The sequence below is a fragment of the Halichoeres trimaculatus genome, unplaced genomic scaffold (genome assembly GCF_033239565.1).
Source record: "Halichoeres trimaculatus isolate MK-OKI-2021-1 unplaced genomic scaffold, fHalTri1.1 fHalTri1_scaffold_16, whole genome shotgun sequence".
Taxonomy (NCBI): Eukaryota; Metazoa; Chordata; class Actinopteri; order Labriformes; family Labridae; genus Halichoeres; species Halichoeres trimaculatus.
Genome location: NW_027437194.1, coordinates 29,195,825 through 29,484,182, shown reverse-complemented (window position 1 = coordinate 29,484,182; position 288,358 = coordinate 29,195,825). Strand labels below are relative to the sequence as shown.

Below are 288,358 nucleotides of genomic sequence, written 5' to 3'. Positions count from 1 at the left end.
AAAACAAAGAAATATATACCATAAATATATACTTTATAAATCAGCAATGGTTTGCTTCAAAGTCACATGACACAAATCATTTGATGTCACATCCTTTAGTAGGAACCTTGAAAAAAGTGTAGTATTTTTCAACCCCTCCTCATCAATATTTCATTAAATATTTGCCTGACAATGGTGAGGATTTATTGTTCATCAACCAGGTTATAAAACATTTTCTGGTGTTCTTACTTATATTGTAACAACCAAAATGTAAACACACAGGTTACGAGGTGTTACTTCTTTTAGTGTTCTTTTTAAAGACAAAAAAGGTATTTTTTACCTTGACATGTTTCGACGTGCATGCTGCCGTCATGTTAAGGTAATAAATACCTTTTTTTTGTCTTTAAAAAGAACACTAAAAGAATTAAGATTTCAAAAGAAGACAAGATGAATCTAATCAGTAGGTTATGAGGTGACTGGGGTCAGGTGACATGCTTAAGGTCTTTAGTCAGCACAAGGGCCAAAAATTTAGAAAATATCAACTATGTTGCCATCACAAAAGGTTTTGTTACACAGATTGATTTGTTTCTTCTTGTCCTGATGTGTACTGTCAACTGTTGTGTTTTCAACTGTGTTACGTGAATTTTTTGTGCCATAGTTCTTTTAAATGTTGGCTAAACTGTAATTTAAATGATGAGGGACATTTCCAGGTAGCAGAGTCTTACAAAATAATGTGAATAACTCTAAATTCTGTATAATATGGGTTCATGTTGAGAAATAGTCATCCTTGATGAAAGTATCCCATAGAACATCCAGAATCCAACTAAAAAAATTCTTTTCAAAGCAGTCAGTCAGGAAAAATTCTTCACACATCTATTTTTTAGGACAGGTGCATTGGAGGTTCAGGTATCCTGTAGAACAATTTCAGAGTAAACACCCACAAACTGTCAACTTGCAAGAGAATTAATATTTTCTACTTTACAACATTTCGGTACTAGAAATGTTGTAAAATAGGAGATATACATTATCTTTGCAGGTTGGACAGTGTGCGGGTGTTTACTCTGAAGCAGTAAGACAACCACATAACCCTTGATTAACAGCCTGAAAACTTGAAAACAAATGTTTTATTGAATGCTTTGAACTGTCTTTTATGAAACAACGTTTTTTCCATAACACAGTTCATGAAATAATTAATTTTGTGTTTATTTCGATTTTAATATTTAATAATTCATAGGAGCTTAAGCTTGCTGAATGCTGATTAATGAAATTAAGCACATTCCAGGTATGTATTTTGCAACAAATAGAATATAGAGAAAAAAAAATGAAGATTTTCTTTTTCTCTCTTTTTTTTTTTTTTTTTTTTGGGGGGGGGGGGGGTTATCTGAAATGTCCCCCAAATTAAAGAAATCCCTCATACACATCTGAAAATTGTCCCACAAAACATGATTTCCAAGCACAAGGTCTTCCGGGGGATAGTTCCCGCCCCTCGCAGGTTTATCCAATCAAATGTCTTCGTTCAAAAACTTAGCCCATGCCCCGGCCAATTGTCTTACGGTAGGCGGGATCTTGTGAAGTGCTTGAGTGAGGCTATGTTGTCATAGCAACGCCGTCCATGAATGGAGCGAATGTCAAATGAGGGCAAAAGTACTTGGAGTTACCTGAGCTGTTTAGCATCAACAGACTTAGTCGTCAAGTTGGTAGGCAGTTGTCGGATAACTAGGTAAGCTTGTATGGCGACGCCGCCATGTTCTGTCAGAAGGAAAACACAGGGGGCAAATGGTTTATTGGCTAATTAAATAACTCACTCTGTACGGAAACATATCCTCGCCACCCTGTTAGCAAACAATGCTAGTATGCTCAGCTGAATGAACCCAAGCTATGGCAAGTAACCTACCACCGGTGAGACATCTACCTCACTGGACCCGAGTGGGGCGCCTCGAAAAGCCCTGCTCACCGCGGCGTTTACCTCCAAGCCAGCTGCCCCCGCTGCCCCCCGCTACCTGTGGCTGCTCCGGTGGACGGAGACAGAGGAGAGGGGAAGGCAGTGGAGACGACCTGTCACAGCGACATGGACCCCCGCGTCGCATCAATGCAGAGAAATATCCAGTTTCCTTCAACAGCAACACGCAACACAAAACACCCTGGAGAAGCTCCACGCAGAGATAGACTATCTCAGACGGGAGAATAAAGGTGAATGCGCCAGTATGAAGAAATAAATATTATTAATGTTAGAGAGCTGGCGTCTGTAACTTGTATCCTATATTTGGTCATGACTACTTCTGTGCTTTTCACGTCGATTTTGCAGCTGTACTGAGTGAAGTTTTCACAAGTTGTTGGAGCCTTTCTGGGTCACTCTGCAGGCAAACCTCGAAGACATCAAGCTCATTTTACACCATTTAAGAGTTTAAAAAATCAAATTCACTGTGCAACACTTTTTAAATACAATTCCAGAAAGACTATGTTCAGACTATGTAAATCAATGAATAGTTACTCAGAATTACTGCCCCCTGAGTTTGCAGGTTTTTATGAATATGTATAAGACATATGGATTTGATTATAAAAACATTAATCAAGACCCTGATGGACTAATGTATCCAGATGGACACAGTACCATCATTTCTTCTGAACATCAGCTCAAGTCAGTTTTAAATTGTCAACATTCATAATGTAATGACTTCATGTCAATGACAAGGACCTGTCTGTTTTCCTGATAAGTTGCTGAAAAAGAGACATTCAATCTATCTATAGTGGTAGCATAGCAACTCCAAGGTTTTTGTCTCGCAGTGGGAGGTAGACGCAGATCCTGTGTCACTCCTCTGAAGAGGGTGCATGGTGTTCCATATAACCACATCTCACCACCCACCAGGAGACTCCCCAGTCATCTGTCTTCATCGCCATCACAGCAGACAGGCCCCCATGAAAACATGGGCTGTTTGCTGGGATGGTGTTACAGCATTGTGCCTCCCCACAGTGTATTCCCTCCTAAAGTCTCTTTTTATGGATGTTTCAGAGTTGCAGTATAAGATGATAATGGAGCCCCCCCTGACAGGAAGAAAAGGTGAGATGTGATGTACATTGCATGTTTTGTTGCAGGTAAAGTCTGCTTCTGTTCTCACTTGGAAACTTATTTTTAAGGACCTCGCAGTCGACGAGGCGTCAGACCTCCTGCTCAGGGAAGTGAAGCCTATATGGGACTCTACCTGGAGGAGCCTCTGCAAGACTTGGGATTCTCACAGGAACAAGCCTCGAGGTGAATTACAGTTTGGCTGCGTCTGGTTTTACCTCAGTATCACTGACACATGAGGGTGAAGTTTTTAAATGTTTTCTGTTTGTTTCTTTAGTTTGGATGATATTCACATACAGTAACTTATATGTACAGGGTGTCCGTGGGGTCTTAAAAAAGTATTAAAAGTTGATAAATCAGTTGTGGGAAAATGAAGGCCCTCAAAAAGTATTAAAAAGTCTTAATCGTAATGTTATGAGGTATTACATTTTATTGGTATTCAAGCTTTGACTCCAAACGTATCCATGGATATTTTTTTCCCTCCTTGCGTCTGTCACAAACTAACCTGACAAGCCAGACAGACAGCTCCATATATCCACCACAGAAATAATCCATCTGTTTGGAAAATGTTTTCAGGGTCTTAACCTTCAAAAATAACCACACCTGGTGATTGGATGATCATTCTACTCATCACAGACCAGCGTGAGGATCTAGAAAAAGCTTTAGCATCTCAAAGTATTTCTCTCTAGATCATAAGAGTTTCTCAAGCCTCCTGAGAAAGTTTCTCAGACTTTTGAGGACCTGGGATCTTGGATTCTTACGATTTAGAGAAAACTTCCCCTGATCTCAGCTTTTTTGGAATAAATTTTCTTTGTTCACCTTTTTACTGGATACTACACAATGAGATAAGGTATTATCAATACAGTTACTTAGAGCTGTTGTTTGAGACGTGACAACAAGCAAAGTTGTCATTTTGTGAGGCGTGGGCTAAACGTAGCGTTAGCAGCCCAACATATCCGTAGGCTAATGTGACAACAAACTCAGTTCGTACAGTAGTTTAGTTGCTGTCCGTATGTAACGCTGATAGAAAGCACATAACACAATCTCAAGCACATGTCCTAAATTTCTTCTTGTCTTTTTTCTGCAATTTGGCCTTAAATACTTGCTGTTACTGTTTGTGGGAATGTGAATGTCAATTAATCTGCCTTTAGTTTCATTTATTCTTTATTCTATCTTTAAGCTTTATTCCTTCTTAGTTTACCCAATTCATGTTGAAATGCAAACTACAACTGTCAAAGATCAGTTTCTAACAACAGCTTAAAGTCGCGATAAGGTCTTAAGACTTTTTGAAAGGTTTTTAAAAAGTCTTGAAGAGGTATTGAATTTAACCTCAGGATTTTAGCATATACACCGTATGTAATATCCAAATAGCCAAAACACTGTGAGATAAGCTCAAAAATTAGTTCTTTAAATCACTTCTGCTTTATTCTGAACTATCATACAGCCCAAGCAGTGAAAACAGAACTTTGAGTTTTAACGAGACTTCACAAAACCTGCTGAATACTGGTGGCAGGTAACGGGTGTAAACAGTAACTCATCCGAAGACAGTGTCCTATAATTATCAGATACTTAAGTTTTTCTTGCTCAGGCTTTGCTTTCTTCAAAACAACCTCCTCTGGCTTAAACACTAGTGTGGCATATGTAAGGCAATCATTCCACAGATTTTTTAATGGAATGTGCCTGGAATTATATCCCAAGCTTTCTCAAGTTCATCAATAAGAGATGGCTGATTTGTTGGACACAGTTGGTAAGAGGTCTGGAGACTGAGGGGAGCAAGTCAAACAAACTTTTTACCCACAAATTTTAGTCCAGATGGAACTGCATGAAGCTGAAAGGTGGAGTAATACTGATCTTGAGTTTCCCTTCAGGAAATAGTACATTCGATTCTATTCCATCTTTTATGATACCCTGTGCTTCAAACAATGAATTTTGTATGCAGACTCTTAAAAGCCAGGAAATTTTAGTGAATGCTAACTCTGATTTGTTTTTGTTTTTTTACTTTTTTACTTTTGCACTGTGATGCTTAAAATTCATCTTGACCCTTAAAAAGTAGCCCTTTTTACTTTGGTGGACAGTTAGTTTAAAAACAGTCTGGTAACATCAGTGTATACCCAAAGGCAAATTGAGAAAAATAAAGCATATCAATGAAAGCAAAGTCTGATCATGCAACAAATATATCCCATAATACTGGTTTTCAAGAAAGGCATTCTGAATAGAAACTTGCTTCTAAACTTTACAAATTATTGTATATCATCCTCACATGAAGACACAATTACTATATTTCCCTTTGGTTCCAGTGTCCAGGGATGTCAAAGTCGTTCCATTGAGGGCCGATAGGCTGCAGGTTTTCATTCCAACCAAAAACTCCACCAGCTGATTTCACTGATCACCTCACCTACAAGCAGAGAGCAGGGACAAATCAGTGAAATCACCTGGTGGAGGTTTTGGGTGGAAAGAAAACCTGCAGCCTCTCGGCCCTCAATGGAACGACTTTGACACCTGTGTTACATGTTTGGCATAAAACACATTCTCTTTAGTATCTATGTCATGGAAACATGATTGACACCTTGATCTCTTCACAGGGGTTAGGGGCTGTTTGTGTAGTCGTCACCCGCCCACCCCCTTCCTCCTCCTTCTCCTACCCCCTTCCTCCTCCCACTTCCCCCTTGAGGTGTCAGTGACGTGCAGATAGAAACCTATTGTCAGTGATAATTGGAGTGAAATTGATCGAAAGGAACTCCTAATGTCTTTTCTATTTAAAAAGACTAAGAATAGAAACTATTCAAAAGCAGAAGCAGAACTGCCTCAAACAATGTATGTGTTACTTTTCATTGAATCTACTGACTGACTGGGAGAAGCGTGGGGGACAGCAGTGAAGTTCTGGCATCTGCAAGAGTGGACCATGTTCCAGAAGTGCAAGGAGGCCTCATTACCTCGTTACAGCCTTTACGAATTCACAGCGGTCCCTCCCATCCACCGCGTGCCCCCACACTACAGGAGTGTGAGGTCATCATACGGCAGCTCTACAATGCTAACAGTCTGCAGTCTCAGGAAGTAAGTGCCCCCCCCCCCCCCCCCCCCCCAAAAAAAAGAAGGTGTCTGTTCACATAGCTCTGAAGAATGTGAAAATATTGTGTTGTAATATTTTGAAAGTTTATGACAGATATGTTATCTCTAGATAATGCGTGTGAAGGCGTTGCTGAGAGACATTGTTCTGAGCAGGAAAATCACACCAGAAAACTTCATTCTGACCAAGACCTACCTTGGTGATAGTACCAGGTAAAAGAGAAGACTAATGTAATGTTATTGTCACCAAATAAAAAGAAAAATAGAATTGCCTGAGAAAACAACGTACAGTGACAAGAGTTTTTTTTTTTTAAGGAAACCTTGTGAAGAGAAAAAATTACCAAAACTTGGTCTTCAAACATTGCCGTTGCCAGAAAAAGAGTATGTACTCCATTATTTCATGTGTATAAATGCTTCCATATTTATACATTTTAAAAACTGCTTCTTTTGACTTGGGCTTTTCACAACACTGAAGTAAAAACACCATTTTTACAGCTGTTTCCTCTTCCAGGTCTGGACCCTCACAGTCTAGCTTTAGCTTTCCTGCCCTCAAACCAAACCTCAGCTCCACCATTGTAGAGAGACAGAGGAGGGCCCGTGTTGTGCAGAGGGCCCGCTTCAAAAGGATGGAGCACTGACAGAATCAACACAGCCATCGCATTAAATAAAATCTATCTCAGGACTCCAGCCTTTCAAGGCTAAACTGGAAAATGGACTCCATAAGAGTGTCCTACTGACCTTTGAAGGTGACTGTTTAAGTTATGGATATGCACATAAAGACTGTATGCTTTCAGAAAATGCTATAAAATTTCAACTTTGGTGACTTGAAAAGGAATTTAATTTATTTTTGTTACCAAAAAATGCATTAGAGGAGTTTTGAGAGTTGTTCAGAAAGTTTTTGCCACATTTGTTGTTGTTCTGCCAAAGCAAAGGCAGGATTCTCTATTTTATGTAACTACACATTTTAAAAGCAGCTGAGCATTTAAACCTTTTACCTGAACAAAAACAAAAGTAAAGTGTCTACAAGCAAATGCACTGAATAGGACAGAAGACCGTTGAAGGCACATATCTCAGGCCCTTTTCTATTGGTTTGTATTTACATTGTTTGTAGCAGTGGAGGGCTTTGACCGGCCATATGACATCAGACAAACATATAAAATGCACCAGGTTGCTTCATTGTTTTTCTGAAGACTGTTTCTTTATTGCCTTATTGAAATGTTCTGTTTTGTCTCTCGAGAACCGTCTTAACTTGTGATAAGTGTCACAATAATAATTCCAACACAGCAGGTTTCCTTTGCTAACAATTCAAATTCCATGCACTAAATTCAATGCAAAACCCCTACTGGCTCATTTTTTAAGCACAGTATTTAAAGACAACTATGAATGCTAAATACATTACCTGTCCTGTTTACCTGGTGACACTCTGTTCTGTCAGGACAACAAATATGCTCTTCAGAGATGGCACTGATGTCAACATTAAAACTCAACAAACCGAAAAAGCACCTGGCTCGATTTCACAAAACATTAGCACACATCAGCTTCTAGTTGAGCAATACCTCAGGGCAGGTTAAGAACTGCACAAAGCCAGGCAAGGCAGACAACTCCCTGCTGGAGTGAATAGTTATTTTTTTTAACAACCCGTGAGAAGTTTCACGGTGAAACGATCACACAGTCATGTATTAGTAATCTTAGCACGTGTTTGGTTATAGTCCTCATGGAGGTTAAACACTGCACACACATGTTCACATGTCATCGCCAGCTTTCTGATATCCATCTAAAATTCCCACCACACCAAAGACACACCTCCAACTATTCAGCAATCTGTCAAGTCTGAACAATCTTAAACTGCAGTTATGGGTAAAAAACAACAATCCACTGTGTAAACTTCTGCTCATTAAACTAATCTGTGATATCCAATCAAACCTTCACAGGCTGCAAAGCTCTAACCTGACCAAATTATACAAAACGTCTCATTTAAATTGAAGATCTTTTGTCTTGTGTGTGCTCCCACTAGATGGGGGTGTTTCTGTAGAAACATGAGCATGCATTACATCACAGCCCAAATGTTACAGCAGCACGAGGTAATAACTTATCCCAGCTCTTTTCTTTATTTCCTAATAAATACCTTTTGAGTTAACTTGATTCATATTCTTAATTTAATCTACTATTAAAGATAGTGAAAGGATTAAAAACACTAATGTGAGCTCAGGAGAACACAAATGTTTTTAATGTAACTACAGTATACTGTGTATGAAACATGGCTAAAAAGGTTTGCTCTGGCTTTATGAACATATTTTATTTTCTGTGTGTGCAAAGTTTAAAAGTGTTAAATAATTTGACTCTATATTTATCAGCTCTTTTACTTGTTTTCCACCCAGTTTTAAATGGAAGTAAGTCTTGCCTCACACACATACACACACTTTGTTGCATCACTGCGTCTTTGTAGAAAAGTGGGAATTGGCAGGCAAGGCCATTTAGACCCAGTGGGTGCAAATCTATTAACATTCAGACAGTGCTGCAGTGATGAGAGCTGCTCTGTGCCAGCTGCAGCCTCGTGAGGCATGGTCGCTGAAGCCTCAGCAACCACAGGAACAGAGCTGCTTCATATATTTTACTTTCATCAGTGAGCAGAAGTTGTCCCCATCGCATTGAGCGGCTTGTTATGCCCAGTCATTGCTCTTTACTATGTTCTTTCTGTTGTTCTACTCTTCATTAAGGCCTCTTCTGAGGCACTGTCCCCTGCATTTAAATTGACTTTCCTTCTCTCAGCATATTGTGCTGTGGGTTGGATGGGTAGATTGGGGAGCTCAGAATCGATGCCACAGTGTAGTGCCAGATAATAGTTGTGAGATGTAAGGAGGAGGAAGTTGAAGACAAGGGGAAATGAAAATAGGGAAATATGTCAGCTTTTAATTGGTGGTATGGAACATCTGTTGACCAGGCAAACACTAAACTATACTTCACTAGTCAAATGAACAAGAAACTTAGTAACATGAGCTAAAGCCTGTATGTGATGAATATAAAGAGTCACCATAAAATCCTGTCCTAACCCTTGCAAATTCAAAGCAGCATACATATTTAACAGGACACTTGTGTCCTTGTGGAGCCTATGTGAGAAAGTCAGCTGTCATTTATGACTGTCATTGAGTACAAGAATTATACAAAGTCATCATTACAGATATTAAAGATGTAGGCATCCTTATACATATTCACATGGGGATATATTTTACATCTTCTGTAGCACTTTTTAATGTATGCGTTACTTTGACACCATAGCAGCTGTTGATAACTAGGGTCTCTTGTTTTGAGATCAGTTTTACACAAAAAGCCACTATTCAGTATCCCAAGTGTTAAAATTATGGAAATTAATGACACACCTAATTCCTAAAAAACTGCCACTTAAATGCCTGCATTTAATCTTTATAAAAAGTGCAAGAGGGGTGACTTTTTCAATATGCTTTAAGGAAACTATTTTTCATTTTTGATGAGATAGAGGTCTTTAAAACTTATCTATCACATATGATACGTTTGGCATTATAGGTTTAAGTCCTTTACTCTGGACCACAGCAATTTGGTTTGAGAGTTTGAAAAACTGAAAATAATAAAATGGCATACAGTATTAAGTCATTGTCATTGTCCTTCATCATTCTTCTAAGGTATGTCACAACTGACCAAGGCTATAGGGTCATTTGTAGCATCTCACTCCTTGTTTCGAGGATGAAGCCATGCATTTTCTGTTTGTGTTACACAGACATTTTCTAGAACAGTAGACACTTAATACTAGTTTGTACAGTAGTTTGAAGATCCTGGGTTAAAAAAATTCAGTTAGGGACAGAAATGTCGAAAAAAATGTTACAACTGTCCCCGGTTCTCCCCCACAAATCACTTATGTATTACTTAAAGGGGGGGCTTTTCAGAATGTTTTAGGGAAACAACACAGGCTCATGGTGGGGGCTTATAAATAGGTCTATTGAGAATAGTAGTCCGATTAGAGCACCACAGTTTACATGTTTAGCATAAAACACATTCTCTTTAGTATCTATGTCATGGAAACATGATTGACACCTTGATCTCTTCACAGGGGTTAGGGGCTGTTTGTGTAGTCGTCACCCGCCCACCCCCTTCCTCCTCCTTCTCCTACCCCCTTCCTCCTCCCACCTCCCCTTCGAGGCGTCAGTGACGTGCAGATAGAAAGCGGGACCTGCCCTCTCGACGCCATTTTTCGGTCTCGTACTCGCACTTCTAGTGGCTCGGATGAGGGGGGGACGAGTAGAAACAGGGGAAAGTATAAAATATAGAATCGTTAAGCCGGAATCCCTCGTGAGTGGTCCAGGGTTGCACGCGGGTGCTACAACTGAAAGTAGTAGCACCTGAGATGCACGCGCATGAACCAAGCCGCTGCTGTGTAATAATTTTTTGTGTGAAGACGTGTTGCGGGCCGCCATTTTTTTGCTGTGCTGCCTCTAAAGTCTGCTCCGACTCAAGAAAGGAGATTGAAAATCCTGCTCCCATGACGCGTGCCTTACCATAAGAACAAGAAGATACAAAGTTTCCACTTCGACCCCGAACAGAGGCAACGGGCAACCTTTAGCAGGCATGAGGATCTGACTAATGAAAAAGTAAGGCCACCCTTTCCGTTCTCGTTACTGACACTGACTGGAGGAGACACATTATAAGAAGAGAAGCCTGGTGTTTTCTCGGAAGGCGGAACAAAAAAGGGAAGCTTCATTGATCAATTGTTGCTTCGCTCTGAGTCGATGTTTGTCGCTAGTTTGTCGTATTCCTACCCTGACCGCTCCGACTGTTTCTCTGCCATTGACTGGTGAACGCAGGAAACCACGTTATGCTTCAAAGTTGGATGGAGTCAGTCACAGCCTGTGTCTGAAATCGTCTGGTTGTTTTTGTGTTTTCCTTTCGGTCTCTGGAGCCTGCAGCGTTGGTGAAGAGATCTGTCTCAAACCTCACAGGGCGAAGAATGCCCTGCCCTGCATCTTCCAAATCCCACAGTTTGCTGTGATTGGCCAATTCCAACCACACGCCTTTTAACTTATTGTCTAGCCTGACTCCTAATATTCATTTTTCGCTTTTGTTGATTTAACTTATAATTGAACAGAAATGTCAACTGCTCGGTTTGAGTCATCTGATCGCTCTGCCTGGTATTTTGGACCCGTGTCACGACAAGAGGCACAGAATAGGTTACAAGGACAGAGACATGGCATGTTTCTTGTTCGAGACTCGTCCACCTGCCCTGGTGACTACGTGCTTTCAGTATCTGAAAACTCCAAAGTGTCTCACTATATTATCAACTCTTTGCCAAGCAAGAGGTTTAAGATAGGTGATCAAGAATTTGAGAACCTTCCTGCTCTACTGGATTTCTACAAGATCCACTACCTGGATACGACCACGCTGATAGAGCCAGCACCCAGGTAAGGAACTCATCGGGTCTGCTGTGTGATTGTAAGATGTTCATCATGACACCATAGAGTCCTCTTGGATGTGTCACAGTGCTTGATGTAGGTTAACAAGGGGTCTCTATTTTTATCTAAACTAACCCACTTTCTGTCAGACTGCGGTGAGGCAACCAGTTTTCCAGGTTGAAACTGGTGCACACACACACACACACACACACACACACACACACACCACACACACACACACACACACACACACACACACACACCAGCGCTGAAGATACACTTACAGCTTTCTGTTGGCTTGTGTTGTGACTTGACACACTGTATAGAGAGTATAACAATGATACTCAGATGTTACTAACATGGCCAATACATTTGACTAAGACTGTATTGATTTTACTTCTCATCAAATATTTCCCTGTCTCCATTATTTCTCTTTCCCCAGGTACCCAAGCACAGTTCCCTGCCCCATTCAGCCGATTGGAGGTCCTGATGAGAACCAAGAGTATGTGCGGACTCTGTATGACTTTACCGGCAGCGATGCAGAGGACCTTCCTTTTAAGAAAGGGGAGATTCTTATCATCCTGGAGAAGCCAGAGGAGCAGTGGTGGAGTGCCAAGAGCAAAGAGGGGCGTGTCGGGATGATCCCTGTGCCCTACGTGGAGAAATTGGTACGACCCTCCCCTCACCCTGGCCAACCCTCCCATGGATCGCGCAACTCCAACAGCTACGGAATCCCCGAACCCTCCCACGCACTTGTCCACGCCTACGCCCAGCCACAGACGCCTACGCCATTGCCCCCTGGGACACCTGGAGCAGTTATCACACCTCTACCATCCATGCAGAACGGCCCGGTCATGGCGAAGGCCATCCAGAAACGTGTGCCATGTGCCTATGACAAAACAGCTCTCGCTCTAGAGGTATAGTGGAGTGGGATTTCTTATTATCCCCTTAATTCTTTTATTCCCCATCTGTCCTCTTCTTTTCCTCTCTGTCAGAATGATTTCACCTGCAATTCAAAGTATCATTTGATTTGATTGGTTGTGTTGGTTGTGGGCTTTTTCACTTCATTATTTCCCAAGCTTTGAGACAAGTTTGTTTGAGGTTTCAAAAATTTAGGTTCATTGCAAACAGCAATATCCTCAGTCAACATTTTCAATTTGTGGAAATACTTAAACGATACTGTTTAGAATGAACTCATTTAACCATTTAGTGGGTTTGTTATTTGGTGGCCCCTCTGTTTAAACATCTGCAGAGCTTATAGGGTCTTTAAACAGCAGTTTTAAAATCAGTGCTTCTCTCACGACTGGGTTAGAAGGTTTAACCTGTCTCACCTCTGACGTCTGCGGCTATGAGTTTTTTCTAAGCCTGTAACCACACCCATCGGCCCTGAAGTCCACAAACCAAGACACACAAAAAGATCAAGATTTGCGGGCAAGAATTATCTAGTGACTGACAAAAAATTGACCAGTGTTAATTTACAAAACACCAGGATCCAGTTTAGCTTCCTCCACACCAACTAGAACGTACTTTACTTGTAAGTTCAAACACTTTCCCTGCCTGTTACCAATCACCCAGCTGTATAAAACACTTCACTCTGATTGGTCAAACTCCTATAAAAGATAATGAAATTTGAATAACTGCTGCAGTGCACCATCAGCATTTCCTGTTAAAATTTCAGTACAAATATTGTTTCCACACCCAGCAGTGTAAAGCCTATGGAGAATATTTTTACAGTACCTGTTATTTCCTAGCGGTGTGGAAAAAATAGTTACAGCATTGTGTCCCGATACTTTGACCGTTAATAAAATGACATTTCAACTCCTAATATTGATGTTTCTGTTAAAATAAAAAATCATACTTTAAGGAGTTGGAAGTACAACACGTCTTCCACGCCTCCACTGCCATAGATGGCGCCGAAGAGCTAGTCTGCTGTATGTTGCCCTTCAACTGTATAATAGATATAATCTCAAAAAGTATTCAAAATATTTTATTCCTAAACTTGATTATGTGTGTTTGATGCCGTTAGCATCATTTTTTTCTCTCTCTATTCTTGGGTCAGATAGTTTAAAATCATTTTAAGTTGAATTTTGACAGCTTAGAAGACTTATGAAATAATAATCCTAGTCATGTTTTGTGCAAAGTAGATGTTTTATAAGTAATGTTGGTTACACCAAGTGACATTTATCACTTTCACCAACTGACCAAGTCGTTCACCAATAATTTCTTTGCAACATCAGTTTAATGTCACAGTGGTTTAAGTGACAAACTTGATGCACTTTATGTTTTCAAGTTAAGTGTTCGTATGAAATACTAGATCTGACTTTCTTTATTTCAAACGCATAAAAGAGAAAAGTTGAACAGTTCACTGTAGAATTTTGCAGTACATCATAACATTGTGATATTGTAATACTGTTGTATCATGACAAAAGTATCGTGATGTGTATCGTTCTTGCCAATACTCACCCCTACATTGTACATATTCTTTAACAGATTCTACATTTTGGGGAGTGTTAATGTTTTATAGTGCAAGTTAAATCTACCATAGCTGCCATCAGTTAGTTAGTGAAAGACTGGACTTTGTCTGTTTTTGCCAACTACTCTTGCAAAATTATGTGGCAGAATATTCACTGCATTATTCACTGTAGTTTATCCTTAATCCCATCAATGTGTTAAATTTGGAACCTCATAAATAAGTTTTGCTGAAAAGCCATCTGACATTAAAAAAAGAAGTGAAATGATAGAATTCACCCATGATATGTCTGTAAGTAGCACTACCCCATTTCTTGTCAGGCCTAAATGTGCTCTAATCTGAAAGTGCACTTGTCACAAGCTAGAAATGACGGCGGGGGGAAGCCACAGAAATGTTGGTGGTTTTGTGTGTGAAAAATGACTGGAGGCTTCTCTACATTCTTCTTTAAGCTTCAGACCAAGCTCTCAGTGTGTGATCACACCAAAACACTCACAGCCCAAACACAGACACTCTAACCACCTCCCTGTTTGGGCTGGGCTCTGCCTGAAGACAGCTTCAGCTTGTTGCTCTGGTCACTGGTCTCATCCTGATACTCCCTGCCAGAATTCGTTGAAAGCATCTGAAGCTACTCTTGTTTAGTATTTGATAAATAGATACTGAAACCTTTAGGGCAGGGCTCTGCAACCTTTACTTTCAAAAGAGCCGTTTTGCCTCAGCTCACCTGGATGAAAGTCATTCGCAAAATCTACTTTATCTTCACATTAAGACAAAAAAAAAAGTGTATAATCAGGTGAATAACTATCTAAAAGTGAAGTTTTAGTGTTTATAAATTTGTACATGTGATTTCTTAGTTGTTTTTTTATTGCTTTATTTCATTTATTTTTTAATAAATTAGCAAATTTAAGAAAAAATAAATTTGTAGTGTCATAGATTTTATAAATTTTGCAAAATTTGGAAATTGAAAAAAGATAAAAAATTTGCAAAATAAAAAATGAATTTAAAAATGTGCAAAATTTCAAAGAAATTGATGAAATGTCATGAATTTGCAAAAAAATAACCTAAATAATGCAATTTCAAAATTTTGCTTCATTTCCAAAAACTGTAAAAACCTTCTGAAATTGCAAAAAAGAGGGATTTATATAAAAAAAATTAAGAAATTTGCAAAATCTTTAAAAAATGTGGAATTCTTTTTCTTAATTTGCAAAAATGTCAAAAATTGAAATGAAAAAAAAAACTACTACAAAAAAATCACAAAAAATTAAAGCTTTTTTTCAAGAGGTGATGCATTTTTAGTCCAAATTTTATATTATGATTTTACTTAGTGTATATGTTGAGGGTTCAGTTGTTAAGGACTTGTGCTGTTTGTCTATTCGACATGACTGTGTTATCTTAACTTGGAATCAGTCTAAAATAAACCTTTTCAGCAGCTATCAGATGGTGTGCAGAGACTCTGTGTACACTGACCACAGTATTGTGACTCAGATTCTACCATCAGTCTGCTGTAAAGCCCAAATACTTAGGTTGTCCCAGTGGTCCCCTGGTTCCAGCTCCTGCTGGCCTGCAGACTGCTCAGCATGCAGCAGCTCTGTCCTGTTTCTCAGCATTGAACTCTGGCTAATGCAAACTGTGCCTGTCTTCACTGTGGTAACATGTTGAAGCATGTGATGTGGTGCATAAAGTACACTTCACACATACATTGTTGAAGCTCTGAAATGTTCCACTCTGGTGGCAGACAGAGCTCCAGTGATGCCCTGGAGAGAAGGATGCATACTAAAGACATCTCTGCTTGTCTTTGCTCTCAGACTGACACAGGTCTGTCTGTGGCTACAGGGTGTAAGGAGTCTTCCTCATGGCTCTTGTTTTGAGTAGTGGTGTGTATTTGGACTCTGAGAAGCCTTGGGAATGATATTCAGGTTGGAGAAGCTGAGCTCCCTTTAACAACATTAGTCCTGGTTTCTGCTCCTTCCCGTGTGCTGTCTGTGAAATGTTATTGGTTATGACTCAAAACACCAACCATGAGTTTCCCAGTTGATGAAAGTGTGTCTCTGAGGCCTGGGTAGACATGTTAGCCTGTCTCCACTCTTTGTCTTCACTAGTTTGTATTCTTTCTTTTTATCACCTGTAAAACATGACTTGGTCTGCAGAGTTTTTGTCCAATCAGAGATGAGCATGTCATACAAAATTACAATTCAATACTTAATGCTAACTATTCACTGAATATTTGGGTAGTTCCCTGCTCCCAAGGCAGATAAAGAGATCCATGTAATGACAACGAAATGATGTGTCATAGGCTGGTCATTTATGGATCTGATTACATATTTAAATTTAGTTTTTCTTGGCAAAGTTTGCTCCAAACCACTTTTTTAATTACGTTTTCAGAACTGTTTGTCTTTACCAAAGTCTGTGTTTTTCTCCAGTTCTGGATCTCACAGTGCTGTTTTTTTTGTCTTCAGCTTAACTGGCAGTCATGCTTTAGGATTTATCTATGTTATTATATAAGTGCTTTGTTATTTTTTGGCTAACAGCTTTCAGGTGTCATACAGCCACCAGTTATATCACATTACAACCAGTAGTGGTTCTTAAGTAATCATTTAAAAATGATACAAATCAGATAGTTCAACTGACTGCTATCTCATTGTCTTGTGTTTCAATGTTTTGTTTTTTCCCCCTCCGCCTCTGGTTGATGTGATATAACTCATACAAGCTGTTTACAGTTGCAGTTTAAAAAACAGTCTAGATAACATGAGAAAACATCAGTGCCAGTTGTCTTAAAGAAACACAGACAAAGAAAGAAAGAAAGAAGGAAAGAAACGTGCTAATCCAGTTAAATTCAGATCTGATCTAATTTCTGCAGCTCAAGTTCCAAAACTACCATTTTAAAAAATATTTACAAAAAACGTTCACATGCAATTTTTGGCAGGTTGTTCTAGGATAAATACCCAGATCAGTGTACAACAACTTTGCACAGTTTCTCTGTGGCTCTGCAGGGATTGTCAATTGATTCGTCCTGCTGCATTTAACAGAAACGTTTTACGAGACAACACCATCCACAAGTCAGTGGCATAAGAAGTTGCTCATCTTTGAAAATTCAGAGTGCTGTACAGACCTTATATACTTCATCAAGGCTGTTAATGTACCCGGCCTACCATCATAAGTAAGGCACATAACGTGGGAAACAGTGATCACATGTCAAAGGCCTGCACTGGAAGAGGAGCTGAACTGGGCAACAAACAATCCAAAGGCCAACCTGAGCCTGCTCCAGTCACTGCCTGTTATTGTGCTTCTTTTGTTTAACTCTGAGGATATGACACCCTGTGAGAGTCAATGTTCATTAAAAGAGAAACATGCACTGGAAAAACTAAAGCAGGGCTTTGTTGTGTTATCCTTTTGGTCAAACAGCTGAGAGCAGGGGGCTACAGTCACAGACATAAGTGTTAATGGGCAAACCCAGATTAAGTCCATTAGGATCTTTTTCTGTTTATCCATTACACCAAGGCTTAACCAGCCACCCAAAGGGTCCACAGCTCCTGTTTGGATCCAAATCCTGTTCTCCCCGGCACCCTGTCAGTGTGCATCAGTTACCTTAGCTTCTGTGAGATAAATATTCATGTTGCCTGTGTTTTGGCAACAGTTTTCTGTGCGTTTCCACACTTCAGATACGCCTCTGCTGTGAGGAAAATCACACACCTAGGGAGAGAGAGGGACTGAAAGCTGTAGATGATTCAATGCTTGATGCTGGGTTTATTTATAGTCAGTAGTTCATTATGTATTCAGATTTGTTGTAAAGAAAGGGTCCTCTTAATCCCCCCTCTGTTTATAAAACCAGCCACAAAGCTGAAAACTGTTTTGAGGTTTTACACAGTTAACATGATGCTGTGTTGCTCTGAGGTTTCACATTTTTTGGTTTCCTGGGTTTTACAATGACTTTACATTGTGGCAGCAACTGGCTTAACACAATGGTGCTTTCACTTTTTAAAGGTTTGAAGTCTGCATTGAGATTGCTAGTCTGATATTTGGCAGTGTTTTACATTGTTTTTTAGCAGTGGTGATGTTAGCTGTGAGAGCCATTGTTCAGCACAGGGAGGAAGAGTTTTTTACTAACAAAACAAATATAATTTAGTCATTTGAAAAAGTGCTGCACGATATGGCCAGAAATTAATATCGCAATATTTTTGGGGTACAATACACAATATACATTAGATATTCTGATATCAGCTCTAAATCACCATATAAATGTGAATTTCAACCCTTTGATGCATAAAACCACACCAGTATAAAGATTCAAGCAGACCCCTCAGTTTGATTTTTCAAAATTTTCATGCAAGAAAAAAAAGGGGGAAAATTACAATCAGGTAAAGTTTAGCAAACCTTATATATGTAACCAAACTTTATGTAGTTACATATTTTCAGTTCCAGTTAAATGTATTATATTATATTATATTATATTATATTATATTATATTATATTATATTATATTATTGTCATACCTTAAAAATAACATAAACTAAAGCTGTAGTTGATTTAATATTTTCATTTTCAATAATCAGCTACCTGGATGTTGTTAGTCATGCTGAGAGGACTCTAGTGACTTCTGCTTTTGAGCCTGGGGTCTGGTTTTATTGTATTCTCCTCCTTTTCTGTTTCCTTTGCAGCTCTGTCCTGTTTATGGACTGTTGTTACAGTCCATAAACACATATTCGTACACTAGTGTTGTCAGGTGATTAAAAAATTAATCTAATTAATTACAGGATTTGCAATTAATTAATCTAATTAATCACATTTTAATCTCATTTCTGCTTAAGGCCCCAAAATAAAGAATTTGAATTCCAGGACATTAAAATTACATTAAAAAACATTTAAAAAAAAAACATTTAAAAATAAGGTGGAAATAAACAACACATTTTTAGGTACCCTGAGGCAAATGCAACACATGAAAAAAGTTTTATGATTCTATCTTTACAAAATCTACACAGTCCTGCACCTAAGATAAGCTGATTTAATTTTTAGGCCGGTTTTTGCTTCTGTCACATTTTTACTCAATGTGGACTCAATTTTCACTGCAATATGAATTTCTATACATCTATGAGGTCAGGAGAACCAGGGCTAAAGGCTAAAAACTGTGAGGAACTATGTACAAAACACTTTATTCAAGTCTTGGATCAAAGAAGAGTGAAGTATTTTATGTTTTACATGCTCTGAACACACAAACTGTTCCTCATAACGCGTTAATTTGCGTTGTAATTAATTGATCTAATTAATGTGTTAAAATGACAGCCCTTGTATAAACTTGTGGTGTTGCCACAGAACCTTGTTTGTTCTTTAATGATATCACAGCATGCAGTATTTGGGTATTCAGCTGTAAAATAACGCCAAATGAAGCTCCTCTCTGCCATCATGCGTGGAGCAGTGCACAGCTGAGTGCCGTGACTGAACGGCAAGCCGGACAGGGGGGAGAAGCAGAGTGCGCAGAGAAATGAAAGTGAAAGTTAAAAACACATGGTCACATTTGTTTCTGGTTGTGGAGAGCAGGGAGAGAATCGTACAGGGATCATACAGGCAGCAAAGCAAGTCCAAATAAGCAGCTGCGCTGTTTAAAACAAGCCCAAAGAACCCATAACCTGCGACTGATGAGATGTGAAAGCAACTTCTTCCCCTCCTCTCCTGATGCAAAAACACGCATGTGCAGGAGAGATTTTTAGGTGGGTGGGGAGTGTGTGCTCGCGGTGATATGAGCACTGGCTGAGCAGCAGAGAGTGGAACAAGCAAATCACAGAAGAGATTTATGTTCCGACGTCTATTGTACTCAGTGGTTGCGATGTCAGTTTATACATCTCACGTGCAACAACCTGCGATACGTCGCGTATAGGCAATACACCCCCCACCTCTAGCTGAAAAGATATATTACAGGCTGTTTTTGTTGGTTAATATTGATAAAATGTAGTTTCCATAGCAGCGTTTTATGATGCGTGAGATTCTTTTTCCATAGATGCAGTTAAATCTGCAGTTTCTCACTCCTGGTGTGAAACATGGATTAATGTATCCCCCTGGACCTGGTTGCCTCAGCTTCTTCAGAGCAGGAGGGGGCTGGGTCTTTAGCAGATAGAACATGATACTAAGAGCATACTGCAAAAGCCACAGGTTAATAATAATTATACCAAGGGTGGTTTTTATATTCTCATCACTGCAGTATGCAAACACACAGATGTGGGGTCAACTTTGCTGATCTTGTCTTGACAGCAGTTCCACTCCGTTGGCCTCGTGCATCCATTTCTATATGTGTTTGGTCTTGATGGTAAACACCCATGGTGGAGCTCACTTGTGGTTAATTTGATGGAGTAAAAACCTGCTAGGTTTTTGCAGCAGCTCACCCCAACTTCACATGCACGGTTGACTGGAGAGCTGGCAGAAAAAGTCAGGGTGATGGTTTCTGGCTGTTTGTGTTGACACATGTTCCCCTCCTTGAAGATTTCTTAAACCCTTCAGAAACACTGTGCGTGTGTTAACGCAGCTATAAAGAGAACACTTCAGCAGGTTTGATAGTTTTTGCAAATCCAATTCTTAAAAACCTTTTACTTTTGTCTGCAAGAAATCTGAATCTCTCTCTCACTGCTGCTGATTATTTTTTTCTCAGTATTTTCTGAATTCACAGTAGCTTGGTGGTTATCTTTCATTGTCCAGTATTTCGAAATCCGAGATTTTTCTGCTTTATATCTTTTAATTGAGGCATTTATTTTGAAAATCTAAAAAAGGGGTAGAGCATGCCTTGTTATAGTATGCAGAAGTTTACACATAGTGTAGTTTTGCAAAGTTGTGATTTCTGTATTTAAAAGAAGAAGTGCTGGAAAGTTCCTTGTGGTAATTTCTTTTATTTGCTTCTATCTTGCTCTGTGCTGTTTGTGCACGCTGCCTGGCCTCACGTTACCTCTGAATATTTGACTCAGCATTTATCAGGTTTACATAGGCCTGTCACGATAATCAATAAATCAATTAACCGAACGATAAATAAAAACGTCCTCGGTAAGTTTGCTAGCCTCGTTAAACTGACACGTGCATGCATGTTTGTTTTCCTCCTCGCTTTCCACCAAAGAGGCTAAATGAGAAGATGGCTCACTACGTCTGTCTTTCCTAACATCGGGTTGCATAGGTTCTGTAGCAGATTTAGTGGATTTATAGCGGAGTGAGCATCTGTCAAAAATGCGATCTTTGGGGTGAAGACGGGGCTGCTCGCGCATAGGGTAGCGTAAGTGAGCGTCCTGAGGGGTAAGGAGGAAACACACGCCAATATGAGTGATGGCACCAAAGATACGGTTCTTAAGCTGCCTGCCACAGTCCCAGTGTGGGAATATTTTGTTTTTTATCAGAATGAACAAAGTGTGAGCTCATGAACACTAACGAGCTGATATGTCGCATTTGTTTGAAAATAGTGGCGACGAAGAAGAAGAAGGGGAGGTGCAGCGGAGCCTTGTTCTTTGACAATCCGCTCTTACTGAGGCTTTTGGTCTGCAAAGTAAATAGAAATAAAAGCGCCAAATGGTGGGCGCTCAAAGACAGCTACTTTGCCAAAGAAATGTAGCCCTTCAATACGGTTGAAGTTATAGTTTTTATTGTTTTTTTGGGGGGGGAGTTTTGTTTTTTCTTTAGAGACAAGGTCTATGTTTTATTGTTTTTGATTAGTATGAATTATTTTCATTGACATGTATTTTTTTCTAAAAGAGAGTCCATTTCATTTTCATTGTATTTTTTTTCTCTTTCTTGTTTGTTAAATTTATTATATTTTTTGTTAAATTTATTTTATTTCAAAGATCCTGACCTTTTAATTACAGTTTAATACTCTTAAGAAATTAAAGTTTCTTGCTTTTGTTATGGTGTACTCACTTTATTATCCCATTTATCATAATTACATCAATGAAAAAATGGAAAAAAAATCAAAATAATATTGACAATAATATTGTTTATCAGCAATAATATTTTGGAAAATTATTGTCTTGCAAAATTTGTTATCGTGACAGGCCTGATGGTCTTTGGTTTAGTGCTGTGGCTGTTTCAGGACCTCTCAGCCCAAAAGCAGACGTTATGAGTCAGAATGTATTCATTTGTGAAACAGCAGATGAGGGGTTATGATATTGATATTAATCTCCTGAAAGTGTTAGGACACATTGCTGATGTGTTTTCTCTTGTGTTTTTTATAGCTAAAATGTGTTAAGTGTGTTTTGTTTATAGCACTGCAGCTGTTTATCTAACTTCTAGAAGTACAAAGTTAACAAGGACTTTTTTAAGTGAGGGTGTTGTGTTAGTGTCTTTATTCAGCACAAAGCGTCGTCTGAAAGCTTTGAGAGAGAGAATCTGGTTTTATAACATTTGAACTTGCTTAATCTGGTTGTTTCAAGGTTTGGAGAATTATTTGACAGACTCATGTGATTAAAAAAAAATCTCTCCATTCCAGGACGGTATGAAGGATTATTGCTACAAATAATATGCGAGGCTATTTGTCCTTGAAGCGTCGTTCTGAAGTAAAAGCTACAAATAGCGTGCCCTCACATTCCAGCTTCAATGGTGTTTTGACGATGGACTCCTTTCTCTTTTAATCCTGATAAAGAACATATGGCTTTGACAGATTGGGGTCAGATTCAGTGTCACAAAGCCATCTGAGTGAAAGCTAGGTGCTCCTCTGAGGCCAGTGTAAACCAGTGTGTGTGTGTGGGGTGTGTAGATCTGTGTGACAGTTAAATGCTGTAAATTCATCTCTCTGGATTTTGTATGTTGTATGAGCTCCTTTGTTACAACTTTGACTTTAAATACGTCTTAACTTGAACATCCTCTAAGTATTTTTCATAAGCTGTGATAAATGTGGACTCTTGAAGCTGCTCACTCTCTTTTTATTTTCACTGTGTGTGTTAGAAATGGTCACGTGCAGCACTGAATCATTAAATGAACTTCTTTTTTTTTTTTTTTTGACATGAAGCGGTTTTTGTGCCGTGCGCTGTTATCACCATACTTTCATATTTTGTTTGTATCATATCACTTTTTTGCTCCATTTAGTTTGTTTCACAGCCGCAGCCAGTGACCCACAGTTTCATTTAAGGCTGAATCGATCTAAACGTAGTCAAAGTCAAATCATGTTCCGCTGCCCAAAATGACGCTTCAATTATTTGTTCCTGTTTTTCAGGGCAGCAAAACATCAGTCCCTCTCAGCTCACAGGAGCACCATGTTTCCATGTTTCAGACTTTTTTTGTCATCCCCATCTTTAAACCACAGAGAATAATTGAATCAGCTTGTGATTTTAAGTCTGTATGAGCCAGAGTAGCTTTCCCAAAGACCCACACAGTATTTTTTAACACCAGTTCCAGACATGTAGCTGTTTTGTGTAGACTTAGACTGATGTGCTTTTTCAATACCGATAATTAAATATCAAGAAGGCCGATACCCAACATTTGGAGCTGATATTTAATTGCAGTAAAATTGAAAATATCGGCGTATTAATTTTAAATAATAATAACTAAAACACTTAATGATGTTGAAATGTCATTGAGCAAAGCAGCATGTCTTTGAAAGTTAAATGAAAACTTAAAAAAAAAAAAAAAACAGGGACTGGCATGCACAGGTTTCACTTCTGATTGGCTGTTGCCTGAGCCATGGCCCTTGAGTGTTACCAATCAGGTGGTGGTGTGGGTGGGACAATGCTGGAGACGGAGTAGTGACTGCAGACAGAGAGGTGCAGCTACATCAGAGCCATAATAACAGTTTTATTCAGATTTTTAAAAAAGGCAGATGTGCCTCAAAATGCCAAAAAAATCATGCATTAGGTGGGCATTCCACTATCGGTTGATTTGTGTTGTTTATTTCTTCCTGCACTCTGTCATAATAGTTCAGTTCCTGTTTAAAAACTTTTGGCATGACAATGTATCCTTACCTCCAGGAAGAAATGCTTGTTTTGTATCTTTATCACTTCTGACCATCAGTTAATCTTCAATGATTTATTTCTCCCCAAAGTTTAACAAGTGTTATTTCAAGATGCTCCACGAAAGTATTCTCATTTCTGAACCTGCTTATGTTGTATTAGTAACAGATCATACATCAAGACAAGGAGTAGGGATGCTCGATAAAATCAGAACATTATCTTTATCAGCCAATATTGGCTTCAAAATGAAATATCAGATAGTGCAGATTAAGAAGTCACGTAATGGGCTCCTGTTTTAGGTTAATTTGAGTTCAAGCAGCAGTCTGTACAGTACATGTAGCTGACTCATTTAGGCAGATCTAATGTCAAAGAGTCAAACAGTTTATTTGATTTAGGTTTAATTGTTGTACAGTGGCTCTTCTCGCATGTTTCCTGTGAACATAGGTTATGTTTACTAACTATGTCAATTGTGAGTATTGTTATAATTGTCTCAGGGAGAACGTCGTCCAAGTTTTAAATGGAGTTCTTAGTATTATTTTGTTTGCTAGTACTTGCAATAAACAAATATGCAGCATTAAGTATTTTTCTTATTTTGCACGAGAACTGAATGATACATAAAAAATGCGATAAGATTATTCACCACATCACTGTACGCTTCTTCTGAGAAATTTTAGGATCTCTGCAATTAGGTATGCGGGAAAATATCCGTATTGGTAATCGGCTGAATGAGTTGTAAAATACTATCATAAAGGATATTGTGCATCCCTAATAAGGAGTCTGATCTCATTGTAATAAAGCATGAGTACAGCACTTTGCAGCATTTAGCAAGTTATAGTGGCAAGAAACAACTTTCCTTTAACAGACAGAAGCCCTGAGCAGGACCAGAGTCCTTTTGGGGTTAGAAAGAAAGAGTAAAGAAATGATCTGCTTAGCTAAAACTTTTAAGGACATTTCAAAAATAATAGTCACTTTTTAATTGTGATGAAATTGAATTTAACAAAATTGGCTTAGATTTCTAATCCTGCTCACCTGCAAACAAGAATAAAAGCTGCAGTGCCCATCAGTGGTAGTGTATATACATTATATTACAGTGTTAAATTCATGATATGAAGAATTAATTTAATGTAAAATACTTCATCAAGTCTGACAGACTCAAATTAGGTTTTTCTAAAGCCCAGAAATAAAAGTTTTTATATGACTCCAAAAAAGTTCATGTCTTCATAGTTTAACCACCAGAAAAATCAAAACCAAATCAATCAATTACTGCAGCCTGTCCTATGTCTTCTCAGCATTTTCTGAATTTATAAGTTAATTTTCTTTTTATCTTCCAAGTATTTTTACTTTTATGTCTGAAAAAATGTCATTTGTCAGTAAATAAAATCAAAACTGATTAAATAGTTTGCACTGTGCCTCTGAAGATTGGACTCTTCACAGTTTTGCAAAGTTGTGATTTCTGTGTTTAAAGGAGAAGCATCACTCCTGTAGGACACATCAGTCAGATACAGCCTCTGAATGCTGCAGTGACAAAAAACTGGGGCATGTTTTAGCTCCTACGCTAACAGCTAAAGTCTGCTTACCTGTCTGTCAGGTTAGCCATGCCTTGGATTGAACAAACTCATGTCAAAAGTCAGAGTTCATTGTGTGGTGAAGAAGAAGACAGACTTAAATGTTTTCTTGTTGTTGTATTTGGATTATTTCATTAAACATCACGCTGCTGACTAAATGGAAATGTTGATATTTTACATTATGTGTTCTGTTGAGCACGTTGGCCATGATTCTCTAAAAGTGAATTTTCTGCCTCTCTCCACAGGTGGGTGACATGGTCAAGGTGACACGGATGAACATCAGCGGGCAGTGGGAGGGAGAGGTGAACGGACGAAGGGGTCTCTTCCCATTCACCCATGTCAAAATCATAGACCCCCAGAATCCAGATGAGAGTGACTGACCTTAGAGTCCAACTGGACCTTCAAGCCAGTATCGACCTGTACCTGATGTGCTGGCTGTCTCCACCCTCCTCCCGCCAGTGTCACAACGGTTACGTGCTTGCCTGCTTGTTGCGGTACAATGATAACGACCCCTCTGTTGTTGCCAGCCGTCGCGAGGCTTTCTGACTGTTTACAGCTTTGGACGTTGGATCCAAACTAAACCTGACCCTGTTTCTCCCAGCTCCTTCCCCTGTGTCTCAGCTCAAGGCTGGGCGGTGTTTCTTTTTTTTTTTTTTTTTTTTTTTGCATTTTAGTGTCCTTTTCATTTCCAGATCACTGGGCATCAGTGTGAGTGTGTCTGTGTACGAGTGTGTATAATTGCATGTGTGTGTGTGATCCTAATAGATATTCACCATCATCCCATTTTCTTGTTTTGATTTGACTTCCTGTATATGTTCTGTTTGAAGTCTTGGGGAATTTGGAGCGTGTTGGTGCGTGTTTGTTTTGTTGATGTGAGGACGTTGTACAAAGTAGGGGAACACAACATCCCTATGGACTTGGGAGAGCACTGAGGCAACAAGGAACTAACCAGCCAGTCAAATGTTTTTTCTCCAAACAATCAAGTCACTGTTGTACCTTAAGCATCACACAGTCACACACACACACTCATCGGCCATGCGCAGGTCAGGCTGACGGGCTTCAATGTGTACGTGATGTGTGACCGGAGTCGGAAGCTGGAGTGATGATTTGCTCTTCAACCTGGCACAAGTCTGGCTGACAGAGTTATTTATCTTTTGTTATAAGACATGACAAGGCCATATGTGAGTTCATCCTTTTCTTATTTGTGCCACATGATCAACTATAGTTCTCTTTGCTTTTGTGTTTTTTTTTTTGTGACATAGAAAAGTTGTTTAGGAAAGGGGTACCTCTGCATGTCCTCTCTTTACTGTCTGCCACATCGTCGCCACCTAAGCGGACGTTGCTTAGAGATTAGCAGGTCTGTAGTGCAGACAGCACCAAGCACTAGAAGATACTTTTTAACTCTCTGCAAAGAAGTGCAAAGCTCAAAGGTTCAAAAAGTCCCAGCAGCAGCAGCAGCAGCAGCCACCGCCCTCGCCAGCACTTCCCACAAGCATCTGACTACAAGGCTAGCTTAAAACGCAGTGAGGGCATGACGAGCAAAGGCTTCCCGCTGAGGTGAGAAACACTGATGACAGTGGCATAGGTCAGAAAAAGAGAGATCTCAGCAAAGCCAATGAGATCCCGTCAATGCCTTTCACAGAGGGTGACACACATGCACCTGAACGCCTGCAGCGCCCTCTTTAACTTTTCTGATGTGATGTTACCTAGAGTCCATGCTCCAGACAGCTTGTCTCTTAGATTCCCATCAGTGCTCGATGTGTGGTCCTTTTTATGCAAACAGGCTGTTTTGGAGTGGTGAAAATCATCTTTATTCGCTCTGTGCTGCAGGAGAACTTTACCTGATGAGCCGCGGTCCAGCATCAAACAGTCGTTCTGCTGTAAAAATGAACTCAGCCCCTTCCTGTTAACGCTTTGTTTTGAAATCATGGATAGTCACTCAGAGTTTTACTGTGCAGCTTTTAGGGGTTTCAGTTTCTCCCTTTTTTTTTTGAAAGGTTATATTCAGCTTTTTTAAGTCAAGCTTTTTTTTGTTAATGATGATGTTAAAAAGTACCTATGGTGACATTTACAAAAGGGAAAAATGCCTGCTGGTTGCCTCTGTGCATGACCTCTTGGTCGGGGAGACGGTCCCACCCGGCCAAATGCTGCTTCATGTCATTTGTCATAATTAAATAAAGGTTTCTTTTATTTGAATCTCACCTGGTCTTTGCAAACAAACCAGTGTGGGTTTTTCCTCATCCAACGTAATGAAATCTACTAATTATTAAGCAATACGCCCTTTTGATTCTTTTCCTGAGGTGAACTTTTGCTTCTCTCATGCTTCTAAGTTGTTTTCCTATTGGCATTAACAGTATTACTGTGCTCTCTTCTCATATTCTAGGAAGCCTGTCTTTTACTTAAGAATTGAAAATTGTGCCTTTTATTTTCTGATACCATTTACATGTGTTAATATTTCCCATGGTTAACACCTGTGCTGGTATTGACCCTTTATGTACAGAACAAGTAAATAAAATTTACGTCTACTTCTTTAACTTCCTGGTGTCTGTCCTCTCCTTACATGTGGTGTTTTTAGCCCAGGTGGGGGTGTGTGGATGTGTTTGCAGCTGCCTGGCATCACAGGTTGTGTATCTGGAGCACAGGACAGTTGCTTCTGCTCTCATTTTTGACAGTTCTAGTTTTGATTCTGGCAGCACCCTGGAGAAAGGAAGCAATTAATGAATTTTAATGAAGAGCTAATAAAAGAACGTCAGCTGATGTACAGATGGGGAATGGAAAACTTTTCAAGGGCAGCCTCTCTGACGGGCTTGTTCTGTGACTGTTTGTCCGGCACCTTGAAACCAGGTGGAAATAACACGTCAGCGTCTCCTGAGGATTAAACGGTCACAGACCTCTGGGTGTCAAAAAACGATATTTATGAGCAGACATGTACTTTAAATTCATTCTTTAATCATAACTCATCCATATTTGCTACATTCATGCATTTGTTTGCATGTTGAGTAGCTCATGAAATCTATGCATGTCCTTAGAGCATGTGTCATGTTTTGATATCACCACAGGCTTCTCCATCACCATATTCATGGTGTCAGGTCCCAAGAGAGCTCTAATTTGAAAGTGAAACCAAAACTACAACTTTCTGAATTTTCATCCTGTTGTCTCCTGCAGCCAAACATGACTCCTAACACCCAACAGATCAAGTCATTGTAGAATGAAACTGTTTAAAAATCTGCCACAAATTTCAGGCATAATTCACCGACATGCGCTCCTTTTTCTGTTGTTTCACATTATAATATTAAAACTACTCCCCAGTGAGCAGAGCGCGGTATCGATTTCCCCCTCTGGATGCCCACTCTTAGTGTTTGTATATGGGAAAGTGTGTGTGTGTGTCTGGTTAAACTGCCATTAGAGCCAGTCGATGTGTTCCTCTGGGCCCTGGCTGCAGAGAGAATGACCATAATGAATCAAACGTAGCTGAGCCTGACCTCTCCTCAGGGCAGTGTGTGTGTGTGTGTGTGTGTGTGTGTGTGTGTGTGTGTGTGTGTGTGTGTGTGTGTGTGTGTGTGTGTGTGTGTGTGTGTGTGTGTGTGTGTGTGTGTGTGTGTGTGTGTGAATGGATGTGCAGCGTGTATGATGGTCCATTACCATCACCACTCTGGAGCTATGTGTGATGGTAGCTGCAGTGATGTTTAGTATCTGCCTGAATGCAGTGACAGAGCTGAATGCAGAGTGTCTGTTCTTACTGCACTCGTGGGTTAGCCCAACATGCTAAATGCGCTTCAGTAAGAAATGTATGATAGAATGAAGTGGTTCTCAAATGGGGGTATGTGTACCCCTAGGGGTTTGTGGGAGTGCTGCAAGGGGAACTTGCCAAATGTTAAAAAAGGTTGCAGTGCACCAAATTTTAAAAAGTCTGACTAGAAACAGTTTTATCAACAGCATTTAATTTGTATGTAAACGCAATTTCAAATAGGGCACTTTTTACAAATTGAACACATTCATTCATAGAATATGTATTTTGAGATATATATATATATATATATATATATATATATATATATATATATATATATATATATATATATATATATATATATATATATGATTCCTAGCTTGGCAGGTGGGCCTTTCTGTGTGGAGTTTGCATGTTCTCCCTGTGCATGCACGAGTTCTCTCAGGTAACCCCAGCTTCCTCCCATGGTCCAAAAACATGCTCATCTTGTTAATTTGACACTCTAAATTGTCTGTAGGTGTGAGTGTGTGCGTGAACGCTTGTTGGCCATACAAGAGGGAACTTGGCTGTAATGGTTTATTCATGGGGTACACCAGGTGTAGGCAACCTAGGGCACAGGTGCCAGAGCTGGCACGCGAGGCTACTTATGTTGGCACTTAAAGAATAATTGCAATGAGACAGAGGACTAAATTAACAAATAAAGTAAATAAAAAATATGGTGTTGTATTCTATTTGATACTTAACGAGAAATTGAGCACACTATAAATGTTCTTGTGTAAAATTTGAACAAATAACTTTAAATAATACAACATTACATTACAACATTGATGCTACAAGTGTGCGAATGTATCTTGCAAGTGCGTCACTGCAAATCTCTTGGGACGTCAGTCTGCTAACTGTAATCCCATTTATTCGGCTGTAAAACAGTGTTAGCAAAGTATGGGAAACAAAGCAACACATTAAAAACTTTATGTACTGTAAAAAACCAGGCAATGAAAGGAAGTTTTACCATTTTCACTGCATAGCTAAGCAGGGAAAACCATTTGAGGAGACTTTCTAATCAACACTCAATGATTTTATGAAAGACCTAAGTCTTGGCACTTTGGGCATGAGTGTATTTTGAAGTGGCACGAGGCATGGAAAAGGTTGCCAACCCCTGGGGTACACAAACCAAAAATGTCTAAGAGCCCCTAATAAGAAATACATTACAAACCAAAAGCCGGTGAGGACATCTGAAGTTTTAAATGCAGACAGTTTATCAAGATAAATTTTCCAGATGGAAGTTCTAAAGTAGTTAACCAATAACAAACATCTGGAGATTTGACCCAACAAGTTTCTTGTTCTGCTGTCCGACTAGAAAGCCACTGTCTGCTTTCTGAACCTGGAGAAAGTACAACAGGTCTTACAGAGAAAGATTGACACCACCAGAGGGTTCATCATCTCCGCAGCTGTGTCCGAACATGGAGACTAACATGCAGACAACTGTCTGTATTCAGACTTTTTTGTGACTTACATGAATTTTATCCTGTACTGTAATCAGAATGAGTTTTTTCATCCAATCAGTTTTTGAAGAGCAGCTCTTTGTGGATAAGATGATTCAGATCATCATATCGCCCTGTGCCTTTTTTCAGGATTACATATTCAGACATCTCACTGTAATGAAAAAGTAATGAATCATCAGCACTGCTACATCATTTATAAGAGTAGATGTACTGCACTTTCACTTATTTCAGGGGATTATCCCAACAACTGATAGATCCAGGTCAACTGTACTGACACTGAACAAACCTATTGTACATACACAGTAGACATGTTCAAGAACATCTCTGAAAACAGCCTTTACTCTCTGCGTTGGCTGAAGAGTCTGTGAGGGGTCTATTTTAGCTCAGACTTTTTGGTCCCTCTCTTTTTCCTCTTAAGTTTTGCTGTCCATGTTTGCAGTGGTTCCTGTTCAGCTCGGTGTTGTTGGAGAGGACACTGAGCAGAAACTAATATCATAAGACGGAGTAACCTGGTTGGCTACAGGCTGTGAACACTCAACCTAAGCTGCAGGAGCAGGTATTCAGGCCAGCTTTCTCCCCACCTCAGTGAACCATGTGCAAGAATTTGAAGCTTTTTGTTCCAGCCAATGAAAAACCTCCTCATTGTTGCTTCTTTAACCTTTAGCGAAGCTTCTCCTCTGTATGTTTCAGAACACGACTGAGGAACAGCGGTTAAAGCGTTGACTTATGGCTCACATGCCCAACGGTGCAGGAATTATAACTCGAGCACACTAATTGACCCCATCTGTGGCCCATAATTCATTTTACAGCGAGGTGAGAGGAATCCAGGATGAGCTATGTGGGTGACCCAGATGACCTGGGCTACCTCAGGAAGCGCTGGAGGGAAGGAGAACCATCCTGAGATCCAACTGTGAGCCAACATGTCTGCTGATACCTCGATTTGCAGTGGAAATACTCTGATTCCAGGTTTCATCTCTGACCTTCCCTCTCTGTACGTGTTTTGTTCATTGTTGGTAAAAAAAAAAGTGTATTACACAATAAATGCATCACTGGATGTTCTGGAGAAAGCTCCTCTGCAGTACACTTTCCCTGAAGCTTTATAAATGTCCCAGATATGGCTCTCCTCTCACTCTCGTAAAACATTTACAGCACAGACGTTCCTGCCTTCTGCTGGGGGAAACTGTGCCAGACTGTGATGCTAATTCCACGCTCACTGTCTGTCATGGATTTATCAGGTCAGACTATCTGCTCAGGGGACGGTCTCTCAAAGCCAGATCATTCCTGATCTTTCTTGCCCCTAAATGTGTTGTGTAATGCAAAAGCTGAAACGGTTTGATAACAACAGCTTGTTGTCGCCACAGTTATTTTATTAGTGCACTGATGTCAGCAGATTACAAGCAGGGTCACAGGAAAAGTGGGCTGCATGGTAGCGTTTATCAGGTGGTAATGAGACTGTATGAAAGCTAACACTGAGGGGAAAATAAACCAAAGCCTTATTTATATAAATAATAACTGGATCATCTCAAAATCCTGTTCAAATCATGCAGTCATGGTTGCAAAAGTCTAGCAAAATGATCATTAGCTTAGCTTTTCTAGCATGGTTAGCATCATATCCACTGCTATAGTTTGTCTCTCTTCCCAAATTCAGATGGAAAGCTCTAGCAAACCTAGATTTCTTACAATTTTTTGCTGGGTAGCATCTTCAATAGTCCCGTTTCCACTAAGTGGTTCAGCTCAGTTTGTCTCAGTACAGCACTCCAGTGACGTTACTCATTAAAGGTGGTTGCAATTTTTGGCTCCTTTGACCAAAACCTGGTCCCTAAATTACCAACCTGCACCATCTCACTTTCTGATACCCTTCTGTTGGGGTGCCAGATATAGGCTGTATTTAGGCCAGAAAAGTCCTTTGGTCCACTTGTTTGGTCTGGACCAAAAGCGGACTTTATTTTTTTCATTTTATATTCTGTAAACACATCCACGTGTGTGACGATCAGTGCTCTCATTGGACAGCACTGACAAAGGCGGCACACAGAATACAGACCCAGAAATGGAGGTAAACATGTGTGTTTGTGCTCTTATTAGAGCTGCAAAATCATTTTCAGTTTCAAGAGCAGCTCCTTCAAAGCAGGCTTAACACTGTTTCAAATTTTGGAACAGCAAAGAAGAATGCACGCAGCAAGGAGACGCTATGCTCTGCGTGTCCTGACCCACAACATGCTAGCAACAGCGTGGCTAAACAGAAGACGGAGGATCAGGTATGAACCAAAGACGGTTAGGTTACAGTGGCTTTATAGGCCCAAAAGACTCATGTATCCTGTAGTTAGTTAAGATGGACCTTGGTTTGTATTCAGACCTGCACCTGAGAACCACCAGAGTTCATTTGGAAGTGGATTGAGACCACCTCAAAAAGTGGGTCTCAGTCCGGTTGTTTGGTCCGCACCAGGGTTCGTTTGTTTCTATTCACACCTGCATGAAAAGTCCGCACCGGCGTGGGAAACGAACCCTGGTCTGTTTAAAGTGGACCAAACAGTCCAGGACTGAATACGCCCATAACGACCCAACCCCAGGAGATGGAGCTAGAAACACTGCAGTCTATTGATTGGTTGAAAGAATCGTCACTTCCTGTTCAACAGTGGTAATAAAGAACAACACATAACCTGCCATGTTTAAATCTCCAGTCAACTTCATGAAGAGAACTTTATTTTTGTTTAGAAAATGGTCAAACAGTGCGAAACTGCCGTCAAAATAAAACTGTTGCATTTTTCTTCTTTGTTGAATTTTTAGCAGGGTACACTGTGACGCGCTGCTATGCCGTCATTCTATTGCATAGCTAACATGACTATCTGCATCCAGCTTACACGCTGGCTACCAAGAAGGGCACAGTTGGCTGTGGAAACGCAAACAGGATCAAGCTTTACCAATCCAAACTGATCCATATCAGACCACTTGGTGGGAACAGGGCTGTAGACTCTTTAACAGTATCACATATAGTCAAGTTTTTCCTTTACTATGACAGCTAAATTATTCAAACAGACCTTGTGGTTGGATATACTCATGTTATTATGAGTATGCAGTGTTAATCCCAATGCTAGTTCTAGAAAACGCTCTCATGCTAAGTTGTGAGAGGGTACCACAGACTTTAAAAAAAAAAAAAAAAAAAAAAAGGGACGTCAAACTCAGTCTCCCCAGTCATTCCAGATGGGCTGTGGTCAAACTTTAGAAAATAAATACACCTGGTACAAATGTTTCTCACAACTGTATCCTGTGGTGATGTGAAGATATTATTGGGCTGCGTTGTATTCAAGTCCCTTTTTTATCTGAAAAGTTTGTCATCAGCCATTAGAGGTTACAAATGAGGTTATAAACCACATTTAACAATGAATGTCAGCTGACATTTTTTTTGTGTGTAGTATTTTGGGTAGCAGTAAAATACACCTGGAGAGTGAGCCAAATATTGATTATTTTTTCCCCAGATACCCTGCTGACAGAGGTGTTTCAATACTACATCAAAACTGTATAATGGTGAAATGCGGTGCCACACTGTTAATGCTATATACAGTCTATGATGGTGATGGGAAACATTATGAAACATTGTTCCTGCTTCATATTTACAATTCAACACTGTCATTACAAACATGTTAGGATGCCAACGTTAGTATTTTGTTCAAAATTCTGCTAGTGCTGTCAAAACAGCTTAAAGCTATGTTGTACGATTTGGAAGCTTTGTACATCTTCTTCTAACACAGTTTATAGGGCTGTTATGGTCCTATGGTCCAATCTACACAATATAAAGACCAAAAAGAACAAAAAAAAAAAAACATTCAGTACATCCGCTGCAAAGCTGCATACTAGTTGACCAGTCATGCCCATGGTCCCACCTCGTCCTTCCCCACTACCCCTCTCACGTCAGCTAGCTGCTCAGCTACCGAAGTGTCATGGAGCCAGAGAAGACCGAAGCCAGGAAGCTGTTACTGTTACCCTCTACAGGGAAGGGAAGAAAAAGAAAAAGTTTCAAGGAAAGGGCTGAAACAAGGAAGAATTATGAGCAATACAGGTGCCAACAGAGACTAAATATTGGAGAAATGTACGACCGGTGGAAAAAGCTGCAGAGGGATTTGGGACTGAAGACTGACGCAGAGACAGCTGAGTTTCTGTTGAACAGGTAATGACTTTGTTTACCTCAGTGGGAGATGTGAGCTGAATAACTCTGGTTAGTCTGAGCCTGTACTGGCTAATGACTGAACGCTGCTGGTCGGAACGGGTCGGCTCTGTCAATAGATTTTAGCATAAGTTAGCCACACATCTTTAGCATTGTAAACTGAGCTGGTGAAGACACACTGAGAAAGGTAAAGCCTCGCCCACAGTCTCTGTGGCTCTGCTCTGATCAGCTGGCAGTGGCAACGCCAGACCTGCTTCGCCGGCTAATTCATGGTTTTGATCGCGCCGGTCCAATTGAAAAAGCTACCACTGTATGTTACAAGGAGGATGACTGTCTGGTTTGTTACATTTTCTGCAGGCCGGCTTCTTGCTCTGTCGGACGGGGGCGTGTTGTTAGGAGGCGAAGAAGGGCGATACGAGCTGGGGGGCGGGATCTTGGAACACAGGGGGGAGGGGTGAGTGAGGCTGCGTTTTTCAAATGTGTCTCATCAGCCAAACTGGGTTTCAGATCGTAGACCATAGCTTTAATGGCTTATTTATCAACCCTTTAACCTGCTGCTTAACCGTTTGGCAGAGCAGCTTTCGAGTCTCACTGAACATGTGTTGAACTGAGTAAAACCTGATTAGGTCATCTCTACAGCTGGGAATAATGTTTTTAAAAAAGTTAGGTAGTTAAAACACTGATTTATACAACTCCAGATTTATTTATCACATTCTCCATTCTTATAATAAAAATTAATACCAATATACAACTCTCTCTTTACATGCAGGCACTGGTTAAAATACAGTTTGACTCCTCTGACTCAGGAAGCACATCACAGTCTGGAGCTGGATTAAAAGACGTGTTTATAATAAAGTCATTTCATCTGTCAGCCTATATAAAGACAAAATCAATAAGAGGAAAACCTTTGACACCACGTATGATACCATCAGTCTTATTAAAAAGCCACTACAGTGTCTATACAGGAATCTTTTTATCCTGCCTGCAAATTCAATATGACGTTTATTTCCCAGGTGACGAGCCATATATCTGAAACTCATACTTCATCTCCTTCAACACACAACCGTAAGAATTCTGAGCCAGCATGTGTTTGAAAATCCTTCCAGTGGGGCAGAGAAAATTAAAAACTGACCCTTCAAATACAATAACAGTAAGATGTCAACTTTGTACAGTTATACTCCAGCACAAACATCAGGAGTCTGTTTTCCATCCGTTTCTGGTCCATGTGATGTCACATCGTCCTCCACTCCTGATGTAGACTCATACAAAGCACAGGGTCAAAGGTCACCAGCAGGAGTAGGAGAAGAGAGGGTACTGGCTCCAGTCAGACACTGGGTGTTGTTGGTGAGGGTGGCTGTAGAAGGCATGTTGGTGGCTGGTGTGCTCAGGTAAAGCCAGTGGATGTGGTGGCGGGTGGAGCGGAGTGTGAGCTGTGTTTATGTCACTGGATGGCAGCGAATACCTGGGGTAGTCCACGGATCTGGAGAGGGGAACGAAGACCACCTTTAATGACGAACGTCACCTCTGTTTACTTTTGTAACAACATGATAGATCTGCAGCCCCTCGTTAAACTGATAAGTTTTTTCTCATGCATGTCGTATATCGTACCTGTAAGGCTGGTACGGCACAGAGGCTGGCACCATCTGCTCCTCACAGCTGTAGTCATTCTCATGCAGGTCCAGGAGCTCAGTGTGGAGACTCTCATAGGGGTCCTGCTCCAGGGCCCAGCCCGAGAGGTTAGCACCCTTCACTGACTGCTGTGTGGAGGTCTGGCTCTTCTCTGCCTGCTCTGACTGGGAGGTGGAGGGCATCCTCTGCAGGCCTGAAAGGGAAATACAATGAAAATCAGGTCTTTGTAGTCCTGGGGATGGCTGCTGATGAGGTTATTTCCTGCTGTGGTTGAGCGGATGGGAGAGCTGTGTGTTTGAAAGCTTACATGGAGGACTTGTGGATGGAGCGTTTCTCTCCAGTGTGGCTCTTTTTGCTGCAGGGCTTCCACTTGAACGACATCTATGAAGTTCACACAATTAAAAAAAATGTAAAGCAGGTAATTGTGAGTTTCATTTGCTTTACATGCAGGGAGAGTTGATGCACTGCAAAAAACTGAAATCTTAAGTGTTTTTCTCTTATTTAAGGTAAAAATTGTCTTATCGTCGTACACTTGATATGTATATAGTACATATGAACTTACTTGCAGTTATTACCTTCAGCGTATATACATACTAAAGTATATGTGCAATAATCCATAGCTTATGTTTCTATTTTAGTACCATATTCACAGCAAATGCTCATACTTACATTTCATAGTTATATTCGATTTCATGTACAACTATGGTTCCATTTTTCCACTTTCTTATATTTGTACCTTTGTAATTTCTTATACCCAATAATTTTATAATTTGTTATTTTTGTATATTTTTTTATTTTATAATTTCTTAAATCTTATAATTTCTTGTTTTGTACTCTCTATTTATAACACTTTTTGAAGGAGTTGCAGTAACTAAAAAGCAATTTCCCCTCAGGGATTAATAATGTATTTTTGATAGGAGTCACATTTAAATTATTAGTCCAAAAAATGTCTTGTTTCAAGTTATTTAAAGACAAAGCTGATGTCCTATTATTAATATATATTTTTTTATTTTATTCATTTATTTATTTTTTGAACTATAATTTAATTTCACTTAACTCTTCTAATTCTTATAACGGTATTTTATTATTAATTTATTTTGTAGTTTTTTTGTTATTACTGTTACTTTGTATGTGTAAGTATGTGTGTGTAGCTTATTATTTAGTTAACCTTTTTTCAAAATATTTCAAATATTCTACCACTTTATTTAATTACTTTCTGTCTTTTTTTTTTAACTTTATGCAGATGTGGCCTTTTTTTGGGGTGTGGGGTGGTGGTGGTGGTGGTGGTGGTGGGGGGGGGGTGTTATATGCGTATATGTCTACAAGTATGTATGTTTGTAAATACGCATACCTTTATTCTTCATAATGTTGTGATTTTCCAATGCAAAAATGCACGCATTCATTGTGATGAATGGTAAATTTCTGGTTACTTTGTGCCAAAAAATCTATAAAAAAGAATGATAAAAAAAGAGGTCCTAATTGATAGTATTTAGTAAAAAAAAGCTGTCAGCAAAATAATGAAAAATTGAAACTATAATAATGTCTTATTACAAGTAACTTTTCACTTCTTCCATTGGCAGATTTTATTTTTACTTGTTACAATCAATTCAGAGCTCATTTTTGTCTTTAAATAACTTGAAAAAAGACTTTTTTTCTGGACTGGTCAGGTGAATGTGTCTCATATCAAGTATAATAAGACAATCTTTACTTAAAATCAGACAAAAACACTTGAGAGATTTTAGTTTTTTGCGGTGTAATAAGATCAGTTATATAAGCCACTATCAGATGCTTGAGTTTGACTTTTAAAATCTCAGGTGTGCAAACTGTGGGAGCTTTCTTTGATTCAAATACACTTCCATTTTACCACTCTCAACTTTACCTTTTACTGTGGGAGTGGGTTCCTCCCTCTCTGAATCCCTTGGCAAAGGGGTTGTGGTCGATCTTCAGTTTGGTAATCTTCCAAAGAGGAACAGAAAAGCAAGTTGTGAATCTAAGTTTCATACTAACACATCTTCGTCAGGGTGATGTTTGATGGCTACCTTTGAGTTCTGGTAAGCAGTCACTGCAGTGAAGACCGTCTCTGGGAAGGAGAAGGTCTGAAACGGGCCCCAGCGGACAGTGTAAGGACTGTCAGCCTGGGTGATGTGGAACCTGGGGTAGTAGCGGTGCATGGAGTGCAGGATGATCTGAAGGGCAAAACAACAGAATGAGCAAACCCCTCATACAGTGGAGGTCCAAACAAAGAGCAGAATTTTAACCATGCTGGGAAGATGGAGGCTTACATGGCCGTGCTGGTCCAAGGTGTTGTTGGTGAGTTTCATCTTGAGGAAAGACAAAGACTGCTTCATCCAGTGGCTTCCTGGGGCTGGGGAGTCAGGATGCACGAATGTTCGACACGGGGGCTGGGGCTCAGCCTTCCCTGCAACCTCCCAATGCACCTTCTTCCACTGCAGAGAGAAGAGGAAGACGAGGAAGAAGAAGAGTCATGTTTGTACTTTCATAACAGCTGATGAAGGCAAGTTAAAACCTCATTTCTTTCAGTTCATCCCCAACAGAATCCAGTGTTTTACTGTACTCTGAGACCCTTGTGTTCTTCATTGTCTCCAAGTGTGAGCCAAAAGTGATATCTGTGACCAAATGGGCCACAGCAGCTGATGAGGGAGCCATTGAGTGCGTGGACGGCCGACTGCTCCTCATTCAGCCGCTGTGAATGAGCAGGGATGCTAATTGATTGGGCCTCCAGCCGAGAGCACACAAACAGGAAGCAATGAAAGGCTTTGAAATGCAGTGGTGAGCAGCCCACAGTGGGCAGCCCCGTGTCTGGTTGCAGACTGCTGCTTTTTACATACTGTAGTCTGCTGAGCTCAGTCCACAGCCAGCAAAACAAAATGAGGAAACAAGACATCAGAGCGCCTCCACGGAAACATGTTGAGCCTGAACCAGAGGAGTGAGTGGTTTAAACAGAGGGGTGATGCATGTGCACTTACCTTGTATTTGAAGCTGTCCACAGGAACCATGTCCACCATGATGACATAATTAGCAAAAGGGTGGAGCCCAGAGACGCTGATGCTGCAGTGAGGAAACATCCTCCTGGAACAGAAAGACGCTCAAGATTATTTTCCTGAGTCTTCAAACACCAACATCCTCATAACAACATCACCTCAGATGTAAAACAGCTGTGTGTGTTACCTTCCATGCTTTGTTATGATCATCTCTGTTCCTATCTTATCAAAAGATTTCCAGAGATCAGAGTTCTCCAGAGTCATCTTGATGCAGCTTTGATGGTATGAGTCAGCTGCTGGAGGAGACATGTTTCCGCTCGGCTTGGAGTCTATAAGGAAAACAACAACAAATGTAAACAATCCTGCCGAACCAAAACACATACCCAACAGTTTGATGTTTGGATGCATTTTCACATAGAATACCATTTCATCTTAAAGATAATGTTTATAGCCCATTTTCTGAACCTGTGAATTTGCAGAAATGTTGATAGAAAGTTCTTAAGACCAAAATAAAAAGCACCATAATGCTTTTAAAATGTGCAGCTAATGACAACAAGCTACCCAAGTATATGTCCACTTTTGCATGTGCAGCCTAAAACAATATACTTCCACTATTAAGGATTAAACTCACCTGGGGTGTGCTGCATGTTTCTGCGTCCTTCTGGATTGATGACGATGAAGTGCTGCTTTCAGGTACTGGACTAAACTCAGACACATCAGGGGTCTCTATCCCAGGAGACAGAGGAACCCTTGTGCCTTGAACTTGATTGGTCATTGCAGACAGGGTGGAGCCTAAATAGGAAAAGGGGTTGGGTTAGAGCAGACTGGGGGGGCAGGTATGAATATTACCTGGTGTGTCAGTTGTTTTGTCAGAACAAGTCCAGTTCTGTGCAACTGTACTGAGTTACTCCCACATGTAATCTGACCCAACATGTATTATTACTATTATTATGATAAATAATAATAATAGGAATGATACAATTTAAAGTAGTGTTAGGCACAGTCATGTCAAAATGCAGTTGGCAAACAAAATAAAACAGAATAAACTAGAAAAGCACTCAGAGAGCGCAGACTTCCATCAAGCATATTGTGATAGTCACCAACACTTTAGTCCGACTTTAATGTTATACTCCCTTTCAGCAGACTGTCCGCTACAATTTAGTGTTAGTTGCAGGTTTGTACGGTAATTTGTTTCCTGACAGTGTTGAAAATGATGATGACCCAGTACATATTTCATATTCTAGATCTTAGTATCCAGAATATTTCCAGGATCTTGATCGTACTTTTACATCTGTCAGAAACTATGGTGACCTTGTTTTGTATTGTTTTGCAAAGCGATCCGACCATTTATGGTGGAGTTATATACACATATGGTGAAAATGGCCCTATCTCACAATGATAAAGAATCCTGGATCCAGATGGTGATCCTGAACACCTCCAAAATGTAATCACTTCTTCCTTATCTTATTTTTAACATTTTCTGAAAACTTCATGAAGATCCATTTGTAACCTTTTGAGTTATGTTGTTCACAGACACACAGACAAACAAACACTCCCAAAAAACTTCTTGTCAGAGGTAAAGAAAAAAAAGGAAAATTGGTCAAAAAATCGGACTTTCTTTGAATCCTTAAATAACACAGAAGAGGAAAAATACCTTTGAAAAAAGAGGAACCTTAAAGCAGTGTTAAGGATGCCCACTAAACTGGGTCAAGAGGACCTTAAAGAACTTTATTAGTCTGTAGGCAGGTTTTGTCATGCTGGGGTCCATTCAGAATAATGTCCTCTGTGGCTTACCATACCACACAACATGCACAGTCAGGTTACTGAGACTTGCTTTTGATGAATGAAGCAGTACTCACCTATGTGCCAGTGCAGCATGCATGTCTGAGGACACACATCAAAGATTGACTCCCCTTCTGTCCAAGTTGAAGGACAGGGAGCTGGGAGCCTGGGGGGATGGAGGAGCAGACAAACAGGCCCCTTCCTGGCAGCCCTGGTTGTGTATTGGAAACCAGTCAGGAGATTACACTGGTGATGGCTAGTGTGGGCGTAGCATTGACAATGGCAGGCAGTGCTGCTAATCCTATGAGGCCATTTGGTCGGGCCATCACCCCCTCTGCAGCCCTTCATGTTACCTGTGGGCCCCTGGGAGGAGAGTGATGGGCCCTCTGAAGGAGCCAGCAGCAGTTAGCGGCCCGTTCACATGAAAGAGTGATGGAGGAAGGGGACAGAGGCAGTCTGGACCTGAGAGGACAATGGTCAGAGTTTATGGACCAGAGAAAGAAAGTCCACACATTTTGACATGAGGTGGAAATCTCAAAGTTTCCAGAAACTTCTTCCATATTAGGCTGATGAATGTTATTGGATTTATCTGCCATTATTTGCTGAACTCAGGTGTTAAAAACATTGTACACAAAATAAGAGACCACAACATGAGAGGAACAAGATGAAGGTACTGCACCCTGCTCCTGTGTTAGCTTCCACCCATCCATTGTGTTTATAGATCGGTTTCAACCTGTATCTTAAATCAGCTGTAAAATACACTAAAACATCTTTTTTTATCATCCAATTTGTCTCCCGAGTCTTGGTTATCTTGTTAGGCTTCATTACCCATTAAAAATTGGCTTTTATATTTTTTGTATGTGCCTCTGGGCCTTTCTTTGTCAGTACACTCCTTGATTTCAATTTAAAAAAAAAAAAGTAAAACGGACTTCAAGAGTCATTTAAATACAAAAAAGGTTCTTGTATTGTATTACTGAGGGGTATCAGAACATCTCTTAAATAAATTAGTTCAGCATGTTTTTCACTTTCGTATTGTTAACTAAAGTAACATCTATTGTGTTTTGGGCCAATTCTAACCCAAATGTATATTAACTTCAAGAAAAAAATGCCCAAATAAATGAATGAATGAATAAATAAATAAATAAATAAAAGCAGAATAAGTAAAACACAAAATCTAGTTTTGCAAGGTCAAACAACAACCATCCCATCAAATCAAACCAGTCTCTATTTACAAACAGTGACCCTTCCTATGCGTTCTTTGCAGATTCATTTCTTGCAGTTGAAGCACATCTGTTGCTCAGGGGCAGACTTGACGTCTCTTTATTCTAAACTCAGGTGGTCTGAGTGTGGTTGTGGCTGTGTTTATTGCTCAGGGTCACCCTCACCAAAAATATCATCCAGAACTCAGCCCAGGGTAAATCTTATTCTTGTTTTTGCAGGCTGCGAACTGGGGATATAAACTTTGCAAATCAGCAACTCTTTACTGGAGTGACCTCACACATCTGAAAACGCCGGTCTTTGTTTTTGATTTTGTGCAGGGTAAAACAAGGCAAACCAAGAGTGCTCTAAATCTCATATGATTAGTAAAGGGTTAGCTGTCAGAGTGTTGGCTGTACATGCACTCATGATTTCAGTTTTAGCTCTAATTATTGCTTAATAATCTATTTTTTCCAACCAGGTGACCCTAACAAGATAAGAGTCATCATTTGAACTTCATCATTTTATAACATAGTAAATTTTTTTTTCTTTCTACTTTTGCTAAAATAGAGATTTCTGAAAAAGTACAAAAAGTGTTGATGAAATAAACAAACCTGTGTAGTTCTTTAGGCATTTGGAACCCCCCCCCCCCACACACACACACACACACACAGACACACACACACACACACACACAGAACAAGACAAATTTTCTTTGTTCAAGTCAACTTTTTACTGTATACAATGAGCAGAGGTAAGGGACTTATCAGTACAGTATAGAGCTACTGTTTGAAATGTGACATTAAGCAAACGTAGTAGCCAGGTATATGTAGTGCTACTGTCAGCCCGGTGTTTCAACATATCTGTAGGCTAACGTGACAACAGGTAAACACCGTCAGTTTGTAAGTAGTTTATTAGCTGTCCGTCTTTAGCTCAGCTGGCAGCCTGGTGCTCTGAGACATGTCTGTAATGTGTAACATTAGTGAATCCTGGTTATGTCCTGCCAGTCATCTACCAATCAGAGCTAATGTAACCTCACTCTTCATTTATTGATAGACTCTCAAGTTTGAACAGACCACTGCAGAATAACTGCTGACTGTGGGTTGAAATCAACATTAGCACAAACAGTTTAGCTCCTCTGTTAGCCTTTAGCTCGTGCTCTATCTCTCTCCTGTTTCTCTTTCTTCTGCTCTTCTGTCCTTTCTCTGTCTGACAGTTAGGTGCCAGTGTCCACCACCACTACAAAATTAATCACAGAAATCGTTTTTAGCAGAGAAAAACACAGATCTCTCTTCTCACTACTAAACTCTGTCAGTCGGCATGGTGTTGTCATAGAAACCTAGACATGCCGTGAATCAATCCAGTCCTGCTCGACCCAATCGGGAAGCTATGAAGTAGCACTTTGTTCACAATTGCCCCTCCACGCGTTGTCATGTAGCCTGCAGTCTTCCCCTGAAACAATGAGCCACACTGCGCATGTGTGGAGGGGCAATCGTAAACAAAGTCTTCGTCAGTTCAGAGGTCAGTACAGCCACACAGCGCTGTCTGGAGTGACACAGACTGCAGCAGGACTAACCCGGAGCGGACCATGATGGAATATTGGTGAAAAACACGAGTTTTTGGACGATTAATGCAGTTTTAGGAGCGGTGCTGTCTATGCCCCGATGTATCCCATATACGGACATCTGCTGCACGATTTTGGATCTAAATATCTCCCGAAGCACTGCTTGGATCAGGAAAGCCTTCTGGGTGAGTATTTTGTTCTACTTCATTCCGTAAACATGTAAAAGCTGAATAAACTGAACTTATCCTTTAATTTAAAAACAAAAGAACAAACATGAATCAAACACTATCATCAGTGTAAGTTAACACTTTCCAGAAGAAATTCTCAACTCTTTAATTCACCACCAAGAGGCCACTCTTTCACTTACATACATATGTTTGTATGTATACATTACATCAGCTGTGGTATCTCCTGTGGATGTAAAAGTGACAAACACCTTATACATTCACTTAAAAACACATTACAGTTTTTCACGATTGCTTACACACATTTTCTGAAAGGATGCCTCATATTCTCAGAACTCTACACACAAATCAAAAAATCACTCACACATTTCTCAAAACCCCTCAATTCTCCTGCAAAATGAAACTTTACATCCAAAACAGTCTTTATTCTTCTCAAAATGGTGTTTTGTCTCTAAATGACAAACACAAACCACTATATGAACAAACATTTATATGAACCAGTTGAACACTGATGTGCTCAGTGTAAAACACTGTGATTACATAATATTCATCATGACTCGGGCCTTTTTGTGTTCAGTGTGACACTTCTTGCAAAATACTTTAGATTTTTTTTGTTTGTTTGTTTGTTTTTTTGACTCAGAACACAAAATGGCTGATGATGTTCTTTCCACTTCTACGTCTTTTTGTGAGGCTGAATCCAACCTCATCAATAAAGACAAACTGGTGCTCCACAGCAGCCACCTCTAGCTCAAGGACTCTCTGAAACACACAGGATAATATCAGAAATAGGCATGGAGTGGTCACTATGTGAAATACATTCATTATGATTCCAATACTAAAGCATGTATAATATTTACAGTTTTCAGGGTATGCATCAGTTACAGGATTGTAGAGGACTTACTTGCACATAGTTATATCACAGTTCTTTGACTCTGTCTGAATTGTGTTCAAATGGAACTCTATAGACTTGTTTCATCTTCAGAGAATTTCTTCACAAGACACGGTCCAGAGTGGATAAACTTGTTCTATCAACATTTGGAAAAATGTCATTGTTTTCTAGTACTTTTCTTTGGATTTGCAGTAATGTAATGGCATTATTCTCGAGGACCATGTTAACAATTTGATTTTCCTGTTCAGGAGACAGTAGACGCTCCCCACTTCCTCTTGATGGTCGTCTTTCAGCTCTGCAATACCCAGAGTGGAATACTGTAAATATTGTGAAGGGATAAAAAGAAGGAATACATTTCTCAAATAAACACTTAACTTTTTTACAGTCCTTCAGAACAGTCCACTGGTAATACTGTAATACTGTACTCATTGAGTGCTGTGTTGAATTGCAGTACAACAATTTTCTAATACTAGTAAGACTAAATTTCTTACCTATTTTCATTTCGGAAAGTCTGGATGATGGATGCTACTGTGTTTCTGCTCAAATTTGGCTGCACCCTTTGCCCAGCCTCCCTCATTGTTAGACCATGGTTTACCACATGGTCAACCAAAGTGACCCTGATCTCATCAGAGATCATGGCCCTCATCCTTCCTCATTCTCCTCGTCCTCCTTGTCCTCCTTGTCCTCCTTGTCCTCCGCATCCTCCTCTCATTCTCACACTTCTGGCTCTCCCTCTGATTTTGTTGGCATCCATTGTTCCAAAACAGAGAAACTCACCTGTTGCCCTTTTATGCTAAAGCTCTGATTGCTAATTGTAAAATTGTGTGACAGGTGTTTACCCATGTGATGAGTCAGTGTGTATAATAGGAATATTAATTTTATTGTTTTGAGTGGCATTGTGTTCTTTGTGAAAACAAAAAGTTTACTCCATGAAAATTGTGCCAAAACTCAGAGAACTGTGTGTAGTGTTTTGAAAAAAGTGTGTTGTAGATCTGCAGTCCGAGTGTAAAGGAGGAATTGTGCTAATAGTTTAGCAGACTTGGTTCATGGAGTTGGTGCATTGGTTATATGTTGTGGTCATCGTGTCTCAGGCACCAAAAATTGTGTGCAAACAATCGAGAAGAACTGTAAAACATCAAGGAGCTTTATCTCACTGACTGTTTCACTCGCTTTTAGTTCTTCCTTCACATTTTGGTTTCAGAGTTCAGGGTGTGACAGTCACAGGGGTAGGAGGGTGTTGAGACCTCCAAACGTTTCAGCTCTCTGAGGAAAAAGTCTCTCTTTTCTCTCTGGGCCTCTGTGATCACATGCTGGGGTGGGCATGTTGAAACATCTCTCCTCTGCTTCAAACAACTTCAGGCTTGAAGATGGAATTTGGTGTGTTCCTGCCAGCGGCATGTGTCACCACTGCAACTATGCTACAGAGTCAAGTTTGAGTGGAAAAAAAAAGAAGTAGAGCCCACATCTGCAGCTACTGCTGATAGTGCTTTAAGCATGATTGGACATGGTTATTATGGCAAATGAATAACAATCAGCTGTGCTCATTGGATATGAGATGATATGATTCTGTTAAACCTACATGTGTTCTGCAGCATTATAACTCATAGCTGTGTGTGTGTGTGTGTGTGTGTGTGTGTGTGTGAGTGTGTGTGTGTGTGTGTCAATTATGCGGCAGTAAAGATATGACCAGGCACAGGAAGTGGTTTCAACAGTTTTGACTTGTTTGTCTTAGCCGCCCTAGAAAGATGCAGAGCATGACCCCGGCGGTGCTGATTCAGAGATGAGGCTCAGTGATCTGCACACGGTGCACGGTGAACACAGTCAGGAGGTGGAGTGAATAATCATTTCCCCTCATCATCAGGAAGACAAACTCGGAGGTTCACCACATGTAAGATGTTTCATTTCTAGGGAAAAGGAGAGGTGCTGCATGGTTAGCATCACTTCAAACTGATCCAAGATAAAGGAGAACCATGAAGCAGGATTAAAGGATCTTGTTCCAGTGATGCTTCAGCTCTGCAGAGAGTCCAGGGTACGAAACAAATGATGACTAAAGTTTTACTATGATTCACACGATGGTGAGGCTCACTTCAGACCTGCAGCTGTAATTTTATGAGGAACTGTTTACACAGCAACTAAAATTTGCCAATACTGCCCCCTGCTGGATGCTCTCTGAACAAAGGAGGATCAGAAAATGTCAGTAAACCAGCCAGTGGATCCTAAATACACTACTCAAGAGGTAAAAGTGTCAGTGTCAGATCTTACAGAGTAAAATTAAAAAAGACTTTCTTTAAATAATGTTTTTTTTTCTCTCAAAGCATGTCTTCCTGTCCCGTTTGTTGAGAGCGTTTTTTATTTTGCTCTTTGTAGACCGTCCCTACACATAGTCATAGTCAATGTCAGTTTTATTTATACAGCACATTTAAAACAGCTAGAGACCTACCAAAGTGTTTTGCAGAAAAAAAATAGTCAGAAAAAATTAAAACCATAGAAATATTAAAAGCATTTAAATAAAAAGTCAAGTCAAAGTCAAGTCAAACTTTATTTCTATAGCACATTTTAAAAGAACCGCAGTTGGCCAAAGTGCTGTACAGGTTTAAAATCAAGATCAATAAAAACTCAATGAATAAAAACACAATCAATTAAAACAAACGTTAATAAGAATAATTTAAAACAGCAGGAAGGTAAAAGACACAATAAATAGTAGAGAAAAAAAAGCGACGATAAATAAAAGCAACAAATAAAAAAAAACATGTAAAATCAATACAGGTAAAGATAAAAAGACTTAATAGGCTAAAGGTGTCTCTACTCTGTAACCCTGTATTTCTAATGCTAACATTGTGACATGACTGATTTATAAAGCTAAACATAAGATGAAGTATTACCAGTAAATAAAAAAATTAAGTACTATGAAGGACCCAAGGTGAGACCCCTATGAAGCTTTATTTGTCCTAGCTGAAGTTAAAAAAGAAAATCATCATTTACCTACTTTCTCAACTTTCCTCTGTCCATTGGAAATACTAACCTATTTGATCTTCCTTTGTGGCCTTTGAAAATTGCCTGACACCTACCAGCCACTGAAGATCAGACTATTGAAATGCATATAAACGGCTTAGTCCAACCAAAACTGGACCAAGCATAGCTCCAGTGACACACCTAGATAACCCAGTTCTTATCAGACTGCGGTTGGATTCAGTAGGACTCTGCAGATCTAGGTATGCCTCAGCGTTCAGCTGGAAGAGGAAGTAGATGGTCATGATAAATAGGGTTGCTGTGCTCATACACTGTGTGCAAAGTTATTATGCAAGCATACCATGAGAGGATATCAAAGGGAATATTTATTTCTTCTTGCTCAGTTTTGAACCCCAGGTGTATTCTGATTAAATAATGCTGCAGAAAACCCATATACATTTTTACGACATTTTTTAAAGGAATTATGAAATTATATTAGAAAACTGCCATACGAGAGATGTGCAAACTTATTATGCAGTTCAGAATTTTTCTATTTGATAACAAAACTACTGGATATGCAACAAAAGATATTCATGAACAAACAAATGGCCATAAATATTGAACAAAAAGTCCCATTTCTCGCTACAGAATGTTCAGGATGTCACTTGCTGACATATCCTCCTTTCTTCTGGATCACAGGTACCAGGCGTCTGTCGACAGAACTGGTCAGTTCGTTGATGGTCTCCTTACTCACTCCATCTGCAGCAGCTGTCATGGCATGCTACTGATCATCCTTGGAGGTGTACTGTTTCCCGTTTGCGTACACAGACTGTTTGATGATGGACCACAAATTTTCGATGGGGTTGCTTCTTCCACCAAGGTAGGAAGTTTTTGTCGAGGAACTTGCAGTATCCCTCAGTGTTGATCTTGACTCCATCCTCTGCTCGTGAGAGACATACAAGACTCTCACCAACACTTGCACTCCAGAACATGACTCCTCCACCTCCTTGTTAACGACAAAGACGTACTGGTGCTATGTGTTGTGAGCTGACCCAGCCTCGCGCCCATCCGTCTGGACCATCTAGTGTTGCCCGGCACTCGTCTGTGAAAATCACCTTGGAAAAGTCTGTTTTCATGTACTTTTCGGCCCATTCCATCCTTTGGGACTTATGTTTGTTGTTCAGAGGTGGCTTTCTTGTTGCTGTCTTCACGGCTGATACACATCGAAGTGCCTTGCACCTTGTTCAGCGAGACATACTGGGTAGGCCACATACCTCAAAGATGGTCTTGCTTGTGGCCAGGGGTGTCTTGACCACTTGTCGATGAATTAGCCGCAGCTGGCAATCAGTGAGCTTTGGGAACTTGGGCTGAATGTGTTTCTTTCGACCCTTCTGACTTGCAGCAATGAACTTCTTGATAGTCCGAGGATCCCGATGGAGTATGTGTGCAATTTTGACTGGTGTATTCCCTTTAGACATGTCTCTTGTTATTTGTTCCTTTTCTTCTGTTGTCAAATCTTTCTTCTTCCCCATCTTGCGTTCAGAAAGCAACTGCATAATAACTTTGTACAGTGGCCTTTTATAGGTTGTCACAAAAGTAATAATATTACTCAGAGTTTTGGATAAAATTTCTAAGGGATCATATTTTATACTGACTCTAAACACACAATACGGCAATTAAACTTGGTTTTAATTTCTTCCAACGAAACGCAATATTTCACTCAAATTATATACTTGTATAATAACTTTGCACACGGTGTACAGTCGATGGCTCCAACACAACAAACAAACACCATGGTACATACTGACATAAAAACATACAGAACTACAGCTGCATCCATTTCAGCCATCATCGCTGGAATATTGTTTTCTCTTCAGGTGAACTGAAACTAGTTTGATACGCACACAGCTTTGCTTTCAAAAAAAGGACGCAGCGCCACCTTTTGATGAGGAGTGAGACATTCTTAGCCAGAAGTCTGATTCTCTTTTCTGCATGTTTTCACAGACAAGTCTAGATCCCCCGCTGTGACTTTATGATTGAGCTGTGACCTCAGCCAGGCTGCTGTGTGCATGTTAATGTACTGATTGTAAACTCCTTAAACCGCCATCTTCAGGATTCATACACGTCGGCTTTTGAGCACTGTAGTAATTTGTTTAGTATGTTTTTACATATACTAAAACTAGGGAGGGCAACAAGGGGGCAAAGCTCTCCAGGCTCTGCTGTAGATTCACCCCTGAATCAGCTACTTCCAGCCCTACCTGTGTTTCATGTTAAACCAGCGTCAAACCACAGCGACAGATTTTAATTCACCGTCTTTTTTTCTTTCTGATTACTTCAGGTTTCAATAACTCTGAGGACAGCTCTTAGATGTGGAGTTGAACGTACCTATCATGAATAAAAGAAAGCCTCAGGTTAAAGCTGGCTCACAGATTAAATAAAGTCAACAAACTGTAAATCCAGGAAATAGAACTGTTGATATAACACAGATATAAACTATACATTATACATATGAGACAGCCGAGCACAGCGCCACGCAAGCTGCACTTTCTACAGACCCATAATTCCCTGCTCGGCTGAGCACGCTGACACATCCAGTTGGGAAAATGAGCTTTCTGCTCCTAATACAATAACACAAAGTGCTCTCTCTGAAGAAGCTTTAACAATGCATAATGCTATTGTCCCAGGGAAAAATACTATTAGGAGGAAGGTAATGCAATTACCGAAGGAGTACTCAATTATTACAGGAGATAAAGACCGAGCAACACTTTTTCTATTATTACCTGAGGTGCTCTGTGAGTGTAGAGAGGATTTTATTTTCAGTTTTGTAGAATTTAAAAACAATATCAAAATACCAGCTGTATAAAGACAAACACTCAAAAAAAATCAACATGGATGTTGGTTTAATCAGCATAAGTAAAACATGTTGCTTCTACTACATTATTTCATTTTCTGTGGTTAAACATGATTGAGTCATGTTGTTTTAGCACGATGTGCAAAATTGTTAAATCTACCAGTTTGCTTCATGTTAACTCAACATAATTGGTTCAAGTAGGAATCCCATCTGCAACACCTCTTCAAAGCAGGAGGGGGCAGTAATGGTCAACAGGCCCTATTCATCAGATGATAATTTGGATTTGATGATAACTGAAGGGTGCAAACTTCCAAGAAGCTGGCAAAAAATCTACATGCCGTTGCAAGGGGCGCATCTTACGACAGCTTGTTAGGGCCACTTAAGAAATAAAAGAACAAATACATTTTTGAGAAAAAAAACTCAAAATTTTTGAGTTTCTAAAGTCGTAAATTTATGACTTTAGAAACTCAAAAATTTGACAGCTTGCTAGCATAGTTAGCATGCTTTGTGGCAAAGTGACGGCTAGTATTATACTCTTTAAAAATCGCCACAGTTTCTTGGCATATGAGGCAAACAGTAGATGATCGGTGTTCAGTGAAAAAATATTTAGTTGTCCACTCCTTATTGAACACTCGACATTCTGTGTCCACTTTCATTTTCTTCGGTCTGTTCATCTTTACAGAAGGGCTGATGGGTCAGAGGGTAAAGTGCAAACGTGGAGTAATAGGCCTACGCTTCACCTCAACAAAGCCAATGTATCTACAGTGCGCCATCTAGTAGGAAAACATCAGAACTGCAGGGAAAATAAAACATTAACAAGGTTAATTCATTTAATTTTTTCAAATTCGGCGGGCCGGATTAAAACGTTTAAAAGGCCGCATGTGGCCCCCACGCCGTAGTTTGCCCATGCCTGCTCTAGACTACTGAAAACACAGTTTGGGGCCCTAATTCATCAACAGGTGATATATTTTAGAGATGAATTTACATGTTTTATCATCTCCTGATATCAATTATGGCATGCAAAATCAATTCAGGACCCAGATTAGCTTCTTAGGATCTTATCTGGGGATAACGAGTCTGACTGGACAAGCAGAATTTCGTCTTCAGGTGTGGGTAGAAGATCATTCTGTTTTAAAAGGTGTTTTAGGTGCTAATCCCACTGTCAATCCAAGACCTTTGTGAACCCCCAAATTTGAATTAGATGTCTTTATGAGTTTAGAGAGGTTTTTTGAGAAAAACACAACGTTTGATGTTATTCTGATATCTCTTCATCACAAATCAGTGATACATGACACCTACACTGACAGGACATTTATTATTTACAGTATGAGACTGGAACTGCCCAATTTCTACATTTAAAACAATAAGAAAAGGAGCAAACATCATTCTGCGTTTTCGGAGTGTATGTTAGAGAGTGAAGGTTCAGATCTTCATGCTGAGAGAGTTACAACTCCTCTTTTACTGTGAAATGCATAACAAATCGAAGGGAATTGAGAAAGAATTGAGGGGAAAAAAGGGAAAGAGAAATTAATGAAAGATTAAACTGCACAGTTAGAGAAGGAAGGAAGGAAAAATACAAGAGGAGGAGAACGGAAAGGGAAAGTGACGAAAGACAAGCAGGAGGCCCATGAGAGAGTGTGTTAGAGGAGGAGGAAACCCAGTGAGACCTGCAGGGGAAGCTGGAGATAAAAAGGTAGAGGGAAATTAAAAAGACGTTTCCTCATCAGGGAGAAAAGACAATAACGCAGAGAGAAGTGAGGACAGAGACACCAGTCTGTTCAGAAGGTCTCAGCTGAAGATATTTATCATTTATAACATTTGCTCTGGAACTCTGGAGACTGGAGGACTAATACAAAGTGACAGAGGGTCTAAGGGGGGCCTGGGTAGACTGGCTTTAGTCAAAAGTATCTGAAGAGATCCTGAAAGGAGACACCTGAGGAGATCAGAGTGGAGCCCCCGCAGATACCTCTGCTACTTTGACTACATCAGTTGAGAAAGGTGATACCTGAGGAGTGCAGACATCAAAAAGGCTTAGAAAACAAGAAAATCTCTGAGGCACTCTGATTCTAAAAGTTTTATTGTGTAGTCATGGTTTGAAAACAAAAGGTTGTTTCTGCACGCCAGGACAGGCTGATCCTAACACTCACACTCAGTTTTATCCATTCATCTACACGCAGCAGGATTTTCTGTGCTGGGAGGGAGGAAGGGTGGTGTCCGGAAGGCAGGACATGACATGAAAAGGGCTGCTGAGGTCACTGGACACAATATTTGAGTTTTATTACAACCTCATCAGTCCTGCACCAATTACATCATCTGCTCTCACTCAGTTCTGCGGACTTCTATCCGCTGCTTTCTTTCGCTGACATTTACTGACAACACATTTTGTCTTACCTCTAGCGCTGTCAATGTGTAATGTTTTTTTCTGGTAACACAAATAGTGTATTGGATTTTAACACATCTGTTTTAAGAGTGTATACTGTTTATCGCACATTACTTTGGGTCAAAGTTATCAAGGACATTTACTTTGAAGCTGTTTAATATTTTTAAACACTCATATAAAGTATCACCTATGTTGTGTTCCTGCTCAGTGACCGTGAACATTTTATTTATGTACAAAGAAAATTATCTCAAAAGTACACTTAAAAATGTATAGTATTCCAAAAATCAATCTCTTAATACATTAAAGAACAGCTGACAAGAACACTAACACAGTTATCATCGCTCTATCAGACATGTTTTCCCTAATAACACACACACACACACACACACACACACACACACACACACACACACACACACACACACACACACACACACACACACACACACACACACACACACACACACACACACACACAAAATTCTCTCTGGCTGTCGTCAACAGAACAAACTGGCAGTGATCAGAGATGTAGCACAAGTAGGTGAAGTATCTAACGCTCATCTGTAAACCAGGTCCAAATGTCACAGTAGAGGAGTCTTTGGTCACTTTTAGAGGACGTTCATGAACTGTGATGATTTTGGACTTGGGTCATAGATGAGTGTCAGGTCTGTGTGGTCTTCTGCTTCAGACTTCTCCTCCTCTAACCCATCCTTACTGTCTGTTTGCTGTCCTCTCTCCTCATCACCAGTTTGCTGATCAAATATATGATCAAGAGCCTCACTCACAACAAATCCCCTGGTGTTAAACCTCCAGTGTTAATCCAGTTCAGAGTAAAGTGTTAAATTCTTGGTGTTGTTTTGAGGTATATAACTCTATGCTGGTGTTAAACCACACTACTGTGGGAGTTACTTTGCAGTGTTGATGAAAAATAACACCACACAGTGTTACTTTAAACACTCCTGACTCATGGTTACAATAATCATGTGTTTTTACAATAACCTGTCCTTTGATCTGCTCTGTTAACCCAGAAGTTGTTTGTTAGCAAACCTTCTCAGTAGAGGTTCAGTAAAAATGATGAGTGAGACGTTTACAACTTTTAATTCAATCAAAATGAAACTGAAGTTTTTGGCAAGAACTGCTTTGTTTAAAATTGAGTCAAGTGATTTCACTCAAATGATTTGAGTCATGATGAATTAAATAAAGGGTTTAAGTAGGTTCAACTTTAATGCTAAAAGTATTGACTTAAACTACACTGCATTGTAAAAACAAACTGTTGGTCCAATTTAATAAAACTGTTTCAATTGGTCACACACAAACAGTTTCTTCAAATAACTGTTTTATGTTGGGCTAACATAATTGGTTTAAGTCTGAGCGTTTAGTAACCGTGTGTGAGGAGGGAACACAGTGGATATGAGACCCTGCTCAATATGAGGCTCAAGCTGCGTGTGCTCAATGCTTTGGACTGCTTGTCTGCACTCCACAGCACAGGTTGGTTGTCTATGCTCTACGCAACACGGACTGGCTGTCTGTGTACTGCATGGCATGGGCTTAGGAGATAAAAAAAACTCTATGAATACCACACTTCTGGGGTGTAAGGGGATAATACAACTCAGTGTCATAAGTACACTGACTGGGTGATGTATTAACACTGCAAATGCTAGAAATGAACACCCCCTAGTGTAACAGAACAACACAGCTTAGTGTGAAAAAGACACCTTTTAGTGTGATAAAAAACATGGTGGGTGTTAGAATTTTAACACTATGAGAGAGTTAAAATATTAAGACTTTCCAAACTGTAAATTTAACTCTGAGTCTGTGAGAATTATATAAACTCAAGGAAAGTGTTAAATTAAACACTATGGGAGTTGAATTAAAACTCAAGATTTTGCAGTGCTGATGGTGAATTAAACCTGACATGATATATATATATATATATATATATATATATATATATATATATATATATATATATATATATATATATATATATATATATATATATATATATATGAGTAGTGGTGTGCTGATCAATCTCAATCTAAAATATTGATATATTGATGCATACATTGGGATCAGTATTGATCAACACTTGGGTGATGAGATTTATACTTAAGTTTCAGTTTCTCTTCTCTACATGTACTCCTCAATCGCTCCATCCATCTATCTAGATAGATAGATAGATAGATAGATAGATAGATAGATAGATAGATAGATAGATAGATAGATAGAAAGATGGAAATGTATTGATTTTCATTTTATGTCATTTTGTTTATGTGTGAGAGGAAGTGTGTCAGTAAGACCACGTGTGTGATGTGGCTCTTTGTAGTACCACAGTAGTTTTTGTGGCTCTTGGTCTCCGACTGGTTGGCCACTCCTGCATTACTGGATGGCCAAGACTATGAGAAAAGTAAATTTTACACACAGCCCTCCCAATTACCCTCCATTAATTTCTATGAACGAACACCAAGAGTGTGAGAAAATAGGAGAGAACAGACTAGAAAATAAGTATCCAAGTCAATGAAATTTATTTTGTAATCAAAACCTCTGTTTTGACAAATTCATGAAATCTCAACTCAGTCTGAGCAAATAAACTTGTTTTTTTTTTTTAGGTAAAACTTTCAAATTGGTCAAATATGACTGTAATACAACACAAGATTTAAAAGAAAATATTAAACATAAAATTTCTGAAATCTGAACCAGATTAGCAAGATTAGCATGATGCTTGATCTGAAATTAACACATTTCAGCTGAAAACTGGTGTCAACATGTTATCGTTTGTCGCCAGCAGAGGGCAGCACAGCATTAATGAAAAGTGGAGGGAAAGCCAGTATTAGAGCTGATTTTATCATCATTTTTAATTATTTACAGACAATTTAAAGTTTTTTTTTTCCTTTTAGATTTATTTTGGATTATTTTCCTACATGTCTAATTTCATAATAAACTACAGGCGTACTATCACTTCTTTTGATGCTTGGGTGTGTAATGTGTGTGAATCACCAAACACTGACACCTGCATGAGTTTGGACCACGTAAGGAAACAAACATGATCCAAAAATAGAAACAACTCAATCCCAGAACATTCCTCAGTCAGAAACAGAAAATGAGACTCTTCTTTTTCCTCCTTCGTTGTGTGAATGAGTCACGAGGAGAAACAGTTCCTGAAAATCAAGATGCATGTTTAGAAAGCAGCGCTGAACCGTCTGCCACCACAACAGATGGTGCATCCCACAGTTACCGTCCTACCACTTCCTCTCACACCATCCCAAGACACATCTTAGATTCTGCAGAAAATTGCTCTGGCGGGGAATTCTGCAGCTTCAGTGTGCTTAACATCACACTGACTGATTGGCTCTGGGCGGCCTGCAGGAGCTCTGGCATTGATAATCTGTGCAGAGGCCTCCAGGTGTCATTTCTGGTTAAAGTAAGGATCTGCAGACCGACCGCCAATGGGATTGCACATACTTTAATACATTTGCATATCTGTAATGAACATGAATGCCTGTTCCCACTCCTATCTGCTCAGGTCATATGTGCAGAGTGTTTGAATGTCAGTTTCCCATCAGCCCCCACTGGCAGTTTAACCTTGATTTTATGAAGCTGAAATGAAATAAAAAGTTGACTTTTCATCATATTCCTGGCGCCCCTCCTCCCATGGCGCAGACTTGTGTCGTTGTCAGGTGTTTAGAGGTCTGCGTTGTGTATTCTACACTCGTCCCAGCTTCAGGGGTCCTGCTCGGCGCTCTTTGAAGTGTGAGCGAGGACAGGAGAAATGCAAAACGGACAGCCACAACAACAGCTGCTCCTCTCCCCTCTGACCCACACCTCTCGCTCACACACACTCACAGAGTCACACACACACTCACAGACAGAAATAATCATATGCATGTGTGTATGTGAGGTTAGCAAAGCTAGCAGCAGCACAAAGGGACTGTGAGAGCGTGTGATAGAAAGCGTGGTTGAGAATTCATATCACTGCAGAGAACTAATCTCCCCTGTCTGAGGAAAGCTCTGTCTTACTCTCCCTCCTCTTCATCGCTCACTCTCTGTCTCTCTTACATAAATCAAAGTCATACACAGACTTGATTGATTTTCTGTTGCCCTTTTCCAGTTGCAGGATCTTGTCTTAGGTTTCGGCATCTGTCTAAACAGGAGTGAGTTCAGCTTCATGGAGCGCTCTGCTGCAGACTTCTATCTGAATTATAATTCAGGAGCATGACTTACATTGATGCAACTTCAACTTTATAATCATAGCCCTGGAATTATGAATTAAAGTAAAATAAGCTGTGTTCGAAATCCCCTCTATCACGGATTTAGTGCACTGTATAGTGTGTTTGCCATTTTGCAGTGTTGTTTCAATTGTCAGCAGTGCGCACGCAACCTGGGTACAGAAGTACTGCAGAGTATAACGGTTTGTCAACTGATGTGGAGGAGTTAACCACCAAAAAAACACATTTTCTAACTTAATATCATCACTTTAAAGAATGGTAAACTGATACTGTTAGCAAAGAGTCACCAGTAAGCATGGTCGCTATAGCAAAAAAAACAGTTGCTCTGCGACAGTAAAAAATTGATAGACGTCTCTGTTGTGTAGTTTTGTTTCTAATAACTGACCACAAAACAACTGTACATTTTTATGCTGCTAACAGGTTGAAATTAGTGTTTAAAATTGTGAACTTCTCTGAATAAATGGGGCTAAACGCTGCTCCTACAGTCAAGATGCGTGCGCATCGTTATGGTGTCGTGGACCATCGTTGTGTCTGAAATCACTCACTCATTCCCTACTCACTACTCACTATACAGCAGTGTTTCTCAATCCTGGTCCTGGGGGCCCCTGCCCTGCATGGTTTAGATGTTACCCCACCCCAGCACACCTGATTCAAATGAATGGCTCGTTATCAGGCTCGAGCAGAGCTTGATGACGAGCTGATCATTTGAATCAGGTGTGTTGGATACGGGTAACATCTAAACCATGCAGGGCAGGGGGGCCCCAGGACCGAAATTGAGAAACACTGCTATACAGTAAATTAGATGTAGTTGACTATATAGTCCACTCAATCAGCTAAATTAAAACAACATTTTGGACACTACTCACTCATTCGTCAGCCGCTGACAGTGACGTAATAACTCATGTGTCGCTCACGGACAGCTGGGGATTTATAGTTATATCTTTTCTTAAAAACTGCAAAACAGTATTTATTTTAGTAATACCTAATATTATATTTAACTTATTTTCTGAAACAGCCAAATATAGTAGAAACATTTATTACACATTATTTTTAAATAAATAAACATAGATTTGCGCAGAACTTATGCTGTGTTTAACGCCTTGCTCACATTTGCTCAGGTATGGTTGCAGTCCGGATGTGCGGTGAGGATTTTCTGCAAGCTGCCTCTCACATCAGCTCCAGATAGAGGCTGCGGCTGGCTCCGGTGCCAGGTACGAAAGGACACTTGCGAGAGTAGAAGCACACGTGGGTTCACGTTCTTGTCTGGACGTTCTCGAGAGCTTTATTCTTCTAATGCTTATTATTTTTAATAACGTTACTTTTTTCTTTTCTTGAATTATTCTTGTAATAGTATAGGATGTGTCATATAAAATGGGATGACTTTCCGCTTCAAGAATGAGTCTCTCGTCGTCCCTTGTTGTCAAAAAGCGACCTCATGTCACTGGGTGTGATGTAATGTTTACATTTACTACTAGCGCGACTGTGCTGTCAAAGAAGAGTCAAGTTACATTTGTTTGTTCACTGATTTTATTTTAAAAACAACGTATCTTCATGCCACCCGGTAGTTCACTTCCTGTATAGCTCGTCATATTTCATTCAGCTTGACGCAGACCCTCTCCGGCGTCTGGAAAAGATAGACTTCATGCAAAAGATAGACTTCTTGCAAAAGATAGACTTCTTGCGGATTCTTTCCGTAGTGCCGTATGGCTCCCGCAACCTGACTCGCACCGCACGGGGCTAATGTGAGCCTACACCAGTGATTTTAATGATACGGATTACACCGGACCCGCACCGGATTCAGTGTGTTTGTTTCTCAGCTCAAAGTTGTGAGACTGGCTCATCCGAAAGTTAAACAGAGAGCTAAGTGTTTTTCTCTGACAGTTTTGAATGTTGTTTCATGCTATTAGTAATCATCAAACATGTAATCAGCCATTTCTTCTGTTTGAACCAAAATGCATGATGGTATATATTGCTCATATGGTGAGCATCACTAATACATTACTTTTTAAAATGCATTGTGGGATACATTGAGACTATATAGTGAATGACCATGCTCACTCAGATTTCGGACAGCACTACAAACTGGCGTATTCACTATATAGTGCACTATATCATTAATAGAGAGTGATTTCGGACACAGCCTGTTACTCCCTCTATATAGTGCACCATAAAATACCCACAATGCACAGCAAATGTGAATGTACATACAATGTACCCTATTATACCCAAGGGGCAACATTCGGTCAGTAAAAATGAAGCCTATGCGGGAATGCTAAAGGTCGCTGTTAATAGAGAATCCTCTTGAGGCTGGCTGCAGAAAAACCGCAAGTCATGTACACACCCAGCCAACAAAAACAGACTTTTACAGCATTACAAACATATTTACAGCCTGGTTCAAAAAGCAGCTTGGGTCAAAACGCTGATTTCACTATAGGTACACACTGAACGGTGACTAAATTTTTTTTCTTTCTCTGCGGTTTAGAAGTTATCAGGATCGTTTGATTTTCCAAATAGAGCCACAGCTCAGGTCACATGACCGCCAGGTGTCCTGCAGCAGCTGGAAGAAAAACTCACAGCTGGCGTCATAGTGAATGAAGCTGCGTCCATGAATTGGCTTCATTTCATCAGGGTATATGCTGAATCCTGAGGTTAAATTCAATACATTTTTGAGACTTTTTAAAAAACCTTTCAAAAAGTCTTAAAGTGATACTCTGGGATGGAACAAGTTGGGTCCTATCACAAGGTTTAGGGCAGAAATTACCCCTACAGCAGTGTTTTAGTGCAGCAGAAGCTCAGGGCGCTCGCACCAAACACCCCCACCCTGCTCCTCTGCCGGTTTCCTCTGCACTCAGACGGGGCCATATTTTACTTGACCAAAAACACAAATAAACGGACTCCCACTGAAAAAATCTGATATCAGTCTGCATTCATGCTTTATTTAGAGAATTTCAGCCCGTTATTTTCACACAAAAACACCGCTAAATAAGGCTCTAGTTCTCATCGTGTCTCTTCGTCCTGGCAGACTACCTGCGTTTGTTTATATCTGGCACGCCGCATGCGCGGACTGATACACTAAGCAGCGAGTGCCTCATAGCCAGCTGTGGCTCTGCAGCGGAGGTAGCGCCGTTTTACGACACGATAAGAACTAGAGCCTTATTTAGCGGTGTTTTTGTGTGAAAGTAACGCGCTGAAAATTCTCTAAATAAAGCGTGAATGCAGACCAATATCAGATTTTGGGAGTCTGTTTATTTGTGTTTTTGGTCATTTAGAATATGGCCCCTTCTGAATGCAGAGAAAACAAGCTAATCTCTGCCCTAAACCTTGTGATAGGACCCAACTTGTTCCATCCCTAAGTATCACTTTAAGGATCTGGAGGGAAACTGTTATGTAACTTCCAAAATTGGTGGTTTTGATGTGATGTAACTGAAAACTTTCTGACATATTCAAAAGTACGGAATAACTCTGAATACAATACTTAGTTATCTCTGCTTTATTTTTATTATAATACCTGGCATCAGTCTCTAAAACACCAATTCAAAGCAGAGCGTAAACCTTTGGTCCATGATGATGAAGTTAGAAGGAGCAAGGAGAAGTTTGGGCACCGACAAACAAGAAGCTACAGTGACGTGTCACAGATCTTTGTCAGGGGTTAGTGGACTCATGTAGCTGCATATGTTAATTAAAAACGTATTACACACCATAATATTAGGTTGTATGTCTGTGATAAGGTCAACTGAAAATTCATCCTGAATGTCAGGGTTTTGTCTTTTGAGATAACTTTGCAGAGCAGTTGCGTTACTGTCCTGTTTTTTTTTTATTTTTTTTACAATTTTTTTTAATGATTTAATGAATTCCAAGCAAATTTACATACATTGACAACACCTGTAATATGAACTCATTTTTCCAGACTTGTCTGCCACGAGTAATTGTTCTTCTTTTGTTGCAAAATTTGAGTTCAGGTGATATTCGTTTTTTTTATTCTTAGATTAAAGTGTGCTTAACTTAACTGTTTTTGATTACAGCAGGTGCCTGCTGTAATTGGTGAGGACGAATCATCTATTGAGAGGCATGTGCGTGATCTTCATATGCAGTATGAGAAGATGCAACCAGACACTTCTGTGGTTAAAGACCGGATGCAGCGAACGCTCACATGGCGGCGAAAAGAGATCACAGATGGCATGACGGTGGAGGATGTTCAGATGAAATATCCTTTTCTAAGAACACCTTCAGGTGTAAGTGATGTGAATTGCAATACATTCAGTCTATTTTTTGATGGAAAATTTGAATAAAGGTGAACGCTAACAATAGCACTTGTAACTCTTTTAATAAATATAGGTCTGAAGGTGTGGAGATGATCTGGTTAAATTATTAAGGAATCTACTGAATTTCCACTCTTGTACTTGTGGGAAAAGGTTGGCAGGATCCATCCATCTACGGTCAGTTAGTGCCGCTGATGGAAAGAGAGCTTCATGTGCATAGAGCCAAAGGTGTCAAGCTTGTGGAAGGAAAATCCCCGTTGGCCAAACATTACTTTGAGGCAAGGGAGGAAATGCTGGCTGAGGATCTTCAAGGTATTGTGTGCTACATCGGTTTTAAATAATATATGAATGTAGCTATAACTTTGTTTTAACGGCTTTTAATATTTTAATGAGTTTTGGTAAAATAAAAACAGCAACTAGGTTTTCATTAAAGAGGTTAAAGTTAACCAGAAAAAAAAGAAACATTTAAAAGTTTTAAAACTATTTTTTGTTTTCAAAATAAAATAAATTGGACATCCAGAAAGCAGTGTTACATACTCCATAGCTAACTTTTAAGATCTATTTCACTATGTCTTAACAGATGTGGACTTTTGTGCTGCCTTTGTTTTGCTGGCCAACATTTTTAAGGAGAAGATGGACCAGTTTATTACATTGGGACAGGTATGGAGTTAGTTCTTATATCTAGTTGTAAGAGGCATGTTTGTGTCTTTTTGTACTGGAACATTTCCATACCACACTTTAAGGCAGTTTTTGGTAAAGTATGACAAGGGTCTGGAGCCTTGATCATCAAACTGGATCTAATTTATACACGTTTTCTCCACTTCTGTTATTTTATTTTGCAGGTTGCCACTTAAAGTCCTTACCCAACTGTTCAGCTACTAGACGGTGACTGGAAGGCAGCCTTTACCAGAAGGCTTCCAGTTGCAGTCAAAGTGGATGTTGTGGACTTGTGCCAAGGAACGGGAGTTGAAGAAGGGGTAATTGCTGCCTTCTGTGCCTATTTTGTTTTTAACTTGGCCTACCCACCCAACATGAAGAAAACACTGACAATTCTCCAACGCACTGTACTGAACATCACTGCTGTGGGTGACAAGGCCCTTCCTGTGTGTAAATAAAATGTATTATTATTATTATTATTATTATTATTATTATTATTATTATTATTAAATTGGAAGTACTGGCTACCTAGGCAGCCAAACAAGATTGTGGCAACTTGGGACAAAGACAAGGTAGGACAGGACTGTGTAGCCAACCTCCCATCAAAGGGTATTGGACACAAAGGCTGGTTGAACATCTGGGATAACATTGTTTGTAGTGCCCTGTGGCATTGTAATTGTTTTTCTGTTTTTAGATAGTTTTTATGTTTTTTTTTGTTATAATTGTTTTTTAACTTGGCCTACCCACCCAACATGAGGAAAACACTGACAATTCTCCAACGCACTGTACTGAACATCACTGCTGTGGGTGACAAGGCCCTTCCTGTGACTGTCACCCGGATGATAAATCTACTCTGCTGAATATGCCATGACCACATAGATGTCCAAAGTGTGGAAGAACTAGGGATGGGTAGATATCAGAAACTAAATAATTAGATACTTTTACAGATACCGACCAAATTTTGTCAGAAGTACCAGGTACTGAATTTGTTAAATTTTTTATTTTTATTTTTCATTATTAAACAAATTGATATTTTTTTACCACATAAACACAAAAAAGTAACCAAATTGGTACTGTTGGGTACCGATACCGATTGCCAGGTACTGGGCATCAGTACCATATCATTTCAAATGTGAAAGGTACCCATCCCTAGGAAGAACCAACTTCACTGTAATGTAACTGATCAACATGTTGGTCTTGTCCAAGCACATGAAGCCAACTTTATTTTCACTTGTGGACTAAGCAACTGTAAGTCATCTTTACATTGTACGAGTCTTTCAGGCCTCATGTGTATTGCAAGCATGGAGAATGTGTGCTACTTCAGGGCAACAGCAATGACACTGATCTGAGCAGCAGAAATGACACTGATCTGAACAGAGAAAGCATAGACAATGATCTGCAGCCAGAGGTAGATGTACCCCCTAATATGGATGTGCTCTTGAGAAATTTCAAGAAAATCTCTGTGGCTTTATCCTTATATGTAGACAAAAAACAACAACATTCCAGAGGCTGTTCAACAGGAAATGTTGAATGACATAATTTATTTTTTATTTTATTTTAAAGAAAACTATGATGCTTTTAATACTTACCATCTGAAAAAAAATGGGCAGGATATTTTAGAGTGTTCAGTTCTAAGGGAGGCTACTCTGTCTGATGACTTTTTTCAAAGAGCTTCAGCAGTTGTCAAATCTCCATATCTATTGAATGAACATTGCAAGTCAAAGCTAAGTGTGGTTGAACCTGTGCATCACATTTTGAGTTCTGAAAGTGGACATTAAATTGCTGACCATTTCTGGTTGATTTACAGTGTGGGGTTTTAGCACTAAATTGTAAATTGTTTGAAATAGCATTGTGTTTTTAAAGAAAATGTGATTTAAAAGCCAACGCTGTAAACCTCTACTTGTCTTTATGATAAATTGACTGTTTGCATGTTTATAAAAAAACAAATGAATGGTTTAAGTGTTTCTGAACAAATACGGTTTGAAAAATTTATACAAATCTGACACCACAGGGTACAAATGCTATGTCACTGGGGCAATACCCTTCTGAAGAACAAAATGTACCATTTGAGCAGGAACATTTTTGTTCTTAGAGCATTTAGGTTCATTATTGTTCCCAAGGGGTACATAAATGCCACAATGAAGTACAAATTGTTAGGGCACTAATATTTACCCTTCTTAAGGGGTAAGGGTTGTACCTTTGAGGGTACTGCCCAGTGACAAGCTGTTGGACTCTTAAAGGTACAAATTCAGCTCATTTTTTCTGACAGTGGGGGGTTTGGTAAACATATTTAGTATAATAATTCTGATTTCCTCTGTATTTACAAGCCAATACATTTCCAGAGTGTGTTTAAGGATCTAATCCTTATGTACATGTGTAATAACTTCAGTCTCGATAATCTGATCTGACTATTCTGATTCTTCTCCTTTTCTTTTAGTTTCACCTAGAAAACACAGGTGAGGAACCTATCCAGGTTAATCCAGCTGAGGAGACTCAATGAAACCATTGGATCAAAATACCTTGCTCCCACTGGAAAGACATCTTAACCATCATGCTGGTTTCTGCTTCAATCATTGGAGCAATCAAAGGCTATCAAGACTGTTCAGAACTGAGCCTCCAACTGAGCAACTCCATTCAAGAGAAGGCACAACTGAGTCTTCACCTGGACAACACCATTCAGGAGGAGACACATCAGCATTCATTCCTGCTGTCAGAGAAACTGTCATTGCTCTGGCATTTCTGTGACAGAGCCACCCTTCAGTGCTTACACTGTCCCCCAAGACGGCTTAAGCACAACAAACGGTGCTTCCTCTTGCCTCTAGGTGGAAAGACTTGGGAGGAATCACTCAGGGAATGCTCTGCCCATAGAGCAGACCTTGCTATCATTTTGGATGGTTTGGACCAGGCGTTCCTCACCAACATGACCTACAAACAAAGAATTGTTGGGTTATTTTTTAACCCAACAGCTGTGTTGAGACTGTTGGTTAGTTTAATTGGGTAGTTTTCATTAAGGTGGGCAATTTAATAACCCAGCTTGCTGGTTTTTTGCCGTTGGCAATTGAGTTATTAGCTGTTGGGTTGCAATTTCCATTATACTGTGTTGGGTCATTTCGGACTACCCAACTTGTTGGGTTAACGCTTGCGCATGCGTGACCAACAGTAAGGTTACCCCCACAGTTGTTCGCAGTACCCGGACCTCTGGATGCTGTACCGCTGTCTAGGAGCATCACATACTGGGAGACATCCTGAGAGACTCAGATCTATTATACAAGCAAGGTTTGTTACGTGTGCACTGTTTCACCACACTGTTTAATTTAAATGAATAATATGTATATAAAGCTTGCTGTAGTAACATGTATGTTGGTCATGTAGCAAGTTAGCATGCTAGCTGGGTTGCTAAGTAGCAGTTTCGATGTAACTCAAGAATATTTTTTCAAGTTTAACTTAGGAATAAAATGTGGGGGTTTTTTTATCAGTTTGTTGGAGAGTGTTGTGAACCCAAGTGGAGGAAAAATATTAGTACAATTGACTGCGGTGGGGATCGATTTTGGTTTTGGCTCCCTGCTATATGCTAGCAGACCTCAGCTAGCCAGCCAGTCTGTACCAGTTTGGATTTGCCGAAGGGAAACTGGTAACTGTCTAATTTGCTCAAGTCGAAGTTTAAAAACTTACAGAAGTGAATTGTTCCAACAGTACAGATACCATCGATTTAACATTACTGAATGAGTTGCCGATGATACTGATACTTTTTTATTTTAATTGTTGTGTTGGTTTTGCAGTTTGCTCCCACCTCATGAAGGATTTTTATGAGGTCCAAATTAATTAAGTGATTGAGCTCCAGGACTCCCCGACAGGTTTAGTGGAAAGTCAATTTAAGTTGTTTTCATGTCACATCATTTTATTGGTACAAACTTGGTAGCCACTACTGTTATAAATAAATTGGGACAAGTATTCACCGTACAAAGAACATTCTGACTGTCTATACATTTCTCTGGGGGGTGGGGTCAGTGGGGGGTTGTTTCAGGCCTGCCCTGATACTTTAATGCCGCGCTCAGATTGGCTCCGGAACGGTTGCAGTCCAGATACCGTGCGGATTTTCCGCAAGCCGCCGCTCACATCAGCTCCAGATAGAGGCTGCAGCTGGCTCTGGTGCCGGGTGCGGAAAGGGCACTCCCAAGAGCAGAAGCACACGTGGGTTCTAGTTCTTGTCTGGACTTGCTCGAGAGCTTTATTCCTCTGTTTATTATTTCAAATAATGTTACTTTTTCTTTTATTGAATAATCCTTATAATAGAATGGGATGTGTAACATAAAATGGGATGACTTTCCACTTCAAGGATGAGTCTCTTGTCGTCCCTTGTCAGAATGTGACCTTGTGTCACCTGGTGTGATGTAATGTTTACATTTACTACTAGCGCGACTGTGCTGTCAAAGAAGAGTCAAGTTACATTTGTTTGTTCACTGATTTTATTTTAAAAACAACAGATCTTCATGCCACCCGGCAATTCACTTTCTGTATAGCTCGTCATATTTCATTCAGCTTGACGCAGACCCTCTCCGGCGTCTGGAAAAGATAGACTTCTTGCGGATTCTTTCCGTTGTGCCGTACAGCTCCCGCTACCTTGACCAGGCAAAAACATTGGGATCCTGCCCCTGTGTCCTCCTGCTGGAGAGAGGGACGCAGTACTCTCAGGAGTTTTCTGTGATCTCGGGGAGGACGATTGAGGTGTTAGCAAAACGGTGCTAACATGGATACCTGTTTCAAAAGTTTTAATGTGTTCGACTTGCACTACCTGAGAGAGTGAATGCCAACATGGTAATTCCTCCAAAGTGTGGTTTTTGAAATGGAGGGAGTCGTTTCACTGGCAGTTGGCTTTCTCAGGAGCAGCTCCAATCACTGGCTTCCAGTTAGGTCAAGACACAGGACACAGGACTGGACAGGACAGCACTGTGTTGCCATCCTACCGCCAAATGGTATATACACAAAGGCTGGTTGAACACCTGGGATGACATTGTTTGTCAGCATTATATTTGTGAGATCAAAGCTCTAATTTTAACTAATGAAATGGCCTCCAGTTAGGTCAGGACACCCAGTTTCTCCTGTAGATAAAGTTCCGAAAAATGGTTTTGGTTACTGTTTTTAGATAGTTTTTATGTATTTTGTTCTAAAAAGATTAATTGTGCTGATTTCTTAAATACAATCACAGAAAGTTTAATTAAGATATTTTTGTTGTTTGCAAATTTTAAATTTTGATAAATATTTATTCTTAAAAAATGTTTCAATATAGTTTATATGTTTAGTTTCTAAAAGTTGTGTAAACCACTGTTCCCTTTTTCTTTTTTCAAAGTTTAATTTAAATATTTTTGTTTTCTGTAAATTTTAATCACAGAAAGTTTAATTTAAATATTTTTGTTTTCAACAATGTAAAAAAAATATAAGTAACAAACTTTCTATTAAAAATAGGGAACAGCGATTTAAGCAACTCTGAACTATTATTAAACATTTTATAAAAAATAAATATAATCAAAATCTAAAATTTGCAGAAAAAAAAATATTTAAAAAGAACTTTGTATCAAAAAAGGGAACAGTGGTTTACACAAACTTCTAGGTTTAGAATTTGAACACATCTAGTAGATGTTGGATGGAAAAACAAAGCAACCCTCAACAGCATTTAAAGAAGTGGTATAATCTATATAAACGTCATTTAAACATACACACTTTCATAACCTCTTTACAGTGACATCAGAAGACTATTCTTCAGGGGTTGTTGTTTGACAATGGCACGCCTTCTTCATCATCACCGATCTGCAGCAAGAAGGAAACATCTCCCAGTCAACTTTTTTTGGATTTCAAATTCAAAAATTTAAAGTTAGCCTTATTGGTATGAATATTGATTAAAAAATATGTTGCCAAAGCCAATGTTCAGAAGAAATGATTTATGATGAAAAAAACATGTTAAGAGCAAAAAAGTTTGACCACGCACTCAAAAATAAATTAAAGAATAATGAAATAAACTAGGGCTGTTCAATTTGGGGCGCATGGGAGCCAAGGTAAGCCTCTCCTCAGGTTATCATCCTCAGTCCAACGGACAAACTGAGAGACTGAATCAAGAACTGGAGACCTGCCTTAGATGTTTGGTCTCTCAGAATCCTGCTTCCTGTATGTGGGTGGAGTTTGCACACAGTTCTCTTCCAACATCTGCCACAGGTCTCACCCCCTTCCAGTGTGCCTTCGGATATCAGCCTCCTCTGTTTCCTGTGAATGAAATGGAGGTTGAGGTCCCTTTGGCTCATGCCCTTATTCGTCGTTGTCACCGGGTCTGGGCTGCGGCCTGCAGGATTCTTATCTGCAATGCTGCCCCGGATGAAAAGGTCAGCCGACCGTCGCCAGGTCCCTGTGCCCATCTACCAACCGGGACATAGAGTTTGGCTTTCCACCAAGGAGTTGCCACTTCATGTGAAATCTAGAAAATTGACACCAAGATTTGTTGGACCCTGTCCTATCTCCAAGATTGTTAATCCTGTAGCCCTCGTATACAGGCCTAGTTTTTTTCTCTCTGTTTGTTTACATTTAAAACCTCAGAATTAACATTTAGCATGGGAGATAAGAGCTAAGAAGTCTACCTGTATATACCAAAACATAATACTACCTAATCACTTTGCCTAGGGTGCAGAAAAGTTACAAGTTACACTGTGAGAAATTTGAGCAACTCCCATGCATGTGAAGCTGACTTACTACTTTACCCAAGTAGCTGCCTGTTGCAGCAGCTCTCTCGTCTTTGTCCGTTTCTTGTAATTTTTTTGTCTCTTTTTCGTAATCTTTGTATTTGGAGTGGATCATCACTTTGTATGGTTCATTGTCGGTCACGGACACCAAACTTTTTGTGGCTTCGGCGATATGTTTTACTACTTTTCTCCTGTGTTTGTCTGGGGATCCTACATGTAACCATGGCTGCATTGTTTACATGCAAAATTAGCTGTTAGCAGCCTGTAGCATGTCAATGCTAACTAGTGTAGGGCTTGATGATTTCCCTCGAGCTGAGGAGAAGAAGGTGAGGACGACGTGCTGGTTCTCGGATGTGAGCTGGGAGGTGACGACGTGGACCTGTCCTTCCATCCATCGTTGTTGGGAACGTGGGATCTCGCTCCGGGGGATGGACGAGCAAGCTGTGCTAACCCAGCGGCATCGTGCTGTTCACGGACGTGGCTGACGGAGCTGACATCGGACGCCGGCGCCACATTGGAGGAGCTTCGCCTGCTGTGAGCAGACAGGATCCAGGAGACAGAGACTGAACAGACTGCTGGGGAGGCTCAGTCCTGGACCCTGTGGAGGTGGAGACTGGCTGGGCTGGAGAGTGGTGGATGGGATGTCGTCATCTAATTTCTTATGGACTTTTTTTGCACTTTCTATACTCTCTTACTTTTGTTTTCTTCAATGCTGCGGTGACTCCTGAATTTCCCCTCGGGGATAAATAAAGTATTTTCGATTCTATTCTATTCTATTCTAAAACAGATAATCACTTTCAAACGTTTAATAACAAACCAAAGTCACACATTTGCTTGTAAATGCAAATTTAGGATAAAATATAACATGACCTTATTACCCGGGATTTTTTTCTAAACTCAGTTTGGGGTACAAGACCGTTGGCGCACTTATAGTTGGAGCTCTTAGATGAGGAAAAAAAACTCACTTCTTTATCGTGAATGAAAACCTGGTTCCTACCAGAACGGATCCTCCGTTGCATCAGAACAGCACAGTAAAGATGGTTTTCCAGGCGAAAGACATGCTCCAAATCAACGTTCTCAAACACAGGTATCAGCCTCTCGTCCTCGACGGCTCCTCACCTTCGCAGCCTCTATGCTGCTCTGGACCTCCAGAGATGGCGGCGGCCACATTGGCTGGCCAGTTTCTCCGTACCCGCTCCGAACTACAGTCTCTTCAAAACAAAAAAAACGTTTAGAACACACACGCAACTGAGCGTGTACGAAACAGGGAGGACACTTCAAACTTCTCCAAAATCCCCCTTTGAACAACGGAAAATCTCTCGCTCCTCTCATTCACGGATGCGCTCCACCGACAGCGTGGTCTTTCTTTTTTTCGTCTCTCCTCTCTCTTCCCGCTTCACCCTCCAGTTCACCCGGAAACGGTCCCTTACTGGTCATCCCACATTCTCCAATGAAACAAAATATTGTCTTAGCTTTTAAAGATAAACCAAACAGTCCTACGTGAACTACTTTTTAAATTTACATATTTTAAAATAAAATTATTTGTGCATTTTACTATTTATTCTCTCATGAAAAACTATTTTGAATAACACAGGGAAAATTAGCAGGCACCAATAAATAACAGTAGTGCAATCAGAAATAAAAAAAAAAATACAATCATGAACCAGAGCACTACAATCCTGTTTCTGTCTGTCTTCGCCTTTTCCCAGGTCTCTCCGCGTCCACCCCACGTTTCACGTCTCCAAGATCAAGTAAAAGACAGCCCACTGGTGCCGGCGGTCAAGCCTCCCCCTTGAATGATTGAGGGGGGTCCAGTTTATGCCGTCAAGAGACTTTTGGCTGTCAGAAAGAGAGGTCGGGGTCAGCAGTTTCTGGTGGACTGGCAGGGGTACGGACTGGAGGAGAGGTCCTGGATTCCTGCAAGCTTCATTGTGGACAAATCTTTGATAAGAGACTTTTTTGCTAAACAAGTGTTTAGCTCAGGGTTGTCCAGGGTTCGACCCTAGAGGGAGGGGTACTGTCATGTCAAGCCTGATTTCATGTTCATGTCCCAACTTTCAGTTTGCTTTCAGCTTTACTTTCGGTTTTGTTGATTGCGCTGATTGTTTCCACCTGTTCACCTTTCCTTTTGTGTATTTAGTGTCTGTGTCGTCCCTTGTCCTGTGCCAGTTCGTCTTGTTTGTCATCTCGTACCTATGCCCTAGAAACCCTTGACTCGTCACTGTCTTCAAGTTTTCTCTCATGAGTCTTGTTATGAGTCGTGTTATAGCTTTCCAGCCATTTGCTGTGATTTTGTTTTGTACTTTGAATTTCAGATTTCCAACCGTTTACTAAGATTTTGTTTATCTGGAGTTTTTCTTAGTTTTTGTTACTCTGACATTTTTGTGTTAAGAATAAAATGTTTGAAAACTTCTTTGAGTCCTGCATTTGGATCCTTTGTCTGAGCCTCGTCACTCAGGTACTTTTACATGTTCTCATATACAGACTGGGGTTTTGGGCTTTGCGAAGAGCAACTCTCTCCCATGTATTACGTCATGCAATGTGTGAAAATGTTCGGTAAAGTCAGTCTCAAACATGTGAATAAGGTATGGTGAAATCCCTCCTGTGTTTCTGAGCTATTTTATGAATGCAAAAAGCCCGGACACCGCCTGAGCTCCTCTCACGATTTCCGTGGAAATTGTTTGGTATGAGTTTTCTTCTTGTACCTAACAGTCAATCTCTCAAACTCATGCTATTAGAGCATTGTGCAGACAGGGATGGGGTCACAAATTATGACCAGTCGCAGATTTTTCTGCAATTTTTCTCTAATTATTCTGTAAAAAGATATTTTCTCTTTTTACATACAGATTACAGAATTTGGAATGTGTACAGAATCTTTTTTTTTTTTGCAATGATCCAAAATTTGTTTACACTTGTGACTTAATACGGCACTCTATTAGCACAGTTTAACCAAACTTACCACCAGAATCTTTTGACAACAGCCTCCAGAGTGGAATTTCTCTGAAACGCCATTGCCGTTGTTGCAGTGCAAACAGCAAGCTGGAATTTTTAGTGGAAACACTGGCCACGGTTACATGAGGAGTTTTTTGTCTTTCCGAATGGTACCTTTCTGAATGACTTTTCCGAAAACAAAAGTATACATGGAAAGGAATACTCCAATCTCTCGTCTACATGCTCCGCTGTAATCAAACAGAATAGTCAATGGGGCATGCGTAGAAAAACGTAAACATCACGTGATTTATCAAAGAATGTCTCTAGTTGCATCTTACGTCATATCTGAGCATGCTCTGAAAGAACACACCCTGACAACTTTCCATTTGAGTGGATACATGATACCTCAATCAGTTTGGGGAAAGGAATATTCCACCCCTATGAAACAGATTAAATTTCCATTCTGATTGTCACTTTTCTTTCGGAATGAGGTGTATACAAAGGTTAAATTCTTTCAGTTTGAGCAAAGAAACCGACTGCAAGTGGAATATTTGGGTCCATGTATACGTGGCTACTGACATCTTGCTCCGCTTCGGGCATTGTACTTTCATAGCGATAACTTAACTTGCCATGCACCAACTGGAAAACAACTACAGGTGGAGTCCCATGTTGTGTTGCTCAATCTACCTTTCACCAAAATGAACATCTTTTGCACCACTTCTTCACTTTTCCTGATTTGTTTAGTAGCAGCCAGCTGGACTTCTTCTGGGCTGTGCTTGGGGCTGCTAACAGCTGATCTAGTGTGTAATCAATGCGACCATGATTACAGCTATGATCCCGGACAAACGCAGCAACTAAAAAAATAAAATCACCACTGCAGACGTGACCAGTTTGGTGTTGTTAGAATATCTGGCTTGTGTATATGTGCTTTGCTAAAATATTGTCAAAATGTGCTCATACTAGGTCATGGATTAACAGTTTCTTTACAGATCACTCAGAACAATGGAAGAATAAAAGGAATATGAAGAATTTAGCTTTGAGCTGTGACAAAGAAGTAGTCTTGATTGTGTGTTTTTCATATGAATGATCTGTTTTCAGTTTTGAAATGAGGAAGAATGAGATGTGGAACAGTGTTTTTTATAATCAGCAGATGCAGGAAGTTCAACTGCACAAGTGAAACTGGTTTTGAGGAAAACAGACATAGAAGGGAAGAAGTTAAAGGTCTGTCTTTACAAAGGCCACGAGTGTAGGTGTCTGCATGTGTCTACATGTGTATGATATAATTCCTTTATAGGTAACCTATCAATGTCGCTGTGGCCTGTAAGTGAACAACAACGTGAATGAGCACAGAGGCGGTGATGTGACTCGCACCAGAAGACTCAGATTAGGGAAATGACATGTCTAAACTGGGAGGAGCTGAAAAGAATGATAAAAGGGTTTGAGGGACAAGATAGAGGGTTCTTTTACCCCAGCATATGTCTGATGACAGTGAAAGGTAAATGATCCCAGATCTGTAAATTCGAGGCTCATTTGTAATCAATAAATCTCAGTATCAATTGAGAACTGAGTCATTCTTCGTCATCTCTTATCATCATCAACGAACGCCAGGAAACAAGGTGAATCTCAGGTTGTATTCAGACCAGAAAAGTCCTTTGGTCCACTTGTTTGGTCCGGACCAAAAGTGGACTATATTTCTTTCATTTGGTGCGGTTCGTATTCAGATTGTACTTTTTGCAAGTGGACTATATTCTGTAAACACATCCAAGTGTGTGACGATCAGTGCTCTCATTGGACAGCACTGACAAAGGGCGGCACACAGAATACAGACCTGGAGGTTTCAGGAAGTGGAGGTAAACGTGTTTGTGCTCTTATTAGAGCTGCTAAATCATTTTCAGTTTCAGGAGGAGCTCCTTTAAAGAAGGCTTAACAACACCGCTTCAAATTTTGGAACAGTGAAGACGAATGCACACAGCAAGGAGACGCTATGCTCTGCATGTCCTGACCCACAACATGCTAGCAACAGCGTGGCTGAACAGAAGATGGAGGATCAGGTATGAACCAAAGACGGTTAGGTTACGGTGGCTTTATAGGCCAAAAAGGCGCATGTATCCTGTAGTTAGTTCAAATGGACCTTGGTTTGTATTCAGACCTGCACCGGAGAACCACGAACAGCACCAGAGTTTGTTTGGATGTGGACCGAGACCACCTCAACAAGTGGGTCTCAGTCCGGTTGTTTGGTCCACACCAGGGTTTGTTTGTGTCTATTCACACCTGCATGAAAAGTCCGCACCAGCGTGGGAAACGAACCCTGGTCCGTTTAAAGTGGACCAAACAGTCCAGGTCCGAATACGCCCAAAGGTATGTTTTTATTTTATAGAGTACCCTGTGTAGGACTTAATTGTGTTTATCTACTGCGTCGGTGGTGCAGTTGGAGAATGCGCTTGGTTGATGATCGGAAGGTTGCAGGTTCAAGCCCAGCTCTGGGCGACACATGGCGATGTGTCCTTGGGTAAGACACTTAACCCCTAGTTGCTCCCACTGCTGTGTCAGTGGTGTGTGAATGGGTATGAAAGGGCGTGACTGTATTAGAAATACTGATGGATAGCTAACATGGTAAACATTGGATCCATCAGTGAGTGAATGTGAGAGCGAATGGGTGTGGATGGGTAAGTGTGACCTGTGGTGTAGAGCAGCTTTGAGTGGTCCATGACTAGAAAAGCGCTATATAAACTCAAGTCCATTTACCATTTATCTAAAGTACCCTGGTGATTATGTGTGATAATGACAGGTGTGGGAAGTTGATAAATTATTAAGTATTTACAAGGTGAGGGAAAAAACACCTCGTTTCCAACAGTGTCAATGACCAACTGTGAAACCTTAAGTTCCTTTGAGGAGCTTTAATTTAAAGTTTAAATCAACCTGTATCCAGCATAAGAGACACTCAGGTGAGTGTTGGTTCTCTCAAAAAGCTAAAACGTGTTACAATAAACCCAGATTTCTTAAAAACAGGCTAAATGAACACTTCCTCTGTGAAAACTGTGGATTTTACACTTACAGCTAAATTGCTTCCCTATCTCTTTGCTGCTGTCTCTGTGGGGATGACATTTCATTTTGTATCCATCTCTTCATCTATTTGTCCTTTTCTCTTTCTTAGTGTTTTTGTTATCAGGCCTCCAGTTATTAGTTTACCCGCTCGTCTGTGTGTATATGTGAGTCCATGAACTCATCACTCTCTGTCCGTCTGTCTGTTTCCTGTCTCCCTGCGTGCTCCCTTTCTGTAACCTAACCTTCAGAAAGTCTTTTGCTTTGCAGGCAGCTCCTCCACTCCTGCATATTTTAGTTACGGATAGATTGATTGGTTTTGTCTGGCCCATCTGGAGACTCACGCAGTAAGAGTGCCATGGAAGCTCAATTTTAGCATATTCAGTGAAAAAGTTATTCCGGAATAAAAACTTTCTATGACTAATGACATTCAGAATGACTCAATTAAACATATCTAATCAATCAGTCTGTGGAATCTTCTCAACACAGACTTCCAGAGCAGGAGTGACCCTTCTCTGCAGCAGGCGCCTATGGGTGCAGGTGTTCTCCTCATGGCTGTTGAGTCACGCAGTTAATTAATACCACTCCAGTGTGTCAAGAGGAAGGAAGGAAAACTGCTGCTGTTGGCAGAAATGGCAAATGAATCTTGACTTCTTAAACCTTTAAACTCTATTTTACCTCAAAACAAAATTAAGCTCTGGGGGGTTTGCATTATTTTGGCGGGAGTTCATCCTCAGCCGTCGGGTAAGGCAAAGCACAAACACTGACACCTGCAAAGACAGGGACTTTAATGATGCATCAGTCAGTCAAACTCACACACACACACACACACACACACACACACACACACACACACACACACACACACACACACACACACACACACACACACACACACACACATCTGCAGAAAATAAATCAACCTATGGTTCATGCAGCATTTCTGCTGTTTCAGATGGTGGGTGATGAGTTTAAAATGATTTCAGTTATTTTTGTTTTATCTCAAATCACAAAAAAAGGAGCTGCAGTGGGCCAGATGAATCTTGGCTGCTGGCGACCACTCACCCACCTATCAATCAAATTAGCCACACCCCTTGTCATTCTTAATTATCTCAGCTTCCAAATAATCAAAGCTGACAGCCATGACCAAATTCACCCTGAACAGATCCAAGGACAGAAACACGAGGTACAAATGTGGAACCTTTGTACTTCACCAGGCTGCAACTGTGTAACATATGACCATACACTGCAAAATCTTGAGTGTTAAGTCAACTCCCATAGTGTTAAATTTAACACTTTCCAAGAGTTTATATAAATCTCACTGACTCAGAGTTAATTTACTCTTTGGAAAGTGTTAAATTTGAACTCTCTCATAGTGTTAAAATTCTAACACCCACCATGTTATTTTTTCAAACTAAAAGTCTATTTTTCACACTAAGCTGTGTTGTTCTGTTACACTAGGGGGTGTTAATTTCTAGCATTTACAGTGTTAATACATCACCCATTCAGTGTACACTGCAAATCTGAGAGGGTAAATTTAACTCCCTTAGTGTTAAACTGAACACTGCTCTGGGGTTTATATGGGAACCACTTAAAAAGTGTTAAATTAACACTTTGACAATGTCAACCAGTCAGCTCTCACAATAGCCACGGTTACATGAGAAGTTTTCGTCTTTCTGAATGGAATCTTTCCGAATGACTTTTCCTAAAACAATAGTATACACGGAAAGTGATATTCCAATCTCTGGTCTACATGCGCCGCTATGATCAAACAGAATAGTCAATGAGGCATGCGCAGAAAAACGTAAACACCACAAGATTTATCAAAGATGGAGGACGACAGTTTGTTTATCAGAGTGTTGCAATACTCTGTATTGTGAGTTTGTCGTCTTTCCAGTCTTGAAATTATGTTCATTTCTTTTAAAGTTTGGATAAAAAACAAAAAACTTTCCACAACAGTCCAGTGCTGACGGCTCGTCGCCATTTTTAAAGTTGAGAAACATCTCTAGTTGCGTCTTACGTCATATCTGAGCATGCTCTGAAAGAACGCACCCTGACAACTTTCTACATGATACCTCAATCGGTTTGGGGAAAGGAATATTCCACCCCTGTGAAACAGATTAAAATCTCCATTCGGATTGGCACTTTTCTTTCAGAATGAGGTGTATACAAAGGTTAAATTCTTTCTGTTTGAGCAAATAAACCAAATGCAAGCAGAATATTTGGATCCATGTATACGTGGCTAGTGTGCTGGTAAATGGCGCATACGTCCGGACGTGTTCGGCCACGTATGCGCCACTTACCAGTAGAGGGCTGTTGGACCTTAACCTATAGCTTTCTCACAAAGATTATTTGGCATCTCTGCTTTTATTTTGTGTTTTTACCGGGGCAACGTCTGGTTAGTAAAAATGAAGGCTATGCGGGAGTACAAAAAGTTGCTGTTCGTCGAGAATCCACTTGAGACTGGCTGCAGAAAGACCAGAAGTCAAGTACACACACAGTCATAAAAACAGACTTTTACAGCATTAAAAACATATTACAGCCTGGTTCAAAAAACAGCTTGGGTCTAAAACGCTGATTTCACTATCAGTACACACTGTACGGTGAGTGAATTTTTTGTCTTACTCTGCGACAAGAAGTTATTAGGATTGTTCGATTGTCAATCAAGGACACAAGCTTTGGACACATGACTGAAGGGCGCCCTGCTTCATTTCATGGTTTCAGGAACAGACAGGTGACATATTGGAGGCTACGTCCATGTTTAATACAGTCTATGGTCTTCCTGTGACCACAGGAGCTTTTCCCCAGATCTGTTTGCATCTTGACTGTTTGAACTAGGGTCTAAATTTAGCTCTGGGGTAATTAATCTGCCAGGAGGCGTGGTCTGCAAGCTGAAGGTTTACTAATAAGTGGAGCACCCACAGTGTTTTTCTGTCATCTGTCCACAATAACACCACACTCACTGAATCGCTTGAGTTAACCGACTCCTGAAAGAATATAGAGCTTATGTAGACATGTTTTATTAACAATACTATACAGATGTGCTTTGACTAACTTTGTTGTACAGATTTGCTCATTGTGTTGGTATGAATTGTTAGACACTTGAGGGGGGCTGGGGGCACCCGGGTTTTATGGAGCACCCAGAGTAGAGAGTGACCACAAGTGATGGTAATGTTTATGTCCAATGATAGAAAGAATCAATTGTGTGTGTAACTCTTATATTTGAAGTTAGTAATGTAGTGTTGTAGAGGTTAGGAATATGTTTCAGAAAACACAATTAAGATAAATGAATTGAACATAGGAAAATGTGTGTAAAAGTTTCTCTTCAGATAAGTGAAGGGGGGCTGATCACCCACTTGATGAATGCCAGTCACAGACAGAGAAAGATGACAGCCAGCAGCCAATAAGAGGGGGACAACACCTGGAGAGCCAATAAGAAGATGACTCAACCTACATTCCTTAGAGAAACTCTGTTAGTGACTATATATTGGTGCTGAGAGAGAGAGTCAGGGTCAGTCTCATGAACTGTCTCTGCAACATGTAGGGAACAGGGAAATGAGGCTGCACCAGAGATCTCTGTAAATGCATATTCTTTGTGTTCAACTGAGAACCAGGACGTCTCCTGATCCTTTCCCATCAACAAACTGCGTGAAAAGAGGTGAGAGGAGAATGGAGTCAGATTATTACATTTTTAGGTATTTTGGTCAGATTGATAGCATCACATTTCCAGCAAGAAGTAATTTAAGTATTTGAGAAATTTAGAGCTGAGACATCATTTTGAGTGACAAACCATATCTGTGAAGTAACCTTCATGGTTTGAAAGGCAGCAGTTTGGAAAAAAGGGCTGAACCTACAGTGAAGAGCACCCTGTCAGGATAGCAGTCTTTTCGAAAATGACAGAGTTTACAGTTGCATTGTACCCGGTTCCTTCTAACAGATATTGAAGTGTGGGAAAACAGTAAAATTGACACTTAGATATATGTTGCACACCTCACCTCATTTCCAACACTCCCAAACATTCATCTTCGTGTGAATGTGTCTCTGTCAGCTCCCGGTGTTCCAGTTTAAAGAGTGACCCTGTAAACTGGAGACCTTCAGCTGGACGTGTCAGTGGAGATCCAGTTGACAAGCGGCTGTTCAAACAGAGGAAGAGCTAGTTTTGCTTTTCATACCTTTACATGTTTTATCAGTATTTCATGATGATCTAAAGCTGTTTGGAAAGGACGCAGCCTACTGACAGTCATCAATCAACGGGCTCCTTTTGAAGCTAAAACAGGTTGTTCTCTGCCGTCTGGCCTGTTGCTGGTCAAAGCTGATCTGATCCAGACTTGTTGTAAACGGCTTTAACCCATGAAAACTTTGCCACTACAGCTCTTCTCCTTTCAAGTGTCAATGAATCCATTTGCAGAACTTAATGACTTAATCTTATTGGCTGATTTTTCCTCTTTTCTCCACTCTTTCCACACTTTCATCGTCAGGTTTTTAATAGGAACCTGTCCAATCAGCTCTTCATCCTCTATTAGGATGTTTCTAAATGAGTTAGGCAAGAGTCATCAAAAAGCCCAGTTACATTTCTTTCTTTTTTTTTTCTGGGTATTTCTTTTGAATAAAGTCTGAACATTTTGCAAAATAACTGAGAAACAAATGTGAGCACAACAATGATGCTTCCAGTGTGAGCTAACCGCTCAGAGTGAATGATTGAGACACAGGGTGCAGGATGGATGTTGTGGCGTTCACTGTGGCGTTCACTGTGGCATGTGACTTGAATTTTAGCGCTCAACTAAAGGACTTGTAAAACTTGTTAGTTGGGTCACTTGTAAGTCAAGATACTGCTGAAGTTCTTGGGAATGTTTTAGCAGAAAATAAAGGTTCCTGGACCTTCAGGTTGCAAGCCACTAAAATGATCATCCGCACACCGCGGACCTCCTGCTTCCATCATTGGTGAAAGTCAAATTAGTTTTGAATTAGCTGTAGCACTACATTTTTATTGATTTCATATAAAATTTAAATATCACTGATATTTTGCAGCTGCTGGTCCAGACCTGAGTAATTAGCTTTGTTAGTTTCTACTCTGAGCCTCTCCTGGATGTCTGAGCTACGATCCCAATCCCTAAGGCTGAGCCCAGACACCCTGCAGAGGAAACTCATTTCAGCCGCTTGTATCCGTGATCTTGTACTTTGGGTCATGACCCACAGCTCGTGGCCATAGGTGAGGGTTGGAACGTAGATTGACCGGTAAATTGAGAGCCTTGCCTTCTGGCTCACCTCTCTCTTCACCACAAAAGGCAGGTATAGCGGCCGCATCAACTGCCGATGCCGCACTGATCAGTCTGTTGATCTCTCCATTTCCCCTCACTTGTGAACAAGACCCCGAGATACTTGAACTCCTCTACTTGGGGCAAAGACTCTCTCCCAACCTGGAGTGGGCAGTCCACCCTTTACCGACTGAGAACCATGGCCTCAGACTTCATCCCAGCTGCTTCACACTCGGCTGCAAACAGCCCCGGTGTGAGCTGGAGGTCACTGTTTGATGAGGCCAACAGGACCACATCGTCTGCAAAAAGCAGAGATGGGATCCTGAGACCCTTGTACCTGACTCCCTCCTCCACTTGATTGTGCCTAGAAATCCTGTACATAAAGAGGCACCCCCTCATTTTTTGTAAAGAAAACATGATCTCTTAAAGTCTGCCGTCAGTGGACACCAAGGTTGTAATAGTTAACTAAAACGAAACTAAAAACGAAAACTAAAATTCAAAATACATTGCAGTTAACTCAAACTAATAAAAACTAGAAAAGAAAACTAAAACGTTAAGTAAACTAAAAATGTATCTTGTGTTCACAAAACTAACTGAAACTAACTAAAATGATAGACAGAATTCCCTTAGTTATAGTTTTTGACAATATTAATAGCCTTTAGGATTTAAATTAATCAGATGGATTTTCCCAACCAATTTTAGACAGTTTTTGGCAGTTGTCAGCGCCGCACAGCACCATCATAGCGGCGTATAGGGACGAGCTTGTTTACTGCACTGACTGGCTGTGCTCTGTGCTGCGACGAAACGTAGTGGAGCAATGAATCAGAGCATCTGTAATAGTTGAATTGTTACAGAGTCCAAGTTTTTATTGTATTTGAGTCTGCCTTTATTGTTACAGAGTCCACGTTTTTATTTATTTGAGCTCATATTATATATTTTTTTTATATAATCTATGTTAATATTATTTGTATGTAATTTATGTCAACATTATTTTATATAATTTATGCTTATAGTTTTTATACTAAGTTTATATTATTTTCCTGTGTTTAAGGCAGCAGCCAACAGTTCAGTATCAGCATTGACTGAGCAGTGAGCTCTATGTTGGACTTAAAAATAAACAATATTACAAAATAATTACTCTGACCTTTTTGAATCCTGCACCTGGTTAATAAGGTATGAAAAACTGAAACTAAGCTAAAACTAAACTAAAACTACGCCTTGTTGCAAAAATCAAAACTAAATAAAAACTAGAATGCCCGCTCTAAAACTAATTAAAACTAAACTGTAATGGAAAATAAAATGTCAAAACTAACTAAAACTAAACTATAATGACAAATCCAAAACTATTATAACCTTGGTGGACACAGGCCCTTAGGGAACTTTGACATGTGACCTGCTGAAGCTGGGAGAGGATCTGCAACCTCCTGACCAGCTGATGCCGAGCCCCCGCAGCCTCCAGGACGTGCTGATGTGTGTGCTTCACACACATCCAGTTACCTTTGATCAGCAGCATGTGATCCATTGAATTCTCCTGGAACAGGTGTTGTAACTTTTCTTATTCTTTATTTTTTAATTTCTAAAGTTAGGTAGGCTGTTTAATCTTCTTCCAGTGAGTCTGTTGATGAAGCCTCCCTGAGTGAGCGTGTGCTTCCACTGATGTGATGTTGACCACTACAAGAGGAAACAAGCTTAAGGAGAGCATCAGAGAGAAGCAGAGCAGCTCCCAGTTGGCGACTGCAAGCTGTCACGTTACCTTCATCTGTCTTCAAGGCCGGGCTCCTGTTCAGGATCATGAAATAATTACACACTGCCGCACACACAGCTCCTCTCCAAACTCACTCCACAGACCAAACTCATTCAGAAGTGTTTTATTATTTTTTATAAAAATATTTTACATAAGAAAACACAGCTTAAAATATACACAGTCCACTTGGCTCTGCAATACCTGCAGGACCGATCAACTCAAATATATCAGTCTATAGGTAAATATATCTTTACAGCAAGAATAAATCAAGGGTCAGGCCGTGACTCTTGTCTTCAGAAGGAGCTAACAATGATTAAAGAAACAGTCAGAAAAGACATTTTTGAAACTCTGTGACTGTCAGCGTAAAATAATCAGTAACATGACCTCATCTGAATTTAACACAACCTCACCACGAGCAGCGGATGCTTCTAAACCACAGGAGGAAATGATGACCCTGAAGAATCTGTGTATTGTTTGTTAAGTTGGTATTCTAATTATGAATCCAAAAACAAAACAGTGAAAAATGGTTTGTTTTTTCTTTTATTTCTTCTTGAAATGAAAACAAATAAATGAAAATCTGTTTGTTTTTCAATAATCCGTTTGTTTATAAAGATCAAATAAAGGGAAGATAAATTGCGGGCCACGGGCTGAGGTCCCATATTATGCAAAAATCCCTTTATTAAGTCTTTTAGTGAAATTTTTGGGTTTTTGGCTTTCCTCACAGCCCACAAAATATGCACCGGAGCAGATACCCCCGAACCTCCTCCCCACCCACTCCCCTCCCTGTTGCTGGGGAGAAATCTCTCCAGCAATGGGGAGGGGAATGCCAAGGTTGAAGAGCCATCACTGCTCTGTTTTTGGCTGTAAACAGCCACATAGTTCCATGCACAAGCTTCCCATGTGGTAAGAGTTCATTTATCAAGGAAATATGAGCTTCGCTGTTTTCTCAACTCGGAGCACATGGCGCCACACTCAGTGACGTGGAAGAGCGGGGCGGTATCAGAGGTGGCTCATTTACATATGAGGGCCACGCCCACTAAATCAGAGCGTTCTGAACAGAGGGGCTATGAGAGCCTGGAAACAATGCTGCTGTGCTTGATTTATTGGCTTTTTGGACCAAAACATGTTACTACCATTTCATGAAGACATCAGTGATCCATATTAAACTGCAGAAAAGGAGCACAATATGGGACCTTTAATTTCCCCGATCATTGCAATCTGAAAGTTGTAGCTTCTTTGTCCAGAGTGTGGATGAAGCCGGTTTGAAGGAAGTTGCACTCATGATGATGGACAGCTCTGCTTGATTCGATAAAGCTAAAGGAGCGATTCTGAAGGATTCCATAACTGTATTCAATATCAGTCACTGTTTGAATGTCATCATAATGATGGTGCTGAGAGGATCAACTTGATCAAACTGTCCATGAAGCATTTGATTGTGTGTTTTGCAATACAATGTTTCCCCTACCATTATACAGGGGAGGTGGGCCTGGAAGTCAAGTCAATCTTATTTTCCATATAGCTCCAGATCACAGCAGAAGTAATTTAGAATGACCTCTTCCATAAATCAGGTCTATACCTTATTTTTTTTATTTAACAGAATAAATAGCCTTATTTTATTTATCTAATTAACATGACGGGATGTCATTTGTACATCATCCCATTTCTCCTTGTGCGCAAATACAGACGGAGACAAGTACACTCCATATAGCGGACAGAGAGCTGGAAAACCACCACGAGAAACATCTCCCAGCGCCTTCTCTGTGAAGATGCAACACTCACTCTCATGCTACCTTTTACCTTCTACCTTTTCAGTTGTCATCTCATCACTCCTTTAGCTCCTTTGAATCAAAACATTGCTGCCCATCATTGCAAAAGCAACTACCATGAAGCCAGCTTCATCTGCGCTTTTCCCTTTATTTGATCTAAAGGATCAAATGGAATACTGAGAAACAAATGGATTTTCATTTATTTGCTTTCATTTTAAAAAGGAAAAAAAAAAACAACTGTTATTCAATGTTTTGTTTTTTGATTCATAATTGAACATCAATCAAACAAATGATACACAGATTCTGAAGACGTGAGCACATGAGCTGCTCTCTTTAGAGTATGAGCGACGCTGACGGAGACAATCCACTGACCTGACAGTCCAACACTTTCTGTGAGAGCTGGAGCCAGAACATCACGCTTATCACAAGCCTGTCATCAAGCTGACGAGTTGGTGGATGAATATGTGTGTGTGTGTGTGTGTGTTCTGGGGTTTATTGAAAGAGCAGCTGCCCAACATACTTTGTCAACTTTAGTTCAGTCCTGCCGTGCGCGCAGATTTGTGTTCATGTCCACAGTTTCTGCAACATCCCCCGTCCACTACAGCTGAACGCTGCACAGAGCAGTGAAAATAAACTCTTTACAGCTTCAAATTCAGCAGAACTGTCCTCGCAGAAACAGCTCTCATGTTCTCTGGATAATATACAGACTCAGTTTGAACTGTTCTCACTGTAACTTTCAACCACGGAGGAAATAATCCCCCTGACTTCAGCAGGTTATCCAGAATCATGCTGACTTTGTTTTCTGCAAACACATTACTGAGTTTCTTTAAATCAGATTACAGATTGGATTTATACTGAAAAAGAGAGATGACATTCTGCTCTCCTTGTATGTGACAGGGGGTGGAGGTAGAAACTGTTTGGATCCATGGCTGGATACCACGACAGTTTGGTGTGAAAACGTGTTTTTGGTTATTCTGATAAAACTGGAGTTAGCTGAAGTGAGCCTACGCCGTAAAGAAGAATCTGTAATGTGATGTAGGATTGAAAGTGTGAGCCTGATACAGTTTGTATTTGAGTCACTGCCGCTCCACACCAGCTGCACATGTGGGTGAACATTTCTATTCAGAAGGCGTCTCCCTCAGAGATGATGCTATGTGACTATTCAGAAAAAACTCTGCAAAGCATTGTGGGTGAACTGATGTCTACAAAAATGACTACTCAAGTTGTCAGTGCCCACCAAACGACATGTCAAATAAATAACAGCAAAAGAAGCGATAAAGATACCAAATGATAGAAGAACAAAATGTTCTGGTTTTTGCTTCCACTCGGGGTCCTCTGGCCCCCCCACCAGTCAGCTCAGGAACTGCGTCCCGTGCTTTGGCATCATAGAAGTTCAGAGCGGAGGGCCAGTGAGAGTGTCCAGAGAGGTGGCAGCAGCCACAGAGGGGACGGGGAGGGACGGGCACCCAGAGGCGACGCGGTGTCAGAGGTGCAGGAGCACACCTCGAACCCGTTCTCTGCGTGGTCCGGGTGGTGGTGCACGTTGCCTCTGGTCTCCGTGCTTTTGGGCTCCGTGTCCGGAGAGTCCGACTGCATCTCTGTGCACAGCAGCCAGTCTTTGGCGATGAGGCGGGGGAATCCTGCCTCCACCTCCATGTCACTGCCCGGCACTCGCCAGTACTCCTTCCCCTTGAAGAAATAGGACGAGCCTACAGGGAGAAGGAGCAGAGGGTTGGAATTAATGTGTGTGTGAGTGTGTGTGTGTAAAACAGGGAACAGAAAACAATACAGCAGGATGTTTTTCCAGCCAAGTACCCCCTGAGAGGTGCAAAATATTAGTGTAGGGAGAGAAAACGCGTAGCAGAGGAAGAACAATGCAGCGCTGTGCCATCAGTGTCTAATTTACTAAATAACAACCCTGTAACTGAAAAGCACACCATGTGGTAAGCTGCCAAATCAACCATTCAGCTGTTTAGCATACAAAATGGAAGCATTTACATGTTTTCTGCCTCGCCTGGATGGCATTTTGTCGGCTCAGTCTGAACTTTTTTTATTTTTACCTTCCCTCCAAAACCCATTTTATTACTGTGCTAAACCACACACACAAGCTATACTACACGTGAGATGTTTCAATGTATAAAGTTATAAGTGCCTGGTGTTTCAAATAACACGGAATATTCTCAATGAGCCCCTGCAGTTCTCCAAAGTGTCCCCAGGGGTAAGAATCTAGCCCAAGAGTGTCAAACATATGGCCCTAGGGCCAAAACCACAGACCGGACATACGCTTTCCAGCTCTCTGTCGGCTATACTAAGTGTACTTGTCTGTGTCTGTATTTGGGCGTCCGTGTTTGTGTGCCTGTGAAAGGAGCAAGGAGAAATGCGAACTTGATGATGTACAAATGACATCTTGTCATGTAAATTAGATAAATAAAATAAGGCTATTTATTCTGTTAAATTAAAAAAATAATAATAAGGTATAGACATGGACATAGTCTCGCTGATGTCACCAATCTGTTTCTGAAATAGAAAATGAAGCACATCGGCTATGGCGGCCATATTGGTAGTGGCTAGGGCTTGGTGTAGAGTCCCCCCCCGTACAGTGGGTGCCAAAACTAATGCTCGTGATTCAGACAGGAGATGTTTTTTGAACCAGGCTGTAAATAGATTAACTTGGTTAACTTGGTTAACTTGGTGTGTATGTGACTTCCAGTACTTCTAAAGCCAGCCTCAAGCGAACACTGGAGAAACAGCAGATTTTAGCACTTCAGTATTGTCTCATATTCTTTGACTGGAGGTTGCTGCTTGGCCAAAACTAGCCAGTCAGGAGGTCTAAACCAGCCCACGTAATGAATTCAGAGGCGAATAAGAAACATTTCTCCAGTAGGCTTGTGCAGCCTCCGTTTACACAACTCATCCCAAAACACAAAAAAGCAGAGTAAAAAATCAGCATTTAGACAGAAATGATGAGGGACTGAAAACGCCGTAGTAAGCATGCCAAGCCTGTAGTTGGTGCTATAACTGTCTTGTTCAGTGCAGAAGGGCAGAAGTGGAGCAACAGATGCAAGACCACAGCTCTAAAAATCCCTGAAAATCCCCGAAAATAGAAATCAAGCTTTAAAAAAAGGACTCAGTGATGTAGAGCTCCATCGTTCTTGTTGATGCTTGATGTGAGTGTTTCCAGGACATATTTTAGAGCAGATTTAGTCTTTTAAGCGCTGTGGGCTTGAACTTTCTATATGCTGATGAACAGACTGCTTACCTTTTATTGTTATTTGCAAAAAACTGCTTACTCGAATGTTTTTGTGTCACTCCTATTTTTTCATTTGCCTTTTTTTTTTTTTTTGCATTTTTAAACTATTCTTTTTTAAGTCTCAACAGTGCAAAATGTGAGTTTGTGGAATTTTTCCAACTGGCCTTAAAACTTGCATGGGGGGAGTCAATAAAACAGCTGACTTTTGTTTACCTACCGGCCATTTTTAGATGAGGATTTTTCACTGTGCACACATTTACAGATAGTAGGTGTGGGAGAAAAAAAAAAATCATCGTGTCGAAGTATCAGGATTTCTTGTTTAACAATTTTAAATTGTGATTTTTTTAATTAAACACTCAATTTTATTTTTCAAATTAAAGCTCCTAACTTTAGACGTTGTTTCTAAGCTGGGGTAAAAATATAGAGAAGTCAGATCCCCTGAATAAATCCTAAAAACTGACTCAAATGTGGCTCCTGATAATGTCTATAGACATCAACATCTAACTTTTCCACATAATCTGGGGTTAAAAATTGAACTACAAATCGCAAATACTGAATAATGGCATTTCAAATTGAAGTATTGTAAAAGAATCAAATTGTTAGAAAAGCGTATTGTCCCAGCCCTACTAGTTAGGGTAAAGAATATCACTTAATTTACAAACACCTCTGTTTTCTGGTCTTGCCCTGCACTGAAATTGTAGCTTTTAAGTTAGTGATAAAATTTAGAGGTTAAAAAGTTACAAGTCTGTAGAGAATATTGTTTTGGTGTCCTTCAGTTTCAGTTTGTTTGACCTTGATGAGGAAGAAGTAAAGAAAAATGAAACATTTTATTAACCTGATGAGTCTGTATCGGTATATAAAAGATTCTTTATTTCTCATGAGAAAAGACTCGACTGACACCAACAACATGGAGCACCAGCTGCTTGGAAAGGAGTCAGCATCCTGTAAGAAATAACAGCGAGCTGGCACACCACAGCGTTTAGCAGCCCATCATGTGTTGTCACAAGACTTTACATTTCAGCGGCTGTTAGTTATTGTCACATGGCAGGGATTCAATGACAAACTGTGACAGATGATCCGGGCCAGACTGCAGGTGGCAGATGCGTCCTGTATACACTTGGTTGTTGCGCAGAGCAGCTGAGGTGGAGACAATAAATTTGCTCGGGATGGCTTCAAGATTTAGCATTGGAAGAGGCGGCAAATGTGAGCAGCAGCAGGAGGGAACACACCAGAGTGATTCTATAATTAAGGGAACATTTCAGGTCTACAAAAAAGTGAAAAAATAATCTGTCCTTTTTTTTGTTTCATATTCTATCTGATCTGACTCCAAATGATACACCTGGAATGTACTAAATTCATTAGTCGGCAAGCCTAAGCTCCAATGAATTCTTAAATATTTAGGTATAAAAAAATTGGAGCATAATTTTGTCAACCATGCTATGAACAAAAGTTATGACTATTTTTCACCATTAATCCATATTATACTGAATTTAGAGGTACTCAACATTTTTATGTCAGACTGCACTCCCTTGAAAAGTCCCTCATCATTTATGCCACAGCTTAGCCAAAATTTAAAGGTCCCAATTATGCAAAAATCACTATATTAAGTCTTTTGGTGAAATTTATGGGTCTTTGGCTCTCCTCCCAGCCCACAAAATGTGATGTTTAATGACAAAACCTGTACTTAGCAGTGCTTGTGAATGTAAAATCCTGACCTTAAACAAGCTGTTTGGAATTTGGGGATTTGCCGACATCAGCAATTTCCTTTATTGACCAATCAGGAGCAAGTCTGACCTGATTGGTCCACCCATGCAGATACCCCCGAACCCCCTCTCTGCCCACTCCCCTCCCCACTGCTGGAGAGAAGAGAATGCCAAAGTTGAAGAGCCATCACTGCTTTGTTTTTGGCTGTAAACAGCCACATAGTTCCATGCACACGCTTCCCATCTCAGAAGAAGACAAGTCTAAGTGTCTAGAGTTCATTTATGAAGGAAATGTGCCAGCTACACTCAGTAAAACTGTGCATGTGTGTGCTAGTCACTTCACGGCCGACTGCTTTTCCAACTTTGGACAGTGCAACAGAGGGCTAGAGAATAGACTGGTTCTGAACCCAGACGCATTACCAACCATCCACCAACAAACCTCAGACCCTGGAAATGTGAGTATTTTAAATGCTGTGTGCTGTGGAGCAGATGTAAGAGCTTTTCCTCAGTGTCCCCCCCCGTCTCTGTGTTAGCTTCAGGATGCTAACTTCAGCTGCGGCTGGCCTGTTGTTTTAGCCTGTAATTTTACGATAAACGAGCTTCGCTGTTTTCTAAACATTGTGCACTCAGAGCTTGTGGCGCCGCTCTCAGTGATGCTGAAGAGTGGGGCGGTATCAGCGGTGGCTCATTTACATATGAAGGCCACGCCCACTAAACCAGAGCGTTCTGAACAGAGGGGCTATGAGAGCCTGGAAACAATGCTGCTGTGCTTGATTTATTGACTTTTTAGACCAAAACATGTTACTACCATTTCATGAAGACATCAATGATCCATATTAAACTGCAGAAAAGGAGCAGGATATGGGACCTGTTGACAACACATGGTAACATGGTTGATGGGAGAAACCAGTCTCTACAACACTACATTTACTGATGCTAACACAGTCTATATTTGCTCATTTTCTTCACAGTTTGGTCTTTATAACATCTATAGTAAGAACAGCAGAAAATGTTGCTAACACAGTTGATGAACAGTTGATGCACCCCATGTACAGACAATGAGGAGGAGCTGAAACATGCTACACTTTCTTCAAGGTTCCCACCAAAAAGGATGTGACCTCAGTGGATTGAAATCATGTGACTTTGGAGCAAACCATTGCTGATTTATGTTTTTTTTTTCAGTGGGAAACACGATTAAAATGATTTCTCAGGCACACACAAAGTGAATTATTTTATCCATATGAATTAATAAGTTAGTTCTTAAAACGCCTTTGCCATGTTTAATGATTATTTTAAACCAATAATACAGAAAAAAATAAACACAAAAATGTTTCTAGAGTTTATTTTGAAGACTAAACTTGACATTTGAGAAATCAGACTCCACAAAAACTGCAAATTCCAAAACATGATTTGCAATTTTTTTTTTCAAAAAGTTTACCCCACGGACATGAAATGCACCTCTAATTATAGAACCACTCACCGATCATCCAGGGATTAGACACACAGGTGGGAGGGGGCAGGGGACTGGAGCAGATACTGGATCTATCACTTTGGGTCTGGAAGAACAATCCCAAAATCTGGCTGAAGTGTTCCATAAAAATGGCTTAAAAACTATTAATGGAGTCTCTGCATGTGTGTGTGACGCCCCCTGGACTTCTCTGACACTGTAATTGCGCCGTGTCACTTGATTGCTACTGACACAGCTATTACTGCGCCTTTCCTCTCACTTCAGGGTATCTTAGTTAATTAGAGTCATTGAAATACCACATGGGGCGAGGAAAGCACAAAACTCACCACCGTGTGTGCTTAAGATGAAAATTTGCAGGAACAAAGCCCCCACAAAGCAACATGTTCCACTATAATAAAAACTGCTTCAGTGTTTATACGAAGTGAAACTTGAAATGATAATTACAAATAATGAAGGGGAAATTATTCAACCACACGCTCGTTTTGCATTTGCAAATAAAATGTAACAGATTAGGGAAGAGGAAAAATGAATGTGTGCATAGTTTCATGAAAAAAAAGACTTTGTGGAATCAAAACAACATCAGGACATAATGAAAGCACTGTAATTGAGTGTAACTCCGCATCCCGTTATCAGCTTAATGAAACCCTGATCTCTGAATACGATCCAGTCTCAACGTGGTGGTGATGGGAGTCATTCATCGTCTTAAATAGAAACTGTAATGATAATTGATTCGATTGATTTGATGAAAAAAAGGTGGGGGAGCATCAGGAAGGTGAAGAATGGTCTCTTGTTGAAGACGGCCCTGAAGCCCATCATTAACTCCACATTCAATATTTCTGCCTTAAAAGAAACAAATTGAATCCTGTTCCATGCAGCTCCAGCCTTCAGTTTCTATAGTTTTCATGAGGCAGGAAGGAAGACAATACAGTGAGTGGGAGGATGATGAAGGAGGGATTCTGATATTACATTTATGATGTCCAGCGTTCGAGGACTTCATCCATGTGATGATTTTCTCCCACAGCAGCTTTTGGTGCAGAATATATGTGACAATCATTTCATGACTAAAATATTATTTCAGTTATGATCTCAAAGAGACTGTGAGGGATTGTGGGAGAATCTGAGTGGAGTTTGGTGACAAAAATAGATTTTTATTTTTATTTTCGAGAGTCTAATCACTTGTTGACTCTACCTCCCAACATATTTTACAGCCCCCCAAAAAACACACAAGAATGGCAGCTGTCAATCATTGTTTAATGTGACATAAAACCTAATTTTTAATCCTGAATAACTAATGTAAATGAAACATTTTAGAAAAAAAAGACTACAGACAAGACAGCCAATTGAGATCTTCAAACCACCACAACAATCAGATGTGATAAACCACAGAAACCACCACAGCCCATCTGGAATGACTGGAGAGTACTGTACTGCAGCCAGCCACCAGGGGGAGCAGTTTTTGTGGCAACCTCACTTTGAGCCAATGAGCAAGATGACGTCCATTTTTTTAAAGGACTGGCTGTCTGCGTTGAAAATAAATAAATATTCATTTTTCTTTTTTAAAATTGGCCAAGAAAGCATGATAGTCCAGTCAAAAATTTCATTTATAAATATATTACCATTAGGCACACACTGCCAAAGTGTGCCACAAGACCCCATGCCACAGAGCACAGACCACCAGTCAGTGCTCCCTGAGGAACAGTATATCAATGTACAGCAGGGTCTCATATCTAATGTCTTCCCTCCTCACTCACCGTTAATCAAGTTATGAATTTAGAACTGATTTTTGTTGAGATGGCGTATGTAACCATGAGTGATTTTTTAAAAATTACTTAATATTATAATTTTTAACAAATACGCATCAGGTTTATTTGATTAAAGACATTCAGTAGAGTGAATTTCTGTAATTATTGTAACTACTTAAGATGTTGACCTAAAATAACTTGGGTTTCACATTTTATTACTTAGTTTTTTTTACGGTATCAGGGTTTACAGTGTAAACAAAGCAAAACCTGACCTGGGTTGTGAGTACTTATGTGCAGCCAAGCACATCTTTTGGAAATAAGATTCCAAATATGCAAAACTAAAATATATAACTGTTCTGTTGGCTCTGTTTTGTAGTACACTACTCTGGTTTTCAGTTTTGGAAAGCAGAGCTACAGCTGAAGGATTTTTTATTTTTTATTTTGCCTTTATTAAAATTGTTGAAAACAAACTTTGGGTGGATCGCGGCATTTTGATTATTATGTAAATCATACCACAGCAGAATCACCATATTTGATTTCTAATCTTACAAAAAATTATATCATTTCCTAAAAAGAAATCTGGAGGGTATTTTCGTTTTTCACATAGGCTAATCCACGTATGGTTTGAAAAAATGAAGTATTGGTTAATTTGGGTTTTATGAATTTGTAGAAGTAAACACCTCTTTTACGACTGGAAGTGACAAGATCTATATCATCACTTCACTTCTATCTCACAGACCGTCTAACGTTAGTGTTGTTGTATTGTAGCTGTAATTCTGACTCGTTCCAGTAGATGACGGTAATTTACCAAACCGCATAGACAAACAATGTTAGTGCATTGTGGGAAACATTATGCCAGGTAGACTGGTCTATTGCAAACTGAGAAATTTTCCTGGATCAGTAGGACATCTGGGGATTTTTGGCACACTGCAGATTTTGCAAGTTTTTACATACTAACCACTACAGATTAACTTTCAGCCAAAATAGTAGGCACTGCTAGTGCCAGTGACCCCACCACTGATCCACACCCACCCGAAGTGGAATTTTGGTACCAGAGCATTATGGGTAATACACAATCATGAGGTCAGATGTCATTTTATAGTGGTGTGTTTCAGAGTGAATGCCAAGGCACACTGGCTCAGGACAGGGGTCCAATGAAAGAGTAAGCTCTGTAACTCTATTTTTCAAAAACAGAACTAAAATGCTCGTACCTATAATGTAAAGTGACACTGACGCGGCCATATAAATGGGTGAAGGTTCTGGTGTTCCTATATAGTCTATTTCCTGTTTCTAATCATGCGAGTATATTCAAACAGGGCTCTGCCTTGTTGGACTTAAATAAGGTATCCTCTGGAGTTCACAGACCCATATTCTACCTCCAAATGTCTGAGGACCAGCTACATCGTCATTTCTCTCACTTCCTCGACTATAACACACTCTGCCCCAAAATAGCTTTGTGAGGTCCTTTGCAGCGAGGACTGACCTTAATTTCCTCACTTTCTGAAAACATCCTCACTCCCTCAGTCCAGGACTGACCTTGATCCTCTCAGAGATAGAAATCCTAAAGTACACACACTTCACAGTGCATCTCCCCTTATCCCCTGATCAGTGTTATTGGAAGGCCTGTAGAGATGAGTGCAACTCTGTCTTCTTTATATTCTCCTTTCTTTTCCACAGAGGCAGATGACCAGAGTCCTGATCACACATCACATGTCAACTACTCCTGACTAATAACGCTCGAATCCACTTCAGAGGTACAGTTTGTTTTCAGATTATTTAGATGAGAGGGAATCAGTGGCCAGGCTGAAGGACTGAAGCTCACTGTGATGGCACTTTAATAAGAAGCTCTTCTAGTATGTGTTTTAAGGATTATTTCTGTCATTCACTTCTTGGTGGCTCTTGAAATGATGTGAATTAGTGTCTGAGGTCAGTGTACTTAAGGTGCACTCATTTCCAGAGCCAAAACAAACTCCTGAAAGAGTAAATAGATCTGATGAATGACAGTGTCCTGTTTTATGGGCCTTTCATTTTTGTTCCACACAGGGACACAGGAACAAATACTGAAATGGTACGGCTGGTTTGATCCTGTTTTCATTTCATCTGTTGCTAGGTGCCACTCAAGTGGCTGCACGCTGCAGAAGCTCTCTCTTTATTTTCTACTTTTTTCCTCTTTGTCTTTGCACTTGGAGTCTACCTGTGTGTGTCTGGGAATCCTTTGTGTAATCATGGTTGCAATGTTTATACACTTATTGTATTTTTTTAATGTTTGCACAACGCCACTGTAACTGTACACTTCCTATGCTGTGGGACGAATGAAAGATTCTTATTTTATTTTTCTCAACGGTTCAGACGTGACTGATGCTGACAACCTTGAGTCAGTTTATCCGCTGCAGATGTACAATGTCATAAAAATCAGCTCACAAATCATTAAAAAGCTTTTCAAACCAAAAAGTGCTCATTTCCAAACCCAGCAACACGTTTAAACATCAATCAATTACATCAAATAGTTGCTACGGATTGTTGGTGTGTGTGAACAGTTGTTGAACTCTTGTTAGTTTTGGCATATATACAGTATAAGAATTTGATTAACCACAGACTTTTCACGTTTTCCCACTCAAAGGATGGGCAAGTCTGTCATTTTTATTGTACTACTACTCTGCCTTCTGGTATTCCCTCTGTTGCTGGGTTAGCATGGCTAGCTCTTCCATCTTATTGGAGATAGATCTTATGTTCCCAATAACGATGGATGGAAGGACAGGTCCATGTCTTCACTTCTTAGCTCTCAACTGAGAACCAGCACGTCATCCTCACCTCCTTCTCCTCACCATGTGGGAAGACATCAGGCCTTACACCAGTTAGCATCGACATGCTACAGCTAACAGCTGAGTTCACATGTAAACAATGCAGCCATGGTTACATGTAGGATCTCCAGACAAACACAGGAGAAAAAGTAGTAAAAATATCACTGAAGGCATAAAAAGTTTGATGTCCATGACCAACAAATGAGCCTTATAAATCAATGATCCACTCCACATACAAAGATTACGAAAATGAGACAAAGAAGAGAGAGCTGCTGCGAAAGGCAGCCACAGCCAACAGGGCGGCGCCTAGCAACAAAAGCAAAAGCGTTGTGTCGTCTTTCTTTTTGCCATTTTACAGCTCAGACTTCCTGTGCCGTAAAGACCAAGATTCCTTGCGAACAGAACATGCGCAGAACACAGACTAATGTTCCTTTGTATGGGGAGACCCTGACAGGCGTATACATGACCAAATATTTGGGTTAGGAAAGGAGGAACCCAGGGGTGATTTTCAGGTTTTTAAAACCAGAATATCAGCATATTCTGTTTTTTTTCACAAGGGTTATTCTTGTTTACATGGCAGTGTGCAACCATCTTATTGCTAATATTCTGAATATGAAAGGCTTAAAGTGATACTCTGGGATGGAACAAGTTGGGTCCTATCACAAGGTTTAGGGCAGAAATTACCCCTACAGCAGTGATTTTGTGCAGCAGAAGCCCAGAGCGCTCACACCAAACACCCCCTCCCTGCTCCTCTGCCGGTTTCCTCTGCACTCAGACGGGGCCATATTTTACTTGACCAAAAACACAAATAAACAGACTCTCACCGAAAAAATCTATTATTGGTCTGCATTCACACACACAAAAACACTGCTAAATAAGGCTCTAGTTCTCATCGTGTCTCTTCGTCCTGGCAGACTACCTGCGTTTGTTTGTATCCGGCACGCTGCGCGCAGACTGATACACTAAGCGGCGAGCGCCTCGTAGCCAGCTGTGGCTCTGCAGCGGAGGTAGTGCCGTTTTACGACACAATGAAAACTAGAGCCTTTTTTAGCTGTGTTTTTGTGTGAAAGTAACGCGCTGAAAATTCTCTAAATAAAGCGTGAATGCAGACTGATATCAGATTTTTTTGGTAGGAGTCCGTTTATTTGTGTTTTTGGTCAAGTAAAAAATGGCCCCATCTGAGTGCAGAGGAAACAGGCAGAGGAGCAGGGAGGGGGTGTTTGGTGCGAGCGCTCTGGGCATCTGCTGCAATTTCTGCCCTAAACCCTGGTGATAGGACCCAACTTGTTCCATCCCAGAGTATCACTTTAATGACTTCATGTAAACATGTTGCACCCAGTGACAGCTGGGATAGGATCCAGCCCCTGTGACCCTGAAAGGCACAGTGTCATAGTTCAGCCATGGATGGAGTGTCAGGATCACAATGATGCCAACAACAGCAGCACTCTCTTCTAACTAACTCAGAAGTGATCTCCTCATGGTTAAAGATAATATCCCTGCCTGACAGATTTCATTTCCTCTGTTTTAACTTTTACGGCCTATGACTAAAAGGTAAAACTATTCCAGGGAGCTTTACCCACATCAGCAGCAATGATGAGTATAATCATTACAGCCACATTACTATCCCTGACGCCCCCTTCTCCCTTTACAGCAACCATTCTCCACACTTTTACTGCTTTTCTCCGTCTCTGTGATTTCTCTATCTGTCCTCTGAGCCCAGCCATCTATCTTTCTAATATCTTTTCTTTTGCTTCCCCAGCCGCTGTGATCCGTCTGCATCCTCAAGTGTCCCCGTTTCTCCTCTTGTCTCAGTCCCAGTTTCATTCTCCTTTTCTCTCTCTGTCTTTTTTTTTTCCTATGGTCATAATAAGGTGTCACCGTATCTCTTCTCTTTCTCTTCCTGTCATACTGCTCCCTTCTCACCCACTGTCTGTTTCGAAATCTTTCTTTCTCTCTGCTGCTCCTGAGTCGGTGGAAACAAAAAGGGAACAGACTTTGATGTGGCTTCAGCTCCCAGCCCCCATGGTTTGTGTGTGTGTGTGTGTGTGTGTGTGTGTGTGTGTGTGTGTGTGTGTGTGTGTGTGTGTGTGTGTGTGTGTGTGTGTGTGTGTGTGTGTGTGCATATGTGCATATGTGTGCAGGGTTTCAACTTTAACCCCTCCAGGCTATGTGATAATGGCCAGGGGTTAAGCAGAGTTTGCACACACACACACACATAAACATACACACATCACAAAGAGCCAGGAGTTTGATGAAGACAGAACACAGAGCACTAAACACCTGACAGAGAAAGAGCTTTCTCACTCTCTGCAGGGGGGGACCAGGCCTTTCTGGTCGGGCGTTTTGAAGAAGTTTGGGGGAACCCTTAAGTATAAAAATGGCTCAGCATCATTCATGGCCAAACACACACACACACCTCTTCAAACCCCATCAAAAAAGGTGTTGAACAGTTTCACACCTTGCAGCAACGTGCACAGTCATTTAGTGTCCGTGCTGTTTCAGTGGAAACACTCACTGACCTTGACGCTCAGCTGCTACGATGAAGCTGCTCGCTGTGATTACACTGGGCCTGCTCCAAGGTCTGAATGTGTTTGACTGTGTGTGCGTGAAACACAGCGTCAGGGAGGGGGGGAGAGCTGTGTGTGCCATGTCAAAATAATAGATAAAAAGGTTAAAAAAATATTGTGACACATTAAAAAAACAATCAAATGCAAATGTGCCTCTAATCTGCATTCTGCAGCTATGCCAACAAAATATTATGCATGAAAACAAGCAGGGAGACTGCCAAAGTAAAATAAACTCACATAAGATAAAAATAAATGCTCTGACAGTACACACTGGATGAAAGGAGACAAACCTTTCATTTGATGCACTTTCAACAGTATTGTGTCATATTTGTGACAAGAGAACTGCAGCCGAACCTTGAGAAAATAAAAATTTTAATTTAAAAGCTTATGGCTTTGTAAGATGAACAGTTTGCAGCAGGCTGCTGCATATGTGCTGTGTGCATCAACCTAACTTGACATGGCTCTATTTCAACTTGATTGGCACGGAGTCCATGTTTTGACAGACATATAATTGGCTTTTTATTTTCATCCGTCTGTATTTCAGCACTTTTTCTTTCTTTGTCATACCCAGAATCACTGCTCTGACCTGGCATCTGCAGTCAGACAATCATGGGCCTGGAACCAGACTTTGTTGCATGTTTCAGGTTTTCTCCATCCTCTCCACCGTATCCTGCACCTCTGACAATGCCTGCTCAACAAGTGTAGAGTCTAGAGTTTCTCCCCCATGATGACATCACACACAGCAAATCCCCTGGTGTTAAACTTCCAGTGTTAATCCAGTTCAGAGTAAAGTGTTAAATTCTTGGTGTTGTTTTGAGGTATCTAACTCTATGCTGGTGTTAAACCATACTACTGTGGGAGTTACTTTGCAGTGTTGATGAAAAATAACACCACACAGTGTTACTTTAAACACTCCTCACTCATGGTTACAATAATCATGTGTTTTTACAATAACCTGTCCTTTGATCTGCTCTGTTAACCCAGAAGTTGTTTGTTAGCAAACCTTCTCAGTAGAGTTTCAGTAAAAATGATGAGTGAGCCGTTTACAACTTTTAATTCAATCAAAATGAAACTGAAGTTTTTGGCAAGAACTGCTTTGTTTTAAAATTGAGGCAAGTGATTTCACTCAAATGATTTGAGTCATGATGAACTAAATAAAAGGTTTAAGTAGGTTCAACTTCAATGCTTAAAGTATTGACTTAAACTACACTGCACTGTAAAAACAAACTGTTGGTCCAACTTAATAAAACTGATTCATTTGCTAACACACAAACAGTTTCTTCAAATACCTGTTTTATGTTGGGCTAACATCATTGGTTTAAGTCTGATGTTCTTAGTAATTTGACTCATTTCAAATCATCACCTTGTAGAAATACAACTCAAAACAAGCTAAGCTAAATTTCCAGACTTTTCAATTAAACATTCTAACTTGCTCCTTAACATTTCAAGACAATGGTTTTAGCAAAGCCATTTTTGCGGTGTCAGCGTTTAGTAACCGTGTGTGAGGAGGGAACACTGTGGATATGAGACCCTGCTCAATACGAGGCTCAAGCTGTGTGTGCTCAATGCTTCAGACTGCTTGTCTGCACTCCATGACACAGGTTGGTTGTCTATGCTCTACGCATCACAGATTGGCTGTCTTTGTACCCCATGGCACAGATTGTCTGTCTGTGTGCTGCATGGCATGGACTTGGGAGATAAAATTACACTATAAATACCATAAAATTCCTTCTTCGGTGTAAGGAAATAACACAACTTAGTGTCATAAGTACACTGAATGAGTGATGTGTTAACACTGTAAATGCTAGAAATTAACACCCCCTAGTGTAACAGAACAACACAGCTTAGTGTGAAAAATGTTATGTCTCGTCTCATATGTTAACTCACATCCTTAGTTCAGTGTGATATTTTGTTGTCCTGTCTGGTTTTGATGTTGTAGTAATGGCTCTCCTCTTGTTTCAGATTATTTCACTTCCTGTCCTGGTGTGTTTCCCGCTCTTGTGATTGTTGACCCCGCCCTCATTGTCTCCACCTGTGGCTCATTACCTCTTGTATATATAGTCTGCGTCTCCCTTTGTCCTGTGTCTGTTTGTCTTGTCATGCCAGATAATTTTTGCTGTTGTATCAAGTAGAGAATTTTGTTTCCAAGTGTGTTTAGGCCAGGCTCTCCTGTGATTTTCAGTTTCGTGGTTTTCCAGCACCTGCTGAGGTTTTTGTTCATTTTTTGTTCTATACATCTTTTTGGTAATAAAACCCTTTAAAGCTCATACAAGTCTTGCGCCTGGGTCCTTGTAGATGAGCCTTGTCAGTACAAACAGACCAGTAATGGACCCAGCCGACGCGGAAGCATTTAAGCAGGCTTTGCAGAAGCAGGGAAGCCGCCTGCACCAGCATGAGGAGCAGCTGAACTCTGTTAACCAAGGGGTGCTGAGTTTACATCAACGGCAAAGAGAGTTCCAGGCTTCAATCACAGAACAAGTGAGCACCTTGATGGATCAGTTACACCTGGTGCTAGCTCAACTGGGATCATCAACTTCCACACCCACAACCACCACACCGTCTGACTCAGCTTCTGCTCCACCGGTTCATGCCATGTGCTCCACCATGCCTGCTCCACGTCTGGCGGCCCCTGAGAAATTCTCGGGTGACTCTGGAGACTGCCGACCTTTTCTGGTACAGTGTGACCTTCACTATAATCAACATCCCACAGCTTACCCCACTGAACAATCCAGAGTAGCCTTCATGATCTCCCATTTGACGGGGAGAGCAGCAGCTTGGGCCACAGCTGAATGGTCAAGAGACTCACCCATATGCAAATCGTTGAAGCAGTTCACTGACACTCTTCGTAAGGTTTTTGACCACACTACGCCAGGCCGTGAGGCAGCCCGAGCCTTAGTTCATTTAAAACAAAACCAGCGACGAGTAGCTGATTATGCTATTGAGTTCCGGACACTAGCTGCTGACAGTGGCTGGAACGATTCAGCGCTTTGTGACGCTTTTCTGCATGGACTTTCTGATCCTATTAAAGACCAACTGGCTCCGTTAGACATGCCTACAGACTTGGACTCAACTATTGCTATAGCCATTCGAATAGATAATAGGCTCCAAGAAAGAATGCGAGAGAAGCAAATGAAATCCCTGCCTCAGCCTCCCCACACGGGGCACCCTATCCGACCCCACCAGGAAGGTGGGCTACAGTTTCCACGGCCCATGAACCCAGAGTCATCACCAAATGTCAGCAGCACAGAGGAGCCGATGCAGCTGGGGCGTACTAAGCTGTCTTCTGCTGAAAGACAGCGCCGTCTGCGGGAGGGGAGATGTTTTTACTGTGGGCAGCTTGGACATCTCCTGGCGGCTTGCCCGGTAAAAGACAAGGCTCATCAGTGAGACAGAGGGTGCTGGTGAGCCCTGTGACTTCCTCTGACTATCCCGCTCGCACGTTGACCAAGGTAAATATTCAAACTAGAAACCAGACTTTTGTTCAGGAGGTTCTTATAGATTCAGGGTCGGACGAGAGTTTGATGGATTGGGGGTTAGCTAAAAGACTAGGATTGAAGTACTCCCCTTTGCCGCAGCCATTAACTGCTAGTGCCCTGGACGGACGATTGTTATTTGATGTCTCCCATGTAACTGAACCTCTCAAGATGACCGTTAATCGGTCACATAGTGAACGCATCAGTTTCCACCTTTTCCACTCTGCACAGCATCCTCTGATCCTGGGCTATCCCTGGCTTAAGAAACATAATCCACACGTTAACTGGAAGTCAGGGGAAATTGAGGGGTGGGGAAAGGGCTGCCAAGAGTCATGTTTTCAGGTACACTCTGGTTTGGTTAAGATTGATAATGACCGGAGTAAGGACTATCCCGATTTGTCCAAAGTACCGTCTTGCTACAGGGACTTGAAAGAAGTTTTTAATAAGGCCCGTGCTACTTCCCTGCCTCCTCACCGGCCTTATGACTGCCCTATAGACTTACAGCCTGGGGCGACCATTCCCAAGGGAAGACTGTATTCTCTTTCAGGTCCTGAAAAGGAGGCTATGAAGGAATATATCTCCACATCACTAAAGTCTGGGTTGATCCGCCCTTCCTCTTCCCCGGCTGGAGCCGGCTTTGTCTTTGTGGAAAAGAAGGATGGGTCTCTACGCCCGTGCATTGATTACAGCCCGCTGAACAACATCACCATCAAAAACAGGTATCCCCTTCCTCTCATATCTACAGCATTTGAACAGTTGCAGGGAGCTAAGATCTTCACTAAACTGGACTTAAGAAATGCTTATCATCTGGTCCGAATCAGGGAGGGGGATGAATGGAAGACAGGCTTCAACACCCCCACAGGTCATTATGAATATCTAGTGATGCCCTTTGGCCTCACTAATGCTCCTGCCGTGTTTCAGGCCTTGGTGAACGATGTACTGAGAGATTTTTTGAACCTGTTCGTGTTTGTCTATCTAGACGACATACTGATTTTTTCTCCTGATGAGGAAACACATGTCAAGCATGTCCGTCAAGTCCTGCAGCGTCTCCTGGAACACCAGCTCTTTGTAAAGGCTGAAAAGTGTGACTTCCACGTCCAATCAGTCTCCTTCCTGGGCTTCATCATCGCTCCTGATCAGGTTACTATGGACCCCGCAAAGGTTAGTGCAGTGGCCAATTGGCCAACGCCCACTACAAAGAAACAAGTCCAGCAGTTTCTAGGTTTTGCTAACTTCTACCGCAGATTTATCAGACATTTTAGCACTATTGCTGCACCTTTGCATGCACTCACGTCTGCTAATGTTCAGTTCAAGTGGAATCCTCAAGCAGAGGCTGCCTTCCGGAAGCTCAAGACTTTGTTTACCTCTGCTCCTGTGCTCACCATTCCTGACCCTCACCGACAGTTCGTGGGGGAGGTGGACGCCTCCAAGGAGGGCCTGGGTGCGGTTCTTTCCCAACGGTCTGCCAAGGACAACAAGCTCCATCCCTGCGCCTTTTTGTCTCGTAAGTTCTCTCAAGCTGAAAGGAATTATGATGTGGGGAACAGGGAACTGTTGGCTGTCAAGGAAGCATTAGAAGAGTGGAGACATTGGTTCGAAGGGGCTGAGCACCCATTTCTTGTGTGGACAGATCATAAGAACTTGGAGTACATTAAGTCAGCAAAAAGACTGAATTCTCGTCAGGCCAGGTGGACTTTGTTTTTCAACAGATTTAATTTCACCCTGTCATACCGGCCTGGGTCAAAGAATGTCAAACCTGATGCATTGTCCCGCCTTTTTCAGTCTGAGCCAGATGCCAAGGAGCCTGAACCCATCCTTCCACTGAACCGTGTGGTTGGAGCGGTGACTTGGCAGATAGAATCTGTGGTAAAGCAAGCTATTGGTGATAACCCAGCGCCTCGTGGTTGCCCTCCTAAGAGGTTGTTTGTGCCTGAGGTGGTAAGGTCACAGGTCATCCACTGGGCACACACCTCCTTGCTTACCTGTCATCCTGGGGTGAAGCGTACTCTGTTTGTCATTAGGCAAAGGTTCTGGTGGCCAGCTATGGAGAAGGCGGTGAGGGATTATGTGGCGGCCTGTCCCGTTTGTGCCCGCAACAAGACGCCCTCTACAGCTCCGAGTGGATTACTGCAGCCGCTGCCCATACCCAGCCGACCCTGGTCAGACATATCCCTGGATTTTGTCACAGGACTCCCAGTGTCTCAAGGTAACACCACTGTCTTGACGGTGGTGGACAGATTCTCCAAAATGGTTCATTTCATCCCTTTGCCAAAATTACCGTCTGCCAAAGAGACAGCAGAAACTATGTTGAATCATGTTTTCAAGGTTCATGGATTTCCCAGGGATATTGTGTCTGACCGGGGTCCACAGTTCGTGTCTCAGTTCTGGAAGGAATTCTGCTCATTGATTGGAGCTACTGTGAGTCTCTCATCGGGCTATCATCCACAGTCCAATGGGCAAACAGAGAGGCTGAATCAGGAGCTCGAGACCTGTCTTCGTTGCCTGGTCTCACAGAACCCGTCTTCCTGGAGCAAACACCTTATGTGGGTTGAGTTTGCCCACAACTCGCTTCCTACCTCAGCTACCGGCTTGACCCCATTCCAGTGTTGCTATGGATACCAACCTCCCATGTTTCCTGAAAGTGGGGAAGAAGTGACAGTTCCTTCAGCCCATGTTCTGATTCGCCGCTGTCACAAGGTTTGGGCAGCAGCACGCCGTGCTCTTATGCGCAGCTCTGCCCGCATGAAGAAAGCTGCTGATCAACATCGAGGTCGGGCTCCTGTTTATAAACCAGGGCAGAGTGTGTGGCTTTCCACCAAGGACTTACCCCTCAATGTGGCATCCAGGAAGCTGGCTCCCAGGTTTGTGGGTCCTTATCCCATCTCAAAAATTGTTAACCCTGTGTCTGTCCGCCTTCGCCTCCCCAGGTCTCTACGAGTGCACCCCACCTTTCATGTTTCAAAGATCAAGCCGGTCAAAGAGAGTGCTCTGGTTCCTGTGGGTAAACCTCCTCCCCCTCCCCGCATGATAGATGGAGGACCAGCGTACACGGTTAAACGCCTCCTGGCTGTCAGGAGGCGAGGGCGGGGAAAGCAGTTTTTGGCAGACTGGAAGGGGTATGGTCCAGAGGAAAGGTCCTGGATCCCAGCAAGTTTTATCATTGATAAAGACCTCATCAAGGACTTCTTCTCACGGCAATCCAGGAGTCTTGGGACGCCTGGAGTCGTCCATAAAAGGGGGGGTACTGTTATGTCTCGTCTCATATGTTAACTCACATCCTTAGTTCAGTGTGATATTTTGTTGTCCTGTCTGGTTTTGATGTTGTAGTAATGGCTCTCCTCTTGTTTCAGATTATTTCACTTCCTGTCCTGGTGTGTTTCCCGCTCTTGTGATTGTTGACCCCGCCCTCATTGTCTCCACCTGTGGCTCATTACCTCTTGTATATATAGTCTGCGTCTCCCTTTGTCCTGTGTCTGTTTGTCTTGTCATGCCAGATAATTTTTGCTGTTGTATCAAGTAGAGAATTTTGTTTCCAAGTGTGTTTAGGCCAGGCTCTCCTGTGATTTTCAGTTTCGTGGTTTTCCAGCACCTGCTGAGGTTTTTGTTCATTTTTTGTTCTATACATCTTTTTGGTAATAAAACCCTTTAAAGCTCATACAAGTCGTGCGCCTGGGTCCTTGTAGATGAGCCTTGTCAAAAAATACACCTTTTAATGTGATAAAATAACACGGTGGGTGTTAGAATTTTAACACTATGAGACAGTTAAAATATTAACACTTTCCAAAGAGTAAACTTAACTCTGAGTCTGTGAGAATTATATAAACTCAGGGAAAGTGTTAAATTCAAAACTATGGGTGTTAAATTAACACTTAAGATTTTGCAGTGGAGACATCATCTCAAAGTTTACTTAAATAATTCATTTCTTAACTTGATAATCTGGGTTTTGTTGTACTAAGTAATTCAGCATGCTGAACACTTCAATTGTTCTCTCTCTTTTTGGGTCAGCTGGTTGAAGATCATTTTAAATTTTATTTTTACAGTGAAGCAGACAGATCAAATCATATTCAGAGTAACTTTTTTTGCGCAATATCATATTTTTTCTTTTCATGAATAAAATTGATTATACTAATTGGCATTTACCAGTTACACATCCTTCACCATTAACATTTAATTGCTAACATTTCACTTTAGGGTCTTGCATCTACAAGGAAGTTGGTCCAGAATCGTCATCTGATCACAAAACTTCATCCAAGGCTCAAATTTTTGCATACCCGCTCCATCTGAGTCTCATTTTTCTCTGGTAATTCTCTCCTTTTTGAGGATTTCCCCAGTGAAGGATATTGCATGGTCTTGCCTTAGGCTCCAGCACACACCAGAGCAACCAGTGGTGTGATGCTCCGGTGGAGTGTTACAACTCCATTTCTCTCTGACAAATGTAATCATTTATCACTGGGAGAAATGGGCACTGGTGATTCATCATTTATATTGAATGTAATCAATCAGAATGTGTATATAATCAATTTTTAATCAAGACAGAGGAGGTCAAAATATGTCACTGCCTTCTTCCTCCTGCTTACTCTGGGTGACAGATTACTTCAGGGTTTTAGTTTGAGTCATTTATTTTGTGGAATATTGAAAAAGCAGTATCCACTACTCCACACATGCATTTATCTAAGTTCTTTAGGGAGCTGCCATGGTACGGGAACAGAGACGGACAAATGTGCTTTAAAACAAACCTTTAAAGTGAAGATGTGTTGGACTTTTGTTGTTAAAGCAGGTTTTGGCACTTACTTTGGAAAAATGTATTTGTTAATCTAAATTTACTCAACTTCCACATGAGGTTGATGCAGGAGTCAGACCAAAAAACAGCTGAATAGTTAGTTTGAGTAAGCAACTCATTTGTTATGTAATGATATAAAGTGAGGCGTAAAGGAGCCCATATTACATCATGAGTTCATTATTTATTTCCTTTCTTTTAATCAGCTCTAAAGCACTGCTGTATCTCATCTACCTGCCTGCGTGTTATTTGTGTCGTATGTTCACGCTTTTATTCCCCACAGTTAACACATCAGAGTGAGATTTAAAGGACTCTGCATTCTGCGCTGGTATGTTTACATTCAATCCTCTTGAGCTTACTCAGTTCTTCACAGAAACAAACTACCATAAAAAACATCAGTCAGTCCTCTGGCTGCCGTAAATAAACAATCAGAAAAACAATTCTTTCATTGGGCCAATAAAAACATTTATGCTTTAGGCTGGAGCTGGAGGGTATACCCGTGTTTATGATATACTGTTGGCCATTTTCATGACGGTATGGATTTTAGGAACGCCGGCACTGTCATGTCTCATGTTCCCCACGCGCTCTTTTTGCAGGTTATTCAGCTCCCTTTGTTCTCGACGTACACCGGTCACACCACCTCTAACACAGAGACATGGCGTGGTCACCTATCAACAATGTACCTCTTACATGTCGTGTCATAAAAAAGTGTTTTAGATATTCATCTATCAACACTCTGACACGTTTGACTCTTGTGAGCTCCGTGTGTCAGTGCTGCACGTGCTCTTTTACAGTTTGACACAGTTTAACACGTCAACTGTGCCTGCGGTTTTCGTGCAGCAGTAAATCAATTTATTTAGTTTTTATTTATTCTGCTATCGGAGTCTCTCCCTGCATTACAAGTTGGCAAGACGAAAGACGGGGGCAGCAGGGCAGGATGGAGGCATGAGCATGGGGGGACGGAGGTGCCAACACAGCCCAAACCTAAGGAGACAGAGACTGAGGGAGAAGGCGAGGCATGGCACAGGACCTGAGACTAAGTGGCCGTTTACACGACAATGGTTTTAGGGTGAAACGCAAAAGTTTTGTTGCGTTTTGTTGACGTGTTCAAATTTTTGAAAACGGCCTCCAGAGTGGGATTTTTCTGAAATGCTCCCGACACTGTTGCTGTGTAAACCGTAAGCCGGCATTTTCAGTGGAAACTGTACTTAGTAGTGCTTGTGAATGTAAGATCCTGACCTAAAACGAGCTGTTTGGATTTTGGGGATTTGCCAACGTCAGCGATTACCTTTTTTGAACAATCTCCCTGCCCGCTCCCCTCCCCGTTGCTGGAGAGAAATCTCTCCAGCAACGGGGAGAAGAATGCCTAAGTTGAAGAGCCATCACTGCTCTGTTGTTGGCTGTAAACAGCCACATAGTTCCATCATGCACAAGCTTCCCATCTCGGGAGAAGACAAGACTCAGGGGCCATTTACACAACAATGGTTTTGGGGTGAAACGCAAAAGTATTGTTGCGTTTCAGCCTCGTGTTTACACGAAAAACTGTGTTTCAGCTGACCTACAACGCAAACTTTTGAAAACAGCCTCCGGAATGGGATTTTTCTGAAACGCTCCCGACATTGTTGCTGTTTAAACAGTAAGCCGGCGTTTTCAGTGGAAACGCTGATGTCACACTCCGCCTTCGCGTGCATACAACTGGACAACAGTTCAGTTGTTACGATCGTTGTGAACTACCGTGTTGTGCTTGTGCTGCTCGATCTGCTGACTGTCTTTAACAAAAAGTGCATCTTTTGCTCCACTTTTTACCTTAGTATTCCCCAATACACCAGTTGACCGGCTCAACTCTACTTCGGCGGGAAACTTCCAAAAGCTGCTTCTGGACAAGACAGTTATAGCACCACCTACAGGCCTGGCATGCTTATTACAGCGTGTCAGTCCATCAGCGTTTCTGTGTAAACAGAGATTTTTTTCACTGCATTTTCACAGTGTTGTAGCGTTTTCAGATGAAACGTTGTCATGTAAACGGGGCCTAAGCAGGGTCGCCACAGCTAGCCACCACCTGTGGAGGAGTGTTACGACGCAGAGTACATGCAGCAGCAGAGTGAAGAGCTCTGCCGGCGGTTACCGGCTAGCTTTAAAGATCTTAAGTGCCACATACTGTCAGCCTTCTTCTGTTTTGGCAGTACCGGCACGGCCGCAGCGATCGGACGTGCCTTTGAGGAAAAGCCTGCAACGAAGAGGACGTCTCGCTGCTCTTTTAAGTGACTTTGGACTCAATGCCTCCTGTTTTATCTGTCTTTTATTGGTCTGTTTTAACCCACTTTTAACCAAAGACATTTAAATTGTTTTTATTGTTTTTACTGGTGTGATTTAAAGGCGGTTTTATGTACAAAAAATTAAACTGTTCGCACCATCAGCATCATTGTTTCAGCCTGTTTTTATTGCCAGGTTGCTCTCACCTGTAATTCAAAAGATATTTTTTTTACATAGTTTTGAACACCACATTAATTTTAGTCGTAATCTGCTCCCCATATCTCTATTTTTAATTGCTACTAAACGTAGATTATGAGACATGTAAGATGAGTCAGAGCTTTTGTCCAATTGTTGCTCTATAAATCCAGAGATGTGGAGAAAGGATAAAGTGTTGCTGCAGATTGCAGTAAAGGACGAGTTCATTGCATTTACAGAGCCAACAGGGTGTGCACATTACGGTTATGTCTAAATACAAGTGAACTACCTTTGCTTTTTGAAGTCTTCGGAATAAAAGTAAGATCTCAGCGCTCAAGTCATTGCTGCTTTGCAAACTCACTCACGCATGCACGTCAAAATCAATATTTCTGATGGTTGAGTAAAGAGGGGTAGGACTCGGTAAGAACTGATCTGTTGCATCGTAGCTTTCAAGTTTTAAAGTTATGAAATGGGCAGTGTTTTCAGTCAGAAACATGAGAAACATCAAGTGACTAAGCCAATTATCAGAGGTCGCCATGCAGTGTTCATCCCAGTCTGCAAAACTAATTATTTGGTATAGTGAAACTACCAAACTACTGATAACACATTCACTCACAAACAAACTAATAAACAAAATACCATGACATGCCAAGACACCAATATCATGTTTTTCCCATAGCGCCCAGCCCAAGTTCAGGCTGTTCCAAGCAACAGGTTGAAACAAAGCAGATTAATAACCGTGATATCATAATTAAACTAGGCTTCTTGGCTGCTTGCTGTGTGAGGTAATTCTGTGATTTGAAATAATTATGCAGCAATCGTGGACGTGGTTACCTTCAGGGGGTTCAAATCACCGTTTGATGTTTGGATAAGAACATCGTTTGAAGCATAGTGACACATCAAAGTTCAAAGAGAATCTTGTGTTGGTTAACATTTATAAATGTCAAACTTTGGTTTGTAAAAAAAAAAAAAAAAGATCATGGACCCCAAAATGAAAGGGTCAAAAATCAAGTTCTGGTTTCAGTCAATGCGACACAGACAGGTTTGAAGGACCTAAAAGCTATCTGTGCTCCCCAGCCACTTTATGAGCTACACCTTTTCGAATCAGCCAATCACATAACAGAAACTCTAAGAAGTTCAGCATGATGACGTGGTGAAAACCAGCTGCTAAAGATGAGCATCAGAATTAAGAAGAAGGGTGATTTTAGGGACTTTGAACATGACATGTTTGTTGGTCTGAGTATTTGACAAATTCCTGATCTACTGGGATTTTAACCCACAACCATCTCTAGAGTTTACAGAGAATGGTCCCAAAAAGAGAAAATCTCCAGTGAGCAGCAGTTCTGTGGGACAAAATGCCTTGTTGATGCCAGAGGTCAGAGGAGAATGGACAGACTGTAACTCAAATAACCACTGGTTACAACCAAGGTCTGCAGAAGAGCATCTCTGAACACACAACATGTCCAACCTTGAGGCAGATGGGCTACAGCAGCAGAAGACCACACCGGGTGACCCTCCTGTCAGCTAAGAACAGGAAACTGAGGCTACAATTCACACAGCAACACCAAAACTGGACCAGAGAGGACTGCATCTAATGCCCCGTTTCCACCAAGCAGTCCAGTTTAGATCAGTAAGGTTTGGCTCAGTTAAAACGGGTCCTGTTTGCTTTCCACAGCCAACCCTGCCTCCTCATGGTAGATGGTGTGCAAGCCGGGGCCCATAGCTGCGTCAATTACACAACAGTGTGACGCCATATCAGCCTGACAGTTAACCCAGCTAATAAATCAACCAAAGAAGAAAAACGCAAAATGATAAACAAAGAGCAACAATGGAAAACATCCAGCAATTTGCATTCTTTGTGATTGTCATGTGGCTCTTTGTTACAAAGAACAATCAAGCTTTGTTTCAGAGAAGTCTGAGTGCCGCCAGGAGAAATACAGCAGCTGCTGTCGCACAGGAAGTGACGATTCTTTCGACCAATCAATGGACTGCAGCTGGTGATCCGTCAGGGATTGGATAGGTTTAGTCTGGCACCCCTACAGAAGGATCCCAAAATGTGGGACGGCTTGTCTAGGTTATTTGGGGATCTGTTCCCGGATTACGTACTGTACCAAGATGAACTGAACTGATCCTTTAAGTGAAAACAGGCTTATGCCTCATAGGATAAAGGCAGTTCTGAATGAAAAAGAGGGTCCAACCTGTCACTAACAATTTACCCTAATTAAGTGAGGAGGTAGAGCATGAAAGCACTGGATGAAATAAGTATCCCAGCATGCATTTTGATGGCCTACAGAGAAAACATGTGATGCCTCTGGCAGCAGCCAGATAAGTGTATGTATAATCACATTTGTATCTGTTCAGGCATAAATCAACTGTTTTCAATCCAGGTTAGTGTTGAAATGAAGAACTCACCATCAGACCACCTCATGGCATCGTCCAGGTTTGGCGGCAGCCCCTTCCACAGCGTGCTGTCTTTAGGATAGCCCAGGTCCATTCGTCTGAGGTGGTCGTCGTAGCGCCAGTAGCTGTTGTCCTTGAAGAAGTAGGTTTTGTCGTTGTGGAGCCAAACAAAGGCTGCATCCACGCCGTCAGAGGGAAGGCCAAAGTCACTGATGGGACGGGGGTAACCCTCCTCCACAATATTATCTTTAAACACCCAGTACTTCAGACCTGGAGAGGGTGGACGGAAAATCCATATAACAATTTATAGTGTAATACACCGTACCAAAGCCAGCATTCTTCACTTCAGATTATACACATGGAGAGATAAGACTCGCTTAAAATAAAAACAATCAGAGTTGTTTTTGGTTGTAACGAGGCCACAGAAAGACCTGCCAGGAAAGCTGTTTTACATTCTATATCAAATGTTACACCTGCCCTTGAGTGTGTACCCTGGCTTTCATAGAAAGAAGAATACATTCAAAGAGAAAAACTTTCCCCTTACGTCTCAGCTGCAGAAACTCTTTCTCTTTTGTCTCAAACTTTCTTTTAAGTTTGATTGATTAAACTTTTAAAAGTCAGCAGTCCATCAAATGTCCTAACAGATATTGTCCTACAGATTCAATCTTTCTGAGAAAATGATGAGTTACCTTTGTGAGTTAAACTTTCATATCTGATCCACCAACACCAACAGTTAGAAAAATAGTTCTTGTTGGTTTAACAACTCTCTCAAGGTCTTCAGGTTTTCTGAACGTACCTTTGAAGAAGACGATTTTGTGGTCCCCTGGCCTCTCGTACACAGCATCCACACTGTCCAGGTTTGTTGGGAGGCCTCTCCAGAAGCGGTGGATCTGAGCAGGACGCAGAGACACCAGGTGCTTCTCTCGAGTTAGTCTCCAGAAATATTTTCCTAGAAGGAACGGGACAGTTTGGGTGGTTTATGTCTGTTTGGGATGGTAATAAATTAAATTACTGTAAAATGTATGATCGTTAATGCTGTCAGTGATAGATTTTTAAAACATAAACTCGCTCTGCATGTATTAAAGTCATTATTCAAAGATGACTAGTTTTGCTGTTGGTGCAAGAAAATTTGATCTTGGTGCAAATATGAATTGTTATCGATGTTTTCCAAGAAGTAGTTATTCTTTCCTCTGTACTGGAGTTTTTCTGCATGCTGTGCTGTTTCTAAGAAGTGCGGTATTTCAGAGCAGGCCCAAGGCGAAGAGGAGGAGAGTTTTTTAAACGCATGAAAAATAAATATTGCTGTGTATCAGACAATAACTAAAGGATCACAAGCCGAGTCATGTGTCTAAAAGATTTAGATTCAGGAGGCTAAACATGGAAGCATGACAGCATCCTGCACGTGGCAGACGGACAGATCAGGTAACTTTTCAATCTGCATCTAGATTTACTCTTTGATAGCAACATGCAAAGGGCAAATTTCTCCAAACAATGATCCATAAAGCTTTAATGCCAGCTCTTGTAAGTCTGATAAAATATTCAAAAAGGTTCAAAAATGTCAGTTAAAGTTCATCTGCTCTGCTCAGACATCTGCTGCTGAAGGCATGAGAGTCTGCTTGTTTCTGTTGTCAGTATGAGGCTGCGGGTCATTCCCTCAGAGGCACAGCATGAAAGCCTGATGTAATTTCTGGACTGCAGACTCTCAGCAGGACTCAGCAGGCTCAGTTGGGCATCTGCATGCACCCCATGCCCTCCCCTCTTCTTTCACTCTCCCTCACTCCAGCTTTAATTTGCTTTCCCTCCTCTTACTTCCGCTCATTTAGCTAATTTTGCTTTATTTCTCCCCACACAGCTCTGTGGCTCTGCGTCTGTCTGTCTCACTCTGTGACTCGGTACCTTTGAAAAAGAAGGCCTCCCCTCGAATCTGGGCCACTGCATCAAAGTGACTGGTGCATCTGTCGGGGGCATCTCGCGCCAGCCTGAGAGAGATGTGAGGGAAGCAGAAAAAGAGGAAGAGAAGATTAAAAAGAGAGGAAAACAAGACGCGCTTGTGTAAAACTGGACTTAACCGTTTTAAATCTTTCAACAAATGTTCCTGTGGTCTGATGACAAATTCTACAGACAAAGAAATCTTATTTCTCACCTGTTTCCTGAGGGTTAATTTAATGTATCTATTTTTCATATTTCACCCTTTGCAGCTGTGTTTACTGCATGCCTCAGTAGAATCAGGCTTAGCCGAGGAGGAGATGCTATCATCCTAGCATGCCAAGGTCCGGGGTGCATTTACCCCGAGGCTTTTTAAGTGATTTAAAGCACTGACGTGGCCAGCGTGCAAATGATGAAGCCATCAGCACTACAGGGTCAAGAGTGGGAGCCCGCCAGGCCTTCTATTACCAACAAAGGTCTCCATTCAGCAGCGCACTAACACTACACCATCGCCCATCAGTCGGTACAGGTGCCCTTGTCAGGCCTAATTCAGCTTTTTCACGCACCGTGACCTGATGGATACAGCGGGAAATCATTAATGAAGGCTGTGGAAGTTTGAAACAGGGGAACAAAGCATGGTTAATTATCCCACTGCTGCCTGTTAGGCGTGGACGTCTCTCTCTTAGTGCTGTCTGTGCCTGTTCCTGAAACAACGTGAGCCACAGACCTCCAGATTTCAGACCCTTTTGGACCCCTTCAGGATCACTTGAGGGTTAGTGCTGTGTGGTTTGGGTGCGAGGGTAGACAAAAATCAGTCTAATGCTCCTTGGTAATCTGAGAAAGCACAGGCTGATCGCTGCCTCGCCTGCTTATGAGAGTTGCTTAATTAGACGGGCAGCCTCCCAAGCTCACCCTTTTAGCTAATTTGCTTTGTTGGCACCTCATGACTTCCTATCAAGCTTAAAAAACATCTTTTTACAATAAATGTATTCCTTCATGGGTTCATTATTTTGTTTTCCAGTAAGAGAGGGAAAAAGTCAGATAATTAAGAAACAATGACAGTCTAATTATAATATTACACAGGGAACCATCAGAAAAATAGACATCTCTCTTTAATGGGATTTAAAATGGTTACCAAGCACTCCACCTGCAGGAGGCAGATTAAGGGAACTGTGGTTTTACAGACACAGCTGAACTGCCCCTTTAACCCTGACTTTACCGCAGTGTTAGGCTACACGGCAGCACTAAAACGACCAGCTGAAGAATGTATGGAAGCAAATATGAGACATAATTATTTGAATTTTAACAGCCACTGAATGTTAAACACTCAAACAAAAACACCACTGAATTCATGGTAGTGAATTATTTCGCTATGAAAACCATGGATCTGAATTTATTTGTCATGAATTCACCTGTTGAAAATTCAGATCCAAAAATCAAAGTTTTAAAACTCAACAACCAACAAATTAAATTCCTTTTTTTTCAAATTCAGTTCTAAATTCAACTCCTCAATTTCAGATCCAAAAATTGAAGTAGAAAAACTAAGATCACATCCCACCTACCCAGGTGTTGTGAAATGTTGCTGGAGGTATCAATGAGACACAGTGATTATCTATTTCTTAGTTATATGTGTTGCAAACAAATGTTAAAAGACAATATTCTCATGATTTAAAGAGCAGGATGTGACACTCTTCCATGGTGATGATTTGATTTATATTCCCCGTGCTACAGGAAATGCTTTTATTTTGAAGTTCAAAAAAGTATAGTAATGCAGAAGTTTGTGTTATACCCTCTGTCTGTGAACAGTATAATATGAACAGTTAAGAGTTTCAGTTTGAAAGACATTCGTCTAAAATCCTTACTGAAGCTTCCACTTCACGACACCGGGACAGAAAAGGCAATATATCGCATTGACACCAATCTAAGGAATGTTTTTTTTTCTGTTGAAAATAATGTGGAAAAACGAGGTCATTATTGTTGAGGTTTAACCACTGGCACTTGCTGATAGTTGTCTAGAGTCGCGACATGATTGGAACAGCAGAGGGCACCAGCTTTCTGTAAAGCTAGTGACCTAACGTGGCTGTGGTGACCTGTCAATCACAGTAGAGACCCAGTGACAGGAGTTGAGACATAGGCTGTTTTTCTAACAGCCTAATACACTAGCAGTCTATTTTGGCTGAAATTCAAAATGTAGTAGTCAGTATGCAAAAACTTGCAAAATCTGCAGTATGACAAAAATCCCTGTTGTCCTACTGATCCAGGAAAAATGTTCAGTATGTATGACTGCAACAGACCAGTCCACCTGGCATACTGTTTACCACTATGCACAGCGCTAACGCTGTTTGTCAATGCGGTGGCAGGTTTCAGTGAATTACCGCCATCTACTGGAATTAATCAGCATTATAATTACAACACAACAACATTAACGTTATAAAGTCCGTGAGATAGAAGTGAAGTGATGAGAAACACCTGTAAATCTCGTCACTTGCAGTCATAAAAGAGGTGTTTACTTCTACAAATTCATTAGCCCATATAAATCACTAATTCACTTTTTTAACCATACACAGGTTATATGGAAGTGTTTGTTTCATCAGCTGTAAAAATATAAATATAAATATATATATATATATATATATATATATATATATATATATATATATATATATATATATATATATATATATATATATATATATATATATATATATATATATATATATATTCAGTGGATGATATAGCTTTTGGTGTAAGATTAGAAATCAAGAATGATATTTCTACTAATATATAATTAACAAAACAACTAATGCCGAGATCTGCCCATAGCTTGTTTTGTCTATTTTTATCAAAGACAAAAAAAAACCCAACACCATCTGTAGCTCCACCTTCCGAGACTGGAAACCAGAGTAGTATACTACAAAACAGACCCAACAGAACAGTCATACTACATACTACAAGCAAAAGCAGTAGGTAGTATGTGGTGCCTACTACATAGTACATGTGAATGTAGTATGTAGTATGACTGTTCTGTTGGGTTTGTTTTGTAGTATACTACTCTGTTTTCCAGTCTCGGAAGGTGGAGCTACAGATGATGTTGTTGGTTTTTTTTTTTGCCTTTAATATAAATATACAAAACAAGCAATTGGCAGATCTTGGAATTTGGTTATTTTGTGCCGTGCATTGTGGGAAACAGTATGCCAGGTGGACTGGTCTGTTACATACCGAGAAATTTTCCTGGATCAGTGGGACATCCTGCAGATTTTGCAAGTTTTCACATACTGACTACTACAGACTGAATTTCACCCCAAAAAGTAGGCACTACTAGTGTAGTAGACGGTTTGGAAAACAGCCATAGCGAAGCATGGTGATCGTCCAGAGCTAAGTGAACCAAACTGACAACTGAGGCGGAGGTATGATGCTGATTTTAAGCTAATGATGGTCAATACAGCAGAGACCCTAAACAACTGTCAGGAAGCCAAAATATATGGAGTTACCAGTTACGGAGTGTAATGTCTGAAGATCACATGTCCAATAAGACAGTCTGGAAAATGTAAACTGTAAAAGAAAAGTTTATCGTGGTCCTCAAAGTGTCTGTTTCCAAGAGAGTGACAGGAGGGTGTGTGAGTTTATTTAGAAAGGCATGACCATTACCAGAGCTGTCATCAGAATTACATTTCAAACACAGATCTTATTGTTAAGATTGTAGAGGAAAAAAACAATGTTTCTTGTGTTCGTGCCTATAACAAGCTTTTCCTGCCCTGGGTTGCCTGGATTATGTGATCTAAATTTTTCAACTTGAATTTCCTGACCTGAATTTGACAAAGTGAATTTGAGCAACCCAAATGTTTTTGTTGTTAAGTTATGAAACTTTTTTTTTTTCAATAAGTGAATTAAGGACAAATAAATACAGATCCATTGTTTTCATAGCAAAAATAATGCAATGCCATGAGTTCAGTGGTGTTTTTGTTTCAGTGTTTAACATTCAGTGGTTGTTAAAATTCAATGTCTCGTATTTGTTTCCATAAGAATGTGTCACAATCAGAAACAGGAAAAATTAAAATATGATGAAATGTCCAGATGTTTCTCTGCATATTAATCTTTGCCAAGTCAGGCCAGAGGGCTGATCACAGAGAAACATTTGTCCTCGTAAGACGTGTCCCCGGTCTTTGTTACAGGAGTCGCTTTTGGTGCCAAGTTGGATCCTGTTTTATTAGCACCCAGCTCCTCTCTGATCACTACTGAGTCATGTCATGCAGAACGGCTTTACAGAAGAGACACTCAATAACACTGTGGCTCACCAGTGCAGGGTCACTGCACGTTATAGGTGTAAAGCTAGAGACCTTGAGAAGGCGTCAGAGGGATTGCTAAGAGGAAGAAGCAGGCGTTTCATGCAGGGTTGTACTTGAAATGATGTTTTCCTGATCCAGACTTAGTTTCTACTCACAGGAAAGTGGATCTGTTCTCAGGGAGATCCAGCAGGACAGGGGGCTCAGCGGTCTGGGATGGGTTGCCTGGTCTGTTTGTATGAGACACTGAGTCCCTGACACCTGGAAAAGTCAAACATGAACTCATGAATATCAAACGTCTCCTTCAGGTCTTTTTCACTCTTTCAAGAACCAACAGTTTGTCCTTTTTCTTTGATCTCTGAATTATTTCATTTATCTCTTCCTGCAATTATGACTCCCCTTCATTTCCTCCATCACTGAATGGTGTTACAGTTCACGCGCAGTAAAGAGGTCCAATTAACCTCATGTTTTATTAAACCCAAGCCTCGCTGCTTTCTCCATGAAGGGTCTTCAGTATCTCCACTCGGCTGACCTGTGGCATGAAAACTGCTGTTTTCACCGCAGCATGGAAAGCTATGTAATTACAGCAGAGCACCATGAGTCACGGTCAGTGGAGGAGAAAAAATGCTGTGAATACAGATATGGATGAAATCTGTGTGTATGAATGAACGGAGGCTCCACAGAAACGGTCAAATGTTGAGGAGAGTCAGAAACGTCTTTGTTCTGAGGATATGAAGCCAGTATGTAGAGAAGGACAAAAGCCTCATTCATAACTCACCATGTGTACGTCCATTCTTTCAGGTTAGAGGACAAAGGGTTAATTAAGTGGAGGAAAGAGTGAAAAAGTCTGCTCAGACTTTGCTTAAATGTCACATGGTTTTACACTGGCGTACCAGGCGACCTTATCTAATTTGCCGCTGTGCTTGTTTCTGACTGGCTCCTCCTCTCAACAAATCAATTACTGAGCTACCATTTTTATATGGACACTTTCTGCAGACTGCAGGCAGAATGACTGATGGAAAATCTGATAGAAAGACTCTGATTTAATTTCCCCGGACTCTCGTTTAAACACAAAGAGTTGAGATCATTAAAAAAGAATCTCTGCTGCTAACAGCACAGAGAACTGTGCATCTTTTCTACCCATACCTGCTTTGATTCAAGGTTCAGTTCACAAACATCACTGATGGCACTCACAGATGCTAAGAAAAACAAACTTCTGTTCAGGGTGCTCTGGTTTTTGAGGAGCTAAGCTGTTAGCATGTCCACTCTGCTGCAAAAAGCTGGCTGGGCTCCTAAATACTGTCAAAGCTCAAATCTGCCTAAATATTTCGATTTCTTGAATATGCAGCCCATGAGTTTAGATTGCTGACCTATTTTATTCTAATTCCACTGTTTACAACACAGCGTCCTCCCTCGAGTGAGCCAGAAAGCAAACCAACCGAAGCAATAAAGTGTACTTGAGTAGAACAGCGTGCTGTTCTCTGCGTCATGTGTTTTTCAAAAGTGATACCCGAGCTATCCAATCAGGATGAACCCCCGTTACTCAGCTGTGATGTTTGCTAACCAAAAACTCTGTTTCCCAAGCAAGGTTACAATAGTTAACTAAAACGAAGCTAAAAAGGAAAACTAAAATTTAAAATACATTGCAGTTAACTCAAACTAATAAAAACTAGAAAAGAAAACAAAAACGATAAGTAAACTAAAACTGTATCTTGTGTTCACAAAACTAACTGAAACTAACTAAAATGATAGACAAAATTCCCTTAGCTATAGTTTTTGACAATATTAATAGCCTTTAGGATGCAGAGGTTGTGACAGTCTGTAGACGAGAAACACATTTATTCAGTTGATAACAGTTTTGTAACACCTTTCAGCTTTCAGCTAACTGATCTCTAGGCCTGTGTCCTGCGTTGGGACCTTGTTTTAGATAAACTTTCAAATGTGCTGGCTTTATGCAGAGATGAAGCACAGCAACAAAGTTGTTAAATAAAAAGCACAACCTTCATTAGTGGATCTCTGGTGCCAAAATGACCCAGATACTCAATATTTTGCATGCTTTTCATTGGAACCAATACATTAAAAGTTTTCAATGGCTTTTTTAGGATTTGTTTGGTATCCTGGCTGTGACTACACCAAGGTTATAATAGTTAACTAAAACGAAACTAAAAACGAAAACTAAAATTTAAAATACATTGCAGTTAACTCAAACTAATAAAAACTTAAAAAGAAAACGAAAATGATAAGTAAACTAAAACTGTATCTTGTGTTCTCAAAACTAACTCAAACCAACTAAAATGATAGACAAAATTCCCTTAGTTATAGTTTTTGACAATATTAATAGCCTTTAGGATTTAAATCTATCCAACACATTTTCCAAACCAATTTCAGACAGTTTTCGGCAGTTGTCAGCGCCATATGGCACCATCATAGCGACGTATAGGGACGAGCTTGTTTACTGCACTGACTGGCTGTGCGCTGTGCTGCGACCAAACGTAGTAGAGCAATGAATCAGAGCATCTGTAATAGTTGAATTGTTACACAGTCCACGTTTTTATTGTATTTGAGTCTGCCTTTATTGTTACAGAGTCCACGTTTTTATTTATTTGAGCTCATATTATATTGTTTTTTTTATAATTTATGTTAATATCATTTCTTATGTAATTTATGTCAACATTATTTTTATATAATTTATGTTTATGTTTTTTATACTAAGTTTATATTATTTTCTTGTGTTTAAGGCAGCAGCCAACAGTTCAGTATCAGCATTGACTGAGCAGTGAGCACTATGTTGGACTTGAAAATAAACAGTATGACAAAATATTTACTCTGACCTTTTTGAATCCTCCCCCTGGTTAATAAGGTATGAAAAACTGAAACTAAACTAAAACTAAACTAAAACTAAGCCTTGTTGCAAAAATTGAAACTAAATAAAAGCTAGAATGCCTGCTCTAAAACTAATTAAAACTAAACTGTAATGGAAAATAAAATGTCAAAACTAACTAAAACTAAACTATAATGACAAATCCAAAACTATTATAACCTTGTAACCTCACTTTGACTGGAGATTTCAGACAACATTGTTTACAGTGACATAAGGCCACTGACTCATGTCAAAGACAGGTGTAAATGTATAAAAATGAATGCAGTTTTCCAAATATCTGGCTACGTGTAAACATGACCTCAAGCTCTGTGGAGAGAGGACTCAATGCCAGATTATTCCCTGCTGATCCAGTGGTACATCAGCTGACTAAGCTAAGTATCTCAAGCTTACTAGTTACCTTTTTAGTGATTTTTTGTTACTAATTGCTAGAGATAGACTGATGCGGATACTGATACTGATTATTTATAGTCAAGGAGGCCGATAACCGATATTTGAAGCCGATATTAATTTGCAGTCAAAGTGAAAATATTGGTGTCAAAGTTTTGAACAATACAAACTCCAACACTTAACTTCATTCAAATACTTTTAAGCATGAGTTTATTAAACAGCTCCCAGGCTCAGCAGCATGTTTTATAAAGTTAAAAGAAAACTTCTGAAAATAAATCGCTTAAGTTTTCTACAGTAAGTAAAGTTTTTCAAAGTTTCAATGTAACTGCAATAACTGTAATAACTGCACTGCTGATTGGCTGTTTCCCAAGTCATGGCTCTGCTTGTAACCAATCAGATGGTACTGTGGGTGGGACAGAGCTGGGGACTGACAGCGGAGCGGCTGCATCAGAGCTGCAACAATTTAATTAAATTTGTTTCTTATCAGGTATCGGATTAGAAAAAAGGCTGATCAGCCCGGTCAATAATTGGTCTATCCCTACTAAATGCCAATATCCTTTGTTTTCCTCCAGTGTCTCCATGAGCCTTCTCACTCTGGACTCGTACCTGCCTACACGCTCTCCTTTCTGCACCTCACCTGGAGCAATAAACTCACTCTAACTGCTTCGTTTGCCTCCGCTTGCTTTTGAGTCTGACGTTTAATTACTGGTTGAACACAATACAGTGCTAATGATAACAGCCCTGTACAGCCTGACTGCTCAAAGCCCACTGTGTATCCAAAGCAAGGTCATTAAAGTTAAAGAAAACTAAAAAAATAATAATAATAATAATGAGAAGTGAAAAGATTTTTTTGTTAACTGATATAAAAATTAAAAACAAAGCTTCACAAAAAAAGGTGACTAACTTAACCTGTTAACTGTTTTTACTTTGGTTGAAGTTTCTGTGAGGTGTTTCAGATCTCAATTATACAGGTTTAACATTGTAGTCCTTTTGATTGACTTCTCATCTGACCAACCAGATTGATCTGACATTTCTCTTGAACCAATAATAGCCTCAGAGCATGATATGATGTGAACAGACACCTGCCAACTCTTATTGGACTTTTGATTGTGTGTCCTGTTGTGCTTCCATGTGCCGCTACATTAAAAAATAATAATGCAGAAAAAATATGAAAAAAAAAAACATGCCAGGACAAAAACATTCAGTTTCTGTGTTCTTACTTCAGTTACTACATGTTAAATACAGTCACAACAAGTTTGACTGCTGAGGTCTACGCAAAGAAACCAAGCTTCTGTTTGTTTGGGGAAGGTTAAGGGGTTCAGCTGTGTTGTAAGTTTACAAAACTGACTAACATAAACTAAAATGATGGAGAAAATGTTTTTATTTTTTGTCTTTGTCAGTCTCTCCTCTACGTTATTTGAGTTGACATGAAAGGCTTTTGTTTTCTGACTGTGTCACACCAGTTGGTGAATAGGCAAAAGCAAGAGCTTGTCCACACTCGGTCTGTTAACAGAGCGTTAACCGCAGTGAAAGTTGGGAGAAAACTGAGGGGCTCTGTTTGGGATTACTTTGAATATGACTCATCTCAAAGTCCATCTTAAAAGCTCAAACAGGGATGCTAACCTAGCAAACCTTGCTAAGGTGAAACAGAAGCTAATCCTCAGCCAAGCAGCATGATGGAGCACCAGACAACTGTCCAACAGCCAACACTGAAGCAGAGCAGTCTGGTTTTATGAAGACGGCTGTTCATCTGTCCTCTGTGAATCTATTTTTGAAAATGAAGTTTGGAGTTTCTATAACACAAAAATATTTTCTGACACTATCCCATAAGTCAAAAAAGACTAAAACTAATACTGAAACTAATTTAAAAAAGCTAAAACTTTTTATTTTCAGAAACTACAAACTAAAGTAGAAAAGAAACTTTAAAAACTTATTATAACTGAACTTAAATTGAAAACAAAAAGTCAAAAGGACATGAAAATAAAAACTAAAGAAAATACAGATTTATTATAACCTCAATCAAAAGTCATAACTTCAGAGAAATCTGGCAGATGTTTTAATGGGTGTTTTGTTTTCGGCTCAGCTACAGGTGGATGAAATGTCTTAAAAACGGGAACGCTGTACCGCTGTTACCGCTGACATTCAGCAGATGGAAGAAATAATCTTCACAGCATGTAACTGTTTGCGAAGGTGTTTGCAATGAGGTACGGGAAGAGGCTAATCTTTTTTATTCTAATTCCACACATGATGTCTCATTTGTATAGAAAAGCACTGGCACACAGAACTGGTATCTGTTGTGCAGCACAGCTTGAGGTGCATTTCATTCTTTGGGTGTATCTTGTGAAAAAGGAGACGTCTCTTTGTCTCTTTGACTGAAACCATGTAAGAAACAAAACCCATAAACAGGTGACCTCATACCATAGAGCTGCCAGACGCGGACTTTATCCTCATAGGGTAGGTCGTACTTCAGAGGGTCCCCCACAGGGCCCTGGTAGTACGGTCTCATGATGGACTCCATGGCTGAGGTGTGGACCAGGCCGATGGCATGACCAAACTCATGGACTGCAACCGCGAACAGATCCATCCCGTGGGAGTCTGGAAGAGACAGATGAAACATGCTGAAAAAACACTCGTGCACTGCTGCGCTCTGAGCTGGTGTGTGGAGAGGGTCTGACAGAGCATCACTGAACGCTGCTGGTTAGACCGAGTGTTTACAGACACCGCCGTGACCTTTCTGTTTTGAAGCCTGCTGTCAAACCTCCGCTCAGGTACTTTATCCTTTTCCACCTCATCTGCTTATGCTGCAAATTAAGAGGCATGACAGACGGCTGCGAAGGTTTCGAAGGCTGTCGGGTGTTTGGTGTAGAGAGATAACTATGGTAATACAGCCAAAGTCCCTGGGCAAGCAATCAAAACCCGAGTGCAGAAAGAAACCTGGAGAGCCTGCAGCTACTGAAGCACCTTTCCTTCTGTGTTCAGCTCAAAAACAAAAAAGCTCCCAATGCTCTTTGTCAGACACGGCAGAGCAAGACAAACCCAGGAGCTTGGAGGTTCAGGTTTGAAAATATGGAGGGGGAGCATGTCAAGCTAAGCTAGCTTAGAGTTCCTTAGTGACCAGGTTTGAGTCTGCATTCGGCTCACCTACGGCTGCCCTCAGCTTGGGATGCACGTTTGTGCTCGCAGCGCCCAAGAGGAGTACACCAGAGGAAAATGCCAACTCTAATCTGCACGAACACATGGTGTGGAGAGGAGAGGAGAGGAGAGGTGGACAAAGGGAAGGAGAGGGAGAGAGAACAGGGCTGGAGAAAGACTGTGTCCTTTCTATGCTTCCCATGACGCAGACAGGGTAAGAGCTGAGGACTCAACAGATACGTCACGTTCATCAAGAAAAGGAAAAGCACAAAGAAGACTATTGAAAAATAAATATTGTTTTCCTGTTTTATTTTTTTTTTGTCCAACTGTCAACTCAGATGTTTTTTTACTGCAAGACGCTGAAGACAGAAACCAAGGGTGTCTTTCACTAGACCTCTAAACTCTTCCTGTCTTCTATTCCCACAGAACTGAAAACTAGGCTGAAGACAGGGTGGCTTTGATGTTAGGAGACCTTTGAAAGACTCCTGTCTGGCAGCCTCAAAGACCTCATATAGCCCTCAAAGCCCCTCACGGATGCCCTGAAGTTTGCCTTCAGGGCCGGTGTGTTTTTGGAAGATACAGTCAACATGACTCTGGAGTAACTTTGAGAGCCTGGAAATCAATAGCAATGCTGTCTGAGGACACTGAAGCTACAGTTTACACCTTTTCCCCTCTCGTTTTTACAAAGCTACTCTATTACAAGACATGAAAGATTTAGTTTTTACATTCAAACATTAAAACTAGGTCATGGTTTTCATTCCCTCCAATATTAATTACTTCATTAAAATTCAAAGAGTTAGAGATATTATGGTTTCCTCTTTGTATGGTACAGTTTCAACCTACATTTATGGATAGAATAAGAAAAACATTCACAGGCTATGTTCTTTCTTTTTTTTTGGATGTCATTTTGAGCCCATGCAGCGATTTCCACTACAGAGTCACATGTGTTTTTAATGCAGTGCCAGCCCAGGGATCATCAAGTGCTGTTTCTGATCGTCTTGCTTATGCTCTGCATCTTTGCATGATGCAGCTTTCTTTAGATGATCAAATCTGCGCACTTCTTGACTTCTCCAGACCTTTCAGGATCTTTGAATTTCCATACACAGCATCATGTGAAGAAAAGCAGAATCAAACAACCTGAATGAATACAACTTGACACAACTCAGTGACAAGACACAATGTGAAAGCTTCGAGTTCAGCAAAGGTACAATCTGCCTTTGGGGTCAGTGTGACTCTCATGAGACAGATGAGTGCACACAGCTGGTCATCAAGTCCACCACCATGCAAAACATGACCCAGGTTTGAACCACATGTGACCAAACAATCACAAGAGGAGACAGATTGTTGCCAACATACATTTCAGTCTCTCAAACCTCTGGTACTTCAGACCCAAAAAGCCAGCATCCACCAATAATCCACAGGCTCTTTACTCTGACCTCTGCTCCTCAACGTCTGCCCTCTCCCAGACTGACAGATCTAACAAATACACCCAGGTTTGACTTGGTCTGTATGAGGAGTCTTACATTTTCTAATAGTGATGAATAATAAAAAGAGCAGGAATTAAAGAGGAGCTGCTGCTGCTGCTGGTGGGACTGGCTATCTTCAAATACAGGACTTAGACCTGAGTCCATCTTTTTTATTCCTACTTTGCAGGACCTGCTGGTGGACTTGAACTTGAGCTCTAATTTTTGGGACTTGTACTTTGTGTTTTCTACACATCCCAAAACAAACAAACAAAACATACTGAGTCAATCCAGATGCAATGACTGGACAGTGTGAGGTTAAACTGGACTCTTTCGTCATAACTTTGGACTTGACTTGGTGTTGGACTCAGATAAAGAGGAACTGACTCGGACACATCAATAAGGTCACTAGTTGGAATCCTGTATCGGGCAAGGTGGGCCTTCCTGTTCCAGTTTGATAAGACTGTGATCCTGAACTTCTAAGGGATAGAAGTTAAATGAAGCTATTTTTCTAAAATCATTCATTGGATTAAGTTTGAATCTCTCAGGGATTCATCAGGGAGGTTAGCTGTGATAAAGCTGTCTGTCCACTCAGGCCTCTAAGATTTATTAGCTTATCAGCACATTACGAACTGAATGACACTTTGAAGCTATCAAAGCTGAATTATGGGCCTGTAACAACCTCATTTGACACATAAAAGATGAAGTCACGTGTTAATAAGTAAGGATGATGTTCACGTTTGGTTTCTAGAGTGAAATAAAACAAACAAAACAAAAAAAAAAGCCAACACAGACTTTCTGCTCCCACAACTTTCTTCACGTTTCACAACAACACACATGAAAAGTTGAACTGACATTGGACCTGCCGCTCTGCAGGTGTATTGTTGTGTAAGGTGTCACTCTGGCTGATGAAATCCCCTTGATTTGTACAGAGCCTCAGGTGTTGAAGGTAAGCAGCATTTGTTGTGAGAAGAATACAGTGCAGTAAAGTGAACACTTCATGGTGATACAGGATGATGTAACAACTCTTACCTCAGGTGCTTGGATAACAAGGACAACGAGTTATTGATGAATTAAAGCAGATGGTAAAAGGTAAGCTCTGACATTTTACACAAGTCCTTGTAACGCAGTGGCCTATGATTTAAGCATCTGAGCTGGTTTCCTTTTTAAATCAGATTTATTTTAAACATATGGACTTCCAACTCTGTAACTTAAAATATTTTTTTCTTTAAAAGGGGACATATCATGCTTGTTTCTCCTTTTCACTATGCCAGACTAGGATGCCTGTAAAGCATTTCTGCCCTCAGTACAAGTCATTTAGTTCCTTCATTGCTCTACAATAGCGTTCTCAATATCCTCAGTTTAGGCCATTCTGAAGATCTTGTTGAAACGCTCTGTTTCGAGAATGACCCCCAGTAACCTCACAATGTCACAGCCCTTTGTGCTCTGATTGGTCAGTTCAATCAGAAGGGCGGAGGGGGTAGAGCCAGGGGGCGGTTTTTGCAGCATGGCAGTATTTACAAAATCGCCATATTGAATGGAGCAGACCGAGCGAGTTTGCTGTTTGCCAAAACTTCACTGTAAGGCATTGATAGCACTAATAAAATGGCAGAGTGTAGGATACGTCCTTTTGTATTGGACCAAGAGTCAGACCCAGACGGTTCTGCAGCTCAGGAGGAAGAAAATCCACCCGGACACAGATCATCTCAGGACGCTTCAGTGTGGTGAGTCAAACCGGTACTGTGACATGTATAGTTTATACGTGGAAATATAGGCAGACTTCACCAATAAACTATTTCTATAACAGGGCTCCATCCTGCTCCTTCACTTTTCTCTGTCTGTTTTATCCATCATGCTGAAAGTGTAGTCTAAAGATCGCCTCTACTGTCAGTTCCTCACTATGTCATTACCACAGCATTATTGTGGTCCAGGTTCACAGTGCATGTCAGAACAAGCATGCAAATATCACAGTCTCACAAGTATTACCACGTCTGCTAAAACTCCAGTGTTTTAACTGCTAATTCACCATGTAAAGCTGAGCTGCTCAGCAGAGCAGAGTCCCTGCATCCAGCACTCAGTCAGTCAGTCGGCTCTTGGTGAGTATATCCCTCGGTGGCGGTTGTGTGACTAACTGACATCACAGAGGAGGAGCTGCTTTATCAGATTACTCCAATAATAAGAAAGGATTCTCGCGTTGTCACGACGGTCGAAATCTCGCGGTCAACTGGCAATGACCTATTTTCAGAGGCATCAAATCTCGTTCTAGGATATCAGAAAAAATACAATATCTCATTTTTTGAAAATTCAGGGGGTGAAAGGTCTTGTTTTCAAATTTATCATATTATATGTAAGTATTAAATCAGGGATCAGCATGATAGCCCTTTCATGTTATGGACCAGGTGAGAGAAACCTCTTCCTGATTTCTCCTGTTTGCTGATGGAGCTATGAAAATCAGGTGAGTAAACAGGTTTTTACACCAGAGATTCATTAAAAGAGAAAACCCAAACTTGCTGACTCAGTGAGTCTGTCTGCTTGTTCAAATTTAATAAGAATGACCACAAGCAGCCTTATAACTGTGTTGCCTCATTCTTCATATAAAGTCAGAAACAAACACAGATATAAATATTTAAAGTATAAAACCCTTAGCACTATCTTTACCAATGTTCTCTTGCCATATCCCTCTATAACTTTTTCTTTTCTCAAATAATATCTTATCCCATTTCATCTCAAACATATTTGAGATTTTGTGTATTGGGTTAAAAAAAGGAAAAAAGTTTCACTCTGGGCTAGTTTTTGGAAGATCTTCCACTGTTTGACTTCCTCTTGCAGTGAAGTTTTCCCTTCTGCTCTGTCCTCCTCTCGTACTTCCCGTTCTAACCTTGTTGTTTGTTTGTTTGTTTGTTTACTGTTTCTGGACTCTGATCTGGCTGCAATTGTCCGTCCAGTTTTACAGCATTGTTTGGTGCTTTCTATTCTGTATTGTATTGAAATAATTTAGTATTGTCTGCAGTCTTACAGCCTGACATCATTCCAGAAACGAGGAGTGGAACTGAGGGCAGGGACAATATATGACCTGGTATACAGCACCGAGTTGGTTTCTCAACAAAACTTTAAATTACACTCTGAGTAATGTTCTATAAAATCGACACATGACAACATGATGTAGCCCAGAGAGTAAATCCAACTCCTCTGTTCATATATCAGGAACTTCACCATGTTTCCTGGTTTTTAAGAGGCTTTGACTGCTCTTCCCTTCACGGCTTTCACCACGCTCTTACACAAACACAAAAGAGGAGGAGAGAGAAAGCAGAGTGGGGAAGAGGAAGTGAAAGATTTTCAGACATGTCCCCTAAAACAGAGGGTTTGTAAAGGATTTCATACTGACAGAGAAATGGGCAGCTGTGCCTACTGCCCTGCTGATTTCCCCCTCGTCAGCGAGTAATCAGGAAACTTCACAGAGTCGTAAACAGAGCACATCACAACAGCACGCGTGCAGAAAATTTGAGAGTCATGAAAAATTCACCTGCTTAATGATGCTTCGGTTTCAGTCAGAGCAATCAGTTTGCACAAGCAGACCGCAGGCAGAGCAACAATTAACAGGAGCAATCTGGTGCCTGTCAAAACCAAAACAGCACTTCAAGACCCTCACCCTCTTGATCTCAGCCGGCATTGGACTTCCTCGGCTCCTAATGGACGCAAGCACCATCAGTCACGCAGCAGGGGTCAGGGGATCGCGAGGAACTGGTCTGCTGAATGTAGCACTTAATATTCCACCACTCACCATCATCACACACATTAAGAGATGGCCTGAGCAGACCCCAGATTTAGGGTCCCGCTGAGAACAATGCACCGGCAGAAGGGGAGGGAATTAGCAGAAGCAATTACTCAGCTATGGATTTGTCTGATAAGGCTCATTTTTCTACCATGATTACAAAGCTGAACAATCTGCTGAAGCACCAACATTCACTTTCTACCTATGGGGCTGACTTTACATGTTTCCTCTTCCAGTGGGATTCCCAGGCTTTGGAAAAGCTGCAAAGAACCATTTATGAATCTGATAGCTCTGTGGGTTTCAGAGCTTAGCTCGGCAGGACTTAACACTTTGTGTCTTACAAGCAGAACACTACGCAGACAAAACGATACAAACAACAGCCTGAAAACCCTGAGAGACAGTCGGATGTTTTCAGGGGGAGGGGGAGCAGCTAGGTGGTGCCAACAGAGTGTGACTGAAGAAATTAAGAGTTGTTTAATTAAGTTTTTCCCTTCTGCCTCAGTGCCCCAGTGTGACAGCCTCAGAATGGTACAGAAGACAAACTTAGTGTTCGAACAAAGTGTTAATAACCCAAACCAGGGCTGAACTTCTCTAAGAAACCCAAGAGAGGAGAGCTCAGGAAGCTGATTCCAGTTATTTCACGCAGATTTAAAAACAGCATTCAGAGCGTGCTTCACGATCAGAAAGTTAATGTCATTCTTCAGGTGACTGGTCACAGTGGAAGAGAAGAATCTCTAAGATTTGTTTTTAATACCACAAAATTTTTCTTCCACCTTACTGTAATAACCCACAACAGCATTTGAAGCTAGCCTGCATTGAATTTGAATTGAATAATTAGCACATGTTGAAAGCAGGAGTGGACTGGCCATCCGTGTAATCTGGAGAATCAGAGACTGACTGGCAGGTACTCCGGGACGACCAGCAGAAGGCGACTACCTGCCACGCAGTCATCACCTGTTTTTTTTCCCAATGCAAATCCTGTTTTTACACTCCAGTCCAGTAGGTGGCAGCAATGCATCTTTTAGTTGGATGCTATGTGCTTGTGCTTATAGGGATGAAATAGCAGCGAAGACCATCATGGTAGCAGTGTTGCAGTTTGGCTGAATCATTGTCCCTGTGTGAAGCAACTTTTCAGCCCCCCCCCCCCCTTTTTTTTTTTTGTTTGTTTGTTTTTTGTTTTCCAAAAAAGTGAGAATATAATGCTACTTTTCATAGTACTCCCTGGGTTGGACCAGTAGCCTGCTTAGGCTTTCCAGGAAGTGCATTACAAACATACATACAGACTGAATAGTGCACATTCTGTACATAGGGACTTAGCAGGAGGAGGTGATCCTTCAGGACAGCAGCATAGTTTGGGTAGCATAGGAGTAGCAGGTAAAGGTGAGAGTGGGGACGTGTTGAAATACACCACCTTATCACTACACACAAGCTGTGATTAGTTGAGTGGGGAGGAAATAGTGATTCCATCATCAGCCTGTCAGCTGATAGCAGCTGTGACTTCTGTGTCCTGCATGAACTTACACAACTTCATTTATTCTGGAGTTTGGGGACTGCATTGATCTCCAGCACACACTGTTTCTAAACCAGCAGTGGGTGCTGGGTCCCTCTCCTATCCAAAATACTCAAAGGGGGAAGAGTCCTCCTCACTCACAGCAGTCCCTCCAAGCATGCAAATGAACAACACCTATGCTTGTTTCTTTTGGGGTCACTTTTGCTGGTACTGAGCTCAGATATAGGAGGAGAATTGATATTCTGATATTAACAACAAACAGGAGAGTGTTCATTTAAAAGTATATACATATGACCAGTGTTTTTTTACAGTCTTTCTGTGTCTCCTAAGATGTTATTTTTCTCCTACAGCATCCAAAACAATTATAATTTATTTATATTTATTATACAAATCAGGTGATGAAATTAATAAATGTTGTTGAGGTTTCGACATTTGTGTTGCTCATTATAATGCAAAAAATGAAATGGAACAATAATTAGTATGACATATGAACAGTGTTTGGAATAACAGCGTTAAAACTACAGTATTTTCCACACTATAAGGCGCTTCCGAGTATAGGGCGCACCTTCATTGACTGGCCTATTTGAAAACTATTTTCATATATAGGACGCACCACATTATAGGGCGCATAGAGTAGAAGCTACAGTAGTGGCTGGGGTTGCGTTATGCATCCACTAGATGGAGCTGCGCTTAAGGGAATGTCAACAAAACAGTCAGTAAGTCAGTCAAACACAGACAACATCCACACGGACAGGCACATTTTTCTATCCGACTATTTTCTGTGCTGTTTTCAAAAAAAGCACACTATAAAGACGAAGCCGTTTCTGCCGTCAACAAAAGCCGTTTCCAGAGATCAGTTCACATGCCAGACCTATGGGGGGTGCTGTGTTCCTTTAACAATAAACAAGAGAAGAAGCCCAGGCCAGCCTGTGAGCTAACGTTAGCACTTACAGGAATTCCTCTCATCAGTTCTCACCGCTATTACTTCGTCAACTACTACAGTAGCCATGATTAATCAATATTGATCCATATATAAAGTACATCAGATTATAAGGTGCACTGTCGGCTTTTGAGGATATTGGAGGCTTTTAGGTGCGCCTAATAGTGTGGAAAATACGGTACCGACATTACTAACTGTGTCACTTTTTACAGTAATGGGTAATCTAATTATTTACATACATACATTTAAAATGTTATAACACTGTTACCAACAATGAAAATAGGCATGTTACTGTGTATATGACCTGGCTCACTCAGCCAGGAACAAGAGATGAGCTGTAAACAAAATGTGGAAAAGCGTTAGATACATAAGTAATGATGAGAACAATCATGTTGACACATCTTTAACAAAGAGCTGATGCTTAAGTAAACTTTTCATCAACAAATATCACACAGCTACCTGTGTGTGTCTGTGTAACCTGCAGTCAGAGAGGATCTCCTGCAGCGTCTTTGGATCAAACCAACTCCAGGGAGAGGGGGGGTGCTTTTTGAGGTTTGAATGTAAGGCACAAGTAGCCGACAAGTTTTGACTTGAAGAAATATCAGAGATGACAGGAGCTGCAGATTCAAAAATAAGGTTTTAATCTGGAGAAATTACAAGTCAGGAGTGGAGCCAAAGACAGGGTTAAAAAGCAGGATAATCCCTCCTAAATCAGGAGAGTTGTCAGGTCTATCTGACCTGGATCACTCAGACAGACACAGGACAGGAGCTGCAGATTTAATCTGAGGAAGTGCTGAGTGGTCTGTTGGTTAAAACTGGAGTTTTCAGGGTGGGAGTACAGGCTCTACATTAACATCATTTTGAGAATGAAGTAAACAGACACCACTTCAACATCAGAGATGGAAAAGACAAGAACATATATGTTAACATTGTGCCCCAGAGCAAAACCTGCTTGAAAACTGACTTTTGCTAAATTTATTTTTTTCTTCAAAAAAAAAAATAAAAAAAAATGCAATAATTACTTTCTCTGGTTACTAATTACATTTATAAAGGAGAAATTAAGTTACTATTTTAATTACTGTTTTGGGAAAGTAAAGAGTAACGATAACTAATTACTTTTTTATGTAATTTGCCCAACACTGCACATGAAAATTAATGATATTAAAGATTTCTGATGAGTTTCTGCGCTTCGATTGTTGTGGGCCCAGCCCAGTCAGAGTCCAGAGCTGTTTCTTAGTCCCAGTCTGTCCATGGTTGAAAGTCTACATTTAAAAACCTCCTGTAGCAAATAGCTGTTTTTTTTGTTGTTGTTACTGAGTTTGTTTCTTTAATTAGTGCAGTTGATAATCTTCAGTAAACATGTCTTCAGTAGAGTGTGTTACAGTACCTTAATGGTTTGAATACTCCAGCACACAAAACAAATTACAGTCACATTAATGAGGACACCTCTGACTGCTCCCTCCCACACTGGCCTCCTCACATCAACCAAGCCTACATCTTTGCAGCTGTTACCGCACCCCCCCTCCTTCTGTCACCGTCTACTCAAACACACAAACTCAGGCTGCGCTACAGCATCCTCTGCTTGTCCTGCCACCACCACCGCTGCCGCCGCCGCTGCTGCCTGCTGGGAGGTCTAATTGGAGCAGATTGAGCTGCTGTCCTGTAGCATATGGCTCACAGCCCTGACAGCGCAAAACAAAGGAGGGAGATCCACACAGGTCCCGGCCCCATCACTGACTCACCAGATGGGACACACAGCCACACTGAGACACACACACACACATACACACACACTCAACGCATGGATGTGTCCTTGAAGCTCCACCTCTTAGGTTAAAGTTCAGTTTAAAACATGAGTTGGATGCATCACAGGGTGCCGGATGTTTCTGCAGACCTCCCTGTGAATAAAAGCTAAACTGTTAATGTGGAATTGGGTCACTGACAAAATGTTTGACCAATGCAAAGAGCTGCTCATAAAACAGAGAGAAATCAATATTGGCGTCTACATATATTCCAGAAGAATAAATCAGACCATCTGCCACACCATCGACTGTTCCTTTCTTTTCATATCTGTGAGAGCAGCCACAGCTGGTGTCAGACCAGACGATTAACAGCTCTGCTGTTATTTACATTCACTGTGAGCGACACGTTGGACAGCTCATCAACAGCAGGATGAGGTGTTCTGTCAGACAATACAACCAACACATGCGGGACAAAAATCAGTAAAGAGATACCACGCACTGCTTTGTCCATCTGAGTCACAACGACTCAGACAAAGCAAATTTTCCTTCAAGGAGCCAAAGTGAAGACTGAGGATGAGTTACTTTATTTACAAAAGTGTTTTTTTTTTTTTTTTTTTTTTTTTTTTACATGCAGAGGCTGTGACAGTCTGTAGACGAGAAACACATTTATTCAGTTGATAACAGTTTTGTAACACCTTTCAGCTTTCAGCTAACTGATCTCTAGGCCTGTGTCCTGCGTTGGGACCTTGTTTTAGATAAACTTTCAAATGTGCTGGCTTTATGCAGAGATGAAGCACAGCAACAAAAATGTTAAATAAAAAGCACAGCCTTCATTAGTGGATCTCTGGTGCCAAAATGACCCAGATACTCAATATTTTGCATGCTTTTCATTGGAACCAATACATTAAAAGTTTTCAATGGCTTTTTTAGGATTTGTTTGGTAACCTGACACGCCATACAGACAGTTTCATATATCTGCCACGGAATTATTTCACAAGTACACCTGGGTAGCAGCTCTTCCGATTTGTTTTCAGAGGCGGGACTTTAAAAAAAATCTGCAGCTGGTGATTGGACGGCCGTTCTGATTAACACACTCACCACAAACCAATCCACATCAAGCCACGGTTTGACGTAACAAGTATGAAAGTCTGCTGACGTCACGTCTGCTCCCACAGCTCCCGCCTCTCTTCCCTGATTGGGCCGATTAGAATTTAGCCGAGTGAATTCATTGATCAATGGAGCCTGGCAAGATGGATCTGCAGGAGTTCAGAAACTGAATCAGGCAGGTCCATCTGCTCTGCAAGGTTAGGCTGTGACTACACTAAAAGAAATTTCACTTGAGGACATCAGAGTTATTCTTTCAAAAGTGCCCTGGGAGTCCTAAAACTTTTTTCCACCACTGTGCGTCCAGAATGTCAAACTGTGGCAGTTCTGGAAGTCCTGCAGCTGTGGTTACAACAAAGAGCTTCTAAGTTGTAGCTTAACACCGTTTTTGCTTTATGCAGTGGGTTTATGTTTTGGAAACAGTCAGACCTAAAGTGATTAATACAAATGTAAAAAAAAAGCCTCAACTGTGGCAGACGCCATGGGTACAGGTATGACCTCACAGCTTAGGTTGCTCAGCCCATGATGCTAATCTTTGGATGTGTGGCTGAATCCAAACTGTATGATAATATTAAAATGATAAATTAACATTGTGGCAGGCAGCTTGTTACACCAACGAAAAAGCAGTTTTCAAGTGTAGTTCTAACTTTATTTTCATCTTGATGGTTTTCCTTACAAATCACTCCTGTCAGTGGGTAACTTAAAAAGAATGATTAAGATTGCCTCGTGAAAACTGGTTTGTTTTTACAGAAAGTGGACTGTGCTGATAATGCAAGGTCTTTTTGCTTCCACATCCTCAGGGACACACAGCTGTACGATGACAGAAATATATCTGTATTTGCAAGCTGTGTTTGTCTTTTTACGGACCTTTATTGATGAAAATCTCTATTGGTAAAGCCCGATCCTGTTTGCGTCTCCACAGTCAACTATGCCCTTCTTGGTAGGCGACATGTAAGCCGGATGCTGACGGCTGCATCAGCTACGTAATGGTCTGTTGGCATGACAGCAGGACACAGTGTACTCTGCTGATAGATCAAATGAGGAGGAAAAGCATGACACAATTTAGTTTGGACAGCAGTTTCAGGCTGTTTGGTGACACCAATTTTCCAAACAAATAAAAAAGTTATACTCAGGAAGTCAACTGGAGATTTAAAGGTCCCATGTTGTGCAAAGATTACAACCATCCACCAACAAACCTGGGACCCTGGAAATGTGAGTATTTTAAATGGTGTGTGCTGTGGAGCAGATGGAAGAGCTTTCCCTCAGTGTCACCCTGTCCCTCTGTTAGCTTCAGGAGGCTAACTTTAGCTGCGGTTAGCCTGTTGTTTTAGCCTGTAATGTTACAGTAAATGAAATTTGCTGTTTTTTACAACTTGTGCACTCGAAGCTCGTGGCGCCGCTCTTAATGACGTGGAAGAGCGGGGCGGTATCAGTGGTGGCTCATTTACATACAAAGGACACGCCCACTAAATCAGAGCATTCTGAACAGAGGGGCTATGAGAGCCTGGAAACAATGCTGCTGTGCTTGATTTATTGGCTTTTTGGACCAAAACATGTTAATGACAGCTGTTGCACAGGAAGTGACGATTCTTTCAACCAATCAACAGACTGCAGTGTTTCTAGCTCCACCTTCTGGGGTCAGATCAGTATGTCTGGCACCCTGACAGAAACGTACCAAAAAGTGGGACAGTACGGGTCGGTAATTTGGTGACCTGTCTCAATTTAATCAAAGGAAACGCTACAATGTGCATACCATACTGAGACAAACCGAACTGAACCGCTTGGTGGGAGAGTGTGCACATTAACACATCTGGGTCTCAAATAGGACACGTAACTTCTCAAAAGTTTTACACATGTATTCCTTTATGTAATAACTCTTAAAATGTGTCATTGAAAAACACAATTAGTGTACCAAAATCAGTGTGGTGTGTTTGGATGCTTGTCTCAAAGAATTCCCTCTGGGAATGGCCCACAAACAAAAACCCTTCTCAGAACGCATCAACAGCAAATAAAGCACTGGAGCTCAGTGTGCACACACTGTAACTGAGCTCTCTTTCTCCAGTACATTGCACAAGATAATACACACATAACTGTGGAAATCACAAGGTGTAAAGGAATACTGTTATTACAGCTGTGTGGCAAAATCACTCGGATTGCTGGTTCTGCTGATTCAAACAATGCTCCGTGCTTTTCTCTGTTCGCCTCCAGCTCTTAAGGACGTATTCCTGTCAGGTTCTGTCATGGATTTACCTTTCATCCAGGAATTATTTTATTTGGAAAGTCTGAGTGTGAGATGAAAAAGAGGTGCAGTTAGGAAAAGGTACAAGCTGCCAAGTCATGCAATTTGGTTGCTTCTGGAAGGAAAAAGACTTCATTTGAAATCAGAGAAACAGTCATTGCATTCACACATATCACAGATTTTTTGGCAGCCCTTCAACTCTCGTCTTCTGGGGCTTTATCTACAGCCTGGCAGTAACAATTCCCTTTGCCCTGCTCAGGTGCTTTCTGCAGTTCTATAAAAGCAGAAGTAAAAAACAGACATCAAATGCTCAGCAGGGCTGCTCGACAACTTGAATTTTCATTCCCGTATTATCATGTGTGATAAACAGGTTGCAAAAGACTGTCGGAGCTGCAGTGGATGTGAAAAATGCATCATGAATTTCCATCAGCAGACATAAAGCTTCCAGATGGAGCTCTTTATAAATGGGTGTTTAGGATTCAGGAGAGATGAGATTATGCAAACATACAGACTGTTTAAAATATGCTGAACAGCTGAAGACACTAACTGTACACTGTTCAGTCTTTATGATGCCATGACAACCAGTCTAATACTGTACAGGCCCCTCTGTGGACGTGTACTCCACCCACTATTGCAAAAAAATGACATCTTATCGAGTGTTTTTGTCTTATTACCATAAAAAAAGGTCTTTTTGATCTTAATATGAGCCACATTCACCTGACCAGTCCAGAAAAATGTCTTGTTTCAAGTTATTTAAAGACAAAAACAAGGTCTGGATTGCTTGTGACAAGTTAAAAAAGAATCTGCCAATGAAATAAGAGAAAAAGTTACTTGCTTTAAGACATTACTCTAGTTTCAAGCAAATTGGCTCGCACATTTTTCTTGTTCCATTGGCGGATTAATTTTTCAACTTGCCACAAGCAATTCAGACCTCACTTTTTATCTTTAAATAACTTGAAACACAACATTGTTCTGGACTGATCAGCTGAATGTGGCTCATATCAAGTATAACAATACCATTTTTACTTAGAATAAGACAAAAACACTTGATAATATTTCAGTTTTTGCAGTGTAGCATCAGATTCCTTTAATTTAGTACACTGAGAGGTGGGGCTTGATTAAACAGCAGATTAGACCATCTCCTGATTGGATTGAGATCTGGAATATCTGAAGGCCATTTTAACAATTCTGACTTGTTGTGTTCCTCCAGGCCACCTGCTCCTCTGGTGCTCACACATCGGCTGTGGGTGATTTTGGCAGTGAAGAGGTGTTGAGCATGGGCTCTGTGACCAGCTCTGTGTGCTGTGTGCTGTATGCTCTGGCATCTTTCTTTAAGAACCAGCAGGAACCTTTCAGTAATTTAAGCTCCAGTAGCTTGAGTTCCTGTCTCCTTGGCAGCTTGAGCCCTGGCTGCCCACAACCCTGTCACCAGTTCATTGTTTTTTGTTTTTTGTTGGCAGGTAATGACCGTTGCAGGACATGCTCACCCCATCTGTAGCAATTTGGCATTCACTGTCTTGCCAAAGTGGAAACCCTGCTCTAAAAATATGGAGCCCATGTGTCTGTAAATTTGTGTTCTCTCGCTGCTGACAGTCTTGAGCAGGTTTTCCTTGAAAAAGGGATTTGGACCCAAAGGAAACAACCTGTTAAATAAAAACTAAATAAGTGTGTTAAAAACTTTAGCTCCCTGACACATCACAAGAGCCTGGCTGCAGAGGCACTGAAAACGTAAAAGACAGCAAGACAAGGAGCTGTTTTTACGGCAAAAATAAATCTGCCTGGTTCAAAAGTGGACAGGGTCTGGTCGTTCATTTCTCTATCACCACACACTGTGCAGTAGAGGTTAACCGGTTTTACTATCAACCACTATTTGAAACTTCATGCTTTTTTTTTATTTTAAAGGCCCTGATACATCAAGTGTTTCTGTTCTTACTCACAAAAACAGATATCACACTGGTACATTGTTTTTGGCTCAACCTGCACGGAACAAAAACAAAGTTACTCCAGCTCAACACCTACCTAAAGTGACATGCCTATCACGAGACATAAGAGCTACTTAGGGCTGGGTTTAGAAATTTATGATACTGGTACCGATACCGGTTCCTCAACACTACTTTTTTCTAAGCCATTTTAGCAATGTCATTCATTAATTTGTTTTCTCAACCGCTTATCCAGGGGCGTAGCTACAATTAGGCAAACACAGGCAGTTGCCTGGGGCCCCAGGATTCCCAGGGGCCCCCAAAGCATCTCTTAAAAACTGATTTATGAAGTTCTCTTCAATTGAACGCATTTCTTTTTTCTAAATCTTACTTCACATGCTTCAAAATACATCAAAAGACTTAATCTTGAATGATTGTTTTGGGTACTCCCCCTCCCTTCTTATTCAACGGGTTATTCCATGTTACAACACATCTGAAAATTTGATTCAGGAAGAAAGTGATAAAAAAAACTTTTTTTCCCCCATTTTTTTTTCTTATTTTCAACCAAGTCGGAAAAAACCAAAGTTGCTCTGAGATCTGAGATAAACATATCAGACTTTTAGGATTTTAAGGACTTTATCTAGCCCAGGAAACAGGATCATTTTCTCAAAATCAAACTTTTTGAGTTGGTGATAAACATTATTGTACAAAATCTATTTTTTGGTACATAACTCACTGGACAGGGGGTCAAATAAAAATACATTGACTTTAAAATAATAGTACCAAAAAGTATGGTAACTGTAAATATCACCTCTTTCAGTAGATTTTCAGTTTTATGTTGTGCTTGATATTTACATATTTTTTCTTTACTAAATTATTTTTTTCAATATTTACCTATAGTAATGTTTTTCACTACATACTTTCTTGTTTGTTCCTGTTACTCTGTAAATTCCCCACTATGGGACAAATAAGCTGTCAATTGACCATAAAAGATTTCAAATCCAGGACAAAGTGGACTAAATGATGGATTCACTTTTTACAAAATCAAACTAAAGTACAGAACTTGAGGAAATGCATTTAGTTGCGTTAAGTTACCATGTACAAGATTAGCACTGACTCATGCCTTGTTTCTCAGAAAGAGACAGTGGACCCAGGGAAGGCCAGTCCAGCTCTGAGGAAGATGAGTTACAAGGACATGGAGGGCCCCATTGACTGGGTTTGCCTTGGGCCCCCAAACTACTAAATACGCCCCTGCGCTTATCCTGTTCAGGGTCGCGGGTGGCTGGAGCCTATCTCAGCTGTCATTGGGCGAGAGGCGGGGTACACCCTGGACTGGTTGCCAGTCAATCACAGGGCTGACACAGAGACAGAAAACCATTCATTCACACCTACAGACAATTTAGATTTTGCAGCTGAAGTACCCTGAGAGAACCCACGCGTGCACGGGGAGAACATGCAAACTCCACACAGAAAGGCCCACTGGCCAAGCTGGGAATCGAACCGGTGACGTTCTTGCTGTGAGGCTGCAGCGCTAACCGTTCAACATTGTGCAGCCCAATACACAATGTCATCTTAAGAGAAAAGAAAATGACACTCCACATTAAGGTACAAATCTTGAATCTTATTCTTCAGCCGTAGCCTTTTCCCACTCTGAGCAGTTTTCTTATAATAATAAACAAGAAATAATTTCCAGTGCAACAGAACAGTTGCAAACAAGTGACAGGTCAGTCAATACTGAATGCACCTTGAATGTGTTTATAACTGTAAATAAACCTTATTCTGCTGATGTGAAAAAAAAGTCAAAATACTCGTCTCCTTTATCCAGGGTTGGGACCAAAAATTGCCTAAAGACACAAGTGTAAGGACGACTCATGTGCAAACAGACGTCTCTCAGGCTTTCATGGATCATACATACTGTCCATGTGGTTTTGCATCGAGTGTAGCACGCTAAACAGCTCACCTCTGAAGCGTGCCAAAGCAGAGAAGTGGAACGTGCCTGATCCCGGAACACTTGCGGTCACACTGGCCAAACAAACTGGGCTTTGGGTTGAAGCCTGTTCAGGCACGGTACGTACGGCCTGTGTGACCGCTTTGGGAGAAACTGCTGCAGTAGTAGGGAGGACTTGTTTGAGGGGCCGTCTACACGACAACGGTTTAGGGTAAAACGCAAACGTTTTGTTGCATTTCAGCTTAGCGTTTAAACGGAAACAGCGTTTCAGACGACCTAAAACGCAAACTTTTAAAAACGGCCTCCAGAGTGAGATTTTTCTGAAACGCTCCCGACACCATTGCTATGTAAACAGTAAGCCGGCGTTTTCAGTGGAAACACTGACGTCACACTCTGCCTCGCGCGCGTGCATTCAACAGTACAACAGTACCGTTAGGATCGTCGCAAACTACCATGTTGTGCTTGTGCTGCTCAATCTGCTGAATGTCTTTCAACAAAATGAGCATCTGTTGCTCCCCTTTTTTAACTTAGCATTCACCAATACACCAGATGACCGTCTCAACTCTACTTCAGTGGAGATCTCCCAAAAGCTGCTTCTGGACAAGACAGTTATAGCACCACCTACAGGCCTGGCATGTTTACTACAGCGTTTTCAGTCCATCAGCGTTTCCGTGTAAACGCAGATTTTTTTCACTGTGTTTTCACAACATTTTAGCGTTTTCAGATGAAACGTTGTCGTGTAAACGGGGTCTGAGTGTTTTGGATAAGGGAGGGGCCCCGTGGTGACAGTCAGCCCGTGCTCGAGATCATTATATGCTTCACATCAGTTTCCAAACTCCAGAAAAGTCACTAGATTTGCCGGTAGCTGCTTTTTTTCCACACACACACAAAAAAAAAAACAGTAGAGGGGTCTGAAAAGTCCCTATAAAACAGTGGTAGAGCTGCTAAGTTTGCAGCAGCCAGCACACCACAACCACTAACGTTACAGAAAATCACCGGTGGCATTAACAGATCTTGATCATGAGATTAACCCTTTGAAAACTTGGCTTGGAAAGACAAGGCATGTTTTGATACTCCGTTCTCCTGAAGCATTTCAGTCAGTGCATTAAAAAAACGGTACCCAGCCCAGAGCAACGCTACACTGGCTTAGCGTGATACGACGCGTTATTTTGGAACCCACATCAGTTCGAGGTAAACCCCGCCCCCACTGCTCCGAAAGGCCTAATGACGCAGCCACGCTGTGAGTGACGCAGCCAAACGCCACTTGTGTGTTTTGACTTGACTTGCATATGCAAGTAAATTCAGACAAACAGGCAATTTTAACACAAATATCAAGTTAATTTTGACTGATTCAGGGAGCGTTTCATGTCTTTCCCTCTGGCCGTGCTTGGGCATGTGCAATAGATCAAATTCACCACCACTGTCTCTCCCCCTTCTCCCCCAGTGTGCTAAAAACGTCCCACTGAGCAACTGAACATGGATTGAGGCGTAGGCTTTTCTCATTCACTTTACAGGTAAAATATTTTGAAAACCTCCAGTTTTCTTTCAAAAGGTGGCAAGCCCACAAAAAATGTTAACAAAAGAAAATCAGTGAACAGTTGATGGAGAATGACAGAAAATATTAAACAAGAGGCAGGGGCATTTCAGTCACACTGACAAAACCGCTGTAGCTGGCTGGGATACAAAGAAGATAATAATTTAGTCTGTTCCCAAATCTGCTGAAAATGCTGACATGTGCAGATAAATAAGTTGAGTATAGAAAAGATAAGGTCGTGTAATGCTGTCACCTGCTAGCTATCTCTTTGAACTGTTAAACCTCAACAGTGTTAACTACAATCTTAACACAATCAAACCGGAGGGCTGTGTGGAAGAAAGAGCTCAGGAAATCTTCTGCAGCTCGTTGTGATGCCTTTAATGACCTTTTATCAATGAAGGAAAAAAGACCATCGAACTAACGTGACACCTTTACATCACTGTCAACCTTAAAGTGATACTCCGGGATGGAACAAGTTGGGTCCTATCACAAGGTTTAGGGCAGAAATTACCCCTACAGCAGTGTTTTTGTGCAGCAGAAGCCCAGAGTGCTCACACCAAACACCCCCTCCCTGCTCCTCTGCCGGTTTCCTCTGCACTCAGACAGGGCCATATTTTACTTGACCAAAAACACATAATACGGACTCCCACCGAAAAAATCTGATATTGGTCTGCATTCATGCTTTATTTAGAGAATTTTCAGTGCATCACTTTCACACAAAAACACCGCTAAATAAGGCTCTAGTTCTCATCGTGTCGTAAAACTGCGCTACCTCCGCTGCAGAGCCACAGCTGGCTACGAGGCGCTCGCCACTTAGTGTATTAGTCCGTGTGCATGGCGTGCCAGATATAAACAAACACAGGTAGTCTGCCTGGACGAAGAGACACGATGAGAACTAGAGCCTTATTTAGCGGTGTTTTTGTGTGAAAGTAACGCGCTGAAAATTCTCTAAATAAAGTGTGAATGCAGACCCATATCAGATTTTTTCAGTGGGAGTCCGTTTATTTGTGTTTTTGGTCAAGTAAAATATGGCCCCGTCTGAGTGCAGAGGAAACCGGCAGAGGAGCAGGGAGGGGGTGTTTGGTGTGAGTGCTCTGGGCTTCTGCTGCACAAAAACACTGCTGTAGGGGTAATTTCTGCCCTAAACCTTGTGATAGGACCCAACTTGTTCCATCCCGGAGTATCACTTTAAAGCCACAGTGCAATAAATGAAATAAAAGTATACAAGTACAATTATAATTAAATAAGGACTGTTTGATGACACTTAAAATGAACAAGACAAGCGTTTTATTTGTAGTAAGGAATGTGTGCTCTCTTCTGGTATTTAAATCAACAAGAGATATGCTCATTTTTTTCAGCATTGGGAGATCACTTAGTATTGCTTAAGCTTCTCTTCATCATTTTAAAATAAGGTTTATGAGTAAGAGTAAAAAATAAAAATACATATATAATAGTATAATCCACATGGGTCTATAAAAGTCCATTTGAGGAGAAGTAAGAACTCCACGAAATAGAAAATCTGTTTTAATAAATTCCTTTTGCATTTCAACAGTTTCTTGGCTTCATTAGGAAAGTTAATTGTTTTAAATTTATTCTTCAAATCAACCAAAATGTTGCTGAGCCAGTGGTTAGAGAGGGCGGGCCAGTATACTTGATTTTCCTCCAAACCAGTAACAAATTTACCTTGACGAATGAACACATAGTAACAGTGATAACCATGACACTGTGATTAGTCCTCAGATTATAATCCTACAGCCAACTGTACAGGGGGATTTTTGTGTAATTTTTTACTATGAAAGGTGTTAACCTTTTAGGGTATGGCTGATGTGACTGACAGGCAGGGACCCTGCAGCTGTCTGCGATAGGCTTCAAAACTCTGTATCACAAACAAATGGATGATGTCACTACATCAACCACTGAGCCACAGAAAAACCATTACCTAGACAATATAACCTTCTCTTATTCTTAACCAAACATATCTCCCACTTACTCCAAACAACCAACAATTTAAAGCTGAAAACAAGAGTGTTTTTTTTGTTGATGTGAATTTGTAGACTTCACTGCCAGATCTAATGAACATCCCACCATTTCACTGCTCCCCTCCTCCCTCCTCTTTAAAGATCGTTTCATTTTTAATTAAAAAATCTTTCAAAGGGGGATGACACGCTGCAAAGGGGCAGAGATAAACCCAGGCAGTCTGGATAAGGACTCAGCCTCAGCACATTGAGTGCTTGCTCTGCAAACTGAGCAATCCAGTGCCCCAAAATGTCAATTCAGTTTTAGATTGGTCACTCTGGATTAAACCCTCAGGACACTCCTGGAGCAAACCTTTCTGCTGCTTTATCAAATATCAGATCTCATCATCCAGTGATGACTTTACTGGAAGATTGTCCTCCATCCTATCAGGTTTTCAAGGTAAAGTATGACTCCTCATGCTAAACCTGTTAGTTTAAATCAGTTTGAAAACTTTTGAGAAATATTCTGGCCAAATACTTCTCATACATCTCCATTTATCCATGTCCATTTATCTTTTAAAAGGGAGGTATGAACAGAGGCGTTGAGCAGACAAGAGAGGAAGGTCATTTTAGGTTTAGTCATCCATATGAGAGGAAGAGAAAAGAAAGCAAGTTGGAGAAAAGGAGAGTGAATGATTTATGCTGTCATTCGTGTGACCGCACCGAGACAGCCTCTGCCTGGCGATGCATTCAGTGCGACTTGATCACTCCATCCGCTCGTTTCATTCGGATGAGTGGTCCTGTAATGCTCCTATGCCCTTTCTTGCTTGTCACCTCCCTTCCTCCCTCCTTAAAAAAAAGAAAGAAAGAAAAGAAAAGGACAGAGGGGAGTGTTGGGATGATGAGCTTCTTATCAGAACGTGATGACTTGGTCACGTTTTGATAAATGGTTCTGTTGTGTCACCAGTAATTTCAGTTGAACCGCAGTGAACTCAAACTCAGCAAAGTCTCTGCAAGTCCACAATCATACATCAGATAACAAGCACACAGACGGTTCAGCAGGAGTGCAAAGAGAAGGACTGAACGGCGACGACGTCTGCAGAGAGCGCATGGATGTACGAGGGTGAAAGAATGACTCAGTGAAAACCTGCGGGTCACCAAAGCAAACACAAAGCGCTGTGGCATGTTTTCCAGGCCTGTCTAATAATAGATCTCTAATAGTCCCAACATCAGCATCTCTATTTCTGATTGGCAGAGCTGATTGAATTCCATTTCAAGCCGCCGCCATCCCGTTGTCATTTCAGACACGCAGATCTCCCTCTGTGGGTAATCACACTCTTTGAAATCTGTTTGATGAAAGACATTTGGCCTGATCGTTCAGGATAACAGAATGAGCCAACCTGACAGCCCTCGCTGCTCTGTCGAACCTCCTCTGCCTTCAGGAGGGGGGGCAGGAAACAAAATGTATCTGTGTGCACAATACTGTGGAGTTATGAATGGTGTTATCATTAAAGAAAGCACTGATGGGCGGGGGGACAGTCTAAAAAAAGCTTTAATGAGGCACTTTTTAAAGCGCTCTTTGTGTCAAACCAGCAGTCCAAAACACAACGATTTACCTCACAAACAGTGAGTCAGAGTTAAGAGGCCAACTGAGAAACCGTAACCAAGCCAGCCACTCTGAGCGACGAGCTCTAAGGATTTTTTGTGTTGAATATTTTTAAAAGTTCATCGACTTAGTCATTATTCCTTTGAGCTCCCAGCAATACTCCAGCAAATGAAGAAAAAAATGTCCTGGGTGCTGAGGCTGGTATTCAGAATGTCAAAAATCTTTAATTTGCAGACACTGGGGCTGTCAGCATGTCCGGCTCACTACAATTATCTGAATCACCAAAAGCCTCGCTGCAGATGGTTTTCTGCTACTAGAGTATCACCCAAGGCAGTTATTTACGCTCCAAGGCAACTCTTGGGTTGCAGAAGTAGCCCCGGGTTAGCCAAGCTAAACTAAGGTAAAAACCAAAAAACAAACAATAAGTTCAGTTTACAATCACAGATTTGTGTGAGGCTTGTCTTCAAGGAAGTTACAATAACCACAAAGCTAACCTGTAATAGCTACAAGTAAAAATGGTTGATACATTGTGCTGAGTGAGAAAGCTAAAAGAGGAAACAGTTAGCTTCCAGTAGTGAGTATTGGTGAGGTAAACTAAGGCAAAAAGATGAACGGTAACATTAAAAAAAAGTGAAAATATGACGGTTAGCGTGAAGCAAAGATAAACTTTTAGAAAGGCTAGCTTAAAGGCTAAATAGTTCAATAACAAATATAAACATTAACATTATAATGGGAGAGACAGCTAGTTTGAACAAAGCAAACTGACAAACCATTATCTCAAAGGAAGCAAAAAGTAGCATGATTAGCTAAAAGGTTGAAACAGTTAGCAGAGAATCGTCTAGGAATATTGACAGTTAATCGATTACTGATTCAATGATTGCTAAGAACTTGCCCAAACATGCAGTTTGGGTTTTGATTCAGTATTAAAAGGCACAAGCTGCATTTGGTCTAATACTGTATTCAGTCACCTGTGAGTTGTTTTAAATATAAAGCATTTTTCATGTGAATCAATCAAGAACTGGCTAAAGGGGCTGCTGCTACTGGAGACACTTTTGGGCCATTTACATGACCGACCTAAAACACAAACTTTTGAAAACTCCGGAGTGGATTTTCCTGAAATGCCATCATTGCCATGTAAACAGTAAGCCGGCATTTTCAGTGGAAATACTGACGTCATTACTGCATGCCCGTAGACAGTCCAACAGTATCGTTGTTACAGTCATCGTGGTCTACCATGTTGTGCTTGTGCTGCTCAGTCTGCTGAATCTGTTAACTGTCGTTAACAAAATGAGCATCTGTTGCTACACTTTTGCTATTAAAGGGGACATATCATGCTGATCCCTGATTTAATACTTACATATAATATAATAAATTTGAAAACAAGACCTTTCACCCCCTGAATTTTCAAAAAATGAGACATTGTATTTTTTCTGATATCCTAGAACGAGATTTGATGCCTCTGAAAATAGGTCATTGCCATTTGGCCACGAGATTTCAAATGTTGTGATGACACGAGGATCCTTTCTTTTTATTGGAGTAATCTGATAAAGCAGCTCCTCCTCTGTGATGTCAGTTAGTCACACAACCGCCACCGAGGGATACACCCACCAAGAGCCGAGTATAAACGTATAAACTCTACATGTTACAGTACCGGTTTGACTCACCACACTGAAGCGTCCTGAGATGATCTGTGTCCAGGTGGATTTTCTTCCTCCTGAGCTGCAGAACCGTCCGGGTCTGACTCGGGTCCAATACAAAAGGACGTATCCTACACTCTGACATTTTATTAGTGCTATCAATGCCTTACGGTGAAGTTTTGGCAAACAGCAAACTCGCTCGGTCTGCTCCATTCAATGTGGCGATTTTGTAAATACTGCCATGCTGCAAAAACCGCCCCCTGGCTCTGCCCCCTCCGCCCCTCTGATAGAACTGACCAATCAGAGCACAAAGGGCTGTGACATTGCGAGGTTACTGGAGGTCATTCTCCAAACGGAGCGTTTCAGCGAGATCTTCGGAATGACCTAAAATGAGGATATTGAGAACGCTATTGTGGGGCAATGAAGGAACTAAATGACTTGTACTGAGGGCAGAAATGCTTTACAGGCATCCTAGTCTGGCATAGTGAAAAGGAGAAACAAGTATGATATGTCCACTTTAACATTCACCAACACACCAGATGTTCGGCTCAACTCTACTTCAGTGGAGATCTCCCCAAAGCGGCTTCTGGACAAGACAGTTATAGCGCCATCTACAGGCCTGGCATGCTTACTACAGAGTTTTCAGTCCATCAGCATTTCCATGTCGACACAGATATTTTTCTCTATGTTTTTTGGAGGTTTGGAGTAAAACATTGTGTGAATGGGGTCTTAGCTGGGACTTCATAAGCTTTTTTTTTGTGGGGGGGCAAAACACAACTGCTGCTAACAATGGCATGGTGAGACACTTTAAGAACCCAATGCAGGACACTTCCCCACCTTTAAGCTCTGTTTCCACCAAGCAGTCCTGTTTGGATCAGTACAGTTTGGTACAGGTTGGATTGATAAAGCCTGATCCTGTTTGTGTTTCCACACCCAACCGTGTCCCTCTTGGCGTGCCAGTCACATGCCAATATCTGCCTCAGCTTCGACACACAGTGGACTGATCATGACCTGACTGAGCTCACAACTGATACTTGACCATGTGGACATGCTTACTTTTCTCAATACACACAAATTGGTAGAAAACTGGAAACTGAGAGTCACTGTGAGACATACTTTTCTGTTCAGTTCTCTTGTTGCAGAAAACCCACATTCTGAAGTTTGAGACTTGCTTGATTGATTGAAACGTCTCTGGCAGTTGTTTGTATGAGCCTGATTTATATTCACTTTTTAAATACGCTTTTATATGAGCTGAAGCTGTTCAATACTGTCAGTTATATACATTGTGTTGCTGTGAAAAACATGACTTTGACAAAGACTGTTCTTGGGTCTTGACTGAGTAATCCATCATTAACATTTCTGAAAATCAATCAAGACTAGTTGAATTCTGTGTCCCTTATAAGAAATGTGTCAATAGTTCTCAGAGAGTATGATCAGTAACAGAAAAGTTAAAGGGGAAAATGAATTAGTGTTGTTTTTGGCGACCTGTTTTAATTTTAGTTTTAGTCTAGTCTTTGTGTCAAACTATTATTTTAGTTTTTATTAGTTTTAGTCACATTTATACTCCTTTTAGTCAAGTCAAGTTTCAGTTGACGAAAAGTCTGAGCATTTTAGTCTTATTGTAGTCAGAATTATCCATGATTATTTTTGTATGGTTTTAGTCAATGAAAACTGATGAGGTTAGTCCTCTGCTGCAGTCTGTGTCACTCCAGACAGCGCTGTGTGGCTATACTGACCTCTGAACTCACCAAGACTTTGTTTACGCTTGCCCCTCAAAGTACTGCGCATACAGCCACACAGCGCTGTCTGGAGTGACACAGACTGCAGCAGAGGACTATCTCGGAGCGGACCATGATGGAATATTGGTGAAAAACATGAGTTTTTGGACGATTAATGCAGTTTTAGGAGCAGCGCTGTCTATGCCCAGATAGATCCCATTATACAGACGTCCACTGCACGATTTAGGATCTAAATATCTCCTAAAGCACTGCTTGGATCAGGAAAGCCTTCTGGGTGAGTATTTTGTTCTACTTCATTCTATAAACAATGTAAAAGCTGTATAAACCAAACTTATCCTTTAACCCATTTAATTTAGTACAAGTACTCAGTATGGAGTAGATGTAACCAAAATTTTCTCTAAGTCATCCATTTTACAAATCACACATGGATAGTTTATTATTATATTATTGTTACCTTTTAGACTCAAGAATACATTCAATTCCAGACACGGAAGATGCTCTGATTTGAAACAGCCGCTGAACTGCGACCCAGGAAATGGAAATAATACGAGATAAAAGTGATACTAAATAACGCAATGACATTACGTCCCATCTCGTTTTGGTTAACGAAAATAAAGACGTATATTAGCAGAGTTTTCATCTTGTAAACCACATTCAGTCCCGTTTTTATTCGTCAACAATATTACATTATACATTTAATTATAGTTTTAGTCACATGACCACCATTCATGTCCCGTCTCCTCCCGTTTCCGTCACGTGATAAAGGTTCGTTGACGTTGATATTTAGTCATAATTTTCGTTGACTAAAGCAACACTATAATGGATAATGGAGAGTTTGGTAAAAAATGGAAAACAGTATCTGTCAGCTTAGAGGGAAAATGTTTGAACTGTTGGCTTAAGAGTGTTAAAAAAAAATAGACCATTAGCTCAAAACGACTGAGTTATTAGCATAAAGTAAACAGCACAAAACAGTGAGTACAACAGTCAAAAGGGCTGTCAATAAATTGTAGAAAGTGAAAAAGTAAAACAGAAGCTGGAATAGGAAGCTAAACAATGGATGGATGTTAAGTCTTTTGTTTATTTTTTATTGACAAAGGTAGCTGAGAAACCATTGAATGTAGCTAAGATATGAGTTAAGAGGGAAAAACAGTCTCTCTTTGGTTTTTAAATGAGTTTGAATTCTGTTTGGATCAATCAAAAACAACTTTTCTGCTTGAGGATAAAGATGAAAAAAGACTATTTCAGTCCGTGCTGCTCGCGTTTTCACAATCATGTTCCTGAATTTATCCCAGCAGATCAAACTGAGCATTACCTGGAGATCTGAAGGTCCAGGCCTCGTCATCATCAAAGTGTGTATCCCCAGCTGTGAACCTCTCTCCAGGGAAAAACGCGTGAGCCACGGTGCCCCCTGGTCCGTCAAAGGGGTATCCATCATTGTGGTCGGCCTTTGTGAAGTCGATCTGGATATCTGCATCACTTCCTGCCACCTCGTGGAAATTAAGTGGTGCGATGTCGCTCCAGACCTTCAAAGCGTAGTACATCAGGGCTCTTACGGTGTCCCTGCCAAGCAAGGCTGAATCCTTTGGGAAGGTCCTCACTCTGGGGGAAGAAGAAAGTGAGATATAAATATCTTACATGCACGAAGAAGAGAGAAGAGGAGGGAAAGAAGGCCATCGGGGAGATGAGCCAAGGAGAAAGGAGAGCAGTGAAGAGGTGGCTGATGAAGGAAGAAGAAGTGAGACTTGACAGAAGAACAAAGTAAAAGTTGAGACAAGAGAAGAGAGCAAAGCAGAATGAAAGGAGGGAAATGGTGATTGACAAGAAACAAGAGCAGAGTAAAAGGAGAATTACAGGAGGGGAGGTTACAGGAGGTGAAATGTGAGGGAGGAGACGACGAGAGAGGAACAGTATATGGGTGACAAACTCCAACACGAAGATGGAGAGGAGACAAGAAGAGGAGGGAGTGAGGAAGCGAGGATGCAGAGCACGAGGGAAAGAGGGGGGAAGAAAAGTTAGGTGCTGGTAAACAACAAACGAGAAACAACTTTTGTTTTCATATTTGATGTGATTCCATCACTTTTTGCATTTCATGGCTAGGTGCTCCTGCTGCTCCCATGTATTGATAATAACTTGAGAGTACAATGTGCATTTGAAGAGATTATTTTTATCTTTTCCCTCCTCTCCCTTGATTCCACATTTCATTTCTTCCTCCTCTCATCACCATGTCATCTCTCAAGCTATTTCCTTCCCTCGGCTCCAGTAGAAACAGGACAAGAATAAACAGAGCAGTACTCGGATGTCGAGCTAGGTTAGTCGACTCAATCCTGACTTTACTTCCTTCCCTTTCCTGTTCTTTCTTCTCCTCCACCTCCCAGTCACCGGGGCTTTCTTCTTTGTTTCTACAGAACATACTTGCCTCCTTTACGGAGGAAACAGCCTCTTAGGCCATAGGAAGCATCACTATGTCTAAGTCGTCATGCTCAGCTGCACACCATGTGGCCACTGGGTACTATCGACAGTTTTCAGTCTGTTTCCAATGTTGTGACTTTCCTGTAATGAAGCGACACTGTAGCTCAATCCAAACATTCAGCACACATATAAGTATTGATTCAAACATCGATTCCCGCTGCCTGACCTTAAAGCTAGTCTTAAGCTTTAAGGTACACTCATAACCTCTGAATATCACAGTCTGCAAAACAACCATGCTGCTAAAATATCAATTCTTGCACTTGTAAAAATATCACCCGTCAATCCACGTGCAGGTCTCATGTATGCTGCAATTTGAGCGGCAGCGGAAATTAAAGACAGGATGGAGAATAAAAGCTCAGAGGGTTCAGTCAGCAGCAGGGAGAGTACACTGTGTATGAAGAGCTGGAGGTGAATCCAGCTGAGCAGTGACTTCTCAGTATCAGCGGATAAACAGGCTTATCAATTAATTCTCTCTTACTCAGGGGGTGGCACGCTGTGTTTCTGTTCGACTGGTTGTTTGGCTTGATTTTCAGCAGCGTACATTCATTACGTTGATTTCAGTGAGCTGAGATCTGAATTACATTTTATCACTGAGCCATAAACAGGACCGCTAAGCTGAGGAATCCAGTGGATCCACGAGGATCTCAAACACAGATGGCGCGCTGGGCAGGGCAGCGTAACAGCATAAGTAGATCAACTGAATCCAACTGATGAATGAAGCGCTAGCATTAAGCACAAACAACACTTCTGATGCCAGTAAGGCTGTTAGGATTCAGAGAAAGCTTTTACCACTGGGGGCAAGATGACCACTTCACCTAAAGATTTCATTAAAGTCAGGGATGCACAGGAAACTAAGGATCATTACAATATGTTAAACCAACAGAAAGGAGCAAGGAGGCAGCAAAGCTCCTGCATTTCAACAAGATTACTAACTCTCTGTGCTTTTCTGCTCAATACACAGAAGTGACAGAAATTTACTTTTTTGATTTTAGATCCAATTCTGTTCATTTTCAATTACATAGCTAGCCAATAAGACCATAAGAAGGCCAGGAGCGAGAAAGGACAAAGAGCACATACCACTGAAGAAGGCACTAAGTACTAAGTAACTGCATGTTTTTAAGAAGACAGTTAAGTGTGTTCTGCAACCCAGGAGACTAGTTAAGCAATTATTAGCTCCTAATGGGCTACTTTAACATGTGTTTCTTCCCAAAAAGGACTATAACATGTTTGGCTCCTAGTACAGCCCTTTAGCATGCATTTTGGCTCCCAAAAGGACATTTTAGCAGCAGTTTTCTCTTTGTTGATGTTTTTGTCTTTTTTTTCCTTCTCTTTTTGGTTCTCTTCATATTTGGAGTCTGTCATTTCTTATGATGTATCATTTGGTGGTCAGTGACACCAAACCGGTTGTGCTTTCAGTGGTGTTTTACATTTTTTATGCTCCCGTGTTTCCAGAAATCCTACGTATAACTATGGTTGCATTAGCCACGTATACATGGACACAAATATTCCGCTTGCATTTGGTTTATTTGCTCAAACGGAAAAAATTTAACCTTTGTATACACCTCATTCTGAAAGAAAAGAACCAATCCGAATGGACATTTAATCGGTTTCACAGGGGTGGAATATTCCTTTCCCCAAACCAATTGAGGTATCATGTATCCACTCAAATGGAAAGTTGTCAGGGTACGTTCTTTCAGCACATGCTCAGATATGAATTAAGACGCAACTAGAGACGTTCCTCAACTTTAAAAATGGCGGCGAGCCGTCAGCACTGGACTGCTGCGGAAAGTTTGTTTTTGAGCCAGACTTTGAAAGAAATGAACATAATATCAAGACTGGACGGACGACAAACTCGCAATACAGAGTATTGCAACACCGTGATAAACAAACTGTCGTCCTCCAGCCCTGATAAATCTCGTGATGTTTACGTTTTTCTGCGCATGCCCCATTGACTATTCTGTTTGATTATAGCGGCACATGTAGACCAGAGATTGGAATATTCCTTTCCATGTATACTAGTGTTTTCGGAAAAGTAATTCGGAAAGACTCCATTCGAAAATATGAAAAACTCCTCATGTAACCCTGGCTACTGTTTACACATGAGGTTTCACGTGTTGGCAGCCTGTTATCAGCCTGTCAATGCTAATCTGTGCTGAGTTCTCTGTGAGCAGAGGAGGAGACAAGGAGGACGTGCTGGTGCTGCGGTGAACCTTCTATCCATGGTTATGGAAATATAAGATCTATCTCCAATAAGATGGACGAGCCAGCTGTGCTAACCCAGCAACAGAGGGAATACCAGAGGGTAGAGTAACATCATGCTATTCACAGACATGGCTAACAGAGCTAACATCAGACACCAACGCCACATTGGAAGAGCTTCACCTGCTGTGAGCAGACAGGATCCAGGAGACAGAGACTGAACAGACTGCTGGGGAGGCTCAGTCCTGGACCCTGTGGAGGTGGAGGCTGGCTGAACTGGACAATGATGGACGAGCTGTCATCTCTGATGGAATTTTTTTTTCTAGGTGGCACTGATTATATTATTCTCTCTATATATTTTTGAATGCTTTGCACTATGTTCTTTCTTGTATTGCTGCAATGATTCTGAATTTCCTTTTAGAGATTAAGTACACTCTATTCTGTTATATTCTAGACAAATATTCATTTTTTCCTATGATTTATTACCATATCACCGTAGTTTGATATCCAAAGGCATAATGGAAAAAAAAAAAAGGACATCGTAATTTTTTGGACTGCATTGTTACCACCATGCACTTATTATCTATAGCTGTATTTCTGACAAAACAAGGTAACTGTAAAGTTTTTCTTAAACTATGAGAGACATCAAACATTTTTCAGCTCTTGCTCTTCACAGTGTGTCTACAAACCTTCCCTAACATTGCTAAAACCACATTTACTGTCATTGTGTTTGCTCATTGGAAACAACCTGCACCTGCTGTGGGTCTGTCAGAGGTAGGTCAGACCATGCCGATCAGAATACACACGTGGGTCACTGAAAGGTTCTGAAACTCTGTTTCACTTTGGGAGCTACAGTCTTCCTGCGACGCCACCGTCGTCCTCATTTTGTCTTTGTTGGAGCTGGCATCTTGAAAGCCAAGTTTCTGTTGAAAAAATAATTTGCTTGACGTTTGTTTTAACTTCTTGAATTCTTCATGATTAAGAACATCTCAGTAAGTACTGGTGACTCATCTCTCACTGAGGCTGCTCCGCCACAGACGCCCCCCCCTCTTTAACTAGCATACGATGTCTGGGCTTGTGTAGGTGCAGCAGGAGTTCATAATGAGGGATGCAATGGTTAATTCATCGTTTCTTCTTGGTTCTGTAACTTTCTCTTACTTCTGGTTTTAACACCACTGGGGATTTAGCAGCTAAATAAAGCACAACAAGCTACACATTCATCCAATATTACTTTTAGTGTCAAGCTGAGGAGGTGGACAGAAAGATCGCTTCTCTGGCTTTTATACTCTGTGACCACCCTGACAGCTTTAACATAGGGCTTTAGAAGTGAAATCTCACACTCACAAACAGCTCACAGACCTTAGAGTTATAATTCAAGCCCTGGAGGTGAGGGTGGATGGCTGACGGCGTGTCAGACAGAAACACAGTGCACCGCCAGTGGAAGTAGGTTTCCATGTGGGCTCAATGTTAGTCAGCACTTACCAGACTCAAAGATACTGTTTGTGTTTGTGTTATTAATCTCACAAGATAAAACTATTACAGAAAAGCACCCTGTATGTGTCACATCTGCAGAAAAATAAAGGAAGACGAAATAATGAGGAAGAGGGAGACAGAATTAGTCTGAAAACAGAGACGCTTCTCTAATAAGAGACAAAGTGAGCAGAGACAGTAAAAGGCAGAGACTCTCCTAATGCAGAAATATCTCTGACAACTCCCCACGGCTTTATCTTCTACATTTCTAACTTTAGTCACAATCAGGGTTTGTTCTCCATGAGAATGACGGGTCCTCAAGTTTCTGTGTTTTCTGCAGGCGAGCAGAACTCAGAGCGATCACACAGACACGTTTCCATCCCTGACACAGCAGCTGATGTCTTCTTTTCCTCACCCTACAAATATGTTCCCATTACAAAAAAGCTAAAAAAAAAACAGCCTTATGTTCAAAGTTTATAAGCATGTGGATGACATGAGGCTGTTTGTGTGGGACAGCAAAATTCAAGGATGGCAAAACTGAAAGCTTGTGAAAACCTTTTTTTATTGAAATAAACATGAATAGAGATATTGAAACTTAAATAAAGAAGAACTCAATTGATGTTTTTTAAGCAGACATATGAAGATTGCTAACCCTGAACCCTGTGGCACGGAATGTCTTGGCTTTACTATGAGTCAAACTTTAGAGTCCTTTGAATTAGAATACTTAGATTTACATGATTCAGCGACACACACATACCACCCCCTTCCACAGTGAGATTTTGTTTCTCCTAACATTACAAAGGCATACTTGGAGCCTGGTTTACAGCTCTGGGTGGTGACTTCTTGTCAGGCTGCACTGAACCTCAACAAGCTCCAGATGGTTCGGAGCGCCTGAGAGGGACTCCCAGGGCAGCACACAGTCCTCACAGCACCTGCTGCTGCTTTAGTGCTTTGCTGCTGAATGTCAGTGTTGTTTTTACATGTTGTAGGTCTCAGAGCGCCTTTCAGATTGATAATGATACAGCGGTACCTTGACCTATGAGTGTCCCAATTGTTGAGTTTTTCCAGATATGAGCCATGTCTGGGATGATTTTTCACTTTGAGTTAAAAGCTAACATTGTGGTAATGAGCCAGTTTCAGGTACACCACCTCTGCTGCAGCCAATGCCACACTGAGCCCCACAGAGAGCCCCACAGTGAGCGCCACAGTGAATGCTTAAAGATGAATTTAACTGGAACACCAATGTGTCTTGAGAAACCACTGTCTTTCAACTCCAGCTTTACACTTGGAAATCAGTGCAAATCTTAAAAAATAAAATAAAATAAAATAAAAAATAATGTGCTTTTAGAGTGATGATTCTTTAAGTAGGGTCCCAGATCCCCCAGGGGTCCACAAACCATATCTTGGGGGTCTGTGGAATAATTTAAAAACAATTGTAAAAATGTGCTGTATCACTAAAAAGCAAGTCAGCAAACTGGGATCTGTTGGAGAATCTCTTTTTTTTTCCAGTACCTCAGTTAGGTTTAGTTTTGTGCCATGGTATCAAATCTGATTTGATGGTGACACATTCACCACTTCACTGGAAACAATAAAAAAAAAAAAAAAAACCCCACCTCAGAGCCAACGTTTTATCAAAGTTTTTGAAATGAATTTGAAAGTAAAAAGTACAAAATGTATTGATCTGTGGCTCCAAATAACTACAAAGTACAGTATTACAATGTAATAATACTAAGCCAATCAATGCTAAGATGATGAAAGGGTTTCCTGGAAAAATGTCACTCCTGAAAGGGGTCTGTGGGATAAAAAAGCTGAGAACCCTGGTTTTAGGGAAGAGTAAGGGTGTAACGGTACACAAAAATCACGGTTCGGTACGTACCTTGATTTTAGGGTCACGGTTCTGTACATTTTCAGTACAGTATGAAACAACGCAAAACCATTTGCTTGTTTAGCATGTTTATTAAACCAAAAACTTGTCATTATACAGTGAGGGGGGAGGCTCTTCAAGCTCCGGTTGGTCGTTAGCAGCAGGCATGATGCACAATTCAGACACAAGCTCCTGTGGCTACGGAAGCTCTTTGATATTCATCTTCTGATTGGCTCACCGTGAGACGTCACGTTCACATGATATGCACATGATTGCAAAGCACGAATCACAGACCACTTTCCTCATGAATATTAAAACGCCTTCCCTGCTCAGCCAATCATAGACGAGTACTCACGTGAATATTAAAGAGCCATGTGCAGCGGCTAACGTAAACTTACTGTACTCGTTCGAATACAGCGCTGTACCGAACCGAACGGCCTTATGGAGCGGTTCGGCATGGATACATGTACTGTTACACCTCTAGGGAAGAAAACAGAATATATCTTTACTTCGATTTAAAAAAAATAGTAAAAAGAAAGTAAAATAAACAATAATAAACCATAAAAAAAAAATTTGCTGGGCTGCATGGTGACACTGCTGCCTCAGTAAGGACACGGTCACACTGGCAAACCGTGCCGTGCCTAAGCACGCTTCAGCCCTGAAGCATGTTAGGAATGGCAACTGTGCCATGTTTGAGCACGATTCACTTCTCTGCTTTGGCACGCTTTGGACAGGTGGGCTTCGGCACGGTTTACTTCATGCATGAGCACAAACATGCAGGTGGCGCGTGTGATCCATAACGTATGATCACCGCGAGCGCATCTCTTGACAATCATTTTAAACAAAGCAGGGGTGTTAGAGGGCTGTGTCGGGTGAAAACAACTCGCCATAAGTCAAAAAGTCTCTAAAGTTGTAGCAGTGCTCTCTGTGTCTCATTGTGCTGACCCTGATGAGATCGCACTTCATGTAAACAGATGCTTCACAATGACGTAGGCAGGCGTGTGTGATACCTGCTAAAGTCCTGTTAATTTACGAGTAGTGCAACCGCTGGTCATACACGGTTTGGATGGCCAGTGTGACCGTGCCCTATGAGGGTCACCAGCTAGAACCCCAGTTCGACCAGGGAGGCCTCTCTGTGTGGAGTTTGCATGTTCTCCCCATGCAAACATGGGTCCTCTCAAGGTACTCCAGCTTCCTCCCACAGTCCAAAAAAATATGCTCATCAGGAACAAGTGCAAGAGGCTGCTGAAACACACAAACCTGTCCTATTATCCCAACATAGGGGGCACGCTTCACTCTGTAACTCAGTCTGTTCATTCACAGCAGTTTGACACTCTGCTGGCTGTCATATCACTCAGAGCTTGTGATCGCACTTTTATAAATAACAAGCTTAAAGACTTTCCACAACAAAACCTCAAGTTCAAAATTTATTAGGGTTTATGAGAGGGCAAGTTCTAACTATGAATCCAAGCACCAACAGTCTTGTTTCTCTAACTGTAATGACACCACCAAGCATGACGTAGGGAGGTGAGCAGCAGACAGGTCTGTGACTCGTCATGCTTCTCAAACTATTTGACAGACTTTGAAATGAGTTGGATGGACAGAGGTTTGATTAAGGTGGACTTCATTTTCTCCACCTCTTTAATTCCATGGCACCATCTCCACTTTAATTTGATAGATTCCTGAGAGTAAATTAGGCTAATGTGTGTAAATGTGTGTCTGCATGCAGGCTCCATACAGTATGTATGAGCTCAGAGTGATATCACAGCATAGTGTTTGCACACACAGACTTAACCCCCACCTTACACCTACTTGACTCTTCATTTCAGTGTCAGACTTTAAGACCTGTGCACGGGCAGAGTGATGATTCAGATGAGGAGAGTGAGGAGAGAATGGAGTGATAGAGAGAAACAGGAGGAAAAAAAAACCCTCTAAGACTCTTTCAGCGTCCCTGCCTTCAGCCTCTCAGCTGGCTTTTCCCTCCTGCAGCTCCGCTCCTCCACAGAGACATGAGCCCACATCAAAAGTGACGCTAAAAAGTACAGGCACACAAACCAGGCACGCTCAGAATATTATTCACCTCCTGCGCTCTGCCACCCGCCGCAGACGTAAGCTGATTACCATGAAAATTGAAAGCTGGTACGCAGGTGGTGATTCAGGTGCTCATATGCATTTCTAGCAGCAGAAACACTCCAACACTCCAAGAAAAAGAACAAGAAAATATTTTACCCATGCTGTCTACTACCAAGAACTTCTTGTAGTTCTCTCCATGTCTTCCTCACACACACACACACTTACACACACTCCCTCTTTGTGACATTCAGGCTAAAGATGAAAGACATTAAATTAAAAGGCTCTGCATGAGTCAACTCCCTCCCCACAAATCTCTCTCCTCTCCTTTCAGTCAGAGTCTCATTTATCCTTCAGTCTTCATCTGCCCTGACTATCACAGTGACCAGCCCCGAGATAGCGATATGAAACCTGTGAAAAACATAATGGGACTGTAATAAGATCACACTCAATAATACTTATTCCCATTCTTAAGGTACCACGGGGCAATTTCACAGGTTGGTGGCTTCAAATGGCGTCAGAGAGATGAATGCTGAAAGCTTCAATAGCATGGGATTATGCAGCACATCGTCCATAAACTCTCCTGGCAGGTCTGCTTTGTGATACAGGTACACTGATAGATCTGTGATGACCAATAAGAAGTTAGACTCTCAGAAGAGGCACAATCTTCTGATGTGGCTGTTAGCTCTGAGAGAGGGTTTCAGAATCTGTAAGCCAAACGGAAATCGAGTCAAGGAGAGATGAAAATCCTGTTTTTTCAAACTGTGGCCCAGGAAGTATTTCAAACATGTACAGATTTAACAAACACAACAAGGTTATGATAGTCAGTCTCATTAGGGCTGGGCATTATGGCATTTTATTCTTATTTATTCATTTTCAATATTTTTAGGCCATATCATGATTTACAATATACATGTCAATATTTTGCCTGAGCCATGAGATGATGCTTTGATCAAACTAGAATAGCAACTTGGAGACAAATCAACTGCAGCAATTGTGTTTAATCAGAAGATATGGCACACACACCTCTGGACAGACAGATAGACAGACAGACTTCTCTCTTGCTCTTCTATCATTTCAGTGATGTCACTATTTTCCTGTTTTGGGCAAACTATAGGCGACCACCCTTCACCATTAAAATGAAACTTCCTGTAAACATGCTCATCTGGCTGGAACATGTTAAAGAGGGTCTTTCCAAGTAACACTTCAACACTTGCTGTTTGATTCCTGGGAAATTGAACTATCAAACTTTACCATACCAGCTTTATTTATAGAGCACTTTAAAAAACAACCACAGCTGTAGACAAAATGCTGTACAGGTAGATCAAAATAAAAAAACAGATAAGTAAAAACAGACAAATAAAAGAAAAACATTGTAAAAACAATGAAAGCAAATAAAAAGCAAGTAAAATGGAATAAAAGAAAATAAAAGAGAATAAGACCAGGCAAAGAAACTAAGTCCTGCTGGAGTTAAAAGCCAAAGAATAAAAATGGGTTTTAAGACGTGTTTTAAAAGCTTTAAAAGTAAAACTTTACCAAATATCCTTTTGGATCAGGCTGACTAAGAGGGGTCTGGTTCCTGAGACGGTAAACTTCTGAAGCCTTTTTGAATGTTGTTTCAGGACAATCTGAACAACCACCTGTGTCCTGTCTATTAACAATTCTGCTTCCACGCTATAAATTTAAAGGTCCTATATTATGCAAAATCACTTTATTAAGTCTTTTAGTGAAATTTGTGGGTCTTTGTCTTTCCTCCCAGCCCACAAAATGTGATATTTAATGACAAACCCTGTGAATGTAAAATCCTGACCTAAAACAAGCTGTTTGGATTTGGGGGATTTGCCAACTTCCCTTTTTTGAGCAATCAGGAGCAAGTCTGACCTGATTGGTCCACCAGAGCAGATACCCCCAAACCCCCTCCTCGCCCACTCCCTGCTGGAGAGAAATCTCTCCAGCAACAGCTGCAAACAGCCACATAGTTCCATGCACAAGCTTCCCGTCACAGAAGAAGACAAGACTAAGTGGCTCAAGTTCATTTATCTAGGAAATGTTCCAGCTACACTCAGTAAAACTGTGCATGTGTGTGCTAGTCACTTTACGGCTGACTGCTCTTCCAACTTTGGACAGTACAACAGAGGGCTAGTGAATAGACTGGTCCTGAATCCAGGCGCATTACCAACCATCCACCAACAAACCTGGGACCTTGGAAATGTGAGTATTTTAAATGCTGTGTGCTGTGGAGCAGATGGAAGAGCTTTTCCTCAGTGTCCCCCTGTCTCTGTGCTAGCTTCAGGATGCTAACTTTGGCTGCAGTTAGCCTGTTATGTTACGTAAACGAGCTTCGCTGTTTTCTAGACATTGTGCACTCGGAGCTCGTGGCGTCGCTCTCAGTGACGCTGAAGAGCGGGGCGGTATCAGCGGTGGCTCATTTACATATGAAGGCCACGCCCACTAAATCAGAGCGTTCTGAACTGAGGGGCTATGAGAGCCTGGAAACAATGCTGCTGTGCTTGATTTATTGGCTTTTTGGACCAAAACATGTTACTACCATTTCATGAAGACATCAATGATCCATATTAGACTGCAGAAAAGGAGCAGAATACGGCACCTTTAAGCCACATGGGCTCCAGGCGAACAGTCATTTTGGGGCCCTTGCATCTACAAGTCTGATGTACCTTATATCTGTCGCTGTTAATCATTTATTTTTAATACAGACAAATAAACAAGAGAAGGTCTGACGGGCTTCTGAAAGATGCCTTGTGAACTGCAAGTCTGACATTAAATTCATCTTGATCTTTAATAAATAATGTTCTTGTTCTGAAACATAAACTGAGACCTTTTTTAAACAACACCAGAATAACCGCAAAACCAAGACATGTCAGATACTACACTATTTAGTGAGGAAGTAAGTGGATGAGTGGGTAGAGCACAGGGCGGTCCATTCTGATCATGATGATAATCTAAAGGTGATGCAAAATGATGATGAGATAACTACTTAATTTGTGTAAAAGCTTATTTCTATCTTGGAGGGGATGTGATAATAATAATTTTGCATCATTGGACGCTGCAGCTTGCAGCTTGCAGCATGCCAGGGTTCTGTAGGCTAAAATTCTCTTTGAGACCACCGTCTCAGTCTAAGACCCTAGACCAAGACAAGACCAAAGTCTTCACTTTGGCCAGAGTTTTCACAAAGCATAATATTTAGTGATGTAAAGCTGCGGTTTTATGTGGATGACAGGTGTAAACATATAAAAATTAGTGCTGTCAGGCGATTAAAAAAATTAATCTAATTAATTACAGGATTTGTAATTAATTAATCTAATTAATCGCATTTTAATCTCATATCTGCTTAAGCTCCCAAAATAAAGAATTTGAATTCCAGGACATTAAAATTACATTAAAAGACATTAAAAAACATTTAAAAATAAGGTGGGAATCTATACAACACATTTTTAGGTACCCTGAGGCACAAGGAACACATGAAAAAAGTGTTATGGTTCTATCTTTACAAAATCTACACAGTCCTGCACCTAAGGTAAGCTGATTTGATTTTTAGGCCAGTTTTTGCTACTGTTCACATTTTTACTCGATGAGGACTCAATTTTCACTGCAATATGAACTTCTATACTTCGAGGTCAGGAGAACCAGGGCTAAAGGCTAAAAACTGTGAGGAACCATGGACAAAACACTTTATTCAAGTCTTGGATCAAAGAAAAGTGAAGTATTTTCAGTTTTACATGCTCTGAACACACAAACTGTTGCTCATTGGTGCAGAGCAGCCCCAAGCTGAAACATGACACCAGGGAGATGGAAAGAAATTTTCAAAGAATTCTTTAGATTTAAATACAGGATATATATCGATCATTCAGGGCTTGTTTGATGCAGTAAAGAGTGTAAAATTACCTGTTTTTTACAGAATTGAGCTAGAGCAAACGGTTGATTTTCTGTAGATTTTCAAAAAAGGACGTGAATAAACGAGATGTGGATGGCAGTCCCCTTAACAGCGCTCTCTCTTCCCCCCCGGTTCAAAGCATGTTGCTGACATCACGTGTGATACATTCAGGGACTGTCGGAAATTTGAAAATCTGACGAGAACACCACTTTTTCCATGTAGGACAAACGGTTAGTAAATGCTAGACATGTGAAAATAAGTGCGTCTTTGAACGCCTCCTAGGTTTGGGATCCAGATTAATCTGCATTAATTTTTATAACGCGTTAATTTGCGCTGTAATTAATTAATTTAATTAACGCGTTAAAATGACAGCCCTAATAAAAATATATGCGGTTTCCAAGGTACCCACCTACATGTGGACATGGCCTAAGTCTAGCGTCAGTGTTGATTGTTCAGTAACAGTTTTAGACTCTTCGGCTTTCCAGTTTCATATTAAAAAGGCACATATGTCCTTTGATGAGGGGCTGTAAATGGTATATTAAAGTCAAAAGCTCAGTCCTGATATTTGACATTTACTAAAAGTCCTCCCGTAAAGGTCAGGATACCAAATCATACAGAAATCAAATCAAATAAAACTGCTTGAGGTTAATTACTTCATGAGTATTCTGATTATTTCTTGTGTCGCCACAGGAGCAGGAGAATTAAGGAAGGTTTGTGATGCCTCGCTATGCCTGGTCATTAGTGCCAGTGGCTTCTTTATCACTACCCAAAGTCCCAGAGCTAGGTGCTTTTCAGCACAGCTGTGGTGTTCCTTAACACACTCTAACAACTGTGAGCTATAGCTATAATTAGCACTTTGATGGACCCCTGCTGCTGAGTTATGATTATGGCTACGTTTAATGCTGTCATTACAGACCGCCTATGACTTTGAGTACCGCTCTAATCACCCGAGCTGGGTTTGGGGGTTTCTGACGGTGGCTATTACATGCAGGTCTCAGAAAACAACAGTGGGGAATGTCAGTGTAATAAAATTACTCTCCAGGTTTCAATGGGCTGGATGACACTGTAAACTTACATGATGATTTTTAATGGTAATGAGAGAGCACCAATAGATGGATTATTCTTTAACACGGTAACTGAAGAGATAATATGCAAGTCAAAAAATAAAGGTGACAGGTGGCGCGTTTGAAACCGAGTGTTTCATCAGGAAAGCCTCAATGAGTCTCAGACTAAGTGGATGCAGACAGAAGACACTAAGTGTTGCGTTTTACTTTTTTCTCTTCTTCTTTGTTTTCTTTTTGAAACTTTTACCCCCTCCGTAACTTCCCCTCTCCTCTCAGCTCACTCCACCACCTATCTGTTTGAGTTATCAGCCAGCCTGCTAATGGCTGCCAGGCTGTCTGCTGTGATAATGGTTGAACAATATGAGATAATGAGCAAACAGTAGGCTGTTACAGAAGTCTGCGCTAACGTACTGAGCTGTGAGCAGCGCGCTGTATGGGCAAGTGTGTGAGGGAATGAAACAAAAGGAAGCAGGAGTTAAATTGAGGATTAAGGAATCGGCCTCAGCACAAAGACTCTGACATTAAGAAAAAAAATCATTTACTTCTATTTCAATTGCGGAGAAAGACATTAGTTGATTCCAATTCCCTTAAATGAGTAGTTTCCTGGCCTCAGCTCTTAGCGTTTTATTGCCTCTATGAAATCACTGACACTCACCACTCACCACCTACTCGGCACATTTTCACAACATAATGGTTTGATTGATGTGTGTGAGCAGGCAGAAGAGAGTGTGAAGCACCAGTCAAACGGACTCTGTCAGTCGTACTGTGAGGCGCTAAATCAGGACTGAGTGGGCGAGTCTGTTTGCTTCTTTAAGCAAATATGATGATCTAATTAAACTATTCCAGGCAGACTACGAGGGGAGACCTCTGATTGATTGGGATTGGCACGGAAATTAGGTTTTAAATGCTGCAAAATTTTAAAGTCCTGCTCTGTTTCATGTCAAAGGCATAAAAACATATATCTGCAGCGATGAAGAGCTCTGGAAAGAGCTGTGAAGCTTAGCGTTTCCCCATCAACCCACAAGAAGTGTGTCTTCACTGTAAACACACAGGTGACTGTTTCATAAAGCATTTAATGATTAAAGACAATAAAACCTGCAAATTGTTACATTGCTACTTCTTACAGCTAGATATTTATTTATTTGTCAAAGGCTGGAAAAAGACAGGTTTTAAAACGTCCGCCAGACAGGCAGCTGATGTCAGGTCAAACACAGGTCTTGCTCCTGTCTTAAGAAAAATTGCGCCTTCATTTCTTTCCACCAAGCAGACCAGTTCGGTTCGTCTCGGTATGGTGCACATTTTGTGGCGTTTCCACTGACTTATCCCCGGACAGATCCCCAAATAACCGAAACGAGCTGTCACACTTTTTGGGACCCTTTGGTATGGGTTCCAGACTGAACTGATCCGCTCTCAGAAGGTGGAGTAACACCCTGCAGACCGTTGATTGGTCAAAAGAATCACCACTTACCTTTCGACAGCCGTTGTATTTCTCCTGGCGGCACACAGACTTCTCTGAAACAAAGCTTGATTTTTCTTTGTATCAAAGAGCTACATGCCAATCACAGAGGACAAAATGCTGCATGTCTTCCATTGTTGCTCTTTGTTTACTGTGTTGCGTTTTTCTTCTTCGTTGGATTTATTAGCGGGGTAAACTGTGTCGTGCTGCCACGGCGTCATATATTGTTTAACAGCTGCATCTTTCGGCATCCGCCTTACGCTGCGCTCACATTGGCTCCGGAACGGTTGCAGTCCAGATACCGTGCAGATTTTCCACAAGCTGCCTCTCACATCAGCTCCAGATAGAGGCTGTGGCTGGCTCCGGTGTCGGGTACGGAAAGGGCACTCGCGAGAGTAGAAGCTCACGTGGATTCTAGTTCTTGTCTGGACTTGCGCAAGACCTTTATTCCTCTAATGTTTATTATTTTTAATAACTTTTTTTTTCTTTTGTTGTATTATCCTTATAATAGTATGGGATGTGTCATATAAAATGAGATGACTGCCCACTTCAAGGATGAGTCTCTCGTCGTCCCTTGTTGTCAAAATGCCACCTCGTGTCACCTGGTGTGATGTAATGTTTACATTTATTACTAGTGCGACTGTGCTGTCAAAGAAGAGTCAAGTTACATTTGTTTGTTCACTGATTTTATTTTAAAAAACAACAGATCTTCACGCATCCGGCAATTCACTTCCTCTATAGCTTGTCATATTTCATGAGCTTGACGCAGACCCTCTCTGGCGTCCCGAAAAGATAGACTTCTTGCAGATTCTTTCCATTGTGCCGTACGGCTCCTGCAACCGGACTCGCACTGTGCAGGGCTAATGTAAGCCTACAACAGTGATTTTAATGATACGGATTACATGTGGGAGCCGCACCAGACCCGCTGAGCCTGGGGTCACACACCGCCTACCATGAGAGGGCACAGTTTGCTGTGGAAACACAAACAGGATCAGGCTTAACTGTAACAAACCATACTGAACCAAACCAGACTGCTTGGTGGAAACGCGGCTTTCAAGAGCTCATGGTACCTTTTTAATGGTCTAAGGGCGTGGTCACACTGGATGTTTGAACCGTACCATACTCAAGCACAATTGTTCCCACTGCACCATTCTCCTGCTGGAGAGTACGGCCAGCGGTCACACTACTCTGATATGAACCAGGCGTATGGCGCAGGCATGGCTCGCCTACGTCATCATGAAGCATCTGTTTACAGGAAGTGCAATCTCATCAGAGTCAGCACGAGACACAAAGAACAATTACCAATACACAACAACTTTAGGGACTTTTTAGCTTATGGTACGCTGTTTTGGTCAGACATAGCCCGTTAACACCCTTCCACCGTGTAAAATGATCGTCAAGAGGAGCAGTGCAGCAAACCTACATCATGGATCATTCCTTGTGCATGAAGCCAACCTCTCTGAGGCATGCCAAAGCAGAGAAGTGAATTGTGACCAAGAATGGCATGGTTGCAGTCACACTGGCCAAACGAGCAGGACTTCAGGGTTGAAGTGTACTTAAGCATGGTACGTTTTGCCAGTATGACCGCGTCCTAAATCACTGCATTCTCAGCACCAGGTCTGCTGATCATACCTCGGGTCTCTAAAAGTAGTATGGGAGGTGAAGCCTTTAGTTATCAGGCTCCTCTTCTTATGAATAACTTACCGGTTGAGGTCCGAGGAGCAGACACAGTCTCAACCTTTAAGAGGAGACTTAAGACTTTCCTTTTTGATAAAACTTATAGTTAGAGCTGGATCAGGCCTGAACCAGCTCTTAATTCTGCTGCTATAGGTTTAGCTGTAAAGCTCTGTACTCATGGTGGGTTAAGATGAGATCAGACTTCCTATCTTGTCTTCATGTTGGGTCTTTGCTAATAAAATAAAAGTGAAATATCATTATGTCATTGTGTCTAGTCCTGTTAATGGAAAGTGTTTTGGACTAGCGTTTCTTGGGATTTGGTGCTATAAATAATGAGTGATTAACTGATTGATTGATGTTAAGGTTTGCAAACACGTCATGCTTACACCAGCTAAACTGTGTTCCTAGCTACCACCCCCCTTGTCTTAAAATAACATGGATTGGTCCGGTCATTCTCTGAAAAGCAGCTTGTGTTTCAGCTTGGAGTTTTGCAGCGTGGATCCACTGGATGGCGGATATGGATTCTGGCTGCCACACCTGCATTGCAAGGTCAGGCAGCATGCTGCTTTTTGTTGAGAAATTAAAACAGAGCATAGACAAACCTTCTCGAAAGCATCAATAAAAATGTCAACTCTGCCTTCCAAACTTTATCAAAGAATTCCCATTAGCATGAATTGTGTTCTTTAAACAGGCTGATCTGCTGTAGAAAGGTACAAACAGGGAACATGTTTGTTATGTTACATTTAGCTCATTATCTATTCCTCAATGATCTCCAGTCTGTCAGCTGCAGTGTCCACCTGTATCATCTCATTAAGCAGAGACACCAGAGGACACCCTCAGATGATATAAATTTCTGAACCAAGCAGTGGAGAGAGGAATTACTATGCAAGTGCCACAACACCAGCTGAAAGAGACAGAACAGAAAACCCACCAGGAGAATTATAGAGGAGGCCAATCTATGCAGAATATCAATGCTTTGTTATGGTGCTTTACTGAAAATCTGCACTATATGGAAATCTCCCCGGATCTGAAGCCAGCGCACTGTTCTACAAATCAGAGTGCTGTGAATACAAAGGCGCTTCTCTGGACTGAAGACAAACCTGTCTTATTTCAGAGAGGAGCCGGCTGACAGGAGCTCTGTGTATGACTGGCAGCAGCACAAAGAAAAAAGGAAGTTAAAGCCCACCAGGAGGGAGGCAATGCACTCACACCTGTGTGTACGTGTGTGAGCATGAACACAGGATGTATACATATTTATATTGTGTGTGCAGTTGTCTGTGCATTGGCTCCCTGCTCTTAAATGATGTGTTAATTCATATTCTGCACACACTGGTCAACGTGCATTTTGTGGAACCAGCCTCATGTTTCACAGCCTCCCTCACAGACGTCTGCTAGTGTCTCAGTTTGTTACAGATGCCGATCAGTTTTATCACAGGGGCACCCCACAATATTCCCTCCTTAAATAAAGGAGTACAAACCCCCTCCTCCACCATTAAAATAACACTACAACTAAAGAAGTCAAATGTATCGAAAGCTTTCCAAGTGTACACTTGAAAAATGGCTCTAAAGAGACTGAATCACACTTGTTCTGTTTCTCCACGGCGGCTGAAATTGATTCCAATATGAAGCCAGACTTATGGTGAGAAAATGATTCAAACATCCGCAAAAACCTCTCAAAGTCCTCTGGCAGCATTATCCACTTGCCGGCTATTGATCTCCATGTTCAGTTTTTCGCTAACAATCCTCTGCCGTCCCATGGATTACTTCATAGTCTACCTCTGGCAGTGCTTCTGAAAAATGAAGAGGCGATGATGTCGGTGTAGTGGCGCATCGAAAGCAGGTCTTAGTGATCAGAGCTTTGTTGTTCACAAGCTGAGCACTGGCTGAGCATTATTTCATTTCATGGTTTAATGAGGGCGGTGGAGCCTGCACACGTATGTGCTGTGAGAACAGACTTTCTAGCATTACTCACAAACATATTGCATAGTTAAATGAACGCATGCTATTTCAAAGAATAGCAAATGGTTTTTAGAACAATTCGTCTTCAATTTTGTGTAATACTTTGAAGGTTTGCCACACTGAGCTGGTTGCTGGTAAAGTGCCAGCTCACATCCTGGGCATTTCCATGGTGCCCTTGAGGAGGGCATGGCAGCCTGACAGCTAAAAGCGCTTTCCCAATGAAGTCCTTTTACAATCTGCATTTCCATTTTTTTTTCTCAAAATAAAAACAATATTTCTGAATTTTTGATTAAGTACAGTGCTGGTGTTTCCATTACGATTAGAATCTCACAACTGAGTAAAGTAACGTTAGGATGCTGCACTGATGATGATACTGATTCATGGACATTAAGTGTTTTTATTCACTGGTCAAACTGCCTCATGTCTTCCATTGTCACTCTTTGTTTACTGTGTCACGTTTTACTTCTGTTGGATTTATTAGTGGGGTACACTGTGTCACGCTGGTATGGTGTCATGCTATTATTTAACTGATGTGGCTATTGGCATCCAACTTACACACACCCTTCCACGCGGGGGCATGGTTGGCTGTGGAAACACAAACAAGACCAGGCTTTGCTGATCCAACCCGAACCAAACCGTACTGATCTAAACCAGACTGCTTGTTGGGAACAGGGCTTTCGAGCGCTTTAAAGTAATGCTCCGGGATGGAACAAGTTGGGTCCTATCACAAGGTTTAGGGCAGAAATTACCCCTACAGCAGTGATTTTGTGCAGCAGAAGCCCAAGGCGCTCGCACCAAACACCCCCTCCCTGCTCCTCTGCTGGTTTCCTCTGCACTCAGACGGGGCCATATTTTACTTGACCAAAAACACAAATAAACAGACTCCCACTGAAAAAATCTGATATGTCTACATTCACACTTTATTTAGAGCGTATTTTCAGCGCGTTACTTTCACACAAAAACACCGCTAAATAAGGCTCTAGTTCTCATCGTGTCTCTTCGTCCTGGCAGACTACCTGCGTGTGTTTGTATCTGGCACGCCGCGCGCAGACTGATACACTAAGCAGTGAGCGCCTTGTAGCCAGCTGTGGCTCTGCAGCGGAGGTAGCGCCGTTTTACGACATGATGAGAACTATTAGAGAACTAGAACCTCATTTAGCTGTGTTTTTGTGTGAAAGTAGCGCGCTAAAAATTCTCTAAATAAAGCGTGAATGCAGACCGATATCAGATTTTTTCAGTGGGAGTCCGTTTATTTGTGTTTTTGGTCAAGTAAAATATGGCCCCGTCTGAGTGCAGAGGAAACCTGCAGAGGAGCAGGGAGGGGGTGTTTGGTGTGTGCGCTCTGGGCTTCTGCTGCACAAAAACACTGCTGTAGGGGTAATTTCTGCCCTAAACCTTGTGATAGGACCCAACTTGTTCCATCCCTGAGTATCCCTTTAAGTCAGCAGCTTTGCTTAAAATCCCACTTCCACTCCACATTCAGAGGTGTGTTTTATGGTAGCCAGGCAGTATGTGGAAAGAGGGTTACGGTGTGGACAGGTACACTCTGCATGAGACTTTGCTTTAATGTATCTCATTTTCTCTGGGCAGTTTTGTCAGCACTATTTCCTGTGCACCAGGATAATCAGGTTACAGCACAGCCACCAAAGGGCACGATGCCATCACTGATGTTAGAACTGTCAAACATACCAAGTGCTGTTCTTATTGAAACCAGATTTCATCAATAGTTATAGCAGCAACGTACAGTGGGGATGTTTGAACCACCAACTCTTCATCACTTAAGGTAAGGGCCTGTTCTGGAGATTTAATGAGGACTCCTAGGACCCCACTGGAGGACAGACGTGTGTTGTTTATCAAATGTCCCTCTGATCAGCTTGTCAGATTTACAAGATTTCCTCCTTAAAATTGATCTGGAGAGCAGAAGATTTCCAGCTGGAGGAGGAGTCGTCTAATTGAGTCTACCAGAGGACGGTGGGAGGGACGGGGGAGGGATGGGGAATTTCGGACTTTCTGTCAGCTGCACTGACGTGATGTCCTGAACGGAGTCTGTGCTGAACTGCTCCAGGCTGAAAGGAACATAATGCACAAATTACACCCAAACCACTCCGCAGAGTAGCTGTCCTTCATTTAATCCACACTGACTTACAAAGCTCCTTCAGCAGCACTCTGTCACTTTGGAGAAAGACTTTAAGACAAACACTTAATGCGTCCAGCACTGAGAAGTGTTGTACATTAAACACAGAATCAAACCTTAACGATGCTCAAACTGTAAGTGTGATCGTTTTTTTAAGGCTATGACTTCAGTTATCCCATGACATGGTTATATACAAATGCAGTAGAAGTGTAACCTGCTGAATTTTTCTCTTTTTCGAACCAGAAAGGAGTTTTTTCTCGTGAAATCAACACTGTGTCAAGTTTAGTTGATATCTTTTTTTGTTTCCTACCTCCAGGACAGATGCCTCTTATTCCATTTGTTGGGGGGCGTCAGGCTGCGTCTCCTGCGGCCCATTGTCCCCTCTGCCTCAGACACATCTGGCAGAGAACATCTGGGTGTTTTCATAAGGCCCAGTGTGGCTTGGTCTGGAGGCAAAACAACGGAAATTGGCTGTGTCAGATAAAAGCTGTTGTTGAATCAGAATTCAGGAAAGTAAATAAAATTAGGTGAAAGTTTATGGTGTCAAAATGATGACTTTAAAGTTTGGTATTGAAATAAAATTTAGCACTGAAAAAACATCCTGAAAACTGAAAAAAAGAAACAATGGCAATAAAAAAATGTGTATTTAAAAAAAAAAAAATGGCATCAAAACAGGTGATGGCAGTGATAACATTTTGCTTAATTTAAAAACATCAAATGTTTTATATTGTTTAATTTTTGTAAATTTTGCATTCTGATGTTCTTGAATTAAAATCATTTTATTTGATGTCACTGTTTTATCAATAACAGTTGATAATTTCAATGATGATTTTCTTCATTTGATTACTTTTTTTTTTTGCTTACTGTGCTTTTTTTCATTTTTTGCATTTTGTCACTTTTTTGGCGTGGAGGTAGGGCTGAACAATTAATCGTATATAAACCGGCATCACAATGTAATAGCATATGATTTTCAAATAACAAAGGCTGCAATTAAAAAAAAAAAAAAAAGTGCATTTACTTTGTGTTTTGTTACTGATGAGAGATCAGTAAGATTTATATACAATTAATAAAATTTATGTTCACACAGTGTTTCTTTTTCATTTTATAAAAAAGTGCACTCCACATGTTGACATATTTCAGTGGTTGAGCCAGAGATTTGGTCTTATTTACATTTCTGCACTGTATTTTATGTGAGATCCATAGACGAGAGGATTCATATTTATTTTTCATTTTATTGTTTATATCAGGCCTGTTGTTCTGCAGATCTTCGTTCCTTTCTCTGATTTTATTTAAGGTAATTTAAGATAATTTTACCACAGGTCTATAAGGCCTAAAGTTAAACCAATCAGGCAATATTCTACTGTGATTGTAATAGTTACATAAATAGAATAGAATAGAATAGAAAATGCTTTATTTATCCCCGAGGGGAAATTCAGGAGTCACCGCAGCATTTAAGAAAACAAAAGTAAGAAAGAGTATAGAAAGTGCATAAAGGTCCATAAGAAATTAGATGACAACATCCCGTCCACCACTCGTCATATAAAGGAATATGTTATTCGTAAACATGACATGTAGGCCCGGCAAACAGGAAAAAATTATTTGTATTTTACACTATTCTTTGTTTTGTTGATCATACTATAGAACAGTTTATTGCTTGTGAATAATGTGAATAATATAGAAGATAAATATAACCCCCCAAAAATTGCATGCTTAATTGCTATATTGGTAAAAAAAAATTGCAATTAGATTATTTTCCAAAATCGTTCAGCCCTTCGTGGAGGGGAGGGTTTGGAGTGAAGGGCTAGGAGGCCATGATTTGCATATAACCACAGAACTTGGCTGGACCCATTGACAGTCTATGGCTGAACCCCACAGGACTTATGAGACCCTAAAGTATTAGACATCCACAAATTCACCTGAAGCCCCAAAACCACAAGTCAGTCTGTTTCTCTCTGCTGTTGTTCATCGAGAAGTGGGATGGATCAAACTAAGGTTTACAACTATGTAATAACTCTCCTCCTGTTCAGATGTTTTGGGGTTTCTGGTTTCTGCTGCTGATGTGACAGAGCTGTAGATTGATGTTGATGAATATTTTGAGTTTAAATGTTGATGAATGAGATCCTTGCCAGCAATGCTGTAAAAGAAATCACAGAGACAGACTTTGTCTTTATCAGGATTAGCCACAGGTTAGCTAGATAACGACTATTAGCTAACATTGGCTAGCTTGTTTCAGCAGACCTCTGCAAACCCGTTGTTACATCATTTTAAACTTTAATCCATTCTTCTTGATGAATAACAGCAAAGAAGAAACAGGCTAACTTGTGGTTTCGGAGCTCTAGGTAACCTATAGACAGTGATGCCGGTAATGCACTACTAAGTAACGCGTTACTCTGATTTGACCACTTTTTTCAGGAACGAGTAATCTAACGTGTTACTATTTCCAAAACAGTAATCAGATTAAAGTTACTTAACTAAGTAAATGTGCATTACTTTTCTTTTCATTATTCTTGTACAAGAAAAATCAAAATGTCTTTTTCTTGCATCTCAGGGAGTGACGGGAGTCACGTGTTCATCACGTTTTCAGCATGTGAACAGCTCACGTGTTAGCAGCCAGCACACAAAGGTAAACAGAGAAGGGAGAGGAGAGATGCGCGTTTTCTAGCTGGAAACACAGTCACTGTTTTGAGTTTGTCAGCTAAAGATGACAGTGTTACAGTTTGTTGTTCACTCTGTGCTGGCAGTTTGCTTAAGATCTTTGACTGAAATATTTAGGAATCAGTGAAAGGGAGATCAGCCCACTGCGGACATTAACGCTTGAGAAGTTGTTTTACTTTTACCTGGGGGAAAGGTGAGTCCCGTCTGTCACTGTAACTCCCTGTATTCCATGAGCTGAACCCTCCGTTTAGCTCAAATCCATCCGTTGAGGAACAGAGCAACATAACAGGCTATAGTACAATAGGCAATAGGCTACAACGAGGCACCCGGTGGGAAGCAGGGACGTGCCCAGACTTTTCAGACTGGGGTCCCCTGAGCAGGGTACTGAGGATTATGTGAGCCCACACTGCAGCAACAATTATTTTTGGTTATTGTATTACAAATGCAGGATCAAAAGACTACAGCTTTAACAAAAAATGAAACTGATAAAAACCAAACTCGAGTAAAACAAAGCATTTAAAGAAAACAATTTAAACCTAAAATTTAAGTGAATATTGCTGTAGTGTACCAAAAATATTACTGCAAAAACTGTCTTTAGATGTATTTTGAAACTCAAAATGTATGAAATGAATATTTTTGTTTTCAGTTGTTAAGTCCACGTTTTATGACTACCAATGTCTGCATGTTACTTTAAAACAAAACATGTAAACTCGTATTATAATTCATCTAATTGCATCACACAATATTACCAAATTATGCAGCTGCATGTGTTTTCAATAGCTGCTGAAAGTAACTAACAAAGTAACTTGTAATCTAACTTTGTTACTTTTAAAATTAATTAGTTAGTAAAGTAACTAAGTTACTTTTTAAAGGAGTAATCAGTAATCATTAAGCAGATTACTTTTTCAAAGTAACTGTGGCAGCACTGCCTATAGATGTCTCACGCTCACGGGTCTCGTAGGTCTGTGGGGTTCAGCCGAGTGCTGTGTTATTCACCAATAATATGCAAATAATGTGCAATCTATGCCCCCCTAGCCCTTCACCCCAAACCCTTTACCCAAGTTGTGCTTTTATCAATCTTTCCTGCTTCAGTCAAATGACCGATTCTCTCCTTTAACAAACAGAAGTCACATACCAAAGACTCCAGTCTCCTTCAGCCCTCCAAACTTCTGCATGGCTTTGATGGCCCTGGTCAGAGCCTCCTTGGTCTGAAGCTGGCCGGTCACGGGGTCAGGGGGCGGGAGGTAGCCGAACTTGCTCAGCCAGTCCTAGAAGAGAAACAGATGACATGAGAGATCAAGGGTTATCATTTCAAGGACTTCTAGTATTTGAAAAGTGCTGAGAAAGTCTCACACACTCTTGTTGACAGTGTGTAGATACTGTGTGCTGATGCCTGTGCGGGTTATATAAGCAGCTCAGCAAAGAAGCAGCTGTGTGTAGTTTTTTGTTTTCTGTCTTACTTCTGAGCTCAAGCAAAGCACAGTGAATGTGTTTGACATTAATTCAAAGAACATAATGACTTAATTGGTTTACAAGGGAAACTTAATCCAGTAATAACAGAGGCTGTATGAATAAAGGTTAACAGTGCAACTCCATTTCCACAGGAAACCAATCAAGCTGCTGCCAATCAAAGCAGCTCTGCTGACTGCATTGATCGGAGTGATGGATGCACGCCAGCCTCAACTTGAGTGCTGCTCTTTTCCTCTCTTTTCCCTTCTTCCTTTTGTCCCTCGAGATTCCCTTTGTCTGTTATTTCCCTTTTTTCTCTTCTCCCTTCATCAAACTCAGCTCAGCAAAAGCTGCCTCCTCACTCCTCCTGACAGCCTATGAGAGAAGAGAAGAGATGGCAGATTTTAAATAGGCTTTTGATCAGTACTCATCAGAGATGAGTGACACCGATCGATTGCAAGGCAACCCTCCTGTAAAGACAACGTTGGCAAAAATCCCATTAACTCTTCCCTTCAGCTCTGGGCCGCCTCATATTCACCCCATCATCCTGAGGATTGCCATCTCTGCAGAAGCTTTGGCAAAGGTTTGCAGGGAAATTAAATTGACCCTCAGCAACAACAGGCACAATAAGAAATAACAACAATTTCCTGGAAGAGTTTCCACGATGTTACTTTAATGCCTGGGGTTAGCATGCTGGTGAAAGAACCCGAGAGGAAGCAGGAAAGTAGAATTGAGTCCATGAATCAACAAAGATTGTGGAGATGCTATTTTTCTAAAAGTTTGCCAATTAAGTGTTTTGTCCTCTGTTAAAGTTGAAATCAGCAGACACATTGTTTTAACCTCTGTACCTAGAGATGGGCTAAGAAACAGCAACGGTCAGACCATCTTAATGTGAGTCCCAGGTGATCCTGACCCACTGCACACAGAAGAGTAAAACAAAGTAAATGTTAAGAGTTTCTGTGAAAATAAACTGTCTGCAGTTTAGATTTATAGCAGTTCAGACTGCTGTGTCTAAGTGTTGTGTAATACTTTAATTCTTGCAAAGTTTGGAAGTGAAATGCTCCACTACAGAGCAACAGTACAAAAGTGGATTATTGACAGGATTGTGCACAGGTAAAAATGAATAAAGGGGCAATTCACAATAAAACAGGCATTGTGAAAAGTGAAAGCAGAGTCCTTAAAAATACTAAAAAAGTACTTTTTGAGTTGAGGTCAGAGTGTAAAAGATGCTCTTTGGACACAGTGGAACGATATTGGAACTCTGCATCTCTTCTCAACTTCAGAACCATCTCCACCCCAACCTCCTATATGACACAGTCCAATCTGGCTTCGGAACCCACCACAGAACAGCACACCAATCACCAATCACCCCTTACTTGCCGCTGACTACGGCTCCTTCAACATTCTCTTCCTCATTGAGAGCATCGACTGCTCCATCCCCCTCAGCTGTAAGCAATCATACATTGCCTTCACTGGCTCAGCATGCTCATGGTTCAGATCTTACCTTTCTGACAGATTTCACTACATCTCAATCAGCAACTATCTCAGTTACACATGGCATCCCCCAAGGCTTGGTGTTTGGCCCCCTCCTGTTCATCCTGTACTTGCTACCCCTTGGTCACACTAGACACCGCTCTGGATGCCATGGACTACGATTCCACTGCTACGCCATTCTGTCCACCATCACTAACTGACTCACTGATATAAGAACATCATGATCTTGCTCATCACCTCTCAATAACCTTCCTTTCCCATATCTCATGTACCAATGTGCGGGACCGCCAGACGTCATATCTATGATGCGCCATAGCTGATCAGACATTTCATAGTTTTCATTAGGGCTGAAAAATTTATCGTTTTCAGATCGAAATCACAATTTTAGACAATGCAATTTTGAGATCGCCAAAGCAGCAATTTTTTGCAGCGCTCCTGACTGACTCAGGATCTGTTGTGTCAAGTATTATACTCATTCTGTTTTACAAATTTGTAGACAATCTATATGTTTAAAGTGCTGGTAAGCAGGTCAACAACACAAAGCCTCTGTTTAGGAGCAGAAGTTGATGAAAACAGATTATTTATCATCAATATTGATGATTAAAAAATCGTGAATTGCAATATCTGCCAGAAAAAATTAGATCTTTTCCTGAAATCGTTCAGCCCTACATGTGAATATCCCAAAGCTTGATTTGAAGAAAATCGTGAATCGAATTGAAATCACAATATCTGCCAGAAAAATCGCAATTCAATCTTTTCTTAAAATCGTTCAGCCCTAGTTTTCATAATGTTTATACGCCAGGAAAAGAGAGATCATACTGATTGCTCACGAGTCCAAGTCAAGTCTGAAGTCTCTCTGTGGGCATTTTTTTCAACGTGAGAAATACAATGTGTGGCGGGAGTGCGTGACAAAAGACCCAAAAGAGTGACTGTCACGCTCAATGCGTGACACTTGAGAGCCCTGTAAAAGTAATGAACACAGTCGGTGACAAGGGCAGCCCTGGTGGAGTCCAACCCTGACTGGGAACGTGTTTGACTTACTGTTGGTAATACAGACCAAGCTCTGTAAATAGAAAGACTGAACAGCCTGAACAACAGGCCATTGACTCCATATTCATGTAGAACACCCCACAAGATATCCCAGGGGACATGGTCGAAAGCCTTTTCCAAGTCCACAAAGCACATGTGGACCGGTTGGGTGAACTCCCATGCTCCCTCTGGCACCCTTGTGAGGGTATAGAGCTGGTCCAGTGTTCCACGGCAGGGACTACCAACCGTCGGACTCTCCTCTTGTGCACCCTGGAGTAGACCTTACCAGGGAGGCTGAGGAGAGTGATCCTCTGTAGCTGGAACACACCCCTTCTTAAAAAAGGGAACCACCACCTCCGTCTGCCAATCCAGAGGCACTGTCCCCACATGGACAACTATCCTTTATTTCATTAATTACACTTTTATTCATTTAATTCACTGTAATACTTCTCTCATTTGATTTTTTTTTGGTGACACTGTCACAAGCACATCAAAAAACCTGTGACCTCAATGAGAATCACTTGACACCAGTTTTCTGCGCCCTCATTTACAGGCAGTTTATGGACCACCTAAGAATAACACCCAGATATGTTTTTCATGTTTAGGCAAGGTAAACAGACACAGTGTATGCTTATCGCTCACATGGTGTGACTGTGTATGCATCAACAGAGACAGGAGCAGGTTAAAGTTCCTCTCCGTAAGCAAAGTGTTGAAGTGATGGATTACATCTGCTGTCTACAAAACCACTACTCCCTTTTACACACACACACACACACACACACACACACACACACACACACACACACACACACACACACACACACACACACACAACTCATAAACTCAGTACATCAAACTTTTTTTTGTGGAGCCAGCAACTAATTTAAACCCTGACACCGTAGCTCACAGAGAGAGGGAAAAAAAGCAGCACAACCTGCCAAAGAGCTCAGTAACATGCTGAACGCTGCTAAATTATATACGGGGATGTCACTGTGTTTAGGTGAGAATGGCTGCTGTAGTTCTGAAAGGCTGCACACAAGTCACCTGAGTTCAAAGGAAGACACAAAAAATCATTACCAGATAAGGAGAACAAAATAATTAAGCACATTTTAGTCTCCCCGAGACAGGAGGAAGTGATAAAACCAAGACTGTGGGAATAAAGACGGAGAAAAAATGGAGAGCTTAAATAATTTACATGCATTTCAAACCTAATAAACCAAACAACGACGGTGCGCTCCTCCTGGGTCCTCACCCTTGAAGTAAAGATAAGAGAAATAAATAGAAGCACTGAAAGAAGAGAGCAGAATCTGGCCTGTACAACAAATTCATTCTCACTAAATCTGAAGCCAACAATAAGATGACAGAGTCTGCTTTGTACTGGCTCATTAAGATGCACACCTCAAGACTAAAACATAAACACACACACACTCACACACACCACTAATGCGTTAAACTATTGTCTAACATCTCCTGCATCCCAAATGACCAGCCCTTTTCTTCTAAAGGTAGCTTTGTCCCAACTGCAGAGGTGGTTGCCGGTTAGATTTTCTGAGGTGTTGTGCATGAATTGAGAATATGGACTCAAACATTTCTGGAGCTGGAGTTGTAAAGCAGAAATAAATAACATCCTGAATGTCAATGTGTGTAAAGTTCAACCACTGCTTCAAGCAATCAAACAACTAATTATCCAAGAAGCAGAAAGTATGTGAGAGAAAGGTGGAGAGCAAACAAAACTTCTCTGAGTACAGAAAAATAAAAATGATATTTTGAGGTCGTCTGAAGAAAACCCACACATAGATTCAGTAACTCATGTTGATAAAAAGGAAAGAAAGTTAAACAGTGGATGTTAAATTAATATGTAACTGAACAACCATTGTTACTTTAACTGCTTTGTCTGACTGAAAATCATATTTTCACCTAATGAGAGATTTTAATCAACAGAGTGGTTGAACAAAAAGAAGGATATTTGGAAACTAATAAACACACCTTTACACTTCCCACAAAAAGTAATGCAGTTTGTGTTTGGTCCATTTTTACTCTGGTGTAACAAAACATCCTGGTAATTAAAGCTGCAAGCAGCGTTAGACGGGTCCTCGGGCTCCTGCCGGTTTTCCCTCCAATGTGTCCAACAAAATGAGACGAACATTTCAGCGTTTGTTTCATCTCTCTACGACATTCCTAGCCCCAGTTAGGGCTGTTTTGGTGTTCATAGGGTGGAAGTGAGTCTAATGGCTCTGAGAGAATATTATGGGATGTCGGGGAGTCAGTTGATACCATGGCAACGTATCCTCTGCTATGCTGAGTGACATGAGCAGCTGCATGTGTGGAGTTCTAATTAGCATGACAGAGGAGAAGTCGAGTGGAGAGGGGGGTTTAAGAAAAACTTCTGGTGATGAAATCCTCACAGAGTCCACAATTTTACCCCAATCTGTGTCAAAAATATCATATTTGATAGTAATTTTTGTCAGGAATCCATTTTTGGCATTTTCAAAGCTGTACGAGTTATACTTTTTTCTCTAGAAGCACAAATGCGTCACAAAACCGCTGGAAAAGTGCTAGAAATGGATTTTTCACTTTAGAGAAATGGCCTAACTACTTGTCCTGTAGGCCACAATGTTGGCTCAATCTGTGTAAAAATATTATGTTGTTGTAGGGGATTTTGTCAGGAATCCAACCATGTAATTTTTAAAGCTCTATGACTTTTAGTTTTTTGTCTAGAGGCCCAAATGCGGCACTAGTAGAATGTGTGTTTTGAGCTGAAATCTCTTCTCCTCATCTGCTAACATGGAGAAATCCTAAATTGGCCAAAAGCGGTCGGCGACTTTGAGGGCTCGCCATTCGAAAACCGGGCCCGAAACAACAACTTCCTTCACAACTTTTGGAGAGCAGGGTCTTGTCTGTCATGTGATGGTAGTCTCAAACCTGTGCCGTTTTTGGTTTCAGAGGAGAAAATTTTGGTAGAAAGGGTTAAAAAATTTTTTTTTTAATTTTGTGAGGCAAATAGCCGGCTTCCTGTTGGAGATAGGTCCAGGGTAGCAGCGTATGATTTTTGCGTCTCGATGACACGAACATTTTGATGTTGGTTTCATCTCTCTACGACATTCCTAGCCCGAGCTAGGGCCCTTAGCGTGTGCCTAGGTGGCGCTATTGAGCATATTATGGGATGTCAGGGGATAATTTTTTCATTTAATCAAATTTTCGGACTTGCAGAATGTGCGTGCCAATTTTGGTGAGTTTTCGAGCATGTTTAGGGGGTCAAATTTGAGGACACGCGTAGGAGGGAATAATAATTAAAGCTGCAAGCAGCGTTAGACGGGTCCTCGGGGCTCATGCCGGTTTTGCCCTACTATCATGGTATTGGCCCCACTGTGTCCAACAGAATAAGACGAACATTTTGGTGGTGGTTTCATCTCTCTAGGACATTCCTAGCCCCAGTTAGGGCCATTTTGCTGTGCATAGGTGGAAGTGAGCCTAATGGCTCTGAGAGAATATTATGGGATGTCAGGGAGTCAGTTGATACCATGGCAACGTATCCTCTGCTATGCTGAAGAGAAATAGCCAACTTCCTGTCTGGGAAAGGTCAGGGTGTCAGCAAGTAATTTGTTCGTCTCAATAAGATGAACATTTTGATGTTGGTTTGATTTCTCTAGGACATTCCTACTGGCTGCTATGGCTGTTTTAATGTGTCAGAATGTGGACAGAGGGAATATTATGGGATGTTTGGTATTATATTGAAGACTTTGATGCTTGAAATGTGTGTACTGATTTTGGTGAGTTTTTGAGCATGTTCAGGGGGTCTAATAAGCACTTTAATGGAGGAGAGAGTCATTGTTGCCTCTGCTGAGTCATGTGACCAGCTGTGTGGAACCCCTAATCAGTGTGTGACATCATCACAGAAGTGCAGGAGGATCAAATTCCCCAAAGGACAAACTTCTCATCCTGTAGGCCAGAATGTTGACCTAATCTGTGTAAAAATATGATTTTCTTGAAGAGCGTTTTGTGAGGAATCCAACCATGTCATTTTTAAAGCTGTGCGACTTTTACTTTTTTGTCTAGAGGCCCAACTGCTTCACTGAAGCTCCTCTCCCATCTGTTAACATTGCGTGGTCGGCGACTTTGAGGGTTCGCCATTCGAAAACCGGGCCCGAAACAACGAATTCCCCCACAACTTTTGTAGAACAGGGTCTGGTCTGTCATGTGAGTCAATTTTCATGCCAGTACCATTTTTGGTTATTGACAAGTTAATGTTTGTAGAAAGGCAAAAAATTCTGAAAACTCTTATTTTGGCGGGCAAATTGCCGGTTTCCTGTTGGAGCTACGCAAAAATACCTCCTATATTTTTTGTGCGTCTCAATGAGACGAACGTTTTGGTGTTGGTTTCATCTCTCTACCACATTCCTGGACCGAGCTAGAGCCATTTTTGTGTGTTTTTGAGTGGTTTTTAGAGATTTTTAGGCTCTAGAGAGATTATTATGGGATGTCGGGGGTCATGTTTGGTATCAAACGAAAATTTTTCGTAATTGTGAGGTGCGTGCCAATTTTTGTGAGTTTTTGAGCATGTTTAGGGGGTCTAATTAGCGTTCAAAGCGCGGACGGAATAATAATAAGAAAAAATTAAAGCTGCAAGCAGCGTTAGACGGGTCCTCGGGCTCCTGCCGGTTTTCCCTCCAATGTGTCCATCAAAATAAGACGAACATTTCGGCGTTGGTTTCATCTCTCTACGACATTCCTAGCCCCAGTAAGGGCTGTTTTGGTGTGCATAGGGTGAAAGTGAGCCTAATGGCTCTGAGAGAATATTATGGGATGTCTGGGAGTCAGTTGATACCATGGCAACGTATCCTCTGCTGTGCTGAATGACATCACCTGCTGCATGCTTGGAACTCTAATTAGCGTGACAGAACCCCAAACAGAGTGGAGACTGAGAGTTGATCAGGCATGTAATGTAAAGAAGTCCTCACAGAGTCCACAATTTTACCCCAATCTGTGTCAAAAATATCATATTTGATAGTAGAGCTTGTGAGAAATCCATTTTTGGCATTTTTAAAGCTGTACGAGTTATACTTTTTTCTGTAGAAGCCAAAATGCGTCACAAACCGTTGGAAAAGCGGTGGAAAAGTGCTGGAAATGGATTTTTTATTTTAGAGCAATGTCCGAACTACTTGTCCTGTAGGCCACAATGTTGGCTTAATCTGTGTAAAAATATCATATGATTGTAGGGAATTTTGTCAGGAATCCAACCATGTAATTTTTAAAGCTCTATGACTTTTAGTTTTTTGTCTAGAGGCCCAAATGCGACACTAGTAGAATGTGTGTTTTGACCTGAAATCGGTTCTCCTCATCTGCTAACATGGAGAAATCCTGAATCGGCCAAAAGCGGTCGGCAGCTTTGAGGGCTTGCCATTCGAAAACCGGGCCCGAAACAACAACTTCCTGAACAACTTTTGGAGAGCAGGGTCTAATCTGTCATGTGATGGTATTTTCAAGCATGTACCATTTTTGGTTTCAGTGGGTTTAATTTTTGCAGAAAGGGTTAAAAAATTTTTTTTAAAATTTTGTGAGGCAAATAGCCGGCTTCCTGTTGGAGATAGGTCCAGGGTAGCAGCGTATGATTTTTGCGTCTCGATGACACGAGCGTTTTGGTGTTGGTTTCATCTCTCTACGACATTCCTAGCCCGAGCTAGGGCCCTTAGCGTGTGCCTAGGTGGCGCTACAGAGGTTATTATGGGATGTCAGGGGTCATGTTTGGTATCAAATCGCAATTTCACGCGATCCTGATGTGCGTGCCAATTTTGGTGAGTTTTGGAGCATGTTTAGGGGGTGTAATTTGCGTTCTCGGGGCGGGTGGAATAATAAGAAAAAAAAAAAAAAAGAAACGCAGCAGGAACAATAGTGCCCTCGGCCTTCGGCCGAGGGCACCTTCTAGCTCTTGCTAGAAGGTGCCCTGGCTCAGGCCGAGGACCCTAAAAAGAAACGCAGCAGGAACAATAGTGCCCTCGGCCTTCGGCCGAGGGCACCTTCTAGCTTGCTAGAAGGTGCCCTGGCTCAGGCCGAGGACCCTAAAAAGAAACGCAGCAGGAACAATAGTGCCCTCGGCCTTCGGCCGAGGGCACCTTCTAGCTCTTGCTAGAAGGTGCCCTGGCTCAGGCCGAGGACCCTAATAATAAGAAAGAAACGCAGCAGGAACAATAGTGCCCTCGGCCTTCGGCCGAGGGCACTTTCTAGCTTGCTAGAAAGTGCCCTCTTCCGTAGGCCGAGGACCCTAATAATAATAATAATAATAATTAAAAAGAAATAATATTAAAAACAGATTTAAAAAAAATCCAATGTTAAGCATTTTTTTTTTCTGAGCTGCAAAAAAAAAAAAAAACAGATTCAATAACAACAACAAATTAAAGCTGCAAGCAGCGTTAGACGGGTCCTCGGGGCTCATGCCGGTTTGGCCCTACTATCATGGTATTGGCCCCACTGTGTCCAACAGAATAAGACGAACATTTTGGTGGTGGTTTCATCTCTCTAGGACATTCCTTGCACCTATTAGGGCCGTTTTAGTGTGCCTAGGTGGCGCTGTAGAGCATATTATGGGATCTTTGGGGTCATGTTAAGTATCATATGGAAATTTAGGGCACTCATAATGTGTGTGCTAATTTTGGTGAGTTTCTGAGCATGCTTGGGGGTGTTATAAGCAATCAAAAAGTGTAGGTAGGGGAAAAAATGTGTGGAAATATTTCTTTTAAGAGAAATAGACAACTTCCTGTCAGGGGCAGGTCAGGGTGTCAGCAAATAATTTTTTCGTCTCAATGAGATGAACATTTTGATGTTGGTTTGATCTCTCTAGGACATTCCTACTGGCTGCTATGGCTGTTTTAATGTGTCAGAATGTGGACAGAGGGAATATTATGGGATGTGTGGTATTATATTGAATGAGTTTGATGCTTGAAATGTGTGTGCCGATTTTGGTGAGTTTTTGAGCATGTTCAGGGGGTCTAATAAGCACTTTAATGGAGGAGAGAGTCATTGTGTCCTCTGCTGAGTCATGTGACCAGCTGTGTGGAGCTCCTAATCAGTGTGTGACATCATCACAGGAGTGCAGGAGGATCAAATTCCGAAGGGACAAACTTCTCATCCTGTAGGCCAGAATGTTGACCTAATCTGTATAAAAATATGATTTTCTTGAAGAACATTTTGTGAGGAATCCAACCATGTCATTTTTAAAGCTGTGCGACTTTTACTTTTTTGTCTAGAGGCCCAACTGCTCAGCGAGGGCTGCTCTCCCATCTGTTAACATTGCGAAGTCGGCGACTTTGAGGGCTCGCCATTCGAAAACCGGGCTCGAAACAACAAATTCCCCCACAACTTTTGTAGAACAGGGTCTGGTCTGTCATGTGAGCCAATTTTAATGCCTGTATCATTTTTGGTTATTGACAAGTTAATGTTTGTAGAAAGGCTAAAAATTCTGAAAACTCTTATTTTGGCGGGCAAATTGCCGGTTTCCTGTTGGAGCAACGCAAAAATACCTCCTATATTTTTTGTGCGTCTCAATGAGACGAATGTTTTGATGTTGGTTTCATGTGTCTACGACATTCCTGGCCCGAGCTAGAGGCATTTTTGTGTGTTTTAAAGGTTTTTTGGCTGTAGAGAGATTATTATGGGATGGCGGGAGTCATGTTTGGTATCAAACGTAAATTTTGGGCGCCCATAATGTGTGTGCCAATTTTGGTGAGTTTTTGAATATGTTTAGGGGTTCTAATAAGCGATTTACTGGAGTGCGGAATAATAATAATAAGAAAGAAACGCAGCAGGAACAATAGTGCCCTCGGCCTTCGGCCGAGGGCACCTTCTAGCCCTGCTAGAAGGTGCCCTGGCTCAGGCCGAGGACCCTAATTAAAGCTGCAAGCAGCGTTAGACGGGTCCTCGGGCTCCTGCCGGTTTTCCCTCCAATGTGTCCAACAAAATAAGACGAACATTTCGGCGTTGGTTTCATCTGTCTACGACATTCCTAGCCCCAGTTAGGGCTGTTTTGGTGTGTGTAGGCTTGAAGTGAGCCTTATGGCTCTGAGAGAATATTATGGGATGTCAGGGAGTCAGTTGATACCATGGCAACGTATCCCTCTGCTAGGCTGAATGACATCACCACCTGCATGAGTGGAACTGTAATTAGCGTGACAGAACCCCAAACAGAGTGGAGACTGAGAGTTTATCAGCCATCTAATGTAAAGAAATCCTCACAGAGTCCACAATTTTACCCCAATCTGTGTCAAAAATATCAGAATGTTGACCTAATCAGTGTAAAAATATGATTTTCTTGAAGAACATTTTGTGAGGAATCCAACCATGTCATTTTTAAAGCTGTGCGACTTTTACTTTTTTGTCTAGAGGCCCAACTGCTCAGCGAGGGCTGCTCTCCCATCTGTTAACATTGCGTGGTCGGCGACTTTGAGGGCTCGCCATTCGAAAACCGGGCTCGAAACAACAACTTCCCCCACAACTTTTGTAGAACAGGGTCTGGTCTGTCATGTGAGGCAATTTTCATGCCGGTACCATTTTTGGTTATTGACAAGTTAATGTTTGTAGAAAGGCTTAAAATTCTGAAATCTCTTATTTTGGCGGGGAAATTGCCGGTTTCCTGTTGGAGCTACGTAAAAATACCTCCTATATTTTTTGTGCGTCTCAATGAGACGAACGTTTTGGTGTTGGTGTCATCTCTCTACGACATTCCTGGACCGAGCTAGAGCCATTTTTGTGTGTTTTTGTGTGTTTTTGAGTGGTTATTTGGCTCTAGAGAGATTATTATGGGATGTCGGGGGTTCATTTCCACATTTTATCAAATTTTCGGGGTCACAGAATGTGTGTGCCAATTTTGGTGAGTTTTTGAGCACGTTTAGGGGGTCAAATTCGAGTTCTCGCGTAGGAGGGAATAATAATAAGAAAAAAAAAGAAACGAACGAAAAACAATAGTGCCCTCGGCCTCCGGCCGAGGGCACCTTCTAGCTTGCTAGAAGGTGCCCTCTTCCGTTGGCCGAGGACCCTAATTAAAGCTGCAAGCAGCGTTAGACGGGTCCTCGGGGCTCATGCCGGCTCCTGTCCCCCCACAGTCTGTCATACTGTGTGTCTCAATGAGACAAACATTTTGGTGTTGGTTTCATCTCTCTACGACATTCCTACTGGCCGCTATGGCCGTTTTAGTGTGCCTAGGTGGCGCTAGACAGCATTTTATGGGATGTTTGGGGTCATGTTTGGTTCATGTTCATGTTTTGTATTTTTCTCATTTTTTGGATGCAAATAATGTGTGTGCCAATTTTGGTGGATTTCTGAACATGCTTAGGGGGTGTAATAAGCGATGGGAGAACGTCAAAAGGGTGTAGCAAAGGTAAAAAAATGTACCAGCTGTGGTGGCCATTTTAGTGTGTCCAGAGAGGTCTGGTAAGCAACACTATAGGTGATGGAATTTTTTTTTTACAAAAAAAGAAAAAAATGTTGTTTTTTTTTGTTTTTTTTTGCATTATTATTAATGTACTAAAAAATTATGGGCAGATGTCAAAATCTTATTTATTTTGTTTATCATTTCACAGTAGAATCATCATAATTTACTTTTTAATCTTACACTCAAAATTACAATGTGGAAGGGATTGACTTTTTATTTTTACAGCTGGTGGAAAAATAAACATTTCTATATCATTCACGTATGGTTAAAACGAGTATTCATTGGTTTATATGGGCTTTAATAAATTAGTAGAATTAAACACCTGTTTTACAAATGAAAGTTACAGGATTTACCAGTGTTTGGCATCACTTCCCTTGTATTTCAAGGACTGTGTTGTATTTATCATGGCAACACATTCCAGTAGATGGCGGTAATTCAGTAATACTTGCCACAGGCGTTAGCGCCGTGCATTGTGGGAACTGTATGCCAAGAACACCTGTCAGATGCAGACACAGATAGAAACGTTCTCTAGTATCAGTGGGACATCCTGGGATGTATACAGCAGATTTTACAACTTTTTACCAACAAATACTGAATTTGGGGCAAAATAGCAGGCACTACTACTGTCGTACGCGGTTTGTAAAACATCCGCGGGGATCAATGGAGCTGCGGGAGATGACGTCACACGTCCCAGCATTCATCACGCGACCTGTCAACAGTATACGGTCTGGGAGGACAGCTGATCTCACCAAAACACGAGCGGATGCAGAGGAAGATATGAGTCTGTTTCTCTGTCGGTCGGTCAACTTATTGTACACAGCTGCTTTGCTCCAGCACATGGGAGGAGGGAGAGGATTCACCGTATCCCCAGAGATCCCACAAGACGACATGAAGTGGATTAGACTGATTGAAACAGGGGAGAAGCCAGGAGAGAGTGCTAACTTTGGGAGCTCTCAAACAACGGATTCCGTCTGTGGATTGAACAGGTACGGAAAATTAAAGTTTCTAGGCTTCAGTACTGTTAATTTTACTACCTGTCATCTTAGTTATCAGCAGTATTTTTGAACGTGAAAGGCGAGTTGGACCGTGTAGCTAACAGAAGCTAAACGTAGCTAAACGTCTGTTGCTCACTAAGCTACAAGAAATTTATTGTAGAAAAGGGGTGGGAAATATAATTGTGGTGTAATGCAAGACTATACAAGCTTCTGCATTTAAAGGGAGATTATCAGTCTACATATCATAAAGATGCGCACGTATTTTGCTGCATTTATCTGCATTCATTGAGACGAGTTGGCATTTTTAAACAATAAATTCAACCTGGTAGCAGCATCAAAATGTACGCTTGTTTCGTGGTAAGTTACCAGAGATTGTACTTCACAACAGAGGCAACGTTGATCAAGATTTAACGGCTACCGAGCAACCCAGTATTTTGGAGTTAATCGCGACCGTATAACTGGTGACTCTTGGACAAATACTGTACATGTGGTGCTTTGTTATTCGTTATAGCTGACTCCAAAGACGTTAAAAACACTACAGTTGCGTTAAATGCATGATTAAACGATTCGGTTATGTTCAATTACGTTTTGTGTGGTATCATTCAATGTCAATGTGATTAGAATGCACAGCTAATGGTAGCATTCTCTGCTGCGTCTTCTGCCGAAGGGGGATGTACGTCAGAGTGACGTGAGGTACCAGCGGGGTATAAAAGGATCGATCTGGCCTCGTCTCGTTCTTCTCACAGACTCTGGAGGTAAGACCCATTTCGTTGTCTCTTAATTTGATGTAAGCATATGTTGTGTTGAACCTGAGCAATGTTAAACGTGATTTAAGGTGAAATGAAAGAACGATATCACGTATAAGTAAGATTTTGCTGCTCTGCGGTGAGATTTAAAACTTTCTAGAAGCTTCTGTGAGGTGTGTTTTCTGAACTACTTTGATAGTGAAACGATGTTAGCCTTTCTATCAAATAAGATATACATAATTAAGATGGAGTGATACATTTTTGGCGCATTTTGAGCACATTTTGATGACTTTTTATCAGCATTTGTGGGTGGTGCTTCAATGCTAGACGTATGCTAATGTTATGGAAATCTCAGCCTTTGTTCTGTTAGCCCGCTAGCGAGGCCTGCTCCGTGTGTGGTTTTGTGTCCTGTTGAGAGAAATGCTCTGTAGTCTTTACTCCAAAGACGATAATTGTCCTAAATGAAATAAGTTTTATATATGTAAGATATTATGTTACATTTGTGGTGAATTTGAAGAACATTTTGATGACTTTTAGTCAGCATTTGTGGGTGGTGTTCCGACGCTAAACGTATGCTAATGTTATGGAAATCTCAGCCTTTGATCTACATTCAGCCTTTGTGTTAGCACGCTAGCTACTCTGTGCTGTCTTTTGTGTCATGTTAACACAAATACTCGATGAACTTTGATCATGGTGCAGTGGTTACCCTTTAATCAAATAGAATATATATATTGATGAAAGAATTGTACATTTTTGGTACATTTTGAATACATTTTGATGGCTTTTACTCGGTTGGCAAAAGTTGTGTGCATACATATGCTAATGTAAGCTCGGCCTTTGTTCAATAATTGCTTTTTGTTAGCCACGTTAGCCTGCTCTGTTATATTAAGACAAATGCTTGATATTCCTAAACCCAAGTACAATAATTGGCTTCTAAATTAATCAAATATATGAATTTTAGATGCTATGAAACATTTTTGGTGCATTTTGGAGAGTATTGCTTGGTGTGACATTTGCTTTGTGGGTTTAGCTTTAATAATGCTGTGTCATAGCTACTAGTTAGCCACCATGGTGTGCCAGCCTCGGCCTGCTCAGTGCTTGGTTTTGTGTAATATTGAAAGAAATGCTAAAAAGGCTGCCCTTAACACAATTAAGATATATATTTAAGATACTTTGGTACTTTTTTGGTGAATTTAACAAGATTTTTATGAGTTTTACTTGGTTGTTTGGTGTGTTGCTTTTCTGTAATACTGAGAGAAATGCTTGTTACCTCCAAGTACAATGATTGGCTTCTAAATAAATTAAATATATGTATTTTAGACACTATGAAACATTTTTGGTGCATTTTGAAAACATTTTGAAGATTATTACTTGGTGTGATATGTGCTTAAAGGTTGTAGATATGGCTATGCAGTGTCCTTATTCAGTTAACAGAGGTCATAAATAGGACTGTTGCTCTTAGGGTAAGAGGATATGGGCTCTGAATTTCAACATTCAGCATTTGTGTTTAGACAATGATGACAGCATGCTGTTTTTGTGGCTTTAATATTCCTGTAGTGTTGTAGTCTTGTTTAACAGTAGGAAAAATGTTTTTAAAGAGTGAACACAGGATATTGAAATATGAAATAACAATTTGATATTAATATAAATTATTAATGATAGTAGTAATAAACTAATAAATGAATATTCAATGATTTGTCACCATGGAAACCTTCTTCTTTGTTGTGCCTGTTTACTTTCAAATTTGTGAAATAGATATGTCATAAGGATTTGAGCTTAGGCTTCTGGAACTCTTGACAGAGGTTCCCAATAGAAGTGGAACTCTCAGAGGGCAGGCTAGAGCTCTGTTTGTTTAGCTAGTTGTTAGCCACGTTAGCTGTAGCTTTTTTCTCCTTGTTTGGGTCATGCTGAGAGAATAGACTTATTGTGCGAGTGTGTGTGTGTGAGGTTTTCTGCCTTTGTTTTAAATCTTAGCTTGAGCTGTTGATCAATTGTGTATCTGTCCTGATTAGCAGGCCAGAGCTAACTGGAATTTTGTGAGAGTAGATCCATAATGTGTGAGTGATTAAAGTGATTGTTTAGGACTTTTAAAGTTGTGTTTTGTGGCATTCCTGGCATGATCTAAATCTGTATATTATATTTGCATGCATGTTTGATGGCTTTTATTCTCCTCAAATTTTCTTGATTTCTCTGAAATAGTATTGATTTGAAGGCTCCCTACCTGTGTTCTCTACTTTACTCTCCTGAGCTTTTTTGGTGCATCTTGAATTCATTTTGAAATTTATTACTTGGTGCGATATGTGCTTTCAGGTTTTAGATATAGCTATGCTGCGTCAGCCTTTTTTTTCTGTGAAAGCTACTTGTTAGCCACATTAGCTGTAGCTTTTTGCTCCTTTTTTGGGTCATGCCGGAGAATAGACTTATTGTGTGAGAGTGTGTGTGTGAAAGGTTTGTCTGCCTATGTTGTTGTTTATCCAAGTTCAAGTTGTTGATCAGTTGTGTATCTGTCCTGGTTAGCAGGCAAGAGCCGACTGGCATTTTGTGAGGGTTATAGATAAATAATGTGTGAGTGATTAAAGTGATCGTTTGGGACTTTTAAAGTTGTGTTTTGTGGCATTCCTGGCATGCTTTTAATGTGTAGATTAGATTTGCATGCATCTTGTTGGTTTTTTTTTCTACTATTATCTTACTAACTCTTAAATGGAATTGTTTTTGAGATTCCTTAGCTGCATGCTCTTCAGTACTCTCCTGTGCTTTTTGGTGCATTTTAAATATATGTTGAAGGTTATTACTTGGTGTGATATGTGCTTTAGAATTTTAGAAAAAGCTATTCCATGTCAGCCTTTTTCCCTGTGATAGCCACTTGTTAGCCACGTCAGCTGTAGCTTTTTGCTCCTTTTTTGGGTCATGCTAAGAGAAAAGACTTGTTGTGTGAGTGTGTGTGTGAGGTTTTTCTGCCTTTGTTTTAAATCTTAACTTGAGCTGTTGATCAGTTATGTATCTGTCGTGGTTCGCAGGCCAGAGCATACTGGCATTTTTTGAGGGTTAAAGATCCATAATGTGTGTGTGTGTGTGATTTAAGTGATTGTCTGGGTCTTCTAAAGTTGTGCTTTGTGGCATTCCTGGCATGATCTTATTGTGTAGATGACATATGCATGCATTTTTTGTGTCTCTTTATCATAATAATCTTGATTACTCTGAAATAGTATTGATTTGAAGATTTCTTTGCTGTGTGATCTCATACTGTCCTGTGCTTTTTTTGGTGCATTTTGAATATTGTTACTTGGTTTGATATGTGCTTTAGGATTTCAGATAAAGCTGTGCTGCATCAACCTTTTTTTCTGTGAAAGCTACTTGTTAGCCATGTTACCTATAGATTTTTGCTCTTTTTTTTGGGTAGTTCTGATAAAAGATACATATTGATTACATGTACATGCATTGTTTGATGACTTTTTTTCTTCTACTATAATCTTGATTACTCTTTAATGGTATTGATTTGCAAATTTCTTGGCTGTGTGATCTTATGCTCTCCTGGGCTTTTGATTGGTGCATTTTAAAAAACATTTTGAAGATTATTACTAAGTGTGATATGTGCTTTTAGGTTTAAGACAAAGCTTTGATGTGTCTGCCTTTTTCCCTGTGAAAGCTACTTGTTAGCCACGTTAGCTGGAGTTTTTCGCTGTTTTTCTAAGTCATGCTGAGAGAAAAGACTTATTGTGTGATTGTGTGTGTGAGGTTTTTCTGCCTTTGTTTTAAATCTTAGCTTGAGCTGTTGATCAGTTGTGTACCTGTCCTGGTTAGAAGGCCAGAGCATACTGGCATTTTGTTGAAGTTATAGAACCATAATGTGTGAGTGATTAAATTGGCATTTCTGATGGCTATTTATTCTCCTACAATAATCTTGATTACTCTTTAATGGTATTATTTGAGATTCCTTAGCTGTACGCTCTACTGTACTCTCCTGAGCTTTTTTGGTGCATCTTGAATTTATTTTGAAGATTATTACTTGTCGTGATATGTGCTTTAAGGTTTTAGATATAGCTTTGCTGTTGGCCATTTTCCCTGTGATAGCTCCTTGTTAGCCAAATTATGTAGCTTGTTCATCTTAGTTTAAGCTGTTAACCAGTTGTGTATCCGTCCTGGTTAGCAGGCCAGAGCTTACTGGCATTTTGTAAGGGTTAAAGATCCATTATGTGTGAGTGATGAAATTAATTGTTTGGGACCTTTAATGTTGTGTTTTTTTGGCATTCCTGGCATGATCTAAATGTGTAGATTGGATTTGCATGCATTCTTTTGTGGCTTTTTATTCTCCCATTATAATTTTGCTTACTTTTAAATGGTAGTGATTTGCATATTCCTTGGCCGTGTGATTTTATGCTCTATTGTGCTTTTTGGTGCATTTTGAATACATTTTCAAGATTATTACTTGGTGTGATGTTCTTTCAGGTTTTAGATATAGCTACGCTGGGTGGTCCTTTTTTCCTGTGTAAGCTACTTGTTAGCCACATTATGTGGCTTGTTCATCTTAGTTTAAGCTGTTAATCAGTTGTGTGTGTGTCCTAGTAAGCAGGCCAGAGCAAACTGGCATTTTGTGAGGGTTAAAGATCCATAATGTGTGAGTGATAAAAGTGATTGTTTGGGTCCTTTAATGTTGTGTTTTGTGGCATTCCTGGCATGATCTAAATGTGTAGATAAGATTTGCGTGCATTTTTAGTGGCTTTTTCTCCCAACAATTTTCTTGATTGCTCTTAAATGGTATTAATTTGCAAATTCCTTGGCTGTATGCTCCTTTGCTCTCCTGTGCTTTTTTTTTTGGTGCATTTTAAATGTATGTTGAAAAACTTTAACCTGGTGTGATATGTGCTTTAAGGTTGTAGATATAGCTATGCTGTGTCTGCCTTTTTCCTTGTGTTGGCTACTTTTTTAGCTGCATTATGTAGCTTTTTGCTCCTGTTTTGGGTAATGCTGAGAAAAAAGACTTATTGTTGTGCGAGAGTGTGTGTTAGGTTTGTCTTCCAAATTTTTTTTTATCCAAGTTTAAGCTGTTTATCAGTTATGTGTGTGTCCTGGTAAGCAGGCCAGAGCTTACTGGCATTTTGTGAGGGTTGAAGATCAATAATGTGTGAGTGATGAAATTAATTGTTTGGGACCTTTAATGTTGTGTTTTGTGGCATTCCTGGCATGCTTTTAATGTGTAGATTAGATGTGCATGCATTTTTGATGACTTTTTATTCTCCCACAATGATCTTGATTAGTCTTAAACTGAATTGATTTGCAGATTCCTTAGCTGTGTGCTCAACTGTACTCTCCTGTGCTTTTCTGGTGCATTTTAAATACATTTTGAATACATTTGATGACTATTACTTGGTGTGATATGTGCTTTAAGGTTGTAGATATAGCTACGCTGTGTCAGCCTTTTTTCCTGTGTTAGCTACTTGTTAGCCGCATCATGTAGCTCTTTCTCCTTTTGGGTATTTCTGATAAAAAAAATACATATTGTTTGAGAGTGTGTGTGAGGTTTGTCTTTCAATTTTGTTCATCTTAGTTTAAGCTGTTAATCAGCTGTGTATCTGTCCTAGTTAGCAGGCCAGAACTAACTGGCATTTTGTGAGGGTTAAAGATCCATTATGTGTGAGTGATGAAATAAATTGTTTGGGTCCTTTAAAGTTGTGTTTTGTGGCATTCTTGGCATGATCTAAATGTGTAGATTACATGTGCATGCATTTTTGATGGCTTTTTTCCTAAAATAATCTTGATTACTCTTCAATAGTATTGATTTGAAGATTCCTTAGCTGTGTGCTCTCCTGTACTCTCCTGTGCTCATTTTGGGCATTTTGAAAACATTTTGAAGATTATTTCTTGGTGTGATGTGTGCTTTAAGTTTTTAGATATAGCTACGCTGCGATGGCCTTTTTCCCTGTGTTTTAGCTCCTTGTTAGCCATGTTAGCTGTAGCATTTTGCTCCTTTTTTGGGTAATGCTGAGAGAAAAGACTTATTGTTGTGTGAGAGTGTGTGTGAGGTTTGTCTTCCAATGTTGTTCATATTAGTTTAAATTGTTAATCAGTTGTGTATCTATCCTGGTTAGCAGGCCAGAGGTTACCTGCATTTTGTCAGAGTTAAAGAATCATAATGCTTGAGTGATCAAAGTGATTGTTCGGGCCTTCCGAAGATGTGGCATTCCTGGCATGATCTTAATGTGTATTGGATTTGCATGCATTTTTTGTTGCTTTTTTTTCCTCCCACAATTATCTTGATTACTCTTAAATGATATTGTTTTGCAGATTCCTTGGCTGTGCGATTTACTTCCCTGTGCTCACCTGTGCTTTGGAGACTACGACTGCTGCATTTCTGCGATCTTCTGTTCCAGGACACACACATCTTGACACTCATATATCTCTTTAAACCGACACACACCTAGACTAACTGCTAATCTGCACACACTTTAATTGATTTTATACACATCCACTCAAGCAGACACACACAGACACACACACTCACACACACAGACACACACACACTTGCCCTCAGCCAAGGTAAGTTAAAACATTTCTACATTGTAATGTTAGGTGAAGCGTTGCTACGTGAAGCCTTGTGAGTATGATTGGCACAGATTGACTGGTGTTTTCTCTGTGAGCGTGGACTCAAAAATGTTTCTTCCTCTTCCTGTTCAGATGCCTAGAGCGAAAGGCCATCGGAGGGCGTTGGCCTTGAAGAGGAAGAGGGCAGAGGACCACCCCTGGACTGCCCTCGAGCCTGTCCCCGAGTTCGTTGCTCGTATGTGTCAAACTTTCATTTCAGAATGTTCACTGATATGGTTTGGATGTAATGTCCCTTAATGATGTTCTGACAAACTTCAATGTCCTTTACAGGGCGCGGTACCGGGTACCGCCACCGAACGCGGAGATGGCCAACCTCTGCACTGACCCACCGGAGCCGCAAGTTGGTCACTCCAGCGCATCGTCCGGACCAGAAGGTATGATTTTTGTTTTATTCATCCAAAAATTGCGGCGAGTAAGGTGTCTGTTGGTAGGTTTCTCCGTTGTTAAAGAACGTCTGTGTTGTTGCAGCTGGTGTTCGTCGTTGGAGACTCCCACCTCCGGGCCATGGTGGACGGCTTCGTGCCCATGCCGGTAGGTTCTCTGTCCTTTGCTTTTTTGTCTGTTCCAGGTGCATCGGCAGCCGAGCTGAGGACAGAGGCCCTGCACGCAGACGTCCCGTGGACCCCCGACGCCGTCTGCGTGCTCGCCCCGAGCAACAACCTCACGGCCAGCCGGACGGTTGGCGAGGCAGCGTTGGACTTCGGTGCTCTCCTGACCTCCATCGCCAGCCGCTGGCCCAAGGTGTGTGTTTGATTCAAGTTTTTGTTGTTAATCGTTTGGTTTTGTGTCAGAAAAGCTGGTGTGAGCAGCCTTTGTATTATCATGCACTTATTTTGGAGAAATTAATGCGATCTGCTGACAAAGTGTTTTTTTTCTGTAAGGTGTTCGTGCTGGACTTCCCTCCACGCCTGAACATCCACCCGGGCCTGCAGTTGGCGCTGCGTCAGGAATTCCACCGAGTCGCAGCACGCATGGGTACGTTTCAATCGAGTTTTTCTGCAAAATCTGAGATTTGAGAATTTCATATGTGCTAAAAAACTGACGGCATGCATGGATGAACATTTACATGTAAATGCATGCGTTAATGTTTACTTCAAGTATTTAAGTATTTTTTTGTGTGTGGTTTGTGACACTTATTTCAGGTTTCCCTTACGTGTCTGTGGCTGAGCACCTCCCCCTCCATCGGTTGGAGCTGTGGTGCCCCGACGGCGTAAGTATTGTCCTAAAATTTACACAACACTTTATGTGACACTAAAGAAAACATCCAGCTAACAAAGTGAAATGTCTGCTGTGTCTGACTGTTTTTCAGGTGCACCTCAGCGACACCGATGGGACCCCTGTGCTGGTGGATCTGCTGTGGAACGCTGCTGTCCAGCAGCTGACCCAGCGTCCGCCCTCGCCCACGCCCGCGGTGTCCCGCCGGACATCGCCGCGTGCCACGGTGTCTCCCAGGCTAGTTGTGACAGGTCACCTCCCCGTGACCCGTCACAGCGACCCCTGGGAGTGGACTGTGGTTGGAAAGGAGGACAAGGTAAAGTGTTTTTCTGATTGGGTGTGTAGAAGTTTGTGCAAAGCCTGCATGTGAAGTTTTTTTTAAAACAATGTTTGTTTTTTGTTTTGAAGGCCGGAACACCTGCTGTGGTTCGGCCTGTCATCCCGCCCAACCCTGTGTGGTTCAGCGGTGACATGTTGGATGCTATGGAGAAGGTCAGTCCTTCTTCTGGCTCCGGCTGCATCGCTGAGCCACCAGCTGGCCAGGTAAAGTGCACACAAGCCATATGACCAAATAGTTGGTAACACAAGTGGTAAACAGCTGTTATAAAGGTTTGTTTTTCTTCCTCTAGGCTTCGCGTGCGAAGCGTCGGCCACGAGGTGTTGCCAGGAAGCGCAGTGGAGGAAAGCGGCAGGTGTGTTTTTATTTTATTTTTTGCTGGTTTTGAAGAGTGACCAATGCGGTGTGATATATGCTTTGATAAGAGTTGCATCTTGATCTTTTTTTTTTTTTTTTCCATGTTTTCCTGTTCTTTATAGGTGGCGGCAACACCTTCACCTGCCCAGGAGACCGTGTCTGCCTCCGGCCCCAGTCCGGTCCCGCGCCAGGTGCGTTTTTGTTTAAACATATTATGTGACTTATTGTTTTTACACCTGCATTTTTCCGCCTGGTTTGTCATGCAGTTAAACTGAATTTTTGATTTGTGTCAGGCGGAGGCAGCAGCCCAGGAGTCCGTGGTCCCGGAGGTCGTCGTGGAGGAGACATCGCTGGAGTCCGAGGTGCAGCAGGTCGTCGTGGAGGAGGTGGCTGCGCCGTGCCCTGCTGTCGCCGAGGGAACCCAGAGGCCCCAGAAGATCAGCAAAGCTAAGGACCACTTTTTTTCTTCTGCTTGTGTTTCTGATGCTGGGTTAGATTGTGACAGTGGTGATGTAGCAGCAGAGGCTAGCAGAGCTGGGAGGCCAGTCAGGGTTGTGCGCGGGTCGTTTCATCAGGCTGACGAGCGCTTTTTTTACGGAGGACAGCAATGTATGGCTATAGCTTTGGTCAGCTTAGCCAAACACACGCTGAGCAGTGTGTTTTCCTGGGACAGACGTCAGCTTGATCGCGCGGTCATTTGTGGCGACGAGTTGTACAGTAATTTACGCGATCGAGGCATCTTCAACCACGTGACAAATCTGCTCTCTGTCCCAGATTTGCCACAGCGGTTGATGATCGATGATGCGGTAGTTCGCTTTGTTTTTGGCGACTCGGCGTTCGGGGATGTCGGCGTGACCGAGGGTGAACACATCGACAGCGGTGTGTTCATCAGTTTGCGTGACGGACTAAACAGGATCTTGGGTCAGTACCGCACATGTCTTCTGACGATGTGTGGCAACACTTCTGCCATCATCTGTGAGGATGGACGGTTCGCTGTGGTGGACAGTCACTCACGCGGTAACGAGGGCTTGTTACACTTTAACGGTACAAGCGTGGTTTTGCATTTTGCGTGCCTGGATGACCTGCACCACTACATCTGTCGCTTGGCCGACAGTCTCAGTTCGAGGGAGAAGCTCTTTGAACTGTGTGGCATCAGTGTCCATGTGGGTGCAAGTCCAGTGCTGCCTGGTGTTTCTGTGGAGGGTAGGGTCACAGGGGTGACTGCTGCTCCAGCACCAGAGTGTAGTGTTGTGTCTGAGCGTTGTTTGAGTTCAGATGTTAGTCCAGCACTGTCAGGCGTTTCTCTGCGGTCTTATGCCAGTGTGTTGAGCGGCGGCTCACCGGCAGGACCGAGCGTTACCGGTGGCAGTAAGTGGGGCATTTCTTCTGACACTTGTTGGTCGAAGAAATCAAGGCGATCCGGCTTTCGTTTTAGGTACGATGAAGATTTCCCTCCGCTTGGTCTTAGTGCGTATGCAGATATCAGTCCGGTGCTGTCTGGTGTTTCCGTGGAGAGGCGGGTCACTGAGGTGAACACTGCTCCAACACCAGAGTCTAGTGTAGTCAGTGAGGACAGGTTCAGTGATGTGGTTTCTGAAGGCAGTTGCGAGCCTGAGCTTTGTGTTAGTGTAGATGCGAGTCCAGCGTCGTCAGGAGTGTCTTTAGCTAGCGAAGTTAGCAGTGTGTCAGCAGCAGAGAAGCCTAGGATTTCTTCTGGCCCTCGTGTGTCAAAGAAATCCAAGCGTTTTGATGTTGGCGAGGCTAATTTAGATGTTGAGTTTGTAGATACTGTTAAAAATGCAGATCTAGCCTTCCATCCTCTCAGTGTAGATGTCTGCAAGGCTGTGTGCAGTAGTTTTAACTTAGAGTTTGTGAAGACTGGTGGACCGGTGTCCACGCGTGTTGGTTTGTTAGGGGTTCCTTGTAGAAATGAGAGGATCGTGGCTGATGGTAACTGCTTCTTCAGAGCCATCTCTCAGGCTGTGAGTGGTTCTCAGAAGCACCATCGTAGGGTTAGGCTCGCCGTTTGTAAACATCTCCAGCGGAATGCTAGTCATTATTCTAGTTTGATTAGGAGTGAGTACTCTTCAGTGTCTGAGTACATTCAGCAGTCCAGGATGGCAAATGTAAATTCTTGGGCCTCAGAGGTGGAAATTCAGGCTACAGCAGATATGTTAGGCGTTAGTGTTTGTACGTTTTATGATGGTCATTGGTTAAAGTACAGCTGTAGCGGTAGGTGTTTGTCGACTGAGTGCATTTATTTAGAGAATATCTCGGGGAACCATTTTGAGAATGTAGTTTGTGTTTATGAGCCTGGACTGCAGAGTTGTTATTGTTATTGTAAAGTCAGTGAGGTTTCAGGTTACAGCTTTAGGTTTAGATGTCAGGAAGGTGTTTTTGGTAGGGAGGAAACAGCACTTTGGTGCAATGATGCCATGGAAGTTTCAGATTTAGGTTTAGATGTTGAAGAGGATGCTGTAGAGGATGCTAGGAAAGTAGAGTCAGGTAGGCGGTCTGTATCATCGCGGTTTATCAGGCGTAAGGAGTGGGCACAGAAAATCAAAACAGAGCCATTTAGGGAGAGACGTTTGATGAGGTTAAGAGAGACATATCAGAAAGATGCGAATTATAGGGAACAGAAAAAGGTTAAGAGTGTTGAAAAGTATAGTGAAGATGCGTCACACAGAGAGAGGGTTAAAGATTTGAGTGTAGGCAAGTATAGAGATAGTTCTGAGCATCGAGAAAGGGTAAAAGATTTTAGTGTTTGTAAATACAAAGAAAATATGAAGCATAGGGAGGAAGTTAAAGCCAAGCTTAGGGCACAATATAGAGGCAGTGAGGAGCATAGGGAGAAAGTTATAAACAGGATTATGGTTAAATACAGGGATAGTGAGGAGCATAGGGAGAAAGTTAAAGATAGGAGTAGAAAATTTAGTAAGCGTCAGTATGGTAGTTTAGAGCACAGGCAGCGGGTTATTGGTCGCGTTAGGTTCAGCAGGAAACAGGGGTTCGAACAGTCTAAAGACTTTGGTTTTGTTATGAATCAGTTTTTAGAGCAGGTTAAAGATGGACCAGATTTTGTCTGCTGTGTTTGTCACAGGTTGTTGTTTAGAAATCAGGTCGTTAGTTGTGACAGGGACACTTACAGCAGAACCAGCAGAACAGCTGAACTTGCTGAGGCGTGTATCAGTGAGTGTTTCCTGCATCAGTGTAGTGAAGGGTGTGTTGTGCCGTGTCAGTTTGCGGTTTCTAGGGGTCAGCTGTGGATTTGTCACTCCTGCCAGGCTAAGATTAGTAAGGGTGAGATGCCAGCTGAATGCTGGATCAATAACCTGGAGCTGGATCCCATTCCTCCTGAACTGGGATGCCTGAATAGTTTAGAGCAGCATTTAATCGCGTTGCATATTCCGTTTATGAAGATGTTGGCACTGCCGAAAGGGGGGCAGAACGGAGTACATGGACCTGTGACATGTGTTCCAGCCGACATCGTGCAGTCCACTCGCGTGTTGCCCCGGTCCACTATGGAGGGGTCGTTAGTACAGGTTAAGCTGAAGCGTAAACTGACATATAAAGGGTATTACGAGTATCAGTTTGTTGATACTTTGCGTGTAAGACAGGCGCTAGAGTATTTAAAGAGGACGAATGCCCTTTATGCAGATATAGAGTTCAATGAGGACTGGGTTAATGAGTTTTGTAGGATAGAGGATGAAGAGCGGGAAGAGGCAGAGTCTAGTGAAGATGAGGCTGTTGTAGATCAGGACATTGTAGGGCAAGGTGTTGTGGAGCACGGTGGTGTTAGTGCTCAGGGAGCTGATCAGGTTAGAGCACAGGCTGAGTTTGTTGAGGGAGATGTAGAGGAAGCTTCAGACATAATACAAGATGAAATGTTACATGACAGGCAGCAGCACTGCATGTTTCAGGACACTTGTCTTATGCCTGTTGATCTTGGTCAGGAAGCATTAGATCAGTATTTTGAGGATATAGTCAATATTGCGCCTGCAGAGGGAAATTGTCCGGTTAAGATGCTTTCTGACCAAACGAATGAGGCTAAATGTTTTCCCGTGTTGTTTCCTCGAGGTGATAAGACCTTTCATGACATTCGATCAGCTCATCTGTCGCTGACGCGCTATTTCAATAATAGAATAATGCATGCGGATGGTCGTTTTGCGCATAATGTAGAGTACATTTTTTTTGCGCAGTACATGTCGGAGTTAGATCAGGTAATGTCGAATGTTTCTGTGGCGTTGCGTAAGGGTAAAGTAGGTCAGAGGTCTCAGCGAATCACACAGGGTATGTTGAAGGATGAGGAGGCTTTGAAGCAGTTGTTAGAGTTTGATGATGGGTTTAAGTTCCTGAGACCTATTAGGGGGACTCCGGCATTTTGGCAGACTGTTCAGAAAGAAGTGATGGCTTGTGTTCGTCAGTTAGGGATCCCGACGTGGTTTTGTTCCTTTTCGTCTGCTGATATGCGCTGGCAGAATCTGCTGACCAGCATCCTGAGGCAGGAAGGCAGATCGCAGACGGTAGAGGATTTGGAGTGGGCAGACAGGTGTCAGTTGTTGCGTCGTAATCCGGTAACGGCTGCGAGGATGTTTGATTACAGATGGCATTGTTTTCTGAAAGCAGTTCTCATGTCTCCCGCTGAACCAATTGGCAAAATCGCCGATCACTTTCATAGGGTCGAGTTTCAGCAGCGCGGTTCTCCTCATGTTCACTGTTTGTTTTGGATCGAGGGCGCCCCCAAAATTGGTAAGAACACAGATGAGGAGGTAGTTGCGTTTATAGATAAATACGTCTCGTGCGAGTTGCCCTCTGACGATGACGCATTATTGGACATTGTGACATCGGTTCAAACACACTCCAAACGACATGCCAAGACTTGTAGAAAGTCAAAGAAGAGCAAATGTCGTTTCAATTTCCCAAAACCAGCTACGAAGCGGACATTTATTTGTCACAAGAAAGAGTGCAAATGTGGCGGGAAAGATGCATATAGCACAGAGGAGAGATCTGCTTCAAAAAACATGCCAATCTGTAAATGTTTTGATGACGACAACGAGATGTCCAAAGAAACAGCGGGGGCAATTTTAACAGCTGTTAAGAAAGCTGTTGAAAACGAGGTGCCTCCTGCGAGTGTTGATGAGTTGTTTGTGAGTTTGGGCATTAATCAGGACATCTATGAGCAGGCTTATCGGCGTTTAGAGAAAAAGACAAAGATAGTGTATAGGAGAGAGGTAAACAGTGTTTGGGTGAACCAGTACAGTAAGAAGTTGTTGAAGTGCTGGAACGCCAACATGGACCTTAGCTTTGTCACTGACGCCTACGCAGTCGTCATTTACATCATTTCGTACATTACGAAGTCAGAGAGAGAAATTGGCCTTTTATTGAGCAATGCCCAAAAAGAAGCCTCCAAAGAAGGAAATCTCTCTGCTAGAGAAAGCTTGAAGAAGCTGGGGAGTGTATATTTACACCACAGAGACGTCTGTGCTCAGGAGGCAGTGTATAGGCTAACGTCCATGCATCTGAGGGAATGTTCCCGAAAGGTTGTCTTTGTGCCGACAGGGAACAACATAGTCAAGATGAGTTTACCTCTCAGTGTTTTGCAGGAGAGGGCGTCATCACATGATCTCCGCTCGGATGACATGTGGATGACTAGCATAGTGGACAGGTTCAAGAACAGGCCCGATGATGACGTGTTTAGCAACATGTGTATGGCGACGTTTGCATCTGAGTATCGTGTTCTCCCCAGCACTCAAAAATCTGAAAATGCTATTAAACTGAAAAACAATTTGGGCTTCATTCTGAGGAGAACACGATCTCAGTTTGCTGTGGTTCGGTACATGCGTTTTAACTTAGAGAAGCAGGAAGAGGCTCATTTCCAGAGTCTGTTGCAGTTGTTCCTTCCTTATAGAACTGACTCTGAGCTCAAACCTGAGGGCTTTGAGCTCTTCAGTCAGTTCTATGAGGACGGGGAGGTCAGGTTTAGGGACGGCTCCGTGCACTCGGTGCAGGCTGTGGTCGAGGAGAACAGGGCCAAATTTGAGTTTGATTGTCCGGATTTGGAGCGAGCTCAGGAGATTGCTGAGCTGCTCGGTGGTGTTGATGAGGATGTGTGGGGTGAGTTGTGTCCTGAGCAGGAAGCAGAACGCATTGAGTGTTTAGAGGAGAGGAGGCAGCAGCAGGAAGAGGAGATAGAGGGAGAGCAGCTAGTTGAAGGTCTGGAGAATATTCCAGATTTGATGGGTGCTGCTAGACAGGTTGTTAGGTTAGAGAAGAACAGAAACACCATGTCTCGTAGCGAGGGTTTGTGTTTGGTTAGGTCCCTGAATGAGACACAGTTAGCTGTTTTCTACAGGGTGAGACATTGGTGTTTGCAGAAGGTGATGGGCAAAAACCCAGAGCCTCTGCAGGTATTTGTGACAGGAGGAGCAGGAACGGGGAAGAGTCATTTAATCAGGGCCATTCAGTATGAGGCAGGGAGGCTTCTTTCAGCACTTTGTCATCAACCAGACGATGTCACAGTTTTGTTAACTGCTCCTACGGGCATCGCTGCATACAATTTAAATGCAGCCACAATTCATCACACATTCGGCATTGGAACACATGCTAGTTTACCTTACACCCCTTTAGGTGAAGAGAAACTAAACTCGCTCAGAGCTGAATTGGGTCACCTCCAAATTCTAATCATCGACGAGATCAGTATGGTTGATCACATCCTGCTGGCTTATGTTCATGGTAGGTTGAGGCAGATTAGACAGACAGGCGACTTTTCCCCTTTTGGCGGTGTGAGCGTGATAGCCGTTGGTGACTTCTATCAGTTGCCTCCTGTTAAAGGGAAGCCTCTGTATAGCAGTCCCATCGGGGTGGATCTGTGGTGCAACTTTAGCATAGTGGAGCTCACAGCGGTAGTTAGGCAGAAGGATAGTGTGTTTGCCGAGTTGTTAAACAGGTTGAGAGTGCGTTCCAAGGACACACCCCTGTTAGAAACGGACGTCCAAATTTTAGAGTCACGCGAGACCGGCGAGGAGAGCTCAGCCTTGCATATTTTCCCGACAAATATGCAAGTGTCTGAGCACAATCTGGAGCAGCTCTTTGCCTCGTGTCCTGATTATGTCACTATTGATGCTCAGGACTACCAAAACAGTAGCAAAACAGGCAAATTGGAAAAGATGGCCGGGCATCATAGAGCAGCATCAGACACGTGTTTGCAAGAGCGGCTGTGTTTAGCGAGGAACGCGCGCGTCATGTTGTGTAAGAATGTAGATGTCGGGGATGGTCTGGTCAATGGAGCATGTGGCACCGTCACTCACATTGAGTTTAAGAATGTGAAAGACAAGTTTCCTCAAACAGTTTATGTCAAATTTGACGATCCTAGAATTGGCTCACAGAGGAGGAAACAGCGTGCACATGCAGCAGTAGAATGCAGGGATTCTACTGCTATTGATCCAGAGCAGGAGAAGGCGACGAAGTGGGGGGGTTTGCGTGTTCAGTTTCCTCTTAGGTTAGCGTGGGCGTGTACGGTACACAAAGTGCAGGGGTTGACGGTGGACCAGGCCGTGGTCTGTTTTAAGAAGGTTTTTGCACCCGGGCAGGCGTATGTAGCACTTAGTCGAGTTAGGGCTTTGTCGGGACTGATCATCAGGGATTTTAATGAAAAGGCCATTTTCAGCAAGACTACCATCAGGGAGGCCTTGGAGGGCATGCCTCCATTTTTGATTGGACAGCAGAAACCTTCATCAGATGCACCCAGCTTCTCTGTGTATCTGATGAACGTTCAAAGTTTAAGCCGCCACTTGGTGGATCTGGTGTCTTGCACGCAGCATTTACAGCCTAACTGTATTGCTGTCACAGAAACGTGGCTCACTGCACAGTCCTCATTGGACAGTGTTCAAATCGACGGTTTCACTTTCCACAGTCGTCCTCGTGGTGTGTGTTACAGCAGCAGCAGCAGTCACGCCAAATTGTTAGAGCTTCAGCAGCTAGAACATGGTGGAGTTGGTTTGTATAGTCAAGACCAATTGGACTGTGACGTTCTGCAGGTACCCGATTTGAATCTGGAGTGTTTGGTGTGCCTGTTTCCAAAAGTGAACATAGTTTTGGCAGTGATGTATTGTCCACCATGTTATCCAAATTTAGTACTGAAAGAAAATCTGGGGAAGTTACTTGATTGGTTAAATCCAATCAGTAACACAATTGTAGTAATGGGAGATTTTAACGAAAACATCATGAAAAACTCATCCATTTGTAAATTCATGGGCACTAAAGGATTCATGCAGCATGTGACACAGGAAACCACAGAGAAGGGCACTTTGATTGATCATGTCTATGTTAAAACAGCACAGTACGATGTGGAATGTGCAGTGATGCCCACGTACTTCAGTGATCATGAAGGCATTCTGTGTAGTTTTAGAGTTAAAGATGATCAGGGGCAGGTAGATGTTAGTGTAGGTGAGTTAGAGGAGCTTTTTAGTGCTGAGTTTAGTCTAGGTGATGATTAGTGTGGTTGGTTTGGCAAAGGAGGCACACAAAGGATTCACAGTGGCAGTGTGAGTTCTTTGTCTGAGTCAAACACAGCTACATCGCTCTGTCAGGGTGCAAGTATTGGTGTTTTCGCGTTAGTTGTGTTTATCTATGGGGTATAAAGAGGAAACTGGACTACGGCACAAAACTGCGACCATGGTGGAAGCCAAAATTCACACCATGAACAACGCAGCATACTACACACCAGTCTGCCCACTCACAAAATAAACACCATGTTAGATTTTAGAGGTCCATTGTGCTTTTTGTCTACATTTGTATATTTATTGTATTTATATATTTATTTATTTACGGCGAGGTTTTAGAGTTATAGGTATTTGTTGTGAAAATTTTGTATAGTTGTAATTAAAGATTTAAATTGTAATTATGATGATGTGATTGTTCATAAAATAATCATGTCTCTCATGATGGAAGTGTTTGAGGAAAGGGTTTTTTTATGTTGATCATGTAGGCAGGCGTTACAGATAATCATGTTATGGTTGTTAGTGTTTTAGCTGTTAGTCTTTGCTTGCTGCACATTAACTGTCACTTTCTTTTTGTTTTTAAGTGTAAATATGTGTTATTGAGTGTATGTTTGAGTTTAGTCGTGTTAAATCTTCATAAGTTCACTTTCAACAGTTCAGATGAAAACTGTTTGTTTGCGAACATGAAGTAAGAGCAAATCTGTTCTGGCACCACAAGGCTCAGACTCCCCATTCTGCATGCCTGACTGCCAGGACAGGACAGCTTTAAAAAGAAATAGTTATTATTGTAATTGTTGTCATTTTCCATGTCTCCTCCTCCCCTTTGTGTCTTTCAGTGTTGTGTTTTCTCTCTCTCTGTCCCTCTGAAACCTAATACAACATTCTGATCATGTAGATATGTGTTTAGAGTTAGTTTAGCTGGCTCAGATAATTTTGTTCTTAAAAGAATCTTTGTGTCTCTGAGGTAAACTGTCTGGTGAAAGGTGCTGCAGTGATCCCCAACCTCCTCACCAGCAATGGATAAAGGATGAAGCTGCGAGAGACTTATGGATTCACAGCAACACATGTATTTGTTTTGTCATCAGCTTAAGTAGTTTAGATGAACTGTCGTCAAAGTATTTATGTCCATGACATTAAAATGTAAAAAGTTAAAGATAAAAAATTGAAGATATCTTAATGTTAGTTTGACAGCAAGGAAAGAATGAACGTCTAGATTCCTAATAAGTGTTGGATGAATTGTAAAATAAAATTATCGTTTTATTAATCTTTCTGTTGTGTAACTTTTTTCATAGTCCAAAGAGAAATCACAAGTAAAATGTCTAGACACGATTAAGTATCTGGAAATGCATTTGAGCAAGAAAGCAGACATTTAAATGTGAAACTGTTTTTCAAAATAAATTGTATAATGCTAAACATCAGTGTTGTCTGTCATGCTGTTGATAGTTACTCAAAATGTTTTCCATGTAGTGTGATAAAACAAAGGTGAGTGATGACTGTTCTCCTGGTTTACAGTGTAATGTAGGTGGGTCAAACTATAAAGTGTCAGCTGAGTGAGGATGAGAAAAGGTGAGATTTCACTGTCTTGGTGCCACACCAGTCACCCAGATGTGAGTCCATTAAAAACAATTCTGTCAACTTAGTCTAGTTGAAAATTTAAAAGTTCTTGATGACTTGGGTATAGAAGAAATGATGTTCCTTGTTAAGTGTATTTTTGAAAAGAAAGATTTCAATTTTACAAGTGATGAGAATTTTCAATCTAAAGTTGCAGGCATCAGCTTCAAAGTGGTGAAAGCGTGATTGATGTGATGAGAAAAAAAGTATCTGTAGTCAAGCACCTGAATGTGTTTCATTTGAGAATTGCCCATTCATTCAACCTCATCTCACCCAACGGTTTTCTTTCACATCTATACTAAGCAGCCTTGTAGAAAAAAATGGCTGCAACCAGAGACAAAAAACTTCATTTCAATGGCTGCAGTTAGTGTTAAATTGTGGTTTTTTGTTTGTTTTTTTTTTTAATAAACAGTATCTTCAAACAAACAGTGTGCATTCACATGCAAGATCAAAATTCAATAGAGACCCTCTCACCTTCTCAAAGTTACACTAATGTGTGACGCTGCAGCTGTGAGTAGATCAGCAGTACGTGGACTTTAAAAACTCTAATCTACATGTTTCTGCTAGTTGTTTCTGATTAAAATTTATCACAGTGCCCTCAGGGCAACAGCCCTGGCTTGCCTGTTATAAATGCCATTTTACTTTCACTGAATTTTTTGATCATCTGGTTGTGTTTTAGTGGTTATTGGTGGGTGACACTAGAGAGCACATTTTGGCATTTTTGGAGGCCTCAATTTGATCATACTAAGAAGAGACAAGCCTTTTAGTTTGCTTGTTTCATATGCAAATTTTTACCCCTCAAGTTTTGAACTGCCTGAGTGTACACGTTTGTTATGTGTTAATGTTTTAGCTATATTACAAGGCAGTGTTCAGAGTTTTCTTTTCTCTTGAGGATGGTTCCCCCGTTCTGGGGGACATGGACATGCAAATGTCCAAAGTACTTAATTATGGTATCTGTCAGTGTTTAAGGTTTGTAGAAATTTTGACGGGAATCCATCCATGACATTTTCAAACCTGTACAACTTTTACTTTTTTGTCTAGAGGCCCAAATGTGGCATCCTGCGCAGAGCTGAAAACAGAAATTTTATTTTGAAAGGCAAATTGCCAGCTTCCTGTTGCAGAAAGGTGAGGGGTGTCAGCATATGAACTGTGTGTGTGAATGTGAAAAACATTTTGGTGTTGGTTTCATCTCTTTCCTAGCCCCTGTTAGAGCCATTTTAGATGGTGATTGAGAGTATATTATGGGATGTTGGGGGGTCAGTTGATACCATGGTATTATTTCCTCTGCTGAGTCACAAGACCAGCTGCATTGAACTCCTAATTGGAGTGTGACAGAAATGAATAAGAGAGCAGAGTGACATTTATTGAAAAAATCTGTGGAAAGAAGTCCTCACAAAGTCCACAATTTCACTGAAATCTGTGTAAAAATATGATATTTTTGTTTGTGGCAGTCTGTGTATTGTGCCGTGGAAATGAAAAGTGTTTTTCGGTCTGTTAACATGGAGAAAGCTGAGAGCGTTCAGCGACATTGAGGGCTCCCCATTTGAAAACAGTTCCCGAAATAACAACTGTCTACAGAACTTTTGTAGAGCAGGGTCTAGTCTGTCATGTGAGCGGGTTTCAAGCAGTTACTACTTGTGTAACTTAAAAAAAGTAACTTTAAAAAGTGGCGAAATCTTATTTTGAAAGGCAAATTGCCAGCTTCCTGTTGTAGATGAGACATACATTTTGGTGTTGGTTTCATCTCTGTACGACATTGTTAGCTCCAGCTGGGGCTGTTTTAGTGTGTTTTGGGGATTTTTTTTTGGTGCTACAGAGATTATTATGGGATGTTGGGGGTCATGTTTGGTATTTTATCGAATTTTACTTTGATTCTGATGAGCGTGCCAATTTTGGTGAATTTTTGTGCACATTTTGGGGGTTAAATTAGCATTTCTTGACGGGGCTGAATAATTACAATAAAGCTGCAAGCACCGTTAAACGGGTCCTCGGGCTCCTGCCGGTTTTCCCTCCAATGTGTCCATCAAACTGAGACGAACATTTTGGCGTTTGTTTCATCTTTCTAGGACATTCCTAGCCTCAGTTAGGGCTGTTTTGGTGTGCATAGGGTGGAAGTGAGTCTAATGGCTCTGAGAGAATATTATGGGATGTTGGGGAGTCAGTTGATACCATGGCAACGTATCCTCTGCTATGCTGAGTGACATGAGCAGCTGCATGCTTGGAATTCTAATTAGCGTGACACTAGTGTGATTAGAGTGTGGAGGGAGAATTTATCAGCTATCTAATGTAAAGAAATCCTCACAGAGTCCACAATTTTACCCCAATCTGTGTCAAAAATATCATATTTGATAGTAGAGCTTGTGAGGAATCCATTTTTGGCATTTTTAAAGCTGTACAAGTTTTACTTTTTTCTCTAGAAGCACAAATGCGTCACAAGACAGATGGAAGAGTGCTGGAAATGGATTTTTTATTTATGAGAAACGGCCGAACTACTTGTCCTGTAGGTCACAATGTTGGCTTAATCTGTGTAAAAATATCATGTTGTTGTAGGGGATTTTGTCAGGAATCCAACCATGTAATTTGTAAAGCTCTATGACTTTTAGTTTTTTGTCTAGAGGCCCAAATGCGGCACTAGTAGAATGTGTGTTTTGACCTGAAATCGGTTCTCCTCATCTGCTAACATGGAGAAATCCTAATTCGGCTGAAAGCGGTCGGCAACTTTGAGGGCTCGCCATTCGAAAACCGGGCCCGAAATAACAACTTCCTTCACAACTTTTGGAGAGCAGGGTCTAGTCTGTCATGTGATGGTAGTCTCAAACCTGTACCATTTTTGGTTTCAGAGGAGAAAATTTTTGCAGAAAGGGTTAAAAAAAAAATTTTTTAATTTTGTGAGGCAAATAGCCGGCTTCCTGTTGGATATAGGTCCAGGGTAGCAGCGTATGATTTTTGCGTCTCGATCATACGAACGTTTTGGTGTTGGTTTCATCTCTCTACGACATTCCTAGCCCGAGCTAGGGCCTTCAGAGTGTGCCTAGGTGGCGCTATTGAGCATATTATGGGATGTCTTGGGGTCATGTTTGGTATCAAATCGCAATTTTTCGCGATCCTGGGGTGCATGCCAATTTTGGTGAGTTTTTGAGCATGTTTAGGGGTTCTAATTTGCGATCAAAGACGGTGCGGAATAATAATAAGAAAAAAGAAACGGACGAAATACAATAGTGCCCTCGGCCTTCGGCCGAGGGCACCTTCTAGCTCTTGCTAGAAGGTGCCCTGGCTCAGGCCGAGGACCCTAATAAGAAAGAAACGGACGAAAAACAATAGTGTCCTCCGCCTTCGGCGGAGGACACCTTCTAGCCCTGCTAGAAGGTGCCCTCTGCTCAGGCCGAGGACCCTAATTAATCTTCTGCTGTTAGAAAGCCTGTTTGTTCCCCCTTTACATGGAGCCTCATTTGTAAGGAACATCCATTTATGGGATGAGCAGCAAGGCTGTGTGTGGGTTGGGCCCGTGAGAACTTTGCCAAATCTCTTCTGCAGATGCCAAAACAGCTTATTTTGTTGTTGTAGTGACTCTTATTTTGAGCTTTTGGTACCCCCAGGTAGGGCTGCTCAACATGGCCTAAAACCAATATCTCCATATATTTTTAGACTATATGGCGACTAGGGATGGGTACCTTTCACATCTGAAACAAGATAGTACCGATACCTGGTACACAGGTATTAGCACTGTTGTTTAAAAAATAATAATCTTAAAGATTTTCAATTCAACATATTCATTTCTCAATATATAAACTTGCAATGCTGTATTTGTGTCCAGCATGGAAAACGGCCCGCTCTTCCACTCCATCACAGTCACAAGGATGTGTTTAGGTACCAAGACATGGTACCTTTTGATTAGGGATGTCCCGATCAGCCTTATTCAGCCCCTGATCCCAATTATTTAACATTGAGTATTGGCCAATACCGAGTCCTGGAGTCCTGTGCAAGATTTTTTGGTTTGGCGATAAACTTTGCAGAAGAAGTGAGTGAAGTTAAAACCCTCTGGATCCCAAACCCGTCGGCGGGATCAAAATATCACTTATTTTTTAATGATTGGCATTAACAAGCCATTTGTCCAATCCAAAAACAGAAAACACTGGGGTAATTGTCAGATTCTCAAGTTTCCAAGGGTATCTGAATGTATCACAAACAAAGCTGGAAATATGTCTTTACATGATGCAGAAGACGGGAGAATTTCATCAACATTGTTTTGAATTTCATGTCTTCTCAGAACGTTTGCAGAAAATGACTGGTTACTCGCTAAATCTAGTGAGATATTTCTACGCTTCTTTAGGCCTTCAGCAAACCCTAAATGGTGGACAACTTGTATACATGGAATACAGCATGCTAAAATCAGAGGCTGCCCTGAACGTAACTCTCTGAAGACAGTGAGAGACTTGGACACCAACGGGACTATCTCCTATTTTTCCCCTTTCATGGAAATATCTATTTTGCTACAAACTGGATTATAACTTTAACTGACCTGAACCATCCATGGCGAGGGATCAATCTAGTGTGCTGGGAGGCTCAGCAGAAACATCAGACAAACTTCTGTTGTCAAACTGATCACACTGTCATCACATCTTCACTTGACATTTGAGCATGTTACTACGGTTTGTTTGTTTTTGCCCTTTGGGACGTTTGTCCCTGTAGAGTTACTGTAGGCTGCTGTAAAGCAGATCTTATTGCTGTAACATATCTGGCTGTGCACACCTCCTGTGGTAAAGCTAAGTGTGGCTGCTGTTCGAAATCCCTGTACCAAACCTTTTTTTATCATTCTCTCATCAACTTTATGAGGCTGGGCGCACTTATAGCGCTCGTTTTTACTGACGCATTGGTGTTCAGCAGCAATTTTGACTTTAGGATGGCTAACGTGGATGATGGGTTGAGAGGATTGGCTAGAATTCCTGATCACCCATAATTTAAAAAATGCCAAAATCTACCTGATCTGATGCTTGAGATCCAAATCCGGACATCCCTACTTTTGATTTAATGTGAACTGATATTTGATACAACAGACAGAATTTGGTTGGTACCAATAAAAGTACCTAATTTGGTACCTGACGTGTCTTTCCTAGAGTGAGGTTCACTCCTGGTCTCCTTGATCTGACTGCGTTATAAATTTGAGGGCCACTTCCCTAATACTGGCATGAAGAAGAGACGGAGTTCAATGAAGAAGAGGAGATCCAATGGCAGCTTCAGTTCAACATCTTTATTTGAAGTTGACACAACGATGGCACACAGACAAAAAACCCTCCTCTCCTCTCTCTTCTAAACCTGATGTCCTAGCTCCCTTTATACTGCTGGAGCATCTCTGAACGCATGCAACTAACCATTTATGGTAAACAGACTCTGTGTCTGTAGCTTGTTTTTCTGTAACATGTAGTTGCTGGGCAAGACACCTTGGTCAAAACAGCTGTGGGTGCTAAATCTTTCAATCCTGGTGAAATGAAGAGTCATCTCAAGTACACAGCTAGGCTATACTTGTCAAAGGGTCAAAGGTTGGCTCCTGCAGGCCCCTGGACCTCTGCAGGCTGCTCTACAGCTCACTCTAAATGAATCCACTCAGAATGAATCCTCAACATTTCCCCCGTTTCGTGATGTGACATCACGACAATCTAAAACTAAGACTAGGGGTACATTCTAAATTTATAACATTACTTTACTCGTGCATAAATATAGTATAAGGGGTTAACATAAAGACAGCATCATTACCATTAACATTGTCAAAATTTAGCTAGGCTTAAAACACTGCACATCTACATAGATAGTCAGGTGGGGCAGTCCCACTCTGTCACTGAAGTCAACTTCTGCTGGGGCGCTCCCAGACAGAGGCACATTTCTTGGATAACAAACATTCACAAAACATTCAATCTTTATTGACAACATATTTGTGTACTGCAACTGTATGAAAGGTATTATGAAGCATTAAACAGTAAATTTCAGTTCCTGTAGGATCACGTTGATTCCAGATCAGTCTCAGAGTTGTGTTGCAAGGCGGTAGCTTGTGGTTCCTGTAAACTGAAAGAGGTTATTCTTTATTCTACTGGTGCTGGAGACTCTCTTCTGTCAGATGTTTCAGACGTCACCCATGGGTATTACTGGCCCTGTGGAGACTTAATCATGTTAGCTGAGACAAACATTATTGCTATTATACCTAAGGATTTATTATTTGCAGGTCTACTGAAAAAGTGATTAATGCGCTATGCAATAAAGATATTTGAAAACTGCATCTTCAAATATTATTCCTTAACCAAATAGATACTGATGGGTCAGCCAAAAAGAACAAAAGAAGAGAAGCCACCTCTGTCCAACCCACAAAGGGCCGTCGGAACAGGGTTCTCCTCTCTGCCAAATATATACTAAAAACCCTAAACAACAGAAATAAAGCCGCGAAAACTGGACTACCGGTCCCATCAGAAATAAAGAAGAGTGACATTAAAAGTACTATATGTGGTTACAAACTCAACTCTACCAACTTCTCAACTGTTGCTATATCTAAAATAAGTAGAGCTGCAACCCTTCACCTCTTACATCTATTTTGGGTGCTGAGTGGTCAAACCTGCTGAAAGATAAACACAAGATGAGTGAATATGGTCAAACTGAAAAGCAAAAAGGGCATTATACCATACATTTTTCAACCACTTTTATGATAAAGCTTAACTTTATTTACAAACTTATGTCGTCTGAATCCGAGTCTGGTATAGCTGGCTCTATAAAGTTGTTCATGTCAGTGAAATACACAGAATTATCGATATGCACTGGTAATTGTCCTATGGTTTTTGTAGCACGGTTGATCATTAACCTAATAAGAGGAAAAATACAACATGAGGTGAGCAATGCAACTAATATTATCAGGGCTAAGAGTGTTCCTATTATAGAAAGGACTTTGGAAATAGACAGTTGATTTAACCAGTTCCACGCTTTCTCCAACCAATGGGGTTTAGTTCTCCAGTTTGAGTTTTGAACATGTTCGTCTCGAGCTGCTTTTAATTGTTTCAGTATCTCTGTTAAATTACCTCCTTCTCCTGTATGCATTGGGATTACTGTGCAACACTCTTCACCCACCAGGGTGCAAATACCCTGCTCAGGTGCTAACAAAGTTTCCAAAACAAATCTATTCTGTAAAGCCATTAAGGATGTAGCATGGAGTTGTTCACTAACACTTTCCATGGCTGCTATAGTCCAATTCATAAATCGTTGTTGATTGTACCACAGGTAATTGACCCATTTACTGTTTCGTGCTATATACTGTGCGTTTACTACAGACCCGTACAAAGGAACCATTCCAAGTAGTCGTCCGGTCCAAATCCATGCATCTGAGATGGCCTGGTGTTCACTTGGCACTCCTTCAGGCTCTTGATTCCAGGATATGTAGACTTGTTGATTGTCTGTCCAAGGCTTATTTAGTAGTCTTTTTGTACGATTGTGAGTTTGTGGGGTCGCTGTCTTATATACAGTTATCGGTCCAGTTATCATGATTGGTGCACATAAGCCAGTCCATTTTGGGGGTAAAACTGCTTTAACTTGACTATCGTCATCACACAGCCAAAATATATCTGCCAATGGATAAGTGCGCGTTAAATATGGTAATCCTATACGACGAATGTAAGTTTCATTTTGCCATACGTGCAAGATTTTTCCATTTTCCACAACTTGGTCACATTGTATTTTTGCTTTTGGTGTTGTTGTGTAAATAGTCAATCCGTTAACTATTGTTTCTGTACCATAGCCATGGTCTACTGGTTTTGTGACGTTAATGAATTTCCGCTGAAGTCGGTCATCTGAGGTTATGTTGACTCGAAATGCATAAAATAGTTCATATCCGTTGGCAATACAAAATGGATGCACAATTCTTTTAGAGATTTTGGTTATTGGGGGAATTAGGGTTAACAGTTCTGTAGATAAAGTAGCTGGGCAAATAGTAGTGTCTTCAGTCCATCTTCCCCGTACTCCTGCTGCTAAGTTTACTGTGCATTCTGCAAGGCATTCATCCGCTTTGTTACATTTTCCGTTGGCAAATCCTGGAAAAGGCATAACTGTTGGCTGATGTTTTGAGTTATAACATGATACACAAGTTTGATCGCTTACTTGTTTAGCTGAGTAGTGCATCCAGCGGTAAAACATATTATATTCCTGTCCTAAAATTTCCCAGTGCTCAGTTTTATGTGTGGCATCTCTTGGGCTTCTAGTTTTACTTTTGTTGTTAACGAATCTCATCATCTTGTTGGCTATGTTTGTAGTAATAATTGTGCCTGTTTTGGATTCTTTACACCAATATTTTAAACAAGTTATATTTAAAGCTACCTCTCCTTCTAAAATACATTGCTCATTTTTTGAGAAGAAATAATGAGTTTTTTCTTGCTTTATTTGTAATGTCATAGTTTGGAACTGAATGTAGGCATTTTGGCTTTTGTATTGGATGGCTGTGCTTTCATTTTCAGGAAACTGTCCTTCTAGCATCGTTGTTACTCCTGCAGCTAATGCACATTTTGTTAGTTGTTCCAGTCTAGATTTCCTCTGTGGGTTTTGGCAAGTAAAAACTGTAGTGACTATTAGCCAGCTTAATATTATCATTATCACTATTTTAAGTCCAATTTGTAACATATGACTTTGTTTTTTGCTGTTAAGATGTTGTTTTATTATAGATGGTATTGTGTTTTGCAGCTTTTGGTAGGTGTATGGCTGGCTCTGTATTGGCATGTTTTCTTGATTTTTAGGCCTCATTGTCTAGTAGTCCTGCTGATCCTTTTATTTAGTCGATTGTTTGCTACCCGTTATCATGAGAGGCTGTGTTTTCTCTTTTCCTTTTTTCTGCAAGTCTTCGTGATCGACGGTTAGGTTCAGGGATAGGATTGTCTTCCTTGCGTCTTTCTGTAGTCCTTGTCTGCGCTTGATTCTGTGGTGCAGTTGCTTCGTTCTTGTCCAATCCAGGCTGTGGTTCTTCCACATCCGTTGGGTCATTTGCACGGCAACAATGGTTGAGATGAAACCAGTTGGTCTTTCCTTTGACCTTAAGGGCTGTCGGTGTTGTCAGGATGACTTCAAACGGGCCTTCCCGTCTTGGCTGATCCCATTTCCTTTTGAATACTTTCACATACACCCAGTCACCGGGTGTCACTGTTTGCAGTTCTGGTTGGATCTCTGTCTTTCGGTCTTCGGCAGTTGCCTTGGTCTGTTGAAAGATAACTTTGTGTATTTCAGTTAGATGTTGCAGATAGATCATGAGATTTGTTTCACATTCTCTTGAAGAAAGTCTAGCACCTGGTCCTTCTAAATGAGGCATTGGCATTGGCCTTCCCATTACCATTTCATGCGGAGTTAGATGTGTTACTCGGTTAGTCTGAGATCTCATGTGCATCAGAGCAAGTGGCAAAGCATCCATCCAGTTTAGCTTATTGTTACTGTCTGCTTTAATCTTTGCCATCTTAGATTTTAGTGTTCCATTCGCTCGTTCAACCATTCCTTGAGATTGAGGATGATAAATACAACCAAACTTTTGCTTAATCCCTAGCATTTCTAATGAACTTTTCAGCACTTTTGACACAAAAGCAGGACCATTATCTGAGCTAATAGTGTCAGGAAATCCAAACCTTGGAAAAACTTCCTTACACAGAAATCTGGCTGTGGATCTAGCATCTGGACCTCTTGTTGGAAAAGCTTCTATCCATCTGCTAAATCGGTCAATTACCACAAGAATGTATCTGTAGCCTCTTATCCTTTCTGTCATGTCTATGTGATCCAGCACTAGATGTCTAAATGGGCCATCTGGGGTTGGGATGTGAGCTATCGGGGCTGAGAGAGTTTTTCGGACGTTAAATTGGGCACACACTTTACACTCTTTTAATGCTTTGTCCACCATACTGGCCATATAAGGGGACCACCAAACAGTCTTGAGTTTTCTTAGTATTTCTTGTCTTGCACAATGGTCTTGACCATGCGCCTCTTTTATGGCACTATGCAAAAGTCCAGTTGGGATTACAAACTGTCCATGAGGGCCTCGCCACAAGTCTAAATGTGGTCCATCATCAGAACACTGTTTAGCTCCTTTATTCCGCCAGACATTGTGCTCAAAAACTCCAGCTTGACGTTGTGCTTCTATCAAAGAAGAGATTGAAGTGAGAGGCTGAAAGTCATCATTAGAGAGTAACGGTCCCATACAAGATGCAGTTGCTGCTCGTCTAGCTGCTACATCAGCTTCATTGTTTCCTTTCGCTACAAGAGAATTGGGTCTTTGGTGGGCTGGGCATTTAATAATCGCTAAGGCTGATGGTAGGTGAATAGACTCCAACAAGGCTGCAATATCAGTTCCATGAGTTACTTTTGTGCCATCTGTTTTTGTAAAACCTCTTTGTTGCCAAATTTTGCCATTAATGTGACATACTCCATATGCATACGTTGAGTCAGTATATACATTAAGTCTTTTTCCTTCAGCTAATTGGCAAGCTGCAGTCAATGCCTTAATCTCTGCTAATTGAGCCGAACATGGTTGTGGGAGTTGTTCTGCTTGTATCTCAGTGAAAGAATTATCAGGGTTTAACTGTATTATCGCATAGCCAGCATGATAGCCTTTATCATCTCTGGAACAGGATCCATCAACAAAATAAGTCAGATCGGCCGTTATCGGTTGATTATGCATGTCTTCACGGGGCTTCATAAAGGTCTCTGTTTTCTGGACACAGTCATGAGGGGTTCCTTGTTCTGGCAATACCATTCGAGTAGCTGGGTTAACAGTATTACATCTCTGAATAGTCAGTTCTGGTGCCGAAAGAATTACTTCATATCCAGTCCTTCTTGCTTGGGTTAGAACAAACCGTGGACTCGTAAGCAACGCATGTAATTGATGAGAGGTATACAAAGTTACAGGGTATCCCATTGTTATCGATGAGGCCTTCTGAAATGCAAAAGCAGCTGCCGCTAGTCCTTGATAGCAGGGAGGTAGTCCTGCCTCAACATTGTCCAACTTAGTACTATAATAAGCCAAGGGTTGCTTACCATTTGGGGTCTGTTGCATTAACATTGCACACGCATATCCTGCTCGGTCTGCTACATACAAAAGAAAAGGTTTACTGTAGTCAGGATTACCCAGAGCTGGAGCAGTCATCAAATCATGTTTCAGTGCTTCAAAACTTTGGTCTGCTTGGTCATTCCATAGCAATTCAGCGTTCTTGTCTGTTTGTCCCGCTGCTCGAATTAGAGCTCTCAACGGGGCAGCTTTTATGGCATAATCACAAATCCACATTCTGCTGTATCCAGTCATTCCTAGAAAAGACAACATTTGCCCTACAGTTTGTGGCTTTGGTGCTTTTTGAATAGCTTCAATGTGAGAGGTAGCAATTTTCCTCTGATTTCCACTTAGTTTTCTCCCTAGGTATTCTACTTCGGTTCGACAAAACTGGAGTTTCTCTTTGCTGACTTTGTGTCCTCCGTTAGCTAACGCACTTAGGACTGCAACAGAATCTTTTTCACACTGCTCTTTAGTGGGGCTAGCAATCAGAATGTCATCCATATACTGAATGATGGTGCTTGGGACATCTAAGTGGTGCAAATCTTTAGCTAAAACTCTGTTAAATATAGATGGACTGTCTACAAAACCTTGAGGCAAGCGAGTGTAAGTGTATTGCTGACCTTGAAAAGTAAATGCAAACAAATACTGAGATTCGGAATGTATAGGCACACTGAAAAAAGCAGAGCATAGATCTATTACTGTGTACCACTTGGCATCAGGTGGGATGTTTGACAAGAGTGTATGCGGATCAGGTACCACAGGAATTTCAGCATCCACTATGGAGTTGATAACTCGCAGGTCATGTACAAGACGATAATCAGAAGAATTGGGCTTTTGGATTGGATAAATTGGAGTATTACAGGGACTATTAGTTTTATACAAGATTCCAGCACTTATCAAGCCCTCAATTGTACGCTTGATTCCTTCGACAGCCTTTTGTGCTAGGGGATATTGATGCTTGTATGGTAAGGTGATGTTTGATTTCAGCTTTACTTGAATGGGCTCAACAGAGATCAATAAGCCTATATCTGTTTTGTGTTGTGACCATACTTGCGTTGGTACCTGTTGTAGTGCTATCTTATCCTCTTCAGAAAGTGGCAATACCTTGGGGGTTGTACTAGCTAACAGAACTTTCCTTGCCTGTCCCTCATCTTTTGTTGTCAGTGATAATCTAAGGAACTGTTTATCAGGTGATGCATGCAAGAATCTATTCCTAGTGGGTTGCCAATTGCGAACCTGCAAAGCGGCTTTCATCATAGGGCCTAAATCTTTGGACTGATAACCTTTTGCTACCAAGAGTGCTATGTGTGGTGCAGAATGTGACACTAGAAAACAAGATTGCAATTCAGGCGGGAGTGATACAAATGCAGCAACTCCTTGTGGACCAATGTAAATGTCTTTTATCTCCAAACTGTATGGCTTGTTCTTAATCACTTTTTGCCAGCATGCGTCATAATCCTCTTGATCTTGGCCGTTGTCATACATGAGAGTGCAGTGTAAGGGTGAAGCAGGCTCAGTGACTTCTTTATATTCGTTCTGTATCCTCTGTTTCCACTGGTTCCATTTTTTCTTTAGGTTGGACATGTCTTTCAGTTGTAGCCAATACACAGCATCCTTTGTCATGGCAATTTGGTGTTCTGACGCTTGAGATAACATCATGGTGGGTGGAGGTTGATGAGATTCTGGTGGTAGATCCAGCCAGATTCCATCTGGGGTACACATCACTTTGGCCTTTAATGAACATAAAATGTCTCTTCCTAATAAATTCACAGGCGTTTGGTTAGAGTACAGTAAAGGTGCAACAACAGTTCGTCCTGCTATCAACATAGGCACTGGTTTAGTTAGGGGGATGATTTGGGTTTTCCCAGAGAATCCTACAGTCTTTATTGAAGATCCAGAAAGAGGCAGTACGGTACCACTACTCTTGATGCAAGAATACGTCGCTCCTGTATCGATCATAAAAGCATAATCCTTCTCTTGAATTTTAACTGTTATTGTTGGTTCATCACGAGGTTGTGACGATATAGCTGGTGCTATTCTTTCCCCCTCAGGATTCTCTAGGCACCTCTATTGCCAATTTCTCACAGGCCCCTGCCAAGGGTTCGTGGGACAATCTCTGCGTTGGTGGCCCGTCTGACCACATCCCCAACATATATTTCTGTCATCAGGATTTGAATTTGGGTTCATAGGAGGTCGAATTTGGTTTCTGGGTTGTATTGGGCGGTTCCCCAACTGAGGTCGTCGGATTGGACCTTTCCATGGCTCAACGTGTTCTCTTGGACATTCGTGGTGTGGCTCTGAACGTTCAACATGTACATGAACAATAGGTGGCAATGGCGCTGGTATCGGTGCTACTTGACTGTTACGTGTTATCGGTGGTTGGGTTGGCACTTGGATATGCTGTTGCGCTGTTGGCAAGGCAACAGGGAATTGAAGAGCGGTTTCCACACTGGTCTGGGCGTTGGGTTGTTCCATTGTCAATACTGGGGTTTGAGTTTTTCCTTTTTCCTTCTTATGTCTGGCACTCAGTTCATTTAGCTGCAGCTGTGTCAGCTTGTTGGCTAATGATCTATTAGCATCTTCTTCCTTTTGCTGTTCTCTTCGCACATTTTCCACATGGTGGATGATGTGTTCTGTAAATAGCGGCCAATCCATTTTCATGAGTCCAACCACGTTTTCCAGGCGCTTCTGTACTTCCAGTGGCATAGCTTTCTTTACCATAACTTTGAACAGGCTCTCAGTTGTGCTGTTGGCATTCCATGCTCCTCCGGTTTCTTCTCTCCATTTCCGTTGGAAGGCATGCAGGAACTTTGCAGGGCACTCGTCTGCTTTCAGCATCTCTCCTTCTAACTTGGACGGATCCATTTTCTCTGGATAATGCTTGCGTAGCTCAGCCCATATCTGATTGCGATGTCCATTAAAGCCAACATGGTCTGCCTTGTTTCCTTGGATCAGTATCTGTAATCCTGCCTTTTCAAGAAGCTCCTCAGCAACATGTTTTCCAATAATATGCATGAGCAATGCTTTGATGTCTCCCAAAGCCAATGTTGTTCCTGCCGTACTTTCTTCCACAGCCGTAATCCATTTATTTGCTCCTTCAGTAAGATCCGGTAGTCGGCCAGCAAGGCCTATCATATCACAGAAAGACCATGGTATGTATTGTGGCTGCTTATTCGGCTTTACCAGCAGGGGACACATACTGAAGTCCTCTTGTGGTGTGATTGCTCTTGATTCACCAAGATTGAAAAACGGGTTGGTAGGGTGAAGCGTTTTCCCACTTCGAAGGGTCATTCCAAGTCTTTCATGGACACGTGGTTCCTCAGTTAATCCTTCAGATTGTTGGCCGGTCTCATGCTGTGGTATGGGGTCTTCCTCCTGGATTTGTAGTCGTTGTAGAGTGTCATTCATATTGTCCATCTGCTCCCGTAGCTGGGTCATATAGTTGTCTTTGTTTGATGTCATGGTTCCAGACAGCTGTACGGTAACAAGCTTGGGACTGGTATTTTCAGGTGGATGCCGCGGTGTCAGTTGCTTCAGACTATTGATGATTTCATCTGCCATTTCCTCCACATGTGCTAATCGCTGATCCATTTGGCTCTGATTTTTGTAGTCTTCTTCCAGGAGATTCTGTAATGATGGAGTTCGGGTTAATGGTTCTTCCCGCTGGCGTCGAGCTGAGGGAGTAGACTGTTGATGCTTGGCTGCGGTTCGCTGTTTTTCCTTACACATCTCCTCATATTCCAGCTGCTCCAGTCTGCGACGTAGCTCTTTTTGTTTTTCTTCATGTCTTTCAATCTCAGCATATTGTCTCCGGTTTGCTTCTGATTCTGATGTTCCTTGGCTAGTCATGCCACTGATTGGGGTACCATTAATGCTCTCAGCATTGGTGCGATCACGGCACACACTTTCTGCGATGGTACAACCGCTAAGATTGCTTCTTGTCTCCTCTTTTTCTTCCTCCTCAAGTTGCTGTTCCATGGCCAAGGTAAATTTTCCTTTTAACTTTCCTTTAATAGTTCCCTGGAGCTGGCTTTTCTCAGAGATAATCGGGTATATTCCTTGCACTGCTGTGTTAGATGGGTAGGGCGGTGGTTCATTTCCCCATTCAGGAGCTGTTGGGTGTCCTTCCTTTGCCTCTAACTGTGTTGACTGTTGTTTTGCTTTCTCAGCACCTTTGGTCAGCAGTCCTTGTTCTTTTCTCATAACTGACATTTGAGCTGCTTTTCCACGCCTTTGCGCTTCTATCTTAAACCAATTTAAAACTTCTCGTTCACGAGAGCGCATGCCTATCCGCTTATAAGATGTATCTCTAGCTTTATGGTGTTTAATATTGTGTTCAATTTCATCACAACAAGCCGTCATGAAGGTTCCTTCTTTTGGCCACTGGAATCGACCTGTAGTACGCTTATGCCATTTCTTCATGCAAATTCTAATTTGCTTTTCATGATCAGGCTGCTGGCTGATTACCTGCTCCAAGGGTGTCGATGCTCCAATTCCTTTTGTGACTTTTGCTCCCATGATGCACTTCTTTTTTTTTTTTTTTTTTTTTTTTTTTTTTTTAACCAATTTCTGGAATTAATTTAACAACTTTTTAATAAACCAACTAATCAAGCAATCAATGGATAAAGCAATCAATCAATCAAGTTATCAATCGATGACTCAATCAATCAATCAATCAAGCAATCAATGGATGAATAAATCAACCAATCAATCCATTCAACCAACTTATCAATTAATCAATCAATTCAACCATTCATTCAACTAATGAATCAGTCAATGAACTAACTTGTTTAATCTGTAATTGCTTTCTTTAAGTCTAATTATTCTAGTAGTAGCACTTATTTATTAATTTTATTTTCCCTTATTAATTTGTGTTTATCATTGATGCCTATAGTTACAAATTAAGTGTGTTTAGCAATAGCTCAAAGGGGGATCACAACTTCAGCCTGCAGAGAAAACTCCTCACTTCTTCACTGCACCCAGAGCTTTTAATAGACTGGTCAACTTTTTCTCCGTGCTCCTCTAGGGACACCTGATACACAGAGTTGTGGAATTTCAGAAATCTCATTCAGCTCTCAGCTAGTAGTGCTGTCAAGAATTTGCCTATGACGTCATCGGCTTCCCTACAGTCTCCGTTTTATTCTTAACACAAGCAAGTTGAAGACAGGCTATGCAGCGATGCTCCACTAGCAACAAGGGTTTACTTTAGACAGTTGGACAAGTTCAATGGCTCACCGTTTCAGAGATTTCAGGCTTTTACTTCTTTTATTAATCCAAGATTGATTAATGCTGCCAACAGGAACTCACATCTCCCACCAACACGCTCACTCGTATTGCAATGTTTTCCTGAGTTGATCCTGATTTCTTAACACAGTGAATGCTAAGTTACAGTGTCTTGCTAAGGTAAAACTTACTAAGTCCTTACTCCTAAAGACAGGCTCATGTTACATTAACGTCCTCTTTATCCTGAGAGGCTCATGGCATTCAGACACTTCCAAATAGATAGAGAGAAAGAGAGGAAGAAAGAAAGGAAGGAAGAAAAATAGAAAGAGGGAAAGGAAAAGAAGGCACTAATTTTACTCTCAATACTGTTTACTTCTAACAACGCCCACCTCCTGTTATGGAGTCAGAATAGTGGTTCATTCACTTACCAAAGCTGTATGAGCCTTGTAAGTTTATTTCACTGCCCCCCTTATCTTAACTGGGAGAGGAACAGGGTGCTTACTCCAAACATATCTCTCACACACACACACACACACGGGTCCTGTTTCAGACTAGGTGCTATAATTCACTTGACACACGCTCACACTTCAGCAGCAGGTCAATCTTCATGCAGCCCACAAGACAGACAGACAACGGATTTCTGCGCAGTTCTATATGTATCCTTAAACATATGCCAAGTTTAACCTTAAACTTTATCTATCTATCGCCCACCACAGGAGCGAACATGAGCTCATAAAATACACTTTCTGTCCGTACAGACCTCAAGATGCATGCGATTCTTGAGCGGTAGCCACAGAACTTTAATCAAGAGATAATCTACCTAGAAAATCTCCCGTTGTCCACACCCAGGAACAACTTTATTAAGCCCCTTTGCCCGTACAGTCCTTAATCGCAATTAAGCGGTAACCGCAAAGTGCTAATTCTCTCTTACTCATAAAACAAAACACATGTGTGAAGCCCTTCAACACACGGATAACTCAGAGAGACAAGATTGCCCTTCTCAGTTACAGATCCCCTGGCCTGACCTCTGCAGTAAGATCACCCAGGCTAAACCTCCTATATGCGTTAAACACACATTTACCCAATATATTATTAAACATTCAACAAATGGCCATACATGTAATCATACACACAAGGACATCAGGTTATGTAGACTAAATATTAATATATTACAAACATATACATGCAGTTGGACTCAAGCTGCTTGAATCCCTCCTCCGTCTAGTTTATCCAAATATGCCAGGTTTGGTGTAAAATTAATTACTAGATTCTTATGCAAATTAATTACTAGATTCTTATGCAAAGTAATTACTAGGTTCTTTTAGAGTTAAGCCAAATCAGAACAGCTCAAATTTCCTCTATTTTGGGCAAGACTTCTGTCACCTTTTCCCAGACACTTTTTACAAATTAATAGCAGAAAGAAAAGGTCTGCTTACCTTGAAATTTGGTGCGCTTTATCTGGGGAACTGGTGCAGATCTCGTCCGTCAGCTGCCTCCTGGCTTGGAGACCTCCTAGAAGACTTGAACTTTGAACTTTCTAATATGCTAGAAAATCTCCTGGCTGGCTCGCCACTTAATGACGTGTCTTTCCTAGAGTGAGGTTCACTCCTGGTCTCCTTGATCTGACTGCGTTATAAATTTGAGGGCCACTTCCCTAATACTGGCATGAAGAAGAGACGGAGTTCAATGAAGAAGAGGAGATCCAATGGCAGCTTCAGTTCAACATCTTTATTTGAAGTTGACACAACGATGGCACACAGACAAAAAACCCTCCTCTCCTCTCTCTTCTAAACCTGATGTCCTAGCTCCCTTTATACTGCTGGAGCATCTCTGAACGCATGCAACTAACCATTTATGGTAAACAGACTCTGTGTCTGTAGCTTGTTTTTCTGTAACATGTAGTTGCTGGGCAAGACACCTTGGTCAAAACAGCTGTGGGTGCTAAATCTTTCAATCCTGGTGAAATGAAGAGTCATCTCAAGTACACAGCTAGGCTATACTTGTCAAAGGGTCAAAGGTTGGCTCCTGCAGGCCCCTGGACCTCTGCAGGCTGCTCTACAGCTCACTCTAAATGAATCCACTCAGAATGAATCCTCAACATACCCATCCCTAATCCCCATACACAATACACATCTCAATATTCTAATTTCTCCTCTAAATCAATATATAAATGTTAAATTCAACCCTTTGATGTATAAAATAACACCAGTATAAAGATTCAAGAAGAACCTTCAGTTGGATTTTTAAAGTTTTCAGGCAAAAATGACAAGAAAGTTATGTTTAGTGAACCTTGTATTCCAAACCAAACTTTGTGTAGTTTCAAATTTTCAGTTTCAGCAAAAGAATTCATTCAGATTTATTCGACTGGCTGAAATTATTGCTGTCTTAATTTCTTTCTAAAATTGCAATCATGAAGCCCAATTACACTTTGAAAATAACATGAACTAGAGATGGAGATGATTTAATATTACTTTTATTATAGTGACTTGGGTCTCTGAACCTGGGGTCTGGTGGTAGTTAAGGGATTCTCCTCCTCCCTCTTTAATTTGCAGCTCAGAGTTCTGTTTTGGTGTTATAGGTGTCAGTATGAGTTTGTGGAGTTGTCACTGAACCTTATTTGTTTTCTGATAACACTGCAGCATGCAGAATTTCCATATTTCGCTGTAAAATAACACAAAATGAAGCTCCTCTCGGCCTCCATGCTGACTGAGTGGCAACACTTGCACAGTAGAGCAGGGGGCAGTTTTCTGGTTGTGGAGAGCTGGGAGAGAATCAGGCAGGGATACAGGCTGCAAAGCCCAAATAAAAAACTGCACTTTGGTAAACAAACTTAAAACCCTGCAACTGACGTCACGCATGTGCAGGAGAGTTTACTGGGTGGGCAGGGGAGTGAGCTGCTTACTGTGAGAGGAGCATCAGTGAGAAGTGAAAGAAGCAAAACTCCAAAGAGAATCACACACAGACTTGAAATATTTACGTGACAATTTGAACTCGCTGGTGACGATAAAGTCATTTCATATACCTCACAAGCAACAACCTGTGATATATGTCCCACCTCTTTCCCCAGGAGCTGATAATCAGGTGCCTGATTGGCGGGGCAGCCATAGCTCAGTGGTAGAGTCGTTGTCTCCCAATCAGAGGGTCAGGTATTTGATCCCAGCTCCTGCAGTCATGTGCCAAGATGACCTTGATCAAGGCACTGAACCCTGAACAGCTCCCCCTGTGTTTTCACAGTGTTGCCACCCAGCCAGTGGTCTCATTAGTGCCAGTTCCAAGCACAGATAAATTGGCTTGTGTCAGGAAAGCTTCTGGTATAAAACTGTGCCAGATCAACATGTGGACCAAAGTTTGGAAACAAAGGCTGCTGAGCTGCTGAGGCCGGGTCAAAAAAGGTACGAGTCAAAACAAAACAAACAAAAAGAAACTAACAAAAAGTAAACTGTCTGACTTTACCTTTCAATCACCTTTTACCTATCATATAATCTAATCTCAAGCTGAACTTTTTTTTATACACCAACTGTGTGTTGTGGGGGACTAAATAAACACAAAATCAATCAGTATCATTCAATATTAATCAATTACAACGTCTTAAAAAAGTATTCCCCCTCTAGGAATTTGTCACGTTTTAATACCTCACGACCTGGAATTAAAATGTATTGTTTGAACATTTTCATCATTTCATGTACAGAGCATGTATAACAACTTTGAAGATGTGACTTTTTTTATTATTGTGAAGCAAACAACAAAAAGGCCAAAAAACAAAATTTTTAATGTGCATAATTATTCACCCACTTGAAGTCAGTACTTTGTAGAGCCACTTTTTGCAGCAATTACAGCTGTAAATATCTTCTGATAAGTCTCTATGAGCTTGCCACATCTTGCAAGTGGGATTTTTGCCTATTCCTCATGGCAAAACTTTCCCAGCTCCTCCAAGTTGGATGGTTTGGACATTTAACTTCTTCTCCTTGAACCAACCAAGCGCAGCTTTAGCAGTATGCTTCGGGTCATTGTCCTGCTGGAAGGTGAACCCCCGTCCCAGTTGCAAATCACAGGTAGACTTAGGGATGGGTACCGAATAAGGTACTTTTATAGGTACCGACCGAATTATTTCAAAAGTACCGGGTATCAATTCACATGAAACCAAAAGGTATCATGTTAAGGTACCTAAACACATCCTTGTGACTGTGAGAGAGTGGAAGAGAAGGTGATTTTCCATGCTGGACATGAACACAGCATTGCAAGGTTATAAACTGAAGAATAAATTTGTTAAATTGAAAATGTTTTACATTTTGTAATTAAACAAATTGATATTTTTACCACATATAAACAAAAAAGTACCGAAAATTGGTACTGTTGAGTACCGGTACCGATTGCCAGTTACTGGGCATGGGTACTGTATCGTTTCAAATGTGAAAGGTGCCCATCCATAGGCAGACTGAAACAGGTTTTGCTCCAGAATGTCCCTAAATTTAGCACCATCCATCTTTCCCTCTATGCTGACCAGTTTCCCAGTTTCTGCTGCTGCAAAACATCCCCACAGCATGATGCTGCCACCACCATGTTTCACTGTGGGGACGGTGTTCTTGTGGTAATGGGATGTGTTGGGTTGCCGCCAGACACAGCATTTCCCTTTATGGCCAAAAAGTTCAATTTTAGTCTCGTCTGACCAGATCACCTTCTGCCATACATTTAGGGGGTCGGGCCACATCCTTATTGGTTAACTCAAAATGTACCTTCCTATTTTTAACACTTAGTAAAGGCTTTTTTTCTGGCCACTCTTCCATAAAGCCCAGCTCTATGGAGTGTACGGCTAATTGTAGTTCCATGGACAGATACACCAGTGTCTGCTGTGGAACTCTGCAGCTCCTTCAGGGTTACCTTTGGTCTCTCTGTTGCCTCGCTGATCAATGCCCTCTTTGCCTGGTCTGTGAGTTTTGGTGGTTGGCCTTGTCTTGGCAGGTTTGTTGTGGTCCCGTGTTGTTTCCATTTGGCGATTATAGATTTAATGGTGCTCCGAGGGATCATCAAAGATGTAGATATTTTTTTTATAGCCCAGTCCTGACTTGTATCTCTCTATAACTTTGTCCCTGACTTGTTTGGAGAGCTCTTTGGTCTTCATGATGTGATGCTTCTTGCTAAGTGGGGTTGCAGCCCATTGGGGCCTCTCAGAAAAGGTGTGTTAATACTGACACATCATGTAACTCTTAGATTGAACACAGGTGGACTTCATTTAACCAATTCTGTAACTTGTAAAGGTAATAGATTGAGAGGTTTAAGAAGCTTCATGGCAAAGAGGGTGAATACATATGCACATGCCAATTTTCTCTTCTTTATTTCTTAAAATTATTCTTTTATATATATTTTTCTCATTTCACTTCACCAACTTAATTACTTTGTGCAGATCCATCACTCATTCAGATGAAAAACATTTAAATTACAGGTTGGAATCTAACAAAACAGATAAAAAGCAAAAGGAGGTGAATACTTTTGCAAGGCGCTGTACATACAGGTGGTGGGAGGCCACTTTGTGAGAGGTGGAGGCCATGTGTGTGTGTGTGTGTGTGTGTGTGTGTGTGTGTTTGTGTGTTTAGTCTTTGTAAAGAAGGAAACCATGGGAGAACCAGTAAAGCAGATGACTATGAACAAACAGAAATAAAAATTGGAGAGAATGCAGAGACATATCTAACAGTAATGCAATAAAATGGATTTATAGTTCAGTATTTTCAGTAAATGACCACACACAGTTTTATATTAGTGTAGCTCTAAATGTCAATAATCTCAATCAATAGTGTTTTTATGACTATAAGCAGATCAATATTGTGATCATTATGAAGGTTTCAGTAACTGTGCAGTCTTAGTCCCAACTTTGCTCAGTGTTAAAAAAATGTCACTGAGTCTTCAGTCTTTTACCTGCAGCTAGCATGTGTGTAAACCAGCCTTTCTTGTGTATTTACTAAAAAGAGACTAGTGTAAAGATAAAATGTCACGCTTAATCATTCTGAAAGACAGATCTGCTTTTTTAAAGCTGTGACCCACTGATAGCCGAAGGGGACAGCCACATGAAATGAACAAAAAGTGATCCTTCTGTGTTTCCCCCCTGCAGCAGAGTCAGGGCACAGACTCAGCTGCAGTCCAGCCGCTCTAAAGCTGTTGTTCAATGACTTCAGCGGGGAGAATTCTGGCTGACATGTGGACTTGACCCCATGTCTAAACTCAGGCCCAGGGGGTCTCTACCACTTAGCCTGCATGCTGCTCAAGTGACCTGCCTGGTCCTGCTGCATTAGCATTCTGCTCCTAATGTCCAGGCTTTCTGAAACAGAAACAAAGACACGTCCTGCTAATAAGTTCAATGAAAATTAATTAACAGTGTCACGTGGCATTCCCTGTTAAGTATGACCCAGTAACATTGTGTCCGTGTGCAAGAATCCATGTACGGTGCTTATTAGCCGGTGTATTTAAATATGAGTGAACAGCCCAAAGAAACATTTCTACCTCATGTAGAACCAGTTTACAGTCCCAGGAGGGAATTCAGTAAGAGGGGAAAGCAACTGTTCGTAGCATCAGGAATGAGGATCATTTGCTCAACTATCCACTCTCAAGGTCAGATTCACAAAGCAAACGCCTCCAATAATATTCAAGCACAGAAACATCAACAAGCCTCTGCAGCTCTGTGCAGCTTGCTACAGTTTTGCAGTGAATTGTGTCTGAGATGAGCTGCCACAGCTCCACTGTGTCCCAACGTCACTGAATAGTATCCAATGTGTACGATTAGCTGGATGGAGAGAGTCAGTCCTAACTGTTTAGTGGATTCATGATGAATGATACACAGTGTTCACTGTGTATATCCTGCTCACTTTCTGCAGCGGGGTTACGAAAAGGCAACTCGTTCATTAACAAAATAAATAGTCACAGCAGAGCTGGCATAGAGCACTGTCAGGTTATAACCATTGAAAGGACAGAATGTTTCAGCCTTCTTAAGGCTGAAACTCTGAACACTGACATTCTGCTTTAGACCATAAACTGTGGGGAAAAAGTTTTCAGACACCCCATACATTTGTGAAATACTGCATAAAGAATCACTCTAAAGCAGGGGTGGCTAACCAGTCAGAGACCAAGAGCTACAAAAATGACCATGGTACAACGGAGAGCCATGTCACACACTGGGTCTTACAAACGCACTTCCTCTCATACAAAAACGAAATGACATAGAATGAAAATCAATACATTTCCAATTTGCAAAGCAAGATTTATTCTGTTTGTGTGCTTAAATTTGTACTAGAGAAGAGAAACTGAAACTTAAGTATCAATCTATACACCCAAACATTGATCAACACTGAACCCAACGTTGGCATCAGTATATCCATATTTTAGATTGTTCGGCACACCGCTACTCATAACTTTATAAATACATTTTTACGAATGGATCGAAGAGCCGCACACCGAAAAGCAAAGACCCACATGTGGCTTGCAAGCTGCAGGTTGGCCACCCCTGCTCTAAGGTCTTCAAGAGAATTTCTTTTAGTGCTGTCACAGCCAAAATGCCAAACATATCCAACAATAAAACCACCAAAAACATTAAAATCTTGAGTATTAGGTAATTTTGGTAAACATGATCTATTTACATTGTGGTGTTTTTTCTTCTTCTTCTTCTTCTATTTAAAATTGAAATAATTTTTTTTGCCATACTCCCTGTCCTTATAAAGTAGGGATGGTTACCTTTCACATTTGAAATGATACCGTACCTGGTTATCTGTATTGGTACTCAATGGTACCACGTTTCTGAACTTTTTGTGTGTCTTTATATTAGAAAAAAAACATAAATATGTTTATTAAAAAAAAATCTCAAAGTTTTTCAATTTGACATTTTTATTTTTCAGTCTTTGTCCTTGCAATGCTGTGTTCATGTCCAGCATGGAAAATCCCCTACTCTTCCACTCCCTCACAGTCACAAGGATGCGTTTAGGCACCTAAACATGGTACCGTTGAAATTGACATGGATTGGTACTTGGTGCTACAAACTGAATTTGGTCGGTACCTATAAAAGTACCTAATTGGCAACTCACCCCTGATATAAAGCCAGCATATTTGAAAGTTGGAAGGAGATCCTAAGGTCAGACAAGTCTTCTCTAGCTTCATCTTCCTCTTGCTAGATGTTTCATCAAGGTAACACCCCTCCGCACACATCCAGGACCTGAACTCGGCCTCAGGAGCACAGGCCCCAAGTCTTAGAGTGGACAGCTCAATCTCTGGACATGGGCCCTATTGAAAATCTGTGGTGGATTATCTAAAGGTATGTTTCAAAGTGTAAACCAAAGAGTTTAGAAGTATTACACATAAATTCAAGAAGAATGGGACAAGCTGAACCTGAGCAGAGTGAAAGAAGATCTGGTTTCTGGTGGGGAACATTGCAGAGCTCTAACAATGCAGCAGACACATAGTAAAACTGTCTAGCAGCCAGGAAATAGAGGGTTACTGTTCAGACTGTCCAAATTGAAAAAGACCATCTGAAAAATATACTTACAGCCAAATCAGAGATGATTTTCATAGCAGCAGCTTCAAGGATCTGACAAATGAGTGAGAGTGTTATTGATTAACATAATAACTTTATGTTTCGCCATCAGCTAAATACCACGGGGATATATTTTTGAATGTCAGTGATGGGATAAAATTGTTCTCTTCTCAAAAAAAAAAGCTTGGTCTTCTGAAAGTATTTTTTCTATTTTTCTTATAGTTTGAACAAACTGTTATTTACTTCATTAGTAGTGCTCCTCAATTCACTGTACATCGTTTCCCACTTAATTGTGGCAGACATGGTTCTGTGAACTCCATGTATTAAAAAAAGAAGGAAAAGGAAGTCTTCAGAAAGAAATCCTTGTAGCGCCTCTCTATTCAAAGATCTTCCACTGAGGCGTTCCAAGCAAAGTTTGGTGTTAAAGTGAGACCTCTAGATTTTGGCAAATACAGTATATTTGTGTTCTTGCCCACAGAGAGATGAAAAACGGTACCACTCTGATGTCTGCACAGAAAATAAAAAGTCAACGTTAGCGCCTGGCTGAAGACAGCTGGACTGGTGCCATATCATAAAGAGTGACTTAGGTTTTGAGTCTGGACTGTGCAGCAGCCAGACCTTTGATAAAGTCTGCAGTGATCAGGGGGAGAGACTGCTCTACATCAGATACCTGTTCCCTGTCTGAGTGTTCTTCTGCTGCTAAGAAAACATCTCTTGTGTTGGGTGGATCAGTGATCCCCAATTGGTGGTTTGCTAGCCAAGTCTGGTCCACCAGAGCCAATTATCTATCTAATTGTGTTTTGGCTGAGAAAAACAAATCTACAGATCAACTAAAGGAGGAGGCGCCAGCAGGAAATAAATCCATCTTTTTAATAATTCTAAAGCATTGCTCTGCAAAATCTTTCATCTTCAGCAAACTAAGAGGAAACTATTTTTTCTGTTTTTCTTCTTTTTCTTCTCGATGAGAACTAGAGCCTTGTTTAGCGGTGTTTTTGTGTGAAAGTAACGTGCTGAAAATTCTCTTAATAAAGCGTGAATGCAGACCGGTATCAGATTTTTTCAGTGGGAGTCCGTTTATTTGTGTTTTTGGTCAAGTAAAATATGGCCCTGTCTGAGTGCAGAGGAAACCAGCAGAGGAGCAGGGAGGGGGTTGATGGTGCGTGTGCTCTGGGCTTCTGCTGCACAAAAACACTGCTGTAGGGGTAATTTCTGCCCTAAACCTTGTGATAGGACCCAACTTGTTCCATCCCGGAGTATCACTTTAAAGCATGATTTGAGAGCCCTGAAGTATGGTGAAATTACTGCCACCAGGACCAGTACTGACAGCAACAACCCTTATCCAGGAAATAAAACTGTTTTCGATTTCACACAGTGTGTAAACATTTTCATGTTTACAGCCTATGGCTGCAGGTGAGTAATGCACAACTGTGTAGTGTGATAGTGATTATTTTAGACAATATTACCATTTGTGATTATAATGAGAAGTAATATGAGGCTATGTGCTTTGATGTAAAAGAACAGTGATTATTGGTGGTTGATAAATATTAATTTCTAAATAAGATTAAACAAATTTATATTTTAACAAAATTAAATTTTAAAGTACAATAAAAAAGCTTGTACAGTACTGTTTTCATTACACAGCAGTAAACTGTCTAGCTTAATTTTTTTTTTTTTTTTCAATTTTCCAATATTTTTTTTAAATGCAGTGGTTCAGTTTTTATCAGTTTTTTTTTCTTTTTCTTTTTCCTAAAAGCTGAAGTCGAGGGGTCTTAGACATACTAAGGAAGGACCCCCTAACTGATGGATGGACAGAGCAGGGACCCCCCCTTAAATAAAAAAAAGAATCTTTGAAAAGTCATGAACATCAAAAAATTGAATAGTTCATGTGATGATGGCTTCGTCCTGTCAACAGCAGATCACATACTTATGCAGGATGTCGGAGCTGCTATGCATCTATTAAAAAAAAACAAAAAACAGGTTGAGCAGGACAGGAAGTTGTGCACAGAAACCATCTAAAATGCCTGATGACTTTTCAAAAAAAAAAAAAAAATGCGTCCAAACGAGATCGAATTAAACTTGACCCCAGCAACAAACTGAAATGAACAGAGCCAGATCAGGAGTCAACAGATTAGAGGATTTACAGCTAAAACAAGAATTAGGAGACGTTCAAATATGGATTGGCAAGTGCCGCAGATTAACAGTCACTATCAAGCTTCATCACCCAAGAAGTAAGTTTGATGATTGCCGTGCAGAGCAGTCCTTGGCATCTTTGCCAAAGTTTAATGTTGGCAGGTACATGTATGTTGGTGGGCAATTGTGTGCATTGTATGAAACATGCTGCTGTGTGACTGGCTGAGCAGCCATAGAGGCGGGTCTTCCTCTGTCTTGAGGAGCTAAGCAGTGAATGCTGAATGAAGTAGAAAATGAAAAATTTAATTAATAATTAAATAATTATTTTAATTATAAATATATAATTAATAGTTAATTATTATTTTATTTTTATTTTTCATTTTATCTATATATTATTATTTCATTTTTATTATTATTATTATATATATATTATGTATAATATATATGATTTCGTTGCACTGGTTGCAATGACAAATAAAGCTCTATTCTATTCTATTCTATTCTATTCTATTCTACTCTATATAATTAAATTATTATATGAAAATATAAAGAAATGCATAATCAACCTAAAACTGCCACAGACCATGTGCAGTATCTCAGCAGACCCCTGCTGAAGCCCACTGCTGGAGCCCATAGATTCTCATTTGTGGTACATAACTGAAACAATAAATGCTTTTTATTGGAGTGGAGGTTCTCAAACTTCAAAGATCCCAAGCAAACTCTATTGCAAGTGCCAGACTGAAAACTGAATATTGAAAGAAAGAGGTCAAAATGTTGATCAGGATGAAGTGCTTTAAAATGCAGAGATGCAGACAGAAGAAGATAAACTAAAATAACTGATTGTCTTTTCTCCATTACCTGCAGATCCTCATTTAGCATTTGCATACAACGATGAATAAAAACCGACTGTGGATTTTTACAGTTTCAAACCCAACATGCCTGGAAGGACTTTGATTTTAATTATTCCTCATTTAGGCTGTCTTCAGCCACAGAAAGGATGGGATGGAGCCGTTTCCGCCTGCTGTAGGCCGTTTCTTCTGGCCCAGCAAGGAGCTGGCACTACTCTGGAACCTGTTTCTCTGCCTCAGGTCCAGTTCTTTGGTGGGTGAAACACAAAGAGATGGTGCTTGATTAGGCACTGGTTCTGAACTCGCACTGAAACTGGTTACGTGGAGAAGGGGAAAGATGTGACTAGACGGGCTTGACAGACGCTTTGACGAATGACGGATCATCAAGTGACTGTTCCCCACATCTTGGACTGAATTCTTAAAAGTGTGCAGCAGGTTTAGGGCGTATTCAGACCTGGACTATTTGGTCCACTTTAAACGGACCAGGGTTCGTTTCCCACGCTGGTGCGGACTTTCCATGCAGGTGTGAATAGACACAAACGAACCCTGGCGTGGACCAAACAACCGGACTGAGACCCACTTTTTAAAGCGGTCTCGGTCCGCTTCCAAACGAACTCTGGTGCGGTTCGTGGTTCTCGGGTGCAGGTCTGAATACAAACCAAGGTCCATCCGAACGAACTACAGGATACATGTAACCTAACCGTCTTTGGTTCATACCTGATCCTCCGTCTTCTGTTTAGCCACACTGTTGCTAGCATGTTGTGGGTCAGGACACGTAGAGCATAGCGTCTCCTTGCTGCGCACATTCGTCTTCGCTGTTCCAAAATTGTAAACGGTGTTGTTAAGCCTGCTTTGAAGGAGCTGCTCTTGAAACTGAAAATGATTTAGCAGCTCTAATAAGAGCACAAACACACATGTTTACCTCCATTTCCAGGTCTGTATTCTGTGTGCTGCCCTTTGTCAGTGCTGTCCAATGAGAGCACTGATCGTCACACACGTGGATGTGTTTACAGAATATAGTCCACTTGCAAAAAGTACAATCTGAATACGAACCGCACCAAACAAAAAAAATAAAGTCCACTTTTGGTCCGGACCAAACAAGTGGACCAAAGGACTTTTCTGGTCTGAATACAGCCTTAGAGTTTAAACTCTTGGTACAAAAAATGAATTTACATTTCATTAATGCCAGTGTTGGTTTCTCTCAATACTTTCTAGGGATGGGAATTGATAAGATTTTGTCAATACCGATGCCTTTAACGATTCTGCTTATCGATCTGATTCTTTATCGATTCCCTTATCAATTCCTGTTGTTAATTTTCTTGTTACAAAAAGTAGCTTTACAGGTTTTCTTTGTCAACAACATTTAATTAAGTTTATACTGTAAGTGAATAAATGTAAGTGGTCCCTGAGTCTGGATATTTCTGGGCATAATTATACAGAAACATGTAAAATTGCACACAATGTGACATTGATGTACTGTGTTGTAATACATTAATAATTCAAGTAGGCCATCTAGTGTCTCAAAGTGGTTATAGCAATGGTTTTAGTTGTTTGGAACCTTTCCGTAGTTATGAAGTCAGCCATGAGCCTTTCATTAGCCTGTTAGCTTTTGACATTTGAAATTCTCAGTATTTTTGACAAAGAGTTGATGTGATATGTTGAAATTCTATTCTGAAGCTGAAGTTATTCTGATGCTAACTGCTAGCATATCAATGCAGTTTCCCATCAAGAGCATCATCAATGCGCTTTTTTGCTATTTTGGTAAATAAGGTAACTTTTCCCATTTGAAATGTACTGAACATGAATCTCCTGAGAGAGAGTAATGTACATTTCTTTATGAAGTCAGTTCTTCAGTAAAACTTCAAGCTGAAAATACTGAATCAGAGTGTATTTGGGAAACGTTATCTAACTGCTAAGCTAAGATAGCTGCAGCAGACTCGTCAACGTAAGGCCCAGCGGCTCCGGCACAATGTAAAGAATAGATAAGGGAATTGTTAAGTACAAAGGCTAACGATATCAAAGGATTGAAACATTTCTTATCAATTCTCAACAGGAACCGATTTTCGATTCCCATCCCTAATACTTTCATTCCAGGTAAACCAACCCACAGACCTGACGAGGCAGGTGGATTTGATTGTTAAGTGCTGTTATCCCACTCTCTTATTGTGCCAAACTGTTACGTCTACTGCTGCTCATCCTGTTGTGAATTATTAAGTTTAAGATCATTAGGAACGTAATAAGGTTTTAGAAAGAGCCAGCCTCCTACATTAGCCCAGTTTCTCCAGTTACCCCTTTCATCAAGTCTTCCACTCGTCTTTGCATTAAACCTCACTAATGGGGCAGACTTCTCTCAGTGCGCTGCAAAATAAGATATAACCAATTCCTCCTCTTCTGGCAGCAAAGCAGCATTTGATCAGTCAGAGGAGCACCTTTCATCACTGTCAATAAGCTCATTTATCATTCGCTGCATGTTTTTTAAGAGACAGCGCTCCATACAGACGCTCCACACTGAGCTACAGTTTGATAACCTCCGAGGAGGCTGTCAAACTAAACGCTTTGGCTACATATTTTATTTGGTTTATTTTATTTCTTTTAAAAGATGCTTGAGGTGATGTAAAAATATAGACTGAACTGCATGTCTCTGGAACTTGTCAGTGAAATATACAGGATAAGGAGGAGGGGTCTCTTTAGGGTTTAAATGGAAAGCTTGTTGGAGGTGTGGGGTCATGTGTCCACCATAGTTACATTCCCAGATCATAACAAGCCATGCGTAGCTGAGGATGAAACAAATACAGGGAATACTTTAAAAGCAAATTGGCCAAACCAAGGGGAAAAATGCTTTGAACTAAAAAAAAAAAGCTTCATGTGTGTGAGACATTGATTAATGTGGGCAGAGTTTTGAAACGCTGCTGTATTGCAGATGAATCAGTGATCGGTGTAGCGTTTGAAACAGGAGGATTGAGACAGCGAGGCGCTGTGTGGGTGACTGCGTCTGTGGAACAGCAGGGCAGAGTTTATATGATTTCACGAATGTTGCTTCTTTGTGCTCAGATAACGCCAAGGCACTTGAAATATGTTTGTATTCACATTTTACATCCCACGCCAAAGCCAACTGTTAAAAAAAAAAAAGCAGTCGCTCAAGGGGAACAGACAAAAGAAACGTTTTCTACAACAACTTTTACATCAGTGTTTAATATTTCTGTTAAATTTAACTCCTCTGTTGTAACACAGAATGCAGGAGGAAGACAGTAGCTGTGTGCAGTGTTAGAGGTAGAAACAGCGCAGGAAACTTCGTCATATGGATATATCAACTAAGAAGTGTAAATCAGTCTTTGAAAAGGCTGTTGATAAATAAGAGCTGGACCAGAATCCAAGGACTTGACATTAAGCGTTGATTGATTGAAGTGACACTTGCGGTCAGTACCAAGAGCCAGCAATGATCAGTACGTGAAAATATATATATATATTTTTTCCCAGTTTCAAACAGAGATGCAGCATTACAAACATTTAAGGAAGGAAGAGGGACAACTCACTAACTGCTGAGGATCTGCATCTGCACTTCCTGTCTGAGAATCTGTATATTCAGGCACGTGTCCTGTGTTTGCTTCCTTCTTTTAGACATTTTTAAGCAACCTAGGGTGGTACTTAGGGTGAATTTGGAGAAAAGTTTAGAGTGAAATAGTTATTTCCCTCAAAAATCCTTAAAAATAAGGTCTGCGGGATTTTCCTAAAAAATAAAATGTCAACTTTTACAGGAAATATCCTGCTCCATCATTTCCTATGGGCCTCTACACATGTGTGTCAGAGTCTCTGTCTGTCTTGAACCCTCTCCTCTGCCTGTATGTTGATGTTTTGGTTGTTTTGAGGCACTTCTGGACGGAAAGTAGATGTGCTGAAGAGCGCACTGTGATTGGCTGAGAGAGCCTACCTCAGACTTCATAGTGCACCCAGAGAGAAAGTGACTTTGCGTGTTGATAGTGAGTGAAGGAAGCTTATCAGAGCAGATATGATAGTCGAGGTGGCACAGAGGAAGAGAAAAAAAAACAAAGTAAAATGCAACGACAAACAGATAAAGCTTTTCCAAAACGAGGGTGAAGCTTGGCTCGACTTTCACTCGCTTTCAGGAATTTAAAGAGCAGCACTAGACAAAGAGAGAGTTAGCTTTCTGCTAACCAGGTATGTGTCAAATACCCATGATTAGCATGTGCTAACATGCCAAGTCAGGTGCATGGCTCCTGAAAATGATGCTACAAGTGGTTGCTGGGCTAGTGAGTTTGTCCGAAATAGGGATGGTTTCCTGTCACATTTAAAACAATACAGTACTGATGCCGGTACCTGGCAATTGGTACCGGTAGTCAACAGTACCAATTTTTGGTACTTCTTTTGTGTTATGTGGTAAAAAAAATATCATTTTTTTAATAATGACACTTTTTTTTTAATGAAACATATTTATTCTTCAGTATATTTCCTTGTAATGCTGTGGTCATGTCCAGCATGGAAAATTACCTACTCTTCACTTCCTCACAGTCACAAGGATGCATTTAGGTACCTAAACATGGTACCTTTTGATTTTACGTGAATCTGTACCTGTTACTTTTGACAGATTTTGGTCAGTGCCTATGAAAGTATCTAATTGGGTGCCCATCCCTGGTTCACGTCCTCACGGTCTGAGGCTGTGGGTGTGTGTTGCTGCTGGCACTGATCCAAGGAGAAGGAGCCCAGACTAAATGTTGTGTTTACGAACAAGTCATGAACATTTGTGCAGACTCAACCTTTAAGTTAGAAGGACTCTGCTAAAAGCATAACTAACAGGACAATAGTTGCAACACAATAGTTGCAGATGCTATAACGTTCATGTCGAGGAGTACTCCAGAGATCAATCCTTGGACCACTTAAACTATTTTATTTATGGCATTGTACGCAAGTTAGAAATGTAGATTTCCTCTTCATGCCAATGATAGCACATTATTTTCTATGCACTGTCACATGGGAAAGCTCTTTTAGTTTCTTTTTTTTAGACTGATTAAAACTGACTTACACAAGCTGTTTGGTCTCTGACTAATACTTCACCTCTCAAACAACCATTGATGCTACTTTGTCAACATTAGAAATGTAAACATTGAAAGAGTCAGACTGTCTAAGTACTTAAACATTTGGCTAAATCAAAATTTAAATGGACCAGATGTTTTATAGAGAGAAATTTAAAAAGTTTGTCGACAACAATACAGCCAGTTTCAGATTATGGAGGCAGACTAAATGCATGTACCTGCTGTGGTACTGAAAACACTGAAAGCCATGTCCCAACCCTTTTTGCTTTATTACAGGTCGCTGGTTTTGAACCTGACGTTACTTGTTACAAACCGCTGTTTGTCTATGTTGGGCCTTTGAGGAAAGCAGCACAGTGTTCTTTGTTTGTGGCGAACATGTTTCTCTTCTCTGTCTCATGTCTCAAAATATATCAAGGGATTCAACCTGGACTTAAACCTGGATAACTTTACTAAATAAGAAAGGACTGATTTGAGTGTTGCGGCTCCTGCCAAGTGAAATGATATCAAATTTCTGTTTATCAACTCTTTCTAGTTTCATGTCACTTTTTTTTCTTCAAAAGTTTGCTTCTGCTGCTTAAAGAAAGTGCATTAGACTTCTTTTAATGTGAAAATATTTGTAAAGGTACAGGTTTGTAGTATGACTGTGTAGGATGTGTCCGTAACTTTTTTTTTTAACTCTTTGTTTTGTTTTCTTTGTATTGCTGCAGGGCACCCCTGAAAAGAGGTCTCAGTGGGTCCCTGCTAAAACAAAGTATAAATAAAACACCTGAACTCAGGTGGAGACTCAGATTGTACTTTGATGACTCAGACTCAGCTAAGATTCAAACACTCAGGACTGGAGAACTGACCAGGACTTGAGGTTTGGGACTCTGGAGACTTGAGACTGGACTCACACTTGAGGTTTGGTGATGCAACTCTCGCACTGTGCTGCACGACCTCCCTTTACTATACAGACAAACTGAACACTATCCCTCCAAAGACCAATTATCTTTCTTTTCTTTTGGCTCATTGCACACGTAACTCCCACATCAGCCTACATGAGCCTCCTGTTTTACCTGAACCCTGTGTTTACTGCACATGACATGAGGAGAAAGTAAAGCTATGAGCCTTAACTGCTTATAAGCATTTATAAAATCCTAGAAAACTACAGGTCTCTCCTGCCAGGCTGCTCTGAGCACCCTCATCTGAAGAGCGGATCAAACTGGACAGAGGAAGATTAGATTTTTATAACCTTACCGCCGTCTGCCTCCAAAAGGGTTCAACTGTCTCCATTGTTGAAGATCAGAGCAGAGTGATGGAGCGGCCAGCAAAAAGGATTCATGTTGCTTGGTTTCTCTACATACTTTATTTTGCATTATCAGTTAAAAATACACTGTAAAAAAAACTAATTTTATGGTTAGTAATCCCAAAAAAATTTTAAGTAGTTTTTATGTGTTCTAAAAATAGTATAAAAACTGTAAAATTACAGAAATTATCCGTAAAAAAACTGGATGTTTTTGAAGTATCATGCCAATAATGACATACTATGTTTATTTCTCATATTTTGATGCTCTCTTAAATCACAGTCAAATAGATGTAAAATGACAAGATCTTCTGTAACAAAACTTGTAGCTCTTTTTATTAGAGTTTCATGTCCGTACTATAAAATAATCAGATGTTTTTAACTGAAATTTCCAGGCAAATCTGAGCATATGCAGCCGCTCCCTGAGCCCTCCTCCCTCATTGTTGCAGTAATGGTTACACTTCAAAAATTAACTGTTCTTTGATCAATGACAGACAGCGCTTGTAACCATGAGTGAGGAAGAAACGCTGTGGATGTGAGACCCTGCAATGCATTGAGATGGTGCGCAAGGGGAGCACAGCTGGGGACTTTCTGTGCTTCACAACGTGGACCAACTGTCTGTGCTACACATGGCATGGTCCATGTATCCAGTGTTACATTGTGTTTTGTGTTAATAAACGAGATGTGTTGGTGAGCTATGCTTTGATGGTCAGTTTAAAAAGAGTGTCATAAAGATTAGACTGCCAGTCCATGCAGTGTTGCACAGACAGCCTGTTCCCCCAATGCAATACTTTAATGTACAGCAGGATCCTGTATTCACTGTGTTCCCTCCTCACTCACGGTTATAAAACCCCATGGCAAAAAAAAGTACTTTGCAGTAAAATAAAGGTACCTCTTTGCATTGTCACTACATTGAAGGTGTCCGATCATAATGATTTATGAAAAATCTGTTAAATAATGGTATTTTTCTGCTGGACTCTTAATGAAAATTCTTGTAAATGTAAACGTAAATTTTGATTTATTTATTCCTTCATTTGAATGGGGACATCATACTTTAATTCAAAATTTTTTGTTTGGCAGCCATCAGCTACCAGCCATTAGCCACGTTTACATGGAGCCAAATATTCCGAATAGAATTGGGTTAGAAGCCCAAACGGAATGAAAATGCTCCATATAAACACCTCATTCAGAATAAACAGGCCGAATCCAAATGGAATGTCATTCTGATGCACAGAATTTTCCTTTTCCCATTCCGATTAAAAGCAAAATCCTGTCATGTAAACGGTGAATTGGAAAGTTGTCAGGCTGGGTTCTGTCTGTGCATACTCTGTCCTGACTTAAACAAGCAGTGACGTATGACGTTTACTCACATGGAAACATGGCAGCTTCCAAACAGAGCACACAGCACTGGTCTACGCCGGAAAGTTTGTTTTTAATACAAACTCTCAAAGAACTAGACATTGTCGCACGCTTAGACGGTAAGAAAACAAGAAATACTGAACTATAAAATAAAGTCCACGAAAAACTCAGCGAGGCAGGGGTGGACCGTAACGTCAAACAACTTAGGAACCGCTGGAAAATGCTGAAGGCGGGCTGCTATAAGGCTAAACAGCACAATAGCAGAAGTGGCTATGACCCCAACAACTTTCCGTTTTTCAAATAGAAAATATAAATTAAATAAAATAGCTGTTTCAATTGAATGCTGTGGCACATGTAAACACCAGATCGGAATAGATCGCATAACATGTTAACATTTCGCCTGAGAGCTTCAATCGGAATGATTATAATCCGAATGAGAAAAAAGTCTGCATGTAAACGTGGCCATTGACCATTGAATGGGTTTTTCTTACAGTGCTGTGATGTTCAGCTTGAAGGTCCTGCCCCCTAAAGGTTTTGGACATTGAAATAAAAAAGTATTTTGCTGTAAAATAACGGTGTTTTTCTGTAGAACTCTTTGCATTGTCACCGAATTTAGGTGTTTGATTGCAATAACTAAAAATATCAGTTATTATAGATCATATTTTTCTGCAGAACTCGGAATGCAAATTGCTGTAAATTTAATGTATTTGCACTTTGTTTGAATAATGTATAGGGTTTTTTTGGCAGCTGTGGCTCATTAACCTTTTTTTAACAGTTTTTTTTTTCTTACAGTGTAAGTACACACTATTATTCTGTGAGAAACACTTGAATCTACTTTTTTTTAACGGATTTTCTTTTCGAGGAATGATTCAGTGAGCAGTATGCTGCAAGAGGGAGAATACAGTTAAAGATTTTTCACACCTTCTCACTTACTCCACCAGCGTTCACTCATCCTTCACTCTGTGCCTGAAACAAATGCAGCTCCTGAATTGAAGAATGCGTTTCCTGTTTCAGTGAGAGCCGTATTTGGTTCTGGCAGACCTGAGGTCAAAGTTCATCGTTGTTTCACTTTGTCCTGCATAGAGAAACAGCTGCAAATGACGCTTTGAAATAGAGCAATCATCATTCTAACCGCATCATCACCCAGCCTGTGCGATATCACACTACCACACGACAAGCCTCAGTATCATTCTCACACATTTGTTATTTCATTATCACCACAGCAACATCTCTGGAAAGCAGAATCAGTTACTCCCCAGAGCACGTGGCCTCCACTGTCACACAATACCTCCCTGTTCAGCCCTGATGAACAGCTGAAGAGTCCCTTCATCTTCTGCCTCGCAGACAGGAAACGGGCCCCTGGGAGACATTTAACCTCACGACCTCATTGACTCTTACAGGGGCATGCTGGCCGTGCCATTATAGAACTGACATCATTGCTTCCTTCCTCCAGGATGAGCCCTGAGTAAACGATGAAGCTGCACAGGGAGTGAAGTCGAAGTTTTCAAAGTGAGAGCGGCGTGTAGTGTTGTGAGAGAAATTTTTGAGCGTCCATTAATTAATGTCAATTACAGATGAAGCTCTGTGTGCCTCGGGTGCTGCTTGCTAACAACAAAGCATGAAGACTTTGTTTTGATCATAGAAGAAAGAGGGGGAGCTGTTCAGAGCAGAAATTTGATGTATTATGCACAGTGCGAGCGGTGTAAGCAAATAAAGGAACAAAAAGATATGAAGCTTAATAATCTTCAAGAGGCATCTTTACAACTTTGATTTTCTACATAACAAGGAAAAGTTGACTCGGGTAGAATAATTGTTAAAAATGAAATACATGAATTAAAAAACAACTTAAGTACATTCACACAGCTCTACCCAATGCACTGTTTCTGTGAGTATAGGTCTTAAAGCCCTGTGATGAAAAACGACTCAGCTAGGGGAATTCACTCTGGAGACCCGAAAACAACAACACTCAACAGGAGCAAACTTCCCCACACGCCCTACAACCTGTAGGAGCTCCAGTCAGTCAGCATGCAGCAGGAGCCTGAAACTGAAGCAGGTAAATGGAAATCATCCATCATGGTTCCATTATTTACACCTGAACCTCTTCTACCGTCACATATCAAAATGTCTCCTAAATAAGGTGTAGTCATGACTCTGTCTGAGCCAGTTTGTGCACACCTCCTTCATAAAACCCCAGAGGCACCGGAGTGAGATCTGTCTGTAAATCATTGTCATGCCACATGTGGGGACAGTAAAACAGGGAAAGTGAAGCTGATTGCTGCCAGCAGCTATATGCAACTGAAGTTATGTTTGCTGCAGGGGATTTGGACTTTTCATTGTTGAATTCTGCTGTGGCAGTGAAGAATCAGAGTCCTGATTCTGTGTGATAGCATGGGGTTTTGGAAACTAAAGCTCTGAAATAAACTGAGCCACTATCAGAAAACAAACTACCGTACCGACCCCAATAAAAGACCAGGGTTTTTTCATTAAAAAAAAAAAAGAGAAATAATACTATGTCTTATAATCGAGGTCCAACCATTGACACATGCTGATAGTTGTCTTAGTTCACTATAAACACAACAGTAGAGGACGCCTGTAGACCTCACGGTGGCTGCGGTGACCTGTCAATCACAGCAGAGACGCAGTGACAGGAGATGAGACACAGAGAGGCGTGTTTATTGTCCAGAGCAAAGTGGATCAAAAGTTGGGCGAGTTAACAGACAACTGAGGCAGAGTTATGATGCTGATTTTAAGATAATGACGATCAATGCAGAAGAGACCTTAAACTTTTAGGCAGACAAAAATATGGAGTTACAGAGTGTAATGTCTGAAGATTACACATCTATAGACCATCTGAAAAATGCAAACTGTAAAAGAAAAGTTTATCGTGTTCCTTTAAGTAGCCGTTTCCAAGAGACTGACAGGATGGTGTGTGAGTTTATTGAGAAATGTAACAAAAGCATGAACATTACCAGAGCTGTCATCAGACTTACATCTGAAACACACATCTTAGTGGTTAGATTTAAAGCTAACAATGAAAACAATCGGTAATTATTGTTTAATGATCGTCTCAGAATTTCAGTCGTTTCTTTAAACTAAGTAAATTTTGGTTATCACAGCCTTTCTCTGAAGATTGGTCTTGAGAGGAGGGGGTCATCTTATAATCGGAGACGTTCTGTCTTCAGGTCAGTATGATAAGTGACAATCTCCAGAAATTACAATGAGGAATATATTCTAAACATTTGTTTCTCGATCACAGTGAAACTGCAGCTGTTCAGCATTGGCAGAGGAGATGTAGAAAATTTTTCATGGGCATCAACCAAAGGCTCAGCTCCGCTGCCCATCCCATTATTACGTGTCCCTTACAAACATGGGAAATAAACAGGCTTTCTAAGAGGATGAGATTGGAAACAAACACAAACTGCTCTTTTACCAGCTCTTTTACCACCATACCAATTGCCAGGTCCCGGGTATAGGTACTGTGTGGTTTCAAATGTGGAAGGTGTCTCTTCTGTGTTTACAAAGACTTAAAATACAGGAAGAGCCCAGTTTGTCCATGAGATTAACGGCATTTTCGGTAACAGTTTTTTTGGTACCAAAAAGTTACCAGTTCTCGGTATCACTCCACACAGCATGCTTCTTGCACCTCTGAATAGAAACAATGCAACCACGAGGTAAAAGAACAACATCATGCATTTGTTTTCACTGTGCGAGTGCAAAGGTGAAGTGATGGCAAGACTTTGTTGTGCTGCTTCAGCAGAATTACAACATGTAGATGCCTGCAATGCATTATGGGTAGTCTACTATATTATGGCCAGGACCAATCTACAGCCACCTATTTTTGCCAGATGCCAGCGCTGTGACGCGACAGTTCAGCATAGGGAAGATTGAGCGGGACCGGCAGACATACATAGAAACTACTTAAAACACCATGTGACTTTCAAAATAAAACAAATCGTGTCAAAACCGGATCTTATTTAGCTTGACTATGAAGACAAATGGACAAAATGATTGGAGCCAGACCAAGAGTTAACAGGTTTGAGGTTTTACAGCCCAACATGAATGAGGAGAGACTGATCAATGAGATAATATTAGAGTAAATGAAAGGAATTCATGCAACTGTTTCAATCTTTCAACAACTTGTGAAGACACTTCTGTAAATCTTGTTCACTCTTTTACACAGATTGGCCATCAGAGGACCAATATGCCTTCCACAACTCACTAATCTCTTTCACACATACTGGTAGCTAAGTCTTCCCAAATCAGGAGCAGTGTGGGGCTCACTGTCTCCCTACAGGACATGTAGACTGGGGCTGGATATCAAACAGCGAGCTAACAGTTTAGAGACACCCCACCAAACCAGTGAGCTCCACAGGTGTTATGAGAGGCCAGTTTAGCTTACAGTAGTTTCCAATTGCTCCTGTTAACATCCTTTCTTCTGCCAGAGAGGTAATTAAATACTGAGGGGTAACAGAGTCAAATCGGTATCCTGACACCTCTTTCAGAGGAAATGGACTACGGACCGTCAGCCAAGCAGCCCAGAAACCACTGTAGTATGACCAGCCGTTGAGAAGTGGTCTGAAAAATGCCAAGGAAAAAAAAAAGGAGTGTGTGACATATTCACAGATAGAATACTTAAAAGCAGACCTGGCATGGTTTCAGTTTTCTTTGCTGCTGCAGTGGAGAATCTCATTTCTCTTTTACAAGTAAGCAACACTAGAGGAGTGAAGACTTGGACTTTGAATGAATGGACCTCTGGGAAACTGTCTCACCACATATTGTTCTCAAAATACAAACGCTTTAGTTCATAATCAAGCAGGTGTACAGAGAGTAAAATGTGTTTCTAAGAGTCTTTCTATGTGTGCGACTTGAGTTGAAGGTTTTTGCTTGCTCACTCTTTTTTAAGCTTCACTGACACAGGATTTCCTCATCCTCTGACCAACAGTTTGGTTTGTTTTATAGTGAGAGATGAGATCATTGTTATCATTACATATTCAGACCAGCTGATAGAGCAAGAAACAGGGACAGAGCAGCGTCATGTGGGGGCGGGGCCACCTGTTGGGATCAAACTGGGACGCTTGCTTGAAGACCACAGCCTCAGCACATGGCACACCACTGGACCACTATGACAATCTGGCACCACAAGTCGTCACTGGGTCTTTGCCGAATGGCAGCCTTCAATCTTAAAACACGAAGCCAAAGAAGAAGAAGCCTTAACAGCAAATATGAACATGTTTACAACCTGCTTTAAAAGCTGTTTTTAAGTTTGTGAACTTACAAGTTTTGCCCGTGGGTGATTTAACCAACAGGCAGGCATCCTATAGCCGTCTGCAGAGATAATATAGGTCAGCCTGTAGTGCTGTGCAGTACACCAGTGTGCACAGTCTGTCATCTGAAATACACTAACACATATACCAGTGTGTTGTTTTAACCATGAAGGGCACAGGCTGACTGCACTGAACTCACATACAACTTCCCAGTGTGCAGCAGAGTCATACCATAGACCAGGGGTAGGCAACCTAGGGCACGGGTGCCAGAGCTGGCACGCGAGGCTACTTATGTTGGCACTTCAAGAATAATTGCAATGAGACAGAGGACAAAATTAATAAATAAAGTAAATAAAAAATATGGTGTTGTATTCTATTTGATACTTAACGAGAAATTGAGCACACTATAAATGTTCTTATGTAAAATTTTAACAAATAACTTTAAATAATAAATTTACATCATCGATGCTACAAGTGTGCGGATGTGCGTCACTGCAAATCTCTTGGGACGTCAGTTTATTCAGCAGTAAACAGTGTTAGCTAAGTATGGGAAACAAAGCAACACATTAAAAACTTTATGTACTGTAAAAAAAAAAAGCAGGCAATGAAAGGAGGTTCTACCATTTTCACTGCATAGCTAAACATGGAAAACCATTTGAGGAGACTTTCTTATCAACACTAAATGACTTTATGAAAGACCTAAGTCTTGGCACTTTGGGTATGAGTGTATTTTGAGGTGGCACGAGGCATGGAAAAGGTTGCCTACCCCTGCCATAGACTGTATCTTAGGGATGTAACGGTTTATGGAAAAAACCTGAACGGTTCCATTTCACTCAATCTGTTCGGCGCACAAGTGCTTTATTTGGTTCGTGTTTCTCTTTGTTCTTCGTTTTACAGCTCAGTTTGAAGCGAGTATGCAGTTCTGATGATACGCACGCACAACGCCCTGCAGAATACAGCGGAACAGTTGAGGGGAGGAATATGTGTTGATTACATTACGAGCGGAGAAGACAGTTATAGGATGTATCGTGGCGTTTAGACTCAGAGTGAGCTCTGATGACAGCATTAAGAAAGTGAAGGACAAAACTGCAACTGAATGTTGCCAATTTAGAGACTTTGACGCCACTTTTAATGACTATTCAGATCCCTCTGGAGAATTTTTTCTTAAAGACATCAATTCTTTTGACTTCTCTGGAGTTTGGAGAATCTGAGGATAAAATCACACAAGTGTGTGTCTCATTATGGTCACTTCTGCTGGTCCGCAGCCCAGATAAAGGAGGAGGGTTGATATTTAGACATAAAAAACAAGAATGGACAAAAGAAAGTTAATTTGTAGTTGTAAACATATTTATGATGTTGTGTTTTACCTGCTTTCTGTCTGTCCCACGTTATTTCTCTCTCCTATAGAGTCCATGACAATCACTTATAAATGGATTATTGTGCAAATTAGACAGCAGCCTCATTTAGTGACTTTTGGTGACTTCTGGGACAGACTATAGAGACTTTCCTTACTGAGAAGTTGAAATTAGCAACTGTCAATCACCGTTAACTGTGACATTAAGCCTCGTTTTTGACCTCTGTTAACTAATGAATATAAAACTTTTCAGAAAAAAAGAGGACTTGAATACAAGACAGCCAAATGAAAGTGTTTGTTGTGAGTTTAAAGAACAAAATGCTGAACACAACCATCATCAAATCAATACAACAGAGGATTAATACTGAAAACTGAAATCTAATAAATAATATCTTCATGAAACACAATAAACTAGGTTATATTAAGTTTCAGAGTTCACAATCAGATGCGCTCTAGATAAAGGATAAATAATTCATAAATAATCTCACAACTACACATTTTAAGGGTAAAGTGATCCGTGTTTTTCTAAACAGCACACATAACAAACAGAGAGCAGGTTTTCTTCATGGTAACGTGTTTTTTAAACAGGTTAAAGAAACAGACAGAGCTATACTACTGTTTCTGTTTGATCAGAGTTATTACAGTGCACATGTGCAGACACACAAACAGCTGTTAGAGCTGACTGACAGATGATCCAGAGGTGATCAGCTGATGCCGTCAACAATGAAACACGTCGCTTCATGTGACGCTCCGGAGGAAAGAATGTCCCATTTCTCTAAAAATGAATCTCCTCCATCCTCTCTCCTTTCTTCATTTCCTCGCATTTCTCCATCATCTCTGGTGGGAAGGACTGAGACGCAAGTGATGGATGCAAGTGGAGGAAGGAAGGAGCTTTGAGACACACCCAATGTTCTTAAGTTATATGTTATGATCTCTAACTCACTACACGTGATTTATTCTTAGTCACGTTCTCATTGTTGTTTGAATGAACTTAAATGACCTGAAGTATGGACCACATGAAGGCAGTTCACACCATCAGAGAGCAGGCTTCTTAGTATTAACCAGTTAGCATACATCACAGAGCTTTAATGCTCCTTTAAAGCATTCCTCTACTTCTTATGTAGCTCTCCTCAGAGATGATCCTTTTATTAATTTTATCTGAACATTCATGGCTGTTAGAGGTTTACACAGAGATGTTATCATCACTCAAAGCTGTTGTAGCAGCTTCCAGTTTGCTATCAGCAGCTTACCCGGAGAGGGCGGTTTACACAAAGCATTAGGCCGGGATGAGGGAGGATCTCTGGAATGAAAGCTTCTTCAAGTGTGTTGCTGAGACGCTCCTGAAACTATTCCAGTGGCATATCTTCTGCATAAACAACAATTTACCATAGAAATGGAGGATTTCGCCTCATTTGTGCAAACAGATAAGATCAAAGAGTGTGGATCCAGGAGGAGGAGGAGGAGGAGGATGATGAGCCGAGGGTGGCATGCAGCTTGAATGACACGTTTAATCGAACAGAAAATTGCAGCTGGATTTTCCAAGCAGTAAAAGCGTGAAGAAATTAATCCATGCCAAGAAATCAACCACCTACTGATGCCTTCTCCTTACTTCTCCTCTTACGCCTTTAAACTGAACATGACCTCTTTCTCCTTGTGAAGATGTCTCCCTGCAGGTGTGGATTTAGCTCACAGACAGCTCTCAGCTCGTGTTTGCAGTCCTCCAGGAGGAGCAATTTTTTTTTTCAAAAGCTACGTAAAACTAATAGCAACTCTCATTTTCCAAGATTTTCCTTCATCAAGCGCCATTTCTTTCCAATTAACACAAATGCATACACTTTAAAACTGTCCCAACACTCTATCAGGCTAAGAGAACTGTTAAAAGGATGTCCACTGTCTAAATGAAGACAGCAGTATCTATTTGCTTCAGCCATCTGTGTTAATGACTAAAAAGAAAAGCTCTCCATTAAGCCTGAGGAAATTAATTTGGTGCACAGTCAATGTGAGTCAGACTGTCAGAGGAAAGTCTGAACTGACTCAAAACAGAGACAGGAGCATGTGTGTTTCAGCCTTTGAGCTCCATAATGAGCCCACAGCAGGAGTGACCGGTTATCAGTCGTCACTTAACGCGCAGAGGTCAGAGGAAAAAAATAACTGATTCACAATCACAATCATTCAGATGAAGTGTTTAAAAGATAACTCAGCATGAATGCCCTGTCAGGTAACTTCACATGGTATAAGACAAGTGATGTCTGCAGGTATGAAGAGCCGCTGCAGACAAACGGCGCGGTCACACTGGCCATCCAAACCGTGCCGTGCTTAGGCACGATTGCCCCCCCACAGCGCTGTTCCCCAGTTACACAGTACCCCTATATGAAGTTAGAGGGTATCACACACTCGCACAGCCCGCCTACGTCATCGTGAAGCGTCTGTTTAAATGAAGCACGATCTCATCAGAGTCAGCACAATGAGACACAGAGAGCACTGCTACAACTTTAGAGACTTTTGAACTTATAGTAAGTCATTTTCGCCCGACACATCCCTCTATCACCCCCGCTTTGTTTAAAATGATTGTCGAGAGATGCACTCACAGTGATAATACCTCATGGATCACACCCGCTGTCTGAGTGCTTGTGCTCGTGCATGAAGTAAACCGTACCGAAGCCCACCTCTTCGAAGCGTGCCGAAGCACGGAAGGGAATCGTGCTTGAGCACAGTATGGTTGCGGTCACACTGGCCATTCCAAACGTGCTTTAGGGCTGAAGCGTGCTTAGACACGGCACGGTTGGCCAGTGTGACCATGTCCAAAGTGAAGCCTGTTCTCTGTGCTGACCTTCTTCAGCAAGTGCTGCTCCAAGTATGTCAAACCCATATTTGTCAGTGTTTGTTAGACGTAAAACCCATGTCAGCCAATCAGAATGAGCCCCTGTCAGAGTTTTCCAAAGTCTCCATTTTGACTTAAGTTTTCAGAAAACATTGTTTCTAAGAGGGATGGGTGAGTACTTGTACAGTGGGTATCAGGCTGATACCACCCCTATTACAGGTTGATACTCGTGTAGGCTGCCGATACCAGCAGCTGATACTCAAGGCAAAAAAATTTGCATCGTTTAAGTCCTCCTTGCCAGTAGTTGGCCCTACATTGCTTCATTTTGACACCACTGCAAATGTGTATGAGATCCTGTTCAGAAAGTGGACAAGAGAGAGTTAACAGTCAAACTGTTTTACTTTGTAGTTCAGTTTGGTAAAAATACAAAAACTCTGACAGTTGTTAGTTTTATTTGACACTTTTGTCAATTTTTGAAAAACAAAAGGAGCTCTCAGAGAGAGCTGTTTGTGTTTTATTTTGGACTTCACGGCAGAGTGACTGTGTTGGCTTTGTTTAAAATGATCTTTAACTGTTAACTCAAAATTGTATGTGTCAAAAGTTTCAGTGGTGGGGCTTGGATGCTATTCTTGAGATTCAATTCTATTACGATTTTTGGGGTGCTGATTCGATTAAAATTGACAGAATTTATTTTATTTTTTTATTTTATTTTTGACAAAGAATCCTGATTTTCATATTGTCTGACAAAAAATCCCAATATATCATATTACCATTTTTTCTCCCACTCCCAATTGGTAGTATGTATAATAGGGTTGAGCGATATGGCCTACAAATAAAATCGACGATTTTTCACAAAAAAAAAAAAAAAAGATTTTTGAGGATTTTTTTCCCCACCTTTTAAAGAAAACAAAAAGTACAAATGACAGAGATAACTCAAAACCATTTTGTTTTAATTTGACCAAAAAAACAATAAACTTAAACTCTATTTCACTCATGGAATTGAAGATTTAGCGCTTCTTCTGTTTTAACAACTTCACATCGTAGTTCTACAGGAGGCAGACTTGCTTGCCTTCACATTGAAAGCTATATTCTGAATTTAAAAACACAGATAAAAGGTTTTTACAGTACTGCTTTCAGTGCACTACAGCACTGTTCAGTTATATTCTACTTTTAAATGTTTCAAAAAAAAATTGTTTCTGCCAAGTTTTATTTTTTTAAAGCTGTAGCCTGTTCATCCTACAATTTCAATACAAACAAATGAGCAAAAATAAATGTTATTTATTCTAGTGTAGACTCACAAAATCCATACCTCCCTGCGTAAGTCAGTGCCCTGGTCGGGGCACCCCAGTCTAAAAGTCTGGACCCGCTCCTGCTTGTCAGAGCGTACCTCAATGCTTGTGCGTTATGCTGCTCTGCTCCTCATCAGATGGATTTATGCTAACGGAGGGTTCAGTTGGTGGAACAGAGGGAGTTACAGAGAAAGACGAGATTCAGATTCTCCCAGGTAAAAGTCAAACACCTTGTCAGTCACGTCTGTCCGAGCAGGGGGCCGCTCTGTTCGATGCACCAACACTGAGTCAGCACTTGATGCTGTACAAGAGGTGCGCAATAGCGAGGGAAAATATTCAAATGTTTCATTTTTAAAATTGTCCACAAAGAAAAATTCCAATTAATCAATAAAATCAATAAATCGTCCAGGCCTAATGGTTACAGTCTAAAGAAAGGGGTATCCAACATCCTTAATTTTTAGTGATGAAAAACTGGGGTTTGGTGTTGATGACAGGCCTCAACATATAAAAACACATGTGGTTTCCCAGATACCTGACTCCATGCGGACATGGCCATGTCCAGGCTTGATTAAGCTGTTGAGGTAGAAGGACTTTACCCGCTCCCCATATGTCACCACCAGCTCCTCCTCTTGATTTCACACTGTCACACTGACACTGATCAAACACATTACGACAATCATAAAACTGACAAAACCCATCACAGAGAGACCTCAGCGCCCTGTGACCAAACTAACTGTCAAAAATGACAAATTAAACTGGAAAAAATCCCATTGGTGTTCATTTTCTCAGAGTAAAAGCACTTGAACAGTCTCCAGCTTCATTTATCAGCTTGATCATTTTGGCAGCAGCAGACTGGATTTCACTCTTCCATCACTGGTTGGTGTTTTAATTATTTCACACTATGTGCATTATGGTGCATAAAATCCAGAGGATTAAGTTGTAAACTTGTAATTAGACAAAACAATTCTTTCAGAATCCGTCTGTATGAAGACTGGGAGGATTGTGTTGCTCTTTTTTGTTTTCTTTTCATTTTGTCCTTGTAATAAGACTGCAAACAGATGTCTTTAAGTTTACTGAGAAATGATAACTTTTTTTAAAATCCAGCTGCAACATAATTAGCCTACTGTTTCTGAACAGATGAACTGGTTCAAACTATCTGGATCAGCTGGTATTAAACACCAATGTTTTTCTTATAACCCAGCATTTCCAGTGTATCCACGCATCCACGCATCTGCGCAGTACTCTCTGGAGAGCTGACTACTTTCTTTGATGGGCAAACGTAAACAAAGTCTTCGTGAGTTCAGAGATCAGTACAGCCACACAGCGCTGTCTGGAGTGACACAGACTGCAGCAGAGGACTAACCTGGAGTGGACCATGATGGAATATTGGTGAAAAACATGAGTTTTTGGACGATTAACACAGTTTTAGGAGCAGCGCTGTCAATGCCCCGATGGATCCCATTATACGGACGTCCGCTGCACGATTATGGATCTAAATATCTCCCGAAGCACTGCTTGGATCAGGAAAGCCTTCTTGGTGAGTATTTTGTTCTACTTCATTCTATAAACAATGTAAAAGCTGTATAAACCAAACTTATCCTTTAAGAATCTGGATTGGGCCCGACACCCAAAACCAGAATCGGCTCATGCTCAGCTACCAACTTCAACCTCACCAATAAGAGCTAATATTGCTCTTTGTTTAACTGGTTTTAACCTTGAACCTGTGCTCTATCACTCTCCACTCACCAACTGACATTTATCGCTTTCACCAACTGACCACATCTTTCATCCAATAATCTACGCGTAACATTAAGTTTAATGTCACAGTTGGTTAAGGGACAAACTTGATGCACTTTTTGTTTTCAAGATAAGTGTTTGTATGTAAGACCTGATTTAACTTTCAGTATTTCAAAAAACAATAAAATAATTATCATTATCTCTGTTTTTTTAGTCACCTGTGCAGAATATTCCAATATATCACAGTATTATAACACAAGAGGAGAGTGTTTCTGGACTGAATGAAAAGCAAAAAAAAACTGACAGAGAACAAACAAAAACACAAAAGATGACACACGACAAAATCCATTCATCAGATTACAGCCTCTGGCAAGCAGATGGCTTAAACACCACCCCGCTGAAACAGTCCATCACTTCTCAACAGGATGTGTTTGCTCTGCTGCAGATACAATGTGCTTATAATGGGCTCAAATCTGACTTGTTGACAAGATGCAGTAGATTCTAATGGATGTGCTTATTCTGACACTCTGTTTCCATTCAGTCTGAGGTGTGAATGTCATTTTCTACACATTTGGGAGGACAATCTGTCCTAATTTGCATGTTTATGTGAGTGTGAGTGTGACAGCGGGGATTAAAAATGTGACTGTAAGTGAATCATCTAATCCGCGGTTTAGGAACAGCTGCTTGTACAGAGAGCTGAGCCCCAACTTGTGCCTGTTCCTGGAGGCAGCCTGGAGAAAGGTGGAGAGACGGGAGCGCTGGAAGAAGGGAAGGAAAGAGTGGAGAAGCAGGAGAAAAAGAAGAGAATGCAAAGAGGGAATGACAGAAAGAATGAGAGAGGGAAGACAGAGCTGAACAAAGAGGAAAGAGAAAGAAAAAAGTGATCCTACTCAGGGGGAAAAGTAATACAGATGTTAAAAACAAACAGGATACAGAGTGAAACAGGGAACATGGGAAGAAAATTGTGAGAGAAAGAAGCTGAGGGGAGACGGAGAAAGAGTTTCTGTGGCTCCTCGCAGAAAAGGAAGCAGGTTGTTGGAAGAAGAGGGATAATGGAGCAAGCTTCAATCACAGGAATAAGGTCGAGCCTCATTTATCAAACAGGTTTTAGCACCGTTTTCTGAGTCAACTGTGCATACGCTCATTTCCATATCAACTCTTTTTTTTCTAATGTGTTAAACACGTTTTTAAGCAGCACATGCAAGGCACGAAATACTAATGTGAGGTAAACAGCAAAAAAATATGTTAACTGTTATCTATGTTATGTTTGGAAGGATGCGAACATGGCCGACCTTCCTGTATCTGAAGAGTTAGTAAACCCATCGCTCAGGTGGACAGGAACCTCTTTGCTGAAACTATTATCACCAGCTCATAAGAGGATCTGCTTCATCTGTGCCAGCAACAACACAGCTCCATTCAAAAGGCCGACAGGAGTTTCTGCTCAGCGTCACTGTTAACGTTGGCAGGCAGAAACTATTACGTTAAAAGGCTGGGCTTTTTCCACGGCACTGAAAAGTAACCTATGTATTACTGATGGCGGAGTGTGAGCGCTCGAGGGAGGATTTAAGGACAGAAAGGGAAGGAAAGGAAAACAAGGACTGAAGAAATGTCAGAGACGAAAGATAAACTAGCTGATGGAGCCAATCGAAATATCCCCTTAATTTAATTTAAGAGGCGTATGTTTCAGTGGCTCCACTCGGGGAAAAAGCCCCCGAACTTTCTTTGAAGTTCTTCCCTCTGTGGGCGGTAACGTGGCATGGAGCTGAGCCAAGGCCCACAAACACAGGGACTGAATAAAGCTCACCCTGTGTCTCCCTGACAGTGGGGATAACAGAGGATGTTAAGTTACAAACAACTAAACAGGCATGGCAAAAATACACTTACTACCCCCCACACACACGTACACACCTGAGAGATTCAAACATCACAGAGTGGATCTTCAGTTTGTTTGTTTACTTACTATGTGTGTAATCTCTACGCCTCAGGTTATCTATTTAGAGAAACAGTTAGGATGCACTGATGTGTATTTTTAACTATCAATGTCAGCCCAAATTGTTCTTCACATTTAATACCTTGCAGGATCTAAACACTGAGCTCTAAAATAAAAATGGTTTTATCTGGATATTAATGAAGCAAAAGTCTCACCGTACACTCCATGGTGGAGTGTTTTTTTTAAGGGTACTACTGCTTGGCTTGTCTGCTGCTTTTGACACAGTAAACTAGGGCTGAACAATTTATTGTTTTCAGATCGAAACCGCAATTTTAGACAATGCAATTTTGAGATCGCCAAAGCAGCAATTTTTTGCAGCGCTCCTGACTGACTCAGGATCTGTTGTGTCAAGTATTATTCACATTATGTTTTACAAATTTGTAGACAATCTATATGTTAAAAGTGCTGGTAAGCAGGTCAACAACACAAAGCCTCTGTTTAGGAGTAGAAGTTGATGAAAACAGATTATTTATCATCACTACTGATGATTAAAAAATTGTAAATTTCAATATCTGCCAGAAAAATTAGATCTTTTCCTAAAATCGTTCAGCCCTACATGTGAATATCCCAAAGCTTGATTTGAAGAAAATCGTGAATAGAATTGAAATCACAATATCTGCCAGAAAAATCGCAATTCAATCTTTTCTTAAAATCATTCAGCCCTACAGTAAACCATCAAATCCTCAACTCCACACTCTCTGAACTTGGCATCTCAAGATCTGCGCTGTCATGGTTCAAGTCCTACCTCACAGGCAGATCTTTCAGAGTGTCACGGTGAGGAGAAGTGTCTAACTCACACGGCTTATCAATAGGGGTACCCCAGGGGTCAGTGCTTGGTCCCCTACTCTTTTCCTTATACACTATCTCACTTGGTGCAGTGACTCGCTCTCATGGCATCTCCTACCACTGCTTTGCTGACGACACTCAGCTTTTCCTGTCTTTTTCCCCTAATGACGTAACAGTCTGGGCTTGGCTATCAGCGTGTCTGGCTGATATCTCTGCATTGATGAAGGAACGCCACCTTCAGCTAAATCTGTCCAAACTTAGCTCATAGTCCTTCCAGCTTGTCCCTCGGTTCAACTACAGATCAATGTCCTGCTTGATTCCAATCAACTTGTGCCCACAAACTCTGCCAGAAATCTGGGTGTCATGATTGATGACCAGCTGACCTTTAAGGTTCATGTGGCCTCAATTTTACAGTCTTGTCGATATGCCCCTTATAACAACATTTCCTACCTGACTCAACAGGCCACGCAGCTTGTGCAGGCCCTTGTGATATCACGCATCGACTACTGCAATTCCCTCCTAGCAGGCCTCTCTGCGTGTACATTTAAACCTCTGCAGATTACCCAGAATGCAGCAGCACGTCTGGTCTTTAACCAGCCCAAAACAGCACACGTCACCCAGCTGTTAATCTCGCTTCACTGGCTTCCAGTAGGAGCTCCACTCAAATTCAAAGCTCTTCTTCTGGCTTACAAAATATTGAGAAGAATGGCTTCTGCCTACCTGGGGTCCCTCATCCAGGTCTACACTCCTTCTCCCCCTCTACGCTCTGCTTGTGAAAGACATCTGGTGCTCCCAGACCAGCGCGGCTCCAAATCACTAGCCAGACTCTTCTCTTCTGTTGTGCCCAAATAGTGGAATCAATTACCTAACATCATATGATCCGTAGAGTCCCTTTCTACTTTTCAGAGATGTCTGAAAACTCATCTGTTCAGGGAACACTTAGGCCTTTAATCTGAGCCTTCTCCTCTTTGTCCTCAGGGGGAGAACGAGTCAGTAGGTCTAAGACCCTTGTGATTTTTCATTACTACTACTGAATGTTGTTGAAGATTGAAGTATACTGTTGCAGCAATGAATTGTGGTTTGTTGGCTTGTTGACTATTCTATTGTTCTTTTCTATCTAATATTCTAAAGTCAGTGCTAGTACAGCACTCTCCATGCATTCAGCATGGCCCATCCAGTTCACACAACACGGTTACCATTTTTCTGTCTGTGAATGCTGTGATAGCATACAGGGATTCATATACTTGGGGGACTAGCTCCAGGGAAATTCAGTGAAAAAGAGAACTTGTGGCAAAAATATGAAAGTGAACTTGTTCATTTTTTGGACTATGAACTTAGTCTAAAATTTTCAAAAATGAACTATGGACGTGAACTAGTTCATTTGAATTGGTGTGAACTGAACTTTGAGCTAGCTCACTTTTTGTGTGAGCTGGCTCAACACTGGCAGTTGCTATTGGACTGTGGCTGGATTCAGCAGGACTCAGCTCAGTCTCAGTACACACCTTGGAGTACAGCTGGAAGAGGAAGTTGATGACCATGATAAACCATGATATGACCATAGGGTCTCTGCGCTTATACAGTTTATGGCTCCAACTCAACTAACACCATACAGACATAAAAACATAAAGAGCTATAGCTGCATCCATTTTAGCCATCGTTGTTGGCACGCTGTTTCCTCTTCAGGTGAACTGAAACTAGTTCAATACTCACGCAGCTTCACTTATCAAAAAAGGACACAGCGCCACCTATTGAAGCAGAGTGAGACTTTCTCAGCCTGAAATCTAATTCTCTTTTCTGTATGTTTACACAGACAAGTCTTTACAGGGCTCTACACTAACTTTTTCACTGGTAGCACTGGTGCGACCAACTTTTTCAGTTTGTCGCACCAGCACATGATTTGGTCACACCATTTATTTATGATTCATATATTTGTGTGTAAAAAAATCACCTCAGACACCTTAATTTAAAGTGTTATGAGACTTACAGGAACTGCAGTAACATACATTCAAAAAGTGTAACTCTAGCTTTGATTTTGCTAAATATTTTACTGTAAATATGAAGTTTGTTTGCAACAATCTCTGGCTGACAAAACAGGATATTTCTTTTATGTAACTTTAAAAGAAGACAATAAAATGCCTCTTAAATAAAAGCAAATAATAACAAAAGACATGTATGTGTGTACATATCAGGGTTATTAAAGTTAACTTACTAAAATAACCTAAAATGATAGAGAAAATGTCTTTAGTTTTTGTCTTTGTTAATCTGTGTCATACATAGACTCGTTGCTGGCAGGCTTCCAACACTCCTGGATATGGAGGGAGTCTCTGATTTTTTAACCCTTTCTCCCGCTGTTTTCCTAGCTTGTGATTTCTCCTGTTTGTTCCCCAACTTTAAGTTTGCTCCTGTGATCGCTAATATTTTTCTAAGTCAAATCAAGTCCCGTACTTGGGCGTTATATGAGAAACTCAAAAACCATCCACCCCCATAACTTTTGATATGTCAGTCCATACCTTGTCCTTTCTGCCTGTATCCTTATAAAAAGGATGTTTGGGATCATACAGAATGTTGAACTTCTCCACTTCCAAGATCAGCTTCTCTTCATCCATGCCTTTGTGTTGCGTCTAGGACCCTCTGACCGACTGTTTACTTGATGCACGTGCCTCCAGATGTGACATATTCATAACATATGGGGGAAATGTACGTTTGAGAGTTTGTGCATTGTGTTTTATTTGGAATCTTCCGGGTACTTCACAGAGTGACTTTCTGTCTAGTGCTTTCTTATTGACAGTGAATTTACGAGGCTTGGAAGCGGCTGCGCAGAAAATAGACCTGTTATTCCTCGTGCCTGGGTGCGCACCGGTGCTTCAGCAGCACTTGCAGTGGAATTTGCCTGATAGATTACAATGGAAGCTAAGTGCTCCTCAAGGGCACGACGCTGTGCGGCGCGTGCAGTGGAATTTAGGCGGCAGAGACGGAGACAGATAATGGTGCAGCACGCAGCACTCGTTGATGAAGAGCTTATCAGAGCCTTAGCTGTTTTCTATCTTTCTTTCTTTTTTGGTGTTGACATGACATGTCATGAGTTAAACTAACGTAGCTCTGCTCTAACGCAGCATCCTCACAGGTAAGGAGAGTTTAGAGCAGCGTGAATCATAAAGTGTAAAGGCTGACTCTAAAATAGTGAAACGCTTATTGTTGTGAAGTTCTGTCTGTCTTCAGTGTGTGATGCGCATACGCACTGCGTGTACACGTCGGCGCTCTCTCTTCAGAACAGGAGAGAGTTCAGGTAGAGGAAACTGACTGAGCCAGTGAGAGAGAGGGAGGATTCAAACCACAACGTCTTGTTCAGTGTAGAGGTAGACCTGATATATCGACCGGCTGATATATCGGGCCGATATTGTGACATTTGTCTCTATCGGCCATCGGCCGTATTTTCTTTTAAAAAGCCGAATTTTGATCCATTGTATAGAATGACGCAATTTTTGATCAGGCACAAAAAAGATGAGCACCTCAAACTTGTGGAACCACTTGGATACATTACATACTTTTGTTCAAATTATATTAATAAGTTTAAATTTCTTTTTTGACATTTTAAGAAGAGTGTGAATGTTTACTACTGCTTGTTACATTGTGTGTTTACTCAGACAAAATATTTCATTGTTTTGAAAGCTGAATAAATGTTCAGAGGACTGGACATGACTTGTTGTAATAGATTTCTATTAGTTGCTCAGAAATTGCTGCGTTTCACAAAAATGTGATAAATATATATTTATTTAACAATCGGCCTGAATATCAAATTGGAAAAATCGGCTATGCATATCGGCATCGGCTGCCCAAATTTGGAAAGCATCGGCATCGGCCCCCAAAAAACCCATATCGGTCGACCTCTAGTTCAGTGCCTGTGATAGATGGAGTATTAAGACATATGCACTCGCACGAGCGTGACCAGATTAATTTTTTACTTGCATGCGCTGAAAAAATGGTCGCATATGTAACCATTTTGGTTGCAGTCTTGAGCCCGGCTAGTTCCCCCACTGACCTTAGTCGTACCCCTGTGTGCAATCTAACAATCTTAAAGCAGCTTGTCTGTCTGGTCTTTTTTCCAAGCATCATCTTTGAGCAGTCTGAACAGAAAGGTCAGTCACAGTGACATCAATTTTTTCTGTCCAAAACAAAATTACATAATCAATATCAGATGTAGATGATGTTTGATAGAGATAACCTTTAAGACATCAGCCAGGTCTGCTGGGAACTATCAGGCAGAACAGACAACATTCAACGGTATGTGATCATTCTATAGTCTCATATGTTGACCTGGAAAACAAAAATAACGTATAGCTCAGAATCTTTGATGCTTATTTTACAGCCTTTGGATGTTCTAAGCTACAGGAGGAAATATATATATATATGAGTGTATTTATGGACTGTCCTTGAATGCAGTTCACGGCGCCCACATGAAAGCCGTGCAGTAACAGCCATGTGTCACTATAGTGGCACATACAAAGAAACCGCTGTGTCTCTAGAGTCGGCTGAGGAATGCTGGCAACTGGCATAGCTATAGTGGGCATGCTACAAAATAACACCCACATGTATGTGTGTGTTCATTTCTACATGTGTTGGACTCTATTTTTACACTCCAGCAGCAGAGCATGGCCCTGCTCGAAACCGTCATCCAACTGCCCGTCCACGCAATCATTCAAACAAACAACACAATCATGAGCACCACTTGAAATTCAGCAGACTGTTAGTGGCTCATTATATTCACCAGATAGAAAGTGGAGAATCGACACTGGATTATAAGAAGCAGGGAAAATTGTAAGTGGCAGTGTGATGGAAACGTAGCTTATCACTGCCACCCACTCAATCTCTCCTGCTCCTCCTCCCCCTTTGCGCTCGCTCTCTTCATCTCACTGGGCCCTCAGAGAAACACGATCTTGGGTAAAAAGTGAACTTGAGGTTCACTCCACAGATTATAAGCAATCAATGTCATCCATTCATTTTTTTTCCCTTCATGTGCACGGCTGTGACTTGTTAGGAAATGACAAATGCAAGTGAAAGATAAACTATGAGATCACCAGAGTGGCTGTGGCACACACACACGCACACACACAGAATGGCTATCAGGCATACACACAATTAAAAGCCACACACATGAAGAAACTGACAAGCACAGACGCTAAAACCACATTCACATCATCCTGCCAGATTCTGCGAGCACTTCCAAAGCAGCTTTGTTGTTGCTCTTGGCTTTTCTTGATCGTGCCATTAAAGGAGTCTATCGGCAGTTTGGTCGGCATTGCTTCAGATTATTTTAGGCCTCAGCGTGCAGAGCCAGCACAACACCAGAAACCACTGTAATTACAAGATCTGGTCGGTCCTTTGAATAGCAAAGAAAACCAAAACCTTGATCTGGTCAGAGACAAGAAGGAGAGGCGGGGCTCCGTGGGTTAAAATAGATCCGTCCACATGGAGTTGATTTGAGGTTTTCTATATGGGGAGCCCTGCAGTGGGCCTGCTCAAGTAATAAAGTCACTTCAAGCCAATAGGAAAAACACCATCGCGTGCAGCTCTGTTGTGGAAAACAGCCCTCTCTCGCCCACAATATTAAACCATCACTACTGTAATGTCAAACATACAGAGCCTGGTTTGAACTCCACGGTGCCTGACTCCCCGTCCTGAAAACAAAGGCCCTTACACTGCTGAGGTGCAGCCTTGCATTTCTGAGTCACAGCAGTAATGTTCAACAAATCAGTTCAATCATTGTACCATTAAATATAGAAACACAGCACAGAGAGACTTAATGAGTTTCTTTGTAATTGTTTCTGAAATGCACATGCTTGATTTCCCCGGAGGATCAGGTACCTGCAGTGTGAGGACCCGCTTCATTTTGCTTCTTATATTAAGTCGAAGCAAGTGGCACACTTTAACAAATCCTGTCTAAGAGCAAAAACTTCCCTAAGACTAAAGAGTTGGCCACAAAGACCCCAGAGGTGAAGTCAGACTGATGCTGGGTTTTCTCACAGACTACCCTAAACCTGACTGAGCAGTCAGCTGAGGCTCTGAGCCACATTCAGAAAGTCTCAGCATCTGAAGCCAACAGCAAGTCTGCTCAGGTTTAGTATTAAAAACAGAGTTTGAAAGAAATGTCCTTGGATCTGCTGAAGTCTTCAAAGACCAAACACTCTTTGCCTTTGATTGACAGACCTCAGAGTTTGGTGCAGATGCAGAGTAAATCATATATACAACAAGTCTGGAAGTATTTTGCACTAAGGATTCAGATAACCAAGAACGAGACTGGATTAATGTCAATGGGGCAGAGCTGGGCGAGTATGGCGAAAATCTGAATCATGATTGAACCTTCTACCTCAATATCAATTTATTCAGGATTATCCCACTCTCAAATCAGTTTATTCTGCAATTTTAAAACAAGTAACTGAAATGAATCTATATGTAAATATATAAAGAGTTAAAAAAATCAAAATTATATAGAAGGTGTATAATTATTTTCTCACTCCTCTAGCTAAAAAATAGGGGCGGGAGAAAAAATTGATGTATTGTAGCACATGCGATTTTAAATAGTGATTTTATTTGTTCAAAAATCTTTTTTTTTTTTCTTTTCAAATCTAAGTTTTTCATTGAAGCCTTTATTTATAAGCTAGGTTGGAAAGAAAGCTGGCATATTGTCCCAGGCCTATTAAAACCATAACATAAAAAAAATTATAATAAAATTCAAATATTTTATGACAGAGCTGTTATTTCTTGGCATGTTAACTCATTTGTGTGTTGAGGAGGGTGGGGTCCAGTTTTTAACTTCTTATTTTATATAAAGAGAGATTAAACACCATGACTGACAGCTCTGACAAACAGAGAAAAAAACAGAACAGTGAGAGAGAAAAGTGAATATTTGATCTGTTAAACTTTCCTTAATCCCAGGTGGAAAGTAAAGCTAACAAAGGAATCTATTCTGCTTTAAACTAAACCATCCAAAGAAAACTTTACACAAAGCACAGTTTCTGATACAGATTGAAGGGCCGTTTACACTACAACAGTTTCAGGATGAAACAGTAAAGTATTGTTCAGCCTCTTGTTTACAAGGAAACAGCGTTTTAGCCGACCTTAAAGTGATACTGCGGGATGGAACAAGTTGGGTCCTATCACAAGGTTTAGGGCAGAAATTGCACCTACAGCAGTGTATCTGTGCAGCAAAAGCCTAGAGCGCACGCACCAAACACCCCCTCCCTGCTCCTCTGCAGGTTTCCTCTGCACTCAGACGGGGCCATTTTTTATTTGACCAAAAACACAAATAAACAGACTCTCACCAAAAAAATCTGATATCTGTCTGCATTCACGCTTTATTTGGAGAATTTGCAGCGCGTTACTTTCACACAAAAACACCGCAAAGTAAGGCTCTAGTTCTCATGGTGTCGTAAAACGGGGCTACCTCCGCTGCAGAGCCACAGCTGGCTACGAGGCGCTTGCCGCTCAGTGTATCAGTCCGCACGCACGGCGTGCCAGATATAAACAAACGCAGGTAGTCTGCCAGGACAAAGAGACACGATGATATCCACTATCACCACTAAAGAAAAACACAGATCTCTCTTCTAACTACTAAACTTTGCCAACTTGAGTGGTTTTGCCCCAGAGATCGTAAACTAGTCCAGTCCTGAACATGCTGGGCAAGGAAACTGAAAAATAGCATTATGGGTCGTGCATGCAACAATGGTTTTATACATGAGGGTGAAATGCAAAAGTATTGTTGGTATGTAAGCTGGCATTTTGAGTGGAAACGCTGACATCACGCTCCATTTCGCTCATGTGAATCCAACAGTCCAACAGTACCGTTGTTACGATCATCATGGTCTACCATGTTGTTCTTGTGCGGCTCAATCTGCTGTATCTGCTGACTGTCTTTAACAAAATGAGCATCTGTGGCTCTACTTTTGCGCTTAGCATTCAACAATACACCAGATGATCGGCCCAACTCTACTTTAGTGGAAATCTCCCAAAAGACGCTTCATGACCAGACAGTTAGCACCAACTACAGGCCTGGCATGCTTATGACAACATTTTCAGTCCCTCAGTGTTTCTGTGTAAAAGCAGATTTTTTGTGTAAATGAACCTGAGTTTGCATCCTGGGCAGGCAGTGTGAGAGGTGAACACACCCATGTGCCTCCCTCTGCCTCTGAGATCTCATCATTAGTGCACATCTATAGGACCCTGTTCATGCATGTGTGGGTTATCAGCCTGTGTGTGTGCAGCATGTTCAACACAAATGCAGAAAATTGATTTTTCCCTAGACCGTTATTAAAGCATACTCCTTCCTCTTCATGTCTTCTTCTCACATGGAGCTGGGGGAACACTAATGCAAGAAAATTACAACTTTGCTGGGAGTCAAACCTGTACACACATGCTGTGTTTATCTGCTGTTTATGAAATTTTAAACTGTCAACACGTCTTCAAACTATAACTTCACCTAAATCCACCCGGTGTTGTCACCGAGTAAACATCAAGTAGAAGTGTTGCAGCTGCCAAACATCAGTCCCACACAGTCATGCTGCAGTGGCAGGCGATAAAGTTGTTGAAATGGCCTCTGAGGATATTATACAGTCTGACAATCTCCTCAGAAAGTTGCAGCTCCCTGGAGAACTTTTGCACTTAGCAAAGCTGCAATGACAGATTGGATGGGAGTAAATTGAAGTAATGGCTTCTTTTCCATTGTAACTCCCTTTTTGCAAAGACAAGGTGGATGTGCCGGATGCTGGACTGTCGTCTTTGCTTTGCATCAATCAAAGTGTCTCTTTTCCCTGGATAGAAGCCCAGTGACACAGCGCTACGCACTGGATGGTCACACAGCTTTATGGAAGTGGGACAGCTGTGCTAAAAGTGTCTTAATGATCTAACGAGAGCTCTGAAGTCGTCCCACAGCTTAAAAATAACTTAGAGAAAGAACATCCCAATTCAAATCCCTTCTTGTTTCTCTCACCAATCACAGAAGAGACGGAAAACTGTTTCTTTCTACTTGATGACTTTTGTCAGGCAGTGTAGCAAATGTCTCTCTGAGCCCCTCTAACTCTGGACATGTGTTCAGAGGAATCATGATGGAGGAGAAAGCCAAATGTATGTTTACTGGATGAGGAAAATTGAGAGGGAGACTTCAAGGGAAAGAGAGAGGACAAAATGTGACAGTGGTGCCGCCCTGAGAGGCAATGGGAGAGCTAATGAGGGGTGATGGTGGTGCTGGGCCGACTGACTGCATGGGAATCCAGTAAACCTCGCAGGGAGGGTGGGTGGAAGGCAGCGTCCACCTTTTTTTTTTCTCTGCTCCCCTTATTCAGTGGACCGAAGTCAAGCCCAGATGGTTTTCTCATTGAAAGAACTATTAACCAGGACTGGAAAAAAAGCCAGACTAGCAGGGTGGAGTAGTCCAATCAGAAACAGGCGACACATGCTTGATGAGGCAACTTTCTTTCCTGCAATGTTTTTTTCTTTGGAAGGGATTACATTTTAGTAGATGTTGTCAGTTTCTTCAAGATGAAATGATCTAAAGGATCTTTAAGGCAGTTTTATCAGCAGCTGATCTGCTCACCTGAGTCATTCAGTAATAGCTCATAAACCCATTTCAATGCTGCTGCTGCACTTTAATACCAGTTCCTGAAAGATACTTTTTTGATACCAGTTTCATAATGTTCATTTTAACAAAAATCGTGTCTCTTCGTCCTGGCAGACTACCTGCGTTTGTTTATATCTGGCACACTGTGCGCGTAGACTGATACACTAAGCCTCGTAGCCAGCTGTGGCTCTGCAGCGGAGGTAGCGCGGTTTTCATCATGATGAGAGCTAGAGCCTTATTTAGCTGTGTTTTTGTGTGAAAGTAACGCGCTGAAAATTCTCTTAATAAAGCGTGAATGCAGACCTATATCAGATTTTTCTGGTGGGAGTTCGTTTATTTGTGTTTTTGGTCAAGTAAAACATGGCCCCATCTGAGTGCAGAGGAAACCAGCAGAGGAGCAGGGAGGGGGTGTTTGGTGCGAGCACTCTGGGCTTCTGCTGCACAAAAACACTGCTGTAGGGGTAATTTCAGCCCTGAACCTTGTGATAGGACCCAACTTGTTCCATCCCGGAGTATCACTTTAAATGTGTTAATAACTGTAAATTAACTTTCTCCTGATTTTTTATATTAATGTCAAAATAACAATCTTGTCTCCAGGGTTATGACTGCCAAAAATGACCAAAAGACACAAGTGTTAGCATGGTTCATTTTAGAGCCCAACTGATTAATCAACCATTTAATCAGGCCGATTATGCCTTTCACTGATTAAGCAACATCGGCCAAAATGTAGCCGATTATAAAAATTTTTGCTCCGTGGAGATTCTGTCACTCCTCCTCCTGTGTCTGTGTGTTGGGCTGCACACTGCCTGAGTGCCTGCCCCCTCTATCCACCATTATGTAATGTAAGACTAAAGAACAACGTTTTAACAGCGTGTTCGTTGCTTTTTTGTGAGATAAACAGAGATAAATACTACTGTTAATTCACACTTCCACCATTAGCTAATGTAAGATTATAATGTGGCGTTTTAAAATCGTGTAAGTTGCTCATTGTGTTTACTTTTTTTTTTTTACTTTGACTTATTAATTAAAGGTGTTTACAGTTTGACTTCTTTATTCATTATTGTGTTTACAGCTTGTTCTTATTTATCATTGGTTTATGCTACAGTTCTTATGTTGACAGTTTTATAACTTAAGTTCCTTGTCTTGATTTAATAGGGTTCTGTCTCTGTCTTATATACAGTATATATCCTGTATATATCAATGACTTTATTATATATATCAGCCAATATATAGGATATTGGTCGATAAATCTGATATCGGCTGATATATCTGATATTGGCTCCCCCCCCCCCCCCCCCCCCCCCGGATATAGATATAGGCCCCAAAAATCCCATATCGGTCGGGCTCTGGTTCATTTGCATGCAGACGTCTTCTCAGACTGCAGCATACGTCATAGATCATACCTCATGTCTGAGTCTTGTGCTCCTACATGAAGTGTAGCACAGTAAACAGCTCACCTCTCTGAAGCGTGCCAAAGCAGAGAAGTAAAATGAGCCTGAGTACAGTACATATGTGGTCACGCTGACAAACACAATGGCCTTTTGGTTGAAGCGTGCTTGGGCACACTCACAGTGTGAGTGAGAAGGACCTGTCTGAATGTTTTGGAGGGGCTCAGCACCGCACTGAGCGCAGCTTGTTGAGAAGCAGCACGTGCTGGTGGTCAATACATGCTTTCACCTCAGTCTCCAAACTCCAGTCAAGTCACTAGATTTGCTGGTAGTTGGGTTTTTTTGTGACAAAAAAGACACTTGAGGGGTCTGAAAAGTCAGAGCCGCTACATTGACAAAGGAACTAAGTTAGCAATAACCTGCATGCCACATGTAACGTAACCAAGCCAATCACCGGTGTATTATCAGATGTCGATTATGTGATTAGCCAAAACTTGGCACCGAAAGACGAGGCATGTTTTGATACTTGGTATTACCGAAGCATTTTAGTTGGTGCCATCAAAGAACCAAAGTTTGGTAACCAGCCCTCGCTGCTGCTAAGGTCATATGGTCCTTAAAAAGCCCTGACAGGCTGTACAACTGAGGACAACAGTCGTCAAGAGTAAAAGGTATGACCAACAGGAGGCATATTGTTGTAGCTGTGATGTAGCATTTCCTCGCTACGCTGAAATTTCAAACTGACTCAGTGGTGATGTATCAGGCCTGATAGCAGCAAAGCTGGAAAGTGGATGCCTCAGATCTGTGCTTAAGTTTGTGGTGCAGTTAATTACAGCCACGGTGTACGACAGTTATAAGGAGGAAGACACACATTCTGCGCTCAAGCTCAACTAAAAGCCAAGTGATGCAGCACAGTGGCTCTGGAGTGTGATGGGACATGGAGGCAGCAGATTTGGAGATCACGGCACGCTTCTGTGGGCAAGGGCTTATTTTTGTGGACAAAGTCCCAAATGTATAGCAGTTATGAACACAACTGGGCACACAAGATGGGAGAGCCCACTCATACTCTCCACAACCAATTATCCACCTGCTCTCACCAGCTGAGAGCAATTTTCCCCATGCTGGAGAGGTCCTATTTAAAAGTCAGCCAGTCACAGGGGAGCGCTGTGCCTCTGGACAGGACCCATCTGTCCATCTGTCCCTCTAAATCCCTTTGGTCACCCTAAGCCCTTCTGACATCAAACCCACAATCCCAGAGAAATATGGCTCTGCCTTTGCCAGGAAGGCCACTTATCACACTCAGGTGTACAATTCCTGTTCCTGGGTGGAAACAAGTCCCCATAGAGGGTTCTGGATCAAAACAAAAGCACACACAGACTTTAAGCTGAGCTTAAACTAAAAAATCATCTGACAAAGCTGGAACAATCACTTTTATTACAACTTTAACGATAAGGGATGGGTACCGAATGAGGTACTTTTATAGGTACCGACCGGATTTTGTCTGTAGTACCAAGTACTGATTCACTTCAATCAAAAGGTACCATTTTAAGGTCCCTAGATGCATCCTTGTGACTGTGAGAGAGTGGAAGGTGATTTCCCACGCTGGACATGAACACAGCACAGCAAGGTTATAGTGAATTAATGTGTTAAATTGTTAAAACTTTAAGATTTTATTCTTAAACAAATTGACATTTATTACCAGGTAAACACACAAAAGTACTGAAAACTGGTACCATTAAGTACCAATACCAATTGTCAGGTACCCAGCATCGTATCATTTCAGATGTGAAAGGTACCCATCTCTATGAACAACCAGCTGACATTCGAAGTTAACTTTAGAGCAGAAAAAGATAAAAAGTTTAGAGGGTCATGGCTTTTGTACTGAAAACTCCAAAGTTTTGGATCCCAAATTAGAGAAAACATAAATCACTGGATTTACAAGTGAAATGAAGAGATTTTATCTACTGTTCAAACAGAAAAGTGATAAACAACTTTAAACCACCAAATTTAACTTTTATCAACTGAACAGATGCAAAGACATGACTGTACAGTCCATGAGATCCCCAGATTAAAGCAAAGGTTAGAGCCAGGCCAATTAGGAGACCACTGGCTGTCGTCTGATGACAGCCTCGTATCTGTGAGCAGCAGACGGTTTTTGGAGCCGGGGTGGTTATTATGATGAGCAATTAGAGATTTCCAGGTCAAGACTTCCCATGAGAAGACGTCTATGACTGGAGTTTATCTGCACTTTGACGCTTTTGTCTGTTTAGACTGAATGAGAAACAGATGAGCTGTCTTCAAGTGTAGTGTTGGACAAATTAGTTAAAAAACATAATTACTTTCATTACGATATTCATTGCTTATGAGCTGTCACGTCTCCCTCCTCACCAAAGAAAGACAGCCAAAAAACCCACACATTTACTTGCAGCTCCTGTGCCTGACTGACAGACCAGGCCAGATAACAGCTGTTCGATATCAGCGCACTGTAACGCCCAACATGTCACTGTGGGTAACAGTAAAGGCGTTGTAACGTTTGAAATAGTAATTAATCAGGTTATCTGACCGGTTACTCAAAAACCATTGCCGCTTTATTTCTAGCGCTGTTTTAGTGTGAGGTTGTCATCAATACTCTGGTTCTTTCAGCACCTCATGCTTTAAAACAATACAATCCTTCCAGTTTTTCAGGTTGTAGTTCTGTAAAACTGTGTGACAATGGACGATAACCAATTATGATGAAGGGTATTTTAAGTATACATGAAGTTTTGAGGCAACACGCTGAAACTGTTGATAGTTAAGATAACTGTATTTATCACATCAAAGCATAAATATTTATACATTTTGAATGTGATAAACAGTTAGTTTTACTGGAGCTTAAGATTTTTCATTGTTTTTGTGTGCATGATGATAAATAGTAATTATGGAAGTATGGTGGAAGATACTTGATGCCACCATGGTATAATCTGTGCCCCAATAGCTTAACAGCCTGCATAAGAGCAAATGGAAGGGGAATATATGAGACACGATGGTTCACCAATGTTCTCAAAATCCATACTGCCACGAAGCAGGAATACACACAGGATTACCCTGCACAGCACTAGTTGGGAGTATTGATCATCAGAGGGTGGACTTTATCCTATGTATTGTAAATGTTCCAGGCAAAGATTTTAAATAGCTTTCACATAAGTAATTTGTGAAAAACAGGATATCAAAGGGGCTGTGAAAGTAATTTTGAAAACGTCTGTCTTCTAGAAATATGCCTGATCGTAATCCACACTTTAAAATGAGATTATCGGAGCCAGGATAGGTTATCCCTAAATGCTGCTTCATGGCTCCCTGATCTGGTCAAGCAGGACTGATTGATTTATGACACATTTAGGTCTCTATGACTACACCACGCCAGCTGATGAAGTTTGGAGAAGAGAGATCTGTGTTTTTCTCTGCTGAACACAATTTCTGTGATTAATTTTGTAGTGATAGTGGACACTGGAGCCTAAAAAGTCAGACAGAAAAAGGACAGAAGAGCAAAAGAAGGATAAACAGGAGACAGATAGAGCACAAGCTAAAGGCTAACACAGGAGCTAGTTTGTGCTATTGTTGATTCCAACCCACAGTCAGCAGTTATTCTGCAGTGGTCTGTTCAAACTTGAGAGTCTATCAATAAAATGAAGAGTGAGGTTGTGTTAGTTCTGATTGCTAGATGACTGGCAGGACATAACCAGGATTTACTAACGTTACACATGGGCATGTCTTGTCTGGCTATTAGTAGTGCTACGTATGGATAGGTACTAAATTACTGTTCGAATTGCCAGTTAGCTTGATGTCACATTAGCCTATAGATGCATTGTAGCACACCCCTTTGTGTTGTATCCAGAATCATAAAGAAGATGCTAGTCATGGTGCTTGGGTCAAAGACAAAAGGATTGTGTTTTTCTTTTTTTACATTAAACTGTTAGATAATGACATATTACACGTTATTATTGGAAGCAGCACGGTTTGAAAGCAAAAACCCTGAGGGTTTGTTAAAAAGCAGATCTACTATTATAATTTCAACCCAGTTCTGCTGCTACCAAAGGAGAAAGCGCAAGGGCGGCTGTTGAACTCCTGCTTTAGCTGTGTGTCACTCTGCTCTGCTCACAGCCTCTATCTTGGTCAGTCTGTTCATTCACAGGTCGGCAAATAGAGTTTTTCTCAAGTCCCTGTCACATAAATATTCATCTGAAAAGTCTCATAAAGATGTGTTTTTTGTGTTGCAGATAAACTGAGAGCAGCAGATGAACCCAGTCATGTCCCAACATCTTGGTCAGTCCTTGATCTGTGAACGTTTGTTTGTGAGCTTAAAACTACTTTAGCAAAAGCAGAGAGAGGACACACTCTCTGCAGAAACACACACATCCACACACTTCTGAGTCATCACCGATAATTCAGAGGAAAAGCACTTTGTTTTGGGTGTACACATAACTGTGTTCATTGATTAACAGAAAGCTTTAATCAATAAAGCCATTTCCTTTATTTGGGTTAGTACTGAACAGGAGGAAGGGTTTTAATAGTGTCTGAACAAAACTTCTACCTGGTGAAAATAAGGTTTCCATTCTGGTTCCAAGCTTAAACTTCATCCATACAGCCAGTAAGAGCAGTAAAACCCTTCTTAACACTTACTAGAGCATAACATCTTCAGCATCCTGTAACACAGACCAGTGAGATGTCCCCGTGCTGTCCATTCACTCACACATATGCTCCAGCTTAGCAGCATCCCTCCTCCCATCACTCCAAAGTCAACACTTTCACTGTCTTTTTGGGACAGAGGCAGAAAAAGTTCAGCTTTGTGTTTATTCGGACTCTTACAAATCTTATGGAAGTATCAACCTGCTGCTCGTACTGACAGCCTGACAGGTCCTTCTCATCGCTCTGTGCCACCTCACTACCCGTAAATGTGACACGCTGCATCTCAGGGGACATAAAAAGAATCAGGAGCATTTCTGCTTAGCAAATCAACAATCAGTGAAGATGAGCTCTTTATTAAGATCTGCTAAAACCTGCAGCCACACTCTGCTTGTGAGTGAGTCCATTATTAAGGGAACATTTCAGGTATACAAAAAAGTGAAAAAAATGCTTTTTTTTTCCTTCATAATTTGTTTGTTTCCCAAGCATACACTTTGAATGTACTCAATTCATTAGTTGGTAAGTGAAAGCTCTAATGGATTCTTAAATATTTAAGAGATAAAAATAATGTTGCATTATTTTGTCAACCATGTTATGGACAAAAGTTGTGACAATTTTTGACATAAATCCATATTATACTGAATTTAGAGTTATTTAACATTTCTATGTCAGACTATGTTCTCTAGAAATGTCCCTCATCATTTATATGACAGTATAGCCAAAATTTTAACAAATTATGGACTAAAATCACAGTTTGTCCCTTGTGCTAACTGCAGACCCAGAGCATGCTACCACCTGACCTCCATCAGCTCATATTTCTGCTCCTTTTCTTCACAGTTTGGTCTTTGTAACATCTAGGGGTGTAACGGTACACAAAAATCACGGTTCGGTACATACCTTGGTTTTAGGGTCACGGTTTGGTACATTTTCGATACAGTATGGAACAACACAAAACCATTTGCTTGTTTAGCATGTTTATAAAATCAAAAACTTGCCATTATACAGCGAGGGGGGAGGCTCTTCAAGCTCCAGTTGGTCGTTAGCAGCAGCCATGATGCACAATTCAGACACAAGCTCCTGTGGCTACGGAAGCTCTTTGATATTCATCTTCTGATTGGCTCACCGTGAGACGTCACGTCCACATGATATGCACATGATCGCAAAGCACAAATCACAGACCACTTTCCTCATGAATATTAAAACGCCTTCCCTGCTCAGCCAATCATAGACGAGTACTCACGTGAATATTAAAGAGCCATGTGCAGGGGCTAACGTAAACTTACTGTACTCGTTTGAATACAGCACTGTACCGAACCGAACGGCCTTATGGAGCGTTTCAGCACAGATACATGTACCGTTACACCCCTAGTAACATCTATAGTAAGAACAGCAGAAAATGTTGGTAACACGGTTGATGAACAGTTAATGCACCCCATGTACAGCGAGTGCTGGTTGGATGAGAGATCAGCATGGATATGAAGAGAAGATGTGAGATGACAGAAGCATAGCGAGACACTGCAAGCTAGACAAGTTTAGGCAGCTCACGCTCCAACTAAGGATGTGTCGCCGTAGTTCAGAGAGAAAGAGCAGTGCGATCGTGAAAAAATACGACGAAATCAAAGGATGGAGTGCCTGAGACTACAGATTTTTTCTTTGATTTTGTCAGATTTTTTTTTTTTTTATCAAAAACAGAAAGAGAGACATAAAGAAGTGAGTTCACTCTTCTAAGGTAGTTTTGGTGTTTACATAGTCAGTGAAAACAATTTCATTGGGTCTGGAAAAATGGTTCAAAATGCTCTGAAAATGGCTGGCAGCCAATGAATTACTCACACTAATTTTTTACAAAGCATTAGTTTGCAGGCGACAGCCCTAATATATGTAAACACCACATTATCACAATATTGTGATATATCATGATTTTCTACATAGTTAATTGTTCAATTGAAGACAATTTTTAAAATATTATTATGTAAATAATTATGAAAGCCAGATTCAGCGTTTTATACAAACACTTAACTTGAAAACATAAAGTGCATCAAGTTTGTCACTTAAACCACTGTGACATTAAACTGATGTTGCAAAAAAATTATTCAATGAAAGACGTGGTCAGTTGGTGAAACTGATAAATGTCACTTGGTGTAACCAATGTTACTCATTAAAAATCTAATATTTAAAACATGACTATTATTATTATTCTATCAGTCTATGACACTGAAAAAAAATAAACTCAAAATGGTTTTAAAGAAACTGACCCAAGAAAAGAGAGATTTCCATTTTAACAGGAAAATCAATAATATGAGAAACACTGATATTTTGATAAATTGCCCTATCAATATTTTTTCACACCTCTAATGTATTCTAGTGTTGATTTTGAAGAGCAAACTTGACATATGAGAAATCAAACAGCACAGAAACTGCAGATTCCAACACATAATTTGCATTTTTTACTAAATAAATAATGGAATCTGTTCACTTTCTGTATTAAATGAAAGTGACCCATTGTAAAATTCATCATTGCTTGAAATAAATATTTAGTAAAATTGATAAGTACACCACATGGACTTGATATGTACCCCTTATCATAGAATCACTCTTGTATCGAGGCCATGCCTGCAACAGGGACAAGCTTTGACTGCATTTCATCCACAACAACGTGCAGGTTGAAAATCCAAAGTATCAGAGTTGAAAATTCTGGATATCCTGACAGCTCTAATCAGACGACAGCTGATGAGCTCTGGGATTGTGGTACAGTCAAACTGTGCCATCTGTTTCTGCTCTTTACTAGACTCTTTCATGCCTGCAGAGTTTACCACTGGGACTACGTACATCTGCCCATCACCTGGAGATTGTATATTCCTATTATAACCTGTTTAAAGAGATTAAAGCAAGTTTTAAGAGGTACATTTTAGTTGTGATTAATGTAGTCGGTCCTTTCTAAGCCAGAAAGAAATCCTCCAAACCCAAACCTGCATCTGGCAGCGTGTGAACTACGAACACCACTTCACTGTTTTCTTATAATGTGGAAGGTTTGTGTGTGCAGCCAGGCTCGTTATACTACACAGATTCAGCACTCTGCAGCTCATTGTTTTGGTTTGTAGGTCCATAAAAAAAAACTCCAGGCAGCCGCTTCCCAGCACAGGAGCTCATGCATGCAAGTGGTACAGCATGAAATGATGAAGAGCTGCAGTAAAGTGGCTGATGAGCCCAGCTGAATATCTCACAAGCAATAAACACAGACTCTCAACAGCAGATAAACCAAACCAGGAGCAAAACAGCAGTTACTTCTGCACTTCCAATGGGTTTATGGGAAATGACGATTCTCAGTGATTCTCTAGATGTTGTGTTTCTGCTGAGTGCGTGAGAGGCCGAGTGTGTTCTCACACACACTTAAAGGGGACATATCATGCTGATCCCTGATTTAATACTTGCATATAATATAATAAATTTGAAAACAAGATCTCACACACCCTGAATTTTCAAAAAATGAGATATTGTATTTTTTCTGATATCCTAGAACGAGATTTGATGCCTCTGAAAATAGGTCATTTCCAGTTGGCCGCGAGATTTCAAACGTCGTGACGACACGAGGATCCTTTCTTTTTATTGGAGTAATCTGATAAAGCAGCTCCTCCTCTGTGATGTCAGTTAGTCACACAACCGCCACCGAGGGATACACCCACCAAGAGCAGAGTATAAATAAAGCTCCCAACCAGCTCTGGCTTACTTGACTGAGTGCTGGATGCAGGGACTCTGCTCTGCTGAGCAGCTCGGCTTTACATGGTGAATTAGCAGTTAAAACACTGTAGTTTTAGCAGACGTGGTAATACTTGTGAGACTGTGATATTTTTATGCTTGTTCTGACATGCACTGTGAACCTAGACCACAATAATGCGGCAGTAATAACATACTGACGAACTGACGGTAGAGGTGATCTTTGGACTACACTTTCAGCATGATGGATAAAACAGACAGAGAAAAGTGAAGGAGCAGGATGGAGCCCTGTTATAGAAATAGTTTATTGGTGAAGTCTGCCTATATTTCCACGTATAAACTATACATGTTACATTACTGGTTTGACTCACAACACTGAAGCGTCCTGAGATGATCTGTGTCGAGGTGGATTTTCTTCCTCCTGAGCTGCAGAACCGTCTGGGTCTGACTCGGGGTCCAAACAAAAGGACGTATCCTACACTGCCATTTTATTAGTGCTATCAATGCCTTACGGTGAAGTTTTGGCAAACAGCAAACTCGCTCGGTCTGCTCCATTCAATGTGGCGATTTTGTAAATACTGCCATGCTGCAAAAACCGCCCCCCTGGCTCTACCCCCTCCGCCCCTCTGATAGAACTGACCAATCAGAGCACAAAGGGCTGTGACGTTGCGAGGTTACTGGAGGTCATTCTCCAAACGGAGCGTTTCAACGAGATCTTCAGAATGGCCTAAAATGAGGATATTGAGAATGCTATTGTGGGGCAATGAAGGAACTAAATGACTTGTACTGAGGGCAGAAATGCTTTACAGGCATCCTAGTCTGGCATAGTGAAAAGGAGAAACAAGCATGATATGTCCCCTGTAAAGATGGCTTGATACAGGATGATACGGCATCACAGCTACTTAAAGGATTGCTCTACGAAACAACACACAGCATCCAGCCACGCTGCTTGTACACTGGTACGTCTCCACATCCTGGCTGTTAACCGCTAAGGTGAGAAGCAACCCAGTGCTCCTCTCTGTGCACTCAAGTCCTACACAACACTGGCCCCAGTGTCCTCAACTCACTTGTAGAGCTGAGGGACAGTTCCTATTTGCAGCTACAGAGACAGAATCCAACACAAACAGGATGAATGATTGTTTTTCTGGCACCGCAAGTCCACGGGGAGTCCAAGGCGTCCTTGGTGATAGGATTCATCCTCAAAGTCCCAAATGAAAAAAAATAATTACAGATGTGGAGAGACACTGAAGATGGAGAAGCTGAACAAGCAGTAAACACATCAGATATTTAATATGTGTGACTCGTTAGGAGTTCTCCTGATGCACCACTGAGTAATATGTGCTGATATTAGAGCTGCTGAGGACAACAGTTCATTAGCGTGCCGTCTCAAGAGTTACTTCTAGGCAGATAGCTGTTTATTCTGCAGGTGCTCTGCTCACTGAACACCAAAGTCAAAGCTGAAGATGTTTGGATTGATCTCATTCACTGATGAAAATATCACACAGCTGTAATTTGCTCAGATTGAGTTAATTAGTAAAAGACTGACTGAATAAACAAACAAGAACAAACAGGAACAAACAAATACGTTTACTGGATTAATTCATGATAAAAAGACTACAAGCTGCCATGCACATCTTAAGCCTTTGATTTTAATAAGCTGTCACTCAGAATCCATCTGTCATTTGATAGTCCAGCAGCACTTACAGATCCATTACCATCCAATTTAAGCTACGCTAATTTAAACACCACTATTGATCCAGTAAAGGGATTAAATGACATATTAAGGTGGTCTTTTAAATGCATGGCAGAGAAAAAGACACATTTGTAAATGTGCTGGATGTCAGCCCTTCATGTCATTCATCATTAAAGGATATGTCAGTATGCTGGAGACGGCTGTCATCCAGCCAGTGCATGTCTGGAGTGGTATGTCTGCACTGCAAAATATATTCAAGGGATTAATGCTTTCATTTTTCATCATATTCAGCATGCAACACTTAGCTTCATCTGCTGTGGCATGCTGAAAGTCAGCTCAAATACGGAGTGGACAGCGTTTGGCTCAGATCACCAAAAGTACAAAGTGCCAGCTGATTATCTGAGGGTGCTGAGGGGGAGCACACAGCTGACTGTCAGAGGTGGTTTCCAGTGGAGGAACTTTCCCGTCCCGCATGGCCGAAAGCGGTAATAAGTAGCAAAACTTCCCGCCCCCCATGATGCAAAGGTAGACAACTTACCACCCCCGTGTCCAGCTGCTCGGTAGTCTGAGAAGGAGCCGCTCCGGTCAGAGGTAACGACCACAATATTTGCAGCAGCAGCAGCATCTCCGGAGAAATATTCCACGTCCACTTATGAAGAAAGACAAAAATCATCATGCCCTATGACAGGCTGATCCTGCAGGGCTCAGACACCGACCCCGACAGCCGCATCCACGGGATGAATCACACGCCGATACTCCTGGACAATTTGCCTGCATAAGTCTACCTCACTGTGGAGCGCAAACACATAAAACACATGAAAACCAGCGTCAGGATGCGCGTTCAGGGCTCACAAGTTTGTTCTCAACAAGCTGCCACTTGTAATTGTCAGCGGAGCAGGCGTTATCAGGTGGCTGAAGGAGTATTCGTGTCCTGAGTCAAGTCCAACAGAGGTGATATCCCCGCAACAAGCAGCGCGAGCTGCAATAGCCTTCCGTTCGTGCGGCGGGCGCGAGCTCTGGAGAATGAAAGCAGCTGCGTGTGGTTTTGTCCGCGAGCAGCAGCAGAGACCCCGCTCGTTGACGCACACACACACAGAGGGTGCGTGAGTATTTTGCCCGAAGGATTGGGGGGAAGGAGGCAGGAGGGGCGGGGGAACAGAAGGAGGGGGTGGAGGGGGTTCAGCGCCTCTTTAGCCCACTTGAGCACTATTAAATTCATGACGCGAGTTGTACGTAATTTCACAGTCTCGAGGGTTGACGCCAGAAAAAAAAAAAAAAAAAAAAGACGACTCGCCAGTGTTGTCCCGCTATCTTTATACGGGAAGTATGTCGGTATTAAGTGGGTTTGACATGCCTTCAGGCCAGTCAAGTTTTGAATTAGTTGCGTGATTTTTTTGTTTTATCTTTATCCACATAACTCAGACAGGAGCCAGAAGAAATCAGCTGCAGTACTAATCCAAAATCCAAAACAAGAGATTATTTTAATTACTTGTCTTTGTAGTATTCCTGTGATTTTGGTTACACAGACAAGGGAGCAATCAAACACAGGTGTGAAGCTAGACACAGGTGAAACACGTGAGGAGCAATCAAGTTGGAGGGAAACACAAAGCAAAAACACAGGAACGCTAAAGACAGAGACAAGATAAATCAAAAACAAACTAGAAACAAGACCCACATATGACAAGAACCAAACCAAAATGATATATATATATATATATATACAATATCTATATAGAAAAAAAAAAGAGAGAACATGCACAGGAAGAATAACACAAACACAAGAAACACAGGAAAAGAATCACAAAGAATAACCAAGAAAATCAAAACACATAACCAAGTCCAAAACCTAGAAATACGCAAATTACAAACCAAAAACCAAACCATCACAGATTTTTTGTTCATAATATGAGGGATGTATTAGGCCATGTCCACACGTATCCAGGTACTTACTTTCTTTTACACGCAGCGGGTAAGTCTGCCGGTGAGTGTTGCTCCAAGCACGCCAAACCCATAATGGGCAGTGTTTTCCTGACATAAAACCCATACCAGCCAATCAGAATGAGCCCCCGTCATTCAGCTGTGATGTTTGAGAACGGCGTCCACACGAAACCATGAAACCTGAGTTTTCCAAAATCTTTACTTTGGCCAGAGTTTTCAGAAAACATCGTTTTTAGTGACGTAAAGCTGCGGTTTCGTGTGGACAACAGGCGTAAACGTATAAAAATATGCGGTTTCCCAAATACCCGGCTACGTGTGGACATGGCCTTAGTTTGAGGATCACAAACCCCCTTTTCTCAAATTTTCGAGGTCCTGGATCAGAGGAAGGGGGGATAAAAAGGTGTGCTGGGTGATTCAAGGTCAAAGGTAGTTTTATTGTCAATTGTGCAGTACGTATACACAAACAGAGGACTGAAATTACGATGCTCAAGGGCCCACAGTGCTACAGTTAACATAAGTATAAAAAAGTATACATTAAGTTTAAAAGTAAGCGTGTAGTATGAAGAATCAACCGAATGTGAAATATGAAAAATTTAAATAAAAATAATAAAGAAATATATAAAACCATGTACCATAGCAACCGTGCTTTTCAAATTACATCATTATATAAAGACAACTAACCTGACAAATACTGTTCATTTAACAGCTTTATTGTGTTTATCCTTTGGTGGCTTAAAAAAATGAATAAATTTCATAAACACATAAATAGTAAAAATTAAAAAAAAAGCACAAATAATAACGAATACGAGTATGAATTAGTGAAAATGTCAAAATAAAACACTTAAGCATTATTTCTTCTTGAATACTCATCTTTGGGTACCCTGCCTTTTTTCTTTTTTAGTACTCTAAAAGTGGCTGACGTAAAAGTTGTTCAGTCATGAACACTCTCGTCATACATTGAACCATTTATTGTCACATGGATACAGTTAGAATTGGGATTACAGCTCTGCTTTTCAGAGTACTCCCTGGGTTAGCCAAGCAGTCTGCTCGAGCTTTCCAGGTAGTGAATTGCAAAACCCTCATACGTACATACAGATTAAAAGGATGCATACAGATCAATAGTATACATGCAGAGTCTTAATAGGAGGAGGCTGGGGGATTATTAAGACAGCAGCAGCTGGGTAGCAAAGAGGTAGCAGCAATAAGACAGAGTGAAGACATGATTTAAATACGCCGCATTGTCGTTAGACACAAGCTGTGATTGGTTGAGAGGGGTTGGAGATTGAACATCAGCTTGTCAGCTGATCACAGCTGGGCGTCGGACACCCGTGTTCTGCATGAACTTAAGCTCACTCCATAGGTGCATCTCAAAGCTCCAAAGTTCCTTCCTTCCTCCACTTGTGTCGTTCTCTTGCATCTTAGTCCCTCCCACCAGAGATGCATGGGAGAGACGCACGGAAATGAAGAGAGGAGAGAGGATGGAGGAGATTTGTTTTTAGAGCAATGGGACATCCTCTCCTCCAGAGTATCACATGAAGCGACGTGTTTTTAATTGATGACGGCATCAGCTGATCACCTCTGGATCATCTGTCAGTCAGCTCTAACAGCTGTTTGTGTGTCTGCATGTGTGCGCTGTAATAACTGATCAAACAGAAACAGTAACAGAGCTTTGTCTGTTCCTTTGACCTGTTTAACATTCATGTTACCATGAAGTAAACCTGCTCTCTGTTTATTCTGTGTGCTGTTTAGAAGCTCAAGGATCACTTTTCCAGTAAAATGTGCAATTGTTAGATTCAGTATTAATCCTCTGTTATACTGATTTGATGATGGTTGTGTTCAGTGTTTTGTGCTTCAAACTCACTGCAAACACTTCATTACCAGATATATGATCAGTTTCTTAAGAACCCTTAGTGCCTGTTTCAGCTCTTCTTTTCTCTCATTGAACTCTATTATGTTTGTAAAATTTCATTTAGAGAAGTCTGAGCCCCTGCAGCGTCCAATCAGAGAGTGATATTCCATATGGGGGGCGTGTCGGTCAGTGAAAAGACTACTGCAAAGACAGCTCTCCTGTATCCTCGATCATAGCTCCTACGATCAATCTCCTCCATCCTCTCTCTCTCCTCTCCGCGCAATTATTGCTTTAGGACAGTCTTCAAAATGGCGACTGGGAAAGTACTTCTGGAGCTGCGGAGGAGATAGGACAGAGGAGGCACGAAGTTAACGCATTGAGACACACCCCATATATCATAAACATGTCTCTGTCCACACACCTTGGAATCAGTCTGTTAAGTCCTTCCTGTCTCACAGGTGGTGCAGCTGACTCTGATTTGTAATAAGCCTTGACTGTTTGTGTGTGGACTCCTCCTTGGTGTTCCTGCCAAAGTTAGCTACACCTAGGTGACATGTGTGCACTATGCAGGACTCTCTGGCATGTAGCTATGTAGAAGTTTGGTGTATAGTTTGATGATTCATGAGATTAGAATAACTTGGAGCTGAAATAAGTTCTTCTCCCTTCAAATTTACAGTAAATCTTGTGATTTTTTCATGTAGTGATTAAATGAATGCTTTTTGTATCAGTTATATGTGACCAACAATTGAAGGAATGACAAAAAATATATTTCTGGGGTATTTTATTATTGGAGTCTCAAAAAAAGGCCATGTTAAAAATTATTCATAACCTTATCCATCACCTTTATTCAATAGCCAATGGCATAGCCTTTATTCTTTATGACAGCTTCTAGATGATTCTTGTACGTGTCCACAAGCTTCCTGCATGTCTCCTGTGGGATGTTGGCCCACTCTTCCTTGGCGAATGCCTCAAACTGGGTCAGGTTGGTTGATTTCCTCGCCATCACTCTGGTCTCCAAGTAATGCTGCAAGTTTTTAATGGGGTTGTGGTCAGGACTCTGACTTGGCCGTTCCAGGACATTGACATCATTGTCCTTGAACCATTTCTTCACTATCTTGGCAGTGTGTTTAAGGATCATTGTCATTCTGGTAAATCTAGTTGTGGCCAAGCTGGAGTTTCACAGCTGGACGTCTGTATGTATTGTTGACACAGGTTTCCTTATACAAGACTGGAGCTCTTTCTAAAGTTAGCTGAAGACAATTAGCAGGATACAAGTTAGATTACAGATTCAAAATGTATTTATACATCATAATGCATAAAAATATCTCACTTGGTTCTTTCACCTGACATTGCTGTCTAAAGCACCTGTTATTATTTTGTCATGTGTAAAGTGAATACAGTTTCATTGGTTCATTCTAATCCATAACCAGCCAGTACTCTACATTCCCATGGTGTCTTAAAGTTTTTATGAACCCTGATCTAAGCTGGAAGGAAGGATGAAGGATTTCAGGAATAATGGCTGGAAAGGATGAGAAAGGAGGAAGTAATTTCTCTGTTATCGAGCGACTGTCATTGGTTGTTTATTCAATGCGTCACCAGCCAGAAATCTCCAACACGATCACAGCAAAAGGTCATTCAATTACTTTTTGGTCAAAACCCCCTGAATCTACATCCAACTGTCTGTGTCGGACCTGAAACAATGTCAATCAAAGCTGCTCATGAAGCAGAGAAAACTGCTGCTCTGAGTACATGCTTACAATCACACACAGAAAGTGACTGTGAAAGTTAAAACACACACTATGAATATCAGCAGAAGCTAGGTCACTGAAGTAGAGAAAGTGCATATGTCTCTGAAATGCAAAGATGTTTTATTTTGTACCCCTCATTACACTTCTATTTTCACCATATTTGGGAAACATCAGAGGAAAGCACAAAACAATTTGCAGAGCTGCAGAGATAATTATTACATCAAACAGTGTTATCATCGCACTGTTTTCTTCTTCTGAGGGAAGATTTGTGTCCTCTCATTACTTCTTTTGTGTTGTAAAACAGTAAATCCAGCAGGTAATGACAGAACATGCTGTAATAACTTAAAGTAACTAAAAGCTACATGCGTATAGTGCACTGAGCCCTCTGTAGCCTGACTGACAGGTTGATTTGCTGTCAGTAGAAGAGTCTAAATCAAAGTCTGATGAAAAGAAAAAAAAAGGATGATGTTCATTTTGAATTTATCATCCTGGGTAAGAACAGACATACATGCACAAATAAACACTTCTCTGTTTGTGTTCATATCTATTACAGCACAATATGCACCATTCATCACTGGTCCACAGGAGGAAGACATGAAAACCACCCCCACCCCCCTTTTTTCCCGATCAGCAGAAATTCATCCTGCTATCTCAGTGCTCAGGGCTTAAGACTTCTCTGCTTTACTGCTTCCAGTGGCAGTCAGATTTGACATATATTATGACCATCGAAGCATTAGAATATTGTGTCTTACAGCGAGTCCACTGGCAAAGAGAAGCTTCACGTCTTCAGTTTAATATTACAGGGAAGTAAAAACATCCATTTTCACACCACAGTCTGCTGTGCACATTTCACCTGAAGTCTTTCACTATCTCCAGACTATTCCCCAGAAAAGATTCAGCTCATTTTCTTGGTCTTGATTGTACAAGTCAAAGAAAAGCCATTGGCCAGTTGACTGAATTAAGTTTGTGAGCCGCAGGTCTTGCTCATGCATTTTAAAATTTGTCGTTTCTTTTTATGCTAATTTACTAACAGCCATCTTCCACTCAAAAAGAAGAAGATGAGTCGTGTCAAGTAGTGTTTGGTTTCTTTAACATAAAGCTTTTTTTTTTTTTTGAATCAACACGGAGTTATGGGATGTACAAACATGCTAAGACCATGCAGTCCAACAGAGGGCAAGCCAATAGTCTGGTCCTGAATCCAGGCGCATTACCAACCATCCACCAACAAACCTGGGACCCTGGAAATGTGAGTATTTTAAATGGTGTGTGCTGTGGAGCAGATGGAAGAGCTTTTCCTCAGTGTCCCCCTTGTCTCTGTGTTAGCTTCAGGATGCTAACTTTAGCTGCAGTTAGCCTGTTGTTTCAGCTTGTAATGTTACAGTAAACGAGCTTCGCTGTTTTCTAAACATTGTGCACTTGGGGCTCGTGGCGCTGTTCTCCGTTGCGCTGAAACGCAGGGCGGTATCAGCGGAGGCTCATTTACATATGAAGGTCACGCCCACTAAATCAGACACTAATTAATCAGAGTTGAGATAACATACGAGATCATGTGACGAGAAGAAGTGTTTATTCTAGGCCCTGTTTACACAACATTTCACCCTAAAACACAAAATCTGTGCTTATACGGAAATGCTGAGGGACTGAAAACGTTGTAGTGAGCATACCAGGCCTGTAGGTGGCACTACAACTGTCTTGTCCAGAAGCAGCTTTTGGCAGATCTCCACTTAAGTAGAGCTGAGCTGATCATCTGGTGTACTGGGGAATACTAAGAGCAGAAGTGGAGCAACAGATCCTCATTTTGTTAAAAGACAGTCAGCAGATTGAGCAGCACAAGAACAACATGGTAGACCATGAGGATTGTAACAACTGGACTGTTGGATGCACATGAGCGAAGTGGAGCGTGATGTCAGTGTTTCCTCTCAAAACACTGGCTTACTGTTTACACAGTGGCTACAGTGTTTCAGAAAAAAAATCCACTCTGGCGGCCGTTCTCAAAAATTTCTGTGTAAACAAGAGGCCAAAACCCAACAATACTTTTGCGATTCACCCTATAACCTTTGTTGCATACACCAGTGTTTCTCAACCCTGGTCCTGGGGACCCCCTGCCCTGCATGTTTTTTATGTTCCCGACTCCAACACACCTGATTCAAATGATCAGCTCGTCAGCAAGCTCTGCTTGAGCCTTATAACGAGCCATTCATTCGAATCAGGTGTGCTGGAGTGGGGTAACATCTAAAACATGCAGGGCAGGGGGTCCCCAGGACCAGGATTGAGAAACACTGGACTACACGACCCATAATGCTATTTTTCAGTTTCCCTGCCCAGGTTGTTCAGGAGTGGACTAGTTTATGGTCTCTGTGACAAAACCACTTCAGATGGCAAAGTTTAATTGTGAGAAGAGAGATCTGTGTCTTTCTCTAGTGGTGATGGTGGATACTGGAGCTGAACTGTCAAAAAGAAAAAGAACAGAAGTTCAGAACACAAGTTATGGCTAAAACAGGAGCTAAAGGCTAAAACACAGGTTAATCTGTTTGTGCTAATGTTGATTCCAACCCACAGTCAGCAGTTATTCTGCAGTGGTCTGTTCAAACTTACGAGTCTATCAATAAAATGAAGAGTGAGGTTATGTTAGCTCTGATTGGTGAGGTTGGAGTTGTTAGATGAGCTCTGGTAGGACATAACCACAATGTTACTTAACACGGTACAGACAGCACCTGGCTGTGAGTAGAGCTAAACATAGCCGGCTACTAAACTGTGGTAAGTTTACTAAGTTAGCTTGTTGTCATGTGTCAAACCATAGCTCGGCCTAACTGTTGATAAATACCTTACCTCGTGGAGTTGTACTTGGTAAAAAGTTGTCTTGAACAAAAAAAAGTAGAGTTGAAAAGAAGATCTGATCTCCATTCATTTGCTTTAGAACAAATCACACATTGGTAAGAGTTACCTCGTCAAGACAGTGGGTGCTAGTGCTCATGGGAAATGGAGCCTTTTTTTTTTTCCAGAAAAACAAACAAAAAATCCTCACTTTCCATGTTGGTCCTCACAGCCCTTTTAACATGAGCAAGTAAAACATGGGTCTGTGTGTGTGGGTGTTTACTTAGTCAGGGGCTCAATTTTTATTTCACTTTCTCTTCACGCTGTAATGATCCTCCACGCTGCACCTCATGAAGCACCTCGTGCAGCTCTTCCTGTGCATGTCTGCATCTCCTTTTTGGTCAGGAGGATGAAAGTGGGCCAAAAGAAATGGATAGAAACACACACATACACAGATTTTATAGTTATCTGTCAGGAAAACTCCGCCCCCACTACTTCACATCAAGCAGAGAAAGGAGAGCCTGAGTTCCTGATGTGCTGTATAAGCTGACGTAAAAACTTTTTATTTATTTCTTTATCTTAATCTGAGCTTTTATGTTTTAAACGTTTGAAAACAAGAAATTTTCTCAAGAGCTTTTCTCCAAGTTGGATAAAGAAAAAGTTTAAGTTGCACTTGTATTTCTAGTTTGGGAGCCGATGCCAGTTCTTGATCGTTAAAATGTTATCTGAGTTCTGCTAACCTCCTGATGTCTGTCCTGGCCGGTGGCAGAGGGATAAATACTGCCCCATTACAGACTCTAAAACCTGATTGTGTTGACCCCTTGTCTCCCCTGGAGTACAGTACCAACTAAATCTGATAAGTGCAAAAAGTAATTCTAGTTTGAGGTGAGCTGTCTTTAACCTGCCGGTGTGCATCAGCTGAACTGTAAACATTGTTTCCATTGCATTCTTATTCTCATCTGGGGCCACTTGTCGATTCCAGTCTGCAGAGTAAAGTCAATGATTGAATCAGATAAGTTGTTATAAATCAGTCAAACATGGTTTCACAGTCTAGCATCCATCCCTCTCCTCTTTCACATCTCTCTCCTTCCTCCTTTCTCTCAAAGTCCCTCTTGCCCAATCTTACTGTCACAGACTCACTGACTTTGATGTACAGTTCTACTAAGACTACAGCAGCTCGGGGCTGCCCTACTATAAAATCCACAGTGGATGCACATGAGGGCCCTCCTGCAGACTTTTTAGGCTTTTATGCACACTTTCTGAGAGGATGCTTTGCTCGAGGACGTTAATGCATTATTCATATGATTGTGTTTTTAAAATGGGGGATGGCAGGAGAAGCCCAGAAGTGTCCATGAGGAAAGGGAACATAAACAGAA

General features: G+C 41.1%; 5 protein-coding genes and 1 long non-coding RNA gene across 9 annotated transcripts; 4 read left to right on the top strand and 2 right to left on the bottom strand.

Annotated features, from left to right (window-relative positions):
* Positions 1-1,552: 1,552 nt before the first annotated feature.
* ccdc74b (coiled-coil domain containing 74B) lies at positions 1,553-8,218 on the top strand. Its single transcript, XM_074690654.1, is given in 8 exon segments — positions 1,553-2,086; positions 2,088-2,169; positions 2,990-3,037; positions 3,115-3,229; positions 5,902-6,097; positions 6,222-6,322; positions 6,425-6,490; positions 6,621-8,218. Coding segments are annotated over 8 exon segments (774 nt in total). The 5' UTR covers positions 1,553-2,047; the 3' UTR covers positions 6,748-8,218.
* A 2,089-nt stretch (positions 8,219-10,307) lies between these two features.
* crkl (v-crk avian sarcoma virus CT10 oncogene homolog-like) lies at positions 10,308-27,445 on the top strand. The gene is made up of 3 exons (XM_074690815.1): positions 10,308-11,535; positions 11,969-12,443; positions 25,706-27,445. Exons 1-3 carry the CDS (start codon positions 11,225-11,227, stop codon positions 25,838-25,840), a joined length of 921 nt encoding a protein of 306 aa, XP_074546916.1. The 5' UTR covers positions 10,308-11,224; the 3' UTR covers positions 25,841-27,445.
* Positions 27,446-35,867: 8,422 nt separating this feature from the next.
* On the bottom strand, positions 35,868-40,129 carry LOC141805771 (T-box-containing protein TBX6L-like). Its single transcript, XM_074690959.1, has 9 exons — positions 40,114-40,129; positions 39,670-39,811; positions 39,468-39,570; positions 38,763-38,927; positions 38,520-38,666; positions 38,360-38,436; positions 36,788-36,861; positions 36,460-36,673; positions 35,868-36,331 (listed from the first exon to the last, which is right to left on the bottom strand). Exons 1-9 carry the CDS (start codon positions 40,127-40,129, stop codon positions 36,136-36,138), a joined length of 1,134 nt encoding a protein of 377 aa, XP_074547060.1. The 3' UTR covers positions 35,868-36,135.
* Positions 40,130-61,884: 21,755 nt separating this feature from the next.
* On the top strand, positions 61,885-62,721 carry LOC141805085 (uncharacterized). Its single transcript, XR_012599687.1, has 3 exons — positions 61,885-62,076; positions 62,345-62,424; positions 62,607-62,721. It is a non-coding gene; the product is annotated as an uncharacterized LOC141805085 (long non-coding RNA).
* A 19,588-nt stretch (positions 62,722-82,309) lies between these two features.
* Positions 82,310-280,635, bottom strand: mmp17a (matrix metallopeptidase 17a). The gene is made up of 11 exons (XM_074691085.1): positions 280,584-280,635; positions 279,172-279,422; positions 174,275-174,407; positions 170,795-170,930; positions 149,543-149,829; positions 122,409-122,585; positions 116,881-116,983; positions 112,410-112,492; positions 111,310-111,462; positions 110,526-110,783; positions 82,310-85,593 (listed from the first exon to the last, which is right to left on the bottom strand). Exons 2-11 carry the CDS (start codon positions 279,307-279,309, stop codon positions 85,268-85,270), a joined length of 1,794 nt encoding a protein of 597 aa, XP_074547186.1. The 5' UTR covers positions 279,310-279,422; positions 280,584-280,635; the 3' UTR covers positions 82,310-85,267.
* Positions 187,302-206,472, top strand: LOC141805519 (uncharacterized). 4 transcript variants are annotated; one of them, XM_074690616.1, is made up of 13 exons: positions 187,302-187,518; positions 188,195-188,282; positions 194,556-194,807; positions 194,946-195,048; positions 195,144-195,247; positions 195,342-195,614; positions 195,755-195,848; positions 196,016-196,083; positions 196,183-196,404; positions 196,497-196,631; positions 196,718-196,780; positions 196,905-196,973; positions 197,076-206,472. In XM_074690616.1, exons 4-13 carry the CDS (start codon positions 194,946-194,948, stop codon positions 205,275-205,277), a joined length of 9,333 nt encoding a protein of 3,110 aa, XP_074546717.1. In that variant the 5' UTR covers positions 187,302-187,518; positions 188,195-188,282; positions 194,556-194,807; the 3' UTR covers positions 205,278-206,472. The 4 variants fall into 4 exon arrangements, with proteins under 4 accessions (XP_074546717.1, XP_074546715.1, XP_074546718.1 ...); XM_074690614.1 differs by having other exon boundaries at positions 194,556-195,048; XM_074690615.1 differs by lacking the exons at positions 187,302-187,518; positions 188,195-188,282 and adding an exon at positions 188,346-188,446 and having other exon boundaries at positions 194,556-195,048.
* Positions 280,636-288,358: the final 7,723 nt, after the last annotated feature.

What these genes read in the sequence shown, in the direction of transcription:
- LOC141805771 (XM_074690959.1), bottom strand. An exon ending in TGGACAGCTTCAAATACAAG is followed by an intron (nt 38,928 to 39,467) that starts GTAAGTGCACAT and finishes TTCTCTCTGCAG; the next exon opens with TGGAAGAAGGTGCATTGGGA. An exon ending in GTGCCGTACCAGCCTTACAG is followed by an intron (nt 36,332 to 36,459) that starts GTACGATATACG and finishes TCCCCTCTCCAG; the next exon opens with ATCCGTGGACTACCCCAGGT.
- LOC141805519 (XM_074690614.1), top strand. Translation starts at nt 194,922, where the DNA reads ATGTTTCTTCCTCTTCCTGTTCAGATGCCTAGAGCGAAAGGCCATCGG. An exon ending in CTGAGCCACCAGCTGGCCAG is followed by an intron (nt 196,632 to 196,717) that starts GTAAAGTGCACA and finishes TTCTTCCTCTAG; the next exon opens with GCTTCGCGTGCGAAGCGTCG. An exon ending in GCAGTGGAGGAAAGCGGCAG is followed by an intron (nt 196,781 to 196,904) that starts GTGTGTTTTTAT and finishes TGTTCTTTATAG; the next exon opens with GTGGCGGCAACACCTTCACC.
- mmp17a (XM_074691085.1), bottom strand. Translation starts at nt 279,309, where the DNA reads ATGATGATTTTTGTCTTTCTTCATAAGTGGACGTGGAATATTTCTCCG. An exon ending in CTGGACCTTCAGATCTCCAG is followed by an intron (nt 122,586 to 149,542) that starts GTAATGCTCAGT and finishes TGTCTCTTCCAG; the next exon opens with ACTCCCACGGGATGGATCTG. An exon ending in GGAGGCCTTCTTTTTCAAAG is followed by an intron (nt 111,463 to 112,409) that starts GTACCGAGTCAC and finishes CGTTCCTTCTAG; the next exon opens with GAAAATATTTCTGGAGACTA.
- crkl (XM_074690815.1), top strand. Translation starts at nt 11,225, where the DNA reads ATGTCAACTGCTCGGTTTGAGTCATCTGATCGCTCTGCCTGGTATTTT. An exon ending in CTGATAGAGCCAGCACCCAG is followed by an intron (nt 11,536 to 11,968) that starts GTAAGGAACTCA and finishes CTCTTTCCCCAG; the next exon opens with GTACCCAAGCACAGTTCCCT. An exon ending in AAACAGCTCTCGCTCTAGAG is followed by an intron (nt 12,444 to 25,705) that starts GTATAGTGGAGT and finishes CTCTCTCCACAG; the next exon opens with GTGGGTGACATGGTCAAGGT.